The 288,358-nt window shown below is 44.9% G+C and overlaps 1 protein-coding gene across 1 annotated transcript; it reads left to right on the top strand.

Annotated features, from left to right (window-relative positions):
* Positions 1–88,780: 88,780 nt before the first annotated feature.
* On the top strand, positions 88,781–221,960 carry CRHBP (corticotropin releasing hormone binding protein). The gene is made up of 7 exons (XM_078677767.1): positions 88,781–88,861; positions 89,439–89,532; positions 91,845–92,002; positions 148,224–148,434; positions 185,368–185,516; positions 194,513–194,633; positions 221,237–221,960. Exons 1-7 carry the CDS (start codon positions 88,781–88,783, stop codon positions 221,398–221,400), a joined length of 978 nt encoding a protein of 325 aa, XP_078533893.1. The 3' UTR covers positions 221,401–221,960.
* Positions 221,961–288,358: the final 66,398 nt, after the last annotated feature.

Raw genomic sequence — 288,358 nt, 5'->3', positions numbered from 1 at the left:
CGGCAGAAGAGAGATTGGCCGGTAATTAGCCGGAACCCCGGGATCCAATCCCCGCTTTTTGAGGAGGGGGATCACCATCGCCCTTTTCCAGGACAGAGGGAGCCGGCCCTCTCTCAAAGATGAATTCAGGAGAGGATTCACCAAGGGGTTCATCAACGGCGCCATCCTGGCCAAAAATTTGGCCGGGCAGGGATCGAGTGGCGACCCAGACTTGAGCGTGGCCAGAAGTGCAAGGGAAGCATCTGGGGAGACCGGCGGAAACTCAGCCAGAAGTACCTCTGGCGTAGCCGATGGAGCACGTCCCCCCCGATGCCAACAGCCCCATCCACAGACTCTGCAGAGAAGGAGGCCTGGATCGTTCTGATTTTATCGGTGAATAACCTAGCCAGGTCGCTGACCCAGGTCTCAGATGAAACTGCTTGCTGAAGATTAGACCTGGGGGCTGTGAACTCCCTGACCACGGTAAAAATCTCCTTGCAGGAGTTGGCGGCCGCCTCGATCCTCCTGGCGAGATACTCTTTTTTTGCGCACAGAATGTTACGATGGTACGCTTTAACCGCCAACCTATAAGTGAGTCTGGCCTCCGCGTCATACTGAGAGCGCCACGCCCTCTCCGCCACCTTGCACAAGCTGCGTTCAATACGCAACGCCCCCGTAAACCACGGCGCAGACTGCCGCTCACCCCCTGATCGAAAAGCTCTTGCAGGGGCCAGGTCGTCCAACCTCTCTAACAGCCACGCTTGCAAAGTCTCAGTGTCCAGGTCCAAGTCACCCACGATGGGGCAAGGATGGTCAATGAATGCCTGCTCTAGCAGATCGGGCGTGACTCTATGTAGCCCCCGCGAAGCAGCTCCAGCAGAATGAATCGAAGCGCTGCCAGAAAGCAGATCGCTCCCTTGAATGAAAAATCTGGCCAGTCTATGATTTGACCAGAGTACCGGGAGCAGTTCTATATCCACCAGGGGAACAGAGGGAAACACCTGATCTAATGTATGCCCTTGCTCATGTGTGGAGCCCGACAGCGCAGGAGCGAGACCCAAAGGAGTGGTAATATCAAACAATTTAGTTGAGTTCGTGTCCCCCACAGTGTCCAGATGGAAATTAAAATCACCCGCCAGTAGACAATGCTGAGCAGACAAGGCCAGTCTGGATAGGACCTCCTGGAGGTCCTCACAGAAAGAGCCCACCGACCCAGGGGGCCTATAAACCAGCAGGCCCTTCAGGGCTTGATGGGGGGACAGCCTGATGGCAAAGGCAAGGGACTCAGAACCTGCTATCGTCTCCGTAGGGAGGATAGAACACGGGACGCTTTTCTTGACCACCACCGCCACTCCGCCACCTCTTCCCTTGGCTCTATCCTGTCGGAAGATGTTGTACTCCGGAGGGATAGCCGCCAAGATGTCCGGGTTGGACGACTCCCCCAACCAGGTTTCGGTCAGAAGAAGGCAAAGAGGTTTCTCCCTGACCAAAAGATCGTAAACGTCAAGGGCATGCCTACCTAAGGATCGCGTGTTCAACAGTAGACACAGATGGTTCACCCGACCCTCGACTAACCGTTGGACGGGGGAGGGTCCAAAGGTAGGGGACCAGCCACAGGCAGGGCAGCGATGCTTACCCCTATACCGACCGGGAAACACAGATCGGTACGCGCAGGGAGTGGGTTGCAGGGAGCGAAGAATCGTAGAAGAATAGCGAATCATACTTCTCGTCAGGCCAGAGGTCCGCGCCGCTCCGCCGCCTCCGAGACGCTGACGGGCGCAGACGGGCAGGACTCTGGCAAGACTCAGGCACAGCGAAAGGCACGCCCGCTGCGCGCTACTGCTGCGCGGAAAGTGTGAGCTTTAAATAGATCTCCCTCAGGGCGTGAGGAGCGCTAGACCGCTCCCTCCTGTAGTTTCTCGGCGTCCAGCCCACAGCAAGATGGCGCCCATTCTCACCCCACCACCCGGAAACCGGACCCGCGAAAAACGCGGTGCAAACTCCTTTAAAGTGCAGGTAAGGGGCCCTAAATAGAGCAATTAAGATCAGGGGATAAATAGAAACCAAATAGGAAAATAAAATAGTCAAAAGGGAAGTTTTAAAAACAGCGCGCTAAGCGCTAGACGTTATGTAGGCTAAACGTTATGTAGGCTTAAGCGTCTTCCACAAGGGCTTACCCTCGAATGCTCGCCTTAAATAGATCTCCCTCAGGGCGTGAGGAGCGCTAGACCGCTCCCTCCTGTAGTTTCTCGGCGTCCAGCCCACAGCAAGATGGCGCCCGTTCTCACCCCACCACCCGGAAACCGGACCCGCGAAAAACGCGGTGCAAACTCCTTTAAAGTGCAGGTAAGGGGCCCTAAATAGAGCAATTAAGATCAGGGGATAAATAGAAACCAAATAGGAAAATAAAATAGTCAAAAGGGAAGTTTTAAAAACAGCGCGCTAAGCGCTAGACGTTATGTAGGCTAAGCGTTATGTAGGCTTAAGCGTCTTCCACAAGGGCTTACCCTCGAATGCTCGCCTTAAATAGATCTCCCTCAGGGCGTGAGGAGCGCTAGACCGCTCCCTCCTGTAGTTTCTCGGCGTCCAGCCCACAGCAAGATGGCGCCCGTTCTCACCCCACCACCCGGAAACCGGACCCGCGAAAAACGCGGTGCAAACTCCTTTAAAGTGCAGGTAAGGGGCCCTAAATAGAGCAATTAAGATCAGGGGATAAATAGAAACCAAATAGGAAAATAAAATAGTCAAAAGGGAAGTTTTAAAAACAGCGCGCTAAGCGCTAGACGTTATGTAGGCTAAACGTTATGTAGGCTTAAGCGTCTTCCACAAGGGCTTACCCTCGAATGCTCGCCTTAAATAGATAGTAGTACCCCAGATCAAATTTTTAAACTTCCTAAGTGCCCAAAAAATTGCCAAGGATTCTTTCTCTATCACAGAGTAATTTAACTCCGGGCCTCTAAGACATCTAGATGCACAAGCAATTACCGAATCCTTACCATGTTTACATTGAACTAAAACAGCACCTAGACCTTTGTCACTTGCATCAGTAAAAATATACGTGGGCACGCCAGGAACAAATGCGTGAAGACACGGAGCCTTCTTCAACTCCTCCTTTATATCAAAAAACTCTCTCTTGCATTCACTCGACCACTCAAAAACCACACACTTAGCAGTAAGTCTCCTCATATTCTTAGTCTTGTCAGCAAACTGCATTATAAATTTTCCATAAAATTCAACCATGCCAAGGAATGAAAGAAGTTCCTCCTTATTAACTGGCTCCGCCATTTTGTCAATGGAATCAACTAATTCACCCTTGGGAAAAACACCTTCACTCTTAATGCAATGCCCTAAATATTTCACTTCCTCCATACCAAATTTACACTTTTCTTTCTTAAGTGACAATCCTGCTTTACTCAACCGTTCTAACACGGCACACACAGGTTCATTGTGTTCCAAAATATCACTACCATAAATCAACAAATCATCTTGATAGCATTTAACACCCAGCAGACCTTTCAAAATTCTTAACATGATGCGTTGGAACACCGAAGCTGCCGAAATAAGCCCAAAAGGCATCCTCTTGAATTTAAATGTCCCCATTGGTGTAATGAATGCTGTTAACTCCTGAGAAGCTACATCTAATTAAACCTGGTGGTAAGCAGAAGCTAGATCTAGGGTGGTAAAATACTTCGCACCTACCAATGTTCCTACAATTTCATCAATGTTTGGCAATGGAAACCTGTCCACAACAACCTCCTTATTCAATGCACGTAGATCTATACATAAACAAATTTCACCAGAAGGTTTCTTAGCAATAACGACATGTGCTAACCATTCAGTGGCTTCTACAGGCTCAATAATTTGATTATCAATAAGTTTATCAATTTCCTTCTGTACATTTTCTTGTTCACCCAACGGAATTCTTCTTACTTTTGCTATAACAGGAACTGCATCTTTTTTTAATTTAATACGGTGTTTATAACCTTGTAAACATCCCAAACTTTCCTTGAAAACCATAGGAAACTTATCTGCAAACAAGGTAGACATATCCTCCACTTCTTGTATCTGCACTTGAGGCGAAGCATTAGGATTAAGTTTAACTCCTAGATCACGCTGATGTTGCCAGCCTAGTAGTGCATCACCCTGTTTAGCCACATAAACTTTTCCCGGAATAATACGACTGCCTAACTCAATGGTTGCCACAAAATATCCCAACATGTTGATAGGTTTTCTTCCATAACCCAAAGGAGAAATGTCACTTCTTAAAAGTTGTACTTTTTTATGAAAAATTTGAAGAAACAATTTTTCATCAATCATAGTAATTTGTGAGCAAGAGTCAAATTTGAAATCAATTAATGAATTTTAAATTCTTACTAAAAGTGAAGGATGTTCCAATAAATTGCCATCTACTTGAAAAGTCACCGTTTTAACCTGAGGTTGTGACCATCTCCTACCAGAACCCTCTCTTTTGTTTGTTTTTGTTCTACAACATTTCGAGAAATGCCCCCTTCTTCCACACGTATTGCAGGTAGATTTCAATGCAGGGCAGTTAGGAGAATTGGCCAAATGACCAAAATTCCCACATCTAAAACAAGAAAACTTATTGTTTAAATTAGAAACATTTGTACTTGAGTTACTCAACATAGTATCACTTTTTTCTACTGTAACTTTATCCTCTTTTTTTACTTGACAAATAACCTCCTCAACTTTAGATACACTCTTTGTTTCTGTCTCCGTGGTCTTCTCTTTTTCTCCTTTCAGTTCATCTACACATTTTGTCATGTGTTCGACTTGTTTCGCAATAAATAATACTTCCTCTAATGGTGGCTCATCTTTTAACCAAAGTTCTTTTCTTATGTTGTCATGTGCGCATTTTAGAACAAACTGATCTCTGATCCTTTCTTCCAAATTTTGACCGAATTTGCATGAAGAGGCCAATTTTCTTAAAGCCGAGACATACTCTTCTACTGATTCATCCTTCTTTTGACCCCGCAATCCAAAATGATATCTTTCCATTATTGTGCTTAATCTGGGTAGATAATGTCGATCTAATTGTTCTGTTGCTTTTTCATACTCATTTAAGTTTCTTTGTTCTGACGCACTCAGTTCCGGTAAGTGTTCTAAAACATCCTGTCCTTCACCTCCCAGAAAATGCAACAATAAAGAATGTTTCCTTTCTGCACTTAAGTTCGTGCCACACACCCTTGCATAGTTTGCAATAATTTTCTTCCATTTCTGCCACTTTACATTTGGCTCACCTGGGCTCGTTAGAAAAAAAGCAGGTTGTGTCACGTTTTGCATTTTTTTTATGTTGATTTTACCTAAAATAAGTAAATTTGATTCTTATAAAATTTCAATGAATATTATACTTAAATAACTTTTCTTATATATATATCCTATACCTTTTAAAGTAACAGTTTTAATATGAATGCTTATTCCACCTTTAAATTCACCCTCCTGCTAAAATTTGTAACTGTAATTTGTAACTGTGTTTTGTATCGCGCCAACTCACCGACAGGTCTCAAAGCGCTACTGACCAAGTACAGCAACAAAGATGGAATAAAAAAAAAAAAAAAATACGGGGGTGTCTGATCTTATAGCCGATTATTGGGATGGAAAAGCGTCCCTGAAGAGTAAGGTTTTCAGGGACTTTCTAAAGTGAAGGAGGTTAGGTTCCAAGCGCAACGCCTCCGGTAACTTGTTCCAGATGGTTGGTGCCTGAACTGAGAAAGATCTGCCTCCTTTAGTTGTTAACTTGAAGCGTGGACAGGATAACAGGAAAGATCCGGACGATCGCAGGGCACGCTTTGGTTCGTATAGCTTGAGCCTTTCTTTTACATAGGCTGGCGCCTGTCCGTGGACTGCTTTGTGACAGATACACATACTCTTGAATTCAACTCTCTGCGCTATAGGCAGCCAGTGTAGCCTATAGAGCAGAGGGGAGGCATGAGACCTCCTCGGCAATCCAAAGATCAAGCGTGCTGCATCATTCAGGATAACCTGAAGACGGTTGATGGAACTCTTTGGGAGGCCGAGGTACAAAGCGTTGCCATAGTCTATTCTAGACACTATGGTGGCTGATACAATGGTTCGCAGCATGTTTCTCGAGAGCAAGGGGGCAAGTTTTCGTAGTTGTCTGATCAGGTTGGTGCAGGAGCCAACTACGGTGGATACTTGGTTGACCATCGAGAGTTCCTGGTCAATTTTCATGCCAAGGCTCTTAACACTGGGGCAGGGCTTTGGGGTAGGTCCTAACTCTTGTGGCCAAAACAAATCATTCCAGGGGGAAGTAGAGGTGGAAACTACAAGCACTTCCGTCTTGTCTGGATTGATTTTCAGCAAATTGGACGACATCCAATTCACTGTAAATCGTAGAATGTCTTGGGCCAGGGACTGAGCCGATGGAGTATTGTCGATGCTCAGCAGCAGCTGAGTGTCGTCGGCGTAGTTAAAGACTTTGCAATTCATGTTTGCCAGGGACTCAATCAATGGTTGTAAGTACATGTTAAATAAAAGCGGAGAGAGTGCCGATCCCTGCGGGACTCCACAGGCCAGCATGCCCACATCTGAGACCTGGTCTGCCAACTGGATCTTCTGCGTCCTTCCTGTCAGAAAAGCTGTTAGCCATTTAAAGGCTTGCTCTCCTATCCCACATCTAGCCAATCTGTCCAGGAGCAATGCATGGCTGACGGTATCAAACGCCGCTGAGAGATCTAATAAAATCAGGGCGCTTGGCTTTTTACCGTCAGCCATGCATCTTAGCTCGTCTAGTACCGACAGCATTACTAGTTCTGTGCTATGGTGGGCACGAAAACCAGCTTGCCGCTCCTGGAGAAGATGGTGAGATTCCAGGAGGGATGACAGTGATTTTAGTACATGCTGTTCTAGTACTTTTGACAGAAATGGCAGCTGGGAGATTGGCCTGTAGTTCTTTAAGTTAGTGGGATCTGCTCCGGGCTTCTTCAACAGGGGTCTGACGCGTGCTTCTTTGAAGGAGGATGGCAAAGTTCCCGTGGCTAATGAGGTATTTAGAAGGTCTAAGATTTGATCTTCTAGGAGCGGTATTGCCAGCCGAAGGATGTCAGGTGGGCAGGGGTCGGCGGGGGAGCCAGATTTGGTGGATGATACAAGTTGTCTCAGGGTGGTGGAATCGATTTCAGGGAAGCTAGTGAGGACAGGGGATGGAGGGTGTGAAGGAAGTTCGGTAGAGGAGGCTGGGTTGTCCTTCTTGATATCGGACAAGATGGTCGCTACTTTTTCCAGGAAATAACCCTGAAAGGTCTCACACTCAATCAGAATATCAGCCTTTCCTTCCTTCTTACTCAGCTCTTTTAGGATTTGGAAGGTCTCTCTCTGGATGTTGGTAGCCTTATTGATGCGTGTCTCATAGTAATCCTTCTTGGCTGATATAATGAGCTTTTTGTAAGATTGAAACAATAATCTAAATGATTCCCTGTCAGTATCCGTTTTGGATTTCCTCCAACATCTTTCGAGGTAACGAAGTTTCCTTTTTTGTTCACGTAAGCCTTCGGTGAACCAGGGGGCTCCTTTCCCTGCACCTTTTACTTTTTGTGTTTTTTCAGGGGCTAGCTCATCGATTGATTGCCTAAGGGTGGTTATTATTGCACCATACTTTGAGTCTAAGTCGGAGCTATCAGCAAGGATAAAGGAGTTCTGTTTGTATTTAGGCAGGGCTTTAGTTAAGGTCTCAGAAGTTACTTTCTTCCATTGGCGTACTCTTTTAGTTTTTAACGGCAGTTTGGCCTGGTAGTTATTGTCCGGTAGATCATATGAAATAAGATAGTGATCCGACCAAATACAAGGTGAAATACTTGTAATGACTGTTCTTGGTATCGAAGACCAAATGAGATCTAGGATATGGCCTTTTATGTGGGTTGGAGTTTCCACAAGTTGTATTAATCCAAGGGCAGTCATGGTGGTCTGTAATGTCTGGACAGCCGGAGATTGATCACTTTTATCCCAATGAATATTAAAGTCACCCATTACCAAGATGTTTTTATAACGTGTGCATAGATCAGAAATAATGGGGATAAAGAGATCGTTGAACATGGGAGTACTTTGGGGTGGACAGTAGACTGTTAGAATGATGAGACAGGAATTATTCGAAGTAACTTTTATCCCTAGTAGGTCGACGATATTCATAGTCTCTGCTAGGATTTTGGTAACCATGAATTGCTTTTTGAAAATGGTTGCTACTCCCCCACCTCGGGTCCCCTCAGGTCGATTGTGCCAGATCATGTCGTACCCGCTGGGAAGGGCGGCAATGATATCTGGGGAAGAAACATCACTCAACCATGTTTCAGTGAGTGTTAGGATATCGATAGTCTCGTCCTGTAAGAGAGTGAAGATTTCCAAATGATGTTTCTGTAGTGACCTGGTGTTGAGGGTGGCTACCTTTAGAGGGGTTGAGCGGTTTGAATTCTTTCCGCTAAGAGGGTGCAGTATATGATTTTCCTTGAGAGTGGTACATATAGTGGGAGATAGAGTGTACCTGTCAGATTTCAGTGCAAAAAGGTCCGCGGAGGAGTAGCAGGTGCGAGTGCCAGAGTCCCTCAGCCCAGAGCCCGGTCGAGTGCGGACGGGTGCAGACGGGCAGGACTCTGGCACGACTCCGGCGCAGGTCCGGCGTGTCCGCTGATCGCGTCCGCTGCGCGGAGCCATGACCGTCTGTTTTTATAGCGCTGTCAATGGCCTCAGTTACCTAGCCCGACCTAAGATGGCCGCCAAAACCTTTTTTATATATATATTATTAAGTCCAAAAATAATCAAAGAGAAGTCTTAATAACATGAATTGCCGGTGAGTTCTTTGCTTTGTTTCTTTGTTTAATGTTATTCCATGCAATTGCTATGCTACATACAGGATAGCTTACAAAGTTAAGAATCACCCTTTGTTTTTGTCACAAAGACAATGACGTTGTGAGTGTTCCAAAGAAATCAGAGGGGAGTGTTCTAGGAAGCCACTACGCTTGCCTTCGCATTCCTTGAAATGTTACGAATGCTCCTTTCTTTGTAATAAGAATTCCACATACATTCTGAGCGTCTTACGTTATTGAAACGCATACGCGAGTATAACTAGAATTCTGACGCATGCACGGCAATCTTTCTGGAACGCAGACCTGACGTACAGTGATGTCACTGACACGCACAGGTCGACGAATAACGATTTAGATTATTTCTTCCCAAATTTCCGTAATGTTACTCATAAACCTCCCGCCATACTCCTCACCAAGATGTGTACGTCTCTGAAACCAACTTTCGATCAGACGCTGGGAAGATAACGCTTCGCTTTCATTACATCTGCCGCTGGAGGAGTGGCAAGTGAAACACGCTTGTGTTGAGGTAATGCTTTCTCCGATCGTCGCCAATAAAATGTGGTGTTTACCACAAATAAATAGAAGAAACTTTCTTTAGTGAAATCACGCCAGTGGGTTTAATTATCCTCATCCACAAACTGCTACCGGTCAACTGACCAGAATCTTTAATCAACATTCTCTAAGCGAGCATGTCGTACTAGAATAAACATGAACGTACATTCTACATTCTATTAGAAACAGAAGAGCAATAATAATGTAAACCATACTATCACACATCTCTCAAGAGTAGGACCTCTCTAGCCCCACTTAAACAAAGTGCAAGTTTGAAAGTGCTTCTGAGAGAACCGAGCAGGAACTAGAGGGGGCCACTTTCTCTGAGGCAGCGGTGGCCTGGTACTTGCCATAACGACTTCACTGACCTAAAGGCTGAGTTCACTTTGCATCTGCCTGGATTTTTTTCCCAGGACCCAGTGTCTATGGAATGTGGGCACAACTTCTGCCGCTCCTGCGTCGAGGTCTGAGAAGAGGCCCTCAGCAGCTGCTTCCCCTGCCATCACTGCAGGCGGGCATCATACAAGAGAGACCTGCGGCCAAACTGGGAGTGCAGGAACATCGTGGGGAAGCGGTTCTCTCTGTCTAAGGAGTCCTAGTGCAAGAAACACGAGCCACCACTGCGTGCTCTCATGCTGCATGCGGTCACCGAGCACCACTCCCCCTGTGTGCGCTCCGTATATGAGGCGACCAAGGTCTGCAAGGTAATGGGGGTGGCAGTGTCAGGCCAGGGGGTCCAGTGCATGCGTGAGAGGGTGGAGGCAGGCCGGGCTCCCCACAGGATTGTCCTATCGTATTCTTTGTTTAGTTTCTATGACATTCTGGCCTGCATTTTTAGAACCGCTCTGATTTGAAACCTCTTCCATCGGCGTGTCATGCTGCAGTAATATTTATTGATAGCTTTCATACCATTTGCAGCAGGTGTGTTTGTGGTGAAGCCGTTGTTTCTCTTTATGTGGGGGGTCTCTTTCCTGTGGAAGTGCTGGGGTATCTGCTTCTCAAACAGATTAACACTCAAAACTATGGGCCAGATTTACAGACTTAAGACAAAATCCTAAACTTACTATCATTTTGGTATTCACAGAAGGCACTTACTCATTTCGGTATTCATAGAAGTTAGGAGTCCTAACTGTAGGACTCCTAAATGCCTTCTGTGAATACTGAAAGTCTTAAAGTTAGGATTTTTCTCAGTTTAGGAGTAGTAAAGTTAGGAGTCCTAACTTTAGGACTCCTAAATGCCTTCTGTGAATACCGAAAATCTTAAAGTTAGGATTTTTCTCAGTTTAGCAGTAGTAAAGTTATGAGTTTTGGTCTCTCAACTGAATGATTGGCTTATTTGATCGGGCAAACACCAGAGGTGAAGGGTTGGTGTAAAAAACTACCATCTTTTGCGTGATGTAATCCCAAGTTTTTGCCTTAGCTGTTTTTGATGGCTGAAAAACTCTTCACACTTTACCCCTACTCACCAGAGATAAAGTGCATGTTCTCTTCCTTTTAACATGATGAAATTGGTATACCCCTAATTGGCATTGGCAACTTACCTATAATTCCCTTGCTCATAGCACAAAGTGTAGCCAGTGTCTGTAAGTTACATGACAGAGCAGGAATGCTAACTCATTCTGCCATGCACTACAGTGACAATGAAGAGCCTGCCTTCAGCTCTACCACTGTAGCTTGACTAAAGCAGCTTTTAAACTACCATTCAACCTGTCAAAACCAGCCCTTTTGACATGCCTAAGCCTTCATCTTAAATATCAATAAGCCACACCAGTTTAAACCACCAGTTTAAATCCATCACTCAATATAAATTAAAGTTCCACTTACCAGAGTCGAGAGGTCAAATACTTCCATATAAGACAGTTGGCCATGTACCCCTGGAATAAGGTAGCTAACTCGATGGGAAACAATGTTCATAAACCATGAAACTACCAAAGGCTTGCTCTTCTCCATTTAGGCACTACTAAAATCGCACCAGGCATGTAGGTCATTCACAAATGCCTGCTTTCAGAAGAGGTAGTAGGAGCTAGGAAAGGAAATAACGCATCAGGAGTGGATTAGACTGTGGAGGAACATACCAAAGATATCCTGCAGTGTACAGGGAAGGGAAACCCTACACAAGATCATGTTCGATTAGTATATGATCCCACAAAAAAAATGGCATTGTACCTTCCCGAACATGGTAGTAAGCTGTTGGAGGGGATGTAATACAGAGGGCTCTACATCTACATTACAAATCTGGAGGCCATGCTGGAAATTTAAACATCTTGGCAAAAGATCTTAAGTCATATAAAAAAGGCCATTGGACTTCAAATCCTGACCAACCCAAAGATAGTAATTAATTTTGGGAATCAGACCAAGAAACATGGAAGGATTGTTGAAGAGGGAATGAAAGGTGCTTTCTCTGAAGTTCCCCGCAGCAAAACAAGAAATTGCAGCACACTGGAAAAAGGCTATGAGTCTAGAAGACATGGTGCGTACATACACTATGGACATTGATCTTGAGTTATTCCGCAGGGAAATATTTCACTTGAAAGATGAGTGATGGGAGCCCTCAACTAAATCAGAGAGGTGGTTGGGTTCGGAGGAGGAAGGTTAGGAGGGAAATGGGAATTCCTGGTTTCTGCTGGTTATGTTTATGCACTTGATGAAAAACTTGGAATTTAAAGAATTTGAAGGGAGGCGTGGCCAAGATGGCAGGGTGAGCAGTCGCACTATCCACGAGCTCCCGTAACCCAGGGCCCATAACCCGCTAATATCAGCAGATCTCCCCCCAAAAGCTGGGGATCTGCGACGGCCGCTGGGGAGACACTACTGCTGCAGCCAGAGGCGCTGACCGACCCCGTGGTCGTGGCGACGGAGCCTCGAAAGTGCGGCCGGAGGCGGTGAGGAGGCAGAGACACGGCCCGGGGCCGAAGCCGCGAGGACTGCGATCGCACGGAACTGCGCCGGAGGCCTCATTGAGCGGTGCAACCTATCCAGCAGGGACGGTAGGATCCCACCCGCATCCCCGACGGACCCCCGACAGTGGGCGGGCGCCCGGTTTGCAGCGCGCCTCAGTACCAGAGCGGCGGCCTCGGCGTAGGATCGCTATGCAAGGCCGGGGATGCGGCCTACCAGGGCCCATCGGTGGGCGCCACCAGGGCGACCGCCACCCGACGCTGGTTGCGGTCCCGAAAGAGGGCATATTAAACGGCCCACCAATCGCACCAAAGAACCCCTGACAGTGACGTGGTCCCGGAGTGCAGCGGAGAATGACGGTGACGCCGGGGTGAGGCCGGGAGTGAGGCCTGCGGCCTGCAAAGGATCCGCCCTGCGGCAGCGAGGTGACCCTGGAGTGAGGCCTGGGGCGGTACGAGCTGCCCGGCAGTGAAGGGGTGACCTTGGCACGGATTCCGGTGGACTGGGCATCGAGCGACAGGTGAGGGGCGACGACCGGCTGGTCCACACGCAGACCCCAGCGGAGACCCGGCGTGCCGGGCCGAGGGCGTGGCCCACCTGCGGAGTAACTCCGACCCCGGAGCGGCACCGGTCAGCAGCAGACCCCGCTGGAGGAGACCGGGGGACCCGAGGCCGGACCAGGGGGGCTTACCGCGGCCCCGGTCAAAACGCAGGGCGCCGTCGAGTGGTTCCAACAGTCCCGGAGCCACTGCACTGGGCGACCAGGCCCCTTGGCAGTTGGCCGGGGACGGCCACACACCACAGCGGAGCATCGGGGGAGAGCCTGACCTCGCCGCGCCCAGCTAAAGACACCTGGCGGCCGGTAGGCACGGAGTTGTCTGCCTGGATCGACCTGGGCCCTGGGTGAGGACCACGACGGACAACGGGGGTTGTGGCGAAGCGGCCCGGCTCCGCGGACGATGGCGGGGACCCCCCGGAGGTAGACGAGGCTGGAAGTGAGTGCATTCCGGGACGGGAGACGAGCGGGCCTTTGAGAGGCAGGCGAGTGATACGCCAGACGCCTGGGGAGTCAGAGACATTGATACGAGTGGAGAGGAAGGCGGCAGTACGGGGGAGCACTTACCGAGGGAGCCGTGCTTCGACCGCCTTGGGCCGACATCGGCCGCTTCCCCAGGCCACGGCGCCCGGAACAGACCGAGAGCCCTAAAGCATGAGGGGGCTGCCCCTCAGAATTGTCAGTAGAGAAGCGCCGGGCCCAGGCTCCGACGGGGGTCGTCTTCCCAGAAGGGCGGTTCCCCCGAACGATAGTGCTCAACGGGGCCCTAACGGAGCGCTACACTACCTCGTGAACGACTTTCACTCCCAGGATGGCAGGCAACAGATGGGGCAAGAAAGGAGAGCGGACATTGCCGGAGATGCTGGGTAGAGGACCTCCGAAACCAGATAAGGGGCAGCACTAGCCAGGCCCCTCGAGCAGTACCCACGGAGCGGAGGGGGGGAACCCCCCGTCACCAGATCTTTCCTGGGGGCACTTTTCGGCTCCCTTAGGGAAGATTTTCAAGCACTAAAGCAGGAAGTGGCCGGAGAAATTCGGGAAGTGCGGAGAGACGTCGATAACCGTGGAGAGAGGGTGGCTACCGTGGAGGAAGCAGGACACACTCGGGACAAGGAGATTGCACAGCTGCAACAGGAGGTGATACGCTTGAAGGACCAACAACTTGACCTCCAAGCACATAATGAGGACCATGAGAACCGGTCCAGGCGCAACAATATCCGAGTCCGGGGAATTCCATCTAAAGAAGAAGGTGAGGACGTAGCTGGGTACCTAAGGGACATGTTTCGGGAAATACTGGGTGATCCGGCAGATTTCCCCATCAGAATTGACAGAGCACATTGAGTGGGCCTGGCACGTCAAACCTCGGCGCCACCCCCCGATATCCTGACTTTTCTACCGGACTTCCCTTTGAAGGAATGAATCCTCCGTGAGGCACGAAAGCAGCAGTCATTGCGCTTCCGAAGGCATCAGGTCGCTCTCTTTCAAGATCTGTCGGCAATCACGCTCCAGAAACGCAAAGCATTCAAAATAGCGACAGACTTCCTGAGGGAACACGATACGCAGTACTCCTGGGGCCACCTTTTCGCCTCATCTTCCGGTGGAACGGGACTCTGCACCAGCTTCGCTCCCTTCAGGATACCTGCGGAATACTAGGGATCACCGCAACGGATGAAGATGCACCCACTCCTCGCCGCAGACGCACCACCAGAGACGGTTGGCAATCGATCCCTGAACGGCGCTCCTCTGCCTCTTCCGCACGACCGGACTCACCTACTATTCGAGCGGAAATGGTCAACGCGGTGCGGGAGGTGGCCAGAGACACGGCATCTAGTGACATTGCACTGACGGCTTGAGAGACCTCTGGGGGGAGATCGACACAGCTTTCTTCACAATGCAGGTTCAGGGGTCCTGGGGGGGGTGGCGGGGGGGCGCGGTGGCTGGGCGTCCACTTGGATAATTTACCACAGACTTGTCCGCTGAGGACTGGACTTGGACAATGGAGTTTTGAGATCAGTTGGGGGGAAGGGTTGGAGGGGAGCGGACTGTTGGGGTAGTTGAGAGTTAGGACTGAGGGAAGGGTGGCCAAGAGGGGGGGTTGAGGGGATTTTCGTTGGGTGGGGGAGGGTAGGGGAGGATGGGGAGGGACAGTTCAGGGGTAGTTCAGAAGGAACTGGGGGGGAAGGGGTGGGGATCGTCCAGTGCTTGTATGGCACCTACTCTGGCCTGGCAGAGCTCTCACATACTACTTATCTCAGAGCCGCCCTACCTGGGCTCCGATTCAACGCTTGCGCCACAGTTGGCCCTACAATAATGGCAGCCCTTAAGGTAGTAACCCTTAAAGTGAAAGGGTTGAACAATCCAGTCAAGAGGAGGGCGGTCTTGTCTCTGCTAAAAAGTACACAGGCGGATATTTGTCTCTTACAGGAGACCCACTTGCTAGCCTGTGATTCCCATAGGATGCGATCTCACAAATTTCCAACACAATTTTTTTCTTCCAACACCACCAAGACGGCGGGGTGGCAATCCTAGTGTCCCGAACATTCAAGGGGGAGGTCTTACATAAGTTTACAGAACAGAAAGGGAGACTTCTAGTGTACAGGGTTAAATTAGGAGGTCTGGTGTTCACCATAGGGTCGATATATAGCCCCAACGAGCATCAAGAGCGATTTTTGAACTCAGCCTTAGTGGATATTACAGCCACCTCAGATAGACACATTATCATAGGAGGAGACCTGAACATGGTATTCGACTCGTCTCTAGACAGGTCGGCGCAGAGGTACCCACAAACGGGAGAGTTTTCACAAGGGGGTAAATCCCAATTAGAGGACCTAGATCTCCACGATCTCTGGCGCCGCCTGCACCCCACCGACAGGGACTACTCCTATTACTCACATGCACACAAAACATATGCGAGATTGGACCACCTCTTGGTCACGGGGCAGTATGTGACCTAGCTACGGCATCTGAAATGGGGGTTCTCTCCTTATCAGACCATGCGCCCCTTATGGGCACCTTTCGCTTACCGCCGATGTCTTCATCGCGCGGGGTTTGGCGACTCAGGGATACACTACTGCATAAAAAAACGGTAGTGAAGCACATCACGGACTCAGTTCGCGATTATCAGACCCACAATGATAATACCGACACTTCTTTAGCAACGCAATGGGCAGCCTTAAAGGCAGTGCTCAGAGGAGAATTTATAGCAATATCGTCAGCGGAGAATAGAGAACGACAACTCAAACGAGACGAGCTCACACACAAAGTACGCGAGTTGGAACAGGTACATCAGCGCACGGGAGCCCCTAGGGTATGGAGGCAACTTAAGGCAGCGAGGAAACTCCTGTCGTCCTTGGATATGAACAGAGCGGAGTATGCGGCGTTGCGTCTGAAACATGCATATTACACGGGGGGACAGGTGCAGCCGGCTGCTTGCGAACAAACTCCGAGTGGCGCATCAACGGCACTTAGTGAAGGAGCTTTTGATCTCAAACAATGAGACAGTTACGGAGGACGACCAGATAGCGGAGACCTTCCGTCAATACTATGCAGCACTATATGCCAGTGAACCCCCGTCGCCACATGCGGAGGCTGGCTATCTGGACTCGTCGCCCTCCCTTCCTTAACCCCGGAGCAAGCAGAGTACCTGGAAATGGACATTCGGGTTGAAGAGGTGATTACAGCCATCTCTAAACTCAAGCATGGGAAGGCTCCGGGCCGGACGGCTATACATCTCTTTTCTATAAAACGTTCTGCTCCATGCTGGCCCCTATCCTTACCCGGCTCTTCAACTCGTTCTCCGCTCCTGGAGCTATCCCACCGGATCTACTCCAGGCGACCGTGTCGGTCATCCCCAAACCAGGGAAGGACCGGGCTCATTGCAGCTCGTACAGACCGATCTCTCTCCTGAACATTGATCTCAAGCTATACACTGGGATCCTTGCGGCTCGGCTGGCACTTCATCTCCCAGGACTGGTTGACCCGGACCAGGCAGGATTTGTCCCAGGGAGGCAGACGGTGGATAACACCAAGAGAGTGGTTCACATCCTAGAGAAAGCCTCCCGGATTCCTGGGGAGAGAATGCTGTTAGCCATGGATGCGGAGAAAGCGTTCGACCGGGTACATTGCCCTATCTAGAGCAGGTCTTGGCAAAGGTGGGGATTGGGGAGAGGTTCCGCACCTTAGTGTTCAATTGCTACAGATTCCCATAGGCGGTAGTGCGGGTGAATGGTTGCAGCTCCCGGAGGTTTTCCATAGAGAGGGGCACCAGGCAGGGATGCCCATTATCCCCACTACTTTTTGCTCTATATATGGAGCCTCTTGCTCAAAGGATACGTCAGAACCCAAACGTGACAGGAGTGAGGATGGGGAGATATACCCACACGATTAGCCTCTACGCGGATTATGTTATACTGACACTAGCTGACCCGAGGGAGGCGCTCCCAGTGTGTATTGCAGAGCTGGAGGCTTTCTCGTCGGTTGCGGGATTCAAAATGAATATGGGGAAATCCGCAGCCCTTGATGTTTCGTTGACCGCTGCCACGAGAACTGAATTGCAGAACCTCTTCCCCATGCACTGGTCCTCGGATCTTGTACCCTATTTGGGCATTCTTTTGGCACCTACCCTGCCCGCTATGGTAACTGCCAACTATACGGCCTTGGGAAAGAAAATTAAGGAGGAACTGGGGCGCTGGAACAAAGGCACTCTGTCCTGGCTCGGCCGGATAGCAGCGGTTAAGATGACAATCTTACCACAGGTTCTATATTTTTTCCGGGCCCTGCCGCTACTACCTCCCAAAGGGTGGATTCAGCAGGCGCAGGCGGACCTTGCACGCTTTATCTGGCAGGGCCGCAAACCTAGGCTGAAGAGGGCCCTAACCATGCTGGCCCCTGAGGCAGGGGGTCTGGGTATACCGGATTTGCGCAAGTATTTTCAGGCGGCACAACTGAGGTATCTCGTTGAGTGGAGCAGATGGGAGTCAGATAAACACTGGCTCTTCCAAGACCAGGCAGTAGCGGCAGGCCTCTACAGGAGGTGCCCTTCCTACGCAGGGCGCACCGCCCCCCAACCTGTACGCGTCTTTCATCACGCGAGTCCCACTGCAGGTGTGGGATGCCACTAATGTTGTTCATGATCTCACCACGTTCCCCTCACCGTTTACACCATTGGTCGAGAACCCGGATTTTACCCCCGGGATGGAACAGAGTGCCTTTCAGCATTGGCGGACTGCGGGGTGCAGGGCACTGTTTCATATGTATACCGCAGAGGGCATCATTTCATTTCAGGATTTCAGGCGCGACTATCACCTACCTGAAACAGAGAGAATGCGGTATTTACAGGTGCGCCATTGGGCGCTACAACCGCAGGTGCGTGAATCGGCGGACAGAAGGCTTTTACCTTACGAGAAGTGGCTTGCGACACGCACTTCGGATGCTAAACTGATCTCGGATCTCTACAAATTTTTGCAGCCTCCCTCCTCTCATCTTTATAACCCGGGTTGGGAGCGTTGGGAACGGGAACTGGGGAGGACATTGAGTCATGCAGAATGGGACCAGATCTCATACCGGGCACGACATTCTGCATACCACACCGGACTCACCGAAACACTCACTAAGGTGACTACCTACTGGTACTACACCCCAGAAAGATTGCACGAAATGAATCGTAGTATTGAGGATACATGCTGGCGGGCTTGTGGGCAGGTGGGCACACTTACACATGTGTTGTGGGATTGCCCTTTGCTACGCCCCTACTGGAAGGAGGTCTTAGACGAGATAGACACACACTTTGACATTTAACTGCCACGCTTCTCTACGTATGTACTGTTGGGCTTACCCAACCGGTTGATGTACCCCCTAAAGTCCCGAAGAGGCAGACAAATTGCAATAGCGTTGGGATCGGCTGTTCAAAACATTCTCATACACTGGCACACCACCACACTCCCCTCTATCACGGGCTGGCTGCATAGATTATGGCATGTCCTGGGCATGGAGAAGTTGTCGCTCACAGTGGCAGGAGAGGTGGAGCAATTTAACGATCTGTGGCTACCGTTTCACTCACTGCTGGTCACGGAATTTGAAGAACTCACATGTCCACGGTATCTTCGACTTTTGAGACTAACGTCACCTGCAGATTCAACTGATTGATGAGGCTTAGGATGGGATTAGTCAAAAGGGGAGGGCGGCGGAGGAGGAATGAAGCAGGCAGGCGAACAGGGCACTGGACGGGGAGGGGAGGGAGGGAACAGAAGGGGTAGGAGGGGTGGGGGGAGTTTGAACAGGGAGTTGTTTATTTGTGTATTATGGTCGCAGTATGCGCAAAGAATGACAGTGCCGGATGGGCACTTACTCCGCAGAGACTTTCCGCACCACATGCGCCCCTGCATGGCTGTATCATGACACAAACCCATGCGACCACTGTTTCTTGTTTTTGTAAATGTCTTAATAAAATGCTTTAAACCTAAAGAATTTGAAAATTAATAAAATATAAGTTTTAAAGATGATCCAGACTGCTGGTTAAACAGACCAGACATGCCTCAATCCAGATCTCTGAGTTGGCATCTGGAAGCAATAAATCCACACAAGCTTGTAACGTTCCACTGAATCAAGAGGGCACACCTTAAACACTATATTTCGTTCCCAAGTCATAACTATCATCAAAAATCAAAAAATTACCTGGAGTGACCACCTTGCAATCCTCTGCCTCTGCCACTATTCAAATGTATGAAGATGTCTACAAATAAAAACAACACAAGATGCATATTGAAGAATCTCAGAACTTTTCCCACTAAATATTGTCAATGACCTTTACTGCTCTATGTCAGGCACCGCCCCTAGCTGTACCCTTCCCAATCTCTCCTTCCTAATGTTAATATCGGTGAATGCGATGGCAATGTACACCATGATATATATATATATTCATAACAATGGCAATACCAATAAATGCAATGCCGATGTACGACAAACTGTGCACGCATAACAAATTCAGTAGCAGTAAAAGCAATATCGATGTACGCTATGACAACTGTACGCATAATAATCAGAGTTAAACATGATTTCAATGACCACTATGTTCTATGTACACGCAATAACAAACTCTTATTGTTGCTGTCAAATTCACCCAAGATGACTTCCGCTTCAAAGCGAGTCAGAGATGTGTTTTCAGACAGGCCCTGCAACCCAATCCCAGGCCTACCGATTGATAGGTCACAGATGGGGTCACACTCAACCTGAAAACAAATGAGCATCCACAATAAACCCTGATCGATCCCACAGATAGGCAGTTACGCCACAAACAGGTCCGAGGAAATTGGTCCCAATAAAACTTGTTTGGCCAAAAGCACACCTCCCCAAAATACCATAAAGTTAGATACCAAATGTAGTTAGTAACACTCGGCCAATCAGGACACAGCATGCATACTACATGTAGTGATCACATGTTCCCCATGCCGGACATCTGGGCACATACACACTAGCCTTCACCTGCTCTCCCCGAGAGCCAATTGTGTCCCCCTTATCAGATGCTTGTTTTCATGATTTATGACTAGTCCCAGACCCACATGCTCACTAAGAATGTGAAATCTCTTTATTGTACCTCACAAACTGTATATATGATCGGCCAAAGCTTCTGTACATTAAGACTGTCTTCAGATATGACTCTATTGATGCTGCTGCTGTTGTGTATAATTAGGTAGTCAGACAAAATATCGAAATTAAAATATCGATATACAATAATATCGATGTTTTAATATCAATGGTATAGAATATCGATGTGCCATAATATCGACAGACAGAATATCGAGATTAAGGTATGTATGTTAGTAATATCGAAATTTTGTTGTTTAGTGTTTTGTATTTTATTTTGTTGTTTATATGTTTGCTAAATATGTTTAGAAATGTATGTTTGAAAATTAGTAATTTTGTTAACATTTTGCGTTTTAGTATTAGAGCGGGTTGTGGGTTTATGGGGGAATAGGGTGGGAAGTAATTTAATAATAATTAATTATTTAATATATGTTTGTAAATATTTTTAATTAATAATTAATTGGTAAATAATTAATATTAATTAGTTAATTAATTAATATGTTTGTAAATATTTTTAAATAATAATTAATTGGTAATTAATTAATATTATTTAGTTAATTAATATACATTTGTACATATTTTTAATTAATAATTAATTGGTAATTAATTATTATTAATTAGTTTACATTAATTAGATTAATTTTTTAATATATATAAAAAAAAATATTGTTAATTAATTATTTGGGAAAAATTAATATTAATTAGTAAATTAAATTAATTATAGCTAATGTGCTGATATATTTACTTTATTGTTATTGTTAATTAATAATTATTTGGTAATTAAATAATGTTAATTAATTTTGGGTAAAGGAGTATTTTTAGGGTTCAGGGTCAGTTTTCAGTTCTTGGGTAAAGGGGTATTTTTGGAGTTCAGGGTCAGTTTTCAGTTCTTGGGTAAAGGGGTATTTTTAGGGTTCAGGGTCAGTTTTCAGTTTTTGGGTAAAGGGGTATTTTTAGGGTTCAGGGTCAGTTTTCAGTTCTTGGGTAAAGGGGTATTTTTGGGGTTCAGGGTCAGTTTTCAGTTTTTGGGTAAAGGGGTATTTTTAGGGTTCAGGGTCAGTTTTCAGTTTTTGGGTAAAGGGGTATTTTTAGGGTTCAGGGTCAGTTTTCAGTTTTTGGGTAAAGGGGTATTTTTAGGGTTCAGGGTCAGTTTTCAGTTTTTGGGTAAAGGGGTATTTTTAGGGTTCAGGGTCAGTTTTCAGTTCTTGGGTAAAGGGGTATTTTTAGGGTTCAGGGTCAGTTTTCAGTTTTTGGGTAAAGGGGTATTTTTAGGGTTCAGGGTCAGTTTTGGTTTTTTGGGGTACAGGGGTATTTTTAGGGTTCAGGGTCAGTTTTGGGTTTTTGGGGTACAGGCGTAAAGGGTAAAAATAAAATAAATTTAAATTTAATTTAAATCAATTAAATGAAATTAAAAAAAATAAAATTACATTAAATTATTAAATTTTTAATTTATTTTAAATGTATATGTATTACTTTTAATTTTTTAATTATGTTTTAATGTTTTTATTAATATTTGTTAAATTATATGTATTTTAACATTATTTGTACATTATTATTAATACATTTAAAAAAACGATATTTTTAATTTCGATATTTTTGTACTACGATATTATTTTTTCGATATTTTTGTACTTACCTTTATGAAGATAGGATCCCGATATTATTGTCCTCGATATTTTTGTTGCGATATTTTTGTATTGCGATATTTTTGTGGTCGATATTATGTCATACATTCGTATAATTAAACCAACTTGTCCCTGTTTTGCCAAACTCCTTTTGTCTTTTCATTTTTTCAAGGTAAATTCATATCCGAGCAACACTTATCAGATTTCTGGATATCGTGCACTAAAGAACAAATTATTTGGGCCTCTGACCCTGCTAATTGCAGACCAATTGGCAGTAGAAGCTCAGTCTTCTTGCATCTGTCTGCCTGCTCTCTGTGGCATTCTCCATACGTCCTCAGTACACAGACTGCGTGAACTCATATTAAAAGGGATCATTTTGGACTGGAGCTCCTTTCCCTCAGGGTTAGCGTCAGGGCATTTCATCACTTTCAAATGTAAGAGACCAAGCTCCCTTGAGGCCCCATCTCAAAGACTAAAAGAGCTTGGAGCCTTCAGCTCTGTTTACAGACATGCTGTCAGCTTTCAGAATATCCTGTGTCCTCCACTGCGATGCCAAAACTGTGCATAGAGTTAATGCATGTGTTATCATGTGTTTTATGTCTTTATTGCTTTAAAAATCATGTTATAGTAGGTCAGTGTGTTTTTACAAAGTGCAATACTGCCATTGACATCTGGACCCAGCAATGGGTGGGAGGGAAACAAAATATCAAGCTCAAATGAGCTGCTCTTCAACTTCAGTCGGCCCTGCTTGTATTTTGCAATGCGACACATAATAATGATGCTCCCACCTTCCCGCCACCTCCCTTAAACATTGAAGCAGCCATCCCACAGGGATTTACTATTGCACCCCTAATTGTCAACACATACTTGATCCTTTTCATGGCCATCATCAAAACCTTCAACCTCTCCATCTACATCAATGGCGTTGACAGTCAGGTCACCCTTACATTAGGAACAGCTACATAACGAATTGCATAAATCATGATGAACTGTAACTCAGTGCATTAAAGGAATAGACCTTAACCCCAAGAAATGTCCACAACTTGAAGTGATCAAAGATCTTTCTAAAATACCTTGGAAACTAAATTCTCCTTCTTACATCCTGGGGTTCTTGAGTTACAACTTCCCTTACCTAGGTTTATTTTGCTGAGTACAGCTGATCATTGTTCTGGCACTCTTTTTTCTAGACTATGCCAAAGGAATACATATTGGGTCTTCAGCTTACCTCCTACACCTATACAACAGACCCAAAATGTTCTTGCTGGATTCCTCCTACATACGCCAATTCATTTCTCTCGTGTGCAGACGGATCTCCTATTAGGCCCACTGTGTTGCTGTGCTATTCATTGTGTGGATCAAAGACAGTACCAAAATCGATCATTCTCTGATTCTGAAAGAACAGCATGGCTGGAACTTCTTTTTTCAATACAGTCAGCAAAGCTCTGGAACTCCCTTCAAAGTCAAATTATAAATCTTTCCTATCATCTGGGATTCCTTGTCAAGATCGGAGGCAAGGGTCATGGTATCCTTTCTTCGTTTATTTGTCCAGCAGCCAATAAGACTTCGACAGTAAACAAATTGCATTTCCCAAGAGACTCTGGGAGAAGAAGAAAACATTCAGCCAATAAAACAATGTCCATATATTCCATCATTAGTTTTCATGCCTGTTTCTGCTTATTCGAATCAATCCCTGAACTGCAATATAAGGAACTAAGGCAAGGTATTATGATAATGTAAGCAACATTTAGTCCAAAAAGAACATATGAATATCACTGAGTCATTACATAAAAAGCAATCACATAAAATATGGTTTCAAAGAACAATTTGAAAACAATACCAATAAATATTAGTTTGAAAAATACATCTAATAAAAAGTTTATTCTAAATGTTTACTTACTGCTGAAGAATACAAACCAAACCCTCAAATATTTCAGGGTTGGAAGATCAAAACCTTTGATAATATGGGGGATAATCCTCACCTCCCAGTCCTTCACAGAATTTAACCTTACTATTACAATAACTAGGACATTTTTGTTTCAGAGGAAAGGATTCTGCTATTTTAGATCTTAATTATTACCAATTAAGCAATATCTGAAACTGGTTTGAAATAGAACGTCTTAAAAGTAGAATCTGCTGCATTTAAGATATCTTCCAATCAAGTGTCCAAAGAAAAAGCCATGGATGCCATAGCCCTCCTTGTAGAATGAGCCCCAAAAGCTTGAATATCAATCCCTGCTTCCTTCTTGCATTACTCAGCGTATCCATGCTGCTCTTTGATCTTCACCTCACTACCACTGGTGAACCAGCAGCCTGGTAGAAAACAGATTATTGGAATATACCAAGCCGTAAGTACACATTTCAACTAAAAAGCTATAGGCCTGAATATGAATTTAGCGAAGTTGCACTGGCTCTCCACCGACACAGCTGCACCAATGCCGCCCAAGTCGAGATATATAGTAGTTGAAACAAACTCTTGAACAAACGAGGATTCTCCCCAATGCATGTGAGGTATTCATGCGTGACGCTTCGCCAGCGCGCGCTTGGCCTCACTTCTCATTCACACCCCATATGCTCGTTCCCTCCCACTCGCTCGCTCGCCTGCTCCCCCGCCCCCCACCCGACTTGAACGGAAGCGTCGCACACCAACATTTGTCTCTTACACCACCAGACATCAAAGGCTGCTGCTCCCCCACCCACCCACCCCCCACAGCAATGCGAGAGCTTGTTGCTTTGGGTTAAGATCGAGAGTACGCCCGAAGCAGCCTTCTCAAGTCTGTTCTGATTATTGTTTAGCTTTAGTGAAATTGAGTGAGATTCCTTGTTTAAGCCAATCTGATCTATCATTGCTCTTTACTTGATCTAGGGATGCATGGCCCAATGTCTTAAATGGGAACATCGTGCAGTCCCGATCTGAACTCGTTTTTCTAGGCTCAAATGATTATATCTTTCTCATTTTATAAGTGTGATGTTTTACAACACCTCCATTCACCCTCTGTATAATGTCCACATCTAAAGCTTGAGAGAAATCTTTAGTCAGGTGTATGGATGGATGTGGTGAGGAAACAAGACATGCACTGCCAGATATATATTCCCGGGACTCCCTTTCTTGCTCAGACACATTATGGTTCTACTTGTCACAATCAGATCCATAAGGTCCCATATCTTAGCTGATTCATTTGATATCATTCCACCAGCAGGTGAAGTTCTACCTAATTATAATCTATATAATACTAGAGTCGGAGTGCCAAACCTCCTTTGAATTTAGGAGACAGCAGCACTCTTTTGACAATATGTTTTTGTCTTTCTCTTCATAAAAACGTATTTACTATCTCCTTAATCCTGTCTAGGAATTTGTTGTATCTATATAATTAATTTCTTCATTTATTTATCACCAAGCAGCTTGGAATCTCTACTGCGGATGTTATACAAAACAATTGTGGTGTAGGTGGATATGATGCATTACATAAACTGAAATGGTGGTTGAGGTTTTGGTTATAGAAGCTTCTTCTGATTAGACTTCAGCAAGACACTGATAGTGAAGTAGACAGATATATGGCATGGTAACATGGCAGATCTATTTACAGTGTTGGTACAATGTACTTCATTACTTCTTCTTTTATTCCAGTTGCAAAAGATGACATTTGGGATATCTTTGACATTTTTCAGGTGTTCATATCCAGGATACTTCGCTTCAATGATGGAGGCCTTGAAGGTAGAGAGATTGAAACCTAGATGCTGCATGGGGTAGTTTGAGTGTGACTAGCAGGTTCTGGTTAAAGGAGTGTTGATATTTGTTGTGAGGTAGTCCTAAGAGATATCTTAGAGTGCTTAGTAAACAATTCTCAGTGTTTTATAGGGGGCCTTGTTTTTAGTTGAGAGCCATCAAGTTTTTTACAGTTAATAAGTGGTTGGTGTGTGCCTAGGTAGGTTGAACAATGTTCTTATGGCATAGTTTAGGACCTTGTCCAGTAGAAAACAGGAATATTGAGGCAGGCCGTAGACCATTTACCAAGAACAAGTAAATCAACTTGTGACTTGGCAGTGAGGAACGGGAGACAGGTTTATTTTTCATATGGAAGTTCCTGACAGCATGCAGCAAGGGCAGTGATAAATGCTTTGCTACGTATCGAAGGGTGGAAGAGCAACCAGAGGTTTCTAGCCGAGAAAGGGATATTGTCAAAAGCAAACTGGATAGGAATAGGTGGGGAGGTGGATGCAGAAGAGAAGGAAAGATAAATCAACTCTGCTTTGGAGAAGTTTTACAATAGAGATCTGAAGGTTATGCAGTCTCGTATATCAGTGAGGGAGACAGAATGACATGATTTGAAGAAGGCAGGGAATGTGGAAAAGTAGACGAAAATGTGATAGAAGTTAATTGAGGAGATGATCTTAGAGGGATTTGTTGTTTAGGGTGAATAGGAATGGCCTGGAGCAGACCCTTGAGAGAGCCCATTGTGTAGGAGGCTCAGTGGTGATCTCTTTGCATTGGCACTGCGACAGTAGGGCCCGTAAACAGAGGTACATTGGGTAATAAATTCATCAGTGCAATTTTAATTCTTACTGGTTCGATATAAAGTGATATACATATTTTTTACATTTTCATATAACATGACATCATTAACAGCAAAAAGAGAAGTGGAATGGTGATGTTGATGTCTATGTACTTTACCTTTCTTCTCGCTCATTAAAGCAGTAGAGCCTCTTTAGTTGTCTTCACTGTACCCACTCTGGGGTCAGTTTTAAGATTTCCAACTTGGAAAGATTGATTGAAAGGCTGAGACATTTTTGTTGTGTTTCAATTCCTCAGTCAGTTCTAGGAGTGGTCAACTGACATCTGTAATCGACAACACAATGTTTCTGTGGGACCTGGCCCTTTTTTTTTTTTAATCTTTTTATTAGTTTCAAAACAGAAAAGGAAATAGACATATCAGGTGCCATACATCCAGACATAATAATAAGGCAAACAGACATAAATACAGGATAGATACTAAGCAATGAAAATGGTTAAGACGCCTACGCTAATGTATGAGAAACAGGATGTGTCACAATATAATATACGATTCACATTAAGCGCAAGCTCTCAGAGTCTGCCCACCCATAGAATCAGGATAATAAAAGAAGCATGAGCACCAGATACTAGAATGCCAGCAAAGTCAGGATGTTCCACCAACTATACTTATAAAAAGAAGTGAAAAAGAGCGTGAAAAGAAGAAACCATAAAAACAAAAATGAAAAAGAGGACAAAACAATAAACCCATCCCCCCACCCTGCACCCCTGCATATGGCTATCGCCTAACCCCAACTAGCAGTGTGCCTGTCGCCCCATCTAACTATGTACTAAAAGTAGAAAAATGGAGGAGGGCATCTTCATACATGCCCCCGGTCTCCCCTCCCCCCCGCCAGAACCATGAATCCCCGGACTAATACCTCGAAATCTATTAAGCTGCAAATACGTAGCGCAACAGGGGAAACTTCAAACACCGCCCAACCTCCCGAAAGCATCATGATTGCAAACCACGTGTCCAGCAATACCCGATGTCAAACCTAATCACACAGTCTCATCCTTGACCCTTCCGATCATTCATGAGAGCCCCTTCTGAAACTGCCGCTTCCACAGGATAGTCAATGCACGAAAAAGCTGTAGCAAAGTTCAAGCCGAGACGTAGCAGAGAGATGAAAAGGCTGAGAACTCCGCCAAGTCTAAAGACTCCCCACACCGCCATGGACTCCAAAGGTTGTTTCGTCCGCCATCTTAGTGATGCCGATGTATAGGGTAGTGACGCAGTTTCAAACCAACAACAGTTCCCATCAAAAGTCTCCGGAAAGGGAGCATCAAATAGTCCTTCCATAGTCGGCAACGATCGTAGGTCTGACAATCCATTTGCAGCATCAAGCTTGCTCTCATCACCGAAAACACTGGTCAGAGGCTCCAACGCCTTCCATAGTACGGGGTCTGCTTCCTCAATCGAAGTGGCCATTTTGGGTATCTCAAGTAGTTTCGTTTCTTGCAGTGGATCAGGGTCCGATCCCATCCGCCCAATTCCAGACAAACACACTATCAATTTGTGAATATGGGCTTCAACGCAAACTTGAAGTGACCCTATGGCTGCCAACACAGTTTGTAGTGACGGATCACTCTCGGTTCGCTCCACAACTCCTCGCTCGGTTTCGATCATATTCGCGTCCCCAGACAGCCCGGTCTCCCCGGGGGGAACAGATGGATGTGGAGCGGACGACTTCAGAGGGGGACTTATCGTTGGGAACAATAACAATCCAAACTCAGCCACGGCAGGCGGAGATCCCAGCCCCGCGAACACCGGCGGGGCCCAAACCGGGCCACCGGGCCAGGGACCCCCGTCCACCGCTCCAATTGCACGTCAGCACCCCTCCTTCGATGTTCACCAACTCAGCCAACCATCGTCAGTTTCGGTCCAGCAAAATTTTCCCACCTCTGTAGACCGGACCCTGTCACACAACTACAGCCGATGTTGTTCCACTGAAACCCGGCTGGGCCAGTACTTGAGACCCCGGCTTCCAGGCTGGTCTAGGCCGCAAACTGCCACACGACGTATCTTTATCCACCAAACTGGTAGAAATCTCGGGATTACACCATTAAGCTCCAGTCTGGTTCATACACACGGATGCAGTGCGCAAAATCAGGATAAATAACAGGATCTTCTGGCAGGAGTCGGAGGTCGGCGGAGCCGGGGTCTTACGCGGCCATCTTGTTTGCTAGCGTAATGGAGGCTCCCGACCTGGCCCTTTTTGAAGAGTTATCCCCAAACCTTTTTTGCCTTCTTCCTTCTATTTTTCTGACTTTCTTTTGTTGACTTTAGGACTCTGGGCACTTAACCACTGCTAACCAGTGCTATGGTACATATGCTCTCTCCCTAAAATGTAATGGTATTTAGCTTCTCTATGATTGGTATTTTTGTTTTACTAGTAAGTCCCTAGTGCAGTGTACCATGTGTGCCCTGGGCCTGTACATCAAATGCTACTAGTGGGCCTGCAGCACTGATTGTGCTGCCCACATGAGTAGCCCTGCAAACGTATCTCAGACCTGCCACTGCAGTGTCTGTGTGCACAGTTTAAACTTCCATATCGACTTGACAAGTGCACCCACTTGCCAGGCCCAAACTACCCCTTATATTACATGTAAGGCACCCCTAAGGTAGCCCCATGGTTGCCCCATGGGCAGGAAACGGTGTATTTAAAAGGTAGGACACGAACTGTTTTGTTTTACCCGTCCTGGTAGTGAAATACTGCTCATTTCGTTTTTCACTATGGCAAGGCCTATCTCTCCCATAGGTTAGCATTGGAGCTTCTGTGTGACATCTTACAAGTGTATCTCCCGATTGAGAGCTAATGAAAACTTGGAGTTTGGTGTCTCTGGACTGACAATTTCAAAAAACCTATTTTATTGAAGTTGGATTTTATATTGCAGGTCTGAAAATGCACTTTTAGAAAGTTGGCATTTTCTTACTTTAACCTTTCTGTGCCTCAGCCTGCCTCTGAATACAAGTCCGGGTTAGGATGACAGTTGGTCTGTTTAAGCATTTACTGTAGACAGTAACACCAAGGGAGCTGAGGCGTACCCTGCATATCCTGGTGGCCCATCACCAGGTTGATGGGTTTTCCTGAGCTAGAGTGGTGGGAGGAGTTGACACTGACACCCAAATAGGGCTGTGCCTGTTCTCACACAAAGAAGTCTTCAGCCCCTGTAGTTCGTCTGGGGCACAGCTAGGAAAGGTAAGATTTTGTGCACTACAAAGACTTTCCTTTGATGTTTCCCTACTTCAAAAGCTGAAATGGGTATACATACTGGACCGCTGACATCATATACTCAGAATACTTCTGGGTTGAGGACACTCTGCCAGGAAGAAGAGCTGGATAGCTTTCAGGCGGGACTGGCACTTTGCTATTTGCTTTGATGTGTTGGCCTACTGCTTTGGTGCTTCTGTCCTGGGATTGAAAGGACTGAACTATGCTTTCTAAATCCTGCTTTCATGTTCAGTCATTTACCAAGCTTCTTTCAAAGGCACTTTGGCAGGAACACACGGGATTGGAAGAGAGGGCATTTGTCGCTCCACAGTATCATAGAAAATGTAAGAAAGACACAGCTTTGCCGTGAACAAAATCTCAAAAAGTGTGAGGATTTGTTGGATCTCAAATACTCATAAAAACAGATTATTCAAGTGCTAGTACAAGTCGCTAGTCACAACAATGCACTCAATTGATCAGTGTAGGAGTTACAGACTTTTAGTATAGGTGAAGTCTCCTCGAGCAGATTAAATTGTGCATTATTTATCCCAAGAAGTCAAGTTGCAAAATATTTCACTTATTGGCAAAATCAATATGTCATGACTCCAAACTGACCTTTCAATGAAAGGATTCCTCTAGCTTGGGCAGATGATTGACCAGCATTTATGGTAGAGTTATCTCTGAGTCTTGGCAGAGCCAATGGAAAACACAGAGATAGTTGTCTCTGTCGGCAGCAAGTAAATGGGTTGAAGCTGAGTGAACCTTTAAATAAGACTCTTCAGGTCTAATTTAGAGGTTGGGGAACTAGATAATCTGTCACAAGCACATGTCCTGACCACCGTATTACAAGTGCCTTATAGCCCTGGCACTTGTAGTACAGGTTGGGATCTCAGTCACGTTTTGCCGGAGTATCCCGTCCACCATAGTCTAAATAAGGCCGAGGCCAGGACAACGCAACATGTGTGAAGGCTCTTTACAAATATATATTTTTACATACTTAAGGCCCGATTCATAAAGTAAACTTACACGTTTGTGTAAGTGTTACTCTTTTTCAGTATTCACAAAACTTCCTTTCGGTGGAAAGTTATCAAGTGCGGAGACTCTGCAGTCGGGGTGGAGATCTCCGCACATAAAAAAGGTAGGACAGGCCTATCTTTTTATGTGCAGAGGTCTCCCCGATGTAGTCTCCCACTCGTGAACTTACTATTAAAATGCAGTTTTGTGAAAACTAAAAACGTACACAAATAAGCATGCCTATCTTGGTGAATCAGGCCCTCAGTTGAGGGAATGCCTTTCAACATGTGTTTGGTAGGGTCTTGAGGGACAGGAGCCTGATATGAGGGTGTATTCGCTTTCTGGAAGGAGGAGAATAACACTATTACTACCAAGAAGAACATCCTCTGATGATGACAATGAAACAGAGGGGACACAGGGGTTGCTTGTGAATGGACAGCAGGTTCTACTCAGCAGAGCGTCGTGTACGAGTGCTGTTCTATAGGACTCAGCTAGAAATAGCGCAAGGCTTGCAAGTACAATTCTGTGTTAACACGTGCATTGGCATGTGAAGTTTTATTTTGCCTTTTTCCTCATTCGGGTTTCCAGCTCCTGATATGATTGATTTCTATGTTTATAACTAGACCGTGCTGCTCATTTAAAAAGAGTCTCTGAAATGAAAGCTCACAAGAAAAGACTTTGGGCAGTCAGGAAAAGTGTACTTATCATAATAAATATATCAGAGAAAGAGAACGGATTCTATGACATTGATGGAAAGGAGTCACTTTATTCCTGGATATTGGGGTCCTGTCATTGATCACGGTAGACTGGCGTTGCATATGTATCTCTTTGCTAAAATCATGTTAGTTTTTAGATGACATACATAATGCTCATTTTGTTTTTGGTGGCCGCAATATATAAGTGACCATGGTAAGGAGGGCAGTTATTTTTATTCTGCTGTTGGATATGAGTGGTTTACACGTATTACTCACTCATTTATTCAAGGGGCTTGAGAGCTGTCAGTAATAAAGCTTGCATTCTTTCCTAGCGTGTTCACTGTTAACGATGCATTACTGCTGCGAGCCTGCACTGCAGTAAGCATGTTGTGCACACTTCATTAGTCTCCTCTCCTTAGGCTTGCACAGCAGTGCACTTTAGCCTGCTTAACAAAACTATTTTCACCAATATATATATGTTGCCATCTGAAAAAGGGTGCATGTGCGCCTGCCAAGTAAGAAGGAAAGAAAAGAAACAAACGAAGAAAAAAAGAAACAAACAAAGAAAGAGAAAGGCAAGAAAAACCAAGGCGAGAAGGAAATAAAGGAAGGCAAGAAAGAAAGAAAATTGGAAGAAAAAAGGAAAACAAAGAGAGGAAAAATGGAAGGAGGAAGGACAGATTCGAAGAATGAAAGAAAGGGGAACAAAAAAAGAAACAATGGATGACAAAAGAAGGACAGAAAGAAAGAAAAAGGGAAGCAATAAATAAGGAAAGAAACGAAAGAAGTACAGAAGGAACGAAAGGAATGAAAAGAATGAAAGAAGCAAAGGAAGAAATAGGAAAGAGAAAGAAAGAAAGAAGGTAAGAAAGAAATAAACAATGAAAGAAGGACAGAAAGAAGGAATGCCAGACAGAAAGCATCCTCATGAGCTGATATTCAGAGTTCATGTTAGCTGCTGGTATGGAGTAAAAAAGCAGCAGACAGATAGGCAACATCAAAAGGAATTCATAACATCATTGGCAGGAGACGAGGTGTGCTCTCATCTAGTAGAAGGAATCCTGCAATCACATCAAGCTCTACAAACAAAGGCAACTAAATTAACAATAAAGGAAAAACAAACACTGGCACTGAAGGTAACTAACTACCTGTGTGCAGATATGCTCCTTGTGAAAGGTCTAAAAGCAGTCACTCAAGGTGAAGTTATCAAGTGCCTGTAGTAGGCTGACCCCAATGCTGCATGCTGTAGTCGACGGAAGCAAAATGTAAATGACACAAGAACATACCAAAGGATGAAGAGAGGTGGCTGAAAGCCCCTTTTTGTAAGCATAATATATATATAATTTTAGAAAAATCAAAAGATCTTGGCTAACGCCACACCTAAAAGATGTGCAACTGCAAGTGGGACTGCGTTTCCCCAATCTGTGTGTACAATTCCAAAATGGGAAAAAGACAACGTATAAAATATAACATCATATTGGCATTATTATATCTGGAAACCTGTGACTAGAAGTTTTCCAGGTATGTTAATGGTAATCTTGTGAAATGGAAAAAATTAGGAATCTGGACCCATTCATAGGGAGTAGTTCTACAAGTGCAGATTTATGCCATTTCTAGGTATTCATAAGAGATTTAAATTTTTGTTTACTTCATTTCACTGTGTATATTTATAGAGCAACAGACCAGTTCCCATTGGCCAACAGAGCTATTTGGAAAGCAATGGAAACAAAGCCAGTTGTGCATGGCTATACAGAATTACTCTGTGTGGTAGTCTGGTGTGAAAATCATACAAAAGAATTTGAATCTGATGTGTACTGACAGAGTATTGTGGGAGTGATGTAAGTGATGTGAGGGAATTTCTTTTGGTTCACGGTTAGGTGGGCAATTAAAAACAGAACAGCTTTGATGGAGCCTGGGTAGTGTCTGGGAGGGATGTATGACGTTACAGCGCATGCTTTTACCACGCATGCTGTTACAACGCAGTTTTTACAACGCAAACCTTTACAACGCATAGCGCTTTGGGGTGCTGGATAGTGAATAGTTTAATTTACTATTCCAACTCCAGTCCCCGTGGACACTAGGGAAGGTGTTGGATAGCAAATTAAATCTATTCCCTATCCTAGAGCGCTCCCCAGCGCAATGCGTTGTAATGGTTTTCGTTGTAAAACCTGCCTTGTAAAAGCACTGCCTTGTAAAAGTTACGTTGTAAAGGATGTTTCCCGTCTGGGAGACCTATCATCAGGCTACCATCCATGGCTATGTGTGTCGCAGGATGATAGAGTGGATATTGTTGGTGATTCCATTCAAGAGACATGGCTGTTTGGAATTCTTTTTTATATGTTACTTGAAAGAAAGGCCAAACTCTGCGCAGTGTAAAATCAAATGGATTTGCCATGTGAGCAAATGCAGGCAGAGAAAGGCTATAAGGCGCATGGCCAACGCTTGCATCTGTTGTTGTACGATTATCTGTGGATGTATTCGGTCTTGATGGAGTTGAATTTCAGATAAACAGTAAATTCCTATATTTGAATGAAGTTTAGGTAGGTTTACTTCAGGGGCAATTGTGTTTCATGGAAATGGTAATTTGAGCTTCAGTTGTGTCTTTTGAACTGACTGATAAACAGATATGTCTTGTTCGGCAAGTATGACCCTTCCAAGTATCCCATGTACAGGTTGAACATCATCAGGACAGAATGCAGCCATGGACAAAAACATGTCTGGGAAGGAAATTATTTCGACGATTTCATTATATTTATGTCTGCATGAGAGAATGTATGTAAAAGACACCATGATCATGCCTGGGATGTGTGTGGAGTGGGTGGTGAATCGGGAAGAATATTCCAGAGATGACTACATGTGTGGTCCAACTATCCTTATTTACCATAATGTTTTATGTTATGTGTATTTGTAGTGCGCACATATCACCCATGCAGGATATATGTAGAGACCTGAAAGAAAGGCATTGCTGGGAAAGCCTGGAGTCAAGGGGGTGGATGAGAACAGCCAGGTTTTAAGTTTTTCCTAAAATAGAGGAGAGACTGGGCTGAGAGGATAGATTAGCAAATCACGTTCGGAGACCAACAGGCATTGGACCAAAGAGTTGTGTCTTTCCCAAATAAGACTTTTTTGGTTTTGTCACCATTTACTCTAAGACAGTTGCTGCTCATCCATTTGAAGACCATGCCATGTTATGCAGTGGTGAAAGCTGTCCTGGGTATTGTAATTATCTTCAGCAAGAGACAAAATCTACAGAATATAGTCAAAGTAGGATATTCTTTTAAAGCTGAAGAGACTATGAATGTCCACTGGTGGGCCCATGTATATATAGAAAAAGAGGTAATGCTGAGTGAAGAATCTTGTGGAATGCCACACAAGATTCTGAGGAAGTCAGAATAATAGGGCGGGAGAAAGATATATTGAGCCCGGTTCGACAAGAAAGAATTGAACCACTCATGGGAAGTAGCTTCAATCTCTACTTCATGGTGGTGGTGCCTGAGCTGAGGAGAATGGGGTGGGACAGTGTGCTGAACGCTGCCAACAGATCCAGTAGATCAGAGAGGTGGTAGCTTCTGTTCAACAACAAAAGACAAATCTGATCTGAGAACGTCTAGGGAGTCTGGGGATGCTTGAGGCTCAAAGTTGTAATAGATGAGCTTAATATTGTTATGGAAGGAATTGGATAGGTCTGTGGAGAGGTCTAAGGATGGATCAATGGGCTGTGAGATAGCATTTGCCTGTGAGAACACCTTCACATTGGTGAAGAATTATTTTGACAAATGTATGCTTTCCTGAATGCCAGTAGCCAGGGAGAGGTGCCATGTTTGACGTAAGTAATAATGATTGTTATGAAGAACTGATTTATAGGTGTGCATGTCTTGTTCAGCATGGATGCAGCTCCACTGGTGGCATTTAAGCTGCCATAAAACCTTTTACTAACAGCTACCATGTGGGGTTCAACAAAGGTCAAGTATGTTTTGATGGGGCAAGGTTGTTGGCCACATTAGTGACCCAGAAGTTGAAGTTGGCAGTGGCACTTTCCATGGCATTTGTCAGGTGGGGAGGAGATTATTTGGACTGATCACATTTCCAGCTATCTTTTTTTTTCCAGAGCTAGGTGTTGAGGTGAAGCAGGGGCACTTGAATTGGGTAAAGAGGCAGGGATATGAAAAGCTATCAAATGGTTGTCAGACCAGGTTAAGGGGAGGGGAGTCTCCATCTTAATGAGATTGAGGTGGTAAATATTGGGTCAAACAAGTGTCCCGTTAGGTGTGTGGCCCCCTCTTCTTGTTGAGATAGGGCAAAAGCTCCAAGGTCATCCATTACATTATTGGAATCTATATTGTTTTGTTTTCTAGATGAAATTTAAAGTTGCTTAATTCAAAGTATTGGAAGCACAGAGAGAATGGTGAGAAAAGTTCAATGAATTTGGAACTGAAATTCTTGTTTGATCCAAGGGGTTGATATATGAGAAACCCTCCAATGGCAGGAGAACAATGGAACTGAGTATGAAGTTGAGCTATCTCTATTTAATTGTTGGTGTCGGTAGTCCTGGTGATGTACTTAAGAGGGGAGCAATAGATAAGGGTGACGCCGACCCCAGGTTCATAAGTTCTGTTCTCATTAAGAATATTTGGAACCTATCAGGATTGCCAAGTATTGCTGAGATCCCATATTTCTATGGAATGTTTGGCTAAAGAGTGCACATTGGTGTAGGGAAGTTCAAGTTGCTCATGGTCCCCTGTTGAGGTTGTGGGTGGTGGAAGGGCGAGGTGCTAAGTAGATGAACGGATCTGTGGAGTCAGGGGTGCCATTGAGAGGTAGCTGCAAGCGGGGTAGCATTTGCAGGAGAGCTTTAATGGTGGCATTTGATGGTGTCTTCCACTGTGAGGGGCGGGGGCACAAATATACTTAGGAGAGTGTTGGCAAGGATTGAGCTTATGCAGGGTGTTTACAGAGTAGCTATGTCTTAGCAATGCCTAATTTAAGCTGGTGGTTGCTGGTGGTGACCACCAACACTTATTTTGGGGAACCTGCACATATTTTTCTGCAGTAGATTATTTACAAAGTGCAAGAGAGGGAAAATACACAGCTCGTAAATACGGAGGAATAAAACAACGGCAAAACTGTCTCAAAAGTAGAAAGCAGGAACCTGAAAGTGAAGAAAAAGGGGCAAGCGGTGTCTGATAGTGTATTAAAGACTACTGGCCTTAGCATTCCACTCGCCAACATTTATCTGCACTGGCCGCTGGCTTCTGAGCAGAGCTTTGAGCACTGGCACTTTTTCTTTCACAAACTAAGCACTGTGTCTTACCTTAGGGAAGTATGAAATAGAGGCAGGTTCTGGTGCTGTTAACAGTGTGACATGACCCCACACATATTGCCTCCACGCCTTCAGAGCTGCTTTCCTGGAAAACAAATTTGTTCTGTAAAAAGTGAAATTATTTTCAGCCTCAGTCAGCTTCCCTTATACCTGGGCAACATAGTGTAATTGATCCGTCTTTAGATGTCTTTGTTTAGTATTTAATATAATTCATTCTTCACAAGGCAATTGCATAACTAAGGAATGTAACCTAAGTTGCATGTAATTGCAGATTTTCAATATTAGCAAATAGGAGGGTGGTTCTGTGAAAAGCAATCCAATACGTTCTTGCTTTGTTCGTGATTTTCATTTTAAGATCTTAAATAAATAAGAATATTGTCAATTTAAACATTGATGAAATGTTGGGAGACTTTCAGGGCATCCCAAAGCAAAAAGGCATTGCCTTTGAGTCATAAAGTCCAAAACGTATCTGAAAGACTGTCTTCCTCTCATCTTCATTTTTAACCTTGTCTGGTAGGTAAATGTTATCCATACTAATATTATAAAGAGAGAGCCCAAACCTTTGAGGCGGGTAATCTCAGTAACCACAGCACCAATCACAACACCCAATACAGCGTTGGAAAGGGCAGTTGCAGCAGAAGGACATAGGCTATGCAGACGGGTAAAAAAATCTAATAAATAAATTGCAAAAAACTACATCATCCAGAAGGCCGAGGGCCAAAATATCATCAAACAGGAAATGATGTAATAATGTGACTCACTATATTGAGACTGAGAGCCTGGAGCCAAATTGATCGTGAACAAGGGATATGCTATCCCGCACTTCATGCCATCTGGGTCGTACATTAATCAGATCATCTGCTGTGGCCGTGTGCAGGGGGCGTCACAAAGGCGTTCACCTCGAAGCGTGGTAAGTAACCATTCGCAAGACTCCCTTGGGGGACTGCCCGTTGTCTCACACATACTGGGGGTGCCGAATGCAGTGTGTGCCTTGGCCTGGTTTGTCTGAAAGGGACGAACGCAGTATGTGGCTTGGCCTGGGTGCGACTAAAAAGCACTCGGGGCCGAAGAGCGTCGGGGTGGGTCATAAAAAACTAAGAACAGCGGGAAACAATCTTCAAGACTCACACAATTCTAATTGTTAGACGGTTGCCGCTGGCCCTCAAGCGGGGGCACACGTGACTGAGCGTGCCTGCGGGGACAATTACTGCAGCCTCTCATGCGCGCTGTTACTGAACTATCACATTAAACCAAATTACACGCGCCTGCTAACATCAACCAGGGCTGTAGCCGGGCTTAGGCGGCGGATCACTACACTAATTACATGCGCCTGCTAACATGAACCAGGGCTGCAGCTGGGCCTCAAGCGGGGGGACACGCACCTGCTAACATCAACCAGGGCTGCAGCTGAGCCTCAAGCAGGGGAACACGTGAATGACCGTATCTGAATACACACATTACACACATTCTATTTCATACCCGGACAACGTCGGGATGGGCTGCTAGTAATCAATGTAACTAGAGGAGTTCACTCGTGCTTTTCGGACTTCAGATGTAGTAAGGGTAGAATGCTCCTGTTAGATTATTTCTCGTTCTCTATGACATAGCTGTAAAGCATGTACTAGGGTCAGTTAGATGGTTGGCGCTGCCCAAATCAGTCTATATTTGGTGGTGCTCTGAGCTTAGTGAGTAAAGCATCAATATAGTTCTACTCTGGCTCATCACTAGTAAAGAAAGGGCACCACAACAGAAAGCCCCTCGCGCATCAAGCCTGGTGTAGACTGTACATCAGGAACTTATTCCAGCTACTTGGAGATGAGTGGTAGGAGATTTTTTTTAATCATGTGACACTGAGTTAAAGAATACAGATGCACAGATCCTGTGGCATTTAATCCATACCCTTCATCAATACTTTTGCAGAATATGGCTGTCCTGATTCACAGGTGGAATGGCCCAAGCTGCAGCCTCTCTCAGGTAAGAAACAATAAAGTCCACCTGTGTCAGGTATCGTGCAGTGTGATTGACTTGCATAGGATCGGAAAGTTGGATTGTGTGAGAAAGGTCTGCTAGTAACATGCGTCCCCTTAATCACATTCTGCTGCAACTAACGGAGCTATAGCTGCAGAAATGGTGCTTAGAAGGAAGAGTGTCCCACAAAGGAAAAACATAGGATGGCACACGAACTAGCCGAGGTGGAGATAGATGAAAATATATGGACAAAATGGACAAAAGAAGCTTGAATTTGATCAATTCTAGGTGCCTCAGGATCACATAATTTCCCCTGGGTACCATTTGTTGCCCCGGGTTACGGTCATACTTGGGCTATAGCCTCGAGTTAAATTTGTTCATGCTGCTTGGCTGTGAAAATGGGAGGATTTGCAACTCTCAGGCAAGGTCTTCGCGTTCCATGAAAGCAGCAAGTGAACCAGATCCCCTCTAACTATCCAACTATAACATGAGGATCCCAATGTTCTGTACATAGGAAGAGATAGGATCACATATGCTGGATTGACAAAGAGCATGCTCACAGCCACTGAACTATCTTATTGGCCAGAAGGTGCAGATCCCCTGAGACATGGACATTCACTGGAGCACTGAGGTGCACCCACATTCACTTAACGGCGGTCTGGAAGAGTTGCATCGCCCACTGAGGACCGGCAAAACAGTTCACAATTTCTAGCCTGCTTCCTGTACACAATAAATATATGGTAAATATGTACAAGCCCTACACCAGATCATTTTTTGCTAGATGCTTGTTGAAGTATGTGTGGTTGTACAAGCTGTGACTATTGAGTTGCATCACTCTGTTATCACTGCAAAACCTTAATACTGATATACTCGGGCTCAAGAGAATATTCTGGAGAATATTCTAGTTTTCGTGATCTCCATGATCGAAAGTCTTGCTTATGTTACTCAAAATCTGTGAAATCTGTTTTGTGTGTGAACCTGTTTTCTCAGGCAGGTGCATAACCCTGATAGTCTTGCAGAACATGTACAGCCCTCTCAAGGGAAATTAATGTCTGGAAAAAATGAATGTAAGGAAGATCCAACATTTGGGCATACCCGTCTCTTTGTGCTGGACTCTTTCTATTGGAGGAGGACCAAGAATGATTTACATAAGGCAGATCTCAAAACAATGGTATGAAACGCAGGCTTAAGGGCTCGCCACGTGCTGAATTGAATTCAAGCTATCTTTCCATCACCTTGGTGTGGGGAAGAGGAGCATACCTGTAGGGCCATTCCTATCAAATTACAGAACTTGATGTGAAACTTCTTTCATAAGCATAAGTTGAATCATTAAAACGTCTATGAGTAATAGGTTGCAAATAGAGAGAACAATAATTATATTTGCTTATTGATTTTGTACTTACTTCAAAGTTGCTTGAAGTGAGGCAGTTTTTGGGTTAGACAAGTGTGGATGAATGTAGAGATGAATTTAAGTTCTAAGAGGTCGCCTATTCTTAGAGCTTCTATGGAACTGGTGCATTTGATTACCAATCAAACAATTAGCATATTCTGAATCACACAGGAGTTAGTTAAATGCACTACTTTAAAAAACAATTGCATTAAAGATGTATTGTGTGTTTTGTTGTGCCTATTCTTATCAATCAAGAACTAATTGTAGGAGTTCAAACTGAATTGCTGCTCCCAGAGAAGGCTGGAACACACACGTCTACAAAAATAGATTCTGAGTCAGTTGATCACTTTGTCCCAACCACGCAGTAATGAACTAATCACTAAAAGCAGGATGCACAGTTCAGAACACTCTTGAAATCCTAATTCTTGAATGTATGTCAAAGTCAATCGACAGCCTTTCGCTAACGTTGCCAACTGCTACCTACACAAAACCATGTATTTATTTTTTGAGTGTTATATAACGCGAACTAGGCCTGAGGGCATCAGAGTGCTTTACAAGAATTACAGGAACTATAACCATAGATAAGGCTTTGCAAGAGTTTCATGTGCGTCATTTACATCATTTACCGTAGGCATACGAGAAGTGGGAGAGAAAAGGCACACACGACAGGGCAGGAAGCAGGTAAACAAGGCTCATTTACAGGAGAAGTATACAAGTGGGGAGCATATATTAATACAGTATATGGCGGGGTGCTGTATCCAGAGGGGGGTTGGGATCAAGGTCAGAGTGATCAGTGAGTTTATTAGACAGAGTACTTGGTAGGTCTAGCAAGGTAGTTTAGGTGGATGAGTTTAGGAATTTATTGAGGAGAGACATTTTAAAGGTTTTCCTGAAGTGAAGGGAGGATTGGTAGTCCCGCATTTCCTTAGGAAGCTTGTTGCCCATGGCTGTCTAGAGATCCAGAGGCCCCACGGTGTCAATGCCCACCCTCTCAAAGGGGGTGCTGACTACAGGGAACGGTTGGGGAGGAGACTTGCGCTTCCTCCCACGCTTATCACTTGCCTGACAAGTCTGACAGTTCCTGCAATGAGTATCAGAACTCTTGCGCATTTGAGGCCAGTAGCAGTGGGTGACAAGCCTCTCAAAGGTCTTGTCCTTCCCCAAATGTCCTGCTAAAGGCACATCATGAGCCAGCCCCAGTAGGAAGGCTCTGATGCGCTGGGGTACCACCAGCACATGGGCGGACCCAGGCTCAGCAACCTTAGGCTTGCTACATAGGAGATCATTCTTCCAGTAAATCACATGTGACTCGGGCTGATCACCTGCTGCCTGGTTTGCTGCCTGTTGCAGCAAACCTACAATAGAAGGGCATTTTTTCTGCTCCTTACAGAATTCCTCCCTGGATGGCCCTCCCTCCTGCTGCCCTTCAGTCAACTCAGATAGGTCCCCCCAGTTCAGCTACTTGCTCCCCCGTAGGCTCCAGGGCATCCCCCTCAAGATGTGCCTCCTCCTGGACCCTGGGACCTTGTTGAGCCGGTTTCCTGAGGCCCCCTGCCTCTTTTCTTTAAGGCAGGCACCTGGGCCACCGTTTCAGGCTTCAGGTCCTCTTGAACACCCTTACTGGCTGCCATAGACCGAGTGGTCACACAAGCCCACTCAGGCAGACCCAACATCTTCAAATGCGCCTGGCGCTCCACCTCCTTCCAGGGGGAACTCTCCAGGTCATTCAACAGCAGACAGTCTACGGGCATGGACGGACTTATAATGACCTTCAAGGAACCTGAGAACCCCCTCCAACTCAAAGGGAACTAGCGCCCCCTTGCAGAGGCACACAGAGTTGTCTGCTGCAACTACAGGGTGAAGTACCTTGGGAATTACCTGTTCAGACACCCACTGACACCTGAGAGATGTCAAACTGGCTCCTGTGTCTCTCAGAGCCTCCACCCTCCTTTCATTGATGGTCACCCACTGCCTGTACTTTTTAGTGTTCTCAGGCAGAGAGGCTTCCTGGACCATCTCTCTATCTCCTAATGAGACCAAGGTCATAACTGCTAGCTCTTCCCCATTCCTAGGACTCAATTCCTCCCCCAACTCTACACTCACTAAACCCAGTCTTGGAGCACCAGTGGGTGCAGGGGGTTTCTTAGGGCATTTAGGGGCAATGTGACCCATTTCTTTACAGAAATAACAAGTAGGAGAACCTCTGTGGTCCCACTTGCCTTCAAGGGGCCAGGACTTCTTAGCCTTGGGGTAATGGGACCTTTGTATCTGGGAACTACTTTGGGGTCCTTTAGAGAACTCCTTGTGGTTACCCTCGGACTCCCCCACCTTCGCCAGGGGACCCTGTACACCTTTGATAGTGGTACCCCCAATGCCCTTGTGGACCCTGATGCTGGTCCAGTGGTCCGCCTCCTCAGCAAGCTTACCGGGATCAGTCAGCCTACTGTCTAACAGATGCTGGTGCAGCTTTGGAACACATAGACTACTCAAGTGCTCTCAACTAATTAAATTGCATAAACCCTTAAAATCAGTTATCATGCTGCCCGTCATCCAACCATCCAGTGCATACGTGTACACATTCACACATTCCACCCAAGTACTGGATTCCATTTTCTTGAAGTTCTTGAATTTCTGCCTGTACTATTCAAGAGTGAGCCCATACCTGAGGCATAATCCTCCTTCATATTGGCATAGGTCAGAGCTCCAGCCCTCTCTAAGTTTGGTAAAACATCCCTCCCAGAAGCCTCAAAGTGTTTACAAAGGCCCACCCCCAATGCTTCTCAGGCACCTCATTCAACCTCAGTGTGATCTCATATGCCGTAAACCATGCATAAATATCATCACCCCTTTGGTAATCTCACACTAAGTCTTTGGGAATGTACACTTTACCCGTTGGCACTGGCAGTGCGCTGCGACCATTCGAACTGGACTCCACCTGTTTAGCTTTAATGTCCAGTTCCTTCATGCTCAACTCATGAGCTAAGAGAATCTTTTTCTCTTCCAAGTCAAGAGCATTCTTGCTCTCCTCTGCTCACTTTTCACTTTCAATGAGCAGCTTTTTCCGTTCTGCTTGAGCCTTAAGTTTTAAAACCTCCAGCTCATGCTCTCTGACCCTTTGGCTTTCCTCCAGCTCCTCTGGGGAAAAGCTCCTCAATTATTGTTTACTACCAGCCCCTGCGGCTGGTCCTTCCACTGGCAAATCCTGTGGACCAAATCCATCCCCTGGGTCATCCTCATCCACCTCAGCCTCACCTGTCTCCTGAGACTTTTTGGCTTTCCACCAGGCCCTCAAGGCCGTTTGCAGCTCCTCCTTCTTGGCGCTACTTTTCATGGGACATCCCTAAGCTCTGCAGAATTGCCTCAATTGATCAACTTTGTAGGTAAGCAATGGTTCAATGTCGAATTCCAAGTCTGCAGCCTCACTGGCTTCTTGACTCCTTTGAGACATGATGTGTGGCTTAAAGGTCGCTCAAAAATAGAACCAGAAATCAAAACACAATATGTGGTTGCGTCGTGGTCTGCACTAAACTAGTGATGTACACCAATCACTGTGAGTCAGTTGCAAATACGCGTTCAAATCCCCCAACCAATGACCACCAATGTTAGAACTGGGGTTCTCTAGTTGGCTGAGGTAGGTACCTTAGTCCAAATAGGGACCCTTGCTTCTAGTCAGGGTAAGGAGGGACACACCTTTAGATAACACCTGCTCATCCCCTGGTAGCGTGGCACAAGCAGCCATGATTATCTCCAAGGCAATGTGTAAAGTATTTGCAACCAAACTCCCAGTAACACAGTGATAACACCACAAATGAACACCACACTGGTTTCATAAAAACAACAGTATCTTTATAAAAAGGAATACAATGAAACCAAACAGTAGAAAACCAACATCTACGTATTTGTAATAATTCACTTGGCCGGTTAAGAATCAGGCAGTTCGTAATGCAATAATAATGTGATTCACAATGCAAGAATAAGGCAGTTCGTAATGCAATAACAATGCGATTCGTGATGCAATCTGCGCGGTCACTCGGGCCCCCATTAGGCCCCAACAGCAGAGACAATGGTCATAGACTTACAGGGGTGGCTCCGGTCCTGCTGGGCAAGTTCGGGCCACTCGGGGACTCAGCGCGTCTAACACGGTACAGCGGGAGAGAGCTCGGAGCACTCCTGTACTCCTCCTGCATGCCTCCCCAGGCCACACACGCTTGTGGCTCCCGACCGGAGTCCAAGCCTTACCTGGGGGGGGAGGTGCTGCCTCGCTCGCTCTCTCACTCCGCCCTCGCCGGACGTCCTGCTGGGCGATCCCGATCTCGGTGCGGCTCTGTTGCTAGGCGGCGCTGTAGCCAGACAGGTTACAGCGCTGCCTTCTCCATCGCTGATGATCTTGGGCAGATTCCTTTCGACGAACAACGATCACAATCCCTTTCACCTTGTAGCTTCCTTAGCTCCAGGCAATCCTTTAGGACATTGCGGCTCGGGCCGGTGGCGGTGATCCTCACTCACAGCCCCAGTTACAATGACTGCTCGGCCACAAACAGCAAAACAACAGCGTGGACGATGTTTCATGCTGCGGGGGCAATGCGATCCCGGGGCACCGCCAGAGCACCACACCCACAGTGTCACTGAGACACAGTCCTCAATTCCAAGTACCCCATTAGCACGTTGCAAGTCGGGCCGGCGGCAGCGATCTTTACTCGCAGCCTCGGTTCCGATGACGACTCGGTCTACAAACAACAATACAGCAGCGTGGACGATGTTTCATGCTGGGGGGGCAATGCGATCACGGACACCTCGTCAACAGTGCCACGGACCATATGGCAGTCTCAGACATGCCAGATCACCACGAACACAGCGTTGCGGAGACACGGGTCTTAGTTTCAAACAGTCCTTTGGCATGTTGCGGCTCGGGCCGGCGGCGATGATTCTCACTCACAGCCTCAGGTACAATTACAGCAAGGCAGCAGCGTGGACGATGTTTCACGCTGCAGGGTCAATGCGATCCTGAGGCACCTCGTAAACAGTATCACAGACCGCACAGTAGTCTCAGGCGTGCAAGAGCACCACGCATACAGTGTCGCTGAGACACGATTGGTATTTTTTATGTTCCTGAGTTTCCACAGCAGGGGACTAGCTCTCCTCGGGCCTTTGGAGACACAATACTGGGGACACAGCACACAGCAAAGTCCTCACAAGCAGAGGAACACTGCACACAGCAATTTCCCTTCTCCTCTCATTAGTCAAATCAGCAAACTGCAGGCCAGCCACAGTACACACAGCAAGGGCAGTCCTTCTCTTCAGTCTCTTCAGCTGTTCTGCCTTGGCAGAGGTTCCTCTTGATCACAAAGTAGGTTCAATCCTTTTTCAGTATGGATTGCAGTCTTGAGTTCAGGGGTCTCAGCTCTTACATTTATACCCCTAAATGCCTTTGAAGTCTTTGTGTTCAGGGCGCTCTTAGCCCAGTCCAAACCAGTTCTGGGTGCCTTGCTGCCAGGGCACACCTTCTTCCTTTGATAGTGGGGGTCTGGGGCCCAGAAACTCAGCAGGAGGTAGAGCCATCCTTTTGTGGCAACAACACAGCCCTCTTCATATTAAGGGGGCTACTCCTCCCTCCTACGTCAAATGCAGGCCCAGGCTGTTGCTGTCTCACCTTCTCCTCCCTGGGGTCAGGACACTTCCAAGACCCTATCACATCTAAACCCAGGCAGGCAATATACAACCATGCAGAGGCACACAAGATGGTTCAAGACAAGACACCAGCCACTTTTAATAATGTGGTTTCTAAGCACACAATTAAAAAAACATCTTCACAAAAAGATGTGTTATTAAATTCTGAGTTCAGGCACACTATACTCCATCTCTCCATGTTATGCCTATGGGAAGATATGCTGGAACCATGAGACGCAGCATTCCTCATTCTGTCCTATGGGCAAGATGGCCTTGCAACAGTGAGAAATGAACTTGGCAGCCTTTCACTGTCAAGACATGGTACACACCTCAGTACATGTCCTACCTTTCACATACACTGCACCCTGCCCAGGGGCATACCTTGGGACTACTATAGGGGTGTCTGATGTGCAGTAAAAGGGAAGGTAAGGGCTGGCAAGTGGGTGCACTTGCCAGGACAACAAGGCAGTTAACAAACTGCGTGGATGTACTGCTGTGCCAGGCCTGAGATGTCTCTTTATGGCTGCTTGTGTGGGTGGCACAATAAGTGCTGCAGGCCCACGAGTAGCATTAGTATTACCAGCCCTGTTACATATAGTGCACTTTACTAGGGACTTTACTAGTAAGGCAAACATACCAATTATGGACAACCAATTACCATAACACTTTATACAGGGAACACTTGCACTTTGACACTGATCAGCAGTGGCAAAGTGACCAAAGCATCTAAGACAGTAAAACTAAATCCATCAAAAATAGAGGAGGTATATGCAAAAAGTCAGGGGTAACCATGCCAAGAAAGGCCAGTTCTAACAGGTAGGGATTGTGGTGAAGCAATTTTGATATAGATTTTGATGTCATCTGCATAGAGATGGTAAGCAAATCTGGCTTGTTTCAGGATCAGTGCAAGAGGCTCCATGTAGAGAATGAAGAGGGTAGTAGATAAGATTCATCCTTGGGGGATCCCTTGGTTGACTTGTTTCTTTTGATTAGGTTAGATCTTTTGTTCAGGTATAATGAGAACCATTGTAGGATGGTGTTGCTATTGCCTGCCTATCGTGCGAGGGTGTTGAGAAGAGTGTTGTGGTTGAGGGTATCAAAGGCTGCTGAGGTCCAGGAAGATGAGGAGACAGGCATCTCTCTTTGAGGGATCTGTGTAGGTCACCAGTGATGTTCAGGATTGCAGTCTCGGTACTGTAGCCTTTCCTAAATCCAGATTGGAAGTGTCGTGTAAGTTGAATTTCTCATTGTGATTGTTTAATTGAGAGAGGACTCATTTTTTAATGGTTTTAGAAAGTATTGAGGGTGCTGATTGTGGGTCTGTTGTTATTGAGGTCATTGGGGTCGGCTTCTGGATTCTTGATGAGGTGGATGATTTGGCCAAGTTTACGTGTGGCCGCCATGGAACTGCTGGATAAGGAGTAGTTGATGATTTTCATCCAGGTATATCATCGCACGATAACTCCACCAACCGGTTGGAGACGTGCCAAATCCGTTGAGTTGAATTAGCTGCTAAGGGTGATGGTGAAATGGGAGAGACGTGTCTTCGTCTATCTACTTCCGCTTCTGTCTTGACACGTCTCCAACCGGCTGGTGGAGTTATCGTGCGATGATATATTCATCTATTTTCAGACCACAACTTCCTGGTGTAGGTCATTGCAATTGGATACGTTGACTTCATAGTTATACCCGGATCTCTTTCTAACAACTCAATAGGATCCCAGGCATCAATTCCTTGTGGCTGTTCAAACACCCCCTTTCTCACAGTCCTGAAGAAGACCCGCTTCTGACACGTATTAAGCTGTGCTGTTTTCAAGGGTCGAAACGTTGACGTTATTGTCACACTAGTCCATACAGTTTTCTTTACCCGAATGTAAAATAATACTTGGGTCTTGTATCCATACTAATATTATAAAGAGAGAGCCCAAACGTTTTAGGCGGGTAATCTCAGTAACCACAGCACCAATCACAACACCCAATACAGCGTTGGAAAGGGCAGTTGCAGCAGAAGGACATAGGCTATGCCGACGGATAAAAAAATGTATAAAAAAATACAAAAAACTACATCATCCAGAAGGCCGAGGGCCAAAATAACATCAAACAGGAAATGATGTAATAATGTGACTCACTATATTGAAACTGAGTGCCTGGAGCCAAATTGATCGTGAACAAGGGATATGCTAGCCCGAAACGCATAGATTTGTGCCTGCCTGCTTGAGAAACTCCATGCTCTGAGGATTAAATAAAAAAGCACATAAGTGAAGACAAACGCGAGTTTGTCTCGATTTTCTCCCAGCTGGGGGAATTGGTTGTGGATTTAAATGCGGCGTGGTTCTGCCGCGGGGATTTACGAACCGGCGAGAGAGCGCTGCAAATTCTGGCGAAAAGGAACCGAGGGGTATCAATATCCATACTAATATTATAAAGAGAGAGCCTAAACCTTTGAGGCGGGTAATCTCAGTAACCACAGCACCAATCACAACACCCAATACAGCGTTGGAAAGGGCAGTTGCAGCAGAAGGATATAGGCTATGCAGATGGATAAAAAGATGTATTAAAAAAATTGCAAAAAACTACATCATCCAGAAGGCCCAGGGCCAAAATAACATCAAACAGGAAATGATGTAATAATGTGACTCACTATATTGAGACTGAGTGCCTGGAGCCAAATTGATCATGAACAAGGGATATGCTATCCAGAAACGCGTAGATTTGTGCCTGCCTGCTTGAGAAACTCCATGCTCGGAGGATTAAATAAAAAAGCACATAAGTGAAGACAAACGCGAGTTCGTTTCGTTTTTCTCCCAGCTGGGGGAATTGGTTGTGGATTTAAATGCGGCGTGGTTCTGCCGCGGGGATTTACAAACCGGCGAGAGAGCGCTGCAAATTCTGGCGAAAAGGAACCGAGGGGTATCAATATCCATACTAATATTGTCAGGGTGCACTCCGCAGGGTCCAATTGTAGTAATATAGGCTCCACCTCCTGACCTCACCAACACCCTGATATATAAATAAACAGGGTGTTCGAGTGATCGGGCGAGGGAAATAACAGGGAGGGACGGAAGGGAACAGCTGGGAAGGGATAGCTGAAAGAGAAAACACACCAATGTTATACTACACGTAGGAAATACTACTCTCATTTCATTCTCGCTAATGTCTCTCTATTCACCTGGCTCAGGTCCTCCAAAAGTGCCCTCCTGCTGCTGTAGGTATATATATATATAACTGAACACGTTCCTGATCCCTAAAGATAGAAGAGACAAGTTATTCCTCAGACCCATACACATTTGTGAAATACTTCATTAGGAACATATCAGTGGGAAAACACACCCCCTGGTATTAATGTTCATACTGAAATGGTGCTCCTTTGAAACTGTTCCCAGAAAAAAGAGAAATCCTTCTCCTTATCTCTTCCAAAATAACATAAATCCAAAGTCATCAGAAAAGGGTTCCATCACCCGATCCGAAGATAACAAAGTAACAGTTAAACAAACGGTAAGATGTAGCCTCCTACTACTATCTTCCGTTGTAATAGTTCAGTACATATTTCCTTTTGCATTCGAAAACAAATGTACTTTAACACCAGTCTCCAAATACGGCAAAGTGTAGAGCAACCCACTACTTTCCGCTTTGGCACTTGCAAATGAAACCTCCTACTTCCCCAGATAGTGTGGGACTTCGTAACGGTAGCGCGTAGCAATGCCACAGCGATCCGCTCACGATGCAAACAAAAACGAAGACTTGTCGTGGCGGGAGAAAGACCCACGATGGTTTACCTTAAGTTCAACACAAGGCAGAAAGCGTTCTACTCACGCTTAGAACATCGGGTAAATCCTCAGCACACTCTGTAAGCAGCAAACTATAGGCCAACTCACCAGCCGACCATAGAGACGAAGAGAATCGACACAGAAGCAAAGGGCCTAGAGGAAAGGCACTAGGCAAGCACAGCGCTCGGGAACCCGAGCTGAATCAGCACGTAACCAAGGAATCCCCGAATGACAGCTACACAGCAAGGAGACCTCTACCACGCAGGAAACTCAGGAAACAGGAAATGAACCAAAATCACGCACAAAGTCTCCTGGTACCACCCTTATTTATACACCAGGAACACACACCTGGCTGATGGGACTTGTAGTTCAACATATTAGGTAGGCGCGGCTACGTGCTCCTGACAGTATGTCCCCATCCCTAGCGCCTCCTAGGACCAGGCTTTGCAGGGTACCTCCTATGAAAGGATCTAACTGCCCTCGGGGCATGGACATTCGTCACCAGCTCCCAAGAGTCGTCCTCGGCAGAATAGCCCTTCCATGACACCAGATACCAGAGCACACCCCTACGCCACTTAGAGTCTCTGATGCTCTTCACCTCATATTCAAGCCCTCCATCGCTCACCACTGGCGGAGGAGCCCTCCTAGAGGTCAAAGCTGGTTTTAGTAACTGCACATGAAACTCCGGGTGTATTCTCAGCGACCCCGGCAGCTTCAATTTATAGGCCACTGGATTGATTCTTTTCACAATTGGGTAAGGGCCAATATAACGGGGGTGAAAGACACTTCGTAGTTTGAAATGAATGTTTTTTGTTGACAACCAAACCTTGTCCCCCACTTCATACCGGCGACCCTTCATGCGATGCCGATCTTCCCACATCTTGTACACCTCTTTTGCCTTTATCAAGTGCGCCTGCACTCCCTTGTGTACCTTTCTCAGCAGCTGCACCTTTTCCTTCACTGAAGGCTGGTTCTTCACATCCTCTGGTATGTCTACGGGCAAGGTGGTAGCATCATACCCGAAATTCGCCTTGAAAGGAGACATACCAGTGGAGCTGTGCCATGCGTTATCGTAGGCCAATTCCGCCATCCACAACAAATCAACCCACGATTCATGAGCCTCTTTCGAATAACATCTCAGATACTTCTTCAGCGTCTGATTTAGCCTCTCAGTTTGGCCTTCAGTCTGTGGATGGAAACTTGTGGAGAGAGACGACTCTATGTTCAACGCACGACACCACATGCGCCAAAAACGGGCGATAAACTCGATCTGAGACCACTACTCTTGGAATCCCATGCAACCGTATGATGTTGCTGGCTAACAATTGCGCTGTCTGTCCTGCTGTTGGAAGATTCTTACAAGGTATAAAGTGCCCCATCTTTGTGAGGCTGTCTACAACCACTAGTATGGCAGAGTATCCCTGATCAGAAGGTAAACCCGACACAAAATCCAAACTAATGTACTGCCAGGGTTGACTAGGGATAGGCATAGGCATGAGTTTCCCTGCCTTCCTGGTGTTTACTCCTTTTGCCCTTGTACATATATCACATTGTGACACCCACAAGGTTACCAAACATGTCTTTGTACCGTAGTGATAGTTTTACGTATGCCAGGATGTCCTGCCAAGGGCACTTCGTGACACCAAAGAAAAGCCTTTTTCTGTAACTGGACGGTGGGCAAGAACAAACGATCATGCTGGAAAGGCAACCCCTGTCTCACTGTTCTTTCAGGTTTACCAGCTGCCCAAGTATTCCAACCCCCAGGGAATGGATGTATCTTTACCTCCTCTAGGAAGTGTTCGGCTCTCACCACACACACCACCTTAGTTGCTGGAATTATGGCCTGAGTGTCCTCATTCTTGGGCAGGGCCGGCAGTATTTGTCTGGATAACGCATCTACCTTGCGATTCTCGCTACCAGGCCTGAACGTGACCACAAATTCATATTCCGCAAAGAACAACATCCAGATCATTTGTCTTTGCGTGAAATGTCTTGCAGATGACATATATTGTAGGTTCCGATGGTCGGTGTACACTGTGATGGTATGACGGGCACTGAGGGTTACTGAGGGTAATCTCAGTAACCAGAGCACCAATCACAACACCCAATACAGCGTTGGAAAGGGCAGTTGCAGCAGAAGAACATAGGGTATGCAGATGGATAAAAAAATGTATTAATAAAATTGCAAAAAACTACATCATCCAGAAGGCCCAGGGCCAAAATAACATCAAACAGGAAATGATGTAATAATGTGACTCATTATTTTGAGACTGAGAGCCTGGAGCCAAATTGATCGTGAACAAGGGATATGCTATCCAGAAACGCGTAGATTTGTGCCTGCCTGCTTGAGAAACTCCATGCTGTGAGGATTAAATAAAAAAGCACATAAGTGAAGACAAACGCGAGTTCGTCCCATTTTTCTCCCAGCTGGGGGAATTGGTTGTGGATTTAAATGCGCCGTGGTTCTACGAACCGGCGAGAGAGCGCTGCAAATTCTGGCGAAAAGGAACCGAGGTGTATCAATATATATATATATATATATATATATATCCATACTAATATTATAAAGAGAGAGCCCAAACCTTTGAGGCGGGTAATCTCAGTAACCACAGCACCAATCACAACACCCAATACAGCGTTGGAAAGGGCAGTTGCAGCAGAAGGACATAGGCTATGCAGACGGCCACCATATATTATTATTATTATTATTATTATTTAAAATCTTATATAGCGCGCAGCTACCCTTGGGCATCCCGGCGCTTTCCAGACAACATCCGATGGTAATGGGGACAAAGTTGACGCATTATACAGGAAACAAAAAGGTTTTAAGACCTTTACGGAAACGCAGTGTGCAGGGCTCAGCGCGTAGTTTTAGAGGAAGCGAGTTCCAGAGCTTTGCCGTATTAAATGAGAATCTTCTCCCGCCCGTACGGGCCTTTTTAACTCTAGGAACTAGTAACAGATGTTTCCCTTCTGATCGCAGCGTTCTGCTTGCTTTGTATGGGGTAACTAGGTTTTTTAGAATGAGGGGGCCTTTACCTGCGAGGATTTTATGGGCAGTACAAAGTGCCTTAAAGGTCACTCTCTCCCGCACAGGGAGCCAATGCAGCGCCTTCAATGCCAGTTTCGCTGATTGCGTCCTTGGAATGTCCATAAGCAGCCTTGCCGCTGCATTTTGGACCTGTTGAAGAGTCTTGAAGGTCGATTCAGGGGCGCCCAAAAAAATGGCGTTACTATAATCGAGTCTAGATGTTATAAGACCCTGAATCAGCAGCTTCCTCGATGATAACGGTAGGAGAGGAAAGATTTTACGTGCCGACCTAAGCAGGGCATAACACACTCCTGCTGTTTTCTTAGCTTGAGTGCGAAATGACAAGTCTGGTTCTAGCCAGACTCCAAGGCTCTTGATCGCTTCTTTGGGGGCCGGGGGATCACCCATACATCCCGGCCAGCTGAGCGACGGGAGAAGGGTGGTTTTACTTCCCAGCAGCAGTATTTCCGTCTTTGAGCCGTTTAACTTGAGGGAGGATTCTCCCATCCAAGTGTGAACATCTGCCAAGCAGAAGTTCAAGGTGTCCGGATTGTCGGCCAGGTGGGATAAGGAAACCACTAGCTGCGTGTCGTCAGCGTAGCTGACGATTTTGATGTCATATGGGGATACTACGTCCTCCAGGGGGGCCATATAAACATTAAATAATGTAGGGCTCAGCGAAGAGCCCTGTGGCACTCCACACTGGAGGGGAATAGATTTGGACCGCTCAGAGCCATCCCAAACCTGGTAAGTTCGATTCGAGAGAAAAGATCTCAGCCACTGCAGGGCCACCCCAGACACCCCTACCTCAGCCAGCCGTCGAATCAACACCTGATGGCTCACGGTGTCAAACGCCGCGCTGAGGTCCAGGAGGATCACTGCCACTGACCCTCCTGAATCCAGAATACGTCTCGCTTCATCAACGACCGCCAAGAGGGCCGTGTCTGTGCCCTGACCTGGGCGGAATCCAGTTTGTGATGGCCGAAGGAGTCCATTCGACTCCAAAAAGGCTGACAGCTGCTTGTTGACTAACCGCTCATCAATTTTGCCGAGGCCCGGCAACATCGAGATGGGCCTAAAGTTTGACAGGTCAGTGGGGTCCAAATTGTTTTTTTTTAAAAGAGCCTTAACAACAGCCATTTTCCAAGTGGGTGGCACCACACCCTGGATAAAAGAGGCGTTCATTAGGTCTGTCACGGGAGCTGCAATGGACGCTGTTACCTGTTTGAGGAACTTCATGGGGACGGGGTCCATGGGGGAACCACTTTTAATCGACGATAGGGTTTTAGTGACGTCGCTCACTGATACTGGGCCAAAGGTGTCGATATCGAAAGCGGTCTTTCTGGCCTGAGTTCCCACGACCTGCTTGCCATTGTCCTGAGATAGACCAGGCTGGTGCAGGGAGTTTAGGATCTTCTCAATTTTTGTGTGGAAGAACTCAGCTAGTTCCGTGCTTTTTTGTTTATCATGCGTAACAGCCGGCTCCGGCACTTTAAGCAGTTCTTTAACCACTTTAAAGCTCTCCCTAGAAGAACTAGAGGCAGATTTAATGCGGTCTTCGAAGAATAGGGCTTTCGCACGTCGCAAGGCGGACTTGTAGCCCCTCATTGCCGCTCGATATTCTTCTTTCCTGGAGACTTCCCAGTTCTTCCTCCATAGCCTCTCCATCCTTTTACATCCCTTCCTAAGGGTGCGAAGATCTACGGAGTACCACGGAGCTGAGCCAACTCATTTCTCCCTCTTTTGAACTCTCTTTTTAGGAATCAGAGCGTCTAAAGAAGCGGATAGCCAGTTGTTGATGTTAGCATCGGCCTTAACTGGGTCCGACTCAGGAAGAGGGGGCGTGTCTTCCAGTTTAGAGGTCCAGTTATCAACCGATAATCTGGACCAGGCTCTATCCACTAGGAAGGCCTGTTTGGTACTTGTAGGTGGTAGGTCAATTTGCCAAAGTGCTGATACCAAAAAATGGTCTGACCATGGAAGGGGAAGGGCCGGTCTAGCTGTAAAGCGGAGAATGTTCGAAAACATCGGGTCGAGCAGGTGTCCCTTTTCGTGAGTGGGCCCGAAGTTAATTAGGTCCAACTCACACTCTTTTAAATCGCTCTGGAGGTCCAGAGCCGTTTGGTCAGTGGGCTCGTTGAAGTGAAGATTGAGATCACCCAACACCATGAAATTGGCTGTAGATGCGGCCAGGACCGTCACTGATTCTACAAGGGAACTCACAAAATTACCCAGTGCGCCTGGGGGCCGATAGATCAACAAACCTGATATTGACACTGTCGGGGATAACCTGAGAGCGAAGTGGCAGCTCTCACAGTCCGAGAGTTGGCCATTCTGTGCCCTGCAAACAAACAGGCTCCTGTATATAATAGCAAGGCCGCCCCCTCGCCCCTCTGGTCTATCCACCTGACAGATAAGGTAGCCCGGCGGAAGAGCCTCCACCATGTCCGCATCGGAACTAGGAGTGCCGAAGAGCCATGAGTTCGTCGCGCTCATAAGCGCGCCTCATGGGAATAGGTTTCGACAGAGTATCAGGCCCTAAGCCCGTCTGGGCCCGGACGGGCACAGACGGGCTGGACTCTGGCGTGACTCCGGCGCTGCGACGGCGCTGTCCGCTGCCAAATAGGTAGGACGATGTTTTATACATGTAAAAGGTAAAAGAACCGTGCCAGCAAAGTAGTCCCTTGTGGGCGTGTCTGCGTTCTGCTGTGGGCGTGTGTTGGGGGCGTGACAAATGCTGGGGGCGTGTGGTAGGCTCTGCCTTTCATGCCATGTGAGTCGTAATTGTGCCGCATGAAGGGGCACGCTGGGGGCGTGACACGCTGGGGCCGTGACAAACGCTGTGGGCGTGTGTCCGCACTGTGGGCGTGTGTCCGCCATTCATGGCATGTGAAGCACCAATTACGCAATTGCGCCGCATCAAGGGGCACGCTCGGGGCGTGACAAACGCTGGGGGCGTGTGCTACGTTCCGCACTTCATGCCATCTGGGTTGTACATTAGTCAGATTGTCTGCTGTGGCCGTGTGCTGGGGGCGTCACAAAGGTGTTCACCTCGAAGCCTCGGGCAGTCCCCCAAGACTCCCTTGGGGAACCGCCCGTTGTCTCACACATACTGGGGGTGCCGAATGCAGTGTGTGCCTTGGCCTGGGTGCGTCTGAAAGGGCCGAACGCAGTGTGTGGCTTGGCCTGGATGCGTCTAAAAAGCACTCGGGCCGAAGAGCGTCGGTGTGGGTCATAAAAAAATAAGAACAGCGGGAAACAATCATTTAAGACTCACATTATTCTAATTGTTAGACGGTCGCCGCTGGCCCTCAAGCGGGGGCACACGCGACTGAGCGTGTCTGTGGGGACAATTACTGCAGCCTCTCATGCGCGCTGTTACTGAACTATCACATTAAACCAAATTACACGCGCCTGCTAACATCAGCCAGGGCTGTAGCCGGGCTCAGGCAGCAGATCACTACACTAATTACATGCGCCTGCTAACATGAACCAGGGCTGCAGCTGGGCCTCAAGCGGGGGGACACGCGCCTGCTAACATCAACCAGGGCTGCCATATTCATTATTTGTTGTAAATAACAATTTAGTAAATAACTTTATTTTTGAAAATTGCATTTTTAACACACTTTGAATTGAGCCTGTGTTATGTGCCTTTGGAAATTGAGATTTGAAATTGTATTATATGCACTAAACAAAGTAATTGTTACTTCCCAACAGAACCACTTGTTCTATATATAAAAAATGCCCAGGTTCTGAGGGACACAAGGTTACCCCATTATCTCTAATGGGATTGTAGAGATCGGCATCAATTGGTGAGGGGGCATGTGGGGGGGCCAATGTAGGAGGCGCGGTCTTTTGGTGGTAGGAGAAGGGGGAGGGGTCTATTTAGAGATTAATGTTTCTTATCTTGTCTGCGAAGAATTTAGCGAACTCTTCACATTGTTTAGTGGAGGCATGTGTAGGATGTTGAGGAATGAGGAGGTTTGGTTTTTGATGAGCTTATAGAGGTCTTTGGGACGGTTTCTGGAATGGTGTAGTTGGGCTCTGAAGAAGGCGGATTTTGCTCTGTAGATGTGCTTTTTATATTTTAGGTGTTCTGTTCGGAGGAGTGAGAGATGAGCTAGAGAGGCTTGGTTATCCATTTTCTTTCCATAATTTTGAGTTGTTGCCTCTCATTGTTACAGTCTGTGTTGAACTATGACCTGGAGGGGGCACATCTTGATTTTTTGCCGAGTGATGGTGTCAAGAAGTTCAGTAATGTTGGTGTAGTATCAAGAAGTGGGTTCATCGGTTGTTGACAATTCAGGTAGGGCAATGATTTGGGAGCTAATTAGGGATTCTAGCTCTGCTTGTTGGATTTGATGCATGTTTCTTGTCTAATGTTTCTGCAAGTGGGCTTGAGTGGGGAACTTAGGTTGATTGATTTCAAGATCGAAAAGAATTAGGTGTTTGTCGGACCAGTCCATGGGAAGGATGGAGTGGAGGGATATGGCATCATGGTTGGAGATAATAGCTTCAATGGTCACACCTTTGTTGTGGGTTTGCTTTTTACAGTGTTAGGTGAGATCTACTAATTCAGGAAGGAAATTTAGTGCCTGTACAGCAGTATCATTGGCATCATCCAGGTGTAAGTTTAGGTCTCCTAAGATGATGTCTGTGGAATCTTTCAAGGAGTTTAGAGTTATTAGATCCTTTAGTTCTTCTAGGGATTGGCTTTTATCACCTGGAGGGTGATAGATGGTGCGGAGTTTCAACGGGTTTGGGCATTTAGAGAGAAGGGTAACTGCTAGGTTTCAAAGGTTGATTATTGGTTGTGTGTAAGGGTGTAAGGTGGAGGTCATTTTTGTATATGATCACTACACCTCCACTGGAGGGATCTTTTCAGTCGCAAAAGATGATTGAGAAACTTGGTTGGGTGAGGAGTTCAGCACTGGTGAGTGGGAGGTGGGTTAGGGGATAGGATGTTGATGAGGATGGTGAAGAGACAGTCAAAGAAGGAAAGATGGTGTTCTGTGGTTTGAACAATGATATTTCTGTTTTTGTAGATTTTTGTGAACAGTTCACCAGCAAACTTTTGCGATGGATCCATATGAGATGTTGTTGACATTGGTTACATGTAGGTTCTGTAGGAAATTGGTTCTCCATAAGGCAGGTTTTTTGGGGTAGAAAATGAGGTCTGTTATGAAGCCTCCATGTGTTGCATTGTGATAGATGTCTGTTATTAATATTTCTGGGTGTTCTTTGAGGAGCTTGTGTTTGTATTTTTACTGGCATATTTGGAGAGATTTGGTGGAAATGTAATGCGGAAGGAGTCAAGACCATGACTTTCCAAGAGATGGGTGACTGAGGCAATGTTAGGGTGTAGGGAGAGTGATGGGTCTCCAGGAGGGGGTTGGACTAAGGGATTTTGGGGCTAAATTGAGGTTGGAGTCTAAGGTTAGGGATTATGAGAGCATGTGCAAATCTGTTAGATCATGTCAATGCGAGTGGGATGGGGGAATGTTGGGGATGGATGGTGGACACTTCTCGGGAAGATTAGAGTGCCAGTGTCAGAGGTGTGATGAGGGGAGGTGAACATGATGATCAAGTAGGATCCCTGTGTGCCAAAAAGTGCAGATGGGATGATGATCTTTCTGGGTCCTTAGGGGTCATCGTATCTAGGAGCAGAATTTAGTGGCCAGTCTGCGCATAGGACATTGTAGTTAAGGGCAGCTGGGGTCTGGTGCAATGAAGGTTCTAGTAGGTGGTTTAGAGGGGTTTCCGCAGCAGGCTTTGCAGCATCATAGATTTAAGGGTTTGTCATAAATATATAAAACAGTGATACGGTGCGGGCTGAAGTCAGTGGATGTCACATGGCATTTTGGATAGTGGGGTATACATATAAAGAGGAACAAATCATCCAATGGCTACAGAAACACAGTAAGTAAGATATCAATATAAACTTAAACTAGTAGACATCAATAAACAGGGTCACTATTGTGCGTGTGAAGTAGAATAGGCATAAAACACAAGATAGGCATAAAAAAACAGTATTGGCATAAAATAGGCAAAAATAACAATAAAGGCATGAACCGGAGTACTTCAGCAGCTATTACCATACAGTTTCGTGAACACCAGTAGGTGGCTTAAGCTACTTTGCAGCAGTGCACTCAGCTTCTGTCCTGCAGGTTCAGGGCACCAGGCGTCTGGGGGATGGGTGTGCTAGCAATTGCCCAAGTGTGTCACAGAGGATCCAAATTATCTGATGAGGGGGGAGACGAGGGGAGTTCAGGCCAGCTCTTAAATGTCAACCCAGCTCAGGGACCTCATGCCCATCCTGAGTTGAGACCAGCCTTGTGTTGTCAGAGTTATTCTGCCCCAGCACTCCTTGCATGGTAAGCAATAGAGCTTCCTCTCATGAGAGCTGGCTTGAGCTACGGGTGGGGTCCCCTCTTCAGGAACAGCTCAGTTAATGGTTAATTGGGCCTAGTTGAGCTCCTCCGCTTGAGCCCAGGGAGAGATGTGGGCAGGAATGTGGGAGGATCCTGACAACTTGGGCGAGGGAGGACAGGAGCCTGTATCCCACTGGCCGGGGAGGGTAGAGTTATCTTTGGGTGGCAAAGGAGGTAAGGGGTCTTCCCTAGGGTAAAAGTGTGGAACAACCACTCAACTTACATGCCCCTCCCCACTTCCAGACCCACCAAGGTCCCTGTATGAAACGCCCTACTGCTTGTTCTAAGATCACCCACTTCTATTCAGTTACTTAGTGAAGGCCCACATCTTCTCCGTGGATGCCTTGCTCAACAATGCTGATGGACATTCCTGGCCCAATAAGGCTGAAACCAGTCTGGGGTTGCATGTGTTTCCTTTTTGAGGAGGGTTTGTGGGTCTCACCTGGCAGTTTGTCATTTACTGTTCCTATGAGGAGACGGGTCAGTACTGACTTCTATAAGGCAGGGCTTTGCGTAGAGTTGCAAATCTGGCAAAACATAATGGGTTGAAATGCTACTCATAGTGATTGGCAGTGGTTTAGACAATTTGCAAACACTCCTTCCATCACCTTTTGTGTGTTTACTGATTGTAAGAAGTATGCATGTATCACTGTTAGAAGTGGGGTTTCTTGTTGGCTAGGATGTGCACCTAAGCTGGGCAGAACCCATCACTCTAGTCAGGGTAAGGGAGTTACACACCCAGAAGCCCCCCTGGTAGCTTGGCAGAGCAGTCAGGCTTATCTCAGAGGCAATGTGTAAAGGATTTGTGCACCACACTCGCACACCAGTGACACAATAAATACACCACTAAAGAGACTCCACACAGAAGTATATAAAAATATCACGTATATTGTGTTAGAACTGGTCTCTAATTGGCAGGGGTATGAACCTTTATCCCAGTAGAGACCCTTGCTTCTAGTCAGGCTAAGGGGGATATACACTCTAGATAACCCCTGCTCACCCCCTTGGTAGCTTGGCACAAGCAAACAGGCTTATCCCAAAAGCAATGTGTAAAGTATTTGTTCTCAAAACTAACCCTGGGCGTAGGACTACGTTACGCTCGCGTAGTTAGCGTAGTTTCCATAACTACGCGCTATGCAAATTGCACGTAGCACTGTGCAAAAACCCGTAGCGTAGCGGGCATTTTTTGCTTGCTCGCGGTCCTCAACGTCAAGGTGGCGACCGCGAGCAAGCAAAATTACATCCTGGCGAGACTTTTTCCTTGTTCGCGATCAGCAACATCAAGTTGCTGATCGCGAGCATGGAAAATAAACCTCCAGGTGAGATTTTCAACTTGGGAAGGTCATGTTTCTCATTGCGAGTGGTTGAGTATGCTCGTGACCACTCGCGATGAGAAACTACCAGTCCGCATTGAGAAAGCTGCCGCTCGAACGGCAGAAAACGACCGCTTGCACTGTGCAAGATGAGTTTTGCAGTGATTGCACAGTGCGGTCAAGCATCCGGCACTGTGCAATCAGTGCGAACAGCATCTTGCACAGTGCACTACACAAGCGTAGCTTGCGTAGTGCGAAGTGCACTTTGCGTAGCTACGCGTAGGGGTACTACGTGAACTACGCCCAGGGTTACTCAGAACACACAGTAATACAGTGATAACACTACAAATGGACACCACTCCAGTTTAGAAAAATAGTATTTTTATCTAAACTCAACCAGATCAAACAGACAAAAAATCAATATACAAGTAGTAAAATGGCACTCAAAAACAGTTATTTCCAAAATAAAGCTTGTAGAAAACAAATAGCTCCACTTGGGGCTATTACGACGTCGTGACAGCAAGAAATCCAAAGTATGGCACCGATTGATAGGTGCGCGGCATCGGCATTGAGTCACATGGACCCCCAAACAAACAGTACCTTTGGAAAACGAAGTCTATGATGATGCACGGCTTCATGGATTTGAGCCGTCCGCGCCGAGGTCGAGGCCAGCTCCCTTGCTGCCCTTGCTGCCAAGGGGGAGGCAAGGCATTGTGTCCACGAAGAGGCGACATGTCAAATCCAGGATAGAGGAAGTTGTTGCGAAGGTGGTAAGGCACCAGTTCCGGTGAGGCGATGCGAAGACAGCGAGTTCATGGAGTCACCCATGGCAGCTATTATTGCTACAATAACAGGATGCAGGCACTGGCGATGACGGAGTCGGGCCAGTGCTGGCATTTGGAAGGCTGATAACTGCAGGCGTCGAAGGGCATCGGAGCTGTGGTGCAGACCGGGCAGTGTGTTGTGCACTTCACAAGCATTGCCTCTGGCCTCATGCAGGTTGCAGCATCACCGCATCACGCCGGCGGTACTTACGGAATCAGAGATTGCTTTTCTTGCTTCTCTTAGGTTTCTTCCAGATCCCAACAGCAGGCACAACCTCCAGCTGCCAAAAACTGTAACAAGCACCTCCTGGCAGGTCAGAACTCTCAGCACTATAGTTCAGGGAAGCTGGAGGTGAAGTATTTGTGTCTCTGAGACCTCTAAACAGGAGGTAAGCACACACAGGCCCTTGGAGATTCTTCTTCAATCAGGTTTCCCAGTCTTTGCCCTTTCTTTAGCAGCAGCAGCAACTGCAGGCTAACCTGACACAGCACACAGCAAAAGGGACAGTACTCTTCCTCACAGATCCCCAGCTCTTCTCCTTGGCAAAGGTTCCTCTTGAGTCCAGAAGTAATCTAAAGTCCTGGGGTCAGGGCCCTAATATTTATACCACATTTTCCTTTGTTCTCTTGTGGCAGAGAGCCTCTTAACTCAGTCCAAACCAGTTCTGTCCTCTCTGGTCCAGCTTCCTGGCAGAAGGTGGAGACATGATTGTACACAGGAGACATGATCCCTTCAGGTGCAAGGAAACCTCCACCCACTACTCTAAATGCAGCCACTGTCTATTTAGCTCAGTTCTGAGTTATCTGCGGAAGGCAGAACACACCTCAACCCCCCAAGTGGCTGTCTACAGTGAATGCACATCCCCAGCCCCTGTCACTCCAAATGTCCAGTTTGTAAATGTGGAATTTTCAAACAAGCAATTTAAAAGCCACCTTTATTAATAGATGTGTTATTAAATTCTGAGTTTAGGGATCCTAAACTCCATTTGTCTATCTTTTCCCAATGGAAAGTTAGACTTGTAAGATGTTACAAATAAACTCCCATGTTACTCTGTGGGGCAGATAGCCTTTCAATAGTGTAAAACAAATTGCACAGTATCGTACTATCAGGTCATATCACACATATCAGTAGATGTCCTACCTTTCACATACACTGCCCCCTGACCATGGGGGTACCTTGGGCCTACCTCAGGAGTGTCTTACATGTAAGCAAAGAGATGGTTGGGCCCTAGCAAGTGGATGCACTTGCCAGGTCGACATGGCAGTTAACAACTGCGAGCGCAGACACTACGGTGGTAGGTCTGAGACACACTTACTGGGCTACTCATTTGGTGGCACAATCAGTGCTGCAGACCCACTAGTAGCTTTTGATTCACAGGCCATGGCACAGAGCCCTTCAGCCAAACAAAACAGGTCAGAAAAAATAGGAGGAAGAAGCAAAACATGTGTGGATAACCCTGCAAAATGGGCCATTTCCAGCATATTGTATATAAACACATAGCCCACAATCATATAAATCACAATCAATTTGCCAACTAGGCAATTGTGATAACAATAACCATTAGAGCATTACAGTAAACACTTGTAATTTGCCTATGTCAAAAAATCCACTTCTAATGCACATAACAGACAGATCCTGCAAGAAGGATACTTGTTATACTGTCTTAAAAAAGAAGCAAAAATCACATTTATCATAATCGTCAAGCATGACGTGAAGTAATGGGGAAGGAACAGGATGACCACATTTATAGGGTCCCTTTTTCTCCAATGTCCTCCAAGCACAGTGTACCTGTGCTCTGATGACTTAGCAAGTTATCAGGCCACCAGCCCGTTGATCAACGTGAGTGCGGCTAAATCGAACTAAATGCCCCCAACAGTATTCCAAAGAGGGTGGCGGAGGGACTCATACAGCTCCCTCTCAGGTCACAGAGGACCAAGAGCTGCCTCACAAGGCACCGCTCCTTCACTGGTTCAAGGATGTCCGTTGCCCTGGTGCAGCTGGTGCTGTGGCGTGGGCAGAGGCCTAGCTACTGCACACGGGAAGCTCCTCTGCTCCATCTCGCACTGGGGCTTCTTCTCAGCATTGCTGGTGCTGATACCCCATCTTCTTCCCAGATGCTGCAGGCTTTCTTTGGCTTCCAGGGGCACTGCTAGGCAACATCAGGAACTCTGTGCTGCCGCACTGTTTGCTTGGCAATGCTTTGGTCTCCTTCAAAGTGCCTCCGCTGATAATCGGCCATGCTTGTGATCAGAGATCTTCTCCTACCTCTGGCCGTAAGACCCGGGGGTGGTAGTGCCACAGGTTCTGAACACAATGGGCGGGAAAAAACAGCCCTGCACTTTGGTCATGGAGGATGCTTTTTTAGCAAGTAAAGCACACGGAAACTTCCAGAAAGTAAAGAATGAGGAAGTCCCCAAAAATGGAAGTACACAGGAACTTCCACAAAGTAAAGCACGCAGAAGACTTTTACATCTCTGAGTTTTCCAAAAACAGGAAGCGAGCACACAAAAGTCCTTGGAGAGTCCATAACAGGACGAAAAGAGTCAGTCCTTTCCTCTGCCACAGACAGAAGCAGCATCTGCAGGCCAACCCACCCCTCACATAGAAAAGGTAGCGCTCCTCACACAGCTCTGCAGCTCTTCTTCTTGGCAGGGTCCTCTTGTTTCCAGAAGTGGTCTAAAGTCCCAGGGTTTTAGGTACAACACCTATGCCCCATTTTCTCAAGGTTCTCTTAGCTTCAGAGTCCCTGAGCTCAGTACACACCAGTTCTGTCCTCCCTGTCCCAGCTTGACCACGGGGGAAGAGACAGCATTGTGCAAAGGAGACACAGCCTCTTCATGTGCTAGCGAAACTCCTCTCACCACTCTAAATGTAGACTAGTTCTATTCAGCCTAGCGAGGAGTCACCCAGGCAAGTCAGGACACACCTCATCCCCTCTTGTGACTGTCTAGAGTGGTTGCACATCCCCGGCTCCTGTCACTCCAAAACCAGACATGAATACACAAACATTCAGAGGCACACAGAATGGTAAAGCAAGAAAAAGTCCACTTTCTAAAAGCGGCATTTTAAACACACAATTTAAAATCCACCTTTAATGAAAGGTGTGTTATTACATTCTGAGTCCAGGTAGCCTAAACTCCATTTCTCCATGTTGTCCCAATTGAAAGTTACACATGCGAAATGCTGTAGTGCAGCTCCAATGATAGCCTATGGGACAGACAGCCTTCCAACAGTAAAAATTAAATACAGAGTATTTTACTATGAGGACATGTAAAACACACCAGTACGTGTCCTCCCTTTCCCATACACTGTGCCCTGCCCATGGGGGTATACCTTGGGCCTACCTGAGTGGTGCCTTACATGTAAGAACAGGGAAGGTTTGGGCCTGGCAAGTGGGTGCACTTGCCAGGTCAACATGGCAGTTTAAAACTGCGTGTGCAGACACTGCAGTAGCAGGTCTGTGGCACATTAATCAATCAATCAATCAATCAATGCATTTATATAGCGCACTACTCACCCAGAGGGTCTCAAGGCGCTAGGGGGGGGGGTCCGCTACTGCTCGAACAGCCAGGTCTTGAGTTGCTTCCTGAAGGCGAGGTGGTCCTGGGTCAGGCGGAGGTGGATCGGGAGGGAGTTCCATGTCTTGGCGGCGAGGTAGGAGAAGGACCGTCCCCCTGTGGTGGCTCTTCGGATGCGGGGGACGGCGGCGTGGGCGTGGCTGGTCGATCGAAGCTGGCGTTTGGGAGCGTAGAAGTTGAGGCGGCTGTTGAGGTATCCTGGGCCCTGGTTGTGTAGGGCTTTGTGTGCGTGGGTGAGGAGTCGGAAGGTGATTCTCTTGTTGACCGGGAGCCAGTGCAGGTCTCTCAGGTGTCCGGAGATGTGGCTGCGACGGGGGATGTCCAGGATGAGTTGTGCTGAGGCGTTCTGGATCCGCTGGAGTCTCTTCTGGAGTTTGGCGGTGTTTCCGGCGTAGAGGGAGTTGCCGTAGTCCAGACAGCTGGTGACGAGGGCCTGGGTGACCGTCTTCCTGGTCTCGGTGGGGATCCACCGGAAGATCTTCCGTAGCATGCGCAGGATGTTGAAGCACGACGAGGCGACGGCGTTGACTTGTCTGGTCATGGAGAGGAAGGAGTCCAGGATGAAGCCCAGGTTGCGTGCATGGTCTGTTGGTTTGGGTGCGCTGCCTAGGGCGGGGGGCCACCAGGAGTCGTCCCAGGCGGAGGGTGAGGATCCCAGGATGAGGACTTCCGTCTTGTCCAAGTTCAGCTTCAGGCGGCTGTTCTTCATCCATTCGGCTACCTCTTTCATCCCTTTGTGAAGGTTGGCTCTGGCGGTGGCGGGGTCGTTGGTGAGGGAGAGAATCAGCTGGGTGTCGTCGGCGTAGGAGATGATGTTGAGGTTGTGCTGGCGTGCGATGTCTGCGAGGGGGCTCATGTAGACGTTGAAAAGGGTTGGACTGAGCGAGGAGCCTTGAGGGACGCAGCAGATGACTTCGGTGGCTTCAGATCTGAACGGGGGGAGGCGGACTCTCTGTGTCCTTCCGGCGAGGAAGGAGATGATCCACTCCAGTGCCTTCTCCTGAATTCCGACGTTGCTGAGTCGCTGCACTAGTGTTCGGTGGCAGACAGTGTCGAAGGCCACGGAGAGGTCTAGGAGGATGAGGGCTGCTGTTTCTCCGTTGTCAAGCAGTGCTCGGATGTCATCGGTGGCTGCGATCAGGGTGGTCTCGGTGCTGTGGTTGGCCCGGAAGCCAGACTGCGAGATGTCGAGGGATCCGTTCGTCTCGAGGAAGGCGGCCAGCTGCTTGTTGACGGTCTTCTCGATGACTTTTGCAGGAAACGGGAGCAGCGAGATGGGGCGGTAGTTCTTGAGGTCGGTGGGGTCGGCTGATGGCTTTTTTAGTAGCGCGCTGAGTTCGGCGTGCTTCCAGCTCTCTGGGAAGGTAGCGGTGTCGAAGGAGGTGTTGATGATGTCCCGCAGGTGGGGTGCGATGACAGCGTCGACCTTGTTGAAGACGTGGTGAGGGCAGGGGTCAGTAGGAGATCCGGAGTGGATGGAGTTCATCGTGCGGACGGTGTCTTCGGTGCTGATCGGGGTCCAGGCGCGGAGGGTGGTTGTGGGGGGCGGTGGTTCGGTCGTGGCGAGCGTCAGTTGAGTGCTGAAGCTGTTGTGTATGTCCGCGATCTTGTTGTGGAAGTAGGAGGCGAGGGAGTTGCAGAGGTCTTGCGAAGGGGTGATGTCGTTGTTTCCGGCGTTGGGGTTGGAGAGCTCTTTAACGATGTTGAAGAGTTCCTTGCTGTTGTGTGCGTTGTTGTCCAGTCGTTCCTTGAATGCGGTTTTCTTGGTGGCGTGGATGAGTTGGTGGTGTTTTCGGGTGGCGAGCTTGAGGGCAGTCATGTTGTCCGGTGTTGGGTCTCTGCGCCAGGTTCTCTCGAGGGCTCGGCAGTTCTTCTTGGAGCTCTTGAGTTCGTCGGTGAACCATGGGGCTTTCTTGCTACCGGGTCTGCTGGGCGGGGTCTTCAGGGGGGCGAGGTCGTCTGCGCAGTTGCTGATCCACTTCGCGAGGTTGGTGGCCGCCTGGCTTGGGTTCGTTGCGCTGGTGGGAGGGTTCATGCTCAGGGAGGTCGCGAGCTGGTCGGCTGTGATCTTGTTCCAGCTCCTGTGTGCAACCTGTTGCTGGTGGTGGTGGATCGTGGTCCTACTGAAGCTGAAGTGGACGCAGCTGTGGTCCGTCCAGTGGAGTCCGGTGGCGTGGCTGAAGGGGATGTCCTTGCTGGATGAGAACACGGGGTCGAGTGTGTGTCCGGCGTAGTGGGTGGGGGTGGTCACCAGCTGCTTGAGACCGAGGTTGGCGAGGTTGTCCAGCAGGGTGGTGGTGTTGCGGTCGTTGTTGTTCTCCAGGTGGAAGTTGAGGTCCCCGAGGAGGATGTAGTCAGCGGAGAGGAGGGCGTGCGGGCTGATGAAGTCGGCGATGTCTTCGCTGAATTGTGTGCATGGTCCCGGGGGGCTGTAGATGAGGGTGCCTCTGAGGGTGGTCTTGGGGTTGACGTGGACCTGGAAGTGCAGTTGTTCGGCGGATGCGAGGGTGTCGTCGGTGTTGGTCGTGATGCGGATGGTGTTCCTGTGGATGATGGCGATGCCTCCTCCGGTCTGGTTGATGCGGTCCCTCCGGATGATCTTGTAGCCGTCTGGGATGGCGATGGCGATGTCGGGTGCTGAAGAGGCGCTGAAGAGGCGCATTACAGGGCTACTCATGTGGGTGGCACAACCAGTATTTCAAGCCCACTAGTAGCATTTGATTTCCTGGCCCTGGCATACTCAGTCCACTTAACTAGGGGCTTACAAGTAAATCAAAAATGCCAATCACAGGTAATCAACCAGAATCACAATTTGCACAGAGAGCACATGCACTTTAGCACTGATCAACAGTGCTAAAGTGCTTAGAGTCTTATAGCCAAACAAAACAGTCAGAAAAAATAGGAAGCAAAAGGCAAAAAGATTGGGGATACCCTTTGCAAAAAAGGGCCAGGTCTATCAATCACTCAAATACGTTCCTCTTGGTGCATCAAATGACAATGTCTCTACCCGCAGCTCTTAGAAAGATTAACAGCTCAATGCTAACTAGGGGGATACATGGCACACCAGTTCAGTCATCTGGTATCTCCCGCTTAGAAGGAGATCAGACCGTGCCCTAATGTGTGCTCTGACAGGTATAAACTGCAGCATCAGAAGTAAAGAATGAATAGAGCCTGGTTGAAAAGGCTAGTCAATACATGCAATGAGGGAAGGGGCAGGGCTTCCTGGACAATTGACTGTGAGAGTAACCCTGCAGTAAAAGCTATGTTGGGAGTGGAAGAAACACAGGAAGTCTGTATTCGGCTCTCTTTCAACCTACATATATGGCCATTGTAAACCATTGTAATCCAATTGCATGCTGGCCTATCCTTATTACCTCTGTGCCCAGATTATTTTATTCTGTCAATGGGTTATTTTCTGTGTGTGACATACAATGTAAGGATGCAGGTGAAATTGAGAAGGCCCAGCAGGAACAAACCTCCTCTCCCTTCTTCTTTACAGACCAAGAATAAACATTTCGTCTTTTGCACTCTTTTCTTTTTTAACTTGAATGTACATACCTGATTTGCTGTGGGCCTACAAGTTAATCGTTTTTGTGACATATTTTTGTCTTTTACAGAAACCTGCTAATGGTTTCCCTATTAGTGGGTGTATGTTAGATTTGGGGGTCTCTAGTTGGCAGAGGTAGGTACCTTTGACCAAAAAGGGACCCTTACGTCTAGTCAGGGTAAGAGGCTACACTCCTAAAATAACCCATGCTCACCCCCTTGGTACCTTGGCACGAATAGGCAGGCTTATCTCAGAGGCAGTGTGTAAAGCATTTGTGAACACATACAGTAATACAGTGACAACACTACAGATGGACACCACACAGGTTGTATTATAAAAATAAGGATTTTTATATAGACTTAACACAAGACCAAACGACACAAATTCACAATACTGTACTCAAAAATAGACTTTAAAAAAATAGGTTGTTCACTCAAAATCAGTCTCTAGCAACCAATAACTCCAACGAGAGTTATCATGACGTCGTGACATGAGAAATGGCAAAGTACGGCGCCGACCGCAAGGTGGGCGGCATCGGGCCCGGAGTCAAACAGACCCCTAAAGAACAGTACCTTCGAAAGGCAATGAAAAACAAAGACAGCTCATGGAGTTGGGGAGGTGCGGCTTCGCTGGCACTGCACAGCGTCGGTTCCTTACGACCCCAGGGGAGGTGTAGACTCGGTTCCTTACGATGTCATGCTGTCGATGGATTCTCGGTCACCCACGTCGAGGATCGGCTCCGCGATGTTGATGTCGATGTCAGCTTTGGAGTCGATGCGGCCCAGCAGCAGGCGTCGGGGCCACGTCACAAGTTGGAGCAGCGCTCACGGCTTTGGGCAGGTTACGGCGTCGCTCGCTGGCATCAATGTGGCACGGCGGCCAGCGCCAGTTCTACGGTGCAAGTCGGAGCAGCACTCACGACTTCGGTGCAGAAGACGGTGTAGCTCGCCGGCGTTCCAATTTCCCTCTGTAGCAGCTACAACCGCAGTTCTAGATGCAGGCAAGCAGAAGGGATGAAGTCTTTTATCCCTAAGACCTCAGGCAGGATGCAAGCTCAAGTTCAAGCCCTAGGAGATCTTCCTCAAGATGATGAAAGCACACTCAGTGCTTTTCTCCCTTCTTTGGCAATGAAGCAACCACTGCAGGCCAACCCCAACAACACGCAGCTTAGGGGCAGTCTCCTCCTACTGTTCCACTGTTCTTCTCCTAAACAAAGGGTCGTCTTGATTCCCAGAGGTGATCTAAAGTTCTGGGGTCTGGGTCCCCTTTTTTATACATCAAAATCATTTGTCTCTGAAGGTAGCGAGTGTCTGTGCCTAGTCGAAACCAGTTCTGTGCAGTCCTGGAGCACTTTGTTTACAGGACTCCTTCTTTCCTTTGACAGTGTGGGCCAGGGTCATCAGACCCACCACAGGAGGTGGAGCCAGCATTCTGGAAGGCAGGTACAGCCCTATTCAGGCCCAGGTGCAACCCCTCCCACCACTCTACATGTAGATAGGTCTATTCAGCCCTGTGCTGACTCACCCTGTCTCCTGGAGCCCCCCAGCCCCTGTCACTCACAAACCAGATAAGGAATACACAACCTAGAAGAGGCAGGTTTGGATAGTTAGGCAAGAAAATACTTACTTTCTAAAAGTTGTATTTTTAAACACAGAATGTTAAAATAAATTTCACTAAAAGATGTATTTTATCATTCTGAGTTCAGGCATACTAAATTCAAATTTCTACCTAGTTCCCTGAGTCAGTTAGGATTATAAGATGTTATAATCAAACTGCCCATTCAGGCCTATGGGGAACGGGTAGCCTTGCAATAGTGAAAAATGAAAACGGCTGTAATTCACTATCAGGACATGCCACATACATCAGGGCATGTCCTACCTTTTACAAACAATGCACCCTGCCCATGGGCCTACCTTAGGGGTGACAAATATGTAGAAAAGGTTTAGGGACTGGCAAGTGGTTCACTTGCCAAGTCAACATGGCAGTACCAGACTGCACACAGGCTCTGCAATGGCAGGCCTGAGACACACTTTACAAGTTGCTCCAGTGGGTGGCTCAATCAGTGCTGCAAGCCCACCAGCAGCATTGGATTTACATGCCCTGGGTACACACAGTGCACTGTACTAGGGTTTACAAGTAAACCAAATAAGCCAATTGTGGAGTCACTAATCCATACATCAATCTAGCATAGAGGGAGTATGCACTTTAGCACTGATCAGCAGTGGTAAAGTGCCCAGAGTCCTAAAACAGCCAACCACAGCTCAGATAAAATGCAGGAGGAAGGCAAAAAGTTCAGGGATGACCCTGCAAAAAGGGCCAAGTCCAACACAACACCTTTCCAGCCAAAACGCATAGGAGATCAATCACTACCCTGTTGAGCTTTTCTGCTTTTGGCTATAGAACATGGACCCTGGCCCGCAACAGCAGGGGCATATTGCAGTTCTACACCCATCTGAACCCATTTGGATCTCTCTGTCTATACTCTCAGGGCCCACCAAGCTAACCCATGGGGAACCCTTCTCCTCACCTGTCGACACCATCTGTGCAGCACTTAACCTTAGCTTGCTCACAGGTGTGGCCCAACAGACCGGCAGCAAGCCACAGTGGCCACTGACAATGGTCAGTGATGAGACCCAGGCCTTATGCCTCTCAGGGCTCTCAAACCTCGGTGGCATCAGAGAGCGGGGGCAGTAGTCCTAGGTGCTTGGCACCCTTTGTCCACTCTTCCTCCTGTCAGGTCAGGCATGATATCCTAACACTGACCCACCAGCACCAGGTCTGTACCCGGCAGCCGGACCGGAGACTGGGGTGGGCTTTCCCACTCCTGGTCCTCCTACCCCTTGGGGCTCTGCACCCTCTCACCTGGAGCGGTGCCCCCTTTCAGAATTGCCAGGGCACCTGTGACAAGTGTCCTGCACAATTCGCCTACCAGTTCAGGGGTTCTATCCTGAAACTGGGATTCCAGGTCAGGGGAACACCCTGAACCTGGCCCTCCAACCTAGGGTCTAAACCCTCCAGTTGAACCGGGTTGAGAGGCAAGGACTCCCTCCCTCTGCACCCACTTCCAGAGTGCTGTACCCTCCCATCTGGAGTGGTATCCCTAGAAGACAATTTGGTAGGGGCACTGTTTACAGGTGTCCCTCCCTCCAGGTCTGACAACACCTAAACCTGGCTCCCCAACCCAGGGACTAAACCCTGCAGCTGAGCACCCGCCTGGCACACCAGGACTTCCTGGGGATCACGCATGCCCCCGAGGGTAATACACAACTCATGTGTTGTGTGACAGTCTGCCTGGCGCAGATCTCCCGACCCCTGTCCATCTGACAGTGCGTGAAGATCCCCAGGACAGAAGTAATGTCACCATGGTCATTTCATGGTGACTCAGCCCTTCTGGCTGGCCCCTGACCTACTGGTTCTTCCACTGGGGACTCTTTCGCCTTTCACCCCTCAATCTGGACTTCTGCACCCTCCACTTAGGAGTGGCACTGCCAGACACCAGAACTGATAGAGGCCTACTTACAGACACTCCCAGTTCACCAGACACTAGGGGATCCCCCTCAATGGACGGCCCAACAGGACAGACTAGGCTCCCCACCTGGTGTTCCCTTAAAGAACCATCCAGGCCCTGAGACTGGGTTAAGGGCACCATGGGACACGCAGCCCCACACTCACTCCGTCTCCACTGAGACAGGTTGTAAGCCCCCTACACCCCTCCCACTACACCGGGACCTAGCTGGGCTACTCTGAACCTCTTCCACCACACAGGTCCGGAAGATACCTGAGCCACTCCTTTTAGGATCACTCCCAAATGCCTCTTCAGACCCTCTTGCCGCAGCCAGAAGTCTGCCTCCTGAGCAAACTCCCTGGGATCAGAGAACTCACACTCCAGCAGGTGTTGGCATAGCTCTGGAAAACATGGACTTATAATATGCTCTCCCACAATTGGATCACACAGCCCCTCACAGGGGTTAACCAAACTATCCTTCACCTCACCATCCAGTGCCTCGCACACATACTCCACACCACTCTCCTGAGATTGGCGACACTGTATCTGACTGTCTCTCTCACTCAACCCACACTCTTCTGGGCGGTCTCCAGAACTGATAGAGGCCTACTTACAGACACTCCCAGTTCACCAGACACTAGGGGATCCCCCTCAATGGACGGCCCAACAGGACAGACTAGGCTCCCCACCTGGTGTTCCCTTAAAGAACCATCCAGGCCCTGAGACTGGGTTAAGGGCACCATGGGACACGCAGCCCCACACTCACTCCGTCTCCACTGAGACAGGTTGTAAGCCCCCTACACCCCTCCCACTACACCGGGACCTAGCTGGGCTACTCTGAACCTCTTCCACCACACAGGTCCGGAAGATACCTGAGCCACTCCTTTTAGGATCACTCCCAAATGCCTCTTCAGACCCTCTTGCCGCAGCCAGAAGTCTGCCTCCTGAGCAAACTCCCTGGGATCAGAGAACTCACACTCCAGCAGGTGTTGGCATAGCTCTGGAAAACATGGACTTATAATATGCTCTCCCACAATTGGATCACACAGCCCCTCACAGGGGTTAACCAAACTATCCTTCACCTCACCATCCAGTGCCTCGCACACATACTCCACACCACTCTCCTGAGATTGGCGACACTGTATCTGACTGTCTCTCTCACTCAACCCACACTCTTCTGGGCGGTCTCCACACTCACACACTGGGATTTCAACCATGGGGGAACCCCTTGACCTGTACCTCTCATCTAGAGTCAGTAGAGGGTCCCTCCCACCACTAGGACCATGAACCCCTGGGCCAGTTACCCAATCTATCTCAGGGACACTGTGTTCCACCGGAGCTACCTCACGTCCTTGAACCTCCTGGCATAACTCAACCCCCTCCAAGTCAGGCGTCATATCTCTGGGTGTGTGCACTACTCCCTCAGCACTCAATAATACAAGTTTGCTGCCACCAGAGGGTGGAATCTCTAAGCTACTGGCTTTCAACTCCAACTCCCTCATCATTCTCTCATGCTCAAAATGCATTATTTTTTCCTCTAAGGCTAACTTCTTCATTTCTAATTCCATCCCAAGCTCTATTTTCTTGCTCTATATGTCTTTCTGACCATCTATCTTGAGCTAGCTAGCTCCAACTTGTGCACCCTCTCCCTCTCTCTGTCCTCCAGCTCTCCTGGGGACAAACCCTTGTTAGAAACACTGCTGCCAACCTTAGAAGGTGCTTTATCCCCGGTTGGGTCCACTGGCCTCTCAAGCTGCCCATCTAAATCCTCTGTTTCCACCACTGGCTCCTCAGGATGCTCACTGGCATTCCTAGATTTCATCCAGGCTGTCAGCGCCTTTTGGTATTCCTCTTCCCTGGTGAGGCCTTTCACAGAGATTTTAAACATTCTTGCACAAAGCTTTGAGGTTAGGCACAGTGTAAGTATCAATTCTCTCTTCTTCCAATTCAATGTCTACAGATGCTATGGATGCTGTCTTACTCATGGTAGAAAAGACTGGCAGTTCTCAGGAATCAAAAATAGAAAAGAAGTGCGTTGGGCTCTCCTGTACATTCCTACATGGAATCTTCCCTTGGTTACGTTCCCTGTGTGGAACACAGAATGTTTAGTCTGGCAGTTGCTGCCCGGGAGCTGCCAAGATGGGTCATGATTAAAAAAAGTACTCACCAACTCTGTAGCGATGCTTCTTTTCATTGGTGATGAGTTGTCCCACCTTGATCTCCCGTTCCTGTGTGGATCCGTGTTTCATGCTTCGTTCCTGCGGATCTCCGGAGCTTCATTCTTATTGTGTGGCGTTTTCCACTCCAGGGCGCCTCTCCTGAGTCCTGCCATCTGAAGACTCCTGTCGACTCAAGCTGCACTTCAGCTGCTACCCTGGAGTCTCCGCATCAATTTCGGGGTCAATTTCTGACCATTTCAGGCACTCTGTGTTGGTGGTGTACGCGCCCTGTTGAAGCAGCCATCGCTTCTCGCGCTCTGTCCCCGCGACGCTGTCTCTCTGCATGACGTGCTGAACCTGCCTGACCTGCTTGTTGTCCCCGCATGCAACTTCCTCACGTTGCATGCGGCCATCTTGGATCATCTGGGTTTCCCTGGTTTGTGTTGCCTTGACAACACCACCCGTTTATTTTTCACACTGAGGCGCACAGCTTACCTACTCCAATTTGCGCGTCAATTTAAACTTCCCCAGCGTTGTTTTCTCTGCTGACGCGCACAGCTGTTTTTATTATAATTCATGTGCACGTCTTACTAAGCACTCACTGATGTGCACAGCTTATTTTTACATTGTTTGGATGTGCACTTTCGTCCAAAACGCATAGCTCATGCGCACATCTGGCAAAGTACTCGCTGATGTGCACAGCTTATTCCGGTAGTGCTTTTGATTGGTTGTGAACCATTTCTGTAATGCACTCACAGTGTGCATTATAAGATTTTACTGCACTTACATGAATTTTCATATTCCTACATTCATTACTATTGTGTGGGCAGCAACTCCCCCACGTTCTGTTTCAGCATGGATCAAGTGATAGCTCTGTCACCCTTTCTACAATCTCCTGGCTCTCCTCCCATGATATGGCAACAATGGAAGGATACATTTGAAAGTTATTTGGAAGCCATTGATGGTGACATGTTCACTACAAAAAAGAAGAAAGCACTTCTTATGTATAATCTGGGTGCAGAGGGTAGAAGCATTGTGAATACTCTAACCCTTGAGGTCATCAGCACTTGCGTGAGTGGTGGTGATGATGGTGATTCCTTACTCATTGATGACTATGCATCTTTGATCAAGACTTTAGACAAAAGGTTCAACCCTAAGAAGAATGTAGTACTTGAGCGCCAAAAGTTTCTGCAAGGAGCCTAGATTTCTGGTGAATCTATCAATGATTTTGTTTATGCGCTCAGAACCCTATCTGTCACATGCAATTACAGAGAATTTAGGGATGAAATCATACATGATCAATTAATCAAATGCACTTGCAACAAGAAAATTCAAGAGAAACTTTTGCGTTCTGATGACCCCGATCTTGAGACAGCCATCATGCTTGCGAAAAGCATTGAACATTCTCGATTTTGCATGAAAGAAATGAGCAACCCTTCTTAACCCACTGAAGTTAAACTACTGTCATCAAAGCATAATGTTAAGTCCACCAAAGATCCCATTGAGATTACAATGTGGAATTCATCTTCTCTACCCTCGGCCAAGATCAAACCTGAGAAAGTACAATTCTTTTGTTTTCGTTGAGGGAGCAAAATTCATTTAGCAAATGCCAAGTACTGTTTTGCTTTGAACCAAACTTGTTTTAAATGCCGAAAAAAGATAATCTGGCTCGTTTTTGTAAAGCCATGGGGTACAACAAGGGAAACACACAAATTGTCAAGTCCATTGAAGAAGACTTTGTTAACTCTGGTGAAGAGAATGATAATATGTTATTAATGCTGTCCTCGTCATCTGCACAATCAGAGGGTGTCGTTGAAATTGCATCCATGGGTGGTTTACGCAAAAGAAAATCCCCTGCATGTACCATCCGCGTGAATGGGAAGAATGTGAATTTCTTGGCTGATTCCGGTTCTCCTTTTACTCTTATCAATATTAAGGTTTTTGGGGGGTTAGAAGACATTCAGTTGCATCAGTCAGATATTAGAATTTCAGCCTATGGGGGTAAAAGAGTGGACGTTCTGGGCAAATTTGAAGCAAATTTGGAATTTTGTGGGGATCTAGTTACTGGACCTTTATTCATTGTTAAGGATGGTGCAAGTTTGTTGGGATGGGAAGAGCAGGGGGAACTTGGGATCATCCTCGATCCTAACCATCCTGATATGGTTTTTTCTAGACGTGAAGCTTGCAAATTTTACACTCCTCCTTCATCCTCCAAGTCTTCTGATAGTGTGGTAGTGAAACACTTGTCAGGTGATGAGTGGATCGAAAGGTATCTTGAAGTTTTTAGTGACAAGCTTGGGAAGCTGAAAGGCTTCCAATACTGCATCATCCTGAAAAGTGGTGTGAAGGCTGCTGCACACAATGTTTGCAAGGTACCCTTTAGTTTGCGTATGGAATTGAAGCAAGAGCTTGAACGCTTATGCCGTATGGATGTGATCGAAGACATTGAAGGATCCGAGTGGTTGGCCCCCATAGTTCTTGCACGTAAGACTGACAAGTCCCTTAGGATGTGTGTTGACCTGTGTGATCTGAATACCAACATTTGAATCGAACACCAAACGTTCTCTAGCATTAAGGAAATGCTGGCGACACTTGACGGAGCTAAGTATTTGTTATCATTTGACATTTCTTCAGCTTATCTCCAAGTTGAGCCATGCAAGGAGTCCAGATATCTCACCTCTTTCGTAACACCAGAAGGAGCTTTCCTTTACAAACGTTTGCCTTTTGGTCTAGCATCAGCTTCCGCTGTGTTTCAACGCCTCTTGGGGAATTTGTTCAAAAATACAGCGGGAGTCGTGTTTTTCCAGGATGATATCCTGGTGTATGCACGCACTGAGGCTGAGCATGACAGCAGAGTTAAACATGTACTAGATACCGTAAAACTTCACGGGCTAACCTTAAGAAAGGACAAGTGTAAATTTTTTCGGGAGGGTGTGGATTATTTGGGTCACCACATTTCCTGCAAAAGGATTGAACCCAAAATTAAAATGTTAGATGCCATTCAAAATGCATCTTCTCCTACTAATAGGGATCAATTGCGTTCCTTTTTAGGACTTGTGGAGTACTATGCCAAATTTGTAGGGAATTTTGCCGATAAAACTTCCTGTTTGCGTGAGTTACTGAAAAAGAATGTTAAATTTGTGTGGTGCGAAAAATGTGTTAACCAATTTGATATCCTAAAAAGGGAAATTGTGCAAGCTCACCCTTTGAAATTGTTTAACATCAATGACAAGTGTATTGTTTCTTCTAATGCCAGCAATATTGGTTTGGGCGCTGTTCAAATGCTAAGAAGGAGTAACGGTCACGCGAAGATAATTGCTTTTGCCTCTAACACACTTTGTGGTGCTGAGAGTTCTTACTCCACCATTGAGAAAGAGGCATTAGCTCTATGGCAGGGTGTCCAGTTCTTTCGGAATTTCCTGTGGGGAAATGAATTCATCCTCAGGACCGATCACAAGCCTTCAGTTGGTCTTTTCACCACCAAAGGTGGTGGTCGTGCTACTCCACGAATTGCCAGATGGCAATACAGATTACAGGAATTCAACTATCGTTTAGAATATGTGCCTGGTATCAAAAACAACATTGCTGATTGTCTTTCCTGTTTACCTCTTGCCAAAGACATCAGCGTATCTGCCGAGGATGATCTTGATATTGTATGTGCTGTTGGTGCTGTTGTTGATGTGGTGAAGGGTGCAATTTCTGAGCTGGAATGGTTGCAAGCTCTATCTGAGGACAAATATATCAAAATGGTTGTGGACTTTTTTGGTTCAGCGGTGGCCTGTGAACAAAGACTTATCTTCTGAGTTAATTCTATCCCCCATTGATCCTGTGATTGTCAAAACTTTACCTTGGTGCAAACTAGCTTTTGATGTTGCTGGTCCATTTGGGATTTCTGGTGGTTCTCCTCTGTAAGTGTCACGATTACACGGTAGAATATGCCAGGGCAAGGATGTAACTACATCTCCCAGAATGCCTGCCGTTTTGTCCTACCTTTCTTTCCCTGCTTTTTTCTATCTAAACCTGTTCCTCCCTTTTCCCGGTGCTTGTCACCTGTGGACTTCCTGGATTTTCACTCGGCCGAGTATTGTTTGGACATTCCCCAGCATTCTGTTTTGCTGTTCGAGACTTTTTTCTCTATCGCGCTGAGTGCGTGTGACTTCTGTCATATTCGACAAGTGCTTTGTTGTGTTCATGAATTAAGCGCCGGAGCGCGTTTGGATTTTTCAGCAGTTACTGCGTGCCTGGTCATTTGCATTAGCGCGAAGGCGCGTAGGTGACTTCATTGGATTGTGGATTGTTTGGATGCCCGACGAGGGACAGAACATAAAACTTTGTCCGTAAGGTTAACAGCGGAAAGGAATCGAGGGGTTGCATATCATGAAGTAATGACAGCCATGCACCGTCGTTTCCTCGATATTTCCGTTTGAAGAAAAGGAGTGGAGCAGGATTGCAAGTTGAGATTAATAGACTTCACCTGCATACGCTACGTGAGAGAAGGGCAGCTAAGTACATTTTCCATTGTCCTTAATACGTTTTGGATAGTAACTTGGAAGGATACGCTGTGTATTCCTGGATGATTCCAGGAACCTAAGAAACTTTTAAACCTTTATTTTTCTTTTCTTTATTTTTCTATTTTGCACTGTTTTTGCTTGGAGCAAGTGGGGCAGTATGTAATGTAAGTGTGTTGTTAGCCTTCTCTTGCTACATTGATATCTCATACATGAGGGAAGGGAAGGGAAGGGTCACTTACAAATTGTTTGTTCTCGTTACATGCAGGACATCAAGGGCACCTAGAGAAGCGAAGATTGCTATCTCCCCTGTGTTGCACGCCTGATTGATTTACTGCACCAACGTTTTTGTTTCCTTTGTCCCTTTTTACCCCTTCCCCGGCTACGGTGTTTCTCTGTAGAGTTCTATGAATAGACTCACAGGTTTTACCGTGGAAGGGGCATTGGTATATTAGCATCGCTCCTGTTGTATCCGGCCATTGAGGTTAGTGAACCTTCAATTGTGACAGAGTGACAATCCCAAGCTGAATTTTAACCTGAGCGATGGATACGAACGCAGTGCTCACTGCATTGCTAGAAACCATGACAGCTTTGAGAGTAGAGGTAGATGCAGTACGAGGGGAAAATCATGAGATGAGGAATGAGATGGAGATCATGAGGACTGAGATAGCTGGAATGTCACGTACAGTGCCTACTAGTAGTGGAGGGCAACCGTATATTAGGGGTTGGACCTTGCCTCCTCCTTCCTCCTCCGTTGGTTCTCCTGCAAGAGATGGCGCTGTGGGTACATCTGTGGTTCAAGTGATACAGCCACATACGTTGCCATTAGCGCCTCCTGAGAGATACCTAGGGGACCCTAAGAAGTTTGGTATATTTCTAGGACAGTGTAAGTTACACTTTATGTGTAAACCCGCTGTCTTTCCCGATGATCAAACTAAAACGGCCTTCATGATGTCGTATCAAGGGGGGAATGCTGATAGTTGGTCATTTACTTTGATTGAGAGGAATGACCCGGTCCTGAATGACTTTACTGCATTCTGCGATGAGATGCGCAAACTGTTTGATAGGAGAGCTCATCTCCTTTCTTTGGACAGAGAATTGATTACCCTAAAACAAGGCTCTCTTGATTTATTATCATACATTACCAACTTTAATAGATTGGTGGTTGAAACAGAGTGGCCAATAGAGAAGAGAGTCTCATTGTATTACCAAGGTCTGAGAGGCGAAATCAAGGACGTCCTCGCTCAAGTAGTCCATATGCCCACTACATGCGAGGAATTGATAGATCTCACTGTTCAGTTGGATCACCGCCTGCAAGAAAGAAAAGGGGATAAACAGCGTTATGATGGCAAGTTCTTTCTTCCTAGACCTAAACCAACCACCATAGAAACATCTCACTCCAGTGATGGAAGTGAACCCATGCAGATTAGCGGGGTACGTGGACCCTTAAGTACAGAAGAACGGAACCGACGGCGCTTACATCAGTTGTGTATGTATTGTGGAAAGTCAGGTCACTATATTAAAGACTGTAAAGCTAAATCCAATGTTAGGTACAAGGAAGGGAAGGATTCCAGTAAGGTGTCGGTGGTGGAACGTCAATTGGAAATGTCGGGAAACGAGAATGCTCAGACAAGTTGGAGGCCCCTTGTTTGAGTGTTTATGATAAAGAGGTCTTTCCTGCTTTGGCAAATACGATGCAAAACACGGCACCCCATATGAACGTTTGTGTGACTTTGGAATGGGCAGTGGTTGATCCGGTGCTGGTACACGCTTTATTGGATTCTGGCGCTACTGGCAATTTTATGGATCGTACATATGCCAAAAGCATTGGGGTACCATGTATTCAGAAGGCTATACCTGAACCTGTGAAAGCTGTCGACGGTACGGATTTGACGTCGGGCCCTGTGACCTTCCATACTCTTCGCATATTGATGAAAACTGGTTCAACTCATTGCGAATATATTCAGTTCGATTTAATTGATGCTCCTAGTTTCCAACTGATACTGGGAATGCCATGGCTTATGCTGCATGATCCGTTGGTGAAATGGGCAGCACGTACCATTGAGTTGACTTCGTCGTATTGCATAGAACATTGTACTCGAGCTCATTTACTGGACAAAGCCCAGGAAGACAGTCCAGCTAAGTTACTGGCCAGTGCTTGTTGTACTCCCAGGGTATGTGTTACATCCATCTTGCCTGAGGAATATCGACAGTATCAGAATGTGTTTTGTGAACAAGAAGCCAGTCGGCTACCTCCGCATCGGGATTACGATTGTGTGATAGACATTGAACCTGGGTCCAGCATTCCTTGTAGTAGAATATATGCCTTGACAGAGACTGAGAACACCTATCTTCAGCAATACTTGGAGAAGATGCTACAGAATGGGTTTATTCGACCATCCACCTCCCCTGCCTCTTCGCCTTTATTTTTCATTCCGAAACGCGAAGGCGGGTTGAGAACGTGCATTGATTATCATGCTATTAACAGGGTGACAAGGAAGAACAGGTACCCGTTGCCTTTAATTCCAGTCGTACTGGACCAGTTGAAAGGAGCTACGATATTTACCAAGTTGGACCTTAGAGGCGCATACCATCTTGTCCGGGTAAGAAAAGGGGACGAATGAAAAACTGCGTTCCGCTCAAAATTTGGGCTATTTGAATATCTTGTGATGCCATTCGGTTTATGTAACGCCCCTGCCGCCTTCCAATATTTTATGGATGATGTTTTACGTGGGCTATTGGATGTCTCTTGCATGGTCTATATAGATGACATCCTAATATATTCAAAGACCTTGAGAGAACATCATGCTCATGTGCAGGTGGTACTGGAACGGCTACAACAACACGCTCTGTATGCCAAAATGGATAAATGTCAGTTCCATACATCGGAAGTTGACTTTCTTGGATACGTTATTGGTCCTCGAGGGTTGTGCATGGATCAGAAGAAAATCCAAGCGATTGTGGAGTGGGAATCCCCTTCCTGTGTGAAATCTCTCCAGAGCTTCCTCGGCTTTGCAAATTTTTATAGGAGATTCATCTAAGGGTTCTCTGTTATCATCCAGCCCTTGACGCTTCTGCTTAGAAAAGGAGCTATTTTCCTATGGACGGAGTCAGCCGAACAAGCGTTTCAAACATTGAAAGCTAAATTCATGAGTGCTCCTATTTTACGCCATCCGGATGTGAGTCAACCGTTTCTGATGGAGACAGATGCTTCATACTATGCTGTGGGAGGCATATTGTCCCAAAGGCATCCAGACACGGGACAACTTCACCCGGTAGCATTCTATTCTAGAAAACTGACTACCAGTGAGGTCAACTATAGCATAACAGACAAAGAGCTATTGGCTATAAAGAAAGGTTGCGAAGAATGGAGACATCATTTAAAGGGGCCTAGAGACACGGTAGTGATCTATACGGATCATAGAAATTTACTCTTTTTGAAAAGTGCCAGAGCTTTAACCCCGAGACAACTGCGGTGGTCTTTGTTTTTTGCTGATTATGATTTCTTGATTAAATTTCGACCAGGGTCTCAGAATGGCAAGGCTGATGCTTTATCCCGGATTCTTCCAAATTCATTGGAACAGACTATGGATACCCAAGAACCTCCCTCTATACTGCCAGAGTGATCTTTTCTGAGAGAACAAGTGGCAGTTGTCTCGAGCACAGATTTTCTGGATGCAGTGAAGACACAGCTGGAATCGCAAGACACCAATGCATGGATCGCTTTGAATCCCATCCATCATACTAGCAAGGACAGATTGTTGTTTTATGATAAACAGCTTTATGTGCCAAATGGGGAGTTGCAACAACAGGTTCTTGAATGGACTCATAACTCAGTCTTGGGTGGGCATTTAGGACAACAGAAAACGTTCCAAACATTGTCGAGATATTTCTGGTGGGACTCTATGAGACGAGACACTGAAAAGTATGTTTCGGAATGTTCTGTTTGTACTCAAGCTAAATGTTCACATCAAAGACCCAGTAAACTACTTAGACCAATACCCACTCCTCCTGCTCTGTGGCATACCATTTCTATGGACTTCATAGTTGAAATGCCTCTCAGCCTTGGTAATACTACTATTCTGGTGGTGGCGGACCATCTGACTAAAATGGGTCATTTTATAGCATTACAGAAACTCCCCACTTCAGGTGAATTAGCTGTTGTGGTGTTACAAAACGTAGTGAGATTACACGGTCTCCCTTCCATTATCATCACCGATAGGGGATCTCAATTCACGTCTAAATTTTGGAAGGCCTTGTGTGCCATCCTGAAAATAGACGCTAGACTTTCAACCAGTTACCACCCTCAGACTGATGGGAAAACAGAGAGGTTAAATCAGACCTTAGAACAATATCTGAGATGTTTCACACTTCAACATGGCGAAGAATGGAGAACATTACTATGGACCGCTGAGTTCGCATACAATAACGCTGAGCATTCGTCCCTAGGTTGTTCCCCATTCTTTTGCATTAATGGTTGTCATCCCAACATGTTGCCATTGGAATTACCTGGAACTTCGGTTAATCCCACTATTCAAGAACACCATACACACCTGAAACAGGTTTTAGTGGAAGCTAAAGCACACTTGGAGGCAGCAAGAGCAAGGGATAAAGCCAATGCCGATAAGAAGAGAATTCCCGAGCCAATCTATCAGTTAGGGGACAGGGTTTGGTTGAGTACTAAATATTTGAGAATTAAGGGTAATACACGTCTCCAACCTAATTTCGTGGGTCCTTATTCCATTGTATGGATTATCAACTCTGTAGCTATGGAGTTGAAGATTCCTTCCCTGTGGCGAATACATCCAGTCTTCCATGTATCCCTTCTCAAGCCTTGCCTCCCTGGGTCGAGAGTGCCTGTGAGACCAGTTCCGATGGAAGTTGATGGTGAAGATGAATATGAGGTTGAGAAAATCTTAGATTCTAGGAGGGTGAGAGCTGGTGTACAGTATCTAGTTGGATGGAAGGGGTATGGCCCTGAGGAACGTACATGGGAACCCAAGTGTAATTTGCGGTGTCCGCGTCTCCTGCGACGTTTCCATGTCTTGCATCCTGGCAAGCCTGGGGGTCCGCCGAGACGTCGGACGTAGTGAGGGGATTCTGTCACGATTACACGGTAGAATATGCCAGGGCAAGTATGTAACTACATCTCCCAGAATGCCTGCCGTTTTGTCCTACCTTTCTTTCCCTGCTTTTTTCTATCTAAACCTGTTCCTCCCTTTTCCCGGTGCTTGTCACCTGTGGACTTCCTGGATTTTCACTCGGCCGAGTATTGTTTGGACATTCCCCAGGATTCTGTTTTGCTGTTCGAGACTTTTTTCTCTGTCGCGCTGAGCGCGTGTGACTTCTGTCATATTCGACAAGTGCTTTGTTGTGTTCATGACTTAAGCGCCGGAGCGCGTTTGGATTTTATCAGCAGTTACTGCGTGCCTGGTCATTTGCATTAGCGCGAAGGCGCATAGGTGACTTCATTGGATTGTGGATTGTTTGGATGCCCGACGAGGGACAGAACATAAAACTTTGTCCGTAAGGTTAACAGCGGAAAGGAATCGAGGGGTTGCATATCATGAAGTAATGACAGCCATGCACCGTCGTTTCCTTGATATTTCCGTTTGAAGAAAAGGAGTGGAGCAGGATTGCAAGTTGAGATTAATAGACTTCACCTGCATACGCTACGTGAGAGAAGGGCAGCTAAGTACATTTTCCATTGTCCTTAATACGTTTTGGATAGTAACTTGGAAGGATACGCTGTGTATTCCTGGATGATTCCAGGAACCTAAGAAACTTTTAAACCTTTATTTTTCTTTTCTTTATTTTTCTATTTTGCACTGTTTTTGCTTGGAGCAAGTGGGGCAGTATGTAATGTAAGTGTGTTGTTAGCCTTCTCTTGCTACATTGATATCTCATACATGAGGGAAGGGAAGGGTCACTTACAAATTGTTTGTTCTCGTTACATGCAGGACATCAAGGGCGCCTAGAGAAGCGAAGATTGCTATCTCCCCTGTGTTGCACGCTTGATTGATTTACTGCACCAACGTTTTTGTTTCCTTTGTCCCTTTTTACCCCTTCCCCGGCTACGGTGTTTCTCTGTAGAGTTCTATGAATAGACTCACGGGTTTTACCGTGGAAGGGGCATTGGTATATTAGCATCGCTCCTGTTGTATCCGGCCATTGAGGTTAGTGAACCTTCAATTGTGACAGTAAGCTCTGGTCTTGGTAGACTATATGTCTAAGTTGCCGGAATTTAAATTTGTAGAATGTGTTAATTCTTTGTCTGTCATCAGTTTCCTCAAAAAGTGTTTCTCCAGGAGGAATTTCCTGAGGAACTGGTGACAGATAATGGAACTCAATTGGTGTCTCTGGAAATGCAAAATTTTATCAAGGAACATGCCATCAAACTTGTTTTAATATCGCTTTATCATCCCCGTAGCAATGGATTAGTTGAGCTCTTTATTTGTGTAATCAAGGAACAACCGCAATTGGCTTTGGTGAATGGTTTATCCTGGCGTGTGGCTGTGGCAGACATGTTGTGGGCAATCAGAACCACTCCTCATTTAAGTACTGGGATATCTCCTTTTACATTGCTTAGCCGAAGAGTTGCTGATTCCAATTTGAACAAGGATTGGGTGTCCAGGAAGGAGGTTGTTCAAACTAGACTTGGCAAGGTAGCGGATGTGAGAACCGCTGTCCAGTCCAAGTACACCACTGTTTCCGAGAGAGTTTCCCCTGTGTGCATTGGAGATTGGGTAAGAATCAAGAAACCTGGATTTATTCGCAAAGGGACTTTTCGGTTTTCAGCTCCGGCTAAGGTGAATGAAGTAAAAGACCGTGTGGTGGTGTTGGAGAATGGCAAGATCTTGGAATAAATGTGCCCTTTCTGTTGTTCCTCAATCCAAAATGGTGTACGTTGGTGGGAAGATAGGTGTTCATTTTGACTCCTCTCATTTAACTCCTGTTCTTCTAAGTTGTTCTTCTTCTAATGTTATTCCTCCCAATACGAATGATCATCCGAGCTATTCTTCTTACAAAAGATTTTCTTCCAGGATGAGCTCTACGCCTGCTAAGTTTCAAGACTATGCTATACATTGATGATATACTATGTTTTCTTTAAGGTTCTGTTTTTTCCGGTTATTGTCAGTCAATGTTTGTAATGTTGGTATCTGGTTTTTAAAATTGTATATTTTTGCTTTTTATGGATCTCATTGCTTTGTTGCATATTTTCCTCTATTCTTTTTTCTTTCTTTTTCTTTCATTTGTGGGAAGGGAGATGTGTTGGGATTTCCTGCACATTCCTACATGGAATCTTCCTTTGGTTATATTCCCTGCGTGGAACACAAAATGTGTGTAGTCTGGCATTTGCTGCCTGGGAACTGCCAGGATGGGTCATGAATAAACGAAGTACTCACCAACTCTGTAGCAGTGCTTCTTTTCAAAGTTCCAAGGAAAAACTCTACCAAAACGTATGTGGTTGCGTTATGGTCTGCACTCACTAGTAGTGTACACCAACCTCTGTATATGAGTCACAAATGCAAGTCCAAATCCTCACCACTGACCACCAATGTTAGATTTGGGGGTCTCTAGTTGGCAGAGGTAGGTACATTTGACCAAATAGGGACATTTGCATCTAGTCAGGGTAAGGGGCTACACTCCTAAAATAACCCCTGCTTACCCCCTTATTAGCTCGGCACGAGAAGGCATGCTTATCTCAGAGGCAGTGGGTAAAGCATTTCTGAACACATACAGTAATACAGTGACAACACTACAGATGGACACCACACAGGTTGTATTTTAAAAATAAGAATTTTTATATAGACTTAACACAAGACCAATCGACAAAAATCCACAATACTGTACTCAAAAATAGACTTTAAAAAATAGGTTGTTCATTTAAAATCAGTCTCTAGCAACCAATAAGTCCAATGTGAGTTATCACGATGTTGTGACTGGAGAAATTTCAAAGTACGAGGTGTGCAGCGTCGGGCCCGGAGTCAAACACACCCCCAAAGAACAGTACCTTGGAAAAGCAATGAAAAACAAAGACAGCTCACGCCGTCGGGGAGGTGCGGCTTTGTTAGCGCTGCGCGGCGTCGGTTCTCTATGACCCCAGGGGAGGTGAAGACTTGGTTCCTTACTATGTTGTACTGTCGATGGATTCTCGGTCACCCATGTCGAGGATCGGCTCCGCGATGTTGATGTCGATGTCAGCTTCGGAGTTGATGTGCAGCAGGCATCGGGACCACGGCACAAGTAGGAGCAGCACTCATGGCTTCGGTTAGGTTACGGTTCGCTCGCTGGTGTTGATATGCCAGCGCGGCCGGCTTCAGGTCTATGGTGCAAGTCGGAGCAGCGCTCACAGCTTCTGTGCAGAAGATGGCATCGCTCGCTGCATCGATGTTGCAGCAGCTAAAACCGCAGTTCTAGATGCAGGCAAGCAGAAGGGGTGAAGTATTGTATCCTGAGACTTCAGGCAGGAGAAAAGCTCAAGTTCAAGCCCTTGGAGATCTTCTTCAAGTTGATGAAAGCACACTCAGTCCTTTCCTCCTTTCTTTGGAAATGAAGCAACCACTGCAGGCCAACCCCAACAACACGCAGCTTAGGAGCAGTCTCCTCCTTCAGTTCCAGGGTTCTTCTCCTCAGCAAAGGGTGAACTTGATTCCCAGAAGTGATCTAAAGTTCAGGGGTCTGGGTCTCCTCTTTTATATACCAACATCCTTTGTCTCTGAAGGCAGAGTGTCTGTGCCTAGTCCAAACCAATTATGTGCAGTCCTGGAGCACTTTGTTTACAGGACTCCTTCTTTCCTTTGACAGTGTGGGCCAGGGTCATCAGACACACATCAGGAGGTGGAGCCAGCATTGTGGAAGGCAGGTACAGCCCTATTCAGGCCCAGGTGCAACTCTTCCCACCACTCTACATGCAGATAGGTCTAGTCAGCCATGTGCTGACTCACCCTGTCTATTGGAGCCCCCCAGCAGAGCCCCCCAGCCCCTGTCACTCACAAACCAGACAATGAATACACAACCTAGGAGAGGCAGGCTTGGGCAGTTAGGCAAGAAAATACCTACTTTCTAAAAGTGGTATTTTCAAACACAGAATGTTAAAACCAACTTCACTAAAAGATGTATTTTATCATTCTGAGTTCAGGCATACTAAATTCGAATTTCTTCCTAGTTCCCTGAGTCAGTTAGGTTTATAAGATGTTATAATCAAACAGCTCATTCTGGCCTATTGGGAACAGTTAGCTTTACATTAGTGCAAAAAACGAAATTGGCTGTAATTCACTATGAGGACATGCACACACATCAGGGCATGTTCTACCTTTTACATACAATGCACCCTGCCCTTGGGCCTACCTTAGGGGTGACTAATATGTAGAAAAGGGAAGGTTTAGGGTATGGCAAGTGGGTGCACTTGCCAAGTCAACATGGCAGTACCAGACTGCACACAGGCTCTGCGATGGCAGGCCTAAGAAGCACTTTACAAGCTGCTCCGGTGGGTGGCACAATCAGTGCTGCAAGCCCACCAGCAGCATTGGATTTAGAAGCCCTGGGCACAAGCAGCGGACTGTACTAGGGCCTGACAAGTAAACCAAATAAGCCAATCATGGAGTCACTAATCCATGCATCAATTTAACATAGAGAGTGTATGCACTTTACCACTGATCAGCAGTGGTAAAGTGCCCAAAGTCAGGAGGAAGGCAAAAAGGTCAGGTATGTCCCTGCAAAAAGGGCGAAGTCCAACAGTGTGTAATTAAGACAATTGACTTTCTACCCGTGCTAATTATGTGGGTTGTACAGATGGTCGAGGGTCTCAGGCGTGTGACGCAATTTTGTGGTACCCCGTAGCAGAGCAGCCTCCTGATTTTTCTCAGACGGTGACAGGGACCCATCAGTGCTGTGAGACTGCACACACTGTCTAACAACAGAGCTGTCAATCCCCCAGTCTCCTCTCTCTAGGTCTGCGCAGCATTATACATGCTCGCAAAGCAGCAACAAAAGAATACTTTAAGTAAACCAAACACACGACAACTATACAAACGCCTGGTGCCCAGATTAAGTTGCGGTGGACCCTCGTCACAGCCACGTAGTTTGTCGGTGAGATAAGGGTAACCCATGGTTACTGAGTTCATATCTGTGACAGGACAGTGCCTCGTGCCTCCCTCTGCCTTCCTCTATAAAAGGGGTCTGACAATGAATCCCCACAGGCTCCTCCCGGCTATCATCAGCAGCAAGGCAGGCACGAGGACAGAGACGCGAGAGCGAGCGAGCGCGCGCTGCCATGGCCCCAGCTTCCAGGCTTCAGGTGCACTTGATGCTCATCTGCCTCTCGGCCCTGCAGGGAGAGACCAGATACTTGGAGGTGAGCAGTGCAAAGGAGCTGTTGGACATTTTTCCAAAAGTGCGCATGTCTTCCAGTTGAGCATTTTGTGTTTGTAAAGAATCTCGGCATTGCTTCTTTTTTTACTTCCCCTTTCTAGCCAAAAGGTTAGTAGAATCGTTGCAGCATGTTTTTTGGTTTAATTGCAACCTTATACAAAGATCTCGTCTGTTCGCCTTATTCTTTTTTTCTCTTTCTCCTTGTTTCTTGCTGTATAGTCTTTCCTGTCCTGCTCCATGCTTTTCATTTAATTTATTTTTCTTCTTTCTTGTCTATGTGACAGTCTTATAAAAAACAGGGTTGCTAGAATGCCTTTTCTGCATGTGTACTTTCTGTAATAAGATGTTCTGTGGTTTATCCGAATTTACTGTAATATAAGATTCATATTGTTGGGTTTAAACATGTTTTCTTCTGTTGACTTTGCCATTTTATTATTATTTGTAGTTCGAGATGTTTGTTGTGACAGTTTCATCAATCCAATGAGCATGTACCGGATGATCAACGAACTAATTCATATAATGCCACGCCTCCTAAAGCTTATTCCTGTTTCGTTTGACAGGTCCGTGAGGCAGCAGAGGACGGCGAGTTTCTGCACATTAACCCTGACTTGAAAAGAGAGTTGTCAGCGGGGCAGCTCTACCGGCGGTCTCTCAGTAAGTACCATCCACGTGTTTGCTAGGGGGTGTTTGTGTTTGCGCTCGCGCCCTGCAGCTGTATTGCATGACTGTAAGCGATTGTGCTCACTGAATGTACATTAGAAGTCTTTCGCGTGAAGAAGAGTCAAATGACCATTATTTCAGATATCTCCATTTGCTACTGGCGCTGGAGTGTTTAAATTGTGTATCGAATCAACCGGTTGTCCGTATTTTTCTTACCTAATCTAAAGTCAGTTTACCAAAGTCGGTTAATGGTAAATATAGCCTTATATAATTTGAGGGCATGTATTGTCAGCACTAACATTGTAACGTTTTCCAGTGTCCAATGTTGGGATTGTCCTTGTGGGAGTAGACAAGAGGCCCCCGTAGTCACCCCCTCTTTCATCCCTGCACCTATCTCTCTCCAGAGCAGTGATGGTGCTTTAATGCTCTGTGCTTCTTGCTCTGGGTTTTCTATGGGTAAATACAGTACACTGAATTCAGAGAGAGACTGAAACACATGAGCTATTTCACAGGCACCGATAACAATTTGTGTTTTCAGACTGTCAGCTTAAAGGAATGAATTCTTCGTTTTACCTGATGCCCCAAACGTGGCTTAGACCTCAGAGGTCACATAGTGGTGACCTCTGCACCTGCCACAAAGCACCACTGTCTCAGACTTGAGGCTGAGTGTCTATCAACAGGAGAAATGCGCTCAGAGCTTCATTCAGCACTGGGCCTTTGGACAGCCACACACCACTGCTAAAGCGGTAATAGACATAAGCTGGGTGGCAACGGGAAAGCCACTGGTTTCTGGAGGAGAAAAATCCACCCAAGGAGTTTCCTCAACCGTAGGTATAAAATGGTGGATGCAATCCTATTGGAGGTACTCCGGGTGAAAGATGTCTTCCAGAAATTGAGGTTTTTCCATCACTACCCAACTTTAAATCAGTGCTTTGTGCATTAGGTGGAAGGACATAGTTTATCTATAACCATAGTGGAGGATACATACGATTACCCGTAATTTCTGCATTTATATGTATTTGCCTCACTAGCTACATAACACACTCAGTGCATAGTTTGTATATTTCAGTAAAAAAATATTCTAGATTAAATTAATTCAAAGTTAAAAAAGGGTGCAACACAGTGCCAGGAACTTTGCAAAAGTATCTGACCGCCTGGCAGCTAATTATGGCTGTATTTAAATAGTTCTTATCGAAGTTTTTAATATCTGCCAACTGATGGAAAGGAAGAGAGGTTTTTGTCTATATCTGGACTCAACATACTTAAATGGAATTCAAGCAGGGTGGAAAGGATGTTTTTTTCTTTATCACGAAGATCTTTGTTTCCCTATTTGTGTAATCAGATTTACATCGTAGTTACTGCTCACGGTAATCAGTGTTTAAAAGAGTACCAAACTTTTAAATCACTTCTTTAGTCTGCAACAATGTCTTGAACCTTAAAGTGCCTTCTATGGGAACTTGTGTATAATGCGTATAAAGTTAAATAATGTTCTGTAGGGTCCCTCCCCAACAAAAAGAAATGATTGCAAATAAACTATGCTGTAAATCCGAAGTAAACCTGCCCCTGGAGACGCTTTCAAAAAGATAACTGGTATGCACAAACATAGGAAGTGCACCTGTTATTACAAGAAGCTGTGCATGTTAGGTTTGCCGATTGTGCCGGTACATATGTTTTACCCATGCTATCCTACTTAAGAGCGGTTTATTAAAATAGTTTTTTTTCCTGTGTGTCTATCGTTATTTATGGCACTTGGCATTTTTAATACGATCTTATAAGATGTATAGCTTTCATTTTCCAGAATCCTACGCATTACCAATGCGTTGTGGTCCTTTTGTATCAATAGTTGTAACCTGCCAAGAAAATAATGTCTCCAAATGAGTCATTTGATATATAAGGTGCCGTTTGCTGCATCATTTGTGTTTCCCTCTCCGCATAATTTAGTTATTTCTGCAGCATGATTTGGCCCGCCACTGCCACATGACTCCAGTAGTCCTGACTACAACCAGATTTCATAACTAACTTCCACACTAGCCGTATGTTCTAAAGACATGGAATGTAGAGAAGCGGCCACTGGTTGATTTGTGCTTTGTTTGAGAGGCTCATATTTTAACAATAACCACATTTCAGTTTGACACCAGCTGCATGCTTGAGAGCTATGCGGAGCAGTGTGGAATCACAAGGTGTAGAAGTATGCACTGTAAAAGGGTACGGGACTTGATGTGCGTTGTCCATTACTCCTTGGAACCGTTGAAGTTCACGATATGGCGTGATAGATAATAATGCACCCTTTTCCTTCTCCCCTGTAGGATGTATCGACATGCTGAGCATCGAAGGGCAGTTCACCTTCACCGCCCAGCAGCCTGCGCTGCACTGTGCTGCCTTCTTCATTGGTGACCCAGAGGACCTCATCACCATTGAATATGACTTTGTGAACATTGACTGTCTTGGTGGGGACTTCCTGAAGGTAAGCCTTCGCACAGATGCCCCGTGCCTTTTTAGAAACTACACTGTTCCTCTTGCATGACTCAACGGGTGATGGAGCATTGGGGTTCGATGGATTCTACAAATCATTTACAGAGAGAAAAATGTGCTGAATTAGGTAAGAGCAGTGGAAAGGTGTATGGTTTACATGGCTGCCCCTCCAATAGGAATGCAAGAGCTGGGTGATCATAAGGAATTTGCATATTCATTGGTCCTTCACTGGCAAATGGGGGTCTATCGAAGTCAACCAACTCCGTTGCCGCTTTGCATCATGTGAAGGCTCCGGGGGATATAATATGGGATCCTTCTCTTCAATTTCTGCAAATTCAAGAGAAGTGTGCACTCTATGAAGGGTGTGATCACTCCTTGTGAAGATGTGAACATAGATGTAGCGAATCACCTCTCATGTTGTAAGACAGAGTAATAGAGAATGTCTTAATAGAGCAGAAGGAAATCCCCCAGGCGTCTGGATCCGCCATGCCCCCACCAGTGTGTGCTGTGTGGATTTGACTTGCTAAAGTTCCTTAGTGAATCAGAAAGAATCTGCCTGTAGGTGTGCTTGGGGATGGGACACCTCAGCAATGTTCCGCCTCAGGTTTGTAGCCGTCTCTAAGAAGTCAAGAGTCAAGCTTTAGTACTAAGTGTTGGGTATCAGTGTCTATGGCTCCAGCAGGGTCAGGACAACAAAGGATGTGATTAAGTTCAAATGTATTAAGAGTGACCGCTGCTTAGCAATGAGTTACTAGGGAGACACCTTACAGGTGTTAAAAAAACTAAGTTTCCATTTTTACCATTACCTAGTTGAAGCTAGGTCGAGCTTTACCCACACACACAATGCCAATGTTTATTTTGGTAACTTGGTAACTGGCACTGGGGGGCAGTTGGGTACAACAGTCATCTGCATTTTTCACTGCTTTATTCTTTTCGAGTAAAAGAAAAAGCACAACAAAAATATATGACAGCAGTCACTACATTTTTTGTTTTTGTTGGGTGTGAGACAATGTGTATTTCTGGTGCTTTTTGTGGGATGGAAAAGGTGGAGGGATCTCTAAGGAGCGTGGCTCAAGAAGCATATCTAAGAATCTTTTCCGAAGAGTATGGCCTATGTAATAACGGTGTGACATGTGAGCTAAAACCCATTGCATCACACAGAGTGCCACCTTATCATTATTTGGGTGACTCCCTGAATCTTCTATTATTGCATACAGACATATCACACGGCAATACACCATATGCCTAAAATAAGCCAGACATGTTAGCTTTGCCAATGCTTGTTGGAAGTTTCGGATAAATGAGTGACAACAATGATTTTGTTTGAAATAATTAAAATTGAAAATATTTAAATCCAGAAAATATGATACTGTGAATTAAACATGAGTAAGGCCTGTTTAAAGGGTTGTACTTTTCACCTCCGTCACTCCCATTCTCCCTTTCAAACTAGCTCCCTCTACCGACTTTCACTATGTTAGACACTTACCCCTTTTTGTCCCCACATATTTGTGAAATTCTCCATCTACGTCGTCATCTCCTTCCTTCGCATCATTCTTTTCAGTCTATCCTTCTATGCCTAATTCCTTGTGTCACCTTCACTTAGCCATGGACCTCTCTCACACTCACATACGTGCACTCACGCTTCTCACCTTTGAACACAGCATTATTATTTCTTTTGGTGCTGTCAATATTTCAACAGCTTTACATATGTCCTTCCCACACTTACATAAAATGCTAATTATAGCATGTCCTTTTGTGACCATCAGTATGCGCTCTGCAGAGAGAGGCCAAAGGTTGGATGTACACCTTCATATCAACCTCAGCTCCAGAGCTCTGACTCGTGGCTCTTCATCACAACTCACCCACCCCCTGAACTCACTCAGAAACCTAGATATGGCCGTTCACTTCACAGAATGCACTGCACAAGACTCATATGTTGCATGCAAAAACCACACAAACGTAACATCTGGAAAAGGCAAAAAAACATAGGGAATGCAAGATGGAGTAAAACATGTGAAATGTAAACAGTGGGAATGTAAACAGTGACTGCATTCAGAGTCATGGTTGATATATGTCCATTGGTTTTTCCCTGTATAGTTATGGACATGAATATAAGTTCCAGAAGGACCCCTTTCAAAGTCAGCTTTTATTTACTGCTAGACCTGTTACCTGGCAGGGCCGACCCATCTAAAGCTCTTTGTATGTCTATTTTTCATTAAAACTCAATGAAGCAGGGTAGTTCCCGGGTGCTATTTACATCATTCACTGACCCCCCCACCAGCCACAATGTAGATGTTGCAATAGAAACATTAACAGCTTGAGCTCCCTTACTGTGATGGGGCACGTGACCTGACTGTTACCTCCATACCGTTCTGGGAGAGGCAAATGATGCCGTCCTCTTACTTGCATAGGAACTACTAACAGCAGTTCCGCAGAAACCCCTCCAGCAGGCGTGTATCCAGGGCACTTCTTCTTACTAATATTAAAATGTCCGACCTGCTGCCCACAGGGGGACCTATGCTGCAGTTGCATAACTAGAAATGCTCTATCATTGTGATTGAAACCTGTGATTTGCAGACTATATATCTCTAAAAGGGGAGCATTACCTTCAAGCTGACTTGCTTTTAAATGTAAATGTATTGCGACTTATATAGCGCACGTATCACCCGAAGGTATCAAGGCGCTTGCTTAGGGAACCCGTCCTGGTATTCCCCTGTGAGATACCCCGGCAGGGTATCCACAAGGTGAAAGCCAGGCATCCCGCCGCAAGGGGCCGTAGTGGAGATTAAGCAAGCTATTGCCCAGAGTTGCAGAGTGTGACCCCGTGAGTCGAGTAGGCACCGGAGCGAGAATTGTCGAGTCCGTGGAATTTTTGAGCCCGAGACCCGCCGAGGCGCGGAATCGAACCCTGGTCCACGGCCGATCTCAGTTTCCGGGTCTGCCGCCTCTAACCACTGAGCCACGCTTCTCCACTTTAAGTGCTCCTCTAACCTGCAAGTAACACACACATATCTCTTTGTAAGGTGCTCAACCCCCCTGGTTTCGGCAACACGATCAACCCACCAAAAAATTTTTTGTGTAGTTTATGCCCTCATTATTGGGAAAGCAGTGTATGGATCAGAGCAGTATAGAGAGGTCTTTAAATGTATATATGTATGCATGCTTTGGGTATGTACACTTTTATAAACTACAAGGAGTTCTGTTGGGTAACACAATTTTCAAAGGAGAATTGTGAAGGATGTTGAACTTTCAACATCAATGACAAAGGGTCAAAAACCGATTCCTTTGTTCATACATACCACCTTGTCGTAAAACCCAGTTCGAAAAAACAAATGAATTGAAAAACACAAACATGGCACAAGAACATTTTCTGATTTGGTATAGTCACTATCATGTATCATATACTTCATCTATCAAAGCATTTTTTCAAAACTTGTTTTTGTTTTTTGTATAAGCTGCCCATTGTACATTCAAAACATACAAGAATGATTAAAAGTATGAATGATTTGATAAAGCGGTGTTGAAATTTGTCATACCTTTTTTAGATAAATGTTCTGACCACTGGCACGGAAAGGCGTCTATGACCAACTGAGCATTCAGCTTTTTTAAGCCATGGAAGCAGGGTTAGCAACTGTCAATTGTTTCCCTTTTTATCATATTGCTTGTCAATGCTTGTAAATGTTTTTAAGTAATTGCGACAAACAAAAAATATATTGACTTCAGTAGGGGTGTATTAAGGTAAAACTGCCCTAATTGTCACTTTTGTCAGGCGAATTTGGAAGTTTTGCATAGGTGAAGCTCAGCAAATTTGTAAGACTTGCAAAGTTTTCTTATCCATGATCCGCACAATTTGGTTGTTTCACAGTCATGTGATTTCCCACCCATGAAGGGCAAGGTCACGTGTAATAGATGGAAAGTGATATGGCTGGGAAATGGCTCCAAGTGTATTCTCAGTAAGGGGTGCCCCCGTGAGAAGCAGAACATGTACGTTACCAGTGGTCTAGGATGTCAAAGGATGAGGCAAGGGCAGATTCAGTGGATGTTGCAAGGTGTTGGGACACTCAAGTGGGATGAGTATTTAGTGGTACTTGCCCACACCCTGCCCTTCACAAAGCTCACAAACCTTAAAAACACAAAGGTGTGAGTCGCTCAACTTCGTATTTTGAGACCCCTCTGCTTGTATGACTATTGCAATTCCCTTAAGTGGTGCTAGCCAGATTAGAGGGACACTGCAAGGATTCTGTATATGTCTCAATGCTGGGATACCTTTGAATATAAAGATGTTGGCAGATGCCTCATTACTTGAAGACCAACGTACGATGAAGGTTATACTTAAAGTGTTCAGTGCAAGCTCTCTTGATAGTGTGCATGGTACAAGGCATGCCCGCGGAATGTCCCAGTACTAGGATATCAGTGCATGTTGTATGTATTGATAAAGATGCATTGCATCCCAGTAGCTGGATAGTTGTGCATATTGAAGGTCAAGATATATGTGCTTCAATCAATCAATCAAACAATCAATCAGGATTCTTATAAAGCATGACTACCCACTCGTGAGGGTCTCATGGTGCTGAGGGGTGGGGCGGGGTGGATGTGCTATTCAGTCAGGTCTTGAGGTTCTTCCTGAATTGCGGCAGGGATGGTGATTGCCTGAGGTGCAGAGGCAGGGAGTTCCAGGTCATCGCAGAAACATAGGAGAGGATCTTCCAGCTGTGGTCTTGAGTATCCGTGGGATGGTGGCCAGGGCCAGTTGGGCAGAGCGGAGATGTCTGATGGGAGTGTAGAAGGAGAGGCGGTGTTTGAGGTATGGGGGTCCAGTGTTGTCGAGGGCTTTGTAGGCATGCTGAGGAGCTTGAAGGTGATTCTTTTGTTGAAAGGTAGCCAGTGAAGGTCTCTCAGGTGTCCGGAGATGTGGCTGTGGCGTGGGATGTTCATGATTAGTCTGGCGGAGGCATTCAGGATGTTCTGCAGATTCTTTTGGAGTTTTCGGGTGGTGTCAGCATAGAGTGCATTGAATTGTGGGAGAGGAGTTGGCCTAATGGCTACTGAGGAACTGGGTTCGAGTCTCAGCAATGGCGCTGAACATCCTGTGATTCTGGGCAAATCACTTAATCTCCCTGTGCCTAACAAAAATGATTTTGTGTCCTCATGTAACATAACTGGTGCTATGTAAAGCGCTCTGATACCCGATTCAGGTCAAGTTCGCGCTATATAAAACTCTGTTAAAAAAAAATGGTAGAGTCTGCTGCTGCTGAGCGCATGGGTGACCATTTCCCTGGACTCTGAGGGGATCCATTTCAAGATCTTATGAAAGAGGCGGAGCGTGTGGAAGCAGGAGGACAAAACATAATTGATTTGGCGGTTCATTGAGAGCGAGGAGTCCAGGTTGATGTTGAGATTTCGTGCATGGTCCGTGGATGAGGGGGAGGTTTCTGAGCGCTGTGGGCCACCAGTAGTCATCCCTGTTGGAGGGGGTGGAGCCCAGGATTAGGATTTCGGTCTTGTCTGAGTAAGATTGAGGCAGCTGTTCTCCATCGAGGTGGAGACTGCCATCATCCCATTGTGGAAGTTGCTCTTGACGGCTGTGGATTCATCTGTGAGGGAGAGAATCAGCTGGGTGTTGCCAGCATATGAGACGAAGTTGAGTCCATGGCTTCTGACGATGGCTCCAAGCACGGCCATGTAGAAGTATTTGAGGGTGGTGCTCAGGGAGGATCTCTGATGCACTCCACAGTGGATCTCTGTGGGTCCTGAGTAGAACGGTGGAAGTCTGACTCTCTGTGTTCGGCCGGTGAGGAAGGAACGTATCCATTCTAGGACTTTGTCGCGGATCCCAGCGTCATGGAGGCTTGCTCAGAGGGTGTGGTTGAAGGCGGTGTCAAAGGCGGCTGAGAGGTCCAGGAGGATGAGGCAGCAGTTTCCCCTCTATAAAGGAGGGTGCAGATATCATCTGTAGCAGCCAGGAGAGCGATCTCTGTGCTGTGGTTGCTTCTGAAGCCTGATTTGGAGAGGACCAGAATGTGGATCATTTTGATGAACTCAAAGAGTTGGGCATTGATGGCTTTGGCTGGGAAGGGGAGCAGATAGATAGGTCTGTAGTTCTGGATGTCCGTCGGGTCAGCAGAGGGTTTCTTCAGCAAGGGGCAGATCCCTGTGTGCTCCCAGTCTTCCGGGAAGGTGACAGACTCGACATAGCAGTTGATGGTGCGGCAGAGTTCAGGTGTGATGGAGGTGCCAGCTAAGTTGAAGATGCGGTGAGGGCAAGGATTTGAAGGGGGGTCCAGAGTGGATCCTCTTCATGATCCTGAGGGTTGCATTAGGGGTGAGGCTGGGCCAGTTGGGCAAGGTATGCTGGTTTCTGAAGTCATTTGGTGTGGTAGTTGCAGGTGGGGTGGGTGGGACTTGGGTTCGAAGCTGTCATAGATCTCCTTGATTTTGCAGTGGAAGAAGGTGGCGAGGGTATCACAGAGGTCTTGAGTAGTGGGAATGTCTTCTGTCTCTGTGCTGGGTTTGGCGAATTCTTTAACCACGGTGAAGGGTTCTTTGCTGGTGTGTGCGATGGCGTTGATGCGTTCCTAGTTGGCTGCTTTCTTTTTTTTCTGATGAGGTGGTGATGTATGGTGATGGCGGATTTGAAGGCTGTGTGGTCGCTATGCTCTTGATCCTCCTCCATATTTTCTCTAGCCATCTGTAGGTGGGCCTAGACTCTTGGAGGGAGGAAAAGACTTGGCTTTATTGGGGCCTGCTTGCCTGAGGGATTCATGAGGGGAGCCAGTGTGTTGGCGCAGTCAGAGATCCAGTGGTTGAGGTTGTATGCTGAGGTGATGGCGTCCATGGATGTCAGTGGTGGGGTTTTGCTGCGGGAGGTGGTGAGCTGGTCTTCAGTGACCTTTTTCCAGATTCTGCGTGGATCGCGGTGGACGTGGTGGCATACGGTGGGTTTGGTGAAGGAAAACGTGACGCAGTGGTGGTCGGTCCAGTGTGGCTCGGAGATGTAGCTGATAGAGATGTTGTTGCTTGCGGAGAAGTTGAAGTTGAGGGGGTGTCCTGCTGAGTAGGTTGGCATTGGGACTTGTTTGAGTCCGATGGTGGTGAGGTTCCCCAGTAGGGATGACATATTTTGGTCATCGAGGTTGTCCAGGTGGAAATTGAGGTAACAGAGGAGGATGTAGTCTGTTGAGGCGAGAGAGCGGTGACCGATTAAGCCGGCTATGGCTTTGCTGAAGGGGGGGCGGGGTCCAGGAGGTCGGTAGATGAGGGTGCCGCACAGGTGGCATTCAGGTTGGTTTTGATCTGGAAGTGGAAGTGCTCCATGTCGGGTGAGTAGTCGTCGGAGCTGGTTGTGTGGATGAGTGTGTTTTTGTGTACGATGGCAATGCCTCCTTCTGGTCGGTTGTTGCTGTCCATGTGGATGATTTTGTAGCCGTTGGGGATGCTGTTGCGATGTCTGGGGCTGTGGTGGGGTTCATCCAGGTTTCTGCAAAGAAGGCAACGATGGGGGAGATGGAATCAAGCAGGTCCCAGATCTCCACTGCGTGCCTTTTCAGGGAGCGGATGTTGAGTAGGAAGCATCTGAAGTGGTCGGGTCCTGTTCTTGAGGGCTATGCAGTTGGTGGGTCTGCTGTGCAGAGGAGAGCGAAGGTGCAGCTGTGGCAGGTGAAGGGGCCTTGGTTATTCTTTTCTGACATGAGGTGGCAGGTGTTGGAACATCCGGTGTCCAGGGCGGGGAGGGTGCTGGAGTCATAGCAGTGGATGGTCCGGGGACCAGGGTATGTCACGCTGGGTGCGTCCAGGTACAGACAGGCTTGCCTTGGGCTCACCTTGGGTGTGCCAGTGTCCGCCATTCAGTAGTGTTCAGGAGGGCTGGACAGCTGGGAGGCGGGAAATGGGAAAATGGAATTTGAGGGGGCGTGCTGCGGGGGACGAGCAAGGGCACATGGTGGGAAAAAAGGTGCAAAATAGGAGAAATATGATACATTGAAAGAAAGCACTAATAGATAAGAAAAGCAAAAGAAAGATGAAAAGGACGGTGAAAAAAGAGCAGAGAGCAAAAAGGTAATAGCTACCAGGCGGAGCTGTGTGGCAATGAAGCAATCCAGTGACAAGGTCAGTTAGATATCCAGTAAGATGCGCTTCATGGGAGCTCTGAGATTGCCTCAATACTGGCACATTCACACATGGTGCAGAGGTGTATTGTTAGAATGATGTAACGTGGGGACACAGCACATCTCTCAAATGTGCGCACTTAGGTCAATAGATTGGTTCTTGGACTCAGGTATTGCCAGAGTAGTGTCTGTGTGTGAGGGATCCCCTTGGGTAAATAGTAATAAAGTCAAAGCTGTGTTTCCCAGCAAGGCAGCCAAAAACAAAGAGAGCGACTAGATCTGTTTGAATGGGTCAGTGTGAAAGAAGTGCATAGAACCTTGTGAAATGTTTAAACCGTCCTCTTCTGTTCTACTCTCTGAGATAATGTTAACCTATTTATTTTATGATGAGCTAATTGGAGATTTCCATAACAACTCAGATTCTCTTAGCAGTGATAAAGATGACAGGGGTAAACCAGTTTATTCAAAGCACTTCTGCTTTTTGGCAGGGTGGAGTGAGGAGTAAAACAAACAGGGCCGGACTGGGAACTCAAAGCAGCCCTGGCAAATTTTGCCAGTCCAGCCCCCGACCGGCGCGTGGCGAGCAAGCGCAGCTTGCGAGCCTGACTATCACTCGGGGGGGATTGGGGGTCCCCTCCGCCCCAAGAAAAATTTGGAAAAAGACAGGCCAAAAAGGTGAATTTTACAGCACATTTTTAATTACATATTCAATTTATCATCTTTCAAAGCACAGTAAATAGTGCCACCAACCATTTAGCCCAACCGTGAACATGAAGCATAGGTTGTCCTCAAAGACACTTATGTGACAATATACTTGAATAACAACTTGTAGTACACTTTATGACAGGCATGTGCTTTACATGTGCATTGCATGTGCGCAACCTTTTGAATCTCGAAAGAACCTTGAGGTGACTACGGAGAGTGATCCCATTTAAATGAATGGATGGATGGATGGCTAAATGAATGGATGGATGGATGGCTGAATGAATGGATGGATGGATGAGCTTTGATGATGTCTGCGAAGGACATTGTAAGAGTTTGGCCTGACAGCTTTATCACTGTATAACACTTGGGTTCTTTCCCAAGGGCCCCCTCTCGCCTCAAAGGCCACCTCCTATTAAATAAGAAAAATAAGTTCCCTCTTGGTTGCCTAAATCAGTATGTTCCCTGATGAGAATGTTCCCCCAGCAGCAGGATGGCACACAAGTGAGAGAAGTTATGGCTTAAGCTGCATAGTACTTCTATTGCACAAACTACTTGGAGGTTCCTGTGCAGCAAAGTAACTTCATGTCTGCTCAAAATGCAGATGTACAGGGTTACTATCATGCCTGGCATTAGGCAGTGACACTCTCCCTTGTCATGAGGGGAGGATCCTTGTACAGCTTTGCTAGGCTGATGAGCTCACTGGTTGCAGCAAAGTGAGAGCTTCAGCCCAGCTTCTGCCAGGTGCCTGTGCACTAGTGCATGTAAAGCACCACACTGCCTGACCCTGACACGATGAGTGTGTGTCAGCTGGCCTTTTCTCAGCCTGGCTGACACTCATCATACTTTGGGAAGAGGGGAGGGGCAGAGCCCAGGGGCCCTTCCTGATGTGCTGCTACTGCTACCGGTGAATGGGAAACAACACTGCCTCTAGGAAGAGAATGAAGTCCGACAAGCCACTTACCTTGATTATGCCTTTTCTCCCTCCTCTTCAGTGACTTATTTATCAAAGGCCCTTGTGGATTTTATTGTCATACAAGCACCATTAAAAATAGAAGAAGAGCATGTCTGAGCAGCACAGTTAAGGAAGCTATCTCCAGCAGGACTATTGTAGGCCCATTGAGAAGACTTTTGGTGTAAAGTCAGCCAAATTCTGGAAATGTCTGTACATTCAACAAAAGGCCATGTTTAACACATTAAATGTGTCAAGCATTGAAACGTTTGGAAAAACAAGCAAATTGCAGGTGCTTTCTGGAAAGCACAGGGAGAGAAATGGCATGGAAGAACTCTGGCCTTCACATCAAGAGATTATCATTAATGATACTGATTACAAATATTTCCCGCATTACAAATTGAATCATCTCTAAGCTCTAAAATGGGCTTATTTAAATTGCCTAATATATGGTACCAAATATCTTAACCTAAAATTGGGATATAAAGCCTGACCTGCATGCAGATCTTAATTTGTGCTTGTGTTTGCAGGTGATAGGCAACAGCACTCATATTTAGGGACTGAGTTAGACATTTTTCTAATCATCAGATATTGACCCTGAGCAGAACAAGAAGAAAGGAAGGGTAAGAGTAGGATCATAAAAAAGTGACAAACAGTGAAGCAGGGATGACACAGAATCTGCAATAGTGAGATAGAGGGTGAAGTGCGGTGGAAGAAAAAGGCATTAGGTGGAATCAAGACTTTGGGTAATATTCGGCAGTCCAGGCATATGGCATTTGGCCTCTAAGAAAAACTTGGAGTCGTTGCGCTCAGATTTACTTTAACAAGTTAAACATTGCCTGCAGATAGCACTTTAATTAGCATTGGACAATGATTACTAAGTTAATAGTGGAACCCAGCCCTAAAGTGTATGTTAAATCAGGGTAGAATGTTGACATCAGAAAACACCTTAAATTGGCAGTCAAATTTATATTTGACATGTATCAGTGCACATAGATAAAAACTCAAGCACTTGGGATGCCTCATTGGATACCACCCAGATTCTTACAAGAATACTTACCTAAGTAGCTGCTGCAGGATACCCATTTGCACCTAATGAACATGGAGGAGAGGACAGGCCTCATCGCACACTGCTGTTGAACTGCTGCGTAACCGCGTTGAGTGGACAGTGATCTTTCAGTCATAACGGGGTCCAAAGGTGTAGCTATCAATAGTGCAGCAGGCACAGGGGCACTGGGATCCAAGTGTCTGAGGGCCTACTTCACCTCAGTTATAGAATTTTCGAGTCAAACCCACCAGACAGCGCAAGCTGCCTTACTCAAAGACCTATAGGGGCTTACATCGTGCCACTGTTTACAATTGGTTGGTTTTGTCACTTTTATTTGCTTGCTTCTTATTCAGTGGCTCTCCTTGTCCCAGCTTGTTTATCTTGTGTTTGTCTCTCCCCAATTTTTCTTTTTGGCTACGCACTCGATGACAGTGCACATGATTTCCACATCTCTCCTGTTCCACCCTGTGTGCTCTCTCAAAGGCCTTCCCGCGCTCCATGTTTCTCTCATGTGTATGTCTCCCTGACTCACCTCACGTTCCGTGTTGTTCGTGCCCTCGTGTACTTCTCTCCCCCTCCAGGTGTTGCTGCCAGTTTTGTGTGTTTCTTACTCTTTTGTGTGCTTCTCCTCATTTCCTTCCTGCGCTCCGTGTTATTCTCCCATCTGTGCTATTCTTTCTTGTCTCCAGGTGTGCTTTTTGACTTCTCGCCTTCACTGCCCCATTCCCTCCTTGGTTACCCCACCCACTCCTGCGGTCCTCTTTTTTTCCCTATTTTGTACTCGCGCACACAAAAAACATTTCTTCAAAATGCATTCACCAAAGCAAGTGGCGTGGATCAATAAAATAAAGAAAATGTTTCCAACGCCATTTTCCTGGTTGTGCATGCATTCTGACTCTTTGACCTCACATACTTCATCTTGCATATGCACACTGGGGAATTGACATCATTGCCAGCAACGGTTGAGTCATCAAGCCTTTGTTTATTATTATAATTATTATTTATGTGCTTTTTCCTGATGCTGCACAGCATCAGGAAAAAGCCCATGCATCGCCGAAAGGCATTGGCAAAAGTTAGTTGGTCCCCAGACCTATTGACTTTGTCGATGCTTGCTTCTTTATTTAACTATAAACCTTACCTATAAACCCAGCGGACGGGGGCCTATTTTTTTCCTTGCTTGAGTTCGTAACTATGGGGTAGCAGGTAGATACTGGCCACAGGGAATTATACAGAAGGAAGTAGAAAAGTCGAAGGAAACGTTGCAAATTATGGCACAGGGCTGCTCTTCCTAATTATTTTTCGTGTGAATTAACCGTAATAAGATAGGGTGGGCGTATTAAGTTTACACACTGTATGCAAAGCATTGACATTAAAGATCCACAGAGGCAAACGCGAAATAAAGTTCTGTCAAGAAACTGGATTCCGCAACAAAAGCAGTTCTTACTTCTCATTAAGTTTAGGAACAACCCCATAGCTGAAAGTTAAAACTACTGACGGAAGGGTGTTCTTTAAATCATACTCTATAAATACGACCAAAAACTAAATAGTCGCAAACGGCAAGTGGCCCTGCTGCTTTAGAAAGACTTTAGAAACATCGTTTTTTTAAACACGCTCACAGGGTAGCGTATCACATTCTTCCGGTAGGTTCCGTGAACTACTGGGCCGGGGCCTATACCTTTTGTTCTTTAATCCTGGCCCAGTTGCTACCCCCGCCCAGCAGTGCCCACACTGCCCATGCTGATTGCAAAAACGACTGGATAGCCTCGCCTGCGGGCGGCAGGCAGGGGGGCTAGAAATAATTAATTTATGGCCGCACTGGTCGGTGCCTCTCTGTTTCTGTCGTCTCTCTGTTCTCTGGGATGCCTCCAAGTCCTGGCCTCACCAGACACGCACTTTTTATTGGGGGAGCCCCAATGCACATGACTGGTCACCAGCCTCTCCCAGAGGGTGAACTGAACAGAGTAAGACCACGCAGACGCGGAGACATCTGCGTGCTACGCACCACTCATGATTATTAAATCAACTTGGCCAGGCTGCACCAGACGGTGCTGTCTGTAGTGCACCAGACTCCAAAGCAGACAGTTGCTTTTTGGCAGCACAGAGCGGAACAGCCTGGTAGTAAATAGTACGTCTGACCTCTGCTGCTCCAGCATCAGACTACTGACTGACTCACGGATCGAAAATTGGCCCCTTCAACAAAACCGGCCCCCTGTGCAAAAACCGGCCCCCACCCCCTCCAGCCGACCGGGGGATTGCCCGGTGCCCGGAATTACCAGTCCGGGCCTGAAAACAAAAGTATAGTACACTTCACAGCAGCCCTCTGTCTATAGTTATCAACTCAGAAATGTTTATATATATATATATATATATATATATATATATATATATATATATATATATATATATATATATATATATATATATTTTTATATATATATATATATATATGTATATATATATATATATATATATATATATATATATATATATATATATGACGATATCTCCGAATCCCCTCTGCAATGCCCAGCCGGAACACAGCCAAAGGAACGAAATATAGACTCCAATTTTCGTGGATTAGCAGGTCTTTATTTTACAAATGTTGCCAGACGCGTTTCGAATACCTCCGTATTCTTTCTCAATTTGACAAACAGATGGTCCGCTTTTTATTTTTATACATTTTTGGTGTGATGCTTTCACCTCATCTAAGTGCTAAAAATAGAAGAGATACTATATACATGTGCATACTGGGTTTTGTAGTTTTTAAACCAAAAACCCAAATCAATTACGTTTCATGTTAAAATCAAAACAACATAACAGCATGAATGCCAATTCATTGATGATAAATAAAACATAGTGCACAGATGTATTTGATATGTCAGCACAGAGCATGTCGTAATTTACACTTATGGTCACCTATGCGTGTAATTCCATTACTTTTCATGAATGTACCCATGACATACAAAAATATATATATATCCTTCACTTTTCATTTAAAAAAAAAATATATATATATATAAATAAATATGCACATTATATACAATATAAAAATAGAAATATATTATAAAAATATTGGTACTTCAAAAATGGCTATACATAAATATCGGAATGAATTCCAAAATTATAAGGACCTGACCTCATCAATCTTGAACTAGGCAAGATAAAGAGTTGTGCAAAATGGAGCTCATGTGCAAAATACAAATTGAGTGCAAACGATGTATTATAGCAGCATAAAAGTATTTCTTCAGTTAAAGTGCAAATAGTAACAGTGATATTTTCCCATTCCATAATAGTAGTGTTCTCTTTTTTAGGAAAAAAGACTTAATATTCACAAGATTCGTGTAATTTTTTAAAAATTATAAGATAAAAATAATTTATACTTATAATGTGAAAGACTAAAACCAAAATTGAAAAAAATGGAAAAGGTTATTTGGACTTCAATTTAGAAAACAAAAAGTTTAAAAATACTTTGACGGGGACATCCTAACCAAATTAATGAGTTCTTAAAGGAAATAGTGTAGGTCCTCTGTATTATTTAGACCATTAGGCTGTCTACTGTCTAGTTCTACAATGAATTTGGATTCCAGCTGTCTAAGGCATTTTTCTCTATTTCCACCGCACGGATTCTCATTTACTCCTCCGATGACAAAATATTTTAAGTCTGCTAAGTTGTTTTGGTGGACTGCCTTAAAGTGTCTTGCAACAGGATACGTGCCATCGTTATTCACGATAGCACGCAGATGTTGCAAAATTCTGACGTGTACTTGCTGCTTGGTACTACCCACATATCTGAGCCCGCAAGTACACGTCAGAATATAAACTGCATATTCAGTCTTGCAGTCATAGCATCCCTGAATTTTAAATTCCCTCGGGCTAAAAGGTGTAGTGTATTTTTTGGTGGTTATACCAAATTTATAAGCCCGACAGGATGAGCATTTAAAAAAACCTTGTTTATCTGGTAACCAAAGAGTGCTCTTCTTTTTGGTACTAAGGTCTGGGACGCAATGCCTCTCCGAAAGGTTATTGTGGGTTTTTGAGGCAATTCTGGTGTCATGACTGCATCTGTCTGCACTATCGCCCAGTTTTGATTAATTATTGAGCGAATTTGACGATGCTGGTTATTGTAGGTTAATATCAGCCTGGGTGTATTGGGGGTATCCTCATTTTCCTGCAAGGCATTTTCTTCTGTATTTGATAGTAATGATTCCCTAGATCTACTATTGGCTTTGTCCAAAGCCCTTTGTAGAATTTTTGCCGTATAGCCTCTCCTATGGAATCTCTCCACAGCCTCTTGCATACATATAGTCTGTTGTTTCTCATCACTACATATGCGTTTTATTCTAAGAAGCTCACCGTAGGGAATACTGTCAATTAAATGTCTAGGGTGGGCACTAGAGGCATGTAACGTCGAGTTACCCGCTGTAAGTTTTCTGTGTAATTTTGTTTGTAACTCACCATTTTTCACATATACCTTTGTGTCCAGAAATTCGACCTCATTATATATATATATATATATATATATATATATATATATATATATATATATATATATATATATATATATATATATATATATATATATATATATATATATATATATATATATATATATATATATATATATATCCATACTAATATAATAAAGAGAGAGCCCAAAGCTTTGAGGCGGGTAATCTCAGGAACCACAGCACCAATCACAACACCCAATACAGCATTGGAAAGGGCAGTTGCAGCAGAAGGACATAGGCTATGCAGACGCCCACCATAAAGATTGAAAAGGGAAAAGAACCGTGCCAGCAAAGTAGTCCCTTGTGGGCGTGTCTGCGTTGTGCTGTGGGCGTGTGCTGGGGGCGTGACAAATGCTGGGGGCGTGTCTGTCGCATATCGTGTGCTAATCCCACCCTGCTCCCTTTAAATACCCCTGCACCCCATAATCATAACCCACCCTTACTCCTTAAAATACCCCAACACCCTTAAACACTAACCCATCTTAACCCTATAAATATACCCTGTACCCCAAAACCCAAACCAATCCCTAAACCCTAAAAATACCCCTGTACCCCAAAACCCAAACCCAGCCCTGAACCCTATAAATACCCCTGTACCCCAAAACCCAAACCTAGCCCTGAACCCTAAAATACCCCTGTACCCCAAAACCCAAACCTAGCCCTGAACCCTTAAAATACCCCCGTACCCCAAAACCCAAACCTACCCCATAACCCTAAAAATACCCCTGTTCGCCAAAACCCAAGCCTAGCCCTGAACCCTAAAAATAACCCTGTACCCCAAACCCCAAACCTACCCCTGAACCCTAAAATACCCCTGTACCCCAAAATCCAAACCTATCCCTGAACCCTAAAAATACCCCTGTACCCAAAACCCAAACCTAGCCCTGAACCCTTAAAATATCCCTGTACCCCAAAACCCAAACCTACCCCTGAACCCTAAAAATACCCCTATACCCCAAAACCCAAACCTAGCCCTGAACCCTAAAAATACCCCTGTACCCCAAAACCCATACCTATCCCTAAAGCCTAAAACTACCCCTGTACCCCATAACCCAAAACTATATCTGAACCCTTAAAATACCCAAACACCCCAAAACATATACCTCAGTACCCCAAAACATATACCCCTAAACCCATACTCACCTTATCCGAACATTAAAAAAAAAACATGCTTTTACCATTCATGCATTTACAACGAATTTCGTTGTAAATGTATGCGTGGTAAAAGCATATAAAATGTAATGCCATGCGTTATAATGGCATTGCGGAGTCATGGTACTTTCGTAATGAAAGTATGCGGAGTGATGGTATGCGTAAAGAAAGTTGCGGAATAATGGGTGTTTACCCTCCCCCGGTAAGTACATTGGTGGCACGGCGGCCCACATCTCCAGCAACATAGTCTTATTTTTCCACCACCCATTTGAAAATGGCACAGGTCTCTCTCATTGATGGCAAGCACCGACATACACTTTTAGACACACCTCCCGCCACAAGTTCTAGAATTGCGAACTTTAGAGCTGGGGAGCATCGTTAGAATCTCGGCATCAGCTCAACATCCTGTGATTCCAGGCAAATTGCTTTGTCTCCCCATGCCTACCACAAATTAATGTGTTCTTCTGTAATGTAAATTGTGCTCATGCCATGTTGTTGAGTTCGCGCTATATAATATTGCAAGGAAAAATAAAGTAGTGAAACTCGAGTTCACACACTACTGAACGCGCACTCTTAAGTGCATCTGCAGTGAACTGTGAATCGGAGCGTTTCACAGGCCTGTCACAGATAAGAAATGCTATCAAAACGAAATCCTACAAAAGAATATACTACTGGCCGGCAGCAATTCATACCCGGACAACGTTGGGACGGGCTGCTAGTATATATATATATATATATATATATATATATCCATACTAATATTATAAAGAGAGAGCCCAAACCTTTGAGGCGGGTAATCTCAGTAACCACAGCACCAATCACAACACCCAATACAGCGTTGGAAAGGGCAGTTGCAGCAAAAGGACATAGGCTATGCAGACGGATAAAAAAATGTATTAAAAAAATTGCAAAAAACTACATCATCCAGAAGGCCGAGGGCCAAAATAACATCAAACAGGAAATGATGTAATAATGTGACTCACTATATTGAGACCGAGAGCCTGGAGCCAAATTGATCGTGAACAAGGGATATGCTATCCCGAAATGCATAGATTTGTGCCTGCCTGCTTGAGAAACTCCATGCTGTGAGGATTAAATAAAAAAGCACATAAGTGAAGACAAACGCGAGTTTGTCCCGTTTTTCTCCCAGCTGGGGGAATTGGTTGTGGATTTAAATGCGGCGTGGTTCTGCCGCGGGGATTTACGAACCGGCGAGAGAGCGCTGCAAATTCTGTCGAAAAGGAACTGAGGGGTATCAATATATATATATATATATATATATATATATATATATATATATATATATATATATATATATATATATGTATATATATATATATATATATATATATATATATGTATATATATATCCATAATAATATTATAAAGAGAGAGCCCAAACATTTGAGGCGGGTAATCTCAGTAACCACAGCACCAATCACAACACCCAATACAGCGTTGGAAAGGTCAGTTGCAGCAGAAGGACATAGGCTATGCAGACGGCCACCATATACATTTAAAAGGTAAAAGAACCGTGCCAGCAAAGTAGTCCCTTGTGGGTGTGTCTGCGTTCTGCTGTGGACGTGTGCTGGGGGCGTGACAAACGTTGGGGGCGTGTGGTACGTTCCGCCCTTCATGCAATGTGAGTCGTAATTGCGCTGCATCAAGGGGCACGCTGGGGGCGTGACACGCTGGGGCCGTGACAAACGCTGTGGGCGTGTGTCCGCGCTGTGGGCGTGTGTCCGCCCTTCATGCCATGTGAAGCGCCAATTACGCAATAGCGCCGCATCAAGGGGCACGCTGGGGGCGTGATAAACGCTGGGGGCGTGTGCTACGTTCCGCACTTCATGCTATCTGGGTCGTACATTAATTAGATCGTCCGCTGTGGCCGTGTGCTGGGGGCGTCACAAAGGCGTTCACCTCGAAGCGTGGTAAGTAACCATTTGCAAAACTACCTTGGGGGACTGCCCGTTGTCTCACACATACTGGGGATGCCGAATGCAGTGTGTGCCTTGGCCTGGGAGCGTCTAAAAAGCACTCGGGCCGAAGAGCGTCGGTGTGGGTCATAAAAAAATAAGAGCAGCGGGAAACAAATATTCAAGACTCACACAATTCTAATTGTTAGACGGTCGCCGCTGGCCCTCAAGCGGGGGCACACGCGACTGAGGGTGTCTGCGGGGACAATTACTGCAGCCTCTCATGCGCGCTGTTACTGAGCTATCACATTAAACCAAATTACACGCGCCTGCTAACATCAGCCAGGGCTGTAGCCGGGCTCAGGCGGCGGATCACTACACTAATTACATGCGCCTACTAACATGAACCAGGGCTGCAGCTGGGCCTCAAGCGGGGGGACACGCGCCTGCTAACATCAACCAGGGCTGCAGCTAGCTGGACCTCAAGCGGGGGAACATGCGAATGACCGTATCTGAATACACACATTACACACATTCTATTTCATACCCGGACAACGTTGGGACGGGCTGCTAGTATATATATAAATATATATATATATATTTTTTTTTTTTTTTGCAGGACCTTGATCACGGGTTACCACATCTTTGTCCTACAACACTTTTAATAGCATGATTATTGTAAAAAATCTGTAACAATTATTGTTGCAATATTCAATGATACAATGTGTTCAGTGCGGGTTTAATATTAACAGTAACTCTACATTTTGTTGTACCCGCGGATGTGTTCAAAGCCAACGTTAACCGTTAACCGATATGCCTCATCAGCGTGCTTTTTGGGCTTTGTAGTTTCTGAGGTAGTAAGCATCATTGTTACAATGTATCCACGTCGTGCATGCATATTCATGGCTGTAGTTCCCAAGTAATCAATTAGCAGTTGCTGATCATTAATAACAATGGTTTGCCCCACGCAAATTGCTCCTTCTGTTTCTTTCCTCACAATTTTTCTGTGTGCCTGGAGCGGGCCACTTGTATGCAGAAATTAAAAGTGTGCTTGATTCTAGTGCCTAATTGTACAAAAGGCATGCATGTTATGTTATTCACCTCCTCAATTTAACTGCATCCCGAGAGCAAACTCAATGCTAAGAATGCTGTAATGTTGCGAGGCTTGCATGGCGTTCTCGCGAGAGCAGCGTCACTGCGTGAACCGGCCATCTTGGCTTCCTTGGATGCTACGATGGCCTTTGATACAGTGGAATGGCCGTATCTTTGGGCTGCCCTTGCAAAGTTTGGTTTCGGTTCTGGTTTCATTGGCTGGGTGAAACATTTGTATGAGGAGCCACTGGCTCAGATTGTGGTGAATGGTCGGGTTTCTAAGTCCTTTGTTCTTTGGAGGGGCACGCGGCGGGGGTGTCTGTTGTCCCCGCTACTTTTTGCCCTCGCCTTGGAACCCCTGGCTGCTTGGCTGCGGTGGGAGCCATCGATGAGGGGTATTCAGTGGACCCCAGACATTGAGGATCGAATATCACTCTATGCAGATGACATCTTGTTGTATCTCACTTCGCCTCGAAAGTCGTTGATTGTACTGTTTGATGTGCTGAACTCGTTCGGGAAATCTGATGTTGTGGCCTGGCGCAAACTGCCATTGTCCCCCCTCGGGCGTGCAGCTCTTTTCAAAATTATGTCCTTGCCACGGTTTTTATATGCACTTCAGAACACGTTTGATGTCATTCCGGCGAGCTATTTCCGGGAGGTGGAGAGTTTGCAGTTGATATGGGATGGGCGTTCGCGTATCGCCCTCGCCAAGCTGACGCTTCCCTGGTACGACGGCAGTATCGCACTTCCGGATATTAGGCGATACTATTGGGCCTCTCAGTTGGGAGCGATTAATCATGGCATGTACGGTCCTGCGTTAAATCCTGCGTTTGAGATGGATAAGTGGCTGGAGATTACAACAGGGCGCTTTATTCCAAATCTGCTGGAGGGAAACGTTCTGGACCCACTAAGATAGCGGTGCGAGTATGGCAATGTGCGAATGCGGCAATGGGATGGAGGGATCGACTGACCCGGGCGACTCCACCCTATGCGTCTGAACGACTAGGAAGCCTTTGAAGGACGAAAGGCTTTGAGAAGTGGGATGTGATCGGTATTTGCAAGGTGAGTGATCTCTGGCCCAAAGGTAGGATTAAGACCTTTGAGGAGTTGAAGGGGGAATATGAGCTGAGTGACAAGGAGTTATATACAGATTCGCCACGCGTTAAGTTCGGTTTTTCCTGAAGGTATTGTTATCCCGGAATCATCCCCACTCGAAGATCGGGTGCTCGACGGATATGTTCCCGACAGCACTATTTCTTTGATATATAAGAAATTGATTAACGATTGAGTCGACCTGTTAGCGCAACTCAGAGAGGTGTGGACCAGTGACGGTCTAGTGTTGGATGATGAGGACTGGTAATCGGCGATATCCTCACCTAAGGAGGTCGCGATTCCGGCCCGTCTCCGACTCGTACAGCTTAAGATCCTGCATCGGGTTTATGTGACGGCCCTCGCCTGATTCGTATGGGTTATTCTGTGAATGGGTTGTGTAAGCGTGGATGCGGTTCAATTGGGACTTTCCTCCACATAATTTGGGAGTGTCCGGAAGTGGTGGTGGTTTGGAATCGAGTGCATGTTGTGATGGAGGAGGTCACGGGTGTTGCGCTGTTGCCTGAAGCCAGGCGTTGTTTGTTGAATGTTTGGGAACCGACTGATTATGATGTGGCACAGACTCAGTGGGCGACCCTTGGGAATATGGTTGCCAAGAGAGATATTGCACAGTTGTGGGGTTCCCAGAGGCCGCCCACGGTCTTGGCATGGAAGGAAAACATGGACTGGTGTATGTTTAGAGAGAAGACAGTGTATGTGGCACGCGGCAGACCTAAGAAGTGGGGTAAAATCTGGAGCCATTGGAACTCCTACCGAGGCGATATATGTACACCTCCCCTGGCGGATATTCCGATGTTCCTCTTTCCCCCTGACCCGACATTCCTAGTGTTGTTTAAGCCTCAATGTATTGTGACCCTGATTTTCCCCCTGCCCCCCCCTCGCACTGATGATTTGTATTAAATTGTAATGCACTTTCCTTCCTCCTTGAACACGGATCCAGCTGTATTGCCTTTTATGCCTTGTTTGTTTATGTTTTAATGATAATAAAAAGAGTTAAAAAAAAAAAGAATGCTGTAATGCCTGGCTCATCAAAGTGCAATGTAGATTTCTACAACCGTGGCTACAACAGAATGTATAGTTACTGTTAATATTAAACTCACGCAGAATACAGTGTATTATTGAATAATGCAACAATAATTGGCACCTTTTTTTTGTTTTACAATAATCACTTGCATGACATAAACAATTGGTTGTAGAAATCGAAAAAACACTATTAAAAGTGTTGTAGGACAATGATTCGGTAGCCCATGATCAAGTTCCTGGTGACTGAGATGCGTCAGTTATGGCTCACTGGTGCCGATTGTTTAAGAATGAATTAACTTGCATGTTTGTTGTTGAATTTGAGTGTGGTCCTTTATTCTTCCCGAGACTTTAGGAGGTTTTGTTTATATATATATATATTCACTGAAAAAACCATAAGTTTCAGTGGCGTTATAGTTAGTTGGATATTTCACTCGTACAAAACCATAGAAATTCCCCCGTTATAGTTAGTTCAGCTAACTATAGCTTGCGCGCCCGCAATGCACTGCTGATGACGTCACATATTACATCACTCAGGACATTGTCAGTGACATCATTCATGACGTGGCACGTTTTAAATTGGTGCATTAAGTCACCTTGAATCCTGAGAGTCCCTGGGTCCAACTAGCCCACCATGTAACTCCAGTAAGCACCACAGAGCTGCATTGCAGAGAGGTGGTCCGAGGCCATGCCCCTTTTTACACCTTTCTGTGAGGGGGCGGGGCCTAGGCACTATCATGTGTCTTTGTTTTTTTGTTTGGAGGTGGCAGGCCCTAGGGCTTGGGGGTCCTTAGAGGCCCTCCATACATTTAAAAGAGAGGCCCCGGGGTGGCAGTCCCCGGGGCTGCAGGGGGGCTGTGTGCCCCCGCAAATATTTATAGAAATCCCACGGGGGTGGCGGTCCCCCGGGCTGCGGGGGTCCCCCTGGGCCCCCGCCAATATTTTTTGAGATGCCCCAGGGACATGGCCCACTAATTAATAACGAAGTGCGGGAGCCTGCGCTTCATTTTTTTTATCTCGGTGGTTTAAAAAAAATGCTTTTTTGGGCCCTGGGGGTCCTTGTGGGACCCCTAAGCAGGCCTAGGAGGTCAGAGTGTTTCTACCCTGTCCCCATTTCTTGTTTAGCGCCTTAGTTATTCTCTTTTCTTGTGCCTCGGCTCTATCGAGGCACAAGATGGCTGCCAACACTTCCTGGTTTGGAGGGTTGACAGCCACTTAGCATGAAGCTTGTGATCGGGAAGGTGCACGGATCCTCTGCGCCTCTATGTATCGAAACTTTAATTTTTTCATTTTCTCAGCAACTACTGAACGGATTTACACCATTTAAGAAAAAGAGTTCTTTCTGAACCAAGGGCTACCTTTTTGCCAAATTTGGTGTAATTCCGTTCAGCAGTTCGGGCTATAGCCGTGTCTAGAATTTCCTATGGGAATTAACATGGAGAAAACATATTTTGGGACTCCCCTTTTTTCTCGGCCCCCGCTTGACGAATCACCACGAAACTTTCAAGATAGGATTGGCCCAGGGCGGGCCATAAGTTTTGAAAATGTTGCGAAGATTCATCAACCAGCGCCAAAGTTATTGGGAAAAGAATGTTATGAATTTCGTATCAGATCAGTTTACAACTAGTTAAAAACTAGAGTGAAACAGGAACGGCGGGTCTTAACAGGAGGTAGGAAGCCAAAGCAGAGAATAATTCACCCACTAAATATTAAAATACATGATTGTAGGAAAGTGCCCTTTTTTGCATGGTTATCCCCTAACGTTTTGCCAGATACCTGATGCCAACTTGACCGAATGTGTGCTGAGACCCTGCTAAACAGGCCCATTACCAGTGTTCTTTTCTAATACCGTACCTTTTTTGCCTTGTAAAATATACCACTGGCACCGAGGGCCCTGTGATCAGAAGGGGCCCCTGAAGGACTGCAGCATGTATTATGCCACCCTCAAAGACCCCTCACCTTAACACTTACACACTACCATTGCAGGTTGCAAGTTTTGGTGCAGACTAAATTGATGAGTTGACATGGCACACAACCCTGTGTGCCATGTCCAGCAACACTGCCTATGGCATGGGTAAGTCTAGCAGGCCTTACAGCCCTAAGGCGGGTGCACCGTACCACAGGTGCGGGCATGCCTGCATGAGCAATATGCCCCTACAGTGCCTGTGCCATTCACAGACATTGTACATGCAGTCAAGCCATTTTTGAGTCCATGGGCTGGAAGTTTGACATTACGAACTCCGCAGCTCCATAATGGCCTTACTGAAAACTGGGAAGTTTGTTACCAAACTTCTCAGCATAATAAACCCACACTGATGCCATTGTTGGATTTATTAGAAAATACACTCAGAGGACATCGTAGAGATGCCCCCTGATAAACGTCCAACTTCTAGAGTATTGCCTGACTGGTCCCTGCCAGACAGGTTTCTGACCACATGGGGTGAGAGCCTTAGTGCTCTCGGTGGTCTGGAACAAAGCCTACTCTGCATGGGTGCTTCACCCCTCGCCCTGGCAGGAACAGCAACACTTGATGGTGAGCCTCAAAGTCTCTCACCTTGTGATGTGCTGATTTGGGCAGCTCCAAATAGGAGAGAAGCCCATCCCACTGTCCAAGACTCACTTTCGGTGACAGGACAGGCGGGAAAATTAGTAATCAGAGTCGAGTGTCTACCTCAGCCTGGCATACCCCTAGGGTCACCAGGAGCTGAGGTGAACCCCTCTCTTAGAGATTCTCCATCTCGAATTGGAGAATTAGGCCCAAAGGGAACAGGGATGTACCCCTCTGCCCAAAGGGAGGGGGCAACCAAAGGGTGCAGTCACCTTAGGGGACAGTAGCCATTGGTTACTGCCCCTTGACCTCGGTAACGCCCTTAAATGTAGTATTTAAGGGCTTCCCTGAACCTTGTTTCTCAGATTCGATGGACCAAAGAAGAAGACGGAAGAAGACCGCTGTCGGACTAGGAACTGAACCGCTGCAGAAAGAACTCAGCAAGAACCCAGCCACCTGTAGCTGACTCGACAACTGGACCTGCTGTCCTTCCAGAAACCCTGCTGGGTTTTCAAGAAAGCTCAGAGACCTTCCAACCTTCGAACAATCTCCAAAAACCTCCATTTGGGCTAGAGGCGCTAGTCCCCATCGTCTGCCGCTACCAAGACTATAGTAGTTAAGGACCGACACTAATGTTGACGTGACTCACTACTATAAAAAGAACCACAGGACTGTAGAGGTAGAGGACCAACACTTGTGTTGACGGGACTCTGCCCTGCTATTAGATAGCACAGCAACTGGATGGCCTCCACAACTTAGAGGGATCCTCTCGACCCAATGCTGATCCCAGCTCCATTCCTGAGAGCCTGTACCCTCCTCCAAGTGGCCCAGCTGGACTCCTATTGCCCTGCCTGCTCATCGCTGCCTCTCCGAGATGGCACAACCTCAACGGATCTCCTCCATCCCCTGTGCATCTCCATCCTTAGGACCACGACTGCAACTGCTGGGCTGGTCATGCCTCCCTTCGATCTACAGTGACTCGCTGACAACGACCATGATAGTCCCGGCATTGGCAGCCTACTGAGTTCCATTTACCCCCATTGTTCTCGGCTGACCGCAAGAGCAAACATCATTGCTGGTATCGACCACCGCGGAGTTGATACTGAACTCTCCACCTGGCAGTCCCAGTGGCACTGGAGGTGATTTGTCCAGCTCGAACTAAACCTTTCCCAATGTTTACCTACCCCTCAAACACTGACAACGTAAGCCGTGTACTTACCCGCTGAGGCATAACACTGTTTTCTTTCCCTATGACTGCATTGCACTCTATTGATTACCAGCCACAGTATATCTTTTACCAGTACTGAATGTTAGTGCCTCAAATTAACAATACCAAAGTACTTCCAAGACCACAAAGTATTCCTTTTAGCCTTTCGAAAGTATTGCCTGCCTATACCTGAGTTCAACTTAGTTCCTAAAATAAAAGTAACTAAGAAATATTTTTACAAAACATTGGTCTGGGGTTAGTCATTGAGTATGTGTGCCTGTCTTGTTTTGGTGTGCACAACAAATGCATCCACACTACCCTGTGATAAGCCAAGCTGCTCAGCCCAGCTACCACTCAATTGAAAGTAAGATATTATCTACTTTAACCTCTGCCATACCTTTGGGCACCCACTGGACTCTGTGCACACATACCTCTTTCTGGTATAGTATATACCAAGCCGGCTTCCTACATTGATCTTAGATAGTCCACTACTTTATAGGGGTATAGCAAATGTGGCCTAGTGTGGCCGGCTAATGGAGAACATGAACCTTAAATCAAAAATCAAGTTAATTAGCAGCAATTTGACTTCCTTTGAAAAAGATACGGTTGAGGGGATCAGTCTGATTTCAGGGGAAGGGAGTTTCAGATCCTCTGGGCAATATCCGAGAAGGCTCAATTACACGTTTTCTTTTTATATAATTTCTGTGGTTTCAGCAGTAAGGTGCTCATGCTTCTAGAAGATCCACAGCCACCGAATAAGTCAAGATTTTGAGCAAGGTACCTCTGGGGGTTGAAGTGAAGGGTTGAATGGGTCATGCAGGCATTTTGTTACTCAATCCTTGCCTCATATGGGAGGCAATTTAGAGCCTGTAGATCAGCAGTGATGTGGTCGTATCTTTTAGATCCTGTGATGAGCCTTGCAGCAGAGTTAGGAGATGCCCTTAGAGGAGCCAGCGTTGATCTAGGTAGTCGCAGAGGGTTGCTCTTTCATAGTCTAGCCTGAAAATCGCTAGTGTTTGAACACCTGATTTGAAGTCGACGAGAGGGAGGGAGGGTTTTATTTTCCTTAGGATGTTCATTTGGAAGTTGGCCCCTTTAGTGTTCATACTAATGTGCTCCTGCATATTCAAGCTCTTGTCAAGGGTTATTTCTAGAGATCTCATGGAATAAATAGGGTCTAAAAGGCAATTAAGAGCCAATAGCTGTTTCATCCATTCACCAATCTCAGAGGACTGTTTGGGTGGGGCGATTATGAGAAATTCAGTTTTATGAGCATTTAGTTTGAGGTGGTTGTGTGTCAGCCAGTTTTGAGTTTTTTAAAGAGTTGTGTTAAGAGGCCGAATATCTTCAGGGGAAGAGATTTTCAAGTACAATTGGGTGTCGTCTGCATCCATGTGATACTGGGTGGGATAGAGCATTGATCCCTTTGGGACCACTAGTGTGACAGGTGAGAAATTGGAAAGGGACTGATTAACTTTGATTCATTGGGATCTGTTGTGGAGTTATAGTTAGGTCAGCTGTTCCATAGGAAAAGCGCTTTTTGTGTTGCCAACAACTTTAACACCGTTGGACAATTTTCCATTAAACTTTCCAAAAGGGTGCTACTTTTTGACTGCAATGGAAAGTTTTGATGTGATCCATCGAGTGGGGACAAGAAAACAGGGGGGGGGGGGTCCAAAAACCAAAATCCCTATGCATTTTCCAGAAACTTCTTTAAGAAAGGCTTCAGCAAAAACTGCTGAATGTTATTGTTTGAAATGTGGATCTGTAGTTGGCAGAGGTAGGCACCTTTGTCCAAATAGGGACCCTTGCTTCTAGTCAGGGTAAGGGGGATGCACTTCTAAAATAACCCCTGCTCACTCCATTGGTAGCTTGGCATGAGCAGACAGGCTTATTTATCCCAGAGGCAGTGTGCAAAGCATTTGTGAACACATACAGTAATACAGAGAAAACACCACAAATGGACACCACCCCAGTTTAGAAAAAGAAGTAATCTTTATCTAAACCAAACAAGACCAAACGAAAAAAAGTCCACAATACAGTAATAAAAATATGACTTTCAAATGGTAGAAATAGTGCAGTTCAAAACAAATTGCAGATGCGACACTTTTCACACAAAGTACCTTGGTTGTGTTGCGCACACAAACAAAAAGGCCCGCAGGGAAGGTGATGCGTTGGTTCCTTACACACAGGGAAGGTGATGCATCAGTTCCTTGCTCCGGAGGAGGTGATGCGTCCGTTCCTTACTGCAGCGCAGGGGAGGTGGTGCATTGGTTCATTACCGCAGAGGAGGTGATGTGTCAGTTTCTTATTGCGTGGGGAGGTGATGCGTCGGTTTCTTACTGCGTACCCCAACGATGCGTCAGACCTGGCGCCTCGATGTGATGTGACGATCCGGGATGATGCGTGGTTTCTTGAATCCGCACAGCGGGGCTCGTGTCAGAATCGATGTTGGGATTTCGGACTTCGGAGATCGGTGTACTCGATGCGGCATGCGAAAATTTCTTGAGCCACGGGCAGGCGCTGCTAAGAATTCTTTGGGATGCGTGAGAAACAGGTGCGGATGCATCACGCAGCTCCCAACAGCCAGAACAACCTCCAGAGGCCCAGAGCAGCCACAGGCACCTCTGGGCATGTCATAACTCCAACAATGAAGTTCAAGAGAGCTTGGGGTGAGGACTTTGTGTCCCTGAGACTTCAGAACATGTGGCAAGCTCTTCTTCAAGCCCATGGAAATCTTCCTCAAGCATGGGACACAGCAAACAGCAAAGTCCTTTTTCCCTTTTCCTTGGCAGAAAGTAGCCACTGTAGGCCAAACCCAGACAGTAAACACCACAGGGGCAGTAGTCCTACTCAGTTATTCCAGCTCTTCTCCTTGGCAAAGATTCCTCTTGATTTCCCAGAAGTGATCTGAAAGTCTGGGGTCTGGGCCCCTCTTTCTATACAGTAAATCTCTTTCTTCTCTACTGGCCAAGGGCTCTGAGCCCAGTCCAAACCAATTCTAGGGTCACTTTGCAAGTGCACAACAACTTCCACACACCACAGGGGGGCAGAGCCATCTTTGTGGAAGGCAGGCACAGCCCTGTTCAGGTGCAGGTGCAGGTGCTAGTCCTCCCACCACTCCAAATGCAGACTCGGCCTATTCAGCCTAGCGCTGACTCATCCTGACTCTCTGGAGCCACTGCACAGCCCCAGCCCCTGTCACACCAAAGCCAGACAGTTAATACACATCCAAGCAGAGGCGCACTGGATGAATAAGCAAGAAAATACCAACTTTCTAAAAGTGGTATTTTCAAACACAGAATGTAAAAATCACCCTCACTAAAAGCTGCATTTTAACATTCTGAGTTCAGGCACACTACACGTTATTTTCCTATCCGGTTCCCCGGGGCAGTTCTGCTTATAAGATGGTTTACGCATACTCCCCCTTCTATCCTGTGGGAATAGATAGCCTAACAATAGTGAAAAACAAAATTGGCAGTATTTCACTATCAGGACATGCCACACACATCAGGGCATGTCCTACCTTTCACATACCCTACGCCCTGCTCAAAGGGGTACCTTGGGCCTACCTTAAGGGTGACTAACATGTAAGAAAGGGGAAAGTTAAGGCTTGGTAAGTGGGTGTACTGGCCAAGTCGACATGGCAGTACTAGATTGCACACAGGCACTGCAATGGCAGGCTGAGTTACATATACAGACTGCTTATGTGGGTGGCACAATCAGTGCTGCAGGCCAACCAGCAGCATTTGATTTACAGGCCCTGGGCACACACAGTGCACTGTACTAGAGACTGACTAGTAAATCAGATCAGCCAATTGTGGAAGCACCAATCCATACATACAATTTACAGGGAGGGCATATGCATTTTAGCACTGATCAGTAATGGTAAAGTGCCCAGACTCATAAAACCGACAAAAACAGGTCAGAAACAGAAGGCTATAAAGCAAAGTATCTGGCGAGAAACCCGCTGTAAAAGCCACGTCTAACAGTTAATGTACCAAATTAGGCAGGAAGCTAGATATTGGTCAGCAGATTGTGCTTTTTGTGATTTCGTGTAAATCTGATCAGTCGTTTTTAAGAAATTTGGGGTAAAAAATAATTGATTGTCTGGACGGTTGGATCTGCAATGCCATTTTGAAAAATGGAGCATTCTGATTGGCCGCAGGGAGCTGTATTTCCCTTGTGCCATCTCGCTGCTACGGGAGTCAGACTTCTCTGGGAGCGAGCAATCGGATTAGTTGCCAGTAAATTGAGGAAAGGGTTGCTGGCAGCCATTATAGGACTCGGGGACTGAGGACTAGATGTAGGTAAATTGGATTTACCGATTCATAAATACCGAATTTTACCGATTCGGTATTTATGATTCGGTAAATCCAATGTAGGTAAAAAATCGGTAAAAAATACCGAATCTTTAAAATTCGGTAATTACCAAATCGGTATTTACCGATTCGGTAATTGCCATTGATTCCTATGGGCCTTGAGGCCCATAGGAACCAATGGCAATTACCGAATCGGTAAATACCGATTCTGTAAAATTACCGATTTTGCAAGGGGGACAGGGTGTCACTTTGACTCCCTGTTGCACCCCTGATTCAGGCATGTATTACATGGTAAATAACGAATTCTTAGGGGCCTGTGGCACTGTTTCCAGTGCCACCTACATGTAGATTTACCGATTCTGTATATTTACAGAATCGGTAAATTTACCGAACCGGTATATTTACCGATTCTGTAAAATATAGGCCCCCTACATCTCAATCACAAAATACCGGTCGGTAACGGCCGAAATCGGCCGTTACCGACTGGTATTTGGTGACCTACATCTGGCCCTTAGTCCCTTGTCCTGGAGTAAAATAATAAAAATAGCATAAGGGGGAAAAGGAGGGGACACCCCCCCCCCGCCCCCCCACTCCCCTTGGGTCTAGAGCAAAAATAATTTGGCCAAAAATGCCTCTATCCAGCGGGATCAACAAAGAAATTGCAGACAGGCCTCATTTAAAAAGTTTATTTGTCGAGAAGCGCAACCCTGCTGCTGTATTCATAATGGGGAGGGGAGTTGCTTGGCTTTGGCTCTCCTCCCTGGGACATTAAAGGCCCATTTAGCCCACTACTGGGGCTGAAATCATGAAAGAAGGGGATGGGACCCTGTGGACCCCCTTCCCTGACTCTGCAGAGACCAGAAGAGCCCACCCCTGGGGCCAAAATTAGTTTATATGGAGTGGGAGGCTGTGTGGCCTCCCTCCCTGAGCCTGTAAAGACCCTGAGGAGCCCACCATTGGGGCCAAAATTAGTTAAAGTGGTGAGGGGGCCGCGTGATTCCCCCCCTCCCTGAGCATGTAAAGTCCCCAGGGAGCCCACTACTGGGGTCAAAATTACTTAAAGTAGGGATGTGGGACGCGGAAGCAAACAACAAGTCTGATCTAAGCGAGTGGGAGCTGTAAAAATTTTCCCGCCCACTGCGAGTGGTCTTTTGAACCATTTTCCTTCGAGATGTTAGCAGTGATGTCATAAATGATGTCACACAACATGTCAAGATTGATGCAATATGTGAGGTCATAAGCAGTGCATGGCGGGCGCAAGTTATAGTTAGCTCTGCTAACTATAACTGGTGATTTTCTGTGTTTATTTTAGTTCAAAACGTTAATGTTGTCACTGAAAAATTCACCTAACTATAATGTTAATTTAACCCTTTAACTTTTGAGTTAATATTGGCACAGCATTTGATTGGAAAAGGAAGATATGGAAGGATAAGAGAAGAAGGGGAGTGTGAAAATGTGATCAGCAGAAGGCTACCGATCAGGAACCACCATTGATTGGGTGAGGGGATGTACAGTGTGTTTAATGTGATAATGATATGGTCATAGTGATTTCAATCAGGTTTTGGTTGCTGTAGATAAAGAAAAGTCTGTTCCACAAATGACAGACATTTAAGGAGTTCACTGCATTGAAATATTTTTAACACAGTAACACTGAGGAAAGATTTCACCCCATCAGTACCAGTTTATAACCAAAATACAGCAATTAACATCAGAAAGATATCTAGTCACCTTTGTGAAGGGCCTCCCACTCCGCCGGAATACGCGCTGCCACATTAGAAACTCACCGGGGCAGCAAGGGTCCCTTCAAACCCTGGCGGTCTTGTGCAGAGTTAAGCAGTTTACCCATGCCCCTTTCCTCTCACCCCTTCCTTCCATCCCTCTCTTGTCTCCTCTCCCAACCCCGGATCCCTCTCTCACATTGCAGGCAGATGGTTATTAGCCCAAGGACACCTTTTGGTGACAGGAGGGCACTACAAATGTAAATAATAATAGGCAGAAGCAGGGGATCCACTAGACCCACACTTCGGGCGGGGTTTAACACTCCCAGCCAGGGCTGGTCCGAGCACTGGTCGCACACGGTACAACAGTCTTTCCACCTTCTCAATTAATTCCCTCACTACCTCTCACCAACAATACACCTCATCTCTCTATAGCACCTGTCTGAAAAAATACTCATAGTTTACTCACACTCAGTTCTGTGATGTGAATGGTACATCTTCTTTGTACCAGGTACTTTAACCTTCTGCACTGTGTGGGTGAAAGAGTGCCCATGTGACTGCACGGTAAGCAATGCAACTGTGTGAGAGTAGGGTAAAAGGAGTGACTACAGGGTGAGTGAGGTGACCATATGAATTTGGGTTTGGCTGTAAGTGCAGAGTGGGACAAATTAGTGCATGGTTAGTGATGGCCCTAGCACTGGTCGCACACGGTGCAACAGTCTTTCCACCTTCTCCATTAATTCCCTCAATACCACTCACCAACAATACACCTCATCTCTCTATAGCACCTGTCTGACAAAATACTCCTAGTTTACTCACACTCAGTTCTGTGATGTGAATGGTACATCTTCTGTGTACAAGGTACTTTAACCTTCTGCACTGTGTGGGTGACAAGAGTGCCCATGTGACTGCACGGAGAGCAATGCAACAGTGTGAGAGTAGGGTAAAAAGGAGTGACTACAGGTTGAGTGAGGTGACCATATGAATTTGGGTTCGGCTGTAAGTGCAGAGTGGGACCAATTAGTGCATGGTTAGTGATGGCCTTGTTTGAGTGAGCTACAGATTGAGCAGTGAGGGGGGAGAGGTGAGTGAACTGTCACATGAGTGCATGATGAGAAGTGTGCTCGTGTGACTGCAGGGTGAGGTACAGAGTGAACAATGCAAGCACATTTTTAGTGCAGAGTGATCACTGTGAGAGCAGGGTGAGCGGGTGAATGTTGTGAGTGCATGGTGGGGTGTGAGTGCATTGTGATCACTGTGAGTGCATTATGATCACTGTGAGTGCAGGGTGAGCGGGTGAATGTTGTGAATGCATGGTTATCAGTGTGAGTGCATTGTGATCAGTGTGAGTGCATTGTGATCACTGTGAGTGCAGGGTGAGCGGGTGAATGTTGTGAGTGCATGGTGATCAGTGTGAGTGCATTGTGATCAGTGTGAGTGCATTGTGATCACTGTGAGTGCAGGGTTAGCGGGTGAATGGTGTGAGTGCATTGTGATCAGTGTGAGTGCATTGTGATCGCTGTGAGTGCAGGGTGAGCGGGTGAATGTTGTGAGTGCATTGTGATCAGTGTGAGTGCATTGTGATCACTGTGAGTGCAGGGTGAGCGGGTGAATGGTGTGAGTGCATGGTGATTGGTGTGAGTGCATGGTGATCAGTGTGAGTGCACGGTGATCAGTGTGAGTGCAGCGTGAGTGGGTGAATAGTGTGAGTGCATGGTGATCAGTGCGAGTGCATGGTGATCAGTGTGAGTGCATTGTGATCAGTGTGAGTGCATTGTGATCGCGGTGAGTGCATGGTGATCGCTGTGAGTGCATGGCGATCAGTGTGAGTGCATTGTGATCGCTATGAGTGCATGGTGATCAGTGTGAGTGCATTGTGATCGCTGCGAGTGCAGGGTGAGCGGGAAAGTGAAGGCGAGAATGAGAAGTGAGTTGTCTGAAAGCAGGGTGCATTCCCAGAAACTTGAAGTGTAGGGTTTCAGATATAAGTTAAACTATTGCTATAATGGCATTAATCAGGGATTGAGGGTGGAGGAAATAAATAATGTGCTGATCCTGCAACAAACTTCCAGTCTTATGATTAGGGTTACCAGCTCATTATTTTGATGGCCCAGAAACAAGCAGTCACCTAAAGCTGTATTTTGAGCACTTATCTGTGAATACTTAGAACAGCAAATATAAATAGAAAGCACTTTTAATTGTGTCACTTTTAATTGTGTTCTAGGCCTGCCTCAATGATCCATGACTGAAAATTAAAGAGAACAAAGACAGAAAAGTCACATAACTAATTAATACATACTTTTTTATTTATAACTCTATTTAGTGTCAAGAGCAGGCATTTTTATTTTGACAACCCAACTTTATATTCCTTTTCATTAAATGCATTCTCACACTACAGCAGTAAGTGTAAAAATACAAATGTAAAGAATAGGCAGAGTGGGGACCCAGGGGGTACTGGAACCAGAAAAATCATTAAGCCTCTGTAACCAGTTTACAAAGGCATGTAAATATGCTAATGGTCTTTAAAGACCTGTGAAAAACTAGGGCAGAAGATAAGACTCCAGACACTGCCCAGCCGAGCCCCCAGCAGCTCGAGTTTCACTGCAGCAGCCCGGGCTGAGACACAGGACGGGGGAAGAGGGGGGCTGAAGCCCTGGAGGCCAGGGCAGAAGTGTGACTGTGAATGCGCGACTCCCTTCACACCACTCCACGGCCCCCCTGGGGATTGCGCCCCACAGTTTGAAGATCCCTGATGTAGCCTCCAGTAGCGGCTGGTGTGTTTACAGAGTGGCTGTGTGGGTTGTACGGTGGGGACGGACAAGAAAATTTTTTTTTAAACCTGCATCTTCGCCACAGTGCGCCCCTCTCTTCTGCAGGCACAGGGTCCCAGAGTGCACTGCGGCAACACCTGACGCTGCTTTCATGCTCATCAGGATTGGCTCGAGGTCTGATGATTTGCACTCCCAGTTGGACTGGGAACTTGTGCCTGCTTTCTCCAACCTGGCAATGAAGCTGGGGTTGGAGAGAGCTTCAGTGCACATGACGATTTGGCTGGCCTGAGAGCGTCATGCGCACTCCAAACCAGTGCCCAACACTCCTTCTCCAGCCTGTGATCACCATGGCCCTGCCCCCAAGCAGAAAAAGAAAACTATAATCAACAAGGGGTTATTATCGTTTTATTTTTCATTTTTTCGGCTGCTGGCAAAGCTGCCGCTGGTAGCCTTTAACAGCAAATTACTATGAATAAACGTACTATTACTATATGGATCTTATCCTGATAAGGGCACATTTTTACAATTGAAGATCAAGTGGCAGAAGTCTCCCTTTTCCTGCTAGCAGTACATTATACCTTTTGTCGGGAATCCGAAGAGTATAATGGATAAGCAGCCGCGGCCCGTGGAAGGGAGTTCGGTGGGGCAGGGAGGCGGTGCAGGGGAGGGGCAGGTTGGGGGGTGGTAAACAACGGAATATGGATAATTGCAGGTAAGTTAACAATTTAATAAATAAAACTAATTTCGTAGCGCACCCTGCATCGCAAAATGTGATGCAGCGGGCAGGGTTTAATTATTTATTAAACACTGCCCCTCCCCCGCACTGTCTCCCTGCCCCACCAAACTCCCTCCACGGGCCGCGGCTGTGGATAAGCTTGAACCTCAAGTGTGCTATCAAGTGAGAATGTTTCACTGTCAATGGTGATTTCAAAGGTTTTGACCACTGAGGACAGAAAAGACTGTAGGATCCAGTCTGTCATTTTCTTTTTGATAAAAAATATTTTGATAACCTCATACATGTGATATGTATGGTATTTAGGGCATACTATGCCTTACATGGGATTTTACCATTTTGGATTGTAGCTTTAAATTGGAGGTGAAGCCAGGTGTTTCTCTATAAAATCTATTTTCATTACTGAGAATAGATAAATTGTAGAACCAATAATTGGGAATACTATATGTATCCTACATTTTGGCAAATGAGTGCATTTGAACCACTGGAATTGTATTTATATCATGCAGACTGCTTTTGGTGAGGTATTGAAATGCTTTATGGTGGGTAACATAATAATCAATAGCCCAAAGTTAGCAGATAAACTAGTTATTATTGTCGTATATTGTTGGTCATTGCACTAGTCCAGTTTCTAGGGGTGGATTAAGTTTATAGGCGTTAGGTGTTACTATTAGATTGAGGGGAGGTTAGATATTGTGAGATTGCAAGCAGAGGTTACACAGGAAAATTTGTGATTTATGAAAGTGGGTTGAGTAGGTCGCTAGAAAATGTTAGCTATTGCAGGAATGGTTACTCTGAGAGTGTATGATTTTTAAGCCGAGGTCTTGTTTAATTTCAGGAGTATAGTAAAGACTAAGGTAGGCAGGTATCTGAGAGAATACGATAAACTCAGAGGCCTAAGGCAGGCAGAGGTTGATGGGTAAAGAGAGTCCCATCCATAGAGGCTATGAAGAGAAAGGTGGCTGTGCATCAGGTTGGATTTATTGTTTAGGTAAGAGGAAATCCAATTGAGGTGATGCCATTTAGGCTAAATCCTTTCAGTCTAAGAAGTAATGTGTCAGTGGTACAATGTCAAAAGCTGCTGAAAGGTCTAGAAGTAGTAATGCAGCCATGTCATTTTTTGTCAACTATGTTTATGATGTCATCCCAGAATGTCTATTAAGAAAGATTTGGTCCCTCTTCCAGACAGGAATCCTGTTTGTCAGTCTGAGACTTATTTGTTTCCTTCTATGAGTTCTGAGATCTGTTGAAAGGCTGCTCTATCCATGAGTTTGATTAGAAAAGATACATTAGAGATTGGTCTATAGCTGTTGGGGTGGTTCTTGAAGGTTCAAGTTATTAAGTAGTGGTTGTGTGTATGCCTTTTTCAATATCAATGGGAACGTTCCTGTTTTTAAGATGTTATTGATAATATTTCTTTTATGGGATGGATTCAGATGTTGAATAAAGGATCTTATTGAAAATTTTCAGAGCGCAAGTATCAGACTTGCAAGCACCTGGGCTGCTAGCATTTAGTCGTTCTTTAAATTCTAACATTGTAATTTCTTTGTAGGCTGATATGATGGAGATGGAGCCATTCCACAGACCTTATCCAAGACCATCCAGTGCAAGTCCTGCTTGCGCAAAATGATTATTGTTCTATAGCAATGAATATGACAAGCTACTGAGAAGTTTATTTACATTTTTTCTCCACTTGAAACATTGCTAGGGCACTGTCAAATACAGATGTAGGACTATGTATGTATGTATGTATGTATGGCATACTTGTTAAGCGCGACTGTCACCCAACGGGTATCCTGGCGCTGTGATCTTTCTAGGTCTGTACGCATAACGCATTACTGTGACAGCTGGCTACAGTGTCCTTGGAAAAAAGGTAGTTTTGAATCCCTTTTTGAAAGAGGAGAGATCTCCTAAGCTTCGGAGGGACAGTGGCAACGCGTTCCATGCCCTAGATGCAGTGTAGCCTAAAGAACGGCCACCCATCCGTATTCTCCGGATCTTCGGGACTGTCACTAAGTAAGCCGAGGCAGAGCGAAGAGATCTAGTAGGGGTATACCAGCGGAACAGTTCCTGCAGGGAAGTCGGACCCGAACCCTGAAGAGCCCGAAGGACCAAACACAGGGCCTTAAATTCAACACGCTGGGGAATGGGTAACCAATGAAGATCCCTGAGTGCGGCTGAAGAGGAATCAAGGCGCCGCCGGGAAAGTGCCAGTTTAGCAGCATGCTAAAGTCATGCTATATACTTAGAGGATGAGGAGGGGTGCTGGGGGGGGGGGCTGGCTGGATCTCTCTCTATTTGGAACCATTGTGGTTCATAGCGATCATCTTATCTTTTTGAACCCTGATCTTTGAGAAAGACAATTTAGTAATTAACACAGTTTGCTAGCCTCACACCTCCATCAATATGATCAGCTTACATTTTAAATAGAATGATGAGCGAATTTTCTCCAGACCATGGGAATTTTTTATTGCATCCATCTAGTCAAAAAAGTGTGTAGGAAGTTAACTTGGTATCTATAATCTACAGTTTATCTCTGTATCATGTCATTAATTTTCCGAACATTAACTTTAAATTGAGCTCGATGAATTTCTCAAGATCTGTGGCAATAATAATGCAAGTGTATCGGCTGCCAAGAAGAAGGGGGGCAGCACTATCTCGTTTCTGGAGAATGATAGAATGTGGGGGAGGTGAGACTGTTAGCTTTGTTGTATCAGCGGGGAAGTCGTAGAGAGCCATGCCAACTGATATAAATGTGGTGCTTACTTTGTATTAACATTTTTAAATTTTTTTTATGAGGGAGCTGAAAATGTACACAGAAACCCTGCTATATCTGTTCATACTTGCCACCTGACTCCTTTCAGCAAGACAGTTCTGACTCTCAGATCTATGTGTTGCAAGTGTGTACCTGTGAGTGCGGGTTCTGCTGCTGGGGTATCTCTTTGCGAACTTTCATGATTTTTTTTCTGTTTAGTGTGAGTGAAAGTGTGGCAGGTCTATGGTGCTTGCTTATTTGTGAGCCTTATGTAAGTTTCCAGATTGCTGGACTTGCTTATAGATTGATGCATCACATTTGTTACATTTATTTATTGCATTAGATATCGCTGTTTTAAATTTGTTGCATTAACATGAATTAAGTTGTATCCGAGTATTGCCTTAAAATAATAATCACCTGACCCTGATGTGTGAGGCACATGCACGCACAGTAGTAGCGCGTGCACGCTGCAGATAGGTACACAGAACTGTTCTGATTAACTCTGTATCACTATGTATATACTCATTATCAACGAACAAACCAAATGGCTGACACACAAAAAGAAATGTATGCTGTGTATGTCTGTATTGTTAATGAAAACACTGTCACGTGTGCAAAAGGCACAGAAAAGGGGTTGTGACTGAGAACTGTCATCTGGTAATGCTATAAGCCTAAAACAATACTGTAACACGGTCTCCTCTGAGTGAATGATTATATGTTGCTTGTGCTCATGTTTGATTAATCTGAGGTGAATTCAGGCATGCTGATGCGCCTTGTATTTTTGGGTGGTATCATAGTGTGGGGAGTAGAAATCATTAGGAACTGTGCATTTGCCCCCAGGTTGCTCTGAAACAGGGACACTTCCAGGGGCGGTGGGTGACATTTGAAAGTGGTGGGCCGCAAAGTGATTTGCATACAGCTCCGTAGCGAGCGAGCGCAGCGTGCGAGCCCGAACCCCAAAAGGGGGGTTTGGGGGGATTATCCCGCCCCCCCAAGAAAATTTTGAAAAAAAAGAAGAAAAATCGTGCATTTTCAAGAAAATTTGAGAAAGCAGGAAGGATAATAAAGCAAATGTGAAAGTGCAGTTATTACATTAATAGATGGCATAACATAGGTAGCTGCTTATTCAGTATAACCACAGAGCTTCATACATTCCGTCCTATTACGCTCAGGTGCTGACTTCAGACTATAAGACTTTCATGATAATCTCAGCTCTAAGAGTAGAAGAAGTTGCACAGCAGTTGGGATCTCTGTGACAAAAGCAGTGACTCACTGACCTATTTACATCATATGCATTTTGTGATCTGCATCAGGTACATGTTTTTTGCAGCAGGCACATTAACCTTCTGCGCTGCCGCCTGCTGCTATTTCACTGCTGGGACCACAAACATAGGCTAGCTCTGCCGGACTATTCTTCAGATTCCACTACTATTCTGTTTATGCAGAGTCTAAGTACAGGCTGCAAAGCTGTCCCTCAGATTACAAACATTTTACAGACTATAGAGCAATTTTAAATGGCTTATACCTGGATGAGCTGAATGTGAGAGGGCTCTCTGTCAAACTGACTGGCTTCATTAAGGAAAACAACTCCACTTATTCTCTCCTTTCAGGCCATCCAGGTAACAGGTGGAGAGGTTAATGATGTCTTCCTGTAGCATCATTCCTGTTTGCGGCTGTAGGGGCATAGGATGGGAAGGACCTTCGTCCAAACCCCCGCCTTACTCCATATTGCCACCATGCCTCACCTTCGCCACCTTAAATCCAAGCACCATTTCCTTCCCAGAACTACTTCCACACACTCCATGTTCCTGTACTGTGGTGCATGTGGCACTCATTTGGAATCAGCCTCTGCCACCTCTGGGTGGACTTACAGTCCCTCTTCTGCGTTATCTCCAATGTGCCCTGGGTTGTACCATTACAGCTCCTGAATTGCCCCACAGATCTACTACTGTGGTGTCTCTAGTTATTCATGGGATGTTTTGCCCAAAACCTCTGCCTTCCTCTTCCTCTCCCCCTCCTCACTAGCTTCTCTTGAGCCTCCAATGGAGCGGGGGAGGCCACATGTTTAGCCTCTTTTTTAAGCGTATCTGTGTCTCACATGTCAGCACCTCTGTCCTTCCTGGCCGGGCTGTATTTAGTAATCCTGTGGTGGCTTAACAAAGTCTCTCCACTGGTTAGGATTTTTGATGCAACTGAGTGGACTCCATGTACTCAGGGGCACCAACACTTTTAGCAAATGACAAGTTCCCTACTTTGGTACATTTTATACTAAAGTTGGTAAGCCCCTGCATGCCTGGTGGTATTTATTTTCACACTTTCTGCTACACCCCAGGAATATGCACAGCAAAATGAGGCTCCTCATGATCCCACCATATTGTTCAAACCAGACACATCTAGCCTAACACGTTCTATACAGGCCAAAGTATAAACAACACCCCTCCAACTACTCCAAAGGCCCTCCAGGAAAGTGATCCAAATCAGGGCACTTCATGACCTTGCCCAGGGTATGAAGTGGTAAATAAATAGTGTACCCAGAAAGTGTTTCAGGCCTTGCAAGGAGTATGGAAAGTGCTATTTAAATATGAATACAATACATGCAGAAGTGAATCAGGCTTAATCAAATTAACCACTGGATATTACTCACTAAAAACATATTCTGTGTAACTTGTTCTATATTTCTCAGTGCAATAGACCCAATAAACTTTGTACACATTGCCAAAAGACATTTGCTTTTGCTAAATTGTTTTTTTTAATGCATTTTGCTTGTTGAACTTTCCAGAGCACTCAATACGCATTGAAGGCCAGAATGCAAGATGTTGACAAAAATGATGTTGTCTGCATAGGTCAACTTGCTGACCTGAACCATGCTCAATTCATGGGGAAAACAAAGTATCTTCTTTAACTTGGACAGCAAATGCATACATTAAAAAGGGTGGAGGCAAGTCTGATATACAGGCTTTTAATTTATCAAAGGATATAGCAATATGATTCAGCTGCATTTTAACTGATGTATTATTATGAAGACCCCAAATAAGGTAGAGCAATTTACTGTCAAATTTATAACTTGAGGAGACAACGTGGTTCCATTGTAAAGACCTCTAACCTCGGACATGTTCGTGCTATAAAAAAACTGGAAAAAAATGTTCAAGATTTTTACCCGACTGTAATCCTGATTTAGATACAGGGTAAACAGCAGAGGTCTAAAATACTCCTCCAATATTCAGTGCTGCAAGAGAAATGCATTTAGATCCCAGGGCGACTTATTACCTTTAAAGAGGTACATTGTGGCACATAAAGAAATATTCAAATGACTAGGCTACCTTAAGAGCGAACAAAGTCATTGAAGACATTCCCATGCCATATCGTTCCAGTAGGTTTCTCAGACAGAATTCATGATGTTAATATACGGAACATAGCCCATAATTTAATTACCCATCATCTAATCGCACCGTAGAACAATAGGAAAACACTATATCTCTCATTTTAGAAGTAGTCAATTAATTTGAACCATATTTTCTAGATTAATCCCTAATAACAATATTGAGCACAAAGCTCTGAAATGAGCATTGAACCAATGATGTTCTGGTAGGCAACCTGAGTTACAAGTGGACTTGGGAGCCAAGTACACACATTTATTGGTGGAGCTCAGTTCACATTATCCAATATGGAGTATACATTGGGAAACCCTGCATGTGTGTCAGGCTTATGGATTGTGATCTGTGAAATTTGATCTATTTTTAAGATTGAACTTCCCTCTAATTGTATTTCCAAATCTCTGCTTCCACCCCCTATACACATACATGTACACTCACTCGCCTCTGTTCATCCACTTTCCTCCCTGTGCTCTCACACCAAGCCCCTCCACTGCATACAACTTTTGAACGATTAATGCACCCTTTTACCTGCCCCTCCAGCTCACAAACCGCCCCCTTTGCACATATTCTATTCTCCTTGTGCCCCCACACTAACACCTCGACTGCCTGCATCCTCTTAACACTGCCATCTCTGCTCCCTGCCTGTCCAGCTCACAAACTGTCCCCTTTGCGCATAAGGCTGCCTGCTCTGAGCAGGCAGTCCACTATTGCCTTAGTAGGAAGACTTCCAATTTATTTTTAAATTATGTTTAAAAATTATGCCCTATTTCATGAATGATACACCTGTCAGCGGTCAGACATACAGCTTCCTCTGCTTTTTCCCCCCACTCGCGTCAAGCAGCAGTACACACGTTTGCCACGCCCACCCTCCTCTGCTGGTATATGTCACCTGTCAAAAGTACGACCCTTTGCGCTCTTTCTTACCCAGGAGCTTCCACCTACTTTCCACCCTGCCCACTGAAACATTATAGTTCTTTTCCCCCGCGTCACCCCCTGTTATTTTTCTTGTGTGCTCCCCTGTTTGCTTCATCACACACGCCGAGCAACAACAATTTTGCCTTCCTCCTTCCGGCCTCCGCCTTGGCATGCATTTTTTCCCTTTCCACTCCTTGATTACGTCTGCCTGGGTGGGTCTGAATTAAGACGCTTTGAGCGAAAATTGCCCATGCCCTCCTCCCTCACCCCCCTAGTTGTATGTTTTTTTCTCTCGTTTTTGTTGTTTTCCTGGGTTGTCAATGTCACCCCTACCATGAAACGCTGAACATGCGGCACTGAACAACAGCACTATGCGAGTCTTGGGAATGGCAAGGGGAATTGCGCTGTTTTCAGTAAATCTCACCGACACAGCGCCTTGATGCAGTTGTAAGAGTATCGCTGAGTATGTGTCACTTTTCATTGCATGGAGCTCCCCTTTAAATGTACACATTTTCCTACCTTGTGGTGGAGGCCGGCGTGCTCGAGGGCTGCCAGTGGGGTGTGTGTGGCAGCTTTCCCTCCACCCATGCCTCTTTCTGACTAACCTCCGCCTCTCTCTCCTGCCGCCTCCTCGCTGGGGGTTGATGCCAGTCTGAAGAAAGCAGACCCACGAGGAGAAATGGAGGCGTCGCATCCGGGTGCGGCGTGACGTGAGCCAGGTGTGCCACCCCCACGCGCGGCATCCAATGATGGATGCTGCGCGGTGGCCCAGCCAATCCTCTCGCTGCATGCAGCGCCAGGATTGGCTAGGGGGGCACATTTGCTGCTCGCCCTGTCGCCCCTTGCAAACCCGGGCTACCGCAGGCAGAGAAGTCCCCGCAGGGTCCCACTGGGGTACTGTAGTGCGCATGCTTGGGAAATTTGGAACCCAACTTGCACTTGCGCACTACGGTCTGTCTGCTGCAGCCTGAGTGTACTGTCACTCAAGCTGCAGCAGGCCACCACCCTTGCGCATTCCGAAATCGCTGGGTGTGTCCCGGCGGCTGACTCGCAATCCTTACAATAAATTACTCTGTACTAATACAGAGTAATTTATTGTAAGGATTGCGGCGGCGGCCGCGATGCGGGTCCATGTGGCTGGTGGGGCTACGCCCCTACACCCCAATGGACGCACCGCGGCTGGACACTTCCCTAGAAGTTCTTGGTTTAGACGTGTGGCAAAATGTGACACTGAAGCAGGGAGAGAGCAAAGAGTGGCATCACGCGGGAGTTTGCTACGTTTAAGGGACATACTGGTTCCAGTCCTTATCTCCTTTGTTTGTGCTGTGTGAGAATGTGGATGGAGCGGTGCTTCTTGATGCGGTAAGTGGTTGCTCATGTGTCTGGGTACCAGTGGTGGTCGGTAAGGTATTGAGGTGGCAGGGCAGGGGGAGCGGTTTAAAATAATGAAATCACTTATCTGATCTCGCCATCACTGTATCTCCCCCAGGTCGAGTGAGTCTCTTTCAGGGACTGGGAGAACCCAGGCTCCCCACAGACAATCACAACATTGCAATGCAGCATTGCTATTGGTAAGCACCCAGGCTCCCAACAGCCAATCACAGCACTGCAATGCACCATTGTGACTGGTCTGAGTGCCATGGTTCGTCGCTCAGCTAGGAAATGGCTGCCTGGGCATGTTCTTCATGCAGGTTGTAATGCAGCCTACATGGAGAACATGCAAAGTGCACATGAATGTTTGGCCAACCCGAAAGGGGCGGTCAAACATTCATGCACGCTTTACAGAATGCACATCCACAGCTCGTCCCTGACCTCAGGGGAGCCAAGCCCCACCCCATTCTAGCCGGACTATATGAAAAATAAAATGGTAATAATGTCAATTATTATCATTTTACTTTTTTTATTTACACTGCTCTGTGAGCAGTGGGGTGATGCTCCTTCGCCTTAGTCGAGGTGTCGCCACTGCTGGGTATATCAATGTAGGATCTCTTGAGGCATTGGTGTGTATGCTGTTAGTTGGTAGAAGATGGAGAGTGGGACAAGGTTTGGGCATAGCAGGTGTGGTGGAATAAGTTGTGCACACAGGAAGTGTGTGCCTGGGATGTGGTTTGAAAGGTATTATGGATGCAATGTGTCATTACAGGAAGTATGTTGATGTTGAAAGGAGTTCATGGGTAGAGAGATGTGCCAGTATGGAATAATTGTAAAATAAAGTGTTTTTGGTGGAGGATAAATCTATGTAAATGATATTTCAAGGTGCCTCAGTGTTATGTTGGTTGGGGCAGATGTTTTTATTTCTGGTGCATTTTTCCGCCAGAGGTGCATTGCAGATTGCTATCTTTCATTGAAACACTAACATACCAAACTAATTTGATGTGGTAAGTTATGATTGGAACTTGACTTTGTGTCAGTGTGATGTAATGGTTTTTGTTGGAAGTGGCCCTTTCTGCAGGGTCACTCCCAAACTGTTTTCCTTTCTCCTCCACTTTTGGCTGAATTCTTTTTTGCTTGCTATATGATTGTGAGCACGTTATCACTGCTAACCATTGCTAAAGTGCATGTGCTCTGTCTAAACATGGTAGCATTGGCTTACCCATAATTGGCGTATTAAATTTACTTATAAGTCCTTAGTAAAGTATACTACATGTGCCCAGGGCCTTTATATTTAATGCTACAGGTGGGCCTGCAGCACTGATTGTACCACCCACTTCAGTGGCCCTTTAAACATGGCTCAGGCCTGCCACTGCAGAGCCTGTGTGTGCAGTTTAAACTGCCATTTTGACCTGACAAGTTAAACTACTTCAAAAAACCACACAGAGAGGTATAGGGTCATAGGGATATTTAAAGACCTGCCACAGTTCCAATCCCCAAATATAATCAATAGCAACAACAAACAGACCTGGGGGTCTTAAAACAGCAATGTGATCACTATCGCTTCCATCTGCTCTGAGTAATCAGTCAGAAAGAGAGTCAACTAAACAAGAGAAAGCAAAAGCAGACTAGGAGTAGATAAGGTGAGATCACAGAGCAAGTGCTAGGATTCCCATCAAGGTGTCGTGATGATCAGTCTTATCATTTGGCTATCCGTCCATCGGGATGATGGGGCTCTTGATCATAGAGACTTCCTTTCATCCAAAGGAAATTTGCTCATATGGATCAAACTAAACTCACAAGAACGAACAGATAGTCAGTTTAGACCAGCTGGGAATCACGTGCAGTGCAAAACAAAAAAGGGTAGTGAGCTAAAATAGAGTAGTGAGGAGAAAAACAACAAACTATTTATTTAAGAAGTCCTCTCACCCCCTAATCTAAAAACAGAACAGTACAAATAGCAGTCTCAACAAATAACTGCAAAGAATATATATATAGGGCCAACATGTTTCAGTCAGTAGGGAATGCTGCCCACGGCTTTCTTCAGGGCCTCTGTTCTTGAATTTTGCTACTGCAACAATAAAGTGTACAAAAATCTATAAATTGAAGTGATAATTGTAAAATGTAATGAGGTTGGAATCAATATAACCTACTTCTGTCGATCCTACGTTTCAAGAGGTGCAGATGGCATCTGAAAAGACATAACTCCTATTTAATTTGCTTGAAAAATATACTTAACCTTTTGTTTCTCACAGTTACAGTACTTGTAGTAAAAATTTGATTCCTCACCCCTCTTGACCGGGGACTGGACCTCACCTCACCTGGACCTGGCTCAGGATATCGAGGCCCCGCTCTGGAAAAGGAAAATGAAGAGCAAGCCATAGAAATAGAGAAAATAGGTCTGACCACTGCCAGTCCTGCTCTTACTCATACACTAGGAACCTACTGTTATTGATCCTATCCAGATGGACACTTCTAGAAACAACCAGAAAATATTATCTCTTAACTATCTCCTCACAACATCTTGACTCGCAATGTTAAACTGGCATGAACAGTGATATCCCTGACATGAACAATAATATCACTGGGCATGCTACTTGCTCAAAAGATCTCATAAAAATACTTATTACAGGACACCAACAATCATTATGTCAGAAGAGAGTCACCAACTGCTCAAGTGGGTATCTCAAATAAAGCAAAAGTAAAAGTAAAGGCACCCATTACATGCTGCAAGTGAAATCTCAAGCTTATACAGCAAAGCCTCATACAATATTTTCGCCTATGATAGAATCTCTAGGCATCAAACAAACCAAAATACACCCACATTAGCAATCCCTACCTGTCCATTGTTGCCTCAGACGTGTGCTGAGTCGAGGGGGAGGCAACGTACGGAACAGGCAGGTTGCTTTTATTTGTCAGGTTGCCAAAACTCCGCCTGCGTGACCCCAGTGTCATACACAACGCGACAATTCAGCCAAATGGAGATCGCGTTCCCGGCAGCGATCGGCACAAGTTAAAGAAACACATCTTGAACACCAGCTGCGCCAAACACTCTCTTATGTTAATAACCAAAGAAAAATTACCTGGTGAAAAACGCCATTCTATGTTTCCTGATGCAACGAGAACTCGCGAACAGTCTCGCGAGATCATGCACTGGACTACATAATGACGTCATGATCATGACGTTGGTATTTCTAGACCATAATTCCTGTCATTACTTTTAAGGCTTAATATGCCCAGTTCTGGCATCGAAAGCATTAGATGTCCAAATATTGAAATATTTAAAAGGTTATGGCAAATGGCACACCGCTAAATCTTCAAAAGATTACGTGGTCATGACTTGTTGCTTCAAAGACGACTGCCCCGCTAAGGTCTAAGTGACATGAATAAGTACGTTATTGAGTGTTAACTGAACTCGCCACCCAACGACGTCAAGACATTAAAGCTGTTGAGGTCTATGCCCCGCAATTTGTGTCTTATTGTATGTTAACAGTACTCGCTATAGGATTAAGTATTGGCATTCAAAATACTAATATTTGTAGCCCATAGACTAGCTACAGTTGTAGACATTATTGTGTCTTTTTACAGCACTTTTAAAATTATCTTCAGCATTGCAAGAGAACATAGAATAAATAAATAGCCCATCAGAGTGATGTATATGACTCACACATCGTGTCTTATTGTGTGTAAACAGTACTAGCTTCAGAATGACGTCCTGGCAGTATATGACCCATAATTTGTGTCCTTCTTTCTAAGGCTTAGTGTGCCCCAACATAGCTCCTCTAAAATGGATGTCAAAATTTAATAAAGGCTGTGGAAATAAACAATTTATGGATGTGCCCAGAATATATTAAGTTGGAAGTGGTATATAACCTCAGACCACATACTAAGCCAGTATGTAGGTGTCAGACTAGGAGCATAGTTGTGTGTTTTTACCGCACTTATAAAATTATCCTCAAATGTACCTAGAAATGAATAAATGTGCCCATCAGAGTACTTGTTGGCATATTCTGTGGTTTGGTATGCTAGGAGTAAGGTCTATGGAACTAGACTAAACCGCATCACCAAGCTAGCATAACTCCAACATAAAGAGGATGATAATCGCCACGCCTGACAGCCCACATGGACCCTAGATATATATCCTACAATCAGTAGTAAAGGGTGTCTACAGAGTGGTCCAAGGTATCTCATCATTAAGACCCTGTGTGTCACTATCCGGCCGGAACACCAATTTCTGCTCCTCGGAAAACAGATATCTGGAAATGTCACTAATATGTGGCGGTATAAATGGTTTTTCTAACACCGTCCACTGAAAATCCCCTTCACCATAATTTTTTTCAACAAAATGTTTTGTGAGCCTAGTGACCGTCTTTTTACATCTAAAGGAGCTTTTGTGTTCAGGCATACGTGCTCTCACTTTTCGGGTAGTCATCCCGACATATCTGATGTGACAAGGGCAGGTCAATAAGTAGATCAATTGAGTACTGTTACAATTTGTGAAATTTGACTGAACCCATGCTTGACCAGTGCCTATATCTAATGTCATGGAGTGTTTAGTTAAACTACTTGCCAGGCCCAAATCTTCCCTTTTATTACATAAAAGTCACCCCAAGGAAGGCATTAGACAGTCCTATGGGCAGGGTGCAGTGTATTTAAAAAGTAGACATGTACTTTTAAGTTTTACATGTCCTGGTTAGTGAAATACTTTTAAATTCATTTTTCACTAATGCAAGGACTGTCTCTCCCATAGGTTAACACTGGGACTGCCTGAAAACATTTTATACGTGTAGTTTCCCATTGAAATGATAGAAATATCAAATTTGGTGTTTCTGGACTCAATAATTTATAAACACACCTTATGGTGGAGTTGGTTTTTTAATTGAATTTCTGAAAAGGCAATTTTTAGAAAATTGGATTTTTTTTAAACCATGTGGTGTCTTCTGCCTGTACCTGGAATACACATCTGTGGTGGGTGACAGCTGGCTTCCTGCATTCCCTCTAGACAGCCACACACAAAGGCAGAGTAGGTGTGACTGAGCGGCCATCTGCATGCTGATGGGTCATCCTGAAGAAGAATGAGAGGAGGAGCTGACACCTGCGCCTTACTAGGACTGTGCCTAGCCCCACAAAAAGTGTTGCATACCCCTCAATAATGCGTCTGGGTCCAGGGAAGGAAAGGCAGGGCTAGGTGCACTCTAAAGCGGATGTATGACGTTACAACGCAGGCTATTACAACGCCTGCCTTTACAACGCGGTTTTTACATCGCAAACCTTTACAACGCATAGCACTTAGAGGTGCTGGATAGTGGTAAGTATAATTTTCTATTCCAACTCCAGTCCCCGTGGACACTAGGGAAGGTGTTGGATAGAAAATTAAACGTATTCCCTATCCTAGAGCGCCCCCCAGCGCAATGCGTTGTAATGGTTTGCGTTGTAATGACCGCGTTGTAATGGTAGTGCGTTGTAATAGTTTCGTTGTAACGGTTGTTCACCCTCTAAAGCATCTCTTTTAAGTCTCCCTACTTCAAAAGTCAAATTGGGTATGTACTGGACCTCTGAAATCATGGATTAAGGAACACTGCTGGAACTAAAGACATTATTCCAGGAGGATGAGCTTAAGTGCTGTAGATGGGACTGCCACTTTGCTAACTCCTGTGCTGAAGTTGGCCTGCTGCCTGTTGATTGCTGTGCTCTAGGAGGGACTGCCACATTGCTGCCTGCTTTGCTGTGTTGGCCTGCTACCTGCTGCTTCTTGCCTGGGAGTGAGAAGGACTGGACCTACCCTCTAAATCCTTAAACCCAAGTTTCTCCAAGGGCTTTCTGGCTTGCCTCATATTTTGAAGTCTCAGGACATGAAAGACTTCCTTCATCTCTGCTTCAGCTGCTGGACTCTGCCAACTGTGAGTACTGCGCTGCCAAAAGGAGCCAATCCAGTCCTGGGTCTTGAAAGTGGGTTCTGCAGCTATTTTTCTACAGAAATTGACACAGTGATGACTGGCACAGATCGGAACCGACGCTACGCCGATTTAAGATCATCCCTGCATGGACCGTTGACAATGCTGGACCAGGCTGTGAGACTCGACGATGATGCAGCACCTGCATCAAAAGCGGTTCAACACAGGATCCATCTGCGAGGCTTGACGACGACAAATCTTCTTGAATTGAAAAGGGTTTAACAGCAACACAGGACCCGACTGCGAGGCTCGACACCGATGCATCTACCCGACGGCATGGATCGGAGCCGACGGATTGAGTCTTTGACGCCGACACTTGCTCCGTACAATGTACTTTTTCAACAGGCCAAATGGGGGTCCTGTAGGCATTCCCTTGTTGTGTATTTCTTGTATGGGCCATTGTCATTTTCCTTATGTTAGCCTAATTATGCATGATGTAGGCCATTTTTGTTTTTCACACATTACTAAATATCACGCTTTCTTTTGTGCCACGTTGTATTTTCACACAGAACAAGAACATGTTTACACATTTTATACTTTTTCTGGGATTTAGTCTGAACAGGCTAGGAAAGGTCAAACAACAATGCACCTAGTTATCCTCTCTGGTCAGGCACTAGCATCTAAACATAATAAAGGAATGCAGCTGCTGTTCTGAATAAACGTATCTTGTCATATAACTGAGGATGGGTTCTGAAAACACACACAGAGGGAAGGTCCTGAGACAAGAGTGCTGTGTCAGCTGTGATGTAGAACATCCACCTATGTATGCTAAGGTACGGGGTCCGCCTCTAAACCCAGAGATCTATATTTTAAAACCACTAAGCTTCAGTAGTGGGGGAGGATTTAGGCAGATCCATCAGATAACATGACAGGGCTTTTTTATATGGTTTATTAACCATGCGCATGACATTAGTGACATGTATTTATTTTCTAATTGTGGCACAATTGTCCCATTTTAAAGCATGAAGTTTAAATAAACATTGTAATCTTCCTTTGTGTCTCTATTCTATTTGATTGTGGACAGGACAAGTACGAGTGGGGGAACCAAAGGATGTGTCATTTTACTGCGTTCCTTGAGAGGGTCAAGAGTGTTGTGTTCTGGGTGTCAAGTCACTTGTCTCTGGAAAGGTTAGGAGGGCAAGTGAAGCACTACAGCTAGTCATGCTCGGGCTCATAGAAACTGATGTGGTATGGTGACTCAGTCTCCTACATATTGATGTTCTATGGTCCCAAACCTAGTTATGTTCCTGAGCAGAATTCCTGCAACACCCTCCAATGCTGTAAGCATGAACTTTGGATTTACCCCGGTCCAGCGCAACCTCTAGTAACCCTATTGGCACTATTGGCTTTTAAGCACTCCAATGCAGTTTGTTCTTTAAAAATTCATACCTCAAGTTCTACTTGTTGGATTTTTGTCAATTTGGTATTGTTTTGCTCAGATAAATATTGTCTTTTCTAAACTGATGTGGAGTCTTTTCACTGTTTTAGAGTAATTAAAGTGTTGCCCAAGTACTTTAAACATTTCCTCTTAAGTTAAGCCTGACTTATCTTGTCCAAGGTACCAGAGGGTAAACACAGGTTAATTAAGATTGTCTATCTGACATACTCTGACTAAGATTGTGATCCCTACTTGGACAGGGTGCATACCTCCGACAACTAGATACCCAATTTCTAAAAGTTTTCATTATAATTATGAGATGTATTACCGTGTGATAGGGTGTTATGTGAAGTGCTGTCAAGTCTTATTCAACATGGCAATGTTCAGTGGTATGCTGTTGTGCAGTTACCAATGTTTTGTGCCATGTTATAGTATTGTTCCTGTCCATGATAGAGCCATAACACAGAGCCCTGCAGTCCCTAGAGTGCAGGATGGCTCTCAACCCTTCAGGGATCTCCCAACTCTTAATAGAGCCCCTGTTCGGCTCAGTGCCGATGAATATCCATGAGATATGGGAGACTCAGAGGTCCCTCATCACATTTTGCAGGTAGACTCCAACAATTTGAGTTATGCCACTGGTCCAAGGTCCCGGTTGAACAAAATAACTACTGGCAAATACCCAGACTCGAAGTCCTTTGAAAACTCTAAGGAAGAATGTTGAAGGTCAGGTGGCTCAGTTCCCAGATCACTTGCTAATTCTATCCTGATATGCATAAGTGATTGGGGTAAACATGTCCCAATCATGCCATGTCCAAGCCGATGGGATTAGTGCAGCTGCAGTGAAATACTCATAACCCCATAACTAATCCCTCAAAAGCAGAGCTACCCTAACAGTAATTCCCTTGTTGGAACCATCCATCCAAATGATAGCCTTTTCAAGTGAAGACATTTGTGATAGGTCCAGCCAGATTATGACTATAAGTGTGAGAAACTGTGTTAAATCCTGCAAACAATCACCCAGATGAAATACCATGCAGGCTCACCCCTATGAGAAGTTTCCAGAAGGAAAACCCCTTGCTGGATCAACCCAAATGAGTGCAACCCTGATGTGAGCTCATTCTATATCCACCCAAAAGTGAGCAATCTAGATGAGAAAATGTTTACTAGATCCACACAAATTTGAAAAATGCAGCGTAGGTCCCACTATATGAGGATTATCTAGAAGACAACCCTTGTTGAGTCTACCCAGATGTGGGCTACAAAAAAAAGAAAGTTTGTGTTGGCTCCACCCAAGTGTGAGTGACCCAAGTGAGGAAAACCGAGATTTTATTTTATTTATTTGCATTTTTTATTTTAGGAGTTTTATATAGCACTAGCTGGACCCAAGGGTATCAGAGCGCTTTACATCAAGTAAATTATATGCAAATAGGCAGTACAGAGTATAGTAAAACATGGGGATCGAATCGGGTATAGGGCGAGCAAAGGCGCAGTTGCACAGAGGGGACTGGAGGGTGCAGGTCAAACAAGACTGGCCTCCAAAAAGTTTCTTTGTTCACACAGGATGAGTGTCCAATAAGTTTTCTTGATCTGATCAGTGTCACCGGTCAGAAATTAAAGTTAGATAGAGTGCCGGCTAGTGTGCATCCTTGGCTCCTATCGGTTCATTCGAGAGCGGTCGAGGAAGAGGATTTTGAGCAGATTTTTGAATTTTGGAAATGAGGGGATCGTTCTGATGTGTGGGGGATGGAGTTCTAGATTTTGGGGGCGTTTCCGGTAAACGATTTTGATAAGCCTAGCCTTAAACTGGATGCCCAGAGTGAAAGCTTCTGATAGATCTACACAGACGATTATTACTTAAACAAGTAATCTCTTTTAACAGCCACTGACATAAGAGCAGTCCAAAAACGAAATTTCGAAAGTGAGGTGCAAACAAATGAAGTACATGGCAGGCTTTAGTTCACTGAGACCCTCACCCCTTTTTGGTTCCTCTCTGAAAACTAATGTACAGTAGTGAATATTATTCTGACCTTTCAACAATAATTAGGTCTACCCAAATCATCCGAAAAGATACATGTCAGTTGGTAATGTTGAAATGGAACTCTAGTGAAAGAAGAACTATCGCCCCAACTATCGTCATTTGACCCAATTGTCAATTTAGGTCCCAGAAACAACTAAGGCCCCAATTATGAGTTTTACCGTATTGGGGTGGATTTATAGCATGATATATTTATTGCATGCAAATGTACCATTACTGTGCAGTAAACCCGCCCAGTATTGTGTAATTACAAGCTGAACCCCTTTAAATGTGAATTACTGTGCGGGAATGGTTTTTGACTGTAAATCATCATGGAATTATTTTTCTGCATACATTTACCACCTGCTTTAATAGTGAGGTAAATATATTCCCCGGGTGGGAAGTGAGGGAGGAGGGTGGGGAAGTAAGAGAAGGAAGGAAATCGGGCAGAGCAAAATTAACGCCTGAAAGTGTGGGCGAATTTTGTTCTGCTTGACTCGTAACAGGGCCCTAAGAGTAGTGTGAAAGCAGGGATGGTAGGTTCACCTTCTTGCTGAAATGGATGTATGACATTACAATGCATGCTTTTACATCGCATGCCTTTACAACGCGGTTTTTACAACGCAAACCTTTACAACGCATAGCGCTTTGGGGTGCTGGATAGTGAATAGTTTAATTTACTATTCCAACTCCAGTCCCCATGGACACTAGGGAAGGTGTTGGATAGTAAATTAAACTTATTCCCTATCCTAGAGCGCCCCCCAGCACAATGCGTTGTAATACTTTGCGTTGTAAAAGTTGCGTCGTAAAGGCACTGCGTGGTAAAAGTTGTGTTGCTGAAATGCATGGAGACAAATTAATTAGTATGACCGCTTTGAGTGCCTCAACCCTGAAATTCCGGGACACACCACTCGGACAGAGAGTTGTTTCGTGATACCTCTGTTAAGGTCCTAGTACTGGTATGCCAGGATATTTTCCAAATCAATGCATTATAAGAGATTTTTGGATGTCTCAGTACTGGCTTGTTATGGGATGATGTAAGTCATGACTGAGGTGCATTGTGAGAGCGATGAATGTCTCTATAAGTACTTGTTACAGTACTGATATAGCGCCTGCTGAATTTTGGGTTTGAGGAGGACTGTAAAAGTTCAGTGCAGATCACAGTGCTGACATACTAGTACATGAAACAAATCAGGAATGCGGTTCATTGTGGAGTGGTGTGGCTTACTGATTAGAGGCGGCAGACCCGGAAGCAGAGAACGGCCCGGGACCAGGGTTCAATTCCCAACGCGGCAGGGTCGTGGACCAGGGTCAGCGGACTCGATAATTCTCGCCTCGGTGCCTACTCTAACCAGGGATCACACTCGGCAACTCTGGGCATTAGCTTGCCTCATCTCTACAACGGCCCCCCACATTCGCCGGGGATGCCTGGTTTCACCTTGGAGATACCCAGTAGGGGCCATCTCACAGGGATAGCCAGGACGGGTTCCCCAGCGGTCTACAGCGCCACGACGCCTCAGGGCAGCAGTGCGCTTTACAAGACACATACATACATACATACATACATACATTGTGAAAGCCCGGTAGATGTCTCCCTACTGGAACATTACCACCCTCGACCGTCTTTCTCGTCCCAGTCCTTAAGAGATGGCCAATGCCTTTGTCACACACAGGAGTCCCCAGCCTCTTAAAAAAAAAACGTTTCCTTGTGCCCCGATCAATATGGCCACTCCAGAAATTAGTGGTTGTGGAGCACAAAGAGGAGGGGACGAAGGAGAATTTCCTTCTTTGATTCTTTGGTTTCTCGCTTGCTCAAGAGCTATTCTCCGAAGAGACCAGTTGTTTATACCCCTGTCCCTGTTCCATCCGGGGATTTTCCTTTGGGTTCGAATATGTTGCAAGAACCCCCTTTAAAACCCTCGGAGACAATTTCTACACGTTCTTTGATACTTAAAGTCTTCTCTTCAGTAGCAATAACTACAGGAAAAAGAGTGGGTGAAAATGGGGCCCGGTATGTCAGAACCCTTTTCTTTGTTTATTTTCCAGACAAAGTAGTGTTAAGGCCTGATCCATCCTTTATACCCTAGGTGGGGTTGTCTTCCCACTGCTTACAGGAGGACATGGTGTTCCTTCTTTTTTTGCTTCTCTTCCCTCGGAGCAAGAGATCCTCCTCCATTCTCTAGACCTTCACAGGGCTCTCTCTATCTAGATAGTACTAGTTCTATTAGGAAAGTAGATTTTCTTTTTGTTACATTTAGACCAGCAAAAATAACATCGCCCAACGACTGCTACTTTAAGTTAGGTACATTGTATTAGTTATTGGGCAGTGTTGAATCACCAGCTCCTCTGCATGGTGCAAGCCACAATAGAGAGTATTGCTGTAAACAAAGAATTTCAGTTGTAAAGTGATAACATTTTGAGTACTTAGACGTGCATTACTGTGCCGTAGTTTTAATTCCAACATACTACTAATATCAAGTACACAATAAAAATAGTGCTGGTTGTGACAGTGCATTTTGCACATATATATTAGTCAATATGAGTGCTGTGCCTCCTTATATTGTGGAGTTTGCTTTATGCATAAATGCCACCAAGACGTTACCTTTCTTTTTAGGACAGCAGCCACCCGACAACTACCACTTCCATTTATGCTCCCTGTTCACCTGTTGCTACACTATGGCCTATGTGTATCAAGCCTTTACATTGTCCTTGCGTCACGCTAGGTGACACATGGACAACGCAAAGGCTTCCGTAATATTTACAAAGTCACCCAAGGCCTGGTTTGCGTGGTCTTGTGTGGCTTTGTAAAGAAATGTAACGCGAGACAGCTACTTCTGCTGCATTGCGTTACTTGTCAACTTGGAAGGCATTCCATGGATGGAGCATGCACGTTCCCATGCATTTGCCTATGGATTTTGGCGCATTCCCATATTTACAAGGACTTGTACACCTGGGAATACATCAAAATGCTGCGCCTTCCTAGTGAGGCGCAATGGGAGAAATATCTTTATTTCTCCCTAATATTTCCTCTTTCCATGTGTGCTGCATTCTGTACCACACATAGAAAGAGAAACCCCCTTATAATGATTGTTTTTGTGCAGGAAGGTGTTCCTTCCTGCACCAAAACAATCCTGCCTGTAGCACAGTCACCCGTGCTCTATGGTGCAAGGGTGTCTGCCTCGGCGTTAGGCTGCACACTGCGCCAGCGCAGGGAGAGGGCAGAAATGCTCCATAACCTTCTAAATATGGGGCATTTCTGCTCTCTTGCTTTCACGCAAACCAGTGCAGCAACTTTGCTTGCTGGTTGCATGAAAGTTTAGTAAATGTGGCCCCTGTGTTTTGAGCTGGGTGGGCAATATTGTTTTTTAAAGACCTCTTGTCCCACTTCCTATCATTAAGATTCGTCTCTGTGAATCAGGGGTGTAGTAGAATGGATTCTGAAAACACGCTCTTTCAACATTAACAGGCCCAAGTGAGCTGTACACGCATGTTTAGACTATCCACTACGAAATAAATGCACTATAATATTTAATGTTTGTCCCCTTAAGGTGTTCGATGGCTGGATACTCAAAGGGGAGAAATTCCCCAGCTCCCTGGACCATCCCCTCTCCACCTCGGAGCGCTACACGGATTTCTGCGAAGACGTGGACAGAAAGAGAATTTACAGGTCGTCGCAAAATGTGGCCATGATTTTCTTCAGAGTCCATGAACCAGGGAACGGATTCACAATAACCGTCGGGAAAACGACGAATCTCTTCCGTAAGTCCACCATCTTGTTTGCAGCAGCGGCGCTAGGATTAGAGAATTAATATCCCAGATCAAGGGACATGGCGCTAGTATCACATTGATTTAAAGCATTTCATGTCAGAGTAAAAATGAGTATCGATTTTGCCCTGAAAGCTTCAGTCGTTTAGTAGATTAAAAAAAGTATGACTCAGCCATAAACAAGTGGCAGTCCATTTTATTTTTAATTAGGGGGTTCTAGGAGGTGATTCCTATCACACAAAAGCGCCTATGAATTGTGGATGTCATGTTTAATAGGAGGGGTCGGGTCACCACTCACACTGACACATAGCTACAGTTAATTCAGATATTATTAAATCTGGTCTGTTACTCTCCACTATTCCATGCGCCAGAACGTCTTTAGAGACCCCCATCGGTCATGGACATCACCTCTGTGGAGGAGGGGATGGATGTTTGCTAGGACCTGCTATCCAACTAAATCAGAAATGAAATGTCTGTTTCAAAGAAACGGATACCGTACAGAGCACATGTTGGTAGCAGCAATATTCACTTGTCAAAGGCTAATTTGTTTCCTTTGAAAACTGGGTTCTATTCCTGGCTATAGCACTAACCAACAAGCATTGGCAAAGCAAATAGGTCTCACTTATGCAAGGTCTATTGACTTTGCCAATGTTTTAGCATTGTTGGACACCAGAGTGGCAGCTATTCATCAAGGCTAAAAGTTGGTGAGGTAAAGCAGAGTAGTGTGGAGCGGAGTGTCGTAAAGTCGAGTGGAGTGCTATTGAGTGACATAGAGTGGCATGAAGTGTCGTGCAGTAGAGTCGAGTGGTGTGTAGAGGAGTTAAGTGAAGTGGAGTGTCAGATTAGCATACAGTGTTGTGGACTGTCATGAAGGGAGTATAGTGTCGTAGAGTGGAATGGACTGGCGTTAAATTGAGTGGTGTAGAGTGGAGTACAGTGTCAGAGTTGAATAGAGTATTATAGCGTATAGGGGCATAGAGTGTAGTGGAGTGGTATAGAGCAGAGTGCAGTGGCATAGAGTGTAGTTATGTTATGTTATAATAAACTCTTTTATATAGCGCACAGCTGCCTCAGCAAAGGGGCATCCCAGAGCTAACAGCAACAGACCAGGAGAGAAATGAAGAGAGACAACCAGGCCTAAAGCAGAGGGAAGAGGTGTGTCTTGATAGCCTTACGAAATACCAGGTAGTTGTTCATGCTACGAATATGTAGTGGTAAAGATTTGCAAAGTTTGGATGCCAACATGCAAAAGGAGAGCCAACCAGCATGCACTCTCCTCACCCTAGGAACAACCACAAAATGCTGATCCATCGAACAGAGTTGGCGAGTGGGTGTGTAAAGTGAGAGCATATTGGTCAGAATGCCAGGAGAGGAGGACTTCAGAATTTTAAAAGCAATACATAGGGACTTGAACTCCCCACGTCTGGCCACCGGCAACTAATGCAGTCTGCGAATAGCCCTGGAGTAGGACACGTTCTAGGAAGGCCAAGAAGAGAGTAGCCGCCGCATTCTGGACCCTCTGCAGTCTCAGAATCTCTGTTTAATTGGTCCCCAAATAAAGTGAACTAGCATAATCCAATCTAGATAGAATGGACGCCTGAAAGATGACCTGCCTGATAGAAGGATCAAAAAACCCTACCAGGGTTTGAGCCCCTGTAGTATTCCAAAGCAGGTCACTGCCTTCTTAGTTTGGACCTGAAAGCCGGGGGCCGAGTCCACCCAGACACCCAGATTTTTTACCACCTGTTTAGGGGTGGGTACACAGCCCAGGTTTGTAGGCGACCAGCGCTCGCTCCAAAGCTCTGAGTCCCTCCCAAACAACAGAACCTCAGACATGCTGGCGTTGAGCTGCAGGCATTTGGCCGACATCCACTCAGCGATAGCTGAGAGATCACTCTGCAACTTGGAAGTGTCCTGCACGGAGTTGTCAGAGAGTACCACTATCAGCTGTGTATCATCAGCATACAACACAATTGTCAACCCCCTGCTCCAGGCCACTGCTGCTAATGGTTGGACATACACATTGAATAGTTTGGGGCTCAATCCTGAGCCCTGTGGCTCCCCTTTGTTTAATGATGTGAATCAGGGAGGAGAAAAGGGGGGCCATAACCTGGAAGGTCCGCTCAGAGAGGAAAGAAGCGAACCAATTCAGGGCAGAGACAACAATACATGCCTTCCCCAACCTTTGCAGCAGGATCTGGTGGGAGATCGTATCAAATGCAGCACTGAGATCTAATAAAATCAGTGCTGAAGTACGTCCCTCATCCAGTGTGAACCTCAGATATTCAGTCACTGCTAGGAGAACAGACTCAGTGCTGTGCCCCGGGCGAAAGCCATTCTGAGAAGGGTCTAGGATGTTGTTATCTTCCAAGAAACCTGTCAGAATGGAATTGACATAGGTCTCAGAGATCTTGGATACCCATGGCAGTAGTGATATGGGATAAACATTTTCCGGTTTGGCTATATCCAGCCAGGGCTTTTTCAACAGGGGGACCACCCTTGCTTGCTTCCAGGGCCTCAGGACGACTGCCTTAGAAAGGGACAGGTTGATCACCTGGCTCAGAGGTGTAAGGAGCACAGAGAGAGATTTCATAAATAACTCTAGGTTAAGGAATCAGTAGGGGAACCCGATTTAACCTTGTTGCATAACCTATGTAACTCATCCTGGGAAATTGACGGAAAATCAGCGAGTGTATGCGTAGCAAGGGAATTAAGAACAGGGCCAGGACCTCAAGCAACCTGAGGAAAGAGTTGTAGATGGAGTGGTATGGAGCAGGGTGGAGTGGCATAGAGTGTAGTGGATTGGTATAGAGTGGAGTGGCGTAGAGGGTGTTGCATAGAGTGGAGTAGAGTGTTGCAGAGTAGCGTATAGTGGAGTAAATTGTCATATAGTGGAGTGGAGTACAGTGTCAGACCCACTTCCAGGCTGCTCTCATTTATGTTGAAGGTTTATTTTTTATATTAAACTGTTGCTTGTGTTTGGTACGTGGTCCTTTCTACAGTCCCAATATGTGCTCAGTGCGATCATACCTCGGCATCCAAGAAAGATCCTTAAGGAGTTGACGGTGATAGGTATCAGTACGAGACCCCAGTTGGGACTACATTTGTTCCCTAGTGCCCGTGGAACTGCAATCCCAGGCCAGGCTGAGAAAGGGGTTTAGTTAAGAGTATGATAGTTCTGTAACCACTAAACATGGTTCATAGACTCAAAGCCACCAGACTTCAAAAGCCCTCATCAATGAACCACAGAACTGAGATGTTTCAGTCTGATGCTCTTTTATGATCTGTATCTCAAACCCTGCTGAATACAGTCACCCTTTCCAATGGTGGAGCTACCAACAGAGCCATGGTGAGTCTAGAAGGGTAAACAAAGGCTCCCACTAGGTGGAGCTTTAAATTTAAACATCTTTGCAACTTCTAGGCAGATTTACAAGCAGTTACGACACTATATCTAAGCAAATAGCATCACTACATATTCAATGTCAGTGTATAATTACCTCAAATATACTGACCTAGACTTATCCTGCAATGTAGTGGTTAGCTCAATATAGTGGATGCAATATTTTTATCATGTGATCTACCATATCTAGCCTCCTGGTGGTATACCTTACAAACATTTACAATGGGCTTATCTAACTTAGCCTCACTTAGAAAATGCAACCACACATTTTCAGGCCATAAAGATGGGCCAAATAAACTCAAGGGTCTGTTGGGGGCTAGCAGGGGCCCACAGTAGGTGTCAAGTGCCAGGACTGCTCGGAGTGTCCCAACATGAAATGAGAGGCTATATTTTAAATGAAATGAAAAAGGCTTCTGCGCCCATCAGCTATTGAAAACTGACTGCAGTGACAATTCTGAGGGAAGGGGCAGGGAATATCCGAGCTCACACCTCAACAGTGATATGAAGGAAAGAATATGTCGCATACACCAATCAGCCACCAAAACCCAGTCACAGTAATTCTGGGGGAAAATTTTAGAAAAGTTCCAGGTCTGCTCCATGGTCAAAGAAATGGCTTCACCAGCCTTACATAACCGACCATTTTATGGAGCCATCCACACAAAGCCCCTCCCTGCCTGGGCAATCCATTCCTGTGGTACCTGCATCTTCACCAGCCCTTCCTGGGGTTCCCAGGGCAGTTCACTGCACCCTCAGAACTTAGACATCTGATGGCATCAGCCCTATCTTCTGGAGAAGCTGTGATGACAACCTAAAGTAAACCACCATCTCTATTACCACTAACTAGTGCCACTTAAACTGAGTGCACTATAAACACACTATGCAATAACAGGTAACAATCTTTATCATTGTGTAATATTGCACCCACCACCCTGCTTCTTCCCAATTCGTGTTTTCTGTGGTCGTGTTTATAATCCCACTGTAATCTGGTGGAGTCAATAAAGTATTAGAACATTTGCCGGAATTCCTATTAGATTTTCCAGACGTGGTTTCCTATTAATAAAAACAATCTTGACATAAATCAACAAAGCCAAAATAACCATACTACTTACGTCAGGGTGGCCACCCTATGTTTCCCTATATTTTAAAAGGTCCAAGCCTGGAATGGTGCTGTTGCCTTCCCCTGGTGAGACCTTTTCTGCCTCATCAAGCAATAAGCCCCCATTCTTTTCAGAATCAGCTTGTATGTGAGGCATCGCCGCCACTTTCTGTTGTGAACATAAAACAGAGCAGTTGTGTGAATAATTCAGTTCTTCCCTTGCTCTCGGTTCCACATCCCCTTTGCGGCTGCACCGCGCTCTTTGTCAGTTTAATTGCTGGCACTATACAATGCCTATACAATGACATGCTCTGACACCATGGCATAGAACAATTACCTCTCTGTACCCACCTCTCTCTGATCCAACCAGATGCTCATCCTTTCGGAAAAAAAAACAGAAATTCACTCCTGTTCTTCAGAACGCTTCTTTTTGGTCAATTAACTAAATCACTGGAGCCGACCAAAACGGTTTCACAGATAATCGGAACAAAACCACCCAAACAATAGTCATATCTTTACCTGTGACATGAATGTGCAAAGACATGTTAAGGCTTAATTGCTTCAACAAGATGTAGGTCGTAGATAGCTTCCCACTGACCCCTTTATTTTTGATAATGAAGTGATTGATTGTGGAGGTGGACATTATAAACAGTGCGAACACAGTTGCACTGACAGTAATCAACAGTGATTTATGCTTGAATACGCCCACTCACAGACACATCCCTGCCATATGCACACAACCAAAGCTACAAATGCAACTACTGTCACACATCATCCCTACATCTCCAAAGCACAACTGCTTCACCACACTACTACTGTCACACATCATCCCTGCCACACAAAGCACAACCGCCACCCCACAAATAGCACCACTGCCATACACACCAGCACTGCAGCACATATAATACCATATGCAGCCTTATACACATAGAATAGCCCATATCTGTTGGCTTTGCCAATTTCTGTTTAATGCCCGCCAAGATTCTGTGTGTGGGTTTCCCTTGATAAGGCAACATAAAGTATTTATACACATTGGTCTCATTGTAACACTACCAACATACACACCAAAGGCACTTGTTTTGTTCACCACCCTTCGAACAAACCCAATAGTTGGTGTCCTGCTCCCACACAATACATCACGTCGTACCTGGCAGGCATTCAGACCCCAACACATACACATACACCAAGTACCTGGTAACATAGTATTCTCAGCCCTCAAATGCGCCCACCCACTGCAAATGTATTACCTGAGCCCATATATGCGCTCACATGGCGATTTGTACCCTCAACCCTTAAAAAATAGTCTACACCTAGCCTGCTGTCGTTCCTTACTCCTCCAAGCAACTGCCATACTAGGCTTTTTGCACCCCCACCTTAAACACGCAAACATAGGGTTCTATACCATAAACCTTAAAAAAAACCTGAGTGTTGTTCTCCCAGCTTCAAACTTTAAAAAAACACAGTCAGTTATCCACTTAGTGTTCCTGGGTCTCAACACTCCCAAATAGGCTATAGCTGCTTTTCTGCCATTGCCCACACTTCTCAGCTATCTGACTCTCTGCTGCTCACACCAATATACACAAACGTGGCATCTTGTGGCACCCGCCTCTCCACAAAGGAGCTGATACCTGGCATCCTGATTGCCACATCCCCTAAACACACACTTTAGTCCTGGCTTCCTCTAGCTCACCACCACTAAACACACACCATACATTGACTCCTCTCCAAATATTAAACCCTCACCCAGAATACCACAAAATCACTCTCTAGCACTCTCCCAGCAAATACACTCTCGCACCTTAATAACCAGAACACCACCTTCTACTCTCAAACACATATCTCATATGTAAATGTCTGCCTCCTTCAGTTTTACAAATACACATATCGTCGCTTGCAGCAAGTTAATATACCACCCCCAAACACACACCCAAATACCTGGATTTCTGCCTCTTCAATCACACCTTGGCATTTTCTCTCCCTTTTCATGAAGCAACTCACAGGAGAGACATGCAGAAGGTAGGGGGGTAAAGGAGTTTGTATCTCTCAAGGTAGGTGATAAAGCATATATTGGGCTAGTCCCAGATGGTCTCAAGAGTATGGATTCTTCCAGAGGCCTAACAAGTGTGCGATCCGCCGTGGCGCAAGCAAGAAAAATGGGCCTTAATAGTAAAATACAGGCATAATGTGGGTGTAATGGGTCCCTAAAGTCCCTGGGCAGTGGCAGGGTCTGCTGATGTCTTGCGATCTACTCTCCTCCACGGCGGGACACTTAGGCTACGGATTTTAACTTTTATTCGCACTTACTTGGGTATTTTTAAAGCTTTTTCTGTGCCTCCTGCTCCGGTCCGCCACGGCTGCATTGGCGATTGTGCGGAGGGCAGAGAGCATGCTTACATCATTTCCAGCATAGGACTTCTGGGCAGGCAGCACTCTAGTTCTTTTTTTGTTTCCCTATTTAAATCTACGCTGGTGCGGACGCGCAATGGACAGTGGCAGGGTCTGATGACGCCCCGCGACCTACTCTCCTCCACGCAGGACACTTAGGCTAAGGACTTTAAATTTTTAATCTTTTTTTGTGTTAGCATTCTAAATACTTTTAATCTCCCTTACTTGGGGTATTTTTAAAGCTTTTTCCGTGCTTCCTGCTCCGGTCCGCCGCAGCTGCATTGCCGATTGTGCAGAGGGCAGAGGGCAGAGGGCATGCTTACATCATTTCTGGCCTAGAACTTCCTGGCAGGTAGCACTCTAGTTTATTTTTTTTTCTATTTTCAAATTTAAATCTATGCTGGTGCAGATGCGCAATGGATGTACTCAGCGGGTATGCCACTGGCGCGCAGAAGGCGCACATAAGGCAAGCCCGCCTGCCCCTGTCCGCGTCCGTCCGGGGCCGGGGCCAGGGGCTAGTCCCTAAAGTCTATACTTCTCTGGCTCTCCACAATTTAAGGCCCAACCTCAATGTCTTATGCCAGACTATTTCTCCGGAGGCACATCAATTCTTTTGCACAGGTTGTCAGTTCAAATGGACGACCTTTCCTCCTAAGGCGATGCCAATCTCTCCTAACCAGAAGGCGGCTTTCCAGCCTAGGGCTAAGGATCCAGCTTTCTCTCCTCCACTTAAAATGCTCAGGTGTTTAAATCTAAATTATGGCTTCCTCCCAAAAAATCAGACTCATATATTTAATTTCCTTTGTGACATGGACCCTGATATAATCTGCTTAACCAAAACGTGGCTCCATGATGGCTTATCACCTGATATAATTTCTGCTCTCCCTGTTAACTTTGCTCTTATGTAGATAAATAGACCACACAGATTAGGTGAAGGCATTGCCAATATTTATAAAAAGGAGTACAAATGTTATATTAAAGACCTACAAATCCCTAATTGCGAGGCTTTTCATTTTTCGCGTCTTGTCCCGCCTAAATTCACCCTTTCAAGGGCCCTTATTTACCGTCCCCCAGGGCCGCCTAGTAATTGGTGCGCAGTTTTACCAGATTATTTGCATCACACATCTTACAAGCAGCTAATTTTACTTTGCTTGAAGGCAATAAATTGCATTTTACGGACCCCAAAAATAAGCTATCATCACTTAATCTTTCATTTTTTAATTCTGTAGCCACCCACACTGCGGGCCATCATTTGAACCCCATTTTCTACAACCTCTCTTCCCTCTCCGTAGACTCCCACTCCAATTTTGTTGGACTGATCAGTGCACAGTACCTTTTAACATCACAGTTCCTTTATCTTCCATTCCTTGGTCGGCACAACAAACGACTAACAGGAATTGGGCCAAATTGGACATGATGGAATTAAACAAACTACTTTACATACCATCCCTCCTCTGGTTTCTACACCAGATACTGACCAAATTGCTGTACATCACTGACTTGAAATAGCCACAGATTAAATTCTTCCTCCATCATCTAAAACTCAAGGCAGAATGCGTCCTCTGGCACCCTGGTTTAATGATACCCTTTGTCAGAAAAAAGGGCTGTAAATCCCTCAAAAGGGTTTGGAGGAAGGATTATGCACCCAGGGCCAAGGTTGAATATGTGGCTGCCTTGAAAAATGATCATGCCTCATGCAAATCTGCACGGGCAGCCTACTATATAGAAGTGATTACCAATGACCAACATGTTTAAAGTAGTAAATGATCTGTCCGCAGCTAGCACATTCCCCCTAGCCCCTCTCCCTTCCTCAACAACAGTGTGATGAACTTGCCTCCTTTTTTCTAAGCAAAGTCAATCTAATTCATTAGCATCTAGAAGCAGATGCTTCTATGTTAGTGACACCATCAATTGCTGACACCCAACCACTTGGGCTGCTGGTCCTACATCCCGTAGACGGCCAGCCACAGTTAAGTCAGGCAAGCCAATGGAAATCGGTGCCTGGCTCCTTTTGGATCTTGCACTATTGCAAACTCTACTGACTACCATCAAGTCTGGCTCCCCGCTTGATCCCCTCCCATCATCAAAACTTAGATTGTTAGATGAGGCTGCCCTCACAGTAGTTCTGGATATATTTAATTCTTCCTTGCTCATGGTTGAGGTACCTCAGAATTGGAAGCATGCCTTGGTACTACCTCAGCTCAAAAAGAATGACCTTGACCCTCAATGCTGGTCAAACCTTAGGCCAATTTCGTTTCTCTCTATTTTCTCAAAAATTCTGGAAAAACATGTTAACACTCACCTCTCTTACTTTGTCACTGCTCATAATTTGCTGCATCCATCCTAAGCTGGGTTTAGGGCTGGCCACAGTACTGAATCCGCCCTTCTTGAAGTCACAGAACTCCTGAGGTAAGAACTTGATTCTGGTGGGACCGCCGCCTTTATCCCCCTGGATTTAAGTGCAGCTTTCAATGCGGTCTCCCATTCCATTCTTCTGGATAGATTGGAGGCTTTAGGCATTGCTGGCATTGCCTCGAAGTGGCTATCTTCTTTTTTGAAAGATCTAATGTTTCAGGCCACATCAGCAAACAACACCTCTACTACCCTAACACTGACCTCGAGGGTCCCACAGGGATCTATACTGAGCCCTCTGCTTTTTAACATTTACCTTCGCTCCTTGATGGACGTGATTGAAGGGTCTGGTCTCATGGTATTTTCGTACGCGGATGACTCTCAAATTATTTTCTCACTATCTAATGCTCAAAATACAGATCCTTCCCCTCTCAGGCAAGGCCTGTTCAATGTCGCCCTCTGGATGAACAGAAACGCCCTAAAACTCAATGGCAATAAAACCGAAGTCCTTATTTTGGGAAATAACCCCGAACTTTGGGCAGTTAACTGGCCTGTCATACTGGGGCCTTTACCCGTGCCGGTTAATAAGGTTAAGAATCTCAGAGTCATCATTGATAAGAATCTCTCCCTTAAGCCGCAAGTCTCCAAGCTTATAGCCTCTTGCTTTTCCTTTCTGAAAAAGCTCAAATAACTCCTCTGGCTGATTCCTCTAAGTACCCAGAGAACAGTACTACAGGCCTTGGTAATGTCCAGATTGGACTATGGGAATGTACTGTAGCTGGGCTCTGATAAAGCCTTGATCCATCACTTGCAGATCATCCAGAACGCAGCTGCACGCCTTCTTTTCCGGCTACCGAGATATGCTTCCATCTCTCCCTTGCTCAACAAACTACATTGGCTAAAGACTGATAAATGGATTAAATTCAAGGCCTTATGTTACGAGCTAGACACGGTCTTGCCCCTACTTATATCCAAGATCTGGTCTCCCAATTTGTCCCTTCCCGATCGCTGATATCAGCTAACCTCGCACTGTTTATCAAGCCTAGGTTTCGTAGCGCTTGTATTAAGGGTGGTTCCTTCTTCTTTTTAGGGCCAAAACTCTGGAATTCTCTCAGGAACTGTAACTCATTGCTTACCTTCCGTAAGAACCTAAAAACCAAGCTCTTCAACTGCTCTGACTGAGCCCTTTTGTTAGCTGGTTATGTTGCTGTGTCTCTTGCTTGATTAAGCTTCTCTGCCTACTGTCTGCCTCTAGCGTCGGGAGATCCTGTTGGGTAGCTGAGCACAGAGTCAGCTTTAGAACTGGTGGTGCCCTGTGCAACAATCTCTGTTGGCGCCCCCTTTTCCCCACCCATCAAACTATGCATTTTTTTGTGTGCGGTCTGTAATTTCACGGCTGCGTACCCACATATTTTCCATAGAATCATAATTTTAATTGGCTCATATGTGACCATTATTCTGGTTCCAGAGCTGTCAGCCTTGTGCAGTTGGCAAGTGCTCCAACTGAACTCCAAGGAGGGAAGTTGATATGGGATGGATGATGGAGTGCGGGATGAGGAGGGGACACGCAGAAAAGGGGGGGCCCACTGGCTCATATGTAACCACTTCCGTCTCCCTCTACTTGCAAAGAGGCCAAGCAATACATGTAATTTGATACTTTTCTGATCTAGTGACAGGAACTTACAGCGACATACACTGGTTTCAGTCTCAACTCCAGAGCTCTAAATCATGTCCCATCCTCAACATCTATTCACACTTTTAAATCACACAATATAAGGATCGTTGCATAAAAAACAAAATTACAGAAACTCACCAGAGAAAAAGAAATACTCCTACAGGTTAGGGGAGCATACTATGCAACATGTAAAACAGAACTGTGTGGCTGGCTTGAATTACATCAAGGGTTCTTACAGTCTTTGTCAAGAACCAGATCAGAGTTTTTTATTTGTAAAGTTAAAGACTTCAATTTAAGACAGCATAGAACCACATTTCAATGGCAGGCTGTATTTACTGTCTGACGTACTTCCTTGAGTTTGAGTTCACACCACTTCAGCCCTTCGCAAATCTCCTTCCCATGCCGTCACTCAATCTTCCATGATTCAGAAGATAAAGCCATGCCTGGCATGAGCTAACACATTATTCAGACAGGATGCGGCAACATGCACCTATTGGCTGTTGATCCAGCGGCCTATAGGAAATATGCCATAACCAATGCTACCCAACTCTATAACCTGCTACCTAAAATATTACTCTAACTCATGGACCCATTAATCAAACATGACATATTTGACCTACTGAATCAGGTGATCAAATTAAATCTATATACACCTTATTCACAAACTATATACACAATATATACAACCGCGGTAAATGTTGACGTCATTTGAACAAAACCTAACTATTTAAATGACCACCATGGCGATGGCATCTAGCTAATAGTAACCTACGCTTCTGAATAACCAAGACCAGCTTGTTTCAAAAGTAAGATTTTATTAACTAATTGTAGATAATTCAAAATATAATTTTATAAATGCAATTTTATTAGCAATATAGTAAGCATGTTTGCAAAATATCATGAGAAAATATAGTTTAAGCAAGGAAATATAAGTTTAGCATTTCTAAAACCTAAGTCCCTAACTGAGCTAAATAAAATGGAAATAAAGTAAAGTTCTTTGAGGATTCTTACGTGCTCCACGCAAAGTCCATCAGCACGACACCCTCATCGGAAAGTCAGAAAGCAGCCGCCAGCCCATCCCCAGGGCATGGACTTTTTATACCTTTCTATGCTAGCTAATCTAAGTAAAGGAAATTTTTCTGCAAATAACGATGTCTCATTGGACGAAGGGTGACAAGTGACATGTCACCTACATTTCAAAACTTCCATTCGGTCATATTCTTTGGGACCATTGTCTTTCTTGTACGAGTTCCAAAGCTTCCTTGGTTTGCAACAATTTGAACAAGAGTTCTTACTGACTCCATTGCACTTCCGCGGATGCCAAGTTAATAAAAAGTGTTCTTTTCTACCGGTTTCTGACCTTGGCCACGTCCGCCAGAATGATGACAACACATCATCTTTGCTGAATGAATGCATTTTTGATGGAAAGCTTTTTCTTTCTCAGAGACATCTCGTGCTCCTTGCAGAATTAAATTAATCGTTTAGCAAACTCGAGCAAACTAGGCCCAAAAGCAGGCAACTTATTTTTCTAGTATAAAACAAACACAAGAAAAGTATTAATGTAAGAATTGTCATTTATTCTGTATCCACCCTTCATTTACTAATTGATTAACCCACCCAATTAGTCTAACGTTACCTAGCATCAAGCAACATATAAGCAGCATTTTATATCTACCAGTCTTCATAAATCCATGAAACCTTATGTGCACCTAGAATAGTAGAAATGCATCACATAGACAAGGAAAGCAAAATAAGCTCATGCTCTTTTAAATCTGCTGCAGTTTAGTAATGACAAAACGAAAACAACACATTAATTTATTATTTTTGCACGAACAAAAGATGCAACATTTATGCACGTTTATGAGCACACGTGTTACCATCGCCATGTGTAAAGTTTAATCTAGGTTGTGTTAGCAAAACACACCACAAAACGTTAATAATATTATTTATGTTATGGAAATGTGACTTCACGAGTTTAAACAGAATTCTGTTTTCTATCTCGCTCCATCAACTCCCTCATCTGGTGATTAACAAATCACTACACCACCACCCAAAATTTGGAAATTTAAACTTTCTGGAAAATGATTCAAATTCATTTGTGTCAGTATTTCTAAAAATCTGTTTCTGCAAAATCCTTGCAATTATCATAACGAGCTCTGTGTAACTCCTGCAACTCGATCTCCCTCTCCTCTTCTTTTTTGAGTTTATAAATTCTTTTCTTTTCTTGCATTTGTCTCTTTCTCTTATGCAACAAACAACCAATTTTTGTCAAAATAAAAATGAATATTATCACAATCAAAGGTGCCAAAATCTTGCCAAGAACTGAACTTCCAATGTCATGAAACCAATTTTTGATTGATTGGAATCTTTTTGAAAGTCTTTCTGAAAAATCTTCTTCTTCTAACGGAATTATTTCTGAATGCATCTCTGTAATGTTTTTAATGTACATCTCAAGGTTCTTACTTTCATCAGGGATATAGGTGCAACAATGTTGCACATGTAATATGCCACAGACTCCTCCCTCTTTTGCCAGGAGTATGTCTAAAGCAAGACGATTTTGAATCACCATGGATCTAATTGCAATGACCTCAACGTTTACTAATTGGAAACCATCAGCTGTATCTGTTGACAGTCTGTCAACAATTGTAGACAATTTTCTGATTCTACCTGAGTTCAGGGTTATACCTACAATAGGTATCACTGCTTGGAAAATATCTCCCATTACTTCTGTAAAAGATTCTCTTTTAACTCTATTTACATGATTATGAATTCTGAACAAACCCTCTGAATCTCTGTCAACATGAAATATCTTAGGAAACACAATCCCAACATAACAGGTTCCGTACCAATGGTCCGGAAGGTTATAATAAGCCTTATCACCACACACAAAATAAATCCCAGGGAAGATTGGATCTTTTCCACCTTTGAATCCCCAACCTCCCATAATCTGATATGTATCTTCACAATTACTCGCACCCACAAAGTAGTTATCAAACAGGGTATTGTCTCTTCTAATGCAAAGCTTACCACTAACTGGTTTGTCTATGTGAATTGCAACATTATCAAGCATTTTGCCATTTAGCTTCTCATCCTCTTTCTGCCAAAACCTGGATTTAGTCTGTTTGACTATCTCATTTCTCTTGTAAATTGCTCTCCTTTCTTCAACCAGGTTCAAAAACTTCTTTCCCTCAGCACTTAGTTTGCAAGTTAAATTATTTTTGTAAGCATACTCATAAGTAAGTTCATTAGTAACAAGGAAAAATTCCCTCATCTGTTTTGCTCTCTTATGCCTATTCAAAGCACCCTCAATTTTTAAATTAGCAAAAATCTCGTCAAAATCTGAATAATAGTATTCTAAACGTCCAGTCTGATAGAACAGACTAGCTAACACACTACATGTCACACCATATGTAAGAGGAAGCATATTGTATGTCACTCCCTCAGAAACAGAAGCAGGTAACTTGACACAGACATAGCAGTCTTTTGCATCCATTACCTTGACATATTCACTCAAAAGCTTTGTGAATGTATTGCTTGAAAAATCACTAATAGAATTATCCTCATGAATGTTGGGTTGATGATCAATAACTTTGCCAGTTGCACTATTTTTGTTTTGACTAACTGAAGCTTTGCTTGTCATATTGGCTTTGTGAAAATCTTTGTTATACTCAAATGGAATAATAACAGCTAAAACTACCCAGAGCAGAATTAAAATGAGCAGACACACCAGAGTCATCTTACAGCATCTCTTAAAAATGGAACATCTTGAAGTACTTTGTTCCATAACGTAAGGCATCTTTGATTAGTTTTGCCTTCAAAAGAAAAATTAAAACAATTTTAAAAATTTAACTAAAAGAATTATTTACACCCCCCTTTTAAAATATATATATATATATTTTTTTGAAACCCTAACAGTATTTCTTCGACCTTATGTCACAAATGAATTTTCTTCAACTAAACAACTTTTCTTCGACCTTGTGTCCCCTAACAAGATTTCTTCGGCCTTTTGCCAAAAATTAAAACCCAAAATTTCTATACTTCAATCATTGTCACTAATTTCTTCAATTTCTTCTTCTTCTTGATTACTATCGTAAATGTCAATAACAGGTGGAATTACTAGATAAGTCCACTCAGGTGATTTGTACTTTTGATTTGGCCTTACAATCCTCTTTCCTTTTCTTGTTACAACTTCAATTTTCCTTCCAACTCCAACTTCCTTTTCAGAATCCTTTTGACTACTGATTTCTTCCACCTGGTCCTTCGGTTTCTTGATCAACCTAACTCTCAATCTTCCACCAGGCCAGTAATCTGCTTTTCTCACAAACTTTCTTTTTGGTTCTGAAGTTTTCAACTCAGACTTCCAAGATCTTTTCTTTGGACTTCTATTTTCACCATCCACATCACTTTCTCCAGTTTCACTGTCTGAAACTTCAATTATTGACTCAGGAACTTCTCTATTCGTCAGTTTCACTCCTTCAGGAACACTTTGTCTTCCATCACTGGTACTCGGCAATTCGTCTTCTTCCTCCTCTTCAATTACCTCCAACTTCCCAGATTCTGGACTTCTGTTCCTTACTTCAGAGCTTAACTTCTGCTTTTCGATACTCTCCTGGTCAGAAATTTCTTTCGGTTCAGCTTCACTGTCTTCAATGGAAATCACTCCATTAATCTTCTTGACTGACTCCTCAGTCGTTTTTCCTTCTGATAGATTCTCTTCTTCTCCAGAATCTATTTCAATTATTTCAGAGCTTTTTCTTGTCACTAATCCTTTATTCACAGGCACAGGTTCCAGATGTCGACTTCCCTGTCGATCTTCAGTCTCTGGATTTGTTTCACCTTCTACTTCTGAATCAGAATCTTCTGTAGTATCACTTTCTACATCAGAACTCTCAGGAGTAGGCACTGGAATGGTATGACTAGGATGTATCCACCTTTTCAATCCTCTGCATTTCACTGCATTTGTAGTAACCAGGATTACTTGTCTAGGCTTCTGCCACCTAGGAGCCAGACAATTTCTTCTCCGATGTACTTTTGTTCTGACCCAATCACCAGGTCTCAAATCATGTGTTAGAACTTTCTCATTTGATTGTGCTTCAGTTCCCACCTGATTAGACACAGAAGTCACTATATCAGATAACCTTTTACAGTAATCCAAAATAGCACTGTCATTTATACTCAACAATTTGCCTACAGGTACAAAAGCCTGTCTCATGACTCTTCCCATCAGTACTTCATGAGGACTCAAACCTGTCTTTTTATCAGGTGTACTTCTCAATGACATTAAAACAAGTGGAAGTGCATCTGTCCACTTTACACCTGTCTCTAGACACATTTTTCCAATTCTGTTTTTAATTGTTCCATTAATCTGCTCAACCACCCCAGATGCCTCTGGTCTGTATGCACAGTGTATCTTCTGCTCAATGCTTAATGCCTCACATATCAGTTTCATCAGTTTGTTATCAAAATGGCTTCCTCCATCACTCTCAATAGTGACTGGAAAACCGTACCTCGGGATGATTTCTCTCAGCAGCAATTTTGCCACTGTGATTGAATCACAATGTTGTGTAGGAAATGCTTCCACCCACCTTGAAAACAAACAAACAATTACAAGAACATATTTCAAACAATTGTGTAGGGGCATTTCAATGAAATCCATCTGCAATCTGGTAAAGGGACCACCTTCTCGACCAATTATCCCTGTACCCACAACTGATTTTCTGTTTGGGTTCATTTGTTGGCATGACAAACACCTTTGACAAAAAGACTCTGCAATCGTTCTGAATTTAGTATTGAACCAAGTCTCTCGGAAAAGTCTGATCATAGAATCTCTTCCAAGGTGAGCCGGGCCATGATACAATCTGGCCATATCAGCAATCAAACAATTTGGTAAAACTACTCTGCCATCTTTATAGACCCACACTCCATCCTCATCACGTGGTCTACAATCTGATCGCAACCATAGATCTTTTTCCTCATCATCTGCTTCATTTTGTAAATCTCTGATTTCATTCCATGTTTCTACCACTGTTGTTAGCATTAATGAATTTGAATCAGTTTCTTTACTCTTTTCCCAATTGTATGCACATCCCTTTCTTGCACAGTATTTTGCTGTCTCATCTGCATAGGCATTGCCTTTTGAAATATAATCCACTCCTTTTGTGTGCGCAGCACACTTTACAATTGCGATTTCTTTCGGCAACTGTATGGCTTCAATTAATCTTTTGATAAAGACTGCATTTTTAATTGGTGAGCCTGCTGAGGTCAAATAACCTCTCTGAGACCAGAGCTGTCCATAATCATGTACAACCCCGTACCCATACTGACTATCAGTAATGATGGTAACTCTTATATCTTTTGATATTTCACATGCACGAATCAAAGCAATCAATTCAGCCACTTGTGCTGAACGAATTCCTTCAAGGCATGATGCTTCTTCAACATCTGCAACTGTACAGACAGAATATGATGCTTTCAAAACACCTCCCTCTGTCCTCAGACAGGAGCCATCCACAAAGTAGACAACATCTGATTCAGGCAAAGGTACATCTTTAATGTCCTGCCTTGGTTTGGTGCAAAATTCCATGACATCCAAACACTCATGTTCCACTTCATTTTCATCAACTATTTCAGAATCAGGCAGTAATGTAGAAGGATTCAGATTTAAACACCTCGAAATAGAAACATTATCTGCTCCCAGTATGATTTTCTCATACTTTGTCAATCTGCTGCTTGTCAAATGTTGAGTTTTACCTCTTGTCAATAATATTTCAACTGAATGAGGCACAAAAACTTTCACAGGAAATCCCATTATGATTCCCTCGCTCTGCTCAAGACTGACACTTGTAGCTGCAACTGCTTTTAAACAACCTGGTAATGCTTTTGCAATGGGATCAAGAACTGCAGAAAAATATGCAATGGGCTTCTTTAGATTCCCATGTCTCTGGATTAACACAGACAATGCACATCCTTCTCTCTCACTGCAATACAGTTCAAAATCTTTCTCATAATTCGGCATGCCCAAAGCAGGAGCTTGACATAAGCTCTTTTTCAGGTTCTCAAAAGATTCCATCTCAGCCTCATTGAGAATAATTGGATCTTTCACATCAGATCTTGTCAGTCTCTGTAGTGGTTTCGCAATTACTGAAAATCCACGTATCCATTGTCGACAGTAGCCAACCATTCCCAAAAACATTCGAACCTGTCTCTGTGTTCTGGGTGGTTGCATTGCTTGAATCATTTTAATTCTCTCAACTGTCACCTGTCTTTTTCCCTTTGCAATTCTGTGACCAAGATATTTCACCTCTTGTTTGCAAAACTGTAATTTTGCTGGAGACACTTTATGTCTCTCATCTGCAAGATGATTCAAAAGTGTTATTGTGTCTGTCACACAATTCTCTCTCGTTTTAGCAGCTATCAACAGATCGTCAATATACTGCACCAACGTAGACCTACCAGGTAAGTCTAAATTCTCCAGAGATCTTTTCAACAGCTCATTAAAGATAGAAGGACTCTCTGTATACCCCTGTGGGATTCTACACCATGCGAGGGTCCTACTCTGGAATCTGAAAGCAAAAATTTCCTGACTATCTGGATGTAGAGGAACAGTAAAGAATGCATTGCAAAGATCAATGACAGTATACCATTCAGCATCATGTGGAATCTGATACAAAATCACTGCTGGGTTTGGAACTACAGGACAACATGGAACCACGATTTGATTAACTTTTCTTAAATCCTGAACTATCCGATACGTTCCATTCGACTTTTTAATTCCCATAATCGGTGAATTACAAGAGCTACTCTCAATTTCTTTTAAGACACCTTGTTTAATGAATTTGTCAATCACAGGTATGACTCCCTCAATTGTCTCTGCTTTCATTTTGTATTGAGGTATATTAGGAAACTCTATACCCTGCTTCAGTGTAATTTTGACTGGATCGACATGTTTCATCAGACCCATCTCATTCCCAGTCAAATCCCAAATTTCAGACTTTACTGTTTCTTTGAGTTCTTCTGGCAGATTTTCTTTTTCAAATGTCGGAAACAATTTTGTTTCCTCTGTTTCCATTAATATCATTGTCAATCTGTACAAGCCATCTTCTTCCATTGTTTGTAATTCAACTCCTTCAGGAGAACAATATATTCTGCAATTCATTTTACACAATATATCTCTGCCCAATAGATTCACCGGACTACTGTTACAAACCACAAATCTGTGTTTGTCTTTGAAATTTCCAATTTCAACTGGTACTGGATCAGTCAAATCAGTCCTGATTTGTTGATTACTTACTCCTACTACTTGGATGGTATCCCCAGAGAGAGGTAGGTTTTCAATTTCCACTGATCTAACAGTAGAACGGGTAGCACCAGTGTCCACTAGAAAAGTGATGTCTACATCATTAACTTTCCCATTTACAAATGGACCAGACTGGTCAACCTCAAGAGTGGCTCCAACAACACACTCTTCCTCCTCTCTCGGGCACCGTCAGTAACAATCATCAGAATCACTCTCCTGTCCTTCTGTTAACAAAAACTGTTGTGCGGTATTTTGCACTCTCTGCCTTTTCGGTTTTATTACCTGATCTTCTCCTTGAAATCCCACACCTACATTATATTTCTGTGTTCCCCCACAATTTGGAAACGGTGCCTGAGGCAATTGATTCTGACGGTTATTCACCTGATTCACCTGTTGCTGATTTACCTGTTGCTGCAACTGTCGTTGAAGACTCAATTCGTTTAAACTCTGTTGCAACTGTAGCTGTTGCTGCAGGTCAACATCATTCTGCATCTGTGGATTTAATAATGGGCTTTTTAAATTTCTAGGCGGTTTCTTACACTCGTCTTTCCAGTGTCCAATTTCGCCACAATTAAAACAAGGTAATCTTTGTTTCAACTCTTCAATTTTTGGATAAAATTTTCTCACAAAAGTATTATTTTTAAACTTTCCTTGCCCTTGGTTCGGATTTGTAGTTTGCACAAAATTAGTGTTTTTATTACCAAGACTGGCAATCTGTTGCTCAGCCACCTTTACCTGAGCCCACATGGCTTTTTCCTTGAGCTTCTTTTGTCTGACCTCCAGCTCATCACTGCAGTATTTTGCCTTTCTCAAAATGTCATCAACAGATAGTGCTTGCCATCCGACAATACTATTCCTGATCATATCTGCGATTTCTGGTTTTAAACCATAAACAAATCTGTAGACGAAATGACTCATATCCTTCTCGTCTAATTTTTCATAGCCACTGTATTGTTTAAAAATCAACAGTAACCTTTCATAAAACGAATGAACTGATTCTTTTGTTTCCTGGTTTGTTCTTTCTATTTTAACCCAATCAACCTCTTTTGGTGGAATTTTGCTTTTCAACCAGTAAATCACTTTTTCGATGAAATCCATTACAAGAGGATTTGGAGCACCTGTTTCTTTATTTCGATCCGGTTCCGTTTTTGGCCAACTTATGGATATTTTACATTCTGTCCAAAGATCTGATGGGACAACTATATCAAAAAATCCATCCAGATCAATCCACAGAACTTTTGAGACTTTGATAAACCTATCCACCTGCCTATACCACTCCACTGGCTTTTCCCTCAGTTTCGGAAAATCATTTGTGAACAGTAGTATGTCTTGTCTTGACCATGGGACATGAACATATCCTCCACCTGCAATCTCTCTCATTGGAAATTGTTTTGACAATTTTTCCAATTTCTCATCTTCCTTCTTTTTAGTCCATTTTACTCTCCACTTATTCAGTTCTCCTAATTTTTTAATGTACACAATCAGATCTTTTATATGCATTATTCTTCCCATAGAATTCAAACTTTCAATATCACTTTCTGAAAAGTCTAATCTGTAATGTTTTGCAAAATTCTTCTGCCTGCTCACATCAATTTCTAGTTCAGCTGCCAGTTCTTCCAACTGGTCATATTTGTTTTTCGTTTTCCATTGCATACTCTTGCAAATGAACAGTAGTTCATCATCTCGATAATAATTTAGACTGTCAGGACCGATGGTACCAATTATTAATTCCTCAATATTTGCTTTTAATTTTGCAACATCAAGTTTAGGTTTGGTCACCCTAACTTCAGGACTCTCAGCATCAGATTCTGCACCCATCGGTGTTTTTGGAGATAAATCCTCATTAAAAGTTAAACCAGGCATTCTCGATCTTGAAGAGTTTATTTCAGATAAATCTGAATAAAATTTTTCAGCAACCTTCTGGATTTCTGCATTTAAAGGAACAGTTAACCCTGTCTTATTAGTTTCTCTTTGTTCAAAAACAGGCTGAACAGGACCAATAGTTACTGGAACTGTCACAGCTCCCATGCTTTTTGTTATTTGTCGAATTAATTCTTCTTTTGATCGTAAATACTCAGAAGAATCAACAGCCTCAACATTTCTTGTTTCTCTCACATAATTTTTGGGAGCTTCCCTTGCTCTTGGAGTCGCTGAAAAATATCTACCCTCATTACGGACATTTTCAAATTCTGGTCTTTTTGGAGTTTCAACAATTTCACAATTATTTGGATAAAGTTTCGGAGCTTTATTCATTGGAGGTGCACTTGGTGAAGTTTCTGTAGAAACCACCGGAGTAGACCATGACCTAGGAGGTCTAAAAGGCTGATTCCTTTTATCTGTAGTGTATATTTCTTCTAAAACTGCATCTTCCGATTCACTTTCTAAAGGAGCACTATTTCTTTTTTCAGTTTCTTTTCCAGCAGGAGAACCTGAAACCATTTCTCTAATTACAAAAGTCCCTCGCTCATGTTTCCCTGTCTCCACATTCGCATCCTGTCTTCATGTGACTCTCTCTTCCAACTTGGAGGTTTAGAAGATCTTTTAATTCCACTTGCTTCCCTTTGTAATTGGTACATTTCATCTTCCCACTCAACTAAAGCCTCAAATTGAGTTGGTCTCGGCTTGGGTTTAGGAGCATTCATTTTCTCTCACAAATTTCTCAAAACCTTTACATTAAATGAACCATCATAAGGCCATGCTAAAACACCGTCATCTTTTGTATATTGTTTCCAAGCGTCAAACCACAAAACAGTATGATAACCATATTCACCTTCCATATACGCTGCAGGTGTTTTATACTTATGAAGTAATTTACCACCTCGCGTTTCAATTTTCTTGTCAGGCGATATAAAATTTTTAATTTTCTGAAACAACGTTGGCTTTTTCTCAACGTGTTTAAAATGATAACTCATCTTTACGAGTTATTTCCAATTAACAAAATTGTTCGTAAAATATTTCCGGGATGTTCCGCTAAAACAACCAATCCGTGCGCGAAACACACCAACAGGCCAATGAGGGTTGAGCTACGTCACTTTTCTACTCAACCAATAAAAATGAAGATTTTCTGAAGAACCAATCGGCTTACAGTTCGTCAGAGACTCAAGAACCAATCAGAGCACAGCTTGTGACGTATGTCACCCAATCCCAGCGCGGCTCTGTGACATACACAGCAGCTGCGGTTTCTCGTTTCTCACTCCTTGCGCTTACCCCTCCTTCACAAAATCTTTTCACAGCGCCATTTTGAGAACACTTTCTCGGTTAAAATTAATTTTTAACAATGACAATAAGGACTCATCTGACTGTTTCTCTAATTAGGATAGCTTGCATGCATTCAAGTATTCACAACTTGGAATAGTCGACGCTATTCTCATAGAATAATTTTCAATTGCCAGTAGAGCAACTTTTACTCTACCCTTCTATCGAGTAAAATATGAACTCATTTCCCTCTGAACGCACAACTAAGTGACTGTTCGAAAGTTTCACTTGAACATACCTTACAAAACAATCACTCACTTTCACACGGAAAAATCCCTAACTTCAAACACACATGAAATCCGTACAGGACTCTCACCTGTTTATAGAAATCATGCACCGTTAGCAAAATAATGCCGTTATCCTTACAGGACTCTCACCTGTTTCTAGATATAAAACATGTACCCCTACAGGACTCTCACCTGTTTATAGGTAATCATATACCGACGTTACCCTACCCTTCACTCAAGCTCGAATATAACTAATACTCTTATCACAGTGAGTTTTACAACAGGCGCTTTGTCCCTATTCTCATGCTGCTCTAATTTCTTAGAAAACCCTCACTAAACAAGATTCACGCCTAACCCTAAAACTGTGTTGCACGACCACAACACGGTGTTGCACGACCACAACACGTGATACATGACGATATCACTTGTGATACACGACGATATCACAAACAGATCAGATGTCTTGCGTGACTACCTTCTCATCACACAATCTGTACCGGTACAATTCACGTATAGCACGAAAACTAACTCAACATATGTTAAACATCGATCCTATTTCTATACCATAACATATCAATAACACCTTAGTTACCCCTAGCAACGCCTTGGTTACCCTTAGCAACCATCAATTTCTGCTACCAGAGAATTGATCCAGCGGCCTATAGGAAATATGCCATAACCAATGCTACCCAACTCTATAACCTGCTACCTAAAATATTACTCTAACTCATGGACCCATTAATCAAACATGACATATTTGACCTACTGAATCAGGTGATCAAATTAAATCTATATACACCTTATTCACAAACTATATACACATTATATACAACCGCGGTAAATGTTGACGTCATTTGAACAAAACCTAACTATTTAAATGACCACCATGGCGATGGCATCTAGCTAATAGTAACCTACGCTTCTGAATAACCAAGACCAGCTTGTTTCAAAAGTAAGATTTTATTAACTAATTGTAGATAATTCAAAATATAATTTTATAAATGCAATTTTATTAGCAATATAGTAAGCATGTTTGCAAAATATCATGAGAAAATATAGTTTAAGCAAGGAAATATAAGTTTAGCATTTCTAAAACCTAAGTCCCTAACTGAGCTAAATAAAATGGAAATAAAGTAAAGTTCTTGGAGGATTCTTACGTGCTCCACGCAAAGTCCATCAGCACGACACCCTCATCGGAAAGTCAGAAAGCAGCCGCCAGCCCATCCCCAGGGCATGGACTTTTTATACCTTTCTATGCTAGCTAATCTAAGTAAAGGAACATTTTCTGCAAATAACGATGTCTCATTGGACGAAGGGTGACAAGTGACATGTCACCTACATTTCAAAACTTCCATTCGGTCATATTCTTTGGGACCATTGTCTTTCTTGTACGAGTTCCAAAGCTTCCTTGGTTTGCAACAATTTGAACAAGAGGTCTTACTGACTCCATTGCACTTCCGCGGATGCCAAGTTAATAAAAAGTGTTCTTTTCTACCGGTTTCTGACCTTGGCCACGTCCGCCAGAATGATGACAACACATCATCTTTGCTGAATGAATGCATTTTTGATGGAAAGCTTTTTCTTTCTCAGAGACATCTCGTGCTCCTTGCAGAATTAAATTCATCGTTTAGCAAACTCGAGCAAACTAGGCCCAAAAGCAGGCAACTTATTTTTCTAGTATAAAACAAACACAAGAAAAGTATTAATGTAAGAATTGTCATTTATTCTGTATCCACCCTTCATTTACTAATTGATTAACCCACCCAATTAGTCTAACGTTACCTGGCATCAAGCAACATATAAGCAGCATTTTATATCTACCAGTCTTCATGAATCCATGAAACCTTATGTGCACCTAGAATAGTAGAAATGACATCACATAGACAAGGAAAGCAAAATAAGCTCATGCTCTTTTAAATCTGCTGCAGTTTAGTAATGACAAAACGAAAACGACACATTAATTTATTATTTTTGCACGAACAAAAGATGCAACATTTATGCACGTTTATGAGCACACGTGTTACCATCCCCATGTGTAAAGTTTAATCTAGGTTGTGTTAGCAAAACACACCACAAAACGTTAATAATATTATTTATGTTATGGAAATGTGACTTCACGAGTTTAAACAGAATTCTGTTTTCTATCTCGCTCCATCACTGTCACTGCACCTTTATGAATAAGCAGTGACGACGCAAATAGCTCTGCCTTTTCAATTGTCTATGGAGACTTAAATATAAAGGAGGAATGCTTGTTGACATAGAAACAATAGAATCACAGCATGAGTTTTTCAAAGGTTTTTCTGTTATAATAAATGAAACTTATAGGAAAAGTAGCAAACGTTTAAATAAATTCAGTAAAGTGTAAATATATTTACATAATAATGTGGGCATTGTAACTGTATACATTATGTTATTGTTAATAAGAAATGCATATAGCAGTCTATGTGGAAAATGGACTTTCTAATTTGAAGTGGAAAGAGCATCTTGAGGTAGATATTGAAAGTATGTTTGCCAGATTGAGTAAAAAGTGGGTAGCACAATTGTAGAAGTTGTCCATGACTTAGTTCCACACACGAGTGGCTGACTCAGAACGGGGGCGAATGGATTTAAAAATAAAAAGAAACATGTACTTTTCCTCCGTCGCAGCCACTGCCCTACTCCTCTTCTCTGTCCTCTTCGTCTGCACTGGCAGCACCAGAAGCAGACTCTCTCAGCCAATCTGCTGCATCATGATTGGCCAGAGTATCCAGCATCCTGTCTGGCCACATAGGAGCACATGAAGGTTTGGCCAGCCAAAGGCAAGCCCGTCCGTGACCCAACTGCGACCGGCGCAAGGGACCCTGGTTCTCCGACCACCCACCACTATGACTCAGCTGAACTCCTCGCACTTAACCCCGGAAAGAACAGCAACTGCCAGCTGTCTACGCCGAACAACAGCCACGGCCAGTTCTCCTGCCGACAATCCTTCACCCCCCCGGCTGCCGCACATGTGCCGGATGCCACCACTCCTAAGCCCTGAGGTACATCCTCCTCAACGTGCGCTCCCTGCACAGACATGCTTTGGAGATCTGGCACCTCCTCGACACCCTCTCACTAGACGTCACCTTCCTCATGGAAAACTGGACCAACCCCACCTCCGTCCAACAAGATACAGAGGAAGGACCGCCCCGACCGGCCAGGAGGAGGACTCGTCATAGCACCCAAAAACTCCCTCTGACTCACGACCTCCAGCACGAGTGACTCACCGCCCACCACCGAACACCTCCATTTCCATTTCCAGATCCAGACCAACCCCAGAACGACCCTACGCAGCACCCTCGCCTACAGAACCCCCGGACCTTGAACCGTGTTCACCACCACCATCGCTGACCGCATTGCACCACACGCCATCGCCTCCAAGGACGACAGGCTCATCGGAGACCTCAACTTCCACCTCGACAACCTCAGCGACCCCAACTCCTCCACCCTCCTGGACAACCTCGCCAACCTCGGACTAAATCAACTTGTTACCACCCCCACCCACAAGGCAGGACACACCCTCAACCCCATCTTAGCTGGAGGTAATAACATCCACTTCAGCCACACCATACAACGTCCCTGGACAGACCACTACTACGTACACTTCCATGCCGACAAAACCACTGCCTCCATACCTGCACCCCACCCTCTGCGAAGGAACTGGAGCAAGGTCACAGAGGATCACCTCAATTCCACCCTCAACAGCAATGCCCCCCTACTTTGACCGATACCATAGAACTTCACAGATGGATCACCAACTGCACAGACAAGCTCGCCCCCTCCACAACCCCTACAGACAGTGCCCCAGGAAGGCCACCTGGTTCACCACCGACCTCCATGAATCCAGACGCACCTGCAGACATCTCGAGAAGAACTGGAGAAAAAGCAAAACTTTGGAAGATCACACCGCTTACAGGAATGCCATGACAGAATACCACCAATTCATCAGACCCACCAAAAAGACATTCCGAAACATAATCCACGCCAACGCCAGCAACTCCAAGGAACACTTCAGCATCATTCAGGAATTCACCAAGCCCCCCAGCGAAGCCACAGACATTACACCCTCACAGGTCCATTGCAACAAACCCGGCACCTACCTCCACCTGAAAATAAGAACCCTCTACAACAACTTCAATGAACAGACTCCAGGCACCGCCGAAGACACAGTATCGACCATGAAAGGCATCCACTCAGGAGCCCAAATGGACCCCTGCCCTCCGCACATCTTCCGCAGAGCCACCACCTCCATTGCACCTGAACTAAGATGCACCGTCATTGCCACCTTCAAAGCTGGCACCTTCCCCGATGACTAGAAACGTGCAGAAGTCAAGCCCCTCCTGAAGAAACCCTCACCAGATCCAACGGACCTGAAGAACTACCGACCCGTCTTTCTCCTCCCTTTGGCGGCCAAAGTCACCAAGAAGATCATCAACAGCCAACTAACGAAATTCATCAAAGGAAACTCCATCCTCGACCCCTCCCAATCAGGATTCCACAGCAACCACAGCACAGAGACCGCCCTTCTCACCACCACAGATGACATCGCACCCCCCTCAACCAAGGCCACACCGCGGCCCTGATCCTACTTGACCTCTCTACAGCCTTCAACACCATCTCCCACTGCACTCTCACCACCAGACTCCATGACGCCGCATTCAGGGAACCGCCCTCGAATGGATCCGCTCCTTCCTCACCAGCAGAACTCAAAGAGTCAGACTTCCACCTTTCCCCTCCAAACCCACAGAGATCAACTGCGGAGTAACCCAGGGATCGTCACTCAGCCCCACGCTCTTCAACATCTACATAGTCCCTCCCGCCGCCATCGTCAGACAGCATGGACTCAGCATAGTATCCTGCGCTGACGACACCCAGCTCGTCCTCTCCCTCAATAAGGACCCCCTCACCACCAGACTCAGATTCCAGGAAGAAATGAAGGACATCGCTTCTTGGATGAGCAGCAGCTGCTTGTAGCTTAGCTCGGAGAAGACAGAAGTCCTCGTCCTCGTCCTCGAACCCTTCCTCACCATGACCCAACAGATTAATGCCCTCGCCTCTACCTGTTTCAGCACCCTCCGCATCCTTTGCAAGTCATTCAAACAGATGCCCCTGAATCAAGAAACACCACAGTCAGACTTGTCCTCGGCATCCCCAGACACGAACACATCAGCCAACACCTGCAGGACCTCCACTGGCTCCCCATCGAGAAGAGGGTAACCTTCAAGATACTCACCCATGCCTACAAATGCCTCCAATATCTCAACAAAAGAATCTCCTTCCACATTCCCAAGAGAAACCTCAGTTCCTTCTATTTCACGCTCACCAAAACCCCACGCATCAACAGAGCCAGAAAAGGTGAAAGAGCCTTCTCCTACCTTACAGCAAAGACCTGGAACAAGCTCCCAATCAACATCAGATGCACTCCCACTCTGCACATCTTCACGAAGACCCTCAAGACCTGGCTTTTTGACTGACCGGAGCTGCACTCCTCCCTCGCCCCACCCCTAGCACCTTGAAACTCTTATGGGTGAGTAGCACGCTTCACAATTCCCTGATTGATTGATTAAATGCAGATGCATGTCATGTACATTACTGAGTGGGTGGCTTTTACACTACAGTCAGGCAACTTGCTACATATGAAACATTCTTCATCAACTCCATTTTTAACAAGCAAGAAAAGGCTAAATATGCATATAGGAAAGAGAACCAGTGAATCTACTTATCCCCACATAAGGTAATAGTGCCTGAGGAGAAGGGGGGCTGCAAGACACTAAAACAGAAACTTGTAAGTACTCACACTAAGTCCCAACAATGGGACCAAAATTCAGGAACTATCAATGCTGTGCATATGCTGCACAAATGGGCAAAATGGCCCAATGTGTATAAAAAGGCGGGATGCACGGATCCAGCCTCACTGGGAAGTATATGCTTCTCTCAACCCCCGCAGCCTCCGGATGCCCATCACTGCTGTACCATTGGATCCATGCATTTGGGTCCTTATACATATTTTGCCATGCAGCATATTATCCTGCGTGCTACATTTACTGTTACTTTACATGCCACTGGTGAACTGCCACACACACCGAAGGATGGGCTTTTATGCTATTTAATGAACATATGATAAAGTCTCTTTAATAATTAAAAAAAATGTTTTTTGCTTATTGGAAAGTTGACATATTTTCCGAGTTTTATTTTAGTATGGTAATGCTCACACTTGTTTCAGGCAACCTCTGTGCACTTCCGTACTCAAAGAGGTTTTAAAAAATGTTTTTGATGTGGAGAGCTGGTGCGAGGCGTGGAGTGCTACTCCCCCAGGCATATTATTTTTTTTTAATATAGAGGGAAGTGAAACCGGCTGACGACACTCTAAGGTGCGGTGCATCTGTGTGCAAAGTAATTTGAGGGTGTTAGACATGTACTACAGAGGTTGCCTTCTGATCAGATCCACACCGTGATGGTTGAATGGGTTATAGAGTAAGACAGTGAGCATGTCACTGGTCATAGTTATGTTCACATTCCTAATACTTGAGCTGCCAAAACAAAAGCAATATTTACAAGATCCCGGAATCTTTGGCTGGGGCAGAAGATGTGCACGCCTGTCCCCTGTGCTTACTGGAGAAATGAACTCCAGTGCGCTCTTGGGAAACTGGAGCGCACTGAATATTAATATTAATGAGCCACTAGAATTATGCTGATTGTCTCTGTGCCAGCGAGGACTGTGGTGATCACAAGTTCGTAAGTCCAGTGTACCACTGGATGCAGCGGGTGACCTCCTGTGCGGTTGTATATTAGTATAAAGACCACTTTTTCTATTCAGCTGTAAAACAGACTGCGAGAATATTCACATTAAATTGTTACATATTTACCCTTATTTAAAGGGAGACATACCTGTGTAAATTATTTTTCTGAATGTATAGATACACATATATACATGTATATATGTATGTATGTATGCCTATTTATAGGAGATAAAGACTGTAGAATTGATTGCTGCTACCAATAACGCAAAAACACCTAAACATATTAGCGGCACGTTTTATGTGAGCCTGTTATTGTTACACTGCATCTGACAGGCAGCGCATTTGACCGCCCCTAATGAAACTCTCAGAGAAATGCTGTTATTTTTCCTATAATGGGAAAGTAACCTCAATTCGACCCCTTTAATTACAGCCGGTCTTGTAGGCAGCGCATGCGCACTGCCTAGGGTTCATTCAAAAAAGAATGGCCTCTGGTGCATCACAATGCCTGGACTGTGCAGCATATGCCACATGTCCCGTGCTCTCCATGCCAATGGAGTCGAGCTATCCTGGCTGATGAGGGCTGAAAGCCCGAAACCGGTCCTAAGATGGTTGTTTCCAGTCCCGGGAGGACCTGGCCTGGCAGTTTGGGCTGGCCTGTTCCCATTGGGCGCAGGGTCAAGACTGATTTGCATATGGCTGGGTCCAAACTGGAATGGCATGGTGAGGAAAAAAACGATGGATTTAGGGCCAGATCTCTGTACTGAGGTGAATGCATGACATTGTTCTGAGAGAATATATCGGGGCACAAAAAAAGAGAGCGATTGGGCCAATCACACTTAGCAGCTTTCATCCCAGGAATAAAAATAAAAAATCATTTAAAAGAACAAGTGGTGAGACAGAAATGTTCAGGGAAGCAATGGATGAGATAAATAGAGTGGGTGGAGAGTGTGTAATAGTCACATAGAGAGAGCACAGGAGCCAGGGCCCTCCTCATGATTTTATTTTTAAGACAATTAATTTTAAAAAGGGTGTTAATATCAGAGGGACGTGTTCATGAAGATAAACTTACACTTTTGTGTGAGTTTATGTTTTCTTTGGAATTCACAAACTACAAGTTAATAGTAAGTTTATGACTGAGGAGACTCCGCAGTCATGCAGAGAACTCCGCAGATAAAAAGATACAGCAGATAATTCCACACATGAAAAGACAGGCCTGTCTGATATTTTTATATGCGGAGTTCTCTGCTCTGAATGTGGAGTCTCCACAGTCGTAAAATTAGTATTAACTCATACATATACACAAAAGTGCAAGTTTACCTTTGTGAATCAGGCCCAATGTGTTTGCAGACAATTTAGTTTAGGTAGTTCACATCTACAAAATGCCCTGGACTGATACCAGTGCTGAGGAACAACCCCTAATGTCAATACCTAAAGCCAGCTGAACCACAGTACCCAGTAGCTGAAATGGACTATTGAAATCCGCCTTTCTGAGACGCGCGAGCGCGTCAACCAAGATGGCCGCCGCCACCGGAGCTCCGTGATTACTACGGCCCGAATTTCCCTATAACGACGAATTTTGTGTCAGGAAGTTGGCGAAAATAGCGGCGCTTGCATGTACATACTATTTCCTACCTGTGGAGTGAATTTTGGACGATTTCCTCCGACGGAAGTGTTCTTCGTTGCTCCATGGTTCCTGCTCCCAGCCTCACCTGCAGGTACTACCGGCTTTGAGTGCCTGGGGGTGGAGTAATATTTCTGATAGACCCTGGCTTGGGCCTAGCCACGCCTACAGTCCAATTTAGCTGCTGCACCTGTAGCTTTGAAGAGATCTTTGGTGTTTTCCCTACTAATTACATAATTTTCCTCACATTTTGAGGTTGTTTTCTCCTTTCTTAGTATTCTTGCATATTGTGGAGAATTTTTTCACCTCACAATGGATTCTAAGAACTCAACTACTAATAAAATGAAGCAGCAGGTTTCTCCTCCTCCAACCAAATCTAAGGTGGTAGAATCCTCAGAACCTTCTATGGCGCTTATTTTGGAGGAAATTAAAGCATTACGTCTGAATACTGATACTATTGCCTCAGAAGTCAAAAACGTCCGTAAAGATATGGCATCTATGTCAATGAAGGTTTCTGACAATACCATCAAAATTCAAGATAATAAAAATAAACTTGACGAGTTCACACCTTTAATGGCCAAAATAGTTCCAATGCATACTCACCTGTTGGACATGGAAAATCGTAATAGGCAATACAACCTTCGTATTTTTAATTTGCCTGAGGATGTTGAAGGGACAAATTGTCGATTATATCTTGAATCTCTTCTGCCTGGTCTTTTGAATATTAAATTTGCAGAAAAATTTGAAATTGATAAAGCCCACAGAGTTCCCTCACATCGGAATCCTGGACAAACTAAACCCAGGCAGATGATATTCAAGGTCCTGCGTCATCATCATCTGGTTCTCATTCGGAAGGCTGCGAGAGAAATTCCTTCATTATTGGAGAATGGAACCAAAATCTTTATTCACCAGGATTTTGCTAAAGAAACAGTGGCTATTCGTAAAGACTTTTCTGCCCTTCGTCCACAGCTGAGAAGCCTTGGATTTAAATATGGACTTTTTGATCCTTCTACGATGCTTGTGTGGAAAGACAATGTCTCCAAATCTTTCCAGCGACCTGAAGATCTTCGGCTGTTTCTTGACCAGCAAGCTCCTCCATCTATGGACACTCATGATCCTAATACATGAGTTAGTTTAGTCTGACTTCACTTGTCACATCTTTGCATATTCTTATATTCATGGGCTTCAACGGTTCCTGGCCATGCTTGTGAGACGTATGTGCGTTTCCCTGCTTCTATTTATGTTTCTTGTTTGTTCATTCCTCTGTCTTTTCTGTTCTTCCACTTCATATTTTCCTTATAGAGTTACTCCTTTAACTTGGCTACTTCTACCTTCTTCTTGTTCTGATTACTTTCTCTCCTTCCTTCTAAGTCCTAATGGCTAATATTCATAATATTAAAATTGTTTCTCTTAATGTAAAGGGTTTGAGACATCCAATTAAGCGTACGAAAATTCTAGATTATCTAGGTAGTTGCAAAGCCGACATTTGTTTTGTTCAAGAAACTCATGTGGAAGATAAGATCCTACAGTACATGAATAAAAAATGGGTAGATACAATTGTCTCCTCACCTGCCAAAGGTAAGAAAAATGGGGTCGCTATTTTCTTTGCTAAAAGATTGCATTGCCAAATTCTCAGTACGATTTCAGATTCTGAAGGGAGATTTATTATAGTTAAAATCAAAATTCATGATTCTATTTTCTTTTTGTTTAATATTTACGGCCCTACAGTGGATGATCCAGTATTTTGGGCTACTATTACTACTGAAGTTTTAAAGTGAGGAAAAGTTCCATTGATTGTTGGTGGGGATTTTAATGTTATTGCTGACCCATTGTTACATAGGTTATCTACCACTCGATTTCGACCATCCAAGGTTTTCCATGCCTTCAAAGCTTTTATTCAGACCACCAAATTAGCTGATATTTGGAGATTACACTTTCCCACTGGTAAAGATTTTTCTTTTTTCTCCAACCCTCATAATTCCCATTCCAGAATTGATTATTTTTTCCTTTCCCCTTCTCTTATTCAATCGGCAACTAATCCTATCATTGATACCACTGACATCTCAGACCATGCCTTGATTTCTTTTATTTTGAATGTTTCGTCCACTTTTGCTAAACAAACTAGATAGCGTATGAATACTAGCGTTGTTCTTAACGACACTCATAAGCCTAAATTATTACAGGCAATTCAGGATTACTTTCTGTTTAATCCTGAAGACTCCACGTCTATAGTAAATAGATGGGATGCGTTTAAAGCTTACATCAGGGGCTCTACAATTTCTATTATGGCTCATGAGAATAAACAATTTAACATCTAGCATCAAACTTCTAGAGAAGCAAATGGCCAAATTTGAACGTTTATTCATTACTTCCAATGATTCTCAATATAAACTTAAACTGCAAAAACTTAGATATGAGTTTAATGCTATCCTACTAGTACTAGGGCTGGGGTCCAACTTTCTAAATCCATTGCTAGATTTCGTTTTAATTCCAATAGGTCTGGAAAACTCCTCGCAAATTATCTGCGTATTAAAAGGGATAAAACACAAATTACTTTCATTCGAGGCCCTCAAGGTAAAGTAGCACTTTCTCATAATGATATTGTTCAGGAATTTTTACACTTTTACTCCGACTTATATAACAAACCAGATCTTTGTGATAATTCTTTAATTGATATATTTTTAAACTCATGTCATTTACCTCACATTTCTCCTTCAGACAGACTTGGGTTAGATTTACCGATTACTAATGATGAGATCCTGAATGCCATCAAATCACTCCCAAAGAATAAATCTCCAGGTCCTGATGGCATCCCTGCTGAATTTTATAAAGAATTCCAATCTCATCTATTGCCTCATTTACATCAAATTTTTTGACATTTTGGCTCATCAGGTACCATTTCGGGCTCTTTTGCAGACGCCTTAATTATTGTGCTCCCTCAACCTGATAAAGATCCTACCCTCGTCTCTAATTACCGTCCCGTTTCTTTAATTAATCAAGATTGTAAACTATATGCTAAAATCCTTGCCTCTAGATTAGCCCCTATCCTCCATTCCATTATTCACCCAGATCAATCTGGTTTTATGAAGAATAGATATTCCGCTAACAATACTAGAACTTTATTACACGTCATTGAGCAAAGTTCTGCACTCCTTGTCCCCGCTGGTGTTATGGCTTTGGATGCAGAAAAAGCCTTTGATAAAATCCATTGGCAGTTTTTATTTAAAACTTTATTGTCTTTTAATTTTGGTCCCTCTTTTATTCGTATGATTTCGGCTTTATATCATGCTCCCACTGCCCGATTGTTTATTAACGGTCACATTTCTACTCAATTTTCCCTTTTTAGAGGCACACGTCAGGGATGTCCCCTCTCCCCTCTCTTATTTTTATTAGGAATAGAGCCATTTCTTAATTACATACGTAGTTGTGATGATATTCAGGGTATCACCATCAAAGATGTTACTGTTAAAACTTTAGCATATGCTGATGATGTGTTGATGGTATAAATTAAATGTTAGTAAAACTGAATTTTTTCCTTTAAATATGCTTTGTACTTCCGATATGTTACCTTCACCTGATATTGTTTGGCAAAAAACTAAGTTGAAATACCTTGGCATATTATTTTCATCCTCCTTACATGCTACGTTAAAATTAAACTGTAATTTTATAACGGAATTTGTCAAACAGAAAACTTCTAAATGGTCTTCTCTTCATCTTTCCTGGTGGGGGAGACTGGAGTCTATAAAAATGAATATTGCCCCAAAAATATTGTATTCCCTTGCCATGATCCCCACTCAATTCCCGCTCCAATTTTATAAAGATATTGATAAACTATTGTCCACATTTCTTTGGAATAATAAACCTCCTCGTATTGCTTATAAAAAATTGAAGATTCCTAAATGTCAAGCAGGTTTTGCTCTCCCTGATTTTTATCTGTACCATAAGGCCTTTATTTTAAAACAGAGTTCATTGTGGTTTAATATTTCACCTGTTATCCAGCCTCCTATCTGGTTTCATATCGAGAAATCACTTGTTAAACCTTTTCCACTACCCTCCCTGTTAACCATGTCTCATACTTCTAAGGTTGTACATTACTCGTCCATAATCAAATCATCTAGCTTAATTCTTAATGATTTGGATTCTAATTTTGCCTCTCCTTTACTTTCTACGGTACATTTGTCACTATGGCATAGTGCTTTAATTAAATTAAATAGAAATGTCACTTTTTGGTCCTCATGGATCGCCAAAGGCATTTTCTATCTTAAAGATATTTTTTCTGATGGTGCATTTATTCCTTTTACTCAACTCCAATTACACTTCAACTTACCAAAATCCGATTTGTTAAAATACCAGTCTTTGTGTAATTCCATTTTAGACTCCTTCCCAAATGGTATTCATCTACATTTTCAACTGATTTTTTAATTTACCTCAATACTGTTTCTGCATCTTCTAAAGCAGTTTCTGTATTTTATAAAAAACTTACCTCTTCATTGGGCACCAACATTAATGTAATTTAAACTTTTTGGAATGCTGAACTTTCCATTTCTTTAGCTGATGACTCTTGGTCATTAATTTGGACCAATAGTATTTCTGGATGGTTGCCAGTATCACTTTATCAAACTAATGCATACATTTTGTTTAATTCTTTATGGACTCCACTCCGTTTATTTCGTGCTAAATTACTACCATCTGATATCTGTTGGCACTGTAAATTGTCTCCTGGATCTTTACGTCACATGTTATTTGATTGTCCTGTTATTATGAAATTTTGGTCCGAAGTTTGGAATGTTATATTGAAAATTCTGCCTGTTTCTGATGTGCTTTCTTTTAAATTATTCATTTGCAAATCAGTAGTTTTAGCACATCCTCTTGATGTTGCTGAGGCAAAGTTGTTTAATTTTTTGATTTCAGCTGCGTTAAAATCAATTACTTTTTGTTGGAAGGATGCTACTTCTCTTTCAGTTTATGCTTGGTGGTCTTGGATTATCTTTACAAGAAGAGGTGCTCAATTATCGTTACAAGGTGTTCATCATAATTCTATACATTTTCAATCTTTTTAGTCTCCTATTGATTCATATTTAAAGTTATGACTCATGTTATACATTGTTATAATCTTATTTATTAATTATTATATTCTTTTTTAGCTTATTATTGGTAACTCTATTTATTAACTTTGTTATGCTATGAAATGTTCTACTTCCTTCCCCTCCCTCCTTCCTCTCCTGTTTTTGATTTCTCCTTTGATTGACTATTGCGTAATGTATTGCACCTTTTTGTGACCGATTATTTATATTTGCTCTTGATCAATTGCTTGTAATTTATTGATATGACTTTTTTTTCTGTTTTGTCCCCTTGTGTCTTTCCTCTGCAAAAAATTCAATAAAATCATTTTGAACATAAAAAAAGAAATCCGCCTTTCTGGATATGAATATATGTAATGTTGAGTGTATGTTGTGTGTTCTGTGTTGTGTGGTATGTGACGACGTTAGCTCTCTGCATACCGCTTAAGCTGTCTGTAAAAGAGACCTAAAAAGCAATTTCACAAACTAAACTAAAGAAAACACCCCTCAGTAGATGAACATATCTCAATGTTGCATCAATTAAATTAATTGATGCGATGGCAAATCTATATATTTTATAAGTAACAGTCACATTCAATCAAGGACTGGCAACAGTGATGAAAGATATGACAGCCAGTGGTGGAGTTCATTCACAATCTCTATGTTACACAAGCTTTGTGAGACAACTGAAGCTGTCTCTTCCAGATCTAAATAGTAAGCATGCAAAGAAAATGAGCATGAGAGATGATGCGCTGCACATTATCGTAAAATGAAATTAACAAAGTGTTTTCTCCTCGTCAAGCTTGCAATGTGATCTCCCAGACGCCCAGTGGAAGATTTACAATGGTGATCCCTCATCAGCACCGAAACTGCAGTTTCTCCATAATATACCCTGTGGTGATCAAAATCTCTGACGTGACTCTTGGTCACTTGAGTGACCTGCAGCTAAAGGTTAGTTCACCATTTCGTTACTGATTTGCAAACATATTATTCCCGTTGGTTTTCAATGCATTACAGCATTTACGCAACCACCGTTCTTTATATAAATTAGCATCTCATGGGTGCAAATCTACGCAGTGGTGTAGCAAGACCATTTGCTGCCTGTGGTGGTCCCTGAGATTTCTGCCCACAACAGCCACAGGAAAGAGTAGGGGGGAGAAGGGGGTGCTGGTGGAGCCTATGCTTGCTGCCCAATGGCCGCAGGTAAGACCAGGGGGGTTTTGCCACCACCAAAACTCGTGCCGCTTGGGAAGGACCACTCCCGACCCTCATCTTGCTACACCACTGAGTATACAGCTTTCTGTGCTTCTTACAATATATTCCTTGATTGCTTCAGGAAATTTTGGATTAATTTGGAGGGTGTAGTTGTAGTTAGATGTTTGTACAAATATGTGTGTTGGTGTTTTTTTTCCTAGCTGATAACATATTTTCAAGATGTTTACAAAGATGTTTTGTCAAGCTTGTATTGCTGAAAAATGAATCTATATAATGTGGGTTCTGTATATACAATTGGTTAGCATGAAATCTGCTCTGCCTCTTGACAGACCCTATAAACCCATTACTGAAGGATCTCTATTTCCTATAGGTTAGGATCAGGTCTTTAGCTCAAGTGGAATTTGAGCAAAACAAGCTAATCAGGTACCCACACACAAGTATATTTGATCAAAGACATGTCTGCCTCTACTACTCAAGAAAATTATCCGCTACCACTCTTGGACAGCGTGAGTCGAATGTGCTCCAGCTATCACTATAATTTAGCAAAAACACATTTTGGTCCTTGGTAACCCTCCTACTGTTTCAGACTTTTAGATCATCAGTCTATTCAGTCGCTTGAAAAGTGGAATTTCACTGAGCAAGAAAGCAAGAGCCAATTAACAGTAAGCTCGTCCCTGCATTGGCTAGCCTCAGTAGTATCTTGATTGGCTGTCCCTGTCAGAGGGAGCATAGATGCTATGATTCTGTCTACCTCTTCCTCTGTGTAGGTGAGGCCTGTCACCTCAGCCATTTTGATGGTTTTACTGCCTGTGTAACTTGCACTATGTGGGAATGATCACCAGGAAGGTCAGCACACGCATCGTGGGACACCATAGCAGCATCAGATGCAAACGATCTAATACAAAAATGACTACACATTTCCTTGAAAAACAGCATACCCCGAATGACATGAGGTGGGTGGTCCTTGAAACTATGCAGAATCAAACACAAATGGACAAAAAATTGTTTAAAAAGGAACAACGCTGGGTTTACAAATTACGTTCAGATACCCATGGCCTTAATGATGACATACCAAGGGGACAATTCAAGTTATGATCAGAACATTTGAATATCTTTGACCCCCTGCTGTCCAGTAATCCAACTTCTAGGAGTTTTGGGTCCTTAAACATGGCATAAAAAATAGCTTTTTCCTAGTTGAGTTGCCAAAAATAAAACACATTTTGGAAAATTTCCATAATTTTCTAAATTTGCTTTTAATACTTGGAGAAACCCCCTAAAATATATTTGTTTTAAAATACGAGTTACTTCAACCAGGTTAGCACCATCAGAAGGGATCAATAAACTCAAAAGATGGCCGCCGCCAACTTACTATGGAATTCCACCCATGAAACACAGTCTTTTAGTTACTTTGACTAAAAATCCTAAATCACATATTTAAGATGTGTCCAGGAAAGAGGTCTCCACAAAATAGTTATTTGGTAAAAACGAGCGTTGTACACAGTATTACCGCGAATAGAAAGTGGCGGAATACCCTCAAGATGGCCGCCGCTATTTCCATTTGTTCAAAATCAACCGCGAGTGGTCTAAGCCTAGTGCGATGACAATGCGGAAATACAAGTACTGAAGCAACAACCGGACGCACACTCTCTAACATGCGGTCCCGAGGTTGCAGTGTAGGTGAATCAACCTGAGTATCTTGATACCAAGTGAGTGCCCTTTTGAACCCCCACAGGCGCTGACAAACAGCGGACTGCAGCCGTCACCGCTTGCTTTTCTGTAGCATAACCGGCCCCTAACACAGCAATACTTTTCTCTCATTTTCGTTCTCAAATACCACATTGAAGGGATACCATCAACTCTCCACGTCCATGGGGCAAAGTTAGGTCCCCATCCATGTATGTAGCAGTCTGTCGTTTTACATGTGTTGTGTGTGTATGTTTTATCAATGAGTGATTTTCACAGTGTTCATAGACACCTTTTTTTAAATACACGCCATTTGGTCTTCTTTTTTTCAAGCATGGACAAAGGTGCAGACAACTTCACATTCTGTGTCTTATGTGTGTAGAAAATATGTGAATACTTTGGAGGGCCATTTAACCCCTTAACCATATTGCGTGTGTTTTCTTTCCTACAGATACTACGTGACTATCATTTTACGTATGTACTAATACATGCCTTATAATTGCAGCATTTAAATAATTTTTAAACCTCACTTGAGCACAATTAGGAGTGGCAAACACAGGGCTGGTCCCTGTGTAGTCCTGAAGAAGAGCTTGGGGAATGCTCGAAACATGTTGCCTTGAATTACTAGGTACACTTAACTCATTGCTACTAGCACCCCTAGTATTCTACCCCGTTTTTAATTTACCCCCAAGGAGCAAGAATAAATCATTTGTAGCCCACTAGGTAGGTAGTTTTAACCCACTTAAAATAATTCCACTCCACTTCACAACAATGATTGCACTACACATAGTCCATCACTTAAGTGCTCTTACGTAGTTCGCAAGTCGCAGTACGCCTCAGTCCGTAGAGGGCTGGGATGGCCCCAATGATGAAGCATGTCACCGTGGGGAAACCCTGGTGAGTGAGGGGACTCAAGAAAAACAAAAATTGGATAATTTAATTTCACCTGCCTTGGTAATATGCCCCTGAATTTGCTATTCAATGGGGTGTTACTGCATCCATTTATCACCTGCTCTAAGCACAGGCTGGTGGGTGGCGTGGGGGTGTGGAAAGTAAAGGAGAAAAGGGTACACTTTTTTCTACTTTTATAGAAAAACATTGCAGAATGAGGCTTGGCAGTGTCAGACATAATGGATCCGGCTCCCCCACACTTGTTAGGAAAAACTTTACAAATTATAATCAGATGGAGCGAAATAAACACTTACAAATTGTTATTCTTGCTGCTCAGCCAGTGTGAGTGTGGTGTGGAATGTTGGTGTGTGGTGATGCTGTGGAATGTTGGATGAGTGAAAGTGTCAGTTGGTGTATGGGCTGAGCAGCAGAAAGGCTGCTCCTGGTGGGTCTCTCTGTACTTCTACTCTTGATCTTACCATCCTAATAAATACTACTTAAGCTAGCCTGGAAGTTGGACCTTCATTCATTTACAACATTTTTGGTGACAATTTTTAAAAGAACCTATGTATGAGAACTAGAGGGAATCTGAGACAAAGTGAAATGTATCCTACTGGAATTTGAAGCCTGAAATAACTCCTTAACAAAGAGCTCCTCTTGAAACTAAGCGAAACATGTGTAACAGCAATCTGGCAGCCCTGAGCCCGACCAGTGATCTCTAGACAGGTCGGCCCCAACCCGGGCATGCTAGATCTTTCTGTGTATTCCTGGACTTGTGGAGTGGAACTACAGTGAATTAAGCTGTTGTAGCGGCGTCCTGTCTCACCTTTGACCTTTGGATCGGACTGCCGCAACCGTGTAGTGGGAGAACTTGTGTGACATATTTAGCCAACTGTGTGTGTCCCTGAGTATTTCACTGTTTCCAGTGATGCTGTGTTGCCAGCTCTATGTGTGGACGTTGGCCTCTACATTGTGACCATTGTCCTGATTGTGTTCATGGCACAGGAGAAACTGATCTGCGTCTATGGGATTAGTGTGAACCAAATACGCAGCTGCTTTTTTACTGTAAGTGTATACTGCACTGTCAGTAACGAAGCACAAGCTGAGAATCCTGGCTTTCCTCAGACTTTGACTCTTTTAGCAAAACATTCTAAAAATAAATTTCTTCACTTTGATTTGTCTGGGGCTTTCTGTAAGGGTACAAAAGAGAAATTGAAAACCTCATGGATTGGGGAATGTTTCACAATTAAAAGTGGTAAACTTAATGGTTGGGGTACTATGCTAAAGTTGTTAACTTCATTGTTGGGGTGCTTCGCTATAATCGAAAACTTTTGGTAGGGGTGTTTTGCTTTATGCTTATGCGTCTGTGGTTTTGAATGTTGGCTTTTGGGTTCATATCGGGTTTCTCCAGTTGTGTGCAATGGATTAGGTCACTCTTTGGTTGAGCCACGTTTGGGTGGTGGCAGGGAACTTTGCAGGCAGGATGTTTGTTCTTGAGAATAACTGTGTGTGAGTTGACTTTTGGTGTAGAGTCGCTCAATGTTACCTCAATGGTATGGTTGTGGGACGATATATGTGAATCCCTGATGGTTGGTGGTGTGTGTGTTTGTTAGATGGATTTTAGGTGCTAAGCCACTCTTGTCTTGATTTAGGTAAGTCACACTGACCCTGTTAGTGTAGTGTTTGAGATGACATTTAGGTGTTAAGGCTCTTTGGGTTACCACCATTGGGTGGTTGTGGGTGGATGTAAGTGAATCACTCACGGTTGGTGGTGTGTTTGTGAGAAGGCTTTCAGGTGCTAAGATTCTCTGGTCTGCCACTATTTTAGTGGGTGTGGGTTGGTTAAGGTAAATCACCCGGTTGGTGTGGTATTTGAGTTGACTTTTAGGCGTTATGTTATGTTATGTTATGTTAAAAGAAATTTCTTAAGCGCACTAACACCAATTGGTTTCTTGGCGCTGTCAGTGATAGAGGGTATGACCAGAGAAACGGGCAACCGAGACTTATTGGAATGCTTGCTGGAAAAGCCAGGTCTTTAAGGCTTTCCTAAATGACAGAAGGTCAGGGCAGTGCCGGATGTCCAAGGGGAAGGTGTTCCACAGGCGTGGGGCCAGAGATCAGAATCTGCATCCGCCCGTGCGCTTGCGCTTGAAAGATGGTATCTGAAGTAAGCCTTGATTGACCGAGCGCAGGTGTCTAACAGGGGCATATTTTATAATAAGTCTCTCGATGAATTTGGGACATTTACAGTGTAGGGCTTTAAAAATCATACATCCAGCTTTGAAGATACTGCGCTGAGCCACAGGGAGCCAGTGGAGTTTTGTCAGAAGTGGGGTGGCCGGTTGCCATCTAGGCTGATTTAAAATCAGTCTGGCCGCATGGTTCTGCACCATCTGAAGGCGTTTCAGAAGGTACAGAGGCAGGCCCAGATAGATCAAGTTTGCATAGTCTAAATGAGAGATCACAGTGGCAATCACCACCTGTATCAAGGCCTCCCGAGTGAAAAGACGGCGGCCCTTCCGAATTTTCCAAAGTTGGAAGAAGCTTTTAGAGACTACCTGACCTACCTGTGCTTTGAGGGAGAGGTCACTATTTACAATGACTCCCAATGTTTTTGCAGAGGTAGAGGGGATTGGTGCTTGGCCCATTTCTGACGGCCAATAGTGCGGACCCCAGTATTTTGCACTGTCTCCTGTGAGGACCAGCTCCGTTTTCTCTGGGTTCAACTTCAAATGGTTTTGGTCCATCCATGCTTGAATGAACCTCAAGGTGGATAAGAAGGTAGAGATGGAGGCGTCAGAGTTATCCATTGTGAAAAGTAGCTGCAGGTTGTCCGCATAGTTGAGCACTGTCACCTGTCTATCTCTAAGAGCCTGAATGAGTGGAAAGATGTAGAGATTGAACAAGTGAGGTGACAGGGAAGAGCCCTGGGGTACACCGCATGTGATGGTCTGAGTGGTGCCCACCAGGTCACCCATGCGGACTGCCTGAAAACGGCCCTCAAGGAAAGACTTCAACCAGCTAGCTGCCGTGCCCCGGATGCCGGCCCTGGTGACACAGTCGATCGAGATGGTGTGGTCGACCGTGTCAAATGCGGCCGACAGATCCAGGAGCACCAGAGCTTGAGGGGAACGTTTGTCTGCACTGTCACGGAGCGAGTCGAGAACCGAGACTACTACTGCCTCTGTCGAGTGGGCGGGACGAAATCCCGCCTGATGAGGGTCAAGACACTCAGCTTCTTCCATAAAGTTGGAAAGGCATTTTGCCACATGAGCCTCCAATACCTTTGCCAAAAATGTCAGAAGGGAAATCGGTCGATAGTTTGCATTACAGGTAGGGTCTGCCCCAGGTTTTTTCAAAAGCGGTATGACCGTTGCTGCCTTAAATGCAAGGGGGACCACGCCGGAAGTCAGTGAGTCATTTAGAAGGGTACATGCCGGAGCCGGGATAGCTGAGAGGCAGTCTTTTAAGATGTAGGGCGGGCACTTATCCGAAGGGGCACCGGATTTCACTCTCACCAGCAGCTCCTGAAATTGAGTCGGGGTGATGAGGGGAAAACTATTTAGTGTACAAGTATGGTTAGTCCTAATAGAGACATCTGGAAAGGGGTGTAGATTTTGTGGGATAGTGGCTTTTATAGTTGCAATTTTCTCAATGAAAAAAAGATTCAGGGAGTCACAGAGCGTCTGAGACGGGGCTGCTTTTGGACGGACGTTATCAAGAGTCGTTAACTCATTGAGAATAACAAAGATGTCTTTTGATCTATTTGTGGAATTAATAATACGAGAGGAGAAATAGGCAGCTTTAGTGGCTAAGACATTTTTCATATATTCTTTCCTGGACTTGTTGTAGCTGACTTTTAACTCAGGGGCATAGTTGCGTCGCCAGCAGCGTTCAAGTTGGCGCACGGCCAATTTAAGTCACTCGTTAAGTCACTCAGGGTTACCACCATGGTGCCGTTGTGGGTGGATATATGTGAATCCTTCATGGTTGGTGGTCTGTGTGTGAGTAGGGTTTTAGGTGCTAAGCCACTTTGGTCTGCCACTATTTTAGTGGGTATGTGTTGATTTAGGTAAATCACCCGGTTGGTTTGGTGTTTGAGTTGACTAGGTAGGAGTCGCTCACTTCTTCCGCCTTTGTGTGGTTGGCGGTTGACTTTGGGTATCACCCACTTGTGTTGGTGTAATAGTAGAGAGCTGTTTGTGTATTTTTTTGTGCATCCCTTCCTCTTTTGTGTGGTTGTGGGTTGGTCTCTCACGTTAGTGTAATTGTTGTTACTGTGGGGTGAATGCCTTTTAGTGTGTAATTGTTGTTACTGTGGGGTGATCTCTATTGCACCGTTGGTGTTCGGTTCCCTATGTTTTCTCTTTCATGTCAGTCTGGTCAACTGGTATGTTTGTGACACATGGAGGTTGGTTGGTTGTGCGTGGTGTAATAGAATGTGTGTTTGTTTGTTTTGTGTTGAAAGAGGGAAGATGTGGATAAGTGGAGTCCTAATGTTTTCTTAAAGGCTGTTCTTTTATCTTGCCCTGTTTGCTGTTTTTATTAATGTTGAGTACATGGGTGGGCATTGGCATTTTCCATCACTTCATATCTTATGTTGACATTCAGTCAATTGTTACATCCTTCTGTGCTTTCTTTGCACGTTGCTGTTAACCCCTTCCATGCTCATGACGAGCTCAGCTCGTCATGCAGCACAGTGCTCGTGTGCTTATGACGAGCTCAGCTCGTCATGACCACACCCATTTTTATTGCTGTCCAGCACAGCAGAGGAAACTCTCAACAGCGATGAGGTTAACCTGTATGCCCACTAGACACTGAAGAAAACCCGAGCATCATCCAATTGAGACAGCATCACCGTGATATTAAGAAGAGGGTACTTGTCAGAAATACCTGCTCGATTAAGAGCACGAAGATCCACACCCAATCTCACTTCTCCAGAAGCCTTGCATGCAAGAACAACTGGAGCCAACCAATCACTTGCTTCCGTCTCTACAGTGATGCACTCCCTTTCTAATTTCTCAAGTTCAGCGTGCATAGATTCTCTCAAAGCCAAAGGTACACTGCACTCCTTACATGTCACGGGCAGAGCGTCATGCTTGATGATGATTTTATGTGTGTATCCTGAGAGATAACCTAACCTCTCACTGAATTTTTGTTTTAATTCAATACGTAAATCACTGCTTGGATTGACTTCTAATAAATCACTGGAAACAACATTCATCAGAACAGTATGTGAAGAGATGTTTTTGTGAATACTACATGGATCAGCACCAGGAACCAAAGCCACACCCAGATCAGCCTGGTTTATCCAACTTATGATACTGTCACCTCTACGAGAGATGTATATCTTCCCTGCAGTCAGCCTCCTTTTGTAAAGTAACCAAACAACTTTGTGGGCTGACCACCATATGCTAGGGGCTTGAAGTCAGGTTTATAAACTTTCACCTTCTCATTCAACATCTTGTCAAAGAACTCTTTAGGGATAAGTGACATCTTTGCTCCTGAGTCAAAAAGCATTTTAATATGACACTTATTCACTTTAACTTTATCAACCAGACTTTTACCGCTTAATCGGATGCCTTAAATATTTCGTAGTCTTGTTGTCAGGAGAAAAAAAAACAAAGCACGCACAGTACCTTTGAGTTTTAGATTTAGGCTCAGCTGTGTTGGGACGTTTGCTGTTCGTTGAGAATTCTCGTCTCTAGGAAGAGATGAGACATGACATCTTTATCTATATTGGGTCCGTTGTTCTATGCTCGTCGCCATGTGAAGAAGTACAAAGGCAATATAGATGTAGATGAATATCTTCTTATTGTAGCTTCTCATTATCAGCAACGTCCTATCCACAAGGCACCCAAGCATAAACTGAAACTTGGAGTTCTTAACAGAGACTCTTGGATAAACACTCCAGAATGCCTAAGTGTTCTACAATACATGTAAACTGGTTTGGGAACATTTCACAGTATGTTAAGCAAATACCACACGCTGTTCTACCAGGTGCATTCCCACACAGCATAACTCAGAATCGTGGGATTGAATCTCCGAAGCGTCGGAAACTCAGAATCATGAGAATGAGGGTAATATAGTGTAACTTTATTATCTGAATGTGTTTCTTCAGGGTTTAATAGCTTATTTCCTATCGTTTTTCTACTTAGAAATACCCACCAGTAGGATGTAATGGAGTTGGTGACTTTGTGGAGCTTCTAGGTGGTGCAGGTCTGGATCCTTCGAAGATGTTTCCCCTGGCTGACTTGTGTTACTCTTTTCATGGACCTGGTGAGTACATCTTTGAGTTTGCTGTTTTTCAGGAGTTTCATATGTCACCCTACTCAAATTTGACTACTAGTGTCTTTCCATTTTATTGTCATTATTATGATTGATCACGGTTTTTAGATCCATGGCATTTTGTAAATGAGGACATAATTAGTGACTTTAAAAAAGATTAGCTTAAAATTGAACCAGTGCCCTCGCTCAAATAGTTAGACTTCACCGCAAATTGAAATTAGGATAAGTTCATGCCTCTAGAACTAAGATATACTAGGCAACATGATAGATAGATAGATAGATAGATATATAGATAGATAGATAGATAGATAGATAGATAGATAGATAGATAGATAGATAGATAGATAGATAGATAGATAGATAGATAGATAGATAGATAGATAGATAGATAGATAGATAGATAGATAGATAGATAGATAGATAGATAGATCATGACAGACTCTCAGATAACCACCGATAGGTCTGACCCCATTTTACTATTGCAAAATCTGCTAAGAACCTTTTAGAAAAAGTTCCATTAACATAAGTATGGGAGGGTGCTCAAACACCGTGCTTGCTTTCAGAGTCCATAGGAGAGTATTACCAACAGCCGGTTGGAGGGACAACACCAAATTTGGCTTGATGACAGAAACTTTCTGTGTGCTTTTTGTTGTGTTTTGGCATTAATAAATACAACATATTTTTTAAATATCCCAAAGTTAAAATGTATAGATAGCTGCCAATTTTACTAGAGAGTTAGGGCCCGATTCACAGAATGAACTGAAGACTAAATCCTAAACTTACTACTATTTGGTATTCACAGAATGCACTTACTACTTTCGGGATTCACAGAGTGAACTTACTACTTTCGGGATTCACAGAATAAACTTACTACTTTCGGTATTCACAGAATAGATTTAAGACTACTAACTCTAAGTCCGAACTCGGGCCGGAAATTCCGGCCCAGAGGCGGAGCTTCCGGCTTTGGGGCGGAGCTTGCGGCCCGGAGGCGGAGCTTCTGGCCCAGAGGTGGGGCTTGTGGCTTGAAGGCGGAGCTTCTGGCTCAGAGGTGGGGATTTTAGCCATGGCTGAAATCTCCGACTCCGGGCCGCAAGCTCGGACTTAGAGTTAGTAGTCTTAAATCTATTCTGTGAATACCGAAAGTAGTAAGTTTATTCTTTTGAATTTTTATGCTAGCCAAGAATTACTTTTGAAACTATGGAAGTCTAAGACATCTCGCTCTATTGATGACTGAATTGAGGATCTTCTATTATTATCCAAATATGAACATGTTATGATTTTCAGAAGCAACGAGGAATGTCTGTACAATTAGTTATGGATCTTTTTTTGTGACTTATATAAGTAATTCCTATATTTGATACCCTTCCTTCTTCATCTCTTTTCTTTTCTCTTCTCCTTCATTCTTTCTTATATTTTCCTCCCCAGCTGTGCGGTTATGTCTAGTTGTCAGTGAGTAAATTTCTTATTGTGATAGTAAATATAGATAGCTCTTTATTTTCCACATTTCTCTTACTGTGATGTAATATTGTTGTACAGTTAGAACATCTTCTTTGAAAAATCAAAAAAATATAAATGGAAATTGAAATTCAGCAGTCCAGTTGGTCTAAAGATCTATGAAAACAGCATGTTTGTCTAATGAGCATGCTCTCCAATTTCCCACAGGTATATGGGGCAAATTGGCTAGAATTTCAGGGAGGTAGGGTATACCCCAGTGAAAGTGAATGTACCCTTTATTTAAACAAGCATTGGCAAAGTCAAAAGGTCTCGTCTATGCATGTGATATTGGCTTTGTCAATGTGTTTTAGCCATTTTGTACACCAGTGTGTCTGCTGTCCGGCATGGTTAAAAGTTAGTGGGGTAGTGGCGTAGAGTGGGGTAGTGTAGAGTGAAGTGATGTAGAGTGGTGCGGTGTAGAGTGGAGTAGAGTAGAGTACAGTGGGAAAGAGTGGTGAACGCTGGAGTAGAGTGGCAAAGAATGGGGTGGAGTGTCGAGGTGTGGAGTGTCATGGTATAGAGTGTCGTGGAGTAGAGTGAAGGGGCGTAGAATGGAGGGGCATAGTGTGGAATAAAGTATCATAGAGTGGACTATCGCAGAATGGCAAAGAGTGCTTTGGAGTGACATGGAGGGGAGTAGAGTCGTGCCATATAGTAAAGTAGAGTCATGGAGTAGGGTCATAGAGTAGGGTGGGTAGCCTAGAGTTAAATGGCATAGTGGGGCATTGAGTTGAGCAGAGTGTCATGGAGTGGAGTAGAGTGTCATTGAATATCAAAGTAGAGGGTTGTAGTGCTAAGTGGAGTAAGGTAGAGTGTCATAGAGTGGAGGGACGTATTGTGGAGGGGTGCTGAGTGTAATAACGTGTTGTAGAGTGGAGTAAAGTTGAGTGGTGTACTGTGGAGTGCCATATAGTGGAGTGGAGTGGTGTGGCATAAAGTGGAGTAAAGCATCAGAGTGTAGTGGAGAGACACAGATTGGAGTAAAGTGGCATTGAGTATCATAGATTGGAATGTCATGGATTGGAATGTCGTGGAATGTCAAGTCGTAGAGTGGAGAGGCATGGAATATCATAGAGTGGAGTGTCATAGAGTGAAGTAGTGTGACTTAGTGGGAAGTGGCGTAGAGTGGAATGGAGTGTGGTGGAGAGGAGTGGAGAGTCGTAGAGTGGACTGGTGTAGAGTGGATTGGCATAGTGTAGAGTATGTATTGTGTGGTAGCACACTACCAGTACAGACAACAGATTTTCAGTAGAAATGGCAATTAACCTTGTACATACCATTTTTTCTGATGAAACTAAACAACGTACAATCGATAATGTGTGGTTATGGCATCACCCAATGAACTGATTTGTTTTGATTGGAATTCAAATATTTTTTCCCACCACACATCCGAATTACAATAAGATGTGCTTCATTTGTGCTTTTTTAATTCTGGTATCTTCATTTAAATTGTGTTGTGTGCTAGAAAAAAACCTTTTGGTTCCCATTACCCAACATGAAGGTCACATAAATCCTCTCACTTTGAAGTCAGAGAAAGAAAAGTAAACATCAAGCTCCCTGGGAAGACAGGGCCTGAAATTTGACCTTTGTCTTTGAACACACAGCAAATGTGACAAGATTAGAACAAAATTTAAAGGCCTTTATACAGAAAGCGAGAACTCATAGAAGAATGCAAGGAGCGCTGGTAAGCAAGATTTGCTCCACAGGAGCCACAAAGACATGCTGGAGAGCCTAAAACAAATAAAGCCAGCAAATAGAAAGCCAGAAAATGTTAGTTACAAGCCGCAAAGCCAATAGTAAGCAATAGGTAGAATGCATTCCCAGGGAAGCTTTCAGCGTGTTTTTGGGCTGATCGGATTGGTGGAGAGTACGCAGAGCACGTGCGAGGAGCAAGGAGCAAGGGAGCAGAGAGCAAAGTAGCTGCTGAAATCGATCAATAGTGGGCAGGATTCACACCATCTGCACTCCCTACCGCTGTACCTCCAACCCTACTCAAGCCCAGGCAAGTGCAGCATTGTCGCTGGTATCGATTTCGGTTAGAGGAAGGGTGGTTCGGCTCGAAGGGGTGGGCCGAGACTGCAGAGGGCGTGACACAGTCACTGACGGTGGAGGAGCCTAGCTCCTGCCTAGCCCCGAGTCCTGCCCATTAAAAAAAGAGAACAAATCCAGCAAAAAGCCTGGAGCGCATACGCAAGCACAGTGGTTGTAGCTAGCCAGTATGCTCGAGGGGCCTGCGGAAGTGGCCTGGCTAGGTGCCAGGCACGGCTTGTGGGCTTCCTCACTGAGCACCACTCACCATATGCTCTCCATATTTTATTCCATCTTGCTTTTAATCGGACCAGAGTCAGACGACAGCAGGACCATAGCAGCCCAAAGCTCAAAGCAGCCTAGAAGCTCAGAAGCAGCCCTGAACCCCAAGTCCTGGATGGAGGTAGGGCTAGGGCATTCCTCCCAAAGCAGAAGGGGCAGCTACCAATGTAGCGGATATCTAGTACATTCACCACACGAAGTCAATAAAAAAGAACAGAGGGAATTTCTCCATAAGCACAGGACCTACCGCCTTTACCTCACGCTAAGCAATAATGTGCCTTAATGAGCGGAAAAGAGGAATTTGACGTGTGCTGAGGAGATCATGCTAGAAACACACAGGACCACTCTCTGAATCTCATGCGAACAAGGGTGAACACCACTTTGAGGAAAAGACAGACTTCCTGTTTTGCGGAGGGTTGGAAGATCACCCACAGAGTTTACCTACAAAGGAGAGACAGCAATGGTGAAAGGCAACAAGCGGAACAAGCGGATACCACAAAGAAGAGACCAAAAAAGCATGGCTACAGCCCAGAAGATGTGATTTTCACCATCAACACAATGGACAGAGAATGTCCATCAACAAAGACCAGTATAAACATGGGAGGGATAACAGAATATAAGCCCCCTGATGAGGTATTTTTTAGTAACACATAGGACAGCGAATGCCTACTACCAAAGAACAACCCAGAGACAGTAGGGTCAATACAACAAAAGCTATCGGCCACTCTCATGTCAAACAGAAATACATTAAATTGAATTATCTGGTCAACAGAAAAAATGGAAAGCAGACAGGGGCTGAAACATAAGCAACTGACTGTATACTTTCCAACTGTAGGCAAAGAGACACCCACTTCTATCATAGGAGGTCTTCTATCTGACCTAACAGTGACAACATCTAAAATAGATACGAACATGAAGGAGAACCAACCTACCAGCATCATAAGGCAAACATATACAATAAAAAGCAAGACAACCCCAACTCTCCAAAGTAACACAATCTCTTCGAACAAGCTGACTTAAATACAAATAACCAGCGAACCGAACTTGCCTAAGAGTGGGAGCTGTGGTTACCTGCAGGATTTTGAGCTCGCAATAGCAGAAAATATAAATCTACGGCAGAAAATGGAGGAATTAATATTTGTAGAGAGGCAAGAATATGTGCATGGTACAGACTGGGGCAGCTGGATAACAACATTTCAGCACCTTCGAATGTAGGCGACATTGAAAGCCTAGACCTGCCACAACAGGTACATCGGGCGAGGTCATACCTGCAAGATCTCATTCCAAGTTCCTTGATCTTTGCACCCGATAAATTATATGGCAACTCCTCGCAGGACAGTACAGTTTTAAGTTTGGATCTTACCAATGGCCAAGACAACCTGCTGTCCTCTATAAACACGACTCTCATGGCAGCAATTAATGCTCTTACCTGCCAATCACATTAACTGGAAATCCAAATGGACATAATTCAAACAATAGCCCTAGCGATTGTAAAAACCTCAGCCAAACTTCACAATATAGAGAAGGGGCTTGAAGTCAGGGGGTGCGATTGTACCGACATTGTAGACAAACTAATGACACTCCCAGAAGTCCTGTTAACAATGATATATGACCTAAGGAACCTAAACCCACCCTGCCAGCGAAATCCAAGTAACGTCAAAACAAGACCCATCTCAAAAGGCTTCGTCTTGTTTAACCCCTTCACTGCGGGGCCAATTCCCCCGCTGTGCTGGGGGGAGAGGGGGCGCGCACAGCACCCTGATGCTCATGACGAGCTCAGCTCATCATGAGCCATGTTTCTCGTGTGCTCATGACGAGCTGAGCTCGTCATGACCACACCCGTTCCTTAGAACGCCCAGCACAGCAGGGGAATTAGCCCCGCGTGTGAACGTTCTAACGGTCATGACAAGCTGAGCTTGTCATGAGCACACAAGAACCGTGGCTCATGACGAGTTGAGCAGTAATGCCTGACACATCTCTAGTAGTTAAAAGGGGGGGTAGGCAGCGAGATGGGGAACATCAATTACCATTCTTAACACTAGGGAGGCTCCCTCAGAATGGTGTAACAACAATCAAATAATCAGCACAGAGAATGGAAATCAGAGAACCAGCAAAGCCAAAAACTCAGGCAACAAAATCATATCCTGGAATGTTGCTGGCATTCAGAGAGCACTTAAGTATGAATCTGCAAGGAAGACGCTGCAAGAGGGGGACATTTTCTGCCTACAAGAAACCTGAGCAATCAAGCCCACTCATTTGGAGGGTTTGCAGGCTTTCACAAACTAGCGGCTAGAAACCAACGGTATGGCAGGCCATCTGGTGGAATCTCAACTTACATGAAACACACAATAGATCTTAAAGCAAAGAGAATCAAGTCAGACTCAGAATTGATGCAGACGCTCATAGTGGGAAATAACAAGGACAAGGAAGGAAGATCCTCACTCCCAAAGGTGTATTTTCATAACCAGAAAGCTGCGATGTCTGGCAGGCTTCGACCTAAAAAGGAAGTTGGATATCACAAGTCAGCAGCTTGAATTCATGAGTTGGTATCAGGTTCAACTCGTGAGTCGGTAAAAATCAGGTTCAGACTTGCAAGTCAGCATTGCTGAGTTATAAGTCAAAACACCTGAGCCCATTGGCGAACATCTGGCTTGCATTCACAGTTGGTGTTGTCTCACTCGCATAGTAATGCAGACTCTCACAATGTGAGCTCTATCCACTCTCAGAGACAAGGAGCTGTAAACCACTGAGTGCATCTTCTCTCATCAGTGACCGTTCACTGTCAGAGACATTGTGAGAGATTCACTTTACTTTACAAGCTGTTTGTTAGAAATTGGGTTTCTGGTTAACAAAGGGATGCACTCTGTCTAAGCAAGAACGACAATCCTAGTCGGGGTAAGTCAGTAACACACTTTAAATGAATCTGTGCTCACCTTCTGGTAGCTTTGAACAGAGCAGTCAGGCATAACTTAAGGGCAAAAGTATTTGTGCAACACTTCAAACACTAGCTTAGTAAAAATACCACAAAAAGACTCCATGCCAGTTTAGGAAAATAGAGAATAATGTTATAAATAAAACAAGACCAACATGATAAAAATCCAATCAGTAGAAGTTAAGATCTGAATTTTTAAAGATTAAATATCAAAATAGCACTCAGAAGCAGAAAGTTCTTAAAGTCTAAATTGGTCATGCTGGACTGGGACAAAGTCAAGAGTTCAGGCTGACCGCGATGGAGTGCGAGACGGATATGGGACCACGCAGGGCCCACTGAGCAAAAGTTCCTTGATCCTGGTTGCCAACAACAAGATGCGTCAGTTATCCCCACGCAGTTGGTGTGATGCGCTGGATTTCTCCACACAACAGTGGTGATGTGTCAGTTCTATAAGCGATGAAACTGGTTCTGAGATTAGGCAGTTCTGAATGCGATGCACCAGGTTTCCCCATTTTTTAGAGACGATACTTCTATCTTCACCATGCAGAGGCAGTGATGCATTGGTTCCTATGCAGTGATTTCAGAGCCAGTTCCAAGTGTGATGAGTCAGTCCTGTTCCAGCAATGGTGGGATGCACTGGTTCCCTTCGGTGCAACAATGTCAATGCGTTGGTTCTAAGAGCATTGCGTCAATCTGGTTCCCACAACAGGAAGGATTCGTCAGTTCAGATCTGCGCAACGATGTCGGCATGGGTGTTCTGGCAGATGCAGCACTTTACACTCACTACCAAAGGCCCAGGACTGGATTGGCACTACTTGGCAAAGCAGAACTCAGAGCAGGCAAAGCCCTGGTGCTGTTTGCAGGGTGAAGATAGAGGTCTTTGATATCCCTGAAAATCATAAACGGGCGGCAAGCCAACAAGTCCTTGGAGATACTTACATTCTGGGCTGTAGAGATACAGGTCCAGTCCTATTCACTCCCAGGCAAGAAGGCAGCAGGTCAACACAACAAAGCAGTTCAGCAAAGTGGCACTCCCTCCAGCATCACAAAGCAAACACAATGAGATAGATGGACAGAACGCTGAAACTTTTCAGACACTCACCCCCAGTTACTATTAGATTTGGGTTGAATCTATTGTCATGCTCTCACTTCACCACCCAGTTCAGACCCATCCATATTCAAATCAGTCTTGACCCTATTCCTCATGGGAACAGTCCCGCCTGAACTTACAAGGTAGGTCTTCCCTGGACCGTAAACAAGCATCTTTCTTCCAGGTAGAATGTCCTCAGTTCTAGGAGTGTTCTGATCTGGTGGTGTTAGAGGCCCAGTACTTATACCCAGTTGGGCCTTTGAAGTGGTGGAGACTTCAACGAGATGCTTTGAAGGGCACAGTATCCCTTTCTTTCCTGCCCTGGCTCTAGACTCACTACAGGGGGGGTATACAACTCTTTGTGTGGGACAGGACACAGCCCTTTCATGTGTAAGTGTCGGTTCCTCCCTCCCATCCTGCTCAGGATGACCAATCAGCATGCAAATGGCCACTCAGTCGCACCTGCCCTTCCTTTGTGTGTGGCTGTCTAGACGGAATGCCGGAAGCCAGCTGTCAGTCATCAGAGATGTGTATTCTAGAGACAGGTAGAAGGCACCAATGGTTACAGTGCAAAAATGGCAACTTTCTAAAAGTGGCATTTTCAGAATTGCAATTTAAAAACTGACTTCACCATAAGTTGTGTTTTTAAATTGTGATTCCAGGGACACCACATTTGGGGGTCCCTTTTTTCCCAAATGGAAATTACACGTATGCAATGTAATAAGGTTATCTCAATATTATCCAATGGGAGAGATAGGCCTTGCAGTAGTGAAAAACGAATTTAAGAGTATTTCAATACCAGGATATATAAAACTTAAAAGTACATGTCATACTATTTAAATACACTGTACCTGCCCATGGGCTGTGCGGGCCTAACTAACAGGTGGTCCACATGTAATAAAAAGGAAGGTTTGAGCCTGGCAAGTAGGTTAACTTGCCAGGTCGACATGACAGTTTAAAACTGCACACACATACCTGAGACATGTTTAAAGAGCTACTTAAGTGGGTGACACAATCAGTGCTGCAGGCTCACTAGTAGCATTTAATTTACAGGCCCTGGGCACACGCAGTTCACTTTACTAGGGGCTTAAAAGTCAATTAAATATGGCAATTGTGGATAAGCCAATTTTACCAAGTTTTAATCATACTGCACATGCACTTTAACACTAGTTAGCAGTGTTAATTTATCCAGATTGCTAAAACCAGTTAAAACGAAGTCAGCAAAACAGGAGGTCAGGAGGCAAAAAGTTAGGGGATACCACGTCAAGGATGCCAGATCTAACACTGTTGCTAGACACACTTCAGGTTCTTACTAATGTGAAACCCAGCATTTCCAGCCTATTAAATCTATATAACCAGTACAGTCTATGAAGGTGTATCTGCCACAGATTGAATAATGTTTGTTACTGTGTGGAGGCCATTAACGTGAGTACAATAATGCTGTCTATGATCTGTGGCTATTAATGTGTATTACATTAGGGAATAAACAACATTGAAATTCGGCATGCTAGCATTCCATATGAGTATAAAAACAGACTAGCTAACACTACTCCCCTGGATGCATCCAATAAAGATATTGAGGCTTAAGCGTGGATAAAAGTCTGCTCAGGTACATTCAATGTATAGAATATTTATGCATAGTATGAAGCATTCATGTGTGGAGCTGAGAGACAAGTAACACGTTATATTTATTGTAATTGATTCATACTAGTGGCGGAAGTGAGAGTGCAAATGATGCATTAAAAATGTTTTAGCCACTTGCTTCTGACATATTTGTACAGCAGGCAACTAATAGAAATATGCTCAATGGCTTCCACATGATCCAAGCACACAGTACAGAACGTTTTGCCAGGACTCAACCCATTCTATTGCCATGTGTAGGGGTTCAGTGCCAGGATACCAACCCTATACTTAATAAAGAGTGTTGTGACCCAGTACGGGTTAATCTCATCAAGATATGCTTCAAACTTCGGGTAGGGTTTCATAAGGCCTACCAGTGAGGCTATCACTGTTCGAAACCCATACATTTTCAGCTTTTATAAACCCCTAAAAAGTTTCTTCAGGAGAGCTTTTGATGAGCAGTTGATAGAAGAAGGGTTGGTAAACATGACTTCCAAGCCCAAAGTATGAAGCCATATATTAACATGCGACAGCCAGGGACAGTCAAATTCTCATCAAGTTGCATCAGTTCCCGGAGGCCTGGTCAAAAGCTTTCCCGTTTCATTGTAGACTAGATCCTGATCTAGTAGACCAAGAGTCTCAGTACTGCCAAATCAGCAATCCAGTTTAGAGCCAGTTCAAAGTTGAGCGGGGTAGACTGGGGTAGAGAAAAAATATACCTTTCAAAATTATTTTCTCTAGCAATAAGAGAATCTAAGGAGGCCATGCCCCAGACTTCAGTCCCATATAATGCTGCCCTGTACACTTCTATATCAGGAGAGACAGCCATCTGGGAGAAACCCTGTACATCCTTCCAACTTCAGCTGTTACATGGAAAATAGCGGCCTTGCTCTTCTCAGTATGGGCGGACCACTTCAAAGAACTGCTGATTCTAACTCCCAGGTCGAAGTGGTTCACCTCATTGAGCAGCATGCCCCCGAGTGACAGGTTCTTGTGGAACGATCTATGCGGTCCTATGGTCATGAATTTTGTTATCTGAACATTAATCTCAAGTCCTTTTAAATTGCAGAAATTTTGGAATTTGTTCAATAGATTTTGGATTCTGAGTCTGACTGGGGTTCTTGAGATGATCAAGGCATCATCGACAACCTGGGGATAGAGACGCCACTGAGTTTGGGGACATCATTGGTACAGTCATTTCGATGTTAAATGCATCATTTATATACAGAGAAAAGAGCATCTGCACAAGGACACATCCCTGCCGAACCCCTCGCAAAACATTTAACCTCTCAGTTAACGACCCATCCTTGGCCCACCGTACTTAAACATAGTTATCAGTAAAAGTGCCCTCATGAACCTAAGAGAGTCCCAGAGGCAAGATATGGGATCAAATGCAGGTCTAAAGTCGATGAAGGCTACATAAAAATGATATATATTTCCATAAAATCAGCATGAATCTAAAGACTTGGTCAACTGTTCCAACCTTGAGTCTAAACCCAGCCAGAAAAGGAGATAAAATGTCTTTATCAAAAACCCACTCTTGCAGTTTAGCTAAAACATGATGACAAAATACCTTTTGGGGGAAGTTGATTAAACTATTGGACCTATAGTTAGTATGGGTCAGATCTAGCTCTCTTCTTTAAAAAAATGGTTCAATGAAATTGCTCCTCCAAGAATCAGGAATAGGAGTGCCTGACATCATGGCATTCCACAGGATATTTTTGTACGGGACCCACCTGTCAATCTCTGAACAATATGAATCATCTGGGGTAGGATCCAAACCTGGGGTTTCTCAGGTTTCAGAGATGCTATCGCGTCCCTAGTGTTGGTCAGGGAAAAAAGTAAAGAGCAGGTGGCAGGGAATTGATGTCAACCACAGAGCAATACGGATGGGCAATTGATCTGGTGGGGTCGGGGTGAAGAGGTTAACTTGGCAAAGTGCGGAACCCCTACCTGCTGTTGAATTTGTGTACAGTCGTAGTGCTGCCAGTCAAACTGCCAGGGGAAATTATGTATCAAAAAGAGGAACTATCTTTCCTTTTGGAATCCTCTAACTGGTCCTGCCAGTTATGGTCCTCCCAACCCTTTTTGCTTGCCGCAAACACCTCTTTATAGTGCCGTCTAGCCTCTTGTATCAACACAGGGTTTAGAGATCTTGAGACTGCCTGTCTAGAGTCCTTAGTAAACCAGGAGGCCGATTCAGTGGCAGCTGTTTTCGAATTGCCTGAACCCCCCCTGTGTCTGAAATAGACTACTTAAGAAGTTGAACTGTTCATGAATAGTGGAAATAGGGATAGCATGATTATCGCAGTCCATATATGGTGATAAAGTAGAGGTAAAACGTTCATAGATTAAGGAAAGCCGTGCTGGACAAGAGGGAACTTTGGACCACTTTAAGACCCTCCTTAAGTTCCCAAAAGCAACGTCCAGATAGGCTCTATGCCGAGTAGTGGAAGCAGACAACCTCGCTTTAAGCGTTAGATGCAGAGGGTTGTGATCACTCTCTATTATTTCAGTTATTAGAAAGTCCCCCAGCTAACCCCATAGATTGACAGAACATTCAGACATTACAAGGAAAAGAGTCAAGGTTGTAACAAAAATGTCTGAGGCCATTAATATTCAGTACTGTATAGGGCCATTAATTGGGGTTGTTAATACTGGTTCCTGTGTTCTGCTGTTAATTCTGCCTCATTTTGGAGTCATTTGATGCATATTTACTGCCTGGGGTCATTGCGCACATACTGCGTTAGTCCACAGAGTCATATCATTACTAAGGTAAATGATGCATGGACCTGCTAGAACCCTGATGCATACCGTGTCTGCCATCACTGAAGTAAATTATTGCCTGGGTGATTGATACATGTTGTAATAAATGGACATTGAGACACCTAACAGTCTTGGACATTGATGCTCACTCCTGTCTCTATATTGCGGGGCTTATTTAACCAGCCCCTTGCGCCAGCACGTCACGTTGCGTGACGCACCGGCGGCGCAACCTGCTGCCCGATAATTACAAGGAAACGTCAAGCCACCTTTGTGGATTTACTTGTGCTTGGAAATATCGCCCTTTTCACACAACACTTTGTGTGTAAGGGACGTGACATTGGTGTTTCTGTGGGTGTTCCCACGCAACACCCATGTATTCTGATAGATTTCCAGATTTACGAGAAATCGTAAACCTGGAAATGTGTCACAATGCCACACCACCCAAGGGGTGGCGTAGCGAGGCACAACGAGGACATTTTTTTCCTCTTTCAGTGCATGCTGCATTCTACAGCACTCATGGAAAGAGGAAATCACCTCAATTTATTGTTTGTGTGCAGGAAGGTTTTCTTTCCTGCACAAAAACAATCTCTCATGACGCAGGTATCCTTGCACCATGCCAGCGCATTGGCAGTTAATTGTGCGCCAGCACATGGGAAAGCACAGGGATGTGACATATTGTTGTAAATATGTGGAAGGGCGAGATTTTGATCGATACCTCATCACTATTGATCTAAACCTCGATCTGGTCGACTGAACCTTTGTTGCCTGTCATTGAGGGAAGAAAGTGCATCTCTTACCAAGTTAGTTCACCCAATAAGGACCCCGCTCCAAAAGATCACAAACAACTTCTAGCTTTCAAAAGTTTATTGTAAGGTTAGGATAAGCTGCAAATACAGGCATCTCAGAATGAGATTCACGAGATACACAGGTCCAACTACATACATGTGCTCTCTGAAAGCCCTCAGACGAGCAACGGAAATTACCAGCACAAATTCTAAGAATAATAAAGCTATCAGCATTGACGCATATTGAGATCTCTCCTTCATTTAAGTTGGAGGAAAAACACACAGGTTAGGCTGTCCCTACCCTGCTCTAGATGGTATCCCTACTTAACCAAGTCTCAACCTAACAAAGGTGTCAGCAGTGAATGACCCCCAAGGGAAGTCACTCACTCTTAGTCTCTTGGTGAAAACCTATAGTTCTCCAGTCATGACCCCTCTCTGCCTACCCATCCGCTCTCTAAAGGGTCCTCAGGCATCTGCTCTAACTCCACCCAGGGGTGCTGTCCCTAATACAAAACAGTCAACAACATTTGAGACGCCCCTCGTGAGACGCCCCTCACGTGGTGTAGCTTCTGGCTTTTTCCATGCTGCTTTGTATTGGGCCTCATACGTTGGAGTTGACCTTGCTTCTCAGACTCTTCTCCGGCCCGCTGATACCCCTTAAACATTCCGGAACCCTCCTCCATGTCTGGGCCGTCTACTGAACAGACCTCTATTCATTTTATTAATAATCGGATCCTCCCTTTTCTCTTGCAGACAGACATCTGCAGCCAAGATCCCAACTCTCATAGACTTCCAAAAAGGTTCGCAACATTTCTCGGCCCAGACATGTACGTGTAAATCAATGTTAAAACATTTCAGGCCTACAGCATTTCTCATAATGATTATAGCATTCAACTTCTTCATTAATTAAAGCATGTTAATACTCTTATTCTATTATTCAGTAAACACATCTATAAATCATGGCCCATTAATGCAATGACCAAAACATTAGTGCAATCTATGTCGTGAAAAGAAACACCTTCCCCTTCCCTTCTAGCTCTGGCCCTGAGGCCTACCACATTCTGCGTTTAACCACATGCCATCTTACATTTTAACAACTACACGACATGGATTCAGGAATAATCACATCTAATAAAATCATATAGTGTCACACATTTCTGTATTAGTTCCATTTCTACTTAAATCTCTACATTAGCTATACATTCAGAATATAATTGCAGATACTACTAGCACTCATGGCATTTCTCCTCATGATTTGTGCTTACTACGGATAAGTGTGATGCACTCATACATTTAGGTCAGTTTGCGCTCTCTCAGTTCCCCCCTTTGATGACCTCTCGGGGTCATCACTAACATTTAAACTGCAGTTATTGCTAGCATAACTTGTCTCTGCGTTTCCAGAGCCCTCAGACTCCTGTACTGATTATCTTGTATGGCAGCCAATCTCTGCAGCTGCTCTCTTTGGGCCCTTTCTGACCTTTTTGCTCTGTACCATTTGAATACCCTCACCAATCCCCACAATATGATCCCACAGATCAATATTATGATGACAGGTTTTAGTATATACCACACAAAGCTTTTGCCTAAGGTGGAGATCCACCCTCCAACTTCACTCATTCCATGGCCCACCTTTTCCCAGACATTTTCTCTACTCAAGTCTTCGATCTCCTTGTGAATATCAGTTATGTTCCTAATAACTTTCTCAAGGGGCTTCGAATTGTCTGGAATGTAAGTACAACATTCCTGGACCTTCAAAGCCTTACAGACTCCGCCCTCTTTTGCTAGTAGGACGTCTAACGCAAGACGGTTCTGAAGAACCATAGCCCTTATCGATTGCATCTCTCCTTCTACCAGCATTAAGGATTGAGCAGTGCTGGCAGACAACCTGTCGACGACTGTTGCCAATCGTCTAATTTTAACATCATTAAGGATTAGTCCCAAAAGAGGGAACATAGCTCCAAAGACATCTCCAACCATTTCTGCATCTCCTATATCTCTCCTTCCCCTCGATGATGTCTTGCCCTCGATGATCTCTAAGTCTTGTGCATGATATATTTTGGGGAAGACAATTGCTAGGTAACATGATCCATACCAGTTGTCAGGTAGTCTCACGTAGGCATTTCTTCCACATACAAAATACACATTTGGAATCACTTGCATTCCCTTCAGGAAATCCTTAGTATAGTACTCTATATTGAAAGCATGTTCACAGCTGACTTCTCCCACGTATACATTTTCGTAATACGTTTTGGCTCGGTGAAGACATAGCTTTCCTTTCTGCGTCTTATCTAAAGCTATTGGACCACTACTACCCTTTCTCTTGTGTGCCTTCTCTTCCTCGGTCCAATCTGTTTTCCATTGTCCTGATTTTTTCAAAATCTTTTGTCTCCTGTAACGATCATCCACCTGCCCTATGAACTTCTTCTCGACTTCTGACACTTTGCATGTCAGGTTATTTCTACGGGCATGTGAAGTATCTAAGGTAATCCAAGGAATGAAGAACTTGGCCAATCTGTCTTCACTCTTCCAGTAGTCCCATTTGTTCATCTGCTTATAATTTGGGACTTCTGGCAACACTGAATCATAGTTGGAGAAATAGTATTCAAAACTATCTCTCCCATAAAATATACTAAGCAATAAGCTACATGTAATGCCATATGTCAGCGGGAGGTGATGATATCTAATGCCTTCATCTACAGACGCCGGCAACTGCATGCAGACGTAACAGTCCTTAACCTCCATGGCATCCACGTATTCATATAAGAGTTTAGCATAAGCATTTGACCTAAAGTCTCCTTGGGACTCATCTACGTGTAACCTGCGGGCTTCTGCAGCTAATAACGCTTTCTCTTGAGTGTTTTCCCTTTTCTCACCAGCAACAGTGGGTGTAAGCGTTTCTACAGATTTCACATCAGTTACCTTCGCCTCTTCCTCATGTCCCTTTACATAAGAAATTGTTACCACTAAAGCTATTAATATTATCACTCCTACTATTAGTGTACCTATTATACATTTAGCTCTGCGGTTCTGGGTGCCGGCTTCCATTTCGTCAGACAATATAGCTCTCTCTTATCTTGGCACAAAGTTCCTTTCTTCACGTTCCTTTACAGTCTCTTTTTACTCCTTTTGTCTTCAGAATCCACACAACTGGAAGCTGACAACCTTCTTCGCAAAAGTCCTTTAACAGTTCAATAAAGACAACCCTAGCCCTTCTCCATCAACTCAAGGGAAGTTCCCTAATATTCTCTGCTTCCTGGGCGCTAGGTAATCTTCTTTTTTTTTCTGCTCGCTTTATTTACAAAGTCCTTTAAGCATCTACTATCAAGTTTGTGCCTGCAGCTTCGATAGCAAAGTTCAGTATTTCCAAACGAAGATTGTGCTCTTCATGGGCTGTTATCGTTGTACCAAAGTCGGGGAATTGCAATTCTGAAAGAAACATGTGTTTTAACTTGCTGAGGCGGGGAGGTCTGGGGAGCATGAATGTTAGTGACCCTTCTTGTTCGACTCCGGGTACCAACAGTCGTATTTCCACGGTGACGATGGGCTCAGAACTGGACACCACCACCGCTCGAATCCTCCCTGTCTCCTGTTTCAAAGACATTTGTCGCCAGATATGTCCACTCAGGTGTGGAGTATCTTCTGCTAGGCACACGCACTCTTCTTGACCTTCTTCGGTCCGGTGCCTCAGCGCCCTGAGCACCTTCTTCCGGGTCTGAGTCTTCTGATATCGGAGGGAGGGTTATCTCTGGAGTTGACCTCAGGCTAGAGCTCCTTTTTTGCGGCCAATTAGCTTCTCCACGTGCCCTTCTACTCCTTCTCCTTCTTGTCTGTTCTCGCTCTCTGTCAGACCTGTCAGTGTCTGACTCGTACTCCCAGCTACTTTCTCCTTCTGTAGCGTCGTCTGTTTCGCTGTTGTACTGACCGTCCTCAGCTTGGTCAGACTCGTTCCCTGCTTCCGCTGGCACCTCTACAGCTTGGCTAGCCCCCTCTATGGCTTCTCGGTCCTCTGCTGGACGTCTATCTGAGAGAGGAGCTGTTTCTTCCCGAGGTGCTGGAACCCTTCGCGTATGTGACGCGTGGATCCAATTGGGCAGGCCTCCCACCTTCACAGCCGTATTCGCGATCAGGATGATCTGGAAGGGCCCACGCCAACGAACATCCAAGCAGCTTCTTCTCACATGTTTTTTCACCAGGACCCAGTCCCCAGGGTACAGGTCATGGCACGGGCCCTGGCACGATGGAACCTCGGCAGCCTGCACCTGAAGGGACACAGAATGAATGGCGTCAGACAGCCCCTTACAATAGTCCAGGATCATATCATCTGTGATATTTAACAGTGCGGTAGTTGGGACAGATGGCAGCCTCATTGCTCTCCCCATTAACACCTCATGTGGTGACAACCCCGTTCTTCTGTCTGGGGTACTACGAAGGCTCATGAGGACCAATGGCAGGGCGTCAGGCCAACTCAGGGTCGTTGAGGAACACACTTTTGCAATTCTGGCTTTGATCGTGCCATTGATCTGCTCCACAATTCCTGAGGCTTCTGGTCGGTAACTGCAATGCAATTTCTGATCTATGTTCAGAGCCGCACAAATCATCTTCACAAGCTCGCTGTTGAAATGCGTTCCCCTATCTGATTCCAAAGAGGCCGGCACCCCGAAGCGCGGAATGAGTTCCCTAAGCAGTAACTTGGCCACTGTGAGGGTGTCGCACCTACGTGTAGGGTATGCCTCAACCCATCTGGAGAATACACAAACAACCACCAGGACATAGCGGAGGCGGTTGCACCTCGGCATTTCAATGAAATCTATCTGCATTCGATTGAATGGACCTCCAGACCTTCCTATGTGGCTTAGTGCAACTGGTGTTCTTTTCCCTACGTTCAGCTGCTGACAGGTCACACAACGCTGGCACACTGCTTCTGCTGCTATTCTAAACTTAGGATTGTACCAAGTCTGTCTAAACACTCTCAGCATAGCGTCTCTCCCTAGGTGTACGGGACCATGTATGTGTCTGGCCATTGGGCTCACCATCTCATTGGGCAACACTGCTCTGCCATCTGCTGAGACCCAAAAATGGGACTCACCCACTACACATCCTGCCTTTTCCCATGTTTCTTTTTCAAAATCAGGAGCATTTTCTTGCATGTTTGCCAGTTCGTCCCAAGTATCAACAGTTTCCAATATCATGGCTAATTCAGTCCTTACATTTATTCCACCCACTTCCACCTCTGTGAAAGAGTACCCTTGTTCCGCGCAATACCGCGCGACTTCGTCGGCATATCTATTGCCTTTCGAGACGAAGTCCTCATTTCTGGTATGTGCGGTGCACTTTACAACTGCGATACCTGCTGGACATTGCAACGCCTCTAACAACAGGCGCACAAACTCTCCATTGCGAATGGGAGAGCCTGAAGAGGTCATGAACCCTCTTTGAGACCATAACTGCCCGTAATCATGAACCACCCCATAACCATATTGGCTGTCGGTGTATATGGTGACTCGAATTTGATTGCTTGCCAAGCAAGCACGTGTCAAGGCAATAATCTCGGCTACCTGAGCGGAGTGTACTCCTTCCAGGCACCCAGCTTCTACAACTCCAGTAATTGTACAAACAGCGTAAGCTGCTCTCAACTGCCCAACTTCGTCTCTTACACATGAGCCATCGACAAAGAAAATTTCATCTGGGTCGGTCAGTGGCTCATCTACGATGTCGGGTCTGGGTTTGGTGCATAGTTCAGTCACATCGAGGCAGTCATGGTCTGTACATTCATCATCATCCTCGATATCATTTGGGAGTGGCATCAAGGTGGCAGGATTCAAAACAGAGCATCTCCTGAGGGTCACATTCTCTGCAGCAAGAATAACTTGCTCATAGCGCGTGAGCCTGCTGTTGGTCAGATGCTGTGTTTTGGTCCTGGTCATCAACAGTTCAACAGAATGGGGCACGCACACCTCTAACGGGTGCCCCATGACGATATTTTCACATCTCTCAATGCTGACACCCGTTGCAGCAACGGATTTGAGACATCCGGGCAACGCTGCGGCTACTGGGTCTAAAGTAGCCGAGAAATAAGCAACTGGTCTACGGGCATTCCCATGGATTTGGACTAACACAGACAACGCGCAACCTTCTCTCTCACAACAGTAAAGCAAAAATGGTTTATTGTAATCAGGCATTCCCAATGCCGGAGCACGACACAGGTCCTCTCGCAGCTGTAGGAATGCCATCAAACAGTCTTTGTCCCATGGTACCGGATCGCTCACCTCCTTATGCGTCAGTTTTTGCAAGGGCTTTGCTTTCAGTGAAAAGTTCGCGATCCACTGTCGGCAATAACCCACCATCCCTAGGAACATCCTGACCTCTCTCTGTGTCTTAGGCGCATTCATTTTCATGATCGCCTCTATCCTGTCTGGTGACACCTTTCGTTTGCCTTTCTCTATTCTGTGTCCCAAGTACTGCACTTCTGTCAGGCAGTACTGCAACTTTCCCGGGGACACCTTGTGCCCATTGGCAGCTAGGTGATTTAACAAAGCAATGGAGTCCTCCCTGCAAGCTTCTTCTGTTTCTGACGCCACGAGGAGGTCGTCTATGTACTGGACCAGAACTGACTTCTGGGGCAGCACTAGACTTTCAAGATTTTTCTTCAAAAGCTGGTTGAAGATCGATGGGCTCTCTGTATACCCCTGAGGAATACGACACCATGTTAGGACGCGACCTTCCAGCTTAAATGCGAAAAGAAAATGGCTTTCTTCGTCCAGAGGGATCGAAAAGAAAGCCTGACAAAGATCGATCACAGTGAACCACTCAGCTTGGAATGGAATCTGAAACAGTATCACTGATGGATTCGGTACCACTGGACAACACGAAACGACTATGTTATTAATCTTTCGGAGGTCCTGCACTATCCGGAATTTCCCATTTGGTTTCTGCAGACCCATAATCGGGGAGTTGCATGGACTACCCACGATTTCTTTCAGTATTCCCTGTTTAATCATGGACTCGATCACGGGTTTTATGCCTGCAATCGTTTCTGGAGTCAATTTATATTGGGGTGTTCTTGGGAACTCAGCATGCGGTGTCACTACAATTTTCACTGGGTCCACCCCTTTGACCAATCCAATCTCTTCCCCAGTGAAGTCCCATACTTCTGGTGCCACTGTCTCTCTCAAGTCCCAGGGGAGCTCCTCTACTGTCAAAGTAGGGTACAGCTCCACGCATATTCTTGAGTTTGCAACTTTGAAGTCTGCGTCATCATCATTGGTCAATACCTCCACTCCCTGAGGTGTACAGTATATTGTACAATTCAACTTACACAACAGGTCTCTGCCTAGCAGACACACAGGACTTGAATCGCAAACCACAAACTGGTGCTCATCGCTGTACTTCCCTATTTTCACCTGTACCGGTTCTGTCAATTGGCTGGTTATTCTCCTGTTTGCGACCCCCACCACTTGTATGGTCTCTCCAGACATGGGCAGGTCTGGAACTGCAGCTGATCTGATCGTGGATCTAGTGGCTCCTGTGTCCACCAGAAATGTCGTGGGGCACCCTGCTACTTCTGCTTCGACATAGGGTCCCCTCTGGTCCACCTCCAAGGCTGCCCCGAGGGTGCAGTCTTCTCTTTCCACTCTCTGTCCGGTTAATGGGTCCACATAATAGCACTCTTCTCCTTCTACAAACAGGGGCATCTGTCTATAGGTCTTACCCATATTCCCTACTCGGGGAGGTTGCGGGAACTGGGCTCGGGGAGGAGCCCCCCCCCCTTTGAGCACCTTTCCCTGGTATGGCGTCACCCCTCTCGTAGGCGCGCTCTGGACCTCTTCCTCCTCTTCCTCTTGTTCTCCTATCTCTACATTGTAGGGACACTCGCGTTTCCAATGCCCCACCTCGTTACACTGGTGGCACCTAGTCGTTTTCTTCAGGGCAGCTATGTCTATTCTGGGTCTAAAGGTGGAACTCTCCTCATTGCCCTTGTTCTGACTGTACTGCTTCTTTCCTCCTGTACCTGTTCCTTGCTGCTGTTGCTGCTGTCCCCCCTTCCCTGCTGCCTGCATCTGTACCACCATCAATTTTTCTTTTAGTTTCTTAGCCTTGGAGTCTATCTCATCACAGCAGTACCTAGCATATCTCAGTATTTCGTCTAGGGGTCTATTTTGCCAACAAATCAAGTGTTGCTGAATCATTAAACTAATATCCGGTCTCAGTCCCAGGACGAACTTGGACACAAATTGCCCTATGTCTTTTGGATCCATTACATCCAAGCCGCTATACTGTTTAAACGCCTTCAGCAATCTCTCATAATATTCGTGGACTGTCTCTTTGGGTTCCTGTCTGGTTCGGTCTATTTTGACCCAATCTATGTCTTGCATTGGCACTTTCTCTTTCAGCCAAGTCATCACTCTCTCAAATTTTGCCATCACAATCTCGGACGGCCCATTAGTCTTAGCATCTCTCTCCGGCTCCGTTGTGGGCCACTCAGCGCTAACCTTGCATGCTGTCCACAGATCTCCTGGTACTACAATGTCAAACAGCGTGTTCAGATCTATCCATAGGACCTTTGAGATTTTTACAAATCTCTCAACTTGCTTGTACCACTCCACTGGGCTTTCCCGCAATTTGGGGAAGGAGGTGGTAAAAGCAGCTAAATCTCCCCTACTCCAAGGGACATGTACATAATTCCCATTTGCGACTTCACGCAAAGGGTATGCTTCTATTCCCTGCAGCCTTCCTGGTGTCGTACCAAGCGTGCTCCTCCTGACGGTCCCTTTCTTGGACCACCTCTCTTCCCACTTATCTAGTGCCCTCCATGTCCTTATTCCAGTGATCAGTTCCCTTATGTGCGTTTTCAGCCCGATCGTTCTCCTCTCATCTAGGTCTCGATCTGTATAATGTAGCCTGTGGTTACCCTGTAATGCTTTGGTTCTTGACAGGTCCACCATATATTTGCCTGCTAGTTCGACTAACTTCTCATGGATTGCTCTCGCTTTTCGAGTGATGTCCTTTGCCATATACAGTATTTCATCCTGCTCATACATTTCCATTCTTTCTAAAGGCAGGGTACCATCTATCATGTCATCCAGGTCTGACCTTAAGCTGGCGACATCGAGTCTCTTAGCTTTTATCTCAGCTCGCAATATGTCTTTCGAAGGGGGCTCACTGGTCTCCCTACCATCCCAACTCCGAGCTCTACGTTTGGGCTCGGGAGAGTTAATGAGTGCTCTCCCTTGCTCCCATCTCTCCAGGTCCCATGCTCGGCCATCCGATCTTGGAAGGTGATGGAACACGGGCCTGTTACCCCCACTCTTGCTCTGCCCACTCTCTCCTGCTTCTCTCCTTTCACCGTACTCCTCTCTGTTATTTTCCCTCTGGTCGCTACTCTCCCTTTGCCTAGTATCGCTCAGTATCCGATACGATCCTTCCTGGTTCCCCATATTCCCTGGGCTGCGCTCGTTTCCGTCATCACAGGGACTATGGTGCGACCTCTCACAACTCCCATTCAGTTCTCTGGTGCCGGGCACACAGTGGGTACACTTAAAGCTGTTTCTGTACTCTTGCGTTCTCCTCTCCCCTTCACTGAGTATTGGGCGCGCCACCCCTCCACTCCCGGGGCCCCCGTTTTCCAGGTCCGTTCTATCTCCACTCCGGGCCCAATGGGTGACTCCCCTACTATCTCTCTCTCTCCAGTCCCACTCCGGGCTGCTCTCCCCAGCCCCGCAGTGAGTCCGAGCTCTGCTGTCCTGACTTTCCCTTTCAGCTTCTGCAGCTATGATGCTCTTGTGAGCCTCCACTGCCTCATCCCACTTCTTCATGTACTCATTTAGCTCTTGAAAGGATTTTCGTCCAGATCCCCTCAGATCCACTGGCCATCTAGGGCCCCCAGGATCCCCTCCTGGATCCCCTGCTGTGTGCATCGGGGTGCTCCACTCTCTGGGTATCGGCATCTGACTTGGGGAATTGATCGTATCGTTCCTCCTTGCCGTCTCTGCTCTTTCTCCGTCCTTCCGTACCCGTTCTTCCCCTCTTGCTCTCTCTGGGTCATATATCGATACTATAGGACCTATGGTAACAGGTACCTGTAGTGCAGCTGGTAATCCGTAGGATGTGGCGCACTCCGTTTCCGGCGCTCTTTGTACCACAAACCTCCCGACTACCTGTTGCACCTGACTAGGCTGGGACAGCTCTTTCTTTGCCTCAGGATCCCACTCTGAACTGGGAAGCGGTCCATGCTCCCCTGCATTGCCCCCCTTTTCTCTTTCACTATGCTCGACCTCTCCCCCTGCTCTATTATACGGGGGTGGCCTGTCTGTCAATAATCTGTTTATCAGGCTGTCCTCTGTTTCGCTCTCATCATCCTCTTCTAGGGGGCTTTTATTTCCGGGCACCTCTAACACCGGGTACAGTTTATTTACTTCCATGTTATGCACTCTCCATCTTTTAGCATCCGCATCCCACCTGGCATCCTGCACTGCCCTTACCGATCGTTTCACCCTTTCTTGTCGTCTGTTCATATTTTTTTCATGCGCTGCCCTAATCCATGCATCAAGGGCTTCAAACTGGGTCGGTCTAGGCAAGGGTCTCATTGAGGTCATGACTGATTTTAATCGATGTAACACCTCTAATCTGAACGTCCCGTACTTCGGGAACGTCAGTTCCTCATTTCCTTCCGTAATCTTACTCCACTCTGATATCCAAAGGATCGTATGCAGCCCAACATTCACTGCCATGTAACGAGCCGGCGTACCCTCCGGCGGGGCTTCTTCCCCTTCATCCGATCCCCGCTTCTCTTTTTTAAACGCCGCTCTCAGCCATTTAAAACACTTCATAATTATGCGCACAATATCCAGCCTCGCTACTCTGTTTACTTCCTGATGACAATCCACCAATCCTAACGCGGCTTTGCTAACTTGGCCTATCGCAGCGCGGTCTTTCTCCGGTCGGCCAATCCCAGCTCGACACTTTCTGACGTCTTTGCTAGCTGGCCTATCACAGCGCGGTCTTTCTCCGGTCAGCCAATCACTGCGCGACACTTCCTGACGTCACTTTTCTCCGCTTCGCAGCAGCACCCCTCCTTTCTCAACTCGTCTCCCGGTCATGCATGCGTCCCATTCATACACCGAAAAATGACTACTTCCGACCAAGCGGTCACTTCCCTCGACTGTACGTCCACAGTCTATATGTAATTGTCAACACAACTGACGAAATGTCTATCGTCTCTCTGATAGGTTGCTTACACACACAGTAACCTCCGACCAGCGTCCGTTACTCACGCACTCACTCTTACGTTCCCCCTATCTCGGTCTTTCGGGTGATCAATGGTACCTCATGACCCCCTTCACACTAGTTGACAATTACTCTGGGTGTCCGATACACCCGAACCACTTAAGCTCTCCTTGAACTTAAGATTTCCACCGGTTGCGCGCGCTCACAACCTGTTCCACAGTCACTCTACAGACATTCAACTCCGCCAGACATTACAACATAGATACAATACAAAAACACCGCAATCTAACACGCATGACCCTTTATACTCACTCTCGACCGATACTGCTGCTTTTTCTGTCTCACGTCATCCGGATCTTCTTCGGCAGGCGATTCTTCCGATCATCAATCTCTAGGGGCCTTGGGGTAAGCTAACCTGGCCTAGGTCACCGTCCTCAAGAAGGCAACCATCCTCTGCTACCAACTGGAAGGGCGAGATTTTGATCGATACCTCATCACTATTGATCTAAACCTCGATCTGGTCGACTGAACCTTTGTTGCCTGTCATTGAGGGAAGAAAGTGCATCTCTTACCAAGTTAGTTCACCCAATAAGGACCCCGCTCCAAAAGATCACAAACAACTTCTAGCTTTCAAAAGTTTATTGTAAGGTTAGGATAAGCTGCAAATACAGGCATCTCAGAATGAGATTCACGAGATACACAGGTCCAACTACATACATGTGCTCTCTGAAAGCCCTCAGACGAGCAACGGAAATTACCAGCACAAATTCTAAGAATAATAAAGCTATCAGCATTGACGCATATTGAGATCTCTCCTTCATTTAAGTTGGAGGAAAAACACACAGGTTAGGCTGTCCCTACCCTGCTCTAGATGGTATCCCTACTTAACCAAGTCTCAACCTAACAAAGGTGTCAGCAGTGAATGACCCCCAAGGGAAGTCACTCACTCTTAGTCTCTTGGTGAAAACCTATAGTTCTCCAGTCATGACCCCTCTCTGCCTACCCATCCGCTCTCTAAAGGGTCCTCAGGCATCTGCTCTAACTCCACCCAGGGGTGCTGTCCCTAATACAAAACAGTCAACAACATTTGAGACGCCCCTCGTGAGACGCCCCTCACGTGGTGTAGCTTCTGGCTTTTTCCATGCTGCTTTGTATTGGGCCTCATACGTTGGAGTTGACCTTGCTTCTCAGACTCTTCTCCGGCCCGCTGATACCCCTTAAACATTCCGGAACCCTCCTCCATGTCTGGGCCGTCTACTGAACAGACCTCTATTCATTTTATTAATAATCGGATCCTCCCTTTTCTCTTGCAGACAGACATCTGCAGCCAAGATCCCAACTCTCATAGACTTCCAAAAAGGTTCGCAACATTTCTCGGCCCAGACATGTACGTGTAAATCAATGTTAAAACATTTCAGGCCTACAGCATTTCTCATAATGATTATAGCATTCAACTTCTTCATTAATTAAAGCATGTTAATACTCTTATTCTATTATTCAGTAAACACATCTATAAATCATGGCCCATTAATGCAATGACCAAAACATTAGTGCAATCTATGTCGTGAAAAGAAACACCTTCCCCTTCCCTTCTAGCTCTGGCCCTGAGGCCTACCACATTCTGCGTTTAACCACATGCCATCTTACATTTTAACAACTACACGACATGGATTCAGGAATAATCACATCTAATAAAATCATATAGTGTCACACATTTCTGTATTAGTTCCATTTCTACTTAAATCTCTACATTAGCTATACATTCAGAATATAATTGCAGATACTACTAGCACTCATGGCATTTCTCCTCATGATTTGTGCTTACTACGGATAAGTGTGATGCACTCATACATTTAGGTCAGTTTGCGCTCTCTCATATGTCACATCCCTGAGCTTTCAAAGTGACTCAGTGCGGTGTAGCCAGATGGCTTGCGGCACGCACTGAGTCACTTTCATTGTAAATATGGCCCTGCATGTCCTGTTCCTATCTTGTGCACTTCTGCTGACAGGAAGCCTCACAGACTCAAAAAAGAGATGGAATGGTGCAAGTTAACTTATATAAAATGTATACCCGAGTGTAAATGATCCAGCAATTCCCTCCCCATCACCCAGAGTAGAAAATTGTTTGCCAGTGATGAGGTTTTGGAGCAATGGTTGGTTATGAAAATGCATGTTTTATAGGCCATTATTTCGAAAAGTTCAGCTATACATACTAAAAACGTGTGTCTGTTAGCGATAGAAAATATAAATGGTGGTTTGAGTGCAAAAAAGCGCTTACTGTCAAAACTGAATAATTTAAAAAAAAATGAAATGAATATGTCAGATTTGGAAGTATGCTTCTTGTCAACTGATACAGCTGTCTTCTCTCTGTTAGCTCGAATGAAGATTGGGTGCGACAACGCCGTAGTGCGGATGGTATCCAGTGGCAAATTTATTAACCGGGTGACGTTTGAGTACAATCAGCTTAATCGCCGAGATGACCTGGGGGAAAATGAGCAAGGAAATAGTGTGGAAGAGGTCTGCTTCCCCAAAGACTGAGCGGGGGGCGTTACCGTACATGTTAACATTTTTCACAAATGGCGTTTCTGTGGAGCCATCCCCTTTCAGCCTTGTCGACGTCACTCACATAATTTGTAGAAGCACTTTAGAGCCCCAAGTAGTGTCAACTCCCAACATTATTCCAAATTAAACCATCATTTTACATGTTTTTTTACATTTCCAGCAGTTTTGTTTGAAGTCTGATTTATGTTGATAAATAAGTCTAGCTGTCTTATAAATACTTCAGGTAAAACAGAAATAAAGAGGACAATATTTTTTAATAAATTCATGTATACGACTGAGGAGTACACAAGACAAGCTTATCACTGAAATTCAATGAATGCAATCTTTTTATAGCAGCCGAAAAATAAAATATACCATGGCTGGTGGCTGCAAATGGATTTTATAATACAGAAAAAAACATTGTCAATGTAAAATATGTTGTGTTTATAATATTATTGCATTGTTATTTATGTATAATTACTTGTTTATAATAAAGATGTATAGCATGAACACATTTTCTTTACAGAAGTGCAAACATAAATAAATATATACCAAGCGAAGGCAGACAAGTGTCGCACATGATTCTTTTAATCTAACCCGCAGGAGCAGAAGCAAAGAAGAAGAAAATGACAACATAAACACAATTATTTACTTCCATATAGTGCCTGCTGAAACTGTTTTTTTTCTTTTTGGAGAACTATAATGATAGTCGGTTTATCAACTTTGGGAAGAGGAAGGGTCAAATCAACCCTGCTTGGATTCAGACCTATGAACTTCAGGTCACATCGATAGAGGGAGTGTGGGGAGGTTATGCTGTTGAACTTCAGCTGATTCCTTGTCTTCAATGGAGCTTCAAACATTCCAAAGCTCCCATGGTAATTATTGGCCCTCAGCGGACTCTTCACATTTCTGTGATGACTCTGCAGCATTGATTGAAATATTCCTGTTCCCTTTGACTACCTTAGTTAGCAGCCACGCCTTGCACGGAAACTCTTCCTGGCACTTAGAGTGGCTCATTGGAAAAGCTAGTTCTTGCATGGCAATGAAGGCAACAGTCCCAAAAAGATTCTGAGTTCATCACCTGAGGCGGGCACCTTCTTTTAAACCTTGACTCTTGATTGGTGCTGACTTTTAAGCACACGGATCACCAATTATGAGGTCTCCTTAAAAGGGCCCAAGCTACTTTTAGAATTGGGAAAACAAGCAATAATTCAGTGTTTACCTCTCACATCTAACTTATATTTCCATTTTATGAGTTTTCTAGAATGAGATACCCCTCTCTTTAAGGGAGGTTGGTGTTTGCTACCTTCACTCCTCCCCAAGGCCAAAAGAAGGTGATGTCCTTGATGTCTGTTCAGGCATTACCTTACCAATCTAAGTGCAGCATAACATGGATGACGATTTCAGTAGCACCAAAACTGATACGTTGGGCCCAATTCACAAAGATTGTGCTGTGAGTTATTCCTGCCGTACTCCTGGCATTCAGATGCATTCCAGGAGTATCCATGGCTTACCTCTGGAATTCAGAGCAAATCACAGCAAATTGTTTGTCAATCAGCCTGATATTAGAAGTTTTGCTTGACCAAAGCCTCAGATAAGGTCAAAATGGAGGATCACAGAAAGCATAAATGTTCTGGAATTCCTACAGTATTAAAGCAGACGCAATACATGAAGCCATTTATTTAAGACCAGCTGTACCCTGCCACGCGTTGCTGGGGTTCAGTCTGGTTAAATAGAAGAGAAAGAAAAGAGTAAGCACACGTTTCTAATATGTTTAATTTCACAATGCTTGTGGGCACACAATGTTTTTGTAACTATTGTTACGTTGTGTATATATAAACACACGCTAATGTTGCAAAGTGAACCAACTCCTCCCCGCTCCCACAACCCACTTCCCGGTCTGCCATCCTTACACCAACTGTCCATCCTAATATATGTAGACTATTGTCTCTATGTGTCCCTTGTAGAATCTGTTCGGCATTTTGATTAAAAACACACGCGTATTTGACACGCTCGTATTCTAATCCCACGTTGTGTATATATCAGGGGTCTCCAACCTTATGTGTAGTCAGAGCTACTTCTGGCCAGTGAAAATCGTCGTGAGCTACTGAACCCGAATCAACTCGCGCATTTTTCCAAGAGACCCCCCACGCCCAGTTTCATTGACTTTAAGCCTAATTTCATCAGAGCCCATACTGTGGTTTGAACAAAATACCCAAGACAGGCCTGACTTAAGAGTTCCCTAGAACACCAAAAGGAATGACTTTGGATTTGTGACGCTTCAAGACATTTCAACTAATAGGTCCAAAATTAAGACCTTCCAGTAATAGTTGTCATTGAAATAATCATTGTAATGCGCCTCAATTAACAAACATACATGGAAAACGATCTTACCTTCAATGTGGAACTGATTCATTCTTATCCTGCAAATATTCATTTGGAAACGTGCTCAAGATTCTTCTCTCCAGCTACGTTTTATTGTGTTTGTAATACAGGCCTGCAGTACACATTGCATTATTCAAATAATAAAAAAGCTTTGCAGGAACAAGTATTGATTACGACTGCATACAAATCATTTCAGTGAGAGACTTGACACTGCATGGTGTCCAGTAATGCCTTGTAATCTGGGGTGTAGCTTGAGAGAGCAACTCTTATGGAGTCATTTAAATGTTCGTCAGTCAGACGTGTGCGAAACTTGGATTTTATGAAGTTCATATTGGAAAATGCAGATTCACAAAGATAGGTAGAGCTAAACAAGGAAAAAAGTTTCAATGCAGCTGTGTGGATGTTCTTAAACTTTTCTGCATCCACAAGACTCCAGAAATTAATGTCAGATTGCCTTGATTTCAATTCAATGTCATTTTTAAGAGAGACCATCTCCATTTCCATGGTGTCAGAGTCAAGGTTCAGAAGAACACTAATTTTCTCTGAAAGGTCACTCACATCCACTTCCATGAAGGGGTTTGAAGTGAACATCACACAGGGCTCCAGTTGCTCAAAATCACTAAACCGGTCATTGAACTCTTGATTAAGCCTCACAAGGAGGTTACTGTATTTTTGTGTGTTCAGGATCTCAGCCTCAATTTTGTTTTCTGACAGGATGTGGAGCACAGAGGGAAAGTGCTGCATCTTTCTTTTCTGTACATGCTGTATGAAAAGGTTAAGTTTTGGTTTGAATGTTTTCACAGAACTAATCATGTTGGCTATTGTCTTGTTTTTGCCTTGCAACTCGTAGTTCAATACATTTAATTTCTCTGTGACATCTGTCAAAAAAGCTAAATCGAGCAACCATTCAGTGTTTGACAGCTGTGTGGTATCTTCATTTCTAGACTTCATGAAAGATTTGACTTCTGGCAATAGGGAAAGGAATCTTCGCAGTACTCTTCCCCTGCTAAGCCATCGGATCTGAGTGTGCAGTAAAAGGTCACCATACTCAGCTGAAAGTTCTACAACGAACAATTTGAATGTTCGGTGCTGCTTGGCCTTTGCACAAATTGAATTAATAATTTTAACAACAGCAGTCATCACATGATCAAACCCCATTACCTTGGCACATATTGCCTGTTGATGTATAATGCAATGGTAGTTTAATATCGGAGGGAAATCTGGATCTGCTTTACAATTGGCAATGAAGCCAGAATGACGCCCTATCATTGCGGGTGCACCATCAGTTGTTATCGCCACTAACTTTTTCAATGGGACATTTTGTTTCACAAAATAATTTTTCACCTCATTGTGGATGTCAGATCCTCTGGTTGTGGTTTTCAGAGGCAACAGAGTTAAAAATTCTTCTTTATAAGTGAAATCTTCAAAAAACATTCTAACAAAGATAGCCAACTGTGCAATATCGCTTGCATCAACAGATTCATCACATTGCAGAGAAAAATATTTACATGTCTTTAAATCCCGCTCCAACTGCTCTATCATGTTGACCGATAATGCAGATACCCTTTTTACCATAGTGTTTGACCCCAACTGCACATCTGAAATGCCAGACATAATTTCAGGGCTATATTTAAAGTCTTTGAATAAGGAGTGGGCCATTAGAAGCATTGCTTCCTTCACAATTGCTCCATCTGAAAATGTTGCTTTGTGCTTGATCAAGTGATGAGTAACTACGAAGAATGCTTCAGTTGCCGCAGTGGCTTTCTTCGTTGGCTTTGTAAAAAAAGATTGCTGTGTCTGCAATGCAGATTTCAGTTCATTTACTTTTTGTGACCTCAGGCTGCTTTCCCTTAGGGAACTTCCTCTCAAAATGCATGTGCTTTGTTGAAAAATGCCTCTCAACATTGCCCTTTTTCCCCACTGCAACTTTTGCTCCACAGATTAAACACACACAGTTGTCTTTGATTTGTGTAAATAAAAATTTGTTCTCCCACTCTTGATGGAAGTTGTAAGTCTTCGGCCTTCACCCATCATTGGTTGTTGAGGCTGTAGCAAGAGTAAAAATGTTGATGAAGTCCACATCCAATCAATAAAAGGCAACAATACCACATGTGTTCTTACTCCCCTTTTGTTTTTCCTTGGGGGTAGAAGAAGGATGTATGACGTTACAACACATACTTTTACATCGCATGCCTTTACAACGCGGTTTTTACATCGCATACCTTTACAACACATAGCGCTTTGGGGTGCTGGATAGTGAATAGTTTAATTTACTATTCCAACTCCAGTCCCCGTGGACACTAGGGAAGGTGTTGGACAGTAAATTAAACGTATTCCCTATCCTAGAGCGCCCCCCAGCGCAATGCGTTGTAATGGTTTGCGTTGTATAAGTTGCGTCGTAAAGGCACTGCGTGGTAAAAGTTGCGTTGTAAAGGATGTTTCCCGTAGAAGAATTATTGCAAAAGCTAAATGATGATGCTCCTAAGGTTGGCAAGCGAGCCCCCCCCCCCGCACCCCACCTGTTCTCTGACATTTATTTCCTCTACACATACCCAGAAAATGACATTTATCACAGCAAGGCGTTTGGTGCAATATTAGAAATATAAGCTGGCATGCAATTCAACACACAAGAACTCCTTTTACTACGTTTCATGCCAAACCGACAGGTTCCAAGTTTGGAGGCATCAGCAGTCTGAACACAATACTAAGAGATGAATATACTGCAGTTTTAAAATAAGTGAATTTTTGGGGGTATTGCAAGTAAACACATGTCAAAAGTTTACATTAGTGCAGCCTGTCCTCACATCTTTCAGCATACATGCTGGAAAATCTATAACCTTGCTCGATGACCTTCAACCTCCAAGAACATAATCATGTATGCAACACCTTCACCACTGAACCAGGTTTTCATATTGGCTTGTAAAGATTACAAAACTACTTCTGTTAAATGGCCTTTACCTGAAAGGCGAAAAGCCATGCACTCAATCATTATCTCATTCCCAGACCTCTGATTTTGTTCCGATCACACAGTGTTACCTCAATAGATTTCACCAGGGTCGCTGCAATCCTCTATCCAAACGCGTTCGCTTTTAAATGCATTTGAGAGTAATATTGGACTAAAGAGCGAAATTCTCATAACTAGAAGCTCGCCAAATGGCAGCTAACTCTTGGAAAGGCTAGCCCTGTTCCATGTCCAGTAAAAGGGATCAGGTGTGTTTGCATATCGAATTTCAGCAGTGGTGAAGCGTTCCAGTGACTAGCTTATGCTCAGAAGGGTCTCTCTTCTTTCTCGAAATAAAGCACCGCTGGACCTGCCAAGACAGGCCTATTGCAATGTGAGGGTTGCTGCAAGAACCCAGGAAGGACAATCAAACTACAGGGGATTCAAAATCACGAGGCCAATCTATACCCCCTTCCGCAAAGAAATACTTTGTCTCCCAATGGAGCAAAGGATACAAAGTCAAACTACTTGGCAAAATACTTTTAGAAATTGGCTCCAGAATAAACACTACAGAAACCAATCAAGTAGATCCAACCTGAACACACAAGATTCCAACTGAAGACACACGGGAACAAAACAATCATTACAGTATCCCTAGATCTCTTTCCCATCCAGACATGTGTCTCCAGCCTTCCTTCATTCACCACAAGCTCACTGTCTCTCCTCCTCACCCAGGTATGCATCTCTAATCAGCAAACCCCTTCATCCATCAAAGTATCTCTGCTCTCTTCCCCAGTCAGTCATGTGTGTGTTTCCACTCTTCCCTCGTCTATCACGGGTTCTCTGGGTCTCCTCTAAGGCCAGGCATGTGTTTCCAGCCTTCCCTTCAATGACCACAAGCTCGCTGTCTCTCCTTCTCAGCCATGTGTGAGCATCCCGTGTCTCCCCTTCATCCAACCAAGTATCCCTGGATCTCTTTCCTATCCAGGCATGTGTTTCCAGCCTTCCCTTCACTGACCACAAGCTCGCTGTCTCTCCTTCTCAGCCATGTGTGAGCATCCCGTGTCTCCCCTTCCTCCAACCAAGTATCCCTGGATCTCTTTCCTATCCAGGCATGTGTTTCCAGCCTTCCCTTCACTGACCACAAGCTCGCTGTCTCTCCTCCTCAGCCATGCTTGTGACTCCCGGGTCTCCCCTTCATCCATCACAGGCTCTCTGGGTCGCCTCCCCAGCCTATCCTGGCATCTCTTCTGGATATCCTGGTTTGGTTCCCGCCTGTCCCACCTGCACAGGGTCTGTATCTGCCTTCTCCCTGCCACCCACAACCCCGGTTCTTCCTCTCCACTCATTCCCCCCCCCCACCACTCCCACCCACCGCGGGTCTGTGTCACTGCTCATCCTCATCACTCCCATCCATCACAGGATGTCTCTCCAAGCCGCTCTCTCCCATCGGAAGTCCACTGTCTCTGCTGATCCCGCCCCCACTCCCACCTATCACAGGTCTCTGGCTCTCCATGTCTCCACCATTCCCCTGATCCTGCCCCCTCCCATCCACCACCGGTAATCCTTATTTCTGTATCCTACCTACCCCCGACTTCATCCATCACAGGCTCTCTGTCGCCTCTTACTAATCAATAGTAGGTGTTTGACGTTTACAAATACCTTCTGAAAAACTGCACAATCGGGGGGGGGGGAGGCAAGACACGAAAAACGGCACAATCAGGGGGGGGGCAAGACACGAAAAACGGCACAATCAGGGAGGAGGCAAGACACGAAAAACGGCACAATTAGGGGGGGAGGGAAGAAAAAAACGAGCTTACCTGCCGTGGCTGCTTCTGGCGGTGGAATCACGTCTCCTCCATTTACATTTTTATTTATATAGATAATCTATCTCAAATACGTATTCCCTGAGGGATTCACTAAGGAATAGTAATAACCTTAATAATGTTTCTGAGCCTTTGCAACATCTGTAATTGGAAGTAAAAGTACTCTCTGGTGCCTTTGCTCATAAATTCAACATGAGGAAATAAGTAACTTGCAACTGTCCTAGCAACTAGCCAATAGGACAATCAGGCAGTGCCCGAAGGGCTAGTCTGATAGTTCAGTATATGGGCCTATTTTGGCTGTTTCTGGGCCTGTTTGATGGGCTGGTGGTTGCTGTTGATTTCCAGGACATTAACACAAATTGTGCCTGCTGCAAGCATTAATGCATGCAGTCTTCCACACCTTGCAAAACAGCTACACTGCATGTCTTTTACAAATTTAAAACTGCCCCAATTGGTAAATGTTGAACACTTTTTTGCTATCAAAATTCGCTGGAGTGTCCCTTTCACTTTGATGCTCCTGCCCTATTTTCTGTCCCAGTCCGTCCTGAGTAAGAGCTACCATAGCCACCCACCCCCTGGCCCTTGCACAATAGTCAGCTCTCGCCTACTTGAGCACCAGTGAACACCATGACATGCTGGCATATTGAGTAGGGCTCTCATATATTCGAGCAGCACCGCTGTCGTAAAGTGCATTGTCATAGTTAGCAGGGCGCTGGAGTACTCGAGTAACACCCTCATAATTTGCTGCGCCCTAAAGTACTTGAGGAACATCAATCTGTCTTGGAAGCATCCAGCCACATGATATGAACACTCGGTAAATATAAAAGTATCACTTCTGAAATTCGGATGGCACTTTATTTTGTGGCTCAGAAAGTTTGGGCTGTTGATTGACAACTCAGGAACTGTGATGGGCGTTACGTTCTGGACAGTAATTAAAACTATTGCTGTTTTTCGGACATTTGATTTTCAGTAGGAATTTCTTCCAGTAGGCCTCATCTTCTTCAGAAGGCATTGTGTTTTTTAAGGCTTGTGTACCCAATGCTGCTGCCAGAAAATTTGCTATTGGACACTGGCAGATTCTGATGTGCTCGAGGTTTAAATGAATTCCCTTTTAGTTCAAAATGCTTGTAAAAGCTATGGGTTTGCAGCTAAAATGTCTAGAAACTGTGCTGTAATTTCAAATTCTTGACACCATTTTTCACAACCTTTGCTTGTAGGAACCCGTACTATCTTAATGGACCCATGGGCTGAAATTGGTTCATACTCTGTCCGTTGTTGCACAGAGGTCCTGCTTGAATCAGTAACTTCTAATCAGGCGAGTAAATAGGATACAGCCCCCATAGCACAGCAGTTGCCAATATTATAACAAATACATATCTTATCCAACCACAGTTGTGGTCTGGTACCACAAGGTAATACATGATAATACAAATATGACATGTGGCCTCTAGGTGGCTCCTAACATTTGAAAATTGGCATATCTGAAACCCATATTGGAATTTTAATTTGACAACTTTTGGTAAAAAATTAGTGCACCTAATCAGGGATTTAGATTCAAACTAACCTGTGTCCTCAAAGGCGTCCAGGCAAAGCCTGTAGTAGGCATGTATAGTTATTGTCGCAATGTTGTGCTCTGTCCATGTTGCATCTTTCAGCTTTTTCAGTTTGTAAAACATCTCCTTAAATGTTGAGAGAAATATTTGGTTTGAAAAGTGTCCTCTCGTCTGTGATTTGGACATTTGCAGAGCAAAGAGGTGTTTTTCTCCGGGTTCAATCAAAAACTAAGGGGCATATTAACAAGGGGCGGCGATAATATTATTGCCGCTTTAAAGACCGTTTTCGGGTGAAAAGCGGAGATAATATTATTGCATTATCAACAAGGACACACTAGCGCATGTATCCTTGCATTAGCGCCCCTTGTCAGCATGCCTCCCATCGCATCGCTAATGAGATGCAAAGGAGGCGTGCCTGACAAGACTCCCCTGGGTAAATATCGCTAACCCAACTTCGTCATATTAGCAATGAGGGTTAGTGATATTTAAAATCACGTTAAGTATACCTTAATGCAGGAATTTAACGTCTGTTAAATTCCTGACTAAGGTATACCTAACATGGGGGGTGGATTGTGTGGCTAAGACCACAGGCCCTATCACCAAGGATATCGCCGTTTTCCATGGTACATCGCTGGAAAACCAGCGATGTTCCATGGAAAACATCGTTGTCATTGGAATAATTATCTCCATTGAGCTATGCGTTGTTAATACAGCGCTAGCATGGTGATAATTATCTGCGATAAAAGTCCTCACGCTAGGAGTGGCCAGCGATAATTATTACTGCCGCTTGTTGATATGGCCATAAATTCGTTCTGGATAAATGTGCTTAAAGATATGCTCATTGACCTTTCTCCACAGAACAGAATTGCTCTCTATGACTGTAAGAAAGTGAAGCGGCTAGTTATTTTATATCAACTTGTATGTTTTAGGGCTATAGGTGATGGTGGAGACTAGGACAAGCTGTAATATGCACAAGGTGGGATTGTGGTCACACTGAGGGATTGTGCACATAAACTCCTCGATAGTGCAAGGCAAGACTGGCTTCAACAGCAGCCTAGTGGCGTCCGCTCCTCTGATGTAACCATACAGTATGGCTCGCTGTGAAAACCTTACTGTATTAACACAGACAGAAGAACGTTGAACATCATGTCCTATGGAAAGGTAGTGCACCGAAAGAAGCTAAAGTACTGCTGCAAAGAGGAGGCAGTGCACTGAGTTCATAGGCATGTGCAAGAAGGAACTTCCAACTACAAAGGTAATATCTGTGCAGGAGGTAGTTGAGAAATGATCTTATATGAATGCTGCTACACAGTTATCTTTAACGACACACATATGACCTTTGTGAAAATGTACACATATCCAGGACAAAGATTATGTGCACAACTACATGTTTGGCTGCCTTGTGCTAATGGATACACCCTTGCATCTTAGTGTAACAGTGTGTGCTTTCTATCAAGTATATATTTTGTACTGGAAGGGTATCCTTCCAGTACAAAAACTATGCTTTGAAACTATACCTACTTTGTATGTGTGCTGTACAGTGCTGCACACATATACATTTGGAAAAATGTAGTTTTCAAACTGTTCAACAGTTTTGCCTGCACATTTATTTGGTTTAAAAATCACTGTATACCAATGTTAGTAGATAAGGATTTCTGTGAAAACCCTTGAGTAGTTGTGTGAAAATACACATATACCACTCATGGAATGCCCACTTGAAGCAAAATAGAACATAGTACTACTATGCGTTACTTTGATGAACTTTCCAATGAAAAACCGGATTTGCACTGGAAAGTGAATACAATCACAATATTTCGAGTTGAGTAAGCTTTACAAGTAAAGCCAACCTGGCCCAAAGTATTAATGAATCTGAGTCAGAATGATGGTTTCCCATGCTGCTACCTCACACATTATATCCCAGTACATGTAATTGGACTTGGGTGGGTTGTTGCCTGACATAGTTTAAAGTGTATCAGACCCATAAACCCCTCAAACAAAAACAGCACTGATCTATAAAGCAAATGGTATGAAATTATGACATAAATGACAGGTCATTCGATGTTTACCCATATCTACTTTTATGCACATCTGTAAGTACAACCTGCAGCATGCATGTCCCACAGTGTGGCATGTGCTGACAGCTTACAGCTGCACTGATATAACTGTTGGACTTGGCCCATTCTGCAGGGTCATCCCCAAACTTTTTGCCTTCACTCTTCCCATTTTTCCTGATTTTTTTTTTGTTGGCCTTAGGACTGCATACTTTACCAATTCTAACCAGTGCTAAAGTGCTTGGGTTCTCTGATTAATACATGGTAGTATTGGCTTATACCCAATTGGCATATTTAATTTGCTTATACGTCCCAGGTAAAGTGACCCTACATGTGCCAGGGCCTGTAAATTGAATGCTACTAGTGGTTCCAGCACTGAAACCCACTTAAGAAGCCCTTTAAAACTTGCCTCAGGCCTGCCATTGCAGCCTGTGTGTGTGCAATTTTAAACTGCCATTTTACCTGGCAAAGTAAACCTTTTGCCATGCCCAAACCTTCCTTTTTAATACATATAAGGCACTGCTGGAGTAGACCCTGCAGGGGCGGCCTTAAGCATGTGCAAGCTGTGCACCTGCACAGGGCCACCAAACCCCAGGGGCCACCACGCCAATATATATTCTTAATATAATAATCCTCTGAGGATGGATACATATTTGCGTGGCGGCACCTGGCAGGGATGTGGTGGCCTCCGGCTCTGTTCCATTTCCAAACACCCTGACCCCACCTCTTTACTGACCTCCGCGCCTGCGTTCCTCCGGGGGCCCCCTACCTATGCTCCCTGCCCAGGCCACCATGAGCCTAGAGCCGCCCCTGGACCCTGGACAACCCAGAGGGCAAGGGTGCACTGTGTTTAAAAAGGAGGATATTTACTTTTAAGTTTTACATGCCCTGATAGTGAAAAAAAAACTGTTTTCTCACTACTGGAAGGCCTACCTCTAACAAGGGAGAACATTGGAATTACCATATTAAGTGTAGTTTTGAAATGAGAAGAGGTAACCAGTTCATGTTTGGTGTCTCTGAAATTGCAATTTAAAATCCTAACTTATGGTGCAGTCGGATTTTAAATTGACATTCTGACACCATAAGATATTTTATAATGCAGCCTTTATGTGATCAATAAGCTAGCACATATTTACTGTCATGTTGGCCTTGCTACCAATTTCTTTGTGGGATAGTTTAAAAAAAGTAAATGTATAAGTTGATTGTCAGACTCCACTCCTGGTGACTTCACCTCCTTTCTGCTATTTCGCCCTAACACCCGATTTATGGGACCCAGGAGTAAAGTTGTTCCATTTCCAGCACTGATTGAAAGCAAATTCCAAAGAAAGACTAGACACTTCTTAACAAATACATTTTTATTCTCTAGTAAAAATAACATTAACATCGTCGTAATCATACTAAATAATGCGGCTCTCCATACACCATGTGAGACCTTGTGATGAGTTATGTGTTTCATGTAGTTTCAAATAAAATATTACAGAGCTCTTACCTCAGCTGTCTTCATGCCTCCCTCCGGAAGAAGTGATTCTCCCAGGTGCACGCGCCATTGAAGCCTCTGCCTTGCTGTAATGGCGCTCGTGGCTATTTTTAGCCGGATATACAGATGCTCGCTGATAAATTAGTGAAGTCAGTGGCTTCCACGTCATACTCTCCATTCCCAGCAGTCTTCATTAGGGAGAGTTACTGCAACGTTCACACCGTGTAAAAATTAACAATAAAATCAAGAAACCAAGTGCAAGTATGTTTTTTCAGCTCCTTAATATCTTTCAAGTAACCGCGCCCGTTTGTAATCCTATCTCTGAAATATGTATATGTTAACAGTCCCTGGAGCCGTAAACCGGCATTTCAGCATCCCCAGAAAGAGATGGGTGAAGTGATACAAAAAGGATTCTAAGAGCAAAACAATGGAATTGGCTCCAAATATTCAGGGAAGCGGACCACTTCTTCAGTGTCTAATTAACTGTAATTTCTCCTTTATGGCTGCAGCACCGTTCTGACATTGTCATCAACTCTCCAGTGAGACATAAGTTGCTGCTCGTTTTTCCTCCCTTTAATCACACTAATCATAAAATCTGTTTCCATGAGCTACTTTTAATTGGCAGATGTTCCCATGTGCCGGCGCAAAAAACAGCCCTTAAAGTCGTGAATGTATGTCCTCTGCTGTTGTCTCTTGGAAAAAGCATACACTGAAACTAAGCGGAAGCCCAAATAAGAAAATAAAACGAAAATTACTTTCAGTAAGGGAGCATATACGGTGTCGTTATATATTTATAAGTGCATTTTATTTACTTATGTGTGTCTATTTGTCCATGATTCATATACCACCAAACCTCCTTACCAGCAGCATCTGTGACCTGTATATTGCATACAGATACCGCGGGAAGGTCATTGCTGCGCACTGTACCACTTCAACTGCCCTGTAGTCGACTTGTTTATATGCACTCCTTAACTTCTCCTTATGGTAAATTTTATTTTCATTTTTTACTGCCGCCCTCTCTCTACAGTTTTCTCCTGTTCGGGCAAGAGTGACAGACTCCAAAATGGGAAGTTGTTTGTTTCGTGGAATCATTTTGCATGAGAGAAGCAAAAACGGCATTGGCTCTGTGGGACCACCTTCAGTCGGTCGCTTACATCCTTTTCCCCTGACAAGAATTTGCTGTTTTGCTTTGTTATGTGCATTGAGCTCAGCTCCGTGCCCATGGATTAACGTGCTTTTATTTTCACGGGCGTGCTGTTTACTAAGCTTTATTAGGTCAAGCCTAGGCATCGCGCATGCACTGTGTGCAAGTTCTGTTATATTTAAAAATGACTTTATTCCTGCCTGCTACTTACCATTGGTTCACTCTTGCGTTGCTCTTCTTTGCTGCCACCTAAGTCGTTCATGCAGCCGATACTTCACTTCTGGTCAGGGCCAAGCACAGTCTCATGACGCTTACTTTTTGGGTTTCGCCTGCCGAAAGGCTGCGCTCTGCGCAGCCTTTCAGCGCAGGTGAAATCCTATGTCGACACTAAGCACTTCGGGAACGTCCCCCGGCTCTCATTGGCTAGCTCCATAAATGGAGGCTAGCCATTGAGTGCCGGATCTGTCCGTCAAGGCCGGACCAGATTCGGGGGCGTTCCCGAGATTTTTTCCCAGGGCGGAGTTACGTTTTTTCCCGTTCCCTCCCCTTTCACTGAAAGTGAATTCAGATGCGCTGTCCATTCCCGCCCCCTCCGTGTCCTCTCCCGCCCCCTCCCGCCGTCCGTCCCGCCCCCTCCGTGTGCCTTTCCGCCCCCCCCCCTCGCTGTCCTGTGCACGTTTCCCGCCCCCTCCCGCCCCCTCCCGCCGTCCGTGTCCCCTCCCGCCCCCTCCCGCCGTCCGTGTCCCCTCCCGCCCCCTCCCGCCGTCCGTGTCCCCTCCCGCCCCCTCCCGCCCACTCCCGCCGTCCGTGTCCTCTGAGGCAGAAGTGGTGGTCGGTTTAAGTGAAGGAGTCTGTGATGGGAACCTATGGACAAGGTTGCGTTTGGAGAAGCTGAAGCGCATACCATAACTCGCATCTAGCAATCCAAGACAACGCCACCCGTCACCGCTCAGAAGTCAAGGCATTATGTGGGCCAGCAGTCACGCGGGAGAAAGGGCCATTTCCTGCAACAGAGTCCAATCCACGGTCAATGCAAACTACATTATTGCGTTTCACTTAGCTTGTTAAGGTACGCTTATAATTTCATATCCGATTCATTTTTATGTAATTAAGAAAACTGGAATCTGGTGGTACAATAGGAACGGAGGGTGAGATTTTGTACATTTTGCTCAGTCATCTAAGCACGTTTAATCTTGTTTTTCTTAATATGGGTTATAAATACTTTATGTACTATTACTAGTAAAAAGAATCTCAATGATAAATTTGTTCAAAACGAGAGCAGTAGATTAATTTATCATTTTTAGTGTTCTCTTTTCTCAAAAGAACACGCCGGTATGTTTTTACTCAGCAGCTGTTCCACTTTTACTATTTTTATGCATCTCTGAAAATGGCACCTGCTTATTATGCACGGCCCACTTACCCTCAATATGTTCTGCATACACTCAGCTACAGTGAGCAAAAGAATGTTGAAAACGCTCGGAAAATGTTGCTGGCCTTATATTATATGCGCTCTATTTCTTAAAGGGTAAGACTGACTGCAATATTCAGTTGTGAGCTTCATTCACTATCCTACTATTCCCGCCCCCTCCGTGTCCTCTCCCGCCCCCTCCCGCCGCCCGTCCCGCCCCCTCCGTGTGCCTTTCCGCCCCCCCCCCTCGCTGTCCTGTGCACGTTTCCCGCCCCCTACCGCCGTCCGTGTCCCCTCCCGCCCCCTCCCGCCCCCTCCCGCCGTCCGTGTCCCCTCCCGCCCCCTCCCGCCGTCCGTGTCCCCTCCCGCCGTCCGTGTCCCCTCCCGCCCCCTCCCGCCCACTCCCGCCGTCCGTGTCCTCTGAGGCAGAAGTGGTGGTCGGTTTAAGTGAAGGAGTCTATGATGGGAACCTATGGACAAGGTTGCGTTTGGAGAAGCTGAAGCGCATACCATAACTCGCATTTAGCAATCCAAGACAACGCCACCCGTCACCGCTCAGAAGTCGAGGCATTATGTGGGCCAGCAGTCACGCGGGAGAAAGGGCCATTTCCTGCAACAGAGTCCAATCCACGGTCAATGCAAACTACATTATTGCGTTTCACTTAGCTTGTTAAGGTACGCTTATAATTTCATATCCGATTCATTTTTATGTAATTAAGAAAACTGGAATCTGGTGGTACAATAGGAACGGAGGGTGAGATTTTGTACATTTTGCTCAGTCATCTAAGCACGTTTAATCTTGTTTTTCTTAATATGGGTTATAAATACTTTATGTACTATTACTAGTAAAAAGAATCTCAATGATAAATTTGTTCAAAACGAGAGCAGTAGATTAATTTATCATTTTTAGTGTTCTCTTTTCTCAAAAGAACACGCCGGTATGTTTTTACTCAGCAGCTGTTCCACTTTTACTATTTTTATGCATCTCTGAAAATGGCACCTGCTTATTATGCACGGCCCACTTACCCTCAATATGTTCTGCATACACTCAGCTACAGTGAGCAAAAGAATGTTGAAAACGCTCGGAAAATGTTGCTGGCCTTATATTATATGCGCTCTATTTCTTAAAGGGTAAGACTGACTGCAATATTCAGTTGTGAGCTTCATTCACTATCCTACTATTCCCGCCCCCTCCGTGTCCTCTCCCGCCCCCTCCCGCCGTCCGTCCCGCCCCCTCCGTGTGCCTTTCCGACCCCCCCCCTCGCTGTCCTGTGCACGTTTCCCGCCCCCTCCCGCCGTCCGTGTCCCCTCCCGTCCCCTCCCGCCGTCCGTGTCCCCTCCCGCCCACTCCCGCCGTCCGTGTCCTCTCCCTTCAAGAATGCTTCGAAGGGCTCAGGTGCCGCGGCGTCAGGCAAGTCAGCAGAGTCCTGTGGGGCAAGGGAGGGGAAACGGGGGTTAGGGTGAAGCACCGTTGGCATGGTGCGTGGGAGAGAAGGCCGGAAGTCCCGCCCCCGCCCGGAGACGCATGGAGCCCCGGAGGAGAAGTGCTGGATGGTGCGGGGCTCCCGTGTGCTGAGGGAGCCCCGGGGGAAGAGACGGCAGGAGCGGAGTTGTGTTCCTCCAGCTGACGGAAGTCCCGCCCGGAGACGCATGGAGCCCCGGAGGAGAAGTGCTGGAGTTGGGCTCAGCTGCCACACGAAGCCATTGGTCATCAGAATGAAGTATGTACCAGAGAGAGAGAGTGCCGGTATGTTTTAAAATTAAGACTTCTGTGCCATATGTGTGTTTTTAGACAGCCTGCATGACACGCACTGGTGCAAGTACTCTTAGGTAGAGGCGGTGACATACCAGTAAACCATGGCCAGGGCTGACGGGCGTGCAACTATTTATGAATATAACTGCTCACTCTCTCAAAAAGTGTATTTTTTTTGAGAATACAGCTTACAGTCGGGCTCTGAACTAGGCCATGTGTACTTCAGTCAGCCTCTCTTCCTGAGGCTTGCCCTGCCCCACCCCCCTCCCTCCGATGCCTTACTGTGTCGTATGGTAATGGCTTAGAATAGCAATAACATGTATTTTCAGCCTCGGGTAAATAATAAATAATGAGCGGGGCTGCGAACCCTCCTATAATCCGCAAATTGATTTTTTATTAAACTGCTCATTGTGTCTTTTTGAAATAAAGTACAGTCTGTGTCCGGGTTGTGACCCCTATGGGTGTAATGTCTGATATTTATGTTTCCCTCGTTCTAATTCCATGGTTTTGATTTGCGGAAAAAGTGTCACACCTAGTTTTTGAAATGTCACTCATAATTACGCTGAAATTATGAAAATGTCACACAAAGCAATCTGAAACCTTGGCAGCTATGAACCACTACTTTAAAATCCCTTAGTTAGGCATCGTCCACTTTACCACAGAGGGGGGAGAGAAGTAATATACCCATAATCCCTCCTATGCAGGCAACTTTTCTATTCACGAGGAAGGGTGGAAATATTGACACAATCTGGATCTCAGTGGTGGGCTTTTATGAGCTAGATTTGTGCAAGTCGTTCCCTGTCACCCTCCCTTTATATCTTAAAGGGCACAGTAATATTGTAGCTCATTCCAAAATCGCTTCACCTTACACCCTAGTTAGTGAACTCCGTGTGCCTATAAAACAGGACTGACTCATGGAAAGGTTACCAGTGTCACAATAACACCAGTCATCCAATCAAGGCTGCAACACTGCTTCCTGGTCTGTTGTTCTTTAATAATAAGATGGCTGGCACACAATGGCGGGGCCTGTTATTTTGTCTCTTAATTGTGCTCACCGTCCTTTTTCCCCAGCACCCTCCCCTCTTCCAAGGGGCGGCAACCTGAGGGATAGCCCCGGGCGCCACAAGCTCTAGCTACGCCCCTGACAGGTCTTGATGGTAATAGATATGAAGCTTGTAATCTAATAATCTAGGAGAATATTAGTATGAATATTTACCCCTTTGGTCATTTCAGAACCTGATTTTCGATCAAGTAATACAGATTCTCACATTACCTTGTACATAAATCGGAATCCTGGTTATGGTAAATACATTCTTTTTAGTCCTTAAAAGCCAAATATTAATATTCTGAGTGGGTGTGTGTGGCTCTGGGTGGGTGTGTGTGTGTGTGGCTCTGGGTGTGTGTGTGTGGTAGTAATTGCTGTCTGCTGAGCTCGTCCGTAGGGTACAATAGGTCTCACATTTGCAAGAGATTAAGCTAATGGCAATGTAAATGACAATGCCATTTATTTATCTGTTTTCAAAACCAACACATAAATACAAAATTTGTCATTTACAATGCCAATAGCTCTAACTTTTCCAAAGGCGAAACCATTGCATTGTAAATGCTTGTTTTATCATGTTGTTTTGGAGAACTTTTATTTTTAAAGGTTGATTTAGGCCCGTCGCTCCTTTCAACCTTCGACCCAAACGCAGCGTTTCCCTTAATTAGTCAAGTCAAGTCAAGTCAAAAAGGCTTTATTTCGATTAAAAGTTATCATAAAAGCTGCACATAAATCAAATACATCAAGTTTTAAAAGCAAAAGGCAAACATGAACATACAGAAGGAGTTTAGCCCAATAAAAGAGTTAGTTAAAAGTTTACAAATTTACAAGAAAGTTCATTCAGCCCTCCGCTAAACAAGCAAGACCCTGTAGCTGCGTCAGCCACCTACTTAAACATCCTGAACGCAGCCTGTAACAAACTAGCCCCCACAAAAACATCTAACAGGAACAGAAAGCATCATTCAGCCCCTTGGTTCTCGGAATCACTCAGATTGCAGCGCCAATATTGCAGGAACTTAGAAAGACAATGGCGTCGACACTATAATAACGCAGACAAGATCAGCTACAAAAACGCCCTTTCCATCTATAAAAAACTGATCACATCCGAGAAAACCACTTACTACACCAACCAAATCAACCAGGCTAAAAATTCATCAGGAAAACTGTTCCAGGTAGTAACATACCTGTCCAATCCTCCTCCACCCCCCTCAGAGGGATCGCAGGACCTCTCAGATGCACTGGCCAAATTTTTTGAAGATAAGGTCAGAGCCATTTTTTCCACTTTTGCACCTGACCCTTCTTTATCCCCTACCGAGCACCCTACGACAAATAACACTCCTAATTTCCCAGCCTTCGAAAACATTACGAAAGATACGGTTCAACCCCTTATCGCCAGAACCAAATCTGGATCCCCATTTGATCCATGCCCTCCTGCTGTTCTCAACCTTATCCCAGAAGCTGTTGCCCCGTCACTCACTACGATCTGCAACGCAATGTTCACATCCGGCACCTACCCTTCAGTATGGAAGGAAGCCATTATCAAGCCACTACTCAAAAAACCCAGTCTAGACCCGTCTCTCCCATCCAGCTACAGGCCTATTGCATGCCTTCCTTTTCCGGCCAAAATCTTTGAAAAGATCATGAACCAGCAACTGGCAACATACATCCACAACAACAACTTACTGGATGACACCCAGTTCGGGTTCCGTCAGGGACATGGCACAGAGACAGCTCTCCTGAAGGCAGCGGACGAGATTCGATCCATTATGGACAATGGAGGAGCTGCAATCCTCATACTCTTAGACCTGTCCGCAGCCTTCGACACGGTCGATCATGCCACTCTGATCGACCGTGTCGCGGCCATAGGAGTAAGGGACAAGGCTAAGGAGCTTCTGGCCTCATTCTTGTCAAACCGCCCACAAACGGTGAAGCTGGGACAATACACTTCCCAGACCTTCTCCCTGCCTTGCGGTGTACCACAGGGATCCTCGCTAAGCCCGACACTGTTCAATATATATGTGTCTGACTTAGCGAGGGTCATCAAGTCCCATGGTATCTCTCTCACTACATACGCAGACGACACACAGCTGGTGTTGTCCGTATTCGATGATGGCCAAACAGTAGCGTCAAACTTCCAATCTGGCATGGAAGCAATAAGCTCCTGGATGTCATCAAACTGCCTCAAGCTAAATTCTGATAAAACAGAAGTGATGACATTCGGGAGACTACAACCAACCTGGTCTCCTCAATGGTGGCCCCAACAAATGGGACAACCTCCAGTACCAGTGATCAAGGTACGAAACTTGGGGGTCATCTTCGACAACAAACTGTCCTTCCAGCAGCACGCAAACTCAGTGGTCTCATCTGCCTTCCACACCTTAAAAAAAATCAAAAAACTCATTCCGTACCTACCATCTTCCGCAGGCAAAACTTTAGTCAGCACGCTAGTCTTCTCCAAGACTGACTATTGTAATGCCTTACTCCTAAATGCACAACAAAAGGTCCTTAATAAATTACAGACTGTACAGAATGCAGCAGCTAGGACCCTGCTACGCATTCCTAAATTTGCATCTGTCTCCCCCTACATCCAACAGCTGCATTGGTTGCCGGTAAGGAGCCGCATCAAATTTAAAGCCTTGTGCATAGCGTACAAAGCCATTCATAACCAGGGCCCCCTATTTCTAAAACAAGCCTTTCGCCCACCTGAACAGCAAAGAACATTGCGTTCATCTTCTGCCCATCTGCTAACAGTCCCCCGCACAAGAAGGGCTAACTGGGGAGACAAACGTTTCACCGTTGCCACAGCTAGACTGTGGAACACTCTCCCTCTCCACCTTAAGTGTGCACCTACCCTGCTTAAGTTCAGAAAAAATCTGAAAACATGGCTATTCCATGCCTAGTTTCCTTTCCTACGGAGAGTTCTGTTGACACAGCGCCGAGACACCCTCGGGTATTTGCGCGCTCTAAAAATTGCCCCAAATAAATAAATAAATAAATTTAGCAGTTGGTTTAAAAAAGGAATTAAACAGTTGATTTTAGCCTTTTAGTTCGAATTGACCAAGCCCATGATAAAAATTTCGCAAGGGCGCAAGCATAGGTGGCACGACTGTCAGACATTAGTATCCGAATTGCGGCCATGTGGCTCCTAGTGCCCAACTGCCGGCATAGATTTTTGAGCCAGGCCCTCCTGGGGAGGGCATACTCTCCACACTCAAACATAAAATGTGCCACTGTCTCTGGTTTGCATAGGCATACTGGGCAAAGTTCTGTAGTCTGTGCAGGGGATTTCCAACGTGAAGTAAAATGGTACAAAGGAAGAGTACCTGCTCTAAATTTAAAGTACAGAGCCCTATCAAAGGGTTTTTCTATGATATCAAGGTATACTTCCCGTTTGGGTTGGTCCTTAAACTTCAAGAAGTCCTCCGTAAGTCTGCCCATAGTAGTGCTAGTGTTCCTTTGTAGGAAAATCCAGTCCCAATAAAGTTTCTTAAGAGTTGACTTCGGGGGTGAGGATCTGTTGGCCCACGCTTCATTTAAGCCCAGATTTAATAGCAATATCTCTCAGCCATTTAATTTTATGCCACCCTGGTAATGACATGATTTCTGCTAGACCTTGCGCGTATTTGCCAAGTTCCTCCTCACGCCACAGTCGTGCCCATAGCAAAAGTGGACGGAGTCTTGCAAGATCGTCAATTGGGCGACATCCTAGGTCCAGCATTAGCGGGACCGTGGGGGTACCCTGAGGGAGTGACATAATCGCTCTACAAAATTTCTTCTCTGATCTTGGTAAATCGTCGGTGATGGATGATCCCCAAAGTTCAGCCCCATAAAGAGCAGAACTAACCCCTTTAGCCGAATAGATCTCAAGGACTACAGCTATTGGTCTTATTGTGCAGGAGCGTTGTTCTTTTAAAAGAGCTCCTGTTGTCCTCTTGTGGGTTAACAACATTTTGTCCAAATGTGGGGACCATTCCATTTTGTGTGAAAGGCGAATACCAAGATAGTCGAAGACTTCTACCCTCTCCAGGGGTTCAGCGTTCAGGGTAGGGGAGAGGACTGGTTTTTTCGGAGGATTCAACACAAGATATTTTGTCTTGCTTGTGTTGATTACCAGGCCTCGTTTGGAGCAGAAGGATTGAAAGTTATTTAAGAGCCTTTGGAGGCCTGTTGGGGTTTTTGATATTAAAAGCGTATCATCCACGAAGAGGAGGGTAGGTATGCGTTCGCCAGCCAGGGATGGTTCATCTGAAGGATGTTCACGGAGATGCTCAACCACCCCATTGATGTAAAGAGAAAAAAGGGTGGGAGCTAGCACACATCCCTGGCGGACACCTCTCTCTACCGGGATGCTGCTTGTTTTTTCCCCCCCTGGGCCCCACCTAATCTGGGCAAAGCTATTTTCATGTAGCCTAATGAGTAGTGATAGCAAGTAGTGGGGCAACCCCATGTCAGCCAATACACTCCATAGGGTCTCCCTCGGTACAAGGTCAAAGGCAGTCTTTAAATCGATGAACGCGAGATAAAGACTGCCCTTGCCTATAACCACGACTTTCCAATACACCATCATTAATCTAAAAGCTTGTTCGATTGTCCCGGTGCCCACTCTAAAACCCGCCTGGTAGTCAGAGAGGATTTTGTTTTCATCTACCCAGTCTAGTATTCTGACCAGTAGGACCTTTCCAACTACTTTTTGGCTAATGTCTAGCAGGCTAATGGGCCTATAATTAGATGGATCATCTCTGGGGCCCTTTTTGTAAATAGGGACCACCTCCGCCCCTTTCCACGAAGAGGGGATTGGAGCACCCCTACAGATGGAAACAAGTAGGGAGTGAATCAATTTTCCCCACTTCGGGATGTCAAATCTCAAAAGGTCACCAGGGATGCCGTCCGGGCCTGCAGCTTTTTGGGGGATGATAGTGCCTATAGCATATTCCACTTCTTTGATTGTGAAGTCAAAATCTTTAGGATAGATATCCCAAATTGGAGGTAACGATACTGGAACCATAACCCCCCCTTCAGAATCGCTGGAAGCGATGGGAGTAGAGTGAACATCTTGGCGGGTATAGAGCTTTGAGAAATGGTTAACCCACGCCTGACTTGAGATATTACAAGTGATCAAGTCACTATCTGGCCTATTTCTAGCTCTTATGGTGTCCCAAAAACATTTTGAATCTTTCTTGGAGCTAGCTTCTTTGAGGGTAGACCAATAGGCCTCTTCCCACTCCTTTTTCGCCTGTACCAGTGTTCTCTTGTGCTCCTTCCTGGCTATCTGTATCAGGGATTGAGATTTGCCTTTAACAGCCTCAATTAGGCGAGACTTAGCTTTCCTACATGCTGTAGTATACCAGTCATGCATCCCCTTGATTTTATGTTGGGACATACTCCTCCCTGCAGAGCCCTTTACCCAGAAAGCTTCGCCTATATCCTTGATAGCTGCTTCAAAGATGGGTGTTGCCTTATCTGCTAGCGAGGCTAAGTTAATGTTATCAAGCTCTGTTTGAGAGGCCATAAGAACCTTGTCTATGCTAGAAAGTTTGTCAGCATTACTGGCAACTTTATTCCACTTTATGCGTCTTCCACAGGAGGAAACAGTAATCTTGTGTATGGATGGTGCTTGCAATGCGCTATTGGACCAGAGGTTCGTGATAGATAGGGAAAGCGAGTTATGATCGCTTTCCACAGTTGGTGTAACTACCATATCTTCGACCAAACTCCAAAGTTTTAAGTCCAACAGAATATAGTCAATCCTCGAGGTGTGACCAACTCTGTTGAACGTAGGGGCACCCATCCGGTCAGAAGACGTACGGCCATTGGTGGCTCTTAGCCCAAACTCTAAAGTCAGTGCATTTAACTGCACTGCACTACGAGTCCAATGCTTAATCGGAGGGATGGAGAGTATGGGGATACCCCATCTACTATCTTCTTCACCCAGGTCAGGGATACCATCTAAAGGAAGTGGCTCGTAGGTGCAATTAAAATCGCCTGCTACTAGTGTATGATTACCCTCCTTTTGGTCCCTAAGGTGCACCTCAAGATCAGATATTACAGATGAGATGCACCCGTTTTTTGTGCCTCTGGCATAGACGTTATAGAGAGCTAGAGACAAACCTCTACAAGGGTTGGACAATAGAATACCCAAGATATCTGGGCTGTTTATCTGCTTAGATGTTATTCGGCAGTTAAGAGAAATGCTTACCCAGATAATGAGGCCCCCCGAGGGGCGCCCCTTCCCATGTCTGGGTTTCTCAGCTGGGACAAAATAGGTTACGAACCCAACCCGGTGGAGTGGTTCAGTGCTCCAGGTCTCTTGGAATATGCAGATCTTATGTGCTTCAACCAAATCGCTCCACTCGGGCAGACCCAATTTCCTATGGATGCCCGCGAGATTCCAGCTAAGGATTTTAATTTTCTCCTTGGTGGTTTCTCCTCTGATGCCAATAATATCGATGTCAGTTGGGGTATCTAAACGTTCCCTCTCTAGAACAGAAGATGTTAACTGAATCTGGCTAGTGGCCATCATAGTTCGAGGATCAGGGCATGTCGAATATGATATAATTTGAAAGCCCTCTTCCTCACCCCTATTGAAGTCCAGATTTAAGGAGGAAGTTTCATCAAGGGTGAGTCAGTCTACCTCATCAAGAGCACAGAATCTATTCCAATGGGTAAACTGGGATACAAAAGGGTCAAATGGAAGAGGTGGTCCTTGCCATGGTTGCTGCCACTGATGAGCGGTGTGTTGTGGAGCGTGTGAATACCCTCTATTAATTGGAAAATTAAATGTAGGGGGATGTTGCCTTGGTGGCATGGCCAGAAAATAGGACAGAAGAAGTGGGTGAATTTGGGTAGCTGGTCCACTACTAGGTGCGTTACATATATAGTTCACTACCTCTGTATCCCTGAAATTGACGGTTACAACATCTTCTGCTATAGTCTTGGTATTTCTGCCCACCCACTCTCCTCTTCTGACTGCAAGTATATCACCACGCATATGGATGGGTAATGGTTTGTGCAGCTGAAGCCACTGTACACACTTATTTTTCAGTTCAACAAAGGTTTCTCTTCTACCCTCCTTCAGTGGCGGTACGCCCGTCAGTACAACCACAAAGGGTGAGGCTTCCGGTGGCAAATTAATTGTCTTAAAACGAGCCGGCCTCGTTTTTGAGTCTTGAGTATTGTTTGTGGAGATGGCTGGTGTCGAATTAGTGACCAAACTTTTGGAGCCCTTTTCTGGTTGGTTAGGCACTTTTTTAGGACCAGAGGTTGTTGGTAACTCCGGGTTAGGGCCAGTAACACTAGGAGTTGGGGGAGATCCAGCAGCTTTATCCTCCTTTTGAGACTGATGTTGCATTGCTGCTCCTGAATTAGCGGGTAAAGTTTTGGCCTTTGTAGTAGGATCTTTTGAAATTTTGCTACTAGTAGTTTTTTCCGGGTGTACATCTTCTTTTGTTTTCCCGTGCGTCGGCATGGGGACATTTCCATTTGCCATGTTGGACCATTTTGTGTTGAATAATGATATTAGTCTGTCAATTTAGACATTAACGGCTTAATATGGGCCATTAACGTTACTTCAAGGTCCGATTTTAAATCTGCTACCATATTTTCAACCCAACAAGGTATACCTAATGCAGAATTTGGGGCGGGTGACACTAAGTTATGGTTCCTGGTGTTTTTTGTAGGCTTTTTCTTTGTTTTAGGATCGTCCTTAGTAGAACCTATATTTCCTAGTTCTGGAGGTAGACTGGCTAACATTCCATCTACTCTTGGGGGAACTGAATCAGATAACAAGTTTAGAACGTTTCCCTGAGGTTCAATTAGAGGCTGACCGCATGGAAGATCAACAAAAGAGGCGGTGACTCCAAGGCTTATATCTAGGTCGCCAGTAACATTTTGAGAGGTTCCTACAAAATCAACTGCCGCCTCTTGGGTATCGGCCAGAAATATTGTTGGCGGCAAAGATAACCTCCTTTCAGTACTGGCAATAGCAGAAGATACTGCCCCAATGGTTTGTTGTAGCATGATGTCAATTGCTGTAAGGGCAGGGACCGGTTGCGGGACAGAATCGTTTTGTCTCGTTTTGGAGCGTAGAACAGGCACTCTGCCAGGTTTCGAACCCTTCCTCATGTTTGTAGCAGGGCAATAGGGTAGTACCCAGATGTGAATACATTTAGAAAGTCTTAGGATCCTCACCTTTATCTCTCGTTGCTCCACAGGAAAGAGATGTGGCCCGGCTCGGCCTCCTCTGGCCGCTGAGGGCCGTAGAGGGCCCGCCCTTTGCCCGGGCTTAGCCCCGGGCGCTCCCGCGCAGCGGTGCTCTCACGGCTTTATAGGGCCGTAAGGAAAAAAGTGAAGGTGGGCGGGGCGGTCAGGGAGAGCGGGCCAGGTCACACGGCCAGTGGAATAACCGGGACTCCTGGGAAAGCGAGTCCCGGTTTCCACGCTCGCAGCCCTTCCCTGTCGCACACCCTCAGGCACCACAAAAGTCAAGCCCTCTGTCCACGGGGCGATGCGGGACCCGTGCAGCGGGTTCCGCGAGGCTTGGGGTCGAAGTAAAAACAGCAGCAGGAACAGCGCTAGTAACAGTGATCCAGGGAATCCCACGAAGCTTCGGCGTCCTCGCCTTTTCAGCTGGGTGAAGGTGGGCGGGGTGGTCAGGGAGAGGGGGCCAGGTCACACGGCCAGTGGAATAACCGGGACTCCTGGGAAAGCGAGTCCCGGTTTCCACGCTCGCAGCCCTGCCCTGTCGCACACCCTCAGGCACCACAAAAGTCAAGCCCTCTGTCCACGGGGCGATGCAGGACCCGCGCAGCGGGTTCCGCGAGGCTTGGGGTCGAAGTAAAAACAGCAGCAGGAACAGCGGTAGTAACAGTGATCCAGGGAATCCCCTTAATTAGACGATGTGCCCTTTGCTGCTTCCTCCTACCCTTCAACACGGATGCAGTGTTTCCCTTAATCAAACAGTGAATGAGCACGTACTATAAAAATATATGAATGTGATACTTTGAGAGGGAGGGGAGCAGACCAGACAAGACCATTTTGATATGTGAAAAAGGCTGCTTTATTGAAACATGTGCACATTACAATGACCATCCCTGGCAACTGCCTCACAAAACTTAAAACTTCGCTAATACATCGGATTACCTTCCCCCAGACCCCTCCTCCCCCCCTACGATCCCCTGAACATGCCCCCGCCCTGACCTCACCATGTAAACAACATTACAATGCATTAAATTAGCATTATACGCTTTAAATAACCAACCTCCTATGCCTGCCTCTCTAAAACAGTAAATCACCAAACCTCTCTAAATGAACTTCAAATAACCTGCCTACCCTTTCCTTGTCTATGGACCCAACTTCAACGGTAACCCAAAAAACTTCTGCCAACCCTCGCAAACTTAAAAAAACGCCATCCAGCAAATGGGAAGAGAGACTCTACCCTATTTTATGACCCCCTGCCTAAATTAGTACTGGGTGTTGGACTGGAATGTTTCTTAACATTCATAGATCTGGCCAAAACCTCCCTGATTTCTAAAAGGAATAAGTTCATGACCATCCTACAAAGATGTATGCCATTGCCCCAGAAAAATTGCACTGTCTCAAAACGTATCTTAGAATGAATGATCTATCCAAAACCCAAACTCCTACAAAAATGTGCCATTTCTGTGTTCACTTTCCGCCTAGCCTTATTAATAGCGCCCAGGTTGACGGCTCCCGCCAAACCCTACGAGGCACAAACTCAGACAATATAACAAAGCAACCTGCCCACTGCTCTTTAATCAGGGCCAAATCCTTCTTTTATGACCCTCATCAGCACGCCCTTTTCCTTGCACAATACATTCTCTCCCAGGTGTGACAACAAAATGTCCGGGCACCTACCTTCCACCTACTAAGCACTTGTTAAGACATTGGATTTGCTACTTCCAGCACATGCTCCCTGTACCCCTCAAAATAACCTTAAGCAAACATTAATTAAAACCTAGGTTGACACCAAAATAATTTTGCAGTGTTTTAACTTGCGCCCATTTCATGAAGGAGTGCCCCACAACCGAAATGGTCAATTCCTCCACCTGGGGGCTGGGCACAGAACCTGCAATGAGAAAGATTGACATGAATCTCAGACATTGAAAAATGACACGCGCCTTCCCTTTGCCCATTCTTACATAGTGCTTAAAACAATTGGAAGACCAGCGACCCAAGAGCATAATATCCTCCTGTGCCCAGCCCCTGTTGTTCACCTCAGTTGCTGCACCAATCTGAAAAGAATGCATTCCAAAACCTGCCCCATCAACCTCATTAAAGTATAAAGCCTTTCTCAGCACCGCGTGCAACTGGTAATCCGTTACTCTGGGCCCATTCGCGTGTTTGAACACTGCCCCTCCTCACACTGAACTAAACCATCAATATACCCACCTGAGTAGACATGTAGCCGGGGGGTTCGCTGCCTGCAGTCTGACCCATACACCCTCCCCTTCTGGCATGTTTTGGACCGACTTAACCATATCTGCAGCCCTTGTTCTTGAGGAACGACGTCCTGCCACACTATTCCCTCTCCCCTCTTGTTACCCAGTAGGTCTGATACTGTAAAGGCCCGAAAAACATCCACATCATCATTGTCAAGAACAAGCAAGTCTCTTGGTCGTCCCTGCACACTTCCAGCAGTATTCCTACCACCCGACGTAACATCTGCCACGAAAGTTGCTTCCTCAGATTCTGCACTACACCCCTCTCCCTGGCCCATCCTTCTAAGATTTCCCAGTTCTCCTGCCGCCGGAGGATAGCCCCAAAGCAGCTTGCCCATGAAGGCGATACCTTCCAATTTCCCGGCGATTGTGACCCTAGACAAACCTTTGTCAATGAGGTCCAATGAAAACTGAATGGCATCCTTTGACTGCCGCCAGAGCGCCGCTGGGCACATGACTTCAGAAACTCCTTCCTTGCTAAACTGTAAGCCGCCTCAGTGGATTTTTACAGGGAACCTACCACCAATTGTAGCGTCCTACGTCGCCTACATACCACAAATGGGCGGCATTGGTGCGGTGTCCTGTTGGCATCCTTGGCCAGCCCACGGAATTGCCACCACTGTGAATGAGACAAAGCGTCAGCTATGTCATTGTCCACCCCCGGCACATGCAAAATTCCTAAAGGCAATATCGTGTCTCAGACAGCCCAACACAAATACTCTTAGCAGCTTCAAAATGTGCTTGTTCCTTGCAGACAGTCTATTTACAATTTCTACTACTGCCATGTTGTCTACCCAAAAGAGAACTCTCTTGTGGGCTAATTCCTCCCCCCAAAGGGTTATTGCTACCACTAGAGGAAGGAATTCCAAGAAGGCTATGCTTCTGCCACCATCTTTCTAAAGTGCTGGCCACTGCTCTGCGCACCACCTCCCTTGCCAAAACAAAACAAAGCCTTTGCTGCTTGCCGTATCAGAGGAGTTGGAGCCGGCTGGCCCAGTCAGCTCCAACTCCTCTTCTCCACTGGCCCCACTCTCCCCTTTTTCGGGGCCCTCCTCTTCCCCCCCACTCTACTAAGCCAAGATCCAGAACTGCCCACTCCCCTGTCACAGCCCCAGTACCCTCACGATAGTAACCTGCCTCCATGCACCCCTCCCCCTCCACCAGAACTATTGGGGCCTCAAACTCCACCACACGCTGTCCAATGGGCCTTCAACTCACCCTTTAACTGTACCCCCGCCCACCCAGCCCTCCTGCCACTGCAGACGAGAGCCAGCTTCCTGGCGCCTCCTCAGCATGCCCCGGCTCAGGCCTGTTATTTTGGCCCCTCTCCTCGCTCCCTCCCTGGCCGTCTATCAGAGCGCGATTCTCCTACTTGACAGCCCCGGTAGCCAGCTTGTTCTTCTTTGGCTCCGGGTCTTTCACTGCCACAATTTGCCGGCTCCTGATGTGCAGCGAAGCGCTCCCACGGCTCTTTGCCTTGGCACGCCTACTTGCGCCCCCACTTAATGGACGCTCTCCTTGTGTAAGAGCGACCCTGCCCACTTAGTGCCTCAGTCCTACACCGCTTGGGTAAGAAACAAGCCACAACAGCAGCGGCCACCCCGCTGACACCTGTTGCGTCGGGCGCACCAGCTCTGTGGCCTCAGGAATGACCAGGTCTATCCTGCCAGCCTCACTCAAGAGGCGTAATGCTTCAAGGACCCTGTAGTCTTCCATGCTGCAAACCCAAGTAAGATATACCAGCAATTAATTAAATGTACACTCCTGAAAGAATTTGCCTAACCTCTACACGCTCCTGGCCACTAGGTTGCCAAACCTAAAATGGTGGCAGGGAGCACCCCGAATGCCCTTATAATTGGGCTATTATTGGGCTACAAAAGTAGCCCAATACTCAAAATGGAAGAATGGGGGGCTGCCCTCCACCCCTCCCTAACCACTGGGAGGGAGACCTCCCTTCGGTCATCTGCCCACCAAAACCCCATTACATATATATATTTTGTTTGCAGCCACTCTTCTGCCTGCTGGTCCACCTAGCCTCACAGACCTAGGCAGGGGTTGACAGGGACAATGTTTGATTTCTAAAAATGCCAAGCTGCACCTCATATCCAATTTATGGCTACAACACAAACGGAACGAAACTGATAATGCCACGTAGCCTGTTTGCTCCAAATCGCGCATTCTGTTAGCGAACGTCCACTGAAATCACATTAACAACAAGTTTGAGTAACCCAGTTTGAAAATAATTTTTATTTATTAATTTGGTACAGTGTATTTAACTAAATGTTGCCTGTTTCCAAAATGCCGTAACATCACCCTCAGGAGTACTTTCAGGAGGTAGCTTTCTTTCTGTCTGAAAGCTTATAAAGACCATGTGATATACATAGAAGAGTAATAACTCTCATACAGGGGGGTCAAAAGGAAGTATATGCTACAAAATAGAATAATCTATCCTATATTCCTTCCAGATAAATGTCACTCACACAAAAAATAGGTTAGCCAGTTGAAAGTAGACACAAGATGTGGCAGGGAGGGGCACACAAGGTGTATGGATGAAAACCCTCACTTGCTGCACCGCCTCCCTTGCCTGACTTGAAACAAATAAACACAATGCCCCGGGAAAGTAGCAAGGGTTTACACGCAGAACTGTCTGTGCAAACTGAAAGTAGAAGTGGCTTCACAGTTGAGAGGAAAAGTAGGGAAGGGAGGGGTAGTGAGTGGAGGAGCAGGGAAGGGAGTGACAGATCATTCTTTTAAAATCGTCACGCCTGTTTATCAGTCACATTGGACTGTTTTATAAATAAAATTGTGACTATTTTAAAATTTCTTTTTTTTATTGCACTCACATGAAGTCTAGGTTTAGGTGGAAGCATGTTTTCTATTTTCTCATTTTTTGTGGCATATACTTCCAATAAAAATACATGTAAACATTGCACCAGATCTTTGAGCTTTTCCAAAGCTTTTTGGAACTGGTGTGTGGCCAGAACATATGTTGTCAGGGACTGCCCTCTGCACCATGTGTCAGATCAGGGTGGCTCCTTCTTGAGTGTCATGATGTAATTTACATGGATGTCAAAGCCGTGAAAAAAATGCATGTGATATTTCATCCAGGAATTCATTATCAAGGTAATTAGATTTTTCAAAACCTTACTAATCCTACCTCTTATTGCTTTACATTATGTTGGTCAGTATGACCCCAGGTGCGCTGCAGGTAAATAGAAATGAGGTAATTGCTGATGCTGTGTTGGTGGAGATGAAATGACCACATGCCAGTTGTAGTGACTCGAGTGGAAAGATGCAGTTGGAGACCTGCTTGGAATTTCCACACTACTGCCTCGATGACGAGTGTCGTAGTGCCACGTGAGATCATTATCACACAAAATAAACTCCAACACTGACGTGTTAACAGTGGAGAATGGTGACATTTGAAAGTGTTGAGGTGTAAAATAATTGTTGTGCTGCACTGCAGCGAGCGAGTGTAGCGAGCGATCCCGAACAACCTATGGGGGATTCAGGAGGTTCTCCCCCCAGGAAAATTTTTAAAAAAGAGTGGGCATATGGTGCATTTTCAAGCAAATTTGAGAAAGCAGAGAGGTTAATAAAGCAATTGTTAATTGCCTTGCTAGGTCTCTGTCAAGCACTAGCACAGCCTTATGTATGGATTTATTTTGCGAGTCTTTCTGTCAATGCTTGGACTGCTTTGTTATCCCTTTCTCCCACGGTAATACTGTTTTAGTATCACGCCTTACCGTACTGCGTTGGCTGTATATGTTTGCTATCCCATCCTGCGACGCCTGCACTGTTTGCCTGTCCCTTCTTACCTTGCTAATATGTACGTATCTCACACACCTGTATGTATCCACACCCTTTCTCGTATGCCCCCTCTACACTGTACCCTTTTTTTAATAACCCCTGCTGTTTTACAGTGCTCCAACACCCTTTCTCGTATGCCCCCTCTACACTGTACCCTTTGTTGTTTTATAACCCTTGCTGTTTTACAGTGCTCCAATGGTTTGCAGCCAGGCTCACGCTTTAGAAGGCAAATACATGCATGCAGGTGATTCCCACACACTTGACTCACTACATGCCACAGGGTGCGCACAAGAACGTCTGTGGAGAAACACAAGAGTGTGACGCATCCACTCCATTCTTCCACTCACATCCGTCTTTGGCACATTAGCAATGTTTAGGTTTATTTTCCCTGCTTCGTCACATATCATGTTTCTGTGAAAGATGTGGGCAAGTGTTTTTATTTGGAAAAGGGAAAAGTGCCTGGAGTTGTATGAAAACACCAGGTGTAGCGTATCGGATGCAGGCCTGCTGCTTTACATTTTATTTATTCCTATCGAACCTCGAGGACGCTTCATTTTATTGTTTTCTCATTTGTTATAAGTTCGGAAGATCAGCAATTGGTCAGACGACATAGCCATGTTTTGTTCCCTTTATGGATATTAGATACTTGGAAGGACAGATGCTAGTGAAATGTAGAGTTATGCTGCTAGGCATTAGTTTATCATTATCACAATTACTTAATACAGACCACAAGCAAACGCATTTGCAACTAAGTGGGACATTCATTCACGGCTCGCATGACTCGCAGTTGTGAAGGGGGGTCGCGTGGGGGGGGGCCTTTGGAAAAAAAAAACTTACCTAACTGGGTCCAGTCGCATCCGTTCCTGGCCGGGTGGCAGGTCCCGTGCCTGCGGTTTCCTGGAACAGGAAGGAAGCATGCATCCTCCCTCAACTCCCCTAAGCCAATCACAATGCTGCAATGGCAGCGTTGTGATTGGTGCAGACAGCGCCCTCGGGGTGACTTTAGGGAGGCCATTTTCTCCATGTTGGATGCATGCAGCCTACATAGAGAAAATGTAGAGTGCTCATGACTGGTTTGGTCGGCCCTCTGGGGCCCACAACAGTGGCAAGACACTCCTCCCGGACCGGCCTACCCACCTGCCTTCAACCTGGCAAACACTCCCAGCCACCCCAAACAGGCATACCCTGCCTTCTGCTTTCTCGCAACGCGAGAAGCAGAAACATAAAATGGTATTTAAAATAGAAATGGAGGAGCTGCCCCTTGGGTGTTAAGAATGTATGGGTAAGAGAAGCGTCGCCAGTTCCGAGTTTTGTCTTTAGAATGGGGCATAACATGTGAATTTTGACGCTTACTGCACCACATTCTGCGTGCCCCTGTAAATACAGGGCCTTTTTACTCGTCACAGGCGCGTAACAAAGGCCTCTGATATCCTTGCAAGGCAGGGGGCCCTCATTACTTCTCAGGGATAATGAATGTCGGTGAAATATGTGAGACTCAGCAACCTTGTCACAGTCTGCGGGGGGAGGGGGTGCGGGCACGTCATTTTGTGTTAGGACAGTACTGGAATCCCATATATTCGTAACGTAGATCTATGTTGTGCGGGCATTAAATCTTTTTCCATGGAGAAGGGTGAATCCGTAAGTGTTCAGTCACCCAGAGACAACAATGGGCACGGTATCTATATAATTTGGTCCTCGTTAGCAGTTGCCTGTTATTTGGAGCATGGACTTTGGGTAGTCAGAATACCTGATTCCGGTCTGGTAGGGTACCCCTCCACCAAATAACAGTGCTTATGAGGTATTTTTACGATGGGGAATATTACGGAGGTGCAGTAATACCTGGCCGTTTTGGGCCTAGAGTGGAATGGAATGGTGGTAGGAGCATTTGCTGCTGCCCCATGCTGCAAGAGGGGGCACCTGGTGCTGGGAGACCTGGCTGCATGTAGCCCCAGCAGCTCTTTGTCATGTCTGGTGTCTTCGAGCCCCAAATGAATAGATCTTGAATTTGTGATACACAATTAAAGGTCCAGAAACACTGGAAAACCTGCTTTTGCCTGGAGTGCTATGCCACCTGAAGATACTCTTTTTCGGGACGTTTAAGCATCCAGTATGTAAGGGCTTGTGTAGTATCTCTGGGTTATTCTGCTTCAGTCAACTTAGAATGGTCCCGAAACTTCATACCTGGGTTGACGAGGTGCAGATCTTTACTCAGAAAAAACATGACTGTAAAAGGGTTCTAAGGGTGTAGGCTGAGGTAAAGCCTAGCCCTTGCCCCCTCTCTCTAGAGCTATGGGGGAGCAGACAACTCTCCCCCCAGAAAGGCCCCAGCATCCTGACCCCTGAGATGCCAGCCCCACAGATATTTACCTCTTGCTTGCTTGTAGCAGGAGTAAATATCCGGATTAGCTACCCGGAACAGCACCTCATGGGTAACACTTACAAATAGAGGATGGTAGGTGGGATACCGATACATCATATTCATGCAGTTGCGGCTGCTACCAAACAGAGGTGAGGAAGCAGTGAGCGCAGGAGGGTAGTGGAGGGAATAAAAAAACCATACTGCCACCATCTCTATTCCATCCTCTTCTCCCGGGCAGCAGGAACCAGAAAGCACACATCCTCGCCTACTTCCCTGACCAATCACAACACTGCCTTAAAGCAGTGTTGTGATTGGTCTGAGCACCATGGTTCAGTGTCCAGACAGGGGTTGGGAGGCTGTGTATGTTTTCAGCCTGGGTTGAGAACATGCAAAGTGTGCATGACTGTTTGGCAGTTTCGAGAGGGCCGGCCAAAATGTCATATGCACTTAGGAAGTGCCTACCACTCCTCCCCAGCTATAAACAGCAAGCCCCACCCTGCCGCTAAAACTAACGATTCTGCACAGTTAAATAAAATGATAACAACATCTTATTATTATAATTTTATTTTTTAGTTTTAAATTGCTCAGTGGGCCAAAGCTCCTCAGTCTTAGCAGAGGAGCCACCTCTGGGCTCATGTGGTATCCACTCTTTGACACAGTCTGTGCTTTGTATCATTCTTGATCAGGTGTTGAATGCCTTTTTAAAACATGCAGAAACTGTCACAGTTTCTCCAAAAGACAGAGACGAGGAAAGTGTTATTTTCCTTAATGTTATGGTTAGCATAATTTCTACTCAACCTCGTCACCACTGTAAAGTTCTCAAAAAGACTAGAATATAGGGTGAGTTTGAAAGATTTATTGCAGTAAAGTATAATACAAACGGCAGAGCAGGTAACAGCCAGCAACTGTTGTTTACTCCTCCAACAATATTCTACCTCCTAGAAATTGTATCAAGGTGGCACAAACAATACGTTCTGAATACATAACCCAACTTTACCCAATGCCACCAAAAATGCCAATGAGCATATCTTCTGGAATAGGAAGTTGACCCATTGTATCACGGCATGGGTTTCCCAGAGTGTCGATCTGACATGACTCATGCATGTGGCTGATTTCTGCATTGGCTCTTGGAAAGGCTGTCCTGCTCTAGGCTTAAATCTATAACTGAAAGAACCCAGCTGAAAGGGAAATGACCCTTATCAGTGTAAATATATAAACACTGAAAAATACCCACAAGTCCACTAACTAAAATAGTATTCAAAGACAGCAAAATAAGAAGGAATGTTAATGTTTATTTCTTCCAAAATAGGGCAACACAATTGACTTTGTTATACAATGGAACAACAAGTTTGGTGAGTGGACACCATGTTTCAAGCAGCCACTCACCAAACATTTTTGTTTTCAAAAAGCAAACTCCCAAACTGGGAGGTCCCTGGCAATCCCCTACAGATAAAAGTATCAGAATCTCCACTCACAATACTGCGGATGGTCTGATGTACCTACACTGACGGCCCGAACTCCTTCAGGCCATCGATGTAGGGTTTCCGATGACAGGGTCAGCGTGGGCACCGCAGTCTGAAATACAACTTTATCAAGCAGTTTGGCAGGCAGGATACTTAGCCACATTTGTGGTGGCGTACCCTGCATGTCAAACTCAAAAAACATAGTGTGCCACCAAATGATTTATATTATCAATGCTTAGTGTGGATGGACATGTCATGAACCTTTTGTAGAAGGGAAAATGGAGTCTTTTACTTTCTTTCTATCGAAAATGTTTTTGCTTGTTTACAATGAATGTCTTACCACAATTAATGTGACTACAAATATTTATTTTCAGTTGTATGTCTTTATTGTTTTATTAAGACACAATACATAATTAGAAGGCCACAGCACATGCAATTACGTCCGCCGCCTGGCATGCTTAAAACATGAATTTGCCACTGGTCCAGAAACAAAGAAAAGAGTTATCAAGAAAACAATATGGTGGGTGGTGTAAGTTATGGTTTTATTCCATGAGTTCAAGCCAGAACCAAAACTCACTTTTTAACTGCTGTTTTTTCACTATATATAGATGCTCTTATTACAGATTTAAGGCATATCGGTGCCTTTTATAATCCTGACATCTACTTTCACAATCATAATTGGTTTAATTGTTACCATATCCAAGTATGTTTTAATCGCACACATTCTATATTTAGTCTGCAACATGTACAATCACTTACGATATAAGGAGTCACTATTTCATGTTAGTTGTTGCCTTATCCTTTCTTTATGCATTCACTTGTAAATGTAACAATGCAATATAATTGAATTATTATTGTCTTAAAATTGATAACCCATAAAAATTGATAGGAACGAGAGTTCAACTTAGTTTGTTTATGAGATATAAACCATTGTGTTCATGATATATACATATATATATATATATATATATATATATCCAACAAGATTGCCACAATAAAGAACAACATATATATATGGGTGATGACTCACAAATGGTCATGAAGATGATTCAAATCTGTCTCACTAATAACTTTTTTTTCTTTGACAACACCATCTATAGGCAGTCACAGGGTACGGCCATGGGAATCTGCTTCGCCCCAGCTACGCGAATTTATTCATGGGCTGGTGGGAGGAGCAGGTTGTCGCTGAGATGGCGGAGTTTGCCAATGTTGCCCTGTAGCTGCGCTATATCGCTGATATTTTTTTTGTTTGGTGTGGGGACGAGGGCTCTGCTAGAACCTTTGTTGAGATATTGAATGTAAACAATTTAAACTTACAGTTTACTGGCCACATTAGTGGCCAGACTATGGAATTTCTCGACGTCCTTGTTGAAGTCAAAGACAATAAGTTAGCAACAAAACTGTACCGCAAGAGTACTGCGGGAAACAGTATTCTAAATGCTAACAGCAGTCATCCAGCTAATTTAGTGCACAGTATCCCGTATGGGGAGCTGTTGCGCTCTAAAAGAAACTGTAGCAGTGAGTCATCTTATGACCATAAAAAGACCATCATGTGTCAAAGGTTCAAAGAAAGAGGTTATAGTAAAAAAAACTATTAAGGAAGCAGTGTCGAGAGTTGAATCCAAAACCAGAACTGAACTGTTGTACCCCAAGAAAAAAGAGGATGGGGATGAATGTATTCGATTCATCACCAAATTCTCTGGACAGTCAAAGGAGGTGAGCTGTATATTTAAGAAACATTGGTATGTATTGCTTACTGATGAACATCTGAGAAGGAACTTAGGAAGTAATCCGCAGATTACTTTCAGAAAAGGGAAATCGCTGAGAGATGAACTCAGCCATAATCATGTCATGGAACATGCTATAAAAGATTTATCTAGGTTATCCGGATTCAGATGCTGTAAAAAATGTAACGGCAGACTGTGAAACGCCGAGCAAGGGAGAGGATTCAATTCCGACTACGTCCTTGAAGAAAAGAAAACAAACCCCACGCTGACAGAGCGTCGGCCCGGTTGTTCTGCGAGTGCAGATTAATTGCATGACCGAGCCTAGGATAAAGATACAGTATCCACACTAGATGGACACCCGGTGCAACACCTAATGAAGATGAGGACTTAACCCCACAAGGTCCTGAGGAGAATCCCCACACTAAAGGGGCTTCGAAACGCGTCGACCATTCTGTACGATTGTTGTACATAAGGCGATTCTTTATGTTTAAGTAGATTGTGAATATTTAAATTGTAAATAGACACGATGGCCCTGTTCTAAATTTAATGTAAATATTGTCCAAATGTAACCCCACCTCCCACGAATTAGAGTAACAGGTTCCTTTATGAGCCTGGGTGAGGTCCCCATTTTTCTAATTTGTCCCCATTCACTTCCCCCGATTTCCTTTCAACTGTTTCTGTTTCACTTGCACCAACCACCTTTTTTTATTATTTTGCGTGTGTCCATAAATGACAAAAAGAATGACGGTATGACAGCTTCACGTATAAATGATGGATGTGTAATATAGCGTGTTTTGTATGTGATTTACTTTTTGACTTTGGGTGACAACTCGCACCACTTTCTTCTTCTTCCTCAATTGTACATATTCCACCCCCCTTGTTATGACAAAATTCAAGTTTTGATTCCTTTGAATAAGTTAACTAAGAATAAGACAAAAATAAAACAAAAATTATTACAGACACATTAGCGTTTTGTGTATATGCGACAGTTGTTTAATTTCACTGTGCATGAAAATTGTCGAAGATGGTAGGCAGTACTGGCATTTTGTTTTGTTTAGATTGATATGTGGCGCAGCCTTACTGCGTTTTTGCCAAACCCTTTTGGTGTTTTCTGGTAAAAAATGTAAAGCGTGTAGGAATATTAGGGACTGTGACAGATTGATGGTACCCACCTCCAACAGGGAGTTCTTGATCAAAAAGACCCTTACTTGCAATACGACATACAGTGTGTATGTTTTGATCTGCCCATGTGATAAGTGGTACATGGGCAGTACCAAACATGAAGCAAAGAAACGGGTGCTAGAGCACTTGCGTGCAATAAAGAACAACAACAAGCAGTACCCCATAGCCCGACACTTTGCAGATAAACATCTCCAAGATGAAACTCAGTTACGCATGGTGGTTATTGACACTGTTAATCTTGGTGTGAGTAGTGGAAATCGAGAGTTATCACTACGCAAATTGGAGTCATGTTACATCATTGATTTAGAAAGCTTGGTACCGAAAGGCTTAAATGTAAGCGAAGAATTGGCAATTCATTTGTATGATTAGAGTATATAATTGTCTGTATTCAGTTAATTGATTTCAGTATTTTAAATCATGTTTTTAATTACAGATTTTTAAGCACTTCTGACTGCAACTGTCGAAATACTGATCTAAGTATGAAAATACATTTATTGGAAGGACTGCTAGCATTAAATAGGGACAATAAATATTCTTCAAAGCGGGACTACATCTATGATCCAGGAGATATGTGGATATATGTTTGAGTTGACTACATGGTTTATTAGCCCACTTGGGCAATATTGATGATATCATGGCTCGGAACAGCAGCATTGTGCCCACTGGGGCTAGACCGCGGTAATGAAGACCTCTTGCAATAAAGTTTTTATTCCAGGTAAGGTTAAACAACTCCTGCTCTTACTCGCGTACGAGTTTATGTACGCGAGTAAGATTCTTGCATGCTTCATACCTAATATAAGTGTTGAGCAGTCCCCGAAATGTGTAATGCATTTGCAGTCCGATATATAGGAAAGTACTTGTAGCAACATACTTATGGATGTGATTAATTGTACATAGCATTGTATTTTGCAAATATGAATTGTAAAATGGGGGAGACCATACATTCTATTTTTGAAAAGATAAGGATATGTGATTTTGGTATATAAATGTATACATCTGTGTTTTGTTGCACATTCAAATATGGCCGCGACAGTTGCTTACTTTGCACATGGGGGGTGAGTCCTTTGTTGAATCACTGTTTGGTGAGAAGTGTATTTAAACATGGCGTATACATGAATTTACAAGCGTGAACGAGGTTTTATACCGAAACGCATCGTTTTCCATTTGCATAATAAATAGAGAGCTTTTTAAAGTCATTGATACCCTATCAGCACCTAAAGCTATCGAATCAGTGAACGAGTCCCAGGAGCTTTGCGACGATACCGCAAGCTTCTTCCTTACCAAAATCTCTGACATTCATGTCTCTCTAACATCCCTTAAAATTGAACTGGATGCCAATAGGGCACTCCTGTCCCTTCCCTCTCCTTTTCCTCACAATGAAACCCCTGAATTGGGCCCCTCGTCTAATTTCTCTAAATTTCCACATCTGACACAGGACGACCTAAATCGCCTCCTTGATTCCTTCAAATCATGTTCACCTCTTGATCCATGCCCCTTAAAGATAATGAAGTCCTGCAGAGAGACGGTTCTTCCTTCTCTCCTGCAGGTTATGAACATGGCCATAGATGAGGGGTCCTTTCCAACCCCGTGGAAATCAGCATTTGTTAAGCCCCTTCTAAAGAAACCTTCCCTAAACCCTGAAATTTAAAAAAACTTCCGGACAATATCTCTGCTTCCTGCCCCGGCAAAGATACTCGAGGCCCATCTCAATTCTCATCTTACTACCTATCTGGAGACGATGGGGCTTCTTGACATCTCCCAGCATGGGTTTCGTGTTGGCCCATAGCACCGAGTCTGCCCTCACTGTCGTAGTTAACAACATCTGCTCCGAAGTGGACAGAGGGCAGACCGCATTACTGGTGCTACTTGATCTTACAGCAGCATTTGATACCCTATCCCCTTCGATCCTGGTAGACCGGTTGAAGAGGATAGGGGTAGGGGGAACTGCTTTGAGTCTTCTATCTTCTTTCCTCTCTCAGAGACAACAAAGGGTTCAGCTTGGTAGTTTTCTGTCCCCCTCCCAGGCCATGCAATGTGGGGTTCCTCAGGGCTCCTCCCTGAGCCCCCTGTTATTCAACATCTATGTAACCCCACTTGCTGAGGTAATAAGATCTTTTGGGTATCAAATACTGTCCTATGCAGACGATACCCAAATTATCATTTCCACCACCTCACCGGCCACAGAGGCTGCCTCCAAATTTCGATCTTGTATGGAGGCAGTGTCGCAATGGATGGTGCGTAACTACTTAAAGCTCAATGGGGAGAAGACGGAGGTCCTAGTCTTTGGAGGAAACCACGACATCTGGTCCGAAGACTGGTGGCCCCCTTCTCTGGGAGACTGCCCTAAACCTTCCAACTCGGCCAGAAACCTTGGTGTCCTCATAGGCTCGGCCCTCTCTTTCGACCTTCAGGTCAACAGAACAGTATCCACCTGCTGTAATACCATCCGCATGCTGAAAAAGATCGCCCCCTACTTGTCATTTGACGCCCGTAAGCAGGCAACAGTCGCCCTGGTATTTTCCAGGCTCGACTATTGTAATGCGTTGTATGGGGGCATAAATAAGAAATCCCTCCATCGTCTTCAGATGGTTCAAAACTCTGCTGCTAGGATGGTCCTAAATCTACCCAGGCTTACTTCTGCAACACAAGCCAGGAAGGATATCCATTGGCTTCCCATGCATGCCAGGATTTCCTTCAAGCTCATCTGTTTGACCCACAGGGCTGTGTTTGGCTCTGCCCCCAAAGGTATAAAGACTCTTATTAGTCTTTATTCTCCCAAAAGATCCCTACGTTCATCCTCACAAAATCTGCTCGTCGTCCCCAGATTTAAAAAGGTCAGATGGGGTGGAAGAGCCTTTTCTACTCTGGCTCCCAAACTGTGGAACAATCTCCCCCCGAACTCTCCAACCAACCCTCTTTGGCCACTTTCCTAAAGCTTCTGAAGACTTGGCTCTTCTCTCAGGCTTATCATTAAAGTCCTTCTGTATTTGTATAAATGTTTATGTGTTGACTGCGCCTTGATGCCCGCTCGGCTAAGTTCGCGCAATACAAATTAACTTTCATTCATTCATTCATTCATAATTTTGCATCAATCGGAGTGTCCGAGTAGTTCCTGGAAGCGGAGGGGACTCGTTGGGAGAATATATTATAATACAACGCTTTGAGCAGGCATTTGATAAAAACATGACGTCGAAACGCGTCATGCCCATAGCTCAGATGAAAATAAAGCTACTTACCTGGATTCCCCTACGTGTCCCTCTGGTTCTTTCATTGTGATAATCCTGTGCTGCATATATATCGCCAGTAGGTAGTTATAGTTAGGACTAGGGGCCCGATGTAGGTAAAATAGATTTACCGATTTTTAATTACCGAATCATACCGATTCGGTAATTAAAAATCGGTAAATCTAAGGGGTGGAGATGTAGGAACATCCAGATGTTCCTTTTACCGAATCGGTAAATATCTGTATTTACCGATTCGGTAAATACCGACCGGTAATGCCCCATTCATTCCTATGGGCTTTAAGGAATGAATGGGGCATTACCGGTCGGTATTTACCGAATCGGTAAATACAGATTTTGACAAGGGTGCAGGGGGTGTCACTTTGACACCCTCTGGCACCCCCAAAAAAGATTCGGGGGCCATTTGGCAGGCATACCTGCCCTAAGGGCAGGTCTGCCTGTCATATGGCACAGGTGTGCATGCACACATGTGCATGCACACCTGAATCGGTATTTTACCATCAAATATATTTGATGGTAAAATACCGAATCGGTAAGGGTTGTGGGACTCAGAAGAGTCCCACCTACATATCAAAAATAACGAATAGGTATGAATACCGATTCGGTATTTTACAGAATCGGTAAATTTACCGATCGGTAAATTTACCGATTCTGTAAAATACTGGGCCCTACATACCAAATCAGTTTACCGGTCGGTAACGGACAAAAATACCGATTTTCGGCCGTTACCGACCGACCTACATCTAGCCCCTAGTTTCCATAGGAAATCCTCAACATTCTATTTCGAATAACTTTGGCGTTGGTTGACAAATCTTCAAGAAATTCTCAAAGAAGATGGGGCACTCCGCTCCGCTCCTAACTTGAAAATTTTGGGGTGATTCGTAAAGCGGAGGCCGAGAAAAAAGGGGGGTCCCAAAACGTGTTTTCCCCATGCAGTTTTCCATAGGGTTCTTTAAGTGAGGCTACAGCCCGAACTGCTGAACGGAGTTACACCAAATTTGGCAAAAAGGTAGAGTTTGGTTCGCAGATTACGCTTTTTGTTAAATCGTGTAAATCCTTTCAGTAGTTCCTTAGAAAATCAAAAGTAAATTCATAGATATATATCCGAAGTTGAGGACAGTACGCGTACCATTACGAGCACGAGCTGCATGCTAATTGGCTAAAAACTGTCTGTCCGCACTCCAAACCAGGAAGTGTTGGCAGCCATCTTGTGCCTCGGTAGAACCGAGGCACAAGAAAACAGAAAAAGAAACGCGGAAAAGGGGCAGGGTAGAAACACCCTGACCCCCTAGGCCTGCTTAGGGGGTCCCACAAGGACCCCCAAGGCCCCAATTATAATTTTATTTTAAATCAAGGGATACGCGTATGTTACATGTACCCCGCCGATCCCCCCCCAAAAAAAGCAAGGCGCCACTCTGCAACCGCGCCCCCTGGCGTATTCTGGAGGTCCCCCAGGGCCCCCCAGTATTCAAGGGGAATTAGTTTCCACTCTGCAAATGTGCCAGGGGGCTGCCTTGCAGAGACGTGTAAAGAGGCCACGCCTCTTTTTACACCTCTCTCCAAGGCAGCCCCCTGGCACTTTTTGGAGGTTCCTGACGCCCTAGGCCTGCTCAGGGGGTCCCACAAGGACCCCCAAGCCCCCAAAATGTTTTTTCTTTTTTTTGAAAAAATCCCGGGATACGCGTAGGGTACGCGTACCGTGCTGACTCAAAAAAAAAAATTAAGGCACCACTCTGCAAATGCGCCCCTGGTGCGTTTTGCAGAGGGGGAAATAATTCCCCTTGAATACTGGGGGTCCCTGGGGGCCAAGTAGCCCACCAGGAACCTCCAGTATGCACCGGGGGGCTGCCTTGCAGAGACATGTAAAGAGGCCAAGCCACTTTTTTCACCTCTCTGCAACGCAGCCCCCTGGCGCATACTGGAGGTTCCTGGTGGGCTAGTTGGCCCCCAGGGACCCCCAGTATTCAAGGGGAATTAGTTCCCCCTCTGAAAACGCGCCAGGGGGCTAACTTGCAGAGACGTGTAAAGAGGCCATGCCCCTTTTTACACCTCTCTGCAACGCAGCCCCCTGGCGCATACTGGAGGTTCCTGGTGGGCTAGTTGGCCCCCAGGGAGTCTGTCGGAAATTTGCATCGGACAGCAGAAAAAATGTTTTATGGCGTAAAGAGATTTTATTTATATGTATGTACCAATCTGAACGTCCTGTTGCCACATCCATCACTCCAGCTTGACGTAGCTGCGGTGGGAAAGTTCCCCTTTTGTCATGTACTGTCTTAGGATGTGGTCCATTGTGTGTCTAAAGAACAGGGGGGATGTTGAACTTTAACGTTAATGAACTTAGCACACGAGTAGGGTGGGGGCACAAACAGGAGCGAGAAGCCTCACAGACAGTGGAGCTGAATAAAATCTTGATCAGACATGCCCACTGCTTGCTTAACAAAGAAATGGCAGTACTCTGGCCAATCTAACCAAGGCCTACATTTTGAGCAGAAGGGCCTACACAGGGGTTCATGCTGCCTAAGTGATAATAATGTTCCAGGGTATTATGTGGCAAAATTAGTCCCTCTCTCAGTATTCAAGGGGAATTAGTTCCCCCTCTGTAAACGCGCCAGGGGGCTGCCTTGCAGAGACGTGTAAAGAGGCCACGCCCCTTTTTACACCTATCTGAAACGCAGCCCCCTGGCGCATACTGGAGGTTCCTGGTGTGCTAGTTGGCCCCCAGGGACCCCCAGTATTCAAGGGGAATTAGTTCCCCCTCTGCAAACATGCCAGGGGGCTGCATTGCATAGAGGTGTAATGAGGCCACGCCCCTTTTTACACCTATCTGCAACGCAACCCCCTGGCGCATACTGGAGGTTCCTGGTGGGCTAGTTTGCCCTCAGGGACCCCCAGTATTCAAGGGGAATTAGTTTCCCCTCTGAAAACACGCCAGGGGCTGCATTGCAGAGAGGTGTAATGAGGCTACGCCCCTTTTTACACCACTCTGGAAGGCAGCCCCCTGGCGCATACTGGAGGTTCCTGACCCCCTAGGCCTGCTCAGAGGGTCCCACTAGGACCCCCAAGGCCCCAAAAATGTTTATTCTTTTTTTTTTAAATCCCGGGATACGCGTAGGGTACGCGTACCCTGCTGACTAAAAAAATAAATTATTACGGCACTACTCTGCAAACGTTCCCCCTGGTGCGTTTGCAGAGGGGGAAATAATTCCCATTGAATACTGGGGGTCCCTGGGGGCCAAGTAGCCCACCAGGAACCTCCAGTATGCGCCAGGGGGCTGCCTTGCAGAGACGTGTAAAGAAGCCACGCCCCTTTTTACACCTCCCTGCAACGCAGCCCCCTGGCGCATACTGGAGGTTTCTGGTGGGCTAGTTGGCCCCCAGGAACCCCCAGTATTCAAGTGGAATTAGTTCTCCTCTGCAAACGCGCCAGGGGGCTGCCTTGCAGAGATGTGTAAAGAGGCCACGCCCCTTTTTACACCTCTCTGCAAGGCAGCCCCATGGCGCATACTGGAGGTTCCTGACCCCCTAGGCCTGCTCAGGGGGTCCTACAAGGACCCTCAAGGCCCAAAATGTTTTTTTTCTTTTTTAAATCCTGGGATACGCATAGGGTACGCGTACCCTGCAGATCCCCCCAAAATATTAAGGCAGCACTCTGCAAACGCGCCCCCTGGCACGTTTGCAGAGGGGGAAATAATTCCCCTTAAATACTGGGGGTCCCTGGGGGCCAAGTAGCCAACCAGGAACCTCCAGTATGCGCCAGGGGGCTGCCTTGCAGAGACATGTAAAGAGGCCAAGCCCCTTTTTTCACCTCTCTGCAACGCAGCCCCCTGGCGCATACTGGAGGTTCCTGGTGGGCTAGTTGCCCCCCAGGGACCCCTAGTATTCAAGGGGAATTAGTTCCCCCTCTGCAAACGCACCAGGGGGCTGCCTTGCAGAGACGTGTAAAGAGGCCACGCCCCTTTTTACACCTATCTGCAACGCAGCCCCCTGGCGCATACTGGAGGTTCCTGGTGGGCTAGTTGGCCCCCAGGGACCCCCAGTATTCAAGGGGAAATAGTTCCCCCTCTGCAAACGCGCCAGGGGGCTGCCTTGCAGAGACGTGTAAAGAGGTCATGCCCCTTTTTACACCTATCTGCAACGCAGCCCCCTGGCGTATACTGGAGGTTCCTGGTGGGCTAGTTGGCCCCCAGGGACCCCAGTATTCAAGGGGAATTAGTTCCCCCTCTGCAAACATGCCAGGGGGCTGCATTGCGAGAGGTGGAATGAGGATATGCCCCTTTTTACACCTCTCTGCAACGCAGCCCCCTGGTGCATACTTGAGGTGCCTGGTGGGCTAGTTGGCCCCCAGGGACCCCCAGTATTTAATGGTAATTAGTTCCCACTCTGAAAATGCCACAGGGGGCTGCGTTGCAGAGAGGTGTAATGAGGCAACGCCCCTTTTTACATCTCTCTTCAAGGCAGCCCCCTGGCGCATACTGGAGGTTCCTGACCCCCTAGTCCTGCTCAGGGGGTCCCACAAAGACCCTCAAGGCCAACATTTAAAAAAAACAAATCACGGGATATGCGGAGGGTACGTGTACCCTGCCGATTCCTCCCCAAAAATTAAGGCACCACTCTGCAAACGAGCCCCCTGGCGTGTTTGCACAGGAGGAAACAATTCCCATTGAATACTGGGGGTCCCTGGGGGCCAAGTAGCCTACCAGGAACCTCCAGTCTGCGCCAGGGGGCTGCCTTGCAGAGACGTGTAAAAAGGCCATGCCCCTTTTTATACCTCTCTGCAACGCAGCCCCCTGGCGCATACTGGAGGTTCCTGGTGGGCTCGTTGGCCCCCAGGGACCCCTAGTATTCAAGGGGAATTAGTTCCCCCTCTGCAAACGCGCCTTGCAGAGACGTGTAAAGAGGCCACGCCCCTTTTTACACCTCTCTGCAACGCAGCCCCCTCTCGCATACTGGAGGTTCCTGGTGGGCTAGTTGGCCCCATGGGAACCCCAGTATTCAAGGGGAATTAGTTCGCGGTACAATCCATCACCTCAAGCCCTGCCCCCTCCCTGCACCACTCTGCAAACGCGCCCCCTGGCTATGTATGAATGTTTTGTGACCGGGAAAGTGGGAGCAAAAAATGTGCAGATTGCTCCTGATTTCAACTTGGTGGTAAGCCATTTGCATATGGGAAGGGGTCCCCAGGCATCTCTTGCCCTTTGTGAAAGGCGGTGCCAACATTTTTTCAGAGCAGGCTGCCCACTGTAAAAAAAGTATGAGAAAACTTTTCATTTCTATTTTTGAAATGCATTTTCCTTTATGGAAAACAGGCTGCATATTAAAAAAAACTGCTTTATTTAAAAAGCAGTTTTTGGAGACAAGGGAAACCCGAAGGAATAACACTAGGGTCCTTGGGTAGTATTATGTTATACAAGACAGGGGACCCTAGTTATTTAGGATCATTTGAAAGAATTTACGATATACTAAATAGTATATAGTCTCTGTCCAGCCGGACAGGAATTTATTAATTCGGATTTTTATAATAGTTCATTATTTCACATTAATACAAAAAGTGGGCACGACCTGTGACCCACAGAAAACAAGACAAAACAAGTGACAAGAATTCATGTAGAACACGCATCAGGTGGTCTGCACTATTATTCAGTAATACAGACTAGATTCATTTCTAGCAACCCATTGTTGGCAACATTATTGTAAATTCATGGCAACATATGGTGCTTTAGAGTCGACGACTGGGGTTCTGGCGGTGATCGCTCACCAGCGATCACCGCCAGAACCCCAGTCGGCCAGCCATCGAGCAGGACCTGCTAAACAATCGATCTCTTGAAAACCCGGCAGCACCACGTTGGAAAACGCGCCACGCAAGTTACCAATTGCAGTTAATTCCTTGTGCTGACCGACCCTAAATGCCATGTAAAACTCCCGAGCCCATTCATGCTCACTTGTAATCAACCCAGTGCAGCCCGACCTGGGCTGCCCTAGCCGACTGAGAGGTTATGTACCATGTGTAAATTGACTCTAAGACAAACATGACTTAAATAGTTTTGTCCTGAAGATGATGCATGTATCTTTGAATTGCATCGAAACGTCGTCGACTCTAAAGCACCATATGTTGCCATGAATTTACAATAATGTTGCCAACAATGGGTTGCTAGAAATGAATCTAGTCTGTATTACTGAATAATAGTGCAGACCACCTGATGCGTGTTCTACATGAATTCTTGTCACTTGTTTTGTCTTGTTTTCTGTGGGTCACAGGTCGTGCCCACTTTTTGTATTAATGTGAAATAATGAACTATTATAAAAATCCGAATTAATAAATTCCTGTCCGGCTGGACAGAGACTATATACTATTTAGTATATCGTAAATTCTTTCAAATGATCCTAAATAACTAGGGTCCCCTGTCTTGTATAACATTATTTAAAAAGCAGTCACAGTCATGGGGTTCTGCTAACCCCAACAGGCCACCATCCCTGTGAGTGCTGCCCATTACCAATGGGTCGCATATTGCGACCTGCCTCATGAATATTAATGAGGCAGGTCATTCGCTACCCATTTGGGAATCGCTAAATGTGTCCTATACACATTAGCATATTTGATTTTGCGAGTCTCTAATTGCGAGTTGCAAAAAAACGCAATCAGAGACTTGCAAAATCAAATGATCATACATACGGCCCTTCATTTTTTTTTATTGTTGAAATGCATCCCATTTTCATTTAGGGAAAACACGTTGCATTTCAACGAGAGAAAAAACTTTATTCATGGCAATCACAGACATGGTGGTCTGCTGACTTCAGCAGGGCCACCATCCCAGTGAGGGGAAGCATTCCTCATGGGTCGCTAACTGCGACCTGCCTCATTAAAATTCATGAGGTAGGTCAATTTGCGACCCACTACGAATCGCAGGTGTGAAATAAACTGTTTCATACATTAGGAACAGCGACTTCCAAATAGTGATTCGGATAAAACCGCTATTTGGAAATCACTATTCCTACTCCTTGTACATCTGGTCCTCAATGCCATGCTGAGTGCAGTACAGGGACCTGTGAGTGGTGGCCTGAGGTGGAAGACTGGCACTGCAGAGCAACCGTCTCTGTCTGAGCAGGTAGAAAACCAAACGGTGCTGATAGATGCTGTGAAATGGAAAAAGCAGTAAGGGAAAGGTTTTGGGAGATTAGAATAACAATCCGTGTACTGAAGTGTCACCATTCATTCTAATAAGAGGCAGAGTGAACCAGGAATGGAAGTAAAGCAATAGTGGGGCATATTTACAAGCCTCTATCGATACAGGAACTTCACTTTTAATGTCGTTCCTTTGGTGATAAACCCTTCGTCCTATTTAATAAGACCCCCTTTCACACTACACTTAGCATGAAAGGGGCGTGAAATGGGTGTTGCAGTGGATGTTCCACCACCACATCCTTGTTTTTTTTGCTGTTTCTATGTATGCTGCATTGTGCAGCATGCTTAGAAACAGCAAATTGCCATGAATGATTGTTCATGTGCAGGAAGGTGTTCCTTCCTGCACATAAACAATCATTTAAAAAATTACCATTTCCAACTTCTATGTGTGCTGCACAATGCAGCACACAGAGAATTTATAATTTGCCATTCTGGGTTGTTTATGTGCACCTTCCTGCACATAAACAATAATTCCTCCCAGGGCAGACACCCTTGCGCTATTGTACAAGGGTGCCTGCATTGGCGCTAGGCAGCTAGATTTAGTGCCAGCGCTAGGGAAACGCAGTGGTGCACCGCATTATTGTAAACACGACTGCTTCCCAACGCTTTCAGAATGGCGGAGTGTGGTGTTAGCAATGTTTGCTTAATGCCCTGCTTCCCCATTCACTTGTGAATATGCCCCGTGTGTTCATAGACAAATTGGGAAATGGGGTGGGTGTGAGACGTGCTACACCGGATAAATACAGAGCAAAGAGAGTCAGGAATTTCAGGAGTTGTTTTGAACGATATTATCGCCAAGTCAGGAAAGGTGAATCTCACTTGTCTGCTCCCAAGAAGGTCGTTGAGATGACTGAGCATACAGTTGCTTAGGTGATGCACAGTCTGGAGCAAAGGTAAAACATCAGTGGTATCCAAAAACAAATCTAATTATGCAAGTGGGGATTTGGCTGCGAAAGAATTCCATAAGGGTATTGCTCGAAAGAATGCTATTTCTTTCTGTGGTCAAATTTATTATAAAAAGCCCACATCTTGGGGGTGAGACAGACTTCTTTGGGTTTCTATCAGGAATGCTGCATATTTCTCTATTGATTTACTACACATTCTGAATATAATCTATGTTTCTGATTTTTGCACATACTGCATCTATTTTATTGATTTTTGAGCGTTTTCCTTATAACTAAAATATCCTGATCTGATTACCTTTGGTATATTTTACTTTCTATATTGCGTTTTAATATTTAATAAATATTCATGGTTTCCAAATGACTAATTTCGACCCTTTTTTGAGACATGGTTGATTCATATGGACTGCCATTGAAATACTGTTTTGAATCTTATCTTTAGGGACACATTATCTCAGCTATTCTTGATGACAAAACCGCACTGACTTCGTGATGGGCGCTTCATCTCAACCATGCAGATTATCTGAGAGATAGCGCCCACACATGCACTTTGTATCATCGATTTAAATGTTGTTACATATTTGTAATTGATGTTCATATTAATCATGCGTTGTATTTTCATTGTTGATTAGGAGGAGGAGTGTTGTGCTTGCAAAGTGAGTTGTATTCCTATACGCTCCTCCAGTTTCTCTTGTTACCCCACTTACAGGCCCGGACTGGCAATGCCGGGCACCGGGCAATCCCCCGGTCGGCTGCCAGGGGTGGGGACCGTTTTTTTGGCCGGGGGGCGGTTTTGTTGTTGGGCCGGTTTCTTTGTACGCACTCACTCACTAGTACTGTAGTCACTGACTGATCAGTACAGTACTCTGCTGCGCAGCGTGTGTCTGCGTGACTATTACTCTCCCCTTGCTCCGCGCAAAAACGTAATCAATCTTTGCTGCTATTAATCAAATAATGCATTGGAATAGTGCGAGTGCCATTGTAGGGGGTGGGTCGCACGCACAGCCCGCAGTAGACTCCGCCCGGCGCCCGCCGCCGCCCGCCGCGTCTGCGCGGTCCTGAGTCTTCTTCAATTTCTTAGGGTGGTGGGGGTAGCTCGGGCGCGGCTGTTGGTGACGACTAGGGTTCGCGCAATGAAAAGTGCGCATGAGCCGAATTCCTGAGAACTAAGTCAGACGACGAGAGAGGGCCTCTCTCGGCACCGTCCCCATAATTTATTTATTTCTAGCCGTGGCCCTGGCTCCTACCTGTCCCAGTGTCCCTGCTGCCGACTGACTGCCGCCCGCCGGTGAGTGTTATTTGCATTTTTGCAAATTGTTTGCATTCGCAGTCAGATAATATATCATATATTACCACAGCAGAACTGCCGTAGGAGCGCGGGGTCAACGCGGGTAACTAATGGTAGGATCGAAGAACATATAGGATGTAGGCAACCGCGGGAGGGGCAGAGCTGAAGTCTTAAGACCAGAGGGCCACACGGGGACGGACAGGAAGAGAAGTGTGTATTCTTTGTATTAGCTCCATTGTCATTTATGGGGGGCAGCTTATTGGAGAGATTATTACACATCGTGTGCGTGTCTGCGCGTTTTTATTGTTTGCCTTAACATTAAGTTCATCAAGAAGGTGTTTGGGTTATGTGCGGAGTGAACATAGCGCTAAAAAGACGAGACCGGCGGCTTTTTCTGCACAGCCGCATTGCCCCATTTCAGTTTTCTCTTTTCTATGCACTTTGCTGAGAGTGCCTTCTGCGCCCCGGTCTCTGGGGCTGCTGTGCCCCTGGCAGGTAACCAGTTCACATGCTGTCTCCAGCAGGCAGATGACAACACATGGGCTATAAGGGGCCGGCATCTGGAGAGTGTAGGGAAGAGGTGGGGGTGGGGTCAGGGTGTAAAGATTCGGGCCTGGATTAAACAAAAGGTAAAGGCCGTCGCCGCGATCCCCCCCGCCCCCCATCTCCCAATGACCAGGCCCGTCCGCCACTAAAGCGTGCAAGAAACATACAGATTAAGGATAGACATGCACACGTCAAGTGTATCATCATGCGATAAAAGGGAAAAAATTTAAGGTGCTGAATCCGGGGCCATGTCATCATAACCACAGCACACAGAGGCAGAGAATGGGAAGCCGTTCATGTCAAAATTACAGATCCCCATATTCAACACCTTCTGAAATACATATCGTGATGCAAAATGATTATGACACACACCAGAAGGAATATAATATATGTCAAGGTAAATATGATACCTGGCAGAGTGAATCTGACTTGAACCAAAACAAATATGAAGCCTGGCAGAGTGAATATACTACTTAGTGATTAATATGAATAACACACACACTGAATTGAATAAGAGATATATTGAAATATGCATCAATTATACTTTAATCAATATGGCTATCACTATAAACAATATAGCAAGCAGTAAAACAAATACAATATGCATCAAAAAGAATGAGACATTCCTTGACATGACTGACACATGCCAAGAGGAATATGACATACATTAAAATGAATATGATAGATTGAAATGAATATAATTTACTGAAATTAATATATTATATTATGAAAATAATATAATGCATATTGAAATTGTAATAGCATACACTGAAATTAAGATAACACATGTTGCAATGAATATAAATAGAGTTGAAATGAATATTACCTAGATTGCAATGATTATGAGATATATAGAAATGAAGAGGAGATGATTTCAAATGAATATGGCTTGTGCTGAAATAAATATATGCCCCATTGACCTGAATTTGACATGCCTTAAAATGAGTATGAACAAAGCTGAAATTCTCATGACATTTGTCAAAATTAATATGGCATGCATTGAATTTTATATGATACATATTATAATGTATATTATATATGTTAAAATTGATAAGTTGCATCTTAAAATGAATATGACAAGTGTTAATATGAATATGACATTGATTGAAATAAATATAACATTGATTGGAAAATATCTAACACATGGTAAAATGAATATCAAATTAGTTGAAATTAATATGAGGTCCATTGAAATTAATTTGACATGTTTTCAAATTAAAAGGGGAAACATCAAAATGAACATGACATTTATGAAAATGAATACAGCTTGTTTTGAAAGTAATTTGATACACATTGACATGATTATGATACATGTTAAAATGGATATGATTCAGGTTAAAATTAATATAAAATGTATTATTTTGAATGAGACATCCATTGAAAGGAATATGATATATGCTAAGAGGAATAGGAAATGCACTGAAATGAATATGAGCCCCATTGAAATGTATTCAAAATGGCTTAAATAGGCTGAAAATAAAACTTGTCAAAATGAATATGTAATGCTTTGAAATTAATATGATATACATCAAAATTAATATTCCATGTATTGGAATGAATATGACCTATGTTGAAATGTATGTGACCCAGGTTAAAATTGATATGGCATGCGTTAAGCTGAATATGACATCCATTGAAATGAATCTGACATTTATTAAAAGGTATATGACACATATTAAGATGAATATGAACCACTTTGAAATGAATATGACACCTGTTGAAATTAATATGGCCACATCAAAATGAATATGACATTCGTTAAAATTAATATGGCATTTTTTTAATGAATATTAAACTATTTGAGATAAATGTAGCATGCTTTGAAGTTAATAAGCACATATTGAAGTGAACCAAACCATGTTTAAATTAATATAACCCCTGTTCCAACGAATGTGGCTTGCAATGAACTTATGTTGATTTGCTTTAAAATTAATATTACATATTGAAATGCATATTAAATATTCTGAAAGGATATGATAAAGACTACATTGAATTAACTAAAATTAATATAACGCACATTTAACAGAATATAAAACATGGAACCAGCTTTTATCAAGCATTCATTACATGCATACATTAGCAACGCAGTTAAATATTCCTAAATTTGTCACACCGTACTGATCACATAGGTAATTATTTTTGTAAAATAACATAATTATTTTATGTGCGCGTAGAGATAAAGGGAGGTAAGGATGATTTTAGGGTTTAGAGGTGGTTAGAGGTAAAGGGAGGTAAGAATAATTGTTGATTTTAGGGGTGGGTAAAGGTAAAAGGAGGTAATGGTGATTTTAGGGTTTAGGAAGAGGGTAGAGGTAAAGGGAGGTAAGGAATAAAAAAGGGGTTATCACGTACACAATAAAAAGAAAAACCACACACATATAAATCCATATACATGGGTGTACACACATATGCATACATCCTAATAATTTCACGATTAGAGTACCATTTAAATTATGCAAAAGAGGAAGAAGGGAACTCTGAGTAGTTCCCAAGATTACATGGAGTGCAGTTCCTTTCTGTGGAGCACTCTACAACACCACCAAACCTGCTTACCTCAAATGTCTATTATTCTAGCAAAGTTTTTATACATAGGATTTATACAGTTCCATCCACTCCAAGGTAGAAAGTGACTAAGGGCCTGATTACGAGTTTGGCGGTGTTGGAGCCAGCTGCCACGCCAGCGCCATGCTCCAAGACCGCCAAATCAGTAGTCTGGCCGTCTGCCGTATTCCGATTGGAAATCAGGGTTAGGCAATAATGTGGTGGTCCTATGCAGGTCCTACCATCAAACTTGTAATACGGCAGTCGGACTGCCGATATCTGCACCACCACTGTTGGTTTGGTGGTCCATCGGACTGCTAAATTCGTCTTTTGTCCTTTTTACAGCAAAGTCTTTAAACATAGGATTACGCTAGTGCCAGTCATGCCGAAATATAAAATATCCAAAGAGTTTTACCACTCCAGGCAATGTTTCATAGCTTTGAATTGAATAAAAGCAACCCTTGACACATGAGTCTATTAGACAATCATGTGACTTGTAAAGTGTGACTACTCACCCATAAGTGTCTCAAGGCGCTGGTTGGGGGGGACCGCTGATCCATCAAAGGCACTGCGGTTCAGCCAGGTCTTGAAGTCCTTTCTTAATTCCAGGTATGTGCGGCGAGGTAGGAGAAGGATCTTCCTCCAGCTGTGATCTTGCAGATAGGTGGCCAGGGCCAGTTGGGCAGAGTGCAGGACTCTGGTGGGTGAGTGGAGTGCGAGGCGGTAATTGAGGTATGCAGGTCACACATCATGTAGGGATTGTAGGCTCATGTGAGGAGCTTGAAGGTGATTCTTTTGTTGACTGCGAGCCATTGGAGTGGTGTACGGTGGGTTTGGACGCAGCGGTGGTCAGTCCATAGGAGCTCGGAGGTGTGGCTGAGGTGATGTTGCTGCTGGCATTTGGAATTGAGGGCATGGGGGTGTTGATGTCATAGAGGAGGATAGTTTGAGGACCAGGGTCCGTGGAGCTGGGCGTGGTCCAGGTGCATTCAGCATGCAACAGTGTGGCCACGCAGTGGGCACCATTAAGTAGCGTGAGGGGAGGGCTAGACAGCTGGGAGGTAGGAGAAGCAGGAAAGTAGTCCATTGCGGGGTGCGGGGCCACAAAGGACGAGCTGTGGCAGGGACATAGTGAGGAAAAGGCACAAAAGTGACAAGAGGAAAAAGCGGAAAAGCCAGAAAGTGAAAGAAAGTGATAGAAAAGCAGAAAACATGAGAGGAGTAAAAAAGAGATGGTGGCACTCCCAATCAGCGCATCCCAGCAGCGTGTGTCAACAGTCACTCACAGGAAGTCTCTGGGTGAATTTTCAGGCCCTGCAGGGGGCAGCAAGAGAGGGCCACAACAGCATACCGGGCCTCAAGATGTCAGCCAGGTTGGGTGTGAATACATTCCAGGACCACCACAGGCCCTCTCACAGTGAGAAGCGCTGCCCAGCCGTGGTGACCCCGCACCCAAGAAAGGCGGCTGCATCCAAGGCCAGCACCAGGCTCAGAATCCCGACCCGCAGAGCCACACGGGCGAGGCATAGATGGGACACCACACCCTGGGATGGCAAGCGCTGCCTAAGTGAAACCTAAAAATGTTAAAAGGAATACAACACTCAATAATCCATCACAGAACCTATATGCACAGTGTGTGGATGAAATGTTAGGGAAGAGTGGTGAAAGATAAATAAGGTATGATAGAGATCAGAAATGAAGGGGTGATAGATGGGGATAAGGACTGCAACTAAGGCATGAAGAGTAAGTAGTGTGAGATGAAGAGTACTGATGAGGTATGAGGAGCAGGAGATGAGTAGTGAAAAATGGGAAGTGAGGGATGAGTGACTAGGAGTGAAGGCTGAGAAATGAAGACTGAAAAGTAAGAATACAAAACCAAGGTTAAAGGGTGAGGGATGAGGAATGAGGAGTAAGGGGTGAGAGTTAAAGAGTGAGAAATTGTGAGTGAGAGATTAAGACAGAGGTGTGAAAGGTTATTGAAGGACAAGGGGTAATGAGTGAGGAGTAAAGGATGAAGAGTAAGAGAGGAGAAGTGTAGGATAAGCCGTGAGAGAAGAGAGATAAAGAATGAGGTGCGAAGGTAGAGAGGTGAAAGATGGTGACTGAGGGTTGAGCAGTCAAAAATGTGAAGCTTGTGGGACAAGAAATCTGGCACGAGAAGTAAGGAGTAAGATGTAAGCGTTGAGGTAGGAGGAATAAAAGGACAGAAGTGAAGGTCTCCTGATGAAGAAAGATAAATGAAAAATGAGAAATGAGGGGTTAGGGACAAGAAACAAGGAATGAAGAGCAATGAGGTCAGAATGAGAATTGAAGAATGGGAGCTGAAGATTGAGTGATGAGAAATCTGAAGTAAGGCGTAGACAATAAAGAGGTGAAAATAAAAAGAATGTGCAGTGAGAGATGAGGAATGAAAGATAAACGGTGAGGTATGAGGTGTGAATGTAGAAGAGTGTAGGATGGGGTGAGGTACTAGAACTGATAAATAAGAATTGAAAAGTGACAAGTGGAGAATTGGGGTTAAGGAGAGAGGCTTTGTGAATGCGGGGTGATCACTGAGTCATGAGGGCAAAGGAAATTGGAGATACGGATGAGTGATAAGGAATGAGGAATAAGAACAGAGGCATGTGGCATGGGGCACTAGATTGCCCTAAAATAGACAGGGTGGTGAACATTTTAGGACATCATCATTTGTCAATTGCACTTATCCCGCAAAGCAAAAAGAAAAGGTGAAATCCAAGAGATATAGAATGAGCGATTAGGGGTAAAAGGTGAGGAAGAATGAAGGGATCATGAGGGAAGAAGGATGAGGTTCCAGAGCTGCTGGAGTCTTGGATTACTGTTAAGGACACACTGAATGCACAAAAGGACCTTCTTGGAAGAAGATTCACAAGGTTGAGATCATTTGGAGCATCTTAGTCAAAAACCTTTATAACTACATCAACCTGTCGTCGAGAGCCAAGCCGGTGGCGTCAAACCGTGACTCGCCCTTGTCATCGTAGTGTGCCCTATCACCTTGGATAGTTCTCCTGCCCTTCCCTAATGGAGAGCATAATCAGGGAGAACAATTCCTGTCAGGGGCTAGTCAATCAACCCCATCCATGGCATCAAAGCGATTCAAGGTGGGAACTGTAAAACCAACGGGCCTCATCACATGCTCAATGGGAGTCCTTTCAGGGCCAAAGTGAAGACATGACCTTTTTCTTTGCAAAATTATCACATTCCCTAACACAAGATGGTTTATAAAAATACCCCAGCTGGAATACCCCAATCATAGACTCTTGTCTGAGGCAGGGAAGGAGGCCAAATAACCTCTGCACTACCTGGGGGGATCTGAAGTTTATAATTATGCAATCACTACAATGATCCTTGGATCCCAACCCAAACCGTACAACTCTCCATGTTAGCAAAATCTCATTAGCCATGTAATAGGGGAACTTCCTCTGTTAGGTCAGCCAATTTAAACATGAATTAGTCTACTCGTCCTGACCCTCCTTCTGATTCATTGATTCACATTCAACTCGGAAACTCCTACCAAAACAAGTACATACAGGCAAGATGCTGTGGTGAGATCGGTCACTGGTAGCCTCTGTATGGATACTGGGGTATTTAGCATAGGTGGCTGTATCCCCGCAGCTCCAGTTTTTTTTTTTTGGCAGATTTATATAGCGCAAACTTGACCCAAAGGTATTGGAGTGCTTTACATGAGCACCAGTTACATACACAAGGACACATTTATGTTTTTGGTAGGCACGATGAGATTAAGTAATTTACCCAGAATCACAGGATGTGGAGTCGACCTCGAGGCTCGAACCTTGGTTTCCCAGCTCCAAGGTCAGCAGTCTAGCCGTGAGACCACACCCTCTCCCCTAAAGGACAACAAGACCTTATTAACTCCTAACGCTTTTGATGTGTGCAAAGTACCCGCAACCTCAGTCCCTTTACCATGGCTAATTACAGCATCACTAGGAAAAAGAGGCTGTGTAGCTAATGCTAGAGTCCTTAACAAGTTTGAGTTGGCCGTTGGAGGTCATAACCTGAGCGCCATTCTCTGCTACTGGTATTAAACATACAACTTGCTTTTGTTGGGTTAAAACACAATTGAGACCCCTTTTGATGGCCTCCAACCGCACTGTCAATGAGGAAAGTTCTTTATGCAGATATTCTTTAATTTTTCCAAAACAGGACTCCATGAGGTCCACAGCCTAGGGAGGTGTAAGCATGATTCCCCTCTAGGCTGAAATTATAAGGGTCAATAATGTTTGAGTCAGCATATGGGTTAGCAGGGGCTAGAGGGGACTGAGATGTGTGCTGTTGTTTAGGCGGTTTGGTGGCTCAATAAGGTTGAGATGCAACTTTCAGGCATGCCCCTGTTGGTTTAGGGGCAAAATGTGCCTTCTTATCACTGGCTTGGTTGTTACCCACCCCCAAATGGTCCACTGCACTATTTGTATCAGTAGGGCTGTGTGATAAGGAGCCGTCCAAGCTTGAATCATTTGGGACTCCCAGAGACAATGTCCTCTCAGTGAGGGTTATTTCTGTGGAAATGATCCCCATATCACTCTGAAACATTTTATCGATGCTGATATTCTTAGAGGGAGAAGGTGCTTTCGCCTCAACCTCCTGGGGTTTGTGTTTGTCCATTATAATTTGGCGTTATCAAAACCTCAAGATCACCAGAGGTAGTATCCACAGAATAGGAACCAGAGTAGAGCTATACCCAAACACGTTAACAGATCCACACTATGCAGCTCTCCAGTACAATAATAGATAGCACCCACCCCAGGATCACGATGTCAGAGGGTGGCAACAACCTCCTCCGGGCTCTGACAGGTGTAGGCCATGCCCGTCCACGGCTCACGCTGCGGGAGTTTGGGGATTGATTTAAGCGCTAAATAAGCTCCTACCCCTGGACGCAGATGCAGGTGCGCGCCTCCTGGAGCGATGGCAGCTAGGATGTGGAGTCCCGAAAAAGTAAAATGGGGGAGGGATGGAGCATTATGGGGATGTGTATAAATGTAAATGTACATGTATAGCGCAAATCACTGATTTCACACAGTATCTAAGCGCTTCCTTAGGGAACCCGTCCTGGTATTCCCCTGTGAGATACCCCGGCAGGGTATCCACAAGGTGAAAGCCAGGCATCCTGCCGCGAGGGGCGGTAGTGGAGATTAAGCAAGCTATTGCCCAGAGTCGCAGAGTGTGACCCCACCGGAGCGAGAATTGTCGAGTCCGTGGAATTTTTGAGCCCGAGACCCGCCGAGGCGGGGAATCGAACCCTGGTCCCCGGCCGATCTCAGCTTCCAGGTCTGCCGCCTCTAACCACTGTGCCACGCTTCCCCCTATATACACTGATTCCAGGACAAAAGCGTCAAATGTAATGGTATCTGAAGTGCCACCTTGGCTCCATTTCAGCTTTGATGAATGCCACTGTGCTTTGGAGGTGTCGTCCTGATGTGTGAAAAAAATGTTCTGGGAAAAGAGGGATAGTGCTGGATTGTTAATCTATTAAAATATATGCTCCCCTATCTGTTAAGGTGCTGTAATTTACTGTAGGCAAGTGTGCTATTTTTTTATAGAGTTGATATAACATAAAAGGTAATTTAAAAATAAATTAAAAAAATTAACATTACAGAATGGTTTAAATATAAGAACTCTTGAAATTGATTTAAATAACAGTGAGGAAAATAACACTGTTCTTGAAATGAATATGGGCATCACTGAAATTGGATATGAATCACATTGTGTAGCATAGAATACTGACTGAACTGAATAAGGATGTGAATGAATTGGATATGGTGAATTGTGTGTATAACACAGTGAAAAGCACGTGACACTGACAGCCAATCACAGTGGTATCTTCTGGCGCAGGGAATGTATTTCCGGCGCACGGTTGGGTTTGGGTGAACCGGAACCTGTTGAAGGCGTCGGGCCTCGGGCGCTGTGGACCCTGCGCTCACACCATGAGCTCCGCTCGCAATTATGAACGGCAGGGAAAGCCTTGAGTGTCCGTGCCCATTATCGCCACTCGGCGTGGAGCCTTGATGAGCATTGCCATCAGCGGCTGGAGGAGTGAGGCGGGCCTGGCCAGGCTTGCTCTGTGTTTGATGCCTCTTTGTGCCCATTATAATGATGGTGTGCCTTTTACTTCCCCTTTGATAGGATGTATGTCCTATAATGTACTGAGACCTGCACTTCCCACACTGCAAAGCACTGCAGCAGCGCTCTCATCAGCGCCACCCACCTGAGAGCTAGCTGAGTGTCGCTGGTGCTCAATGGTAACGAGGGCGAGGAATTCTTTCGAAAATGCTCACTAACCCAGTTAATCAGCCCTTAGCAATGACCTGGACATATGTGGTCCACAAATGAGTTCAAAAAGCACAATAGTGCTTAGAGGCTAGCAGAGTCCTGTAGTGCGCAACTATTCTAATAAAGCAGCAATTTGGAAGCCGTTTTTAAGACACTGAAGAAAATAAAAGTAGATGCTTTTGGCATCAAACCTAATAAAAGCTGTATTGACATGATGGCCGAGAACTATATTTGCGGTCTGGTAGTGGAATCTTGGCAGACACTTTTGTAATGGTCCGTGGACTGAAAAACGTTCAATGAGCTCCTAATCAGCTGTTGTTCTTATTTTAGTATGTGAAATGTGTACCGCGGCTCTGTGTTCAGAAAAGCGGTCTTTTTGAACAATACTGCTTACACTTTTAATTATATAAACATTGGACATTGAAACGGGTCCCTTCCAGGCAAAAAACGAATTGATTTCTAAATAATGAGTGTAAAAGCGTAAAGGTAACCATGTTGATCCTGCTTACATTTCACATACTTTACTTAATCTTGCATTCCCTGTGTGAGCTTTTTTCAGGATGTTGGTACTTCTTTTCTCTTCAGCCTTCATGACCAGTCCACCCGACCACTCTCCTGAGGGAGCACATTCCTGTGCTAGACCTTAAAAGCCCTGGTGTCTTAGCACCAGCAGGTTTACCTAGTGGTGGCAAGTGTGGGTTAACCTTGATGGCTCGTCCACCACTATCCATACTGTAGTTCACCTCCAGTCTTGCGGGCAGGCCGAAGCAGCACACATTAGAGCAACAGTGGCTCTGTCACTGAGGTCACAGGACACTTGAGGCCAGTCCCCGTACCCATTGGTACTTCCATTGGCCTTGTTTTATCAGTATTAGTGCAACTCACCAGGGATCGGCAATGCAGGATTTGCTATGGGGCATATTTACAAGCACCTATCACCAACACAGCGTCACTTTCAGTGATGGCGATAGTGGCCACGCCTTATTTACAAGGCAGCTTTAACCACTTAATCTGGTTTACCACTGCCTTGTAAATAAGGCACCCTTTCACGCTGTATTTAGCGTGAAAGGGGAGGGCAGTGGGTGTTGCGTTGGGTGTTCCACCGAAACACCCATTGATTTTGTTGCCCCCTATTTGCAAGGGTGGCATAAACAGGAATCAGCGCCAAAATTAAGACCAGAGAATACCTGCTCTTAAATAGGCGAAATACTTTATTTCTTCTTGTTTTTGCTGTTTCATTGTGTGCTGCCTTGTGCAGCACACAGTAACAGCAAATTGCCTATGATTGTTTATGTGCAGGAAGGTGACACCTTGCACATAAACAATCATTACAAAAAAATAATGACATTTTATAACTTCTTGTGTGCTGCATTAAGTAGTACACATAGAAGTTACAAAACTGCATTCAAAGATTGTTTATGTGCAGGTCCCCCTTCCTGCACATAAACAATCTTACCCTCAACACAGGCACCCTTGCGTTGACGCTAGGCAGCTAAAGTTGGTCTCAGCGCAAGGGGAAATGCAGGGCTGCACCATATGCCACCTTTCCTCCCTCCCCTTCCTTCTGTGTGACCTGCAAGCAGGAAGCACCCAGGCTCCCCATAGCCAATCACAATGCTACTGTCCAATGCTATACTTACCTTATCCAAACATAAAAAAACATGCTTTTACCATTCCTGCATTTAGAACGAATTTCTTTGTAAATGTATGCGTGGCAAAAGCATATCAAATGTAATGCCATGCGATATAATGGCATTGCGGAGTCATGGTACTTTCGTAATGAAAGTATGCAGAGTGATGGTATGCGGAAAGAAAGTTGCGGAATAATGGGTGTTTACCCTCCCCCGGTAAGTACATTGTTGGCACAGCGGCCCACATCTCCAGCAACATACTCATATTTTTTCACCACCGATTTGAAAAATGCACAGGTCTCTCTCATTGATGGCCAGCATCGACATTCACTTTTAGACACACCTCCCGCCACAAGTTCTAGAATTGCGAACTTTAGAGTTGGTGAGCTACGTTCAAATCTCGGCATCAGCTCAACATCCTGTGATTCCAGGCAAATCGCTTTGTCTCCCCGTGCCTACCACAAATGAATGTGTTCTTCTGTAATGTAAATTGTGCTCATGCCATATTGTTGAGTTCGCGCTATATAATATTGCAAGGAAAAATAAAGTAGGGAAACTCGAGTTCACACACTACTGAACGTGCACTCTTAAGTGCATCAACAGTGCACTGTGAATCGGAGCGTTTCACAGGCCTGTCACAGATAAGAAATGCTATCAAAACCAAATCTTACAAAACAATATACTACTGGCCGGCAGCAATTCATACCCGGACAACGTCGGGACGGGCTGCTAGTTAATCATAAACACAAAGCCCAGAGCACACGTAAAAGAGTTTTTTGAAACGTAATCACACAAGTAAGAAAAACAAGATCGACCATCAATAGTTGGTGTTTTTCTGGTTTTGATAGGTAATTGTCGTTGTCCTTCAAGAGAAAGAACCAGCCGACACGTGTTTCATCAAACAGGAAGTTACCCGTGACTCTTCAGGGCTGAACAAATTTATAAGGGGCAGTATCGGGGAACCAGTGATATTTCCAACCCGGTCCTTGTCAGGTTTATAAATAGCGAAAGGCAACCTGCAGCCAAGAAACGTAAAGAGTGACCAAATAAATGTCAAATGACAAGGAAAGACGGGCGGGTACTGCTGTCAAAATCTCCAAAATGGTTCACGCTGAGAAGCAGCGTGGAGTACTGAGCACAGTGCTGTTACCGGATACGGAGAACCTTTGGTCCGGGTTGGAAATATCACCGGTTCCCCGATACTGCCCCTTATACATTTGGACTTAGTGTTTACTTCCCCTGCTTTGCCCCCCTCAAAACTGCCTCACCACGGAAAAATAAAATGATAACATTGTGCTATTGTCATTTTCTTTTTCTTTTTTTGCAGTGCTGAAATGCAGTGGTGCGACGCTCCTACGCTTGAGTGGAGGAGACGCCCCTGTTGGAACTTCCATAGGCTTGGGATTTTAAAAGTAATGTCCATAAGTGGTGATGCTTTTCGGGTCAGTTGGAAACACATTTGCAGTGCTAAGTTAAGGCATTTGAGTCTGGTCATAATGCATTTTCGATTACACAGTCAGGTGATCAGCTCACACCTACCCTGAAAAAGAAAAGGATGTAGACAGATCATAGCCATCCTCCTCCTGCATCTGCAAACAAAAGTTGTGATGCTGATTTGTCCAGTGTATTAGTACATGAAGCAGAAGTTTCAGGATCGCCCTGTTCTGTTTCTGCGTCAGTAAATTAACTCCTTCAGGGTACTAAGGATTCTTCAGCTTCTTTTTCAGAGAAGGAAAAAAAATGAAGAAACCCAACAAAGCTCTCCTGATGAACACTCAGTGGCAACAACTCCATGGGAAGCACAACAGTCACATTTAGGATGTTTCACTTTCACCATTAGATCAAGATGAATCCTCTGCCCTGAAAGCTCAGCCAACAGCTGATAATTAACATATTCTTGCTGATGCCAACGTTGTGCAGCTAGATGCTCCGCGGGTGTCTACTGTATTAAACAAGTTAACAATCTATAGTCCAATGAGAGCAAGTGGGCAGGAGCCCACAGGCAATCCCATGTCATGAGGGGAGAAAATTATACGAGAGAATACAGACCTAAGCATTAAAGCTGTGAGAAATATACAATGACTCGGAAATGTAACACGCAAACATGCCGGAGCTCCCTATATTATGCACTATATACGAAAGCTCGTAGCATGTGAAACACCCGGAAATGTACAAAGCGGGACGCCAACACACCTCGAATGAGCGCAGAGTATGGAGATCCTTCAAATCCCATGCGCTTATTAAGAAAATGCACAATAATTATCATTGCAGTCCATTATCCAAAGCTGACTCTGGGCCAGGATCACACATAGAGGAAATATGCCAACAGTGATACACCATTCCTAGGCCTGGTCTTGGACATACCTCCCTTCTCTCGACAGATCCCTGGATTGGAGGAGGTGCAAGGGGACAAGTAGTGGCAGGAGGGAGGTGCTTGTAATGGAAAGTGGAACAAAGTGAAAAGCAGTGATGGGATTGGGGAGGGGGTGATCAGTAACGGGCATGAGGGCGGGTGGGAGGAGACGGAGCTTGTAAAAGCATGAGATCTATATAGAGTGCTGAAAAAGAATTATAAAAATTAGGTCCAAAAGTGCACTTAAAAGCAGGAGTAGTGGTTGTTTTTAAGTACTTGGTCCATGCACTGGGGGAGGGCTAAACACTAAAAGAGACATTAGCATGCATGTCAGGGACAAATGGTGACAAAGAATATGAGACAGGCAATGGAGTGAGCAAATGGGAAGCATATGGGCGGGCTGAGGCCCACATATTCAATACAGCAGTCTCTTCGAGACAGATTAGCACTGTCTACCCAAGACCTCAAAAAAACGGACGTGTGAGCCTCAGTCGCACCAGCGATCTCTGGCCTGTCCAGAGCAGAAATGAATATACTTTACCTGAGTGCCGCTCACATCAGAGGAAAGACCTGTCTGTGCTGGCTCCCAAGACTGATGACATGCACATAAGAAATACCCTCCAAATAATAGGAGAGATGAGGGTTTACTACTCTAGAGTAGTCCTCGAATACTTGGTGAGTGTTTGCCAACCTCACAGTACTTTTTACAAATGGGAAGAGTAAAAGTATGTGCATGTTACATACATGCAAACATTTTAGAACAGCAAAGCGGAAGATTTTGAAAACAAAAATCGAGCAAGAGTTTTTTCCCCATTGACTTATAATGAAGCTGGGGCAATTTCAAGATGGAGACATCTAAAATTAAGCCATTTGTGTCTTCAGAATCGGGAGTCTCCAAGTCTATCGGCATGTATGTGTCAGTGCGGATTAGGAGCTTGAACAAACATGGGCTTGCAACCCTGGACGTGGGCTTCAGTTTGTCCCTATCTGTAACGATTTCGGTCTTGGGCACAGAGGAAATGTCAACTGTACTCGAGCCAGCGATAAAGTACCATGATGCCCCCACTGCCAGGTATCTACATTTTGAAAAAGCTGCCAAGTGGTCCCATGTCATGTGCAACTCTTTCGGCTAGCCCTGACTGTTGTTTACACTATACATTGTGAGCATTGTAGTTTCATTTTTGGAATTAAAGTATGGCCTTAGATATCACAGCATGTTCAGCGCAGATGCCCAAAATGCCAGGACTTGGGGATTCTGCCGACAGGGACTGCTCTTGTGAGAGTCAGACAACATGTTTGCCATGTTTTCTCTGCCTTTCACAGCGATTTCTCTGTGCTCCTGACAGGTACAGAAAAAAGTATACTTACATTTCTGATATCTGATCCTGCGGCAGCACACTTGCAAGTCCCACACATGACAATAGACTCGATTCAGGGCCTCATTAGAAGTCAATTGGAGAAAAACCTTCTTCCGATTAATTTTTTTAAAAACCTCCCACTTTCCTCTCCTAAAATATTGGCATGTATGGGAGTGCTTTGATAGTATGCCCTCCTTGTCATTTGTTCACCTTATTTGCTGGACTATTAGCACTGGATTCTTTCTGTACGGCCACCATAACTCCTAACTCTAGATAGGGGTAAATGCTTTTCACTGCTGACGAAGGGCTGAGACATACCTGCTGCCTACACTCTCCCTGCAAAGCTGTTTACTATCTCTCTCTAACCTTGCTATAATTTCCAGGCCTCCAAAGGATCAGGTGTTTATTCTTAGGAGGCACACTGGGTGTTTGAGTACCTCTTAGACTGCTGCCTGGCACCACTGGGGTGTCACAGGCCTTCCATCCTCTTAACATCGTCAGTGGAGGCATTGTTTCTACTAAGTTGCTCCTGAAGAAAGATATCACTAGAGGACCCTTGATGAGTGTACACTGCTTTCCACAGTGCTCTCTATTAATTATATGCACCCAGCGGGGGTCCCTTTAAGGCTCCAGGGCTATGCCCCCCCTTGTTATACCAAGAGTGAATAATACTCTCTTATTCACTCTGGTATAAAAAGAAAATGCTGTCTATCAGCAGCTTAAGGCAGCTCTTTAGAGACTGTTGGAAAATGAGACAGTATCTGTGAGGTCTGCACAAATAACATGTCTATATTTGTCCTTCACACGGAACCAAACACCCCATTGTAGCGCTTGACTCTCAGAGGGTAGCGTTGCAGAGCAGTCTAAGGCTTACTCATGGGAGGTGGTGTGGGCTAGTAATCAACATTTACTAGTACGCAGAACTAACATTCAATAATTGATTGTCCAGTCTGTACTATGCTTTATAAAAGGAAGAGTACATTTATTAAACACACACACCACTCAATTCCATGCAACAATTTACAAATAT

The sequence above is a fragment of the Lissotriton helveticus genome, chromosome 2_1 (assembly GCF_964261635.1).
Source record: "Lissotriton helveticus chromosome 2_1, aLisHel1.1, whole genome shotgun sequence".
Taxonomy (NCBI): Eukaryota; Metazoa; Chordata; class Amphibia; order Caudata; family Salamandridae; genus Lissotriton; species Lissotriton helveticus.
This window is presented reverse-complemented; position numbering and strand designations above follow the sequence as displayed.

Excerpts from the sequence above, each read along its gene's own strand:
- CRHBP (XM_078677767.1), top strand. The coding sequence starts at position 88,781 with ATGGCCCCAGCTTCCAGGCTTCAGGTGCACTTGATGCTCATCTGCCTC. Across the intron at positions 89,533-91,844 it reads GCTCTACCGGCGGTCTCTCA|GATGTATCGACATGCTGAGC; the intron begins GTAAGTACCATC and ends TCTCCCCTGTAG. Across the intron at positions 194,634-221,236 it reads TTACTCTTTTCATGGACCTG|CTCGAATGAAGATTGGGTGC; the intron begins GTGAGTACATCT and ends TCTCTCTGTTAG.